A 288358-nucleotide genomic window follows, 5' to 3' on the forward strand; every position below is an offset into this window, starting at 1 on the left:
GTGTAGTTTTCACACACATTCTATGTGACTTATTGGGGGAGATCTACCTTCTATTCATTATGACGTGTGTGTGTGTGTGTGTGTGTGTGTGTGTGTGTGTGTGTGTGTGTGTGTGTGTGTGTGTGTGTGTGTGTGTGTGTGTGTGTGTGTGTGTGTGTGTGTGTGTGTGTGTGTGTGTGTGTGTGTGTGTGTGTGTGTGTGTGTGTGTGTGTGTGTGTGTGTGTGTGTGTGTCCTGTTCAGGCGGACGCCGACAGCTTCTACACCACGTGTAACGGCCGCCAGTTCAACTCCATCGAGGAGGCCGTGTGTCAGCTGGTGTACGTGGAGCGTGCCGAGGTCATCAAGTCTGAGGAGGTAAGAGGCGGGAGGGGTCAACCGCTTCCTGTCAGAGAGACACAATGGCCAATACTTCCTCCTCCTCTACCTCAGGGCGCCAGCTTGCCAGTGATGGAGCTGACGGAGCTTCCCAAGTGCACCGTGTGCCTGGAGAGGATGGACGAGTCGGTCAACGGCGTGCTGACCACGCTGTGCAACCACAGCTTCCACAGCCAGTGTCTGCAGCGCTGGGAGGACGCTTCGTGAGTCCGCACGTTTACATGCCGGCGCGTTGCCAGTAGGTTTTGTGTCAAATACAGGCACGTGCACAGATGGACCCCAGTGGTGCTCAAACAACCGCCCCTTTTAGGGAGAAAATGTTCCCGAGCTGCTGGAGACATTTTTTTTTCTATTAATTGTTGCTACTGGTGGGACGTTTCCTGCACAAAATAGAAAATCAACCCAAGTCCAGCTGTTTACTAACATTGGTCATGGTTGTTGACGGGAGGAAGCACCCATATGAGGATTGCGTAATATAAGTGGTATAAAATTAGCAGATGATAAAGCTTTTATTACTATGTTATATCATAATATATGTTGATGAAAGAAGTTTGACCGTGACAGGAGAAAGTCCGGCTTCCTCACTGCAATGGAGGAGGCAGCAAACGTTCCTCTACAGTGCAGCTTTGAAATAAGCTGGCAAATAAAATGTTTCTTAAAAGTACAAACCCCGTTTCCATATGAGTTGGGAAATGGTGTTAAAGTTAAAGTTAAAGTACCAATGATTGTCACAAACACTCTAGGTGTGGTGAAATTTGTCCTCTGCATTTGACCCATCCCCTTGGTCACCCCCTGGGAGGTGAGGGGAGCAGTGGGCAGCAGCGGTGCCGCGCCCTGGAATCATTTCTGGTGATTTAACCCCCAATTCCAACTCTTGTTGCTGAGTGCCAAGCAGGGAGGTAATGGGCCCCATTTTTATAGTCTTTGGTATGACTCGGCCGGGGTTTGAACTAGCTGTAAATATAAAAGGAATACAATGATTTGCAAATCATTTTCAAGCCATATTCAGTTGAATATACTACAAAGACAACATATTTGATGTTCAAACTCATAAACTTTATTTTTTTTTGCAAATAATAATTAACTTAGAATTTCATGGCTGCAACACGTGCCAAAGTAGTTGGGAAAGGGCATGTTCACCACTGTGTTACATGGCTTTTCCTTTTTAACAACACTCAGTAAAGGTTTGGGAAGTGAGGAGACACATTTTTGAAGCTTCTCAGGTGGAATTCTTTCCCATTCTTGCTTGATGTACAGCTTAAGTTGTTCAACAGTCCGGGGGTCTCCCTTCTGCTATTTTAGGCTTCATAATGCGCCACACATTTTCAATGTCTGGACTACAGGCAGGCCAGTCTAGTACCCGCACTCTTTTACTATGAAGCCACGTTGATGTAACACGTGGCTTGGCATTGTCTTGCAGAAATAAGCAGGGGCGTCCATGATAACGTTGCTTGGATGGCAACATATGTTGCTCCAAAAGCTGTATGTACCTTTCAGCATTAATGGCGCCTTCACAGATGTGTAAGTTACCCATGTCTTGGGCACTAATACACCCCCATACCATCACACATGCTGGCTTTTCCACTTTGCGCCTAGAACAATCCGGATGGTTCTTTTCCTCTTTGGTCCGGAGGACACGACGTCCACAGTTTCCAAAAACAATTTGAAATGTGGACTCGTCAGACCACAGAACACTTTTCCACTTTGTATCAGTCCATCTTAGATGAGCTAAGGCCCAGCGAAGCCGACGGCGTTTCTGGGTGTTGTTGATAAAACGGTTTTTGCCTTGCATAGGAGAGTTTTAACTTGCACTTACAGATGTAGCGACCAACTGTAGTTACTGACAGTGGGTTTCTGTAGTGTTCCTGAGCTCATGTGGTGATATCTTTTACACATTTATTTCGCTTTTTGATGCAGTACAGCCTGAGGGATCGAAGGTCACGGGCTTAGCTGCTTACGTGCAGTGATTTCCCCAGATTCTCTGAACCTTTTGATGATATTACGGAGCGTAGATGGTGAAATCCCTAAATTCCTTGCAATAACTGCTTGAGAAATGTTGTTCTTAAACTGTTCAACAATTTGCTCAGGCATTTGTTGACAAAGTGGTGACCCTCGCCGCGTCCTTGTTTGTGAATGACTGAGCATTTAATGGAAGCTGCTTTTATATCCAATCATGGCACCCACCTGTTCCCACTTTGCCTGTTCACCTGTGGGATGTTCCAAATAAGTGTTTGATGATCATTCCTCAACTTTATCAGTATTTATTGCCACCTTTCTCAACTTCTTCGTCACGTGTTGCTGGCATCAAATTCTAAAGTTAATGATTATTTGCAACAAAAAAAATATGTTTGAGTTTGAACATCAAATATGTTGTCTTTGTAGCATATTCAACTGAATATGGCTTGAAAAATATTTGCAAATCATTGTATTCCGTTTATATTTACATCTAACTAGGGCTGCAACTAACGATTAATTTGATAATCGATTAATCTGTCGATTATTGCTTCGATTGATCGATTATTAATCGGATAAAAGAGACAAACTACATTTCTATCCTTTCCAGTATTTTATTGAAAAAATCCAGCATACTGGCACCATGTTGTGGACATTGGGGGTGCAGCATACACCAACAATAACACAGAAATGTAACTCATCAGAACTGAATCAGATATTGTACACGTTTCTGTTGTGAATAATAAAGGATTCATTTTAGGCTGCCTCTGAATAATAGCATGAAATATTCCAGCACCTTCATAACGTTTAGTTACACTAAAGCGTCACTCAAATCTAAATATATTTATATAGCTTTATCAGCCCGGCTACATTGATCCATTATGAAACCAACCTGAGATATTTCTGTCCGTTACGTTTATTTCCAAATTGGTAACCGTGCGTTTTCTCTCTCAAAACGGAGTCAAATGTGCCGGAGAAACACTATTATCAGCCCTGTGTTGCAACAAAGGCATAACGTTAAAGTTACTTACAAAAAAGCTGAACTCATGAATGCTTGTTGCCACTATGGACTTAAAAAGTTACGTACTGTGAGTTCCTCCCTTCATCCATGGCTGCAACATGTTTCCTTTTCAGGTGCTTCTGAAGCAATGTTGTACTTCCGTGCCATTTTGCAGGAAACGCTCTTCTTTGAAGTCTTTAAAGTGAAGTGTTCCCACACTTTTGACGACTTAGGTCGTACACTTTTCTCCATTGAAGCAATAACCTCAAGATGTTTCTCCGCTAAACTATCGGTAGTGTTTTCCTGCGACATTTTTCGAATTTTTCCAGCAAAGGAGACGCCGTCGTCACGTGAGCTGCACATGACACATCATTGGCTAGCTTACGCCACCTCATGAGACGTACGCTGTTTTGTACTGTTTTTGTGCTTATTTTGATTGTTTCTCAGCTGTTTGTAAATGTTGCAGTTTATAAATAAAGGTTTACAAAACAAAAAAACAAAAAAAATTAAAAAAAAAAAAAAAAAATTAAAAAAATTAATAATATTAAAAAAAAAAGCGTCCGCGCATAGCATAGTTCCAACGAATCGATGACTAAATTAATCGCCAACTATTTTGGTAATCGATTTAATCGATTAGTTGTTGCAGCCCTACATCTAACACAATTTCCCAACTCATATGGAAACGGGGTTTGTAGACAAGAAGCCTTTTTTTCTGTCCCTAAAAGGTCTGTGCACGTGCCTTCATTCTATCACTCAGCGCTGTCTATGAATCTTTTCTGTTTAAACAGGCAGTCTCCATCTAAGTGAGTGAAGTAAGGTGTAGTTTGTTGGCAGGTGTCCCGTGTGCCGCTACTGTCAAACTCCAGAGCCCGTGGAGGAGAACAAGTGCTTTGAGTGTGGCGTGCAGGAGGTAACACATCTTGGGTGGATGTCTCACTCCTGGCGTAGCTCCAAGCAACTTTTCCCTCATCCTCAGAACCTTTGGATCTGTTTGATCTGCGGCCACATCGGCTGCGGGCGCTACGTGAGCCGCCACGCCTACAAACACTTTGAGGAGACGCAGCACACCTACGCCATGCAGCTCACCAACCACCGCGTGTGGGACTACGCCGGAGGTGTGCTTCGCTCTCTTTGCGGAAGCTAAATGTCGGGGTAACGTTTCCATGTGACGCCAGACAATTACGTGCACCGGCTGGTGGCGAGCAAGACGGACGGCAAGATGGTGCAGTACGAGTGCGAGGGCGACACCTGCCAGGCAGAGAAGATCGACTCCCTCCAGCTGGAGGTAACCTGGCCTCGCCGCCTCCTGTGATGTCATCACGTCGCTAACGAGCGTCTTCCTCTGCTTCCTCAGTACTCTTACCTGCTGACCAGCCAGCTGGAGTCACAGCGCATCTACTGGGAGAACAAGATAGTCCACCTGGAGAAGGAGACAGCCGAGGAGGTGCTCACTGCCCCCGTGATATCATCATCATAATAATAATAGTAATAGATTTTATTTGTAAAAAGCACTTCACATTGAGCCAACAACCTCAAAGTGCTACAGTGTATTAAAAAAATAAGATAATAAGAATAAAAACTAGAACAGCCTAATAGCTAGAACTAATATGCATGTATCTAAAAAAAAGGCTTTTTTTTAAAAGAAGAGTTTTTAAGCCTTTTTTAAAAACATCCACAGTCTGTGGTGCCCTCAGCTGGTCAGGGAGAGTGTTCCACAGACTGGGAGCGGCGGAGCAGAAAGCCCGGTCTCCCATTGTTCATCGTGTGTTTGTGTGGCAGATCAGCAACATGAAGGCCAAATTCAAGGAGACCCTGGAGCGCTGTGACAACCTGGAACGCAGATTTGGAGAGATCAGCAAAGACAAGCAGAGCTTGGATAAAAAGTAGGTTCAACATTCATGCACGTGTCACACAGACATAAAAAGTAGGTTCAGCATTCATGCACGTGTCACACAGACATAAAAAGTAGGTTCAACATTCATGCACGTGTCACACAGACATAAAAAGTAGGTTCAACATTCATGCACGTGTCACACAGACATAAAAAGTAGGTTCAGCATTCATGCACGTGTCACACAGACATAAAAAGTAGGTTCAACATTCATGCACGTGTCACACAGACATAAAAAGTAGGTTCAACATTCATGCACGTGTCACACAGACATAAAAAGTAGGTTCAACATTCATGCACGTGTCACACAGACATAAAAAGTAGGTTCAACATTCATGCACGTGTCACACGGACATAAAAAGTAGGTTCAACATTCATGCACGTGTCACACAGACATAAAAAGTAGGTTCAACATTCATGCACGTGTCACACAGACATAAAAAGTAGGTTCAACATTCATGCACGTGTCACACAGACATAAAAAGTAGGATCAACATTCATGCACGTGTCACACAGACATAAAAAGTAGGTTCAACATTCATGCACGTGTCACACGGACATAAAAAGTAGGTTCAACATTCATGCACGTGTCACACAGACATAAAAAGTAGGTTCAACATTCATGCACGTGTCACACAGACATAAAAAGTAGGTTCAACATTCATGCACGTGTCACACAGACATAAAAAGTAGGATCAACATTCATGCACGTGTCACACAGACATAAAAAGTACGTTCAACATTCATGCACGTGTCACACGGACATAAAAAGTAGGATCAACATTCATGCACGTGTCACACAGACATAAAAAGTAGGTTCAACATTCATGCACGTGTCACACAGACATAAAAAGTAGGTTCAACATTCATGCACGTGTCACACAGACATAAAAAGTAGGTTCAACATTCATGCACGTGTCACACAGACATAAAAAGTAGGTTCAACATTCATGCACGTGTCACACAGACATAAAAAGTAGGTTCAACATTCATGCACGTGTCACACAGGCTAACCCATGTGGTTCCTGTGGATGTGAACATAATTACTGTAGTGACTCAATAACATAGTGACTGAAACACACACAGTGATCATTTTTAAATTTTTAAACACTAAAACATTAAATTGTCCTTTTTTTTGTGCTAAGTTTTGCATGTTCAATTGTTGAAAAACCAGGAGCTTCGAGGAGAGGGGGGGGGACTAGGGACCTGGACCTGGGTTTTAGTCTTTTTCATGAAGTTCAAATCACATGCCTGATGACATCATTAAGGGAATTGTTGGAAAAAAATGGCAAGCCATTCCAAGGAATTGATAGACGGGGAGCCGGTTTTTGATTCCCGTCCCTGCACTCATCATTTTGAGCACAACATCCACGTGCTGACATTTTAACATGCACTCACAACACTAAGTGCAAGTACTTAAGTGCACTTATTGGGTCACATGTGAGTACATTCCCAAGTCCGCACTTTTATCCAGCTGCACCAAAATGTCATGCAAGTTTTGAGGAATTCCAGTAAAAAAAAAAAAGTGTAAAATAATAGAACAATTTCCTCAAGAATTGCCTTCAATATTTTAAGAAGACCTTAATAAATAATAAGCAAACTCATTTTTAAAAAGGCAACTTTGATTAGCACCTGCCTAGTGAAAAGAACTAAAAAGTGTGGAGTGAACAGTGTTTGTGTGGGGGAGGTGCATGCAGTGAACAGTGTTTGTGTGGGGGAGGTGCATGCAGTGAACTGTGTTTGTGTGGGGGAGGTGCACGCAGTGAACGGTGTTTGTGTGGGGGAGGTGCACGCAGTGAACAGTGTTTGTGTGGGGGAGGTGCACGCAGTGAAGAGTGTTTGCGTGGGGGAGGTGCACGCAGTGAACTGTGTTTGTGTGGGGGAGGTGCACGCAGTGAACAGTGTTTGTGTGGGGGAGGTGCACGCAGTGAACAGTGTTTGTGTGGGGGAGGTGCACGCAGTGAACGGTGTTTGTGTGGGGGAGGTGCACGCAGTGAACAGTGTTTGTGTGGGGGAGGTGCACGCAGTGAACTGTGTTTGTGTGGGGGAGGTGCACGCAGTGAACAGTGTTTGTGTGGGGGAGGTGCACGCAGTGAACAGTGTTTGTGTGGGGGAGGTGCACGCAGTGAACTGTGTTTGTGTGGGGGAGGTGCACGCAGTGAACAGTGTTTGTGTGGGGGAGGTGCACGCAGTGAACGGTGTTTGTGTGGGGGAGGTGCACGCAGTGAACGGTGTTTGTGTGGGGGAGGTGCACGCAGTGAACAGTGTTTGTGTGGGGGAGGTGCACGCAGTGAACAGTGTTTGTGTGGGGGAGGTGCACGCAGTGAACGGTGTTTGTGTGGGGGAGGTGCACGCAGTGAACAGTGTTTGTGTGGGGGAGGTGCACGCAGTGAACGGTGTTTGTGTGGGGGAGGTGTGCGCAGTGAACAGTGTTTGTGTGGGGGAGGTGCATGCAGTGAACGGTGTTTGTGTGGGGGAGGTGCACGCAGTGAACAGTGTTTGTGTGGGGGAGGTGCACGCAGTGAACAGTGTTTGTGTGGGGGAGGTGCACGCAGTGAACAGTATTTGTGTGGGGGAGGTGCACGCCGTGAACAGTGTTTGAGTGGGGGAGGTGCATGCAGTGAACAGTGTTTGTGTGGGGGAGGTGCACGCAGTGAACAGTGTTTGAGTGGGGGAGGTGCATGCAGTGAACAGTGTTTGTGTGGGGGAGGTGCACGCAGTGAACAGTGTTTGTGTGGGGGAGGTGCACGCAGCTCAACAGTCGAGTGACGAAGCTCAGCCAGGAGCTGAAGGAGGAACAGGAAATGAACCGCTGCCTGAGAGCCAATCAGGTGCAATTTCAGACCCGACTAGCCGAAGAGGAGCGCAAAGCCAAAGAAAACGGTGAGACGATGTTGTCCCCCGACTGTAACCGCGTGATGGTGAAGAATCCGCTGACGGCGTGGTCACGTGACCCCGTGTGTGCAGGAGAGCACAAAGACCAGACCATCGGCGAGCTGCAGGAGCAGCTGCGTGACGTCATGTTCTACTTGGAGACGCAGCAGCACATCCAGCACCTTCCGCCTGAAGCCCGCAGCGAGATCCAGGAAGGTCAAATCAACATCGCCGCCGCCGAACCCACGGACGACGCCGGCGCCGATGGCGCGGCCGCCTTCGTCAGAGGCAGGAGGGGGCGGGGCAGGAAGAGGAAGTAGGTGTTGGAGGCACAGACTTGATAAGCACGCCCAGGATGTAACGTCTGTTGGTGTAAATAAATTATTTGTCACAACTCATCAGACTCCTCCCCCTTTCACCATTCGCCAAGAAACCGTTTAGTGATATTGATAGTAGTCTGTTGACTCTTCGGTTCCACCACCAAGCTGCACTTTCTACACCCACCAGTAGTTGGTGTTGTGTGGAACATACACACGATACAATGTAAGCATCACATGTTTCATTGCAGCACGTCTGAAAAGTAGTAGAAAGAAGCTGAGCTTATTTAATCCGACCCCTTTTCAGACCATAGCAACTTTACCCCATGTCCTTGTTCTCTGTAACACAGCAGTGAATCAATAAATAATAAACCATAGGAAGTAAACAAATATTAAATACATAAAAAAAATGTTGTTCATCATAATTGTTCTTCTGTGTACTTTGTGAACACTTGTAGTTAGAACACTCTCTTCAACTCAATCATATTGTTGGATTTATTTGCTTAATCAATCAATCAATGTTTACTTATATAGCCCTAAATCACGAGTGTCTCAAAGGGCTGCACAAGCCACAACGACATCCTCGGCTCAGATCCCACATCAGGGCAAGACAAAACTCAACCCAATGGGATGACAATGAAAAACCTTGGAGGGGACCACAGATGTGGGGATATCTCCCCCCCCCCCCACCCCCTTCCCCTCACCCCTGGGCGTCCATAGTGGATCGAACATAATAGTGTGAGAGTCCAGTCCATAGTGGATCTAACATAATAGTGTGAGTGTCCAGTCCAGAGTCTGTGGACGAGCTGCGTGCATGTTGGGAGACGACAGACTAGGAGGCTATTGGAGTGGCCACGGACAATCTGGACGAGTATACGGACACTGTGACCTCATACATACACTTCAATGAGGCGCGCATCATTCCAACGCGCACCGGGGATTGTTATAACAACGACAAGCCCTGGTTCACACCCAAGCTCCGACAGCTGCGCAAGAAGAAGGAGGCTGCGTGGAGAAGCGGGGACCTACAGAGAAGCAAAGTACCACTTCAACAGGGAAGTGGAGAAAGCTAAATCTGTGTACTCTAACCGTCTACAGGAACAGTTCCGCTCCAATGATTCTGCGGCCGTTTGGAGAGGGCTAAGGGCCCTTACGAACTATAAGCCCAGGCCCTGAATGACCGGACTCTCGCTCAGGGCCTCAACACAAATTACTGTCGTCATGAACGGCCTTCGGCTCATCACCCTCCCCACTAATGCCAGCACTTCATTAAAGGAGTTAAAGGACTCCAAGGACATCACAGGACTCCAAGAACATCATAGGACTGTAAAGGCCCTCTCCATCCGAGAAGAGGATGTACGCCGGCAGTTCTTGAAGCTGAATACGCGGAAGGCCCCCGGGCCGGATGGTGTCTCCCCCTCCACTCTCAGACACTGTGCGGATCAGCTGGCTCCTGTCTTCACTGACATTTTTAACACCTCTCTGGAGCTATGCCGCGTGCCGTCCTGCTTTAAGACCTCCACCATTGTCCCTGTCCCCAAGAAAGCACGGATCACAGGACTAAAATGACTACAGGCCGGTTGCGCTGACGTCTGTGGTCATGAAGTCCTTTGAGCGCTTGGTCCTGCCCCACCTCAAGGACATCACCGCCCCCCTCCTGGACCCACTGCAGTTCGCCTACAGAGCCAACCGGTCTGTGGATGATGCAGTGAACCTGGCCCTCCACTTCATCCTGGAGCATCTGGACTCCCCAGGATTCTACGCTAGGATCCTGTTTGTGGACTTCAGTTCTGCCTTCAACACCATCCTCCCTGGACTGCTACGAGACAAGCTCTACCAGCTCAGTGTGCCCGACTCCCTCTGCAGTTGGATCAATGACTTCCTGACGGACCGAAGACAGCACGTGCGGCTGGGGAAGATTGTCTCGGACAGTCGAACCACGATCACTGGTACTCCTCAGGGCTGTGTACTTTCCCCCTGGCTCTTCTCCCTGTATACAAACTGCTGCACCTCCAGTCACCAGTCCGTAAAACTGCTCAAGTTTGCGGATGACACCACCCTCATTGGGCTCATCTCGGATGGCGATGAGTCCGCCTACAGGAGAGAGGTGGACCGGCTGGCGTCCTGGTGCAGCCACAACAACCTGGAGCTGAACGCCCGGTGGAGATGATCATGGACTTCAGGAAAGTCACAGCCCCACCATCCCCCCTCACCCTGATTGACTCTCCCACCCCCGTCTCCATTGTGGACTCCTTCCGTTTTTTGGGCACTACCATCACCCAGGACCTCAAGTGGGAGCCGACCATCAGCTCCCTCATCAAGAAGGCCCAGCAGAGGATGTACTTCCTGCGGCAGCTGAGGAAACTTAAGGTGCCAACCGAGATGCTGGTGCAGTTTTACTCAGCCATCATAGAGTCCATCCTGACCTCCTCCATCACAGTGTGGTTCCCCGGCGCCACAGTCCAGGATAAGAATAGACTGCGGCGCATCGTACATGCTGCTGAGAAGGTGATTGGCTGCAAGCTCCCGTCCCTCCAGGACTTGTTCTCCTCCAGGACCAGGAGGCGTGTGTGTCGGATCACAGCTGACTCTTCTCACCCTGGACACACACTATTCTCCCCTCTCCCCTCAGGCAGGAGACTACATTACCAAATATGTGTTATGTGTGTTTTATGTTGCACCATTGCACCAAGGAAAATTCCTAGTTTGTGAACCAGTTCTCAAACAATGGCAATAAAACTATTCTGATTCTGATTCTGATAGTGGATCTAACATAATAGTGTGAGAGTCCAGTCCATAGTGGATCTAACATAATAGTGTAAGAGTCCAGTCCATAGTAGATCTAACATAATAGTGAGAGTCCAGTCCATAGTGGATCTAACATAATAGTGTGAGAGTCCAGTCCATAGTGGATCTATCATAATAGTGTGAGAGTACAGTCCATAGTGGATCTAACATAATAGTGTGAGAGTCCAGTCCATAGTGGATCTAACATAATAGTGAGAGTCCAGTCCATAGTGGATCTAACATAATAGTGAGAGTCCAGTCCATAGTGGATCTAACATAATAGTGTGAGAGTCCAGTCCATAGTGGATCTAACATAATAGTGTGAGAGTCCAGTCCATAGTGGATCTAACATAATAGTGTGAGAGTCCAGTCCATAGTGGATCTAACATAATAGTGAGAGTCCAGTCCATAGTGGATCTAACATAATAGTGAGAGTCCAGTCCATAGTGGATCTAACATAATAGTGTGAGAGTCCAGTCCATAGTGGATCTAACATAATAGTGAGAGTCCAGTCCTTAGTGGATCTAACATAATAGTGAGAGTCCAGTCCATAGTGGATCTAACATAATAGTGTGAGAGTCCAGTCCATAGTGGATCTAACATATTAGTGTGAGAGTCCAGTCCATAGTGGATCTAACATAATAGTGTGAGAGTCCAGTCCATAGTGGATCTAACATAATAGTGTGAGAGTCCAGTCCATAGTGGATCTAACATAGTAGTGTGAGAGTCCAGTCCATAGTGGATCTAACATATTAGTGTGAGAGTCCAGTCCATAGTGGATCTAACATAATAGTGTGAGAGTCCAGTCCATAGTGGATCTAACATAATAGTGTGAGAGTCCAGTCCATAGTGGATCTAACATATTAGTGTGAGAGTCCAGTCCATAGTGGATCTAACATATTAGTGTGAGAGTCCAGTCCATAGTGGATCTAACATATTAGTGTGAGAGTCCAGTCCATAGTGGATCTAACATAATAGTGAGAGTCCAGTCCATAGTGGATCTAACATAATAGTGAGAGTCCAGTCCATAGTGGATCTAACATAATAGTGTGAGAGTCCAGTCCATAGTGGATCTAACATAATAGTGTGAGAGTCCAGTCCATAGTGGATCTAACATAATAGTGTGAGAGTCCAGTCCATAGTGGATCTAACATAATAGTGAGAGTCCAGTCCATAGTGGATCTAACATAATAGTGAGAGTCCAGTCCATAGTGGATCTAACATAATAGTGTGAGAGTCCAGTCCATAGTGGATCTAACATAATAGTGAGAGTCCAGTCCTTAGTGGATCTAACATAATAGTGAGAGTCCAGTCCATAGTGGATCTAACAGAATAGTGTGAGAGTCCAGTCCATAGTGGATCTAACATAATAGTGTGAGAGTCCAGTCCATAGTGGATCTAACATAATAGTGAGAGTCCAGTCCATAGTGGATCTAACATAATAGTGTGAGAGTCCAGTCCATAGTGGATCTAACATAATAGTGTGAGAGTCCAGTCCATAGTGGATCTAACATATTAGTGTGAGAGTCCAGTCCATAGTGGATCTAACATATTAGTGTGAGAGTCCAGTCCATAGTGGATCTAACATATTAGTGTGAGAGTCCAGTCCATAGTGGATCTAACATAATAGTGAGAGTCCAGTCCATAGTGGATCTAACATAATAGTGAGAGTCCAGTCCATAGTGGATCTAACATAATAGTGTGAGAGTCCAGTCCATAGTGGATCTAACATAATAGTGTGAGAGTCCAGTCCATAGTGGATCTAACATAATAGTGTGAGAGTCCAGTCCATAGTGGATCTAACATAATAGTGAGAGTCCAGTCCATAGTGGATCTAACATAATAGTGAGAGTCCAGTCCATAGTGGATCTAACATAATAGTGTGAGAGTCCAGTCCATAGTGGATCTAACATAATAGTGAGAGTCCAGTCCTTAGTGGATCTAACATAATAGTGAGAGTCCAGTCCATAGTGGATCTAACAGAATAGTGTGAGAGTCCAGTCCATAGTGGATCTAACATAATAGTGTGAGAGTCCAGTCCATAGTGGATCTAACATAATAGTGTGAGAGTCCAGTCCATAGTGGATCTAACATAATAGTGTGAGAGTCCAGTCCATAGTGGATCTAACATAGTAGTGTGAGAGTCCAGTCCATAGTGGATCTAACATATTAGTGTGAGAGTCCAGTCCATAGTGGATCTAACATAATAGTGTGAGAGTCCAGTCCATAGTGGATCTAACATAATAGTGTGAGAGTCCAGTCCATAGTGGATCTAACATATTAGTGTGAGAGTCCAGTCCATAGTGGATCTAACATATTAGTGTGAGAGTCCAGTCCATAGTGGATCTAACATATTAGTGTGAGAGTCCAGTCCATAGTGGATCTAACATAATAGTGAGAGTCCAGTCCATAGTGGATTTAACATAATAGTGTGAGAGTCCAGTCCATAGTGGATCTAACATAATAGTGTGAGAGTCCAGTCCATAGTGGATCTAACATAATAGTGTGAGAGTCCAGTCCATAGTGGATCTAACATAATAGTGTGAGAGTCCAGTCCATAGTGGATCTAACATAATAGTGAGAGTCCAGTCCATAGTGGATCTAACATAATAGTGTGAGAGTCCAGTCCATAGTGGATCTAACATAATAGTGTGAGAGTCCAGTCCATAGTGGATCTAACATAATAGTGAGAGTCCAGTCCATAGTGGATCTAACATAATAGTGAGAGTCCAGTCCATAGTGGATCTAACATAATAGTGTGAGAGTCCAGTCCATAGTGGATCTAACATAATAGTGAGAGTCCAGTCCTTAGTGGATCTAACATAATAGTGAGAGTCCAGTCCATAGTGGATCTAACAGAATAGTGTGAGAGTCCAGTCCATAGTGGATCTAACATAATAGTGTGAGAGTCCAGTCCATAGTGGATCTAACATAATAGTGAGAGTCCAGTCCATAGTGGATCTAACATAATAGTGTGAGAGTCCAGTCCATAGTGGATCTAACATAATAGTGTGAGAGTCCAGTCCATAGTGGATCTAACATATTAGTGTGAGAGTCCAGTCCATAGTGGATCTAACATATTAGTGTGAGAGTCCAGTCCATAGTGGATCTAACATATTAGTGTGAGAGTCCAGTCCATAGTGGATCTAACATAATAGTGAGAGTCCAGTCCATAGTGGATCTAACATAATAGTGAGAGTCCAGTCCATAGTGGATCTAACATAATAGTGTGAGAGTCCAGTCCATAGTGGATCTAACATAATAGTGTGAGAGTCCAGTCCATAGTGGATCTAACATAATAGTGTGAGAGTCCAGTCCATAGTGGATCTAACATAATAGTGAGAGTCCAGTCCTTAGTGGATCTAACATAATAGTGAGAGTCCAGTCCATAGTGGATCTAACAGAATAGTGTGAGAGTCCAGTCCATAGTGGATCTAACATAATAGTGTGAGAGTCCAGTCCATAGTGGATCTAACATAATAGTGTGAGAGTCCAGTCCATAGTGGATCTAACATAATAGTGTGAGAGTCCAGTCCATAGTGGATCTAACATAATAGTGAGAGTCCAGTCCTTAGTGGATCTAACATAATAGTGAGAGTCCAGTCCATAGTGGATCTAACAGAATAGTGTGAGAGTCCAGTCCATAGTGGATCTAACATAATAGTGTGAGAGTCCAGTCCATAGTGGATCTAACATAATAGTGTGAGAGTCCAGTCCATAGTGGATCTAACATAATAGTGTGAGAGTCCAGTCCATAGTGGATCTAACATAGTAGTGTGAGAGTCCAGTCCATAGTGGATCTAACATAGTAGTGTGAGAGTCCAGTCCATAGTGGATCTAACATAATAGTGTGAGAGTCCAGTCCATAGTGGATCTAACATAATAGTGTGAGAGTCCAGTCCATAGTGGATCTAACATATTAGTGTGAGAGTCCAGTCCATAGTGGATCTAACATATTAGTGTGAGAGTCCAGTCCATAGTGGATCTAACATATTAGTGTGAGAGTCCAGTCCATAGTGGATCTAACATAATAGTGAGAGTCCAGTCCATAGTGGATTTAACATAATAGTGTGAGAGTCCAGTCCATAGTGGATCTAACATAATAGTGTGAGAGTCCAGTCCATAGTGGATCTAACATAATAGTGTGAGAGTCCAGTCCATAGTGGATCTAACATAATAGTGTGAGAGTCCAGTCCATAGTGGATCTAACATAATAGTGTGAGAGTCCAGTCCATAGTGGATCTAACATAATAGTGAGAGTCCAGTCCATAGTGGGTTTAACATAATAGTGAGAGTCCAGTCCATAGTGGATCTAACATAATAGTGTGAGAGTCCAGTCCATAGTGGATCCAACATAATAGTGAGTGTCAAATGTACGACCCGAGGGCCAGATCAGGCCTGCGAACAGGTTTTATCCGGCCCGCGGGATGAGTTTGCTAAGTATAAAAATGTACCTGAAATTTTTGAATGAAAGAAACTGCTGTTCTCAATCTGTCCACTAGATGTCACAATAGCAAGTCTTTGTATCTTTTTACAAAGACTATTTATCTTTGTATTTATATTATTCACATGTGAATAATGCTGTATAATAGACTGTATTTATATTACTCACATGTAAAAAAATACCTAAGTGTTTATTGTCTATTGTGAGCGAACTGTGGTGCTGAATTTCCCCCAGGAATCAATAAAGTACTTTCTATTCTATTCTATTTGTAGATGATGCTACATATGTACAAAATAAACCACATGTTAGTGCATCAGTCAAGGAAAATGATCAAACTACATAAATAACATACTGTAATTTGATTTTCATATACTTTTTTTTATCTTGATAGATTGAAAACTAACACCAATGAGTTGAATGATGAACATTATCGCATAATTTTTTCAGAAAATATAAATAACGACAAATAAATTATAAATACTATTAACAGGTAAGTGTAAAAAAAAAGACAACAACGTTATGATTTGTACAATTTCAGAATGTGCTAGTTCTATTTTTAAACAAAGAAGTTGTCTTTATTTTTAAGTTATGGTGCCGTGATTTTACCAGTGCAGCCCACTTGGGAGTAGATTTTTCTCCATGTGGCCCCCCATCTAAAATGAGTTTGACACCCCTGCTATAGTGAGTTTGACACCCCTGCTATAGTGAGTTTGACACCCCTGCTATAGTGAGTTTGACACCCCTCTTATAGTGAGTTTGACACCCCTCTTATAGTGAGTTTGACACCCCTCTTATAGTGAGTTTGACACCCCTGCTATAGTGAGTTTGACACCCCTGCTATAGTGAGTTTGACACCCCTGCTATAGTGAGTTTGACACCCCTCTTATAGTGAGTTTGACACCCCTCTTATAGTGAGTTTGACACCCCTCTTATAGTGAGTTTGACACCCCTGCTATAGTGAGTTTGACACCCCTCTTATAGTGAGTTTGACACCCCTCTTATAGTGAGTTTGACACCCCTCTTATAGTGAGTTTGACACCCCTACTATAGTGAGTTTGACACCCCTCGTATAGTGAGTTTGACACCCCTGCTATAGTGAGTTTGACACCCCTGCTATAGTGAGTTTGACACCCCTGCTATAGTGAGTTTGACACCCCTCTTATAGTGGGACTAAACCTTGGTTCAGAGTCGCTACGAAGGAGTTTTTATGTGGTGGTCCTGCAGCCTTGTTGTTGACGTCTGACCCAGATGCTGCGTTTGAAGCAGCTTGTGGTCCAAACAAAACCCAAAGCACTGACGGGACCTTGTTTTGTAAACCATCCACGCTCGGAGCGTCCAAACAGGAAGTGAGCTCTCCTGAAGGACCTTCACCTCACGGAAGAACAGGACTTTCTTCTCCTTGCATCAGAACTTCGTCTTCTCGTGTAAGCTCTTTTTGTTTCTCACCCAGAGCCAAAAGCGTCCAAAAATGAATGCACATTACAAAAAATGAAAGTATTAAACGCAGTCCAACTTTGCAAAACATCTTTAAGATACATCTGAGTAGAAAAAGGACAGCTGGAATTAGATTTGTCAGCTTGAACCCAACGCTAAGATGTCCCTGGTTCTTAACCTTTTGGACCTCGGGGCCCAACTTTTCCTCTTCAGAAAACACCGAATTATTCATCTTACTCCTTTTAATCATATTCAATAAATATATCTAACCTACTTACAGCTAAACTAACTTTGTTTGATATGGAAGCATGTGTTAATCAGGCTGATTACAAAAAGAAATACTCATCAAATAAACTGCAAAAGAAGGGACTCATAAAAACTGATGAAAAATGCTATTACATACAATTACGCAGTGTTACAATAAACAAAAATGTGCTAAATTGATAATAAATAATAAATATGCTTTATAAATAAACTGTCAATAAAATTCAAGTGCAAATGAAAATACAGCTTCAACACTATGAGCTGTTTGCAACATTTCCACAGATGCCTAGAGGGCGCCCTCTCACGGCTTTTCCTACGTGATGACGTAATGACGTACGTACGTCACACATGCACGCATATTAGCTTAGGGTGTTGTTCGCCAATAGTAGCGCCATTCCAACAGGTGTTGTTATGTTGTACAGTACAGGGGTTATTCATTTCCTCTTTCTGATGTAACAATTGTGAATGATCTACTCGACATTCCTCTGGGGGAACTTTGTTTTGAGCAGAAAAGTCCGCAGCTTATTCCAAAATGATTGTGTGTCTGTCTCCTATGTGAATAATGTTGTGAAGGACGTCAAAACGTGGTCTCTTCCTAACAGGTACTTACTTACGAACAAAGTAAAAAAGTTACATTAAATTAAAAGTTAATTAATATAATACTAATAATATAGTGTTTATCTGAGCATCACTATCCTTCTCTGTTTTATTCCAATATAAAAATGCGTGGCACAAGGCCCAATAAGTATAAGTATACTATTTTTTTTATGTATGTTACAAACACGACGGCAGATCACGACATTTTCACACAAAAAATAAATAATTTATTGTTCGTTATTCTTTACCGTCATATTTCAGATCATGTTTTTGTAGATTTGCGACCAGCAATGCTAATGACAAACCGTTAAGCAGTTTGAGCTGGTCTGGTAAGGGCTGATGGGAAATATATGCAAATTATTGTGACACCAAGCACTCCCATTGGTGCCTCGCCGTAGGCCCCCGCCAAGGTGGCTGCGGAGATAGCCTGACGAAAATGGCCTGTGCTATTTGGATTTACACAGTATGAGAAACAATTTGAAAATTAATTTGACCTCTGCAACCTCATTGAAGTTTTGTATTCATAAATGTAAGGTTCTCATACCCAACCTGTTTTTTGTGCCTTTAAAAAAAAAAAAAGAGTTAGAACTTTACTTTAAAACGCTATCCACCTCTAGCAACCAAAAAGCTGTGAAAACTGTAATGCTATGCTCCAAATGTAAGATATTTATAGAACTTGAGCCTATAAATATACACATTACTACATATATATATATTACATTCTACCATAATTACTTTATTGAATTAACAACCCCCTGGCGCTGTATTGCACTGTTTTGTACTTGTTTTAATTGTCCTCGTTCATATTGTAGCGGCTGGCTACGGGGTGTTAGCCAATGGCTTTGGCTGGGGGCGGGACTTCCGGGGAAGTTAGGGAAGTGACGTTGTTGACAGGAAGTGTTGGTTCGAGTTTTGCCGGGAATGGAGATAAATGCATGTTGGAGCTGTTAGGTGCCTTAAATGCATCTCTTACAATAAATGCCAGATAACCGAAGAAGTCTCTGAGCCTACATTCCTGAGCTTATTACAATATGTTTGTTTGTAAATGTTGAACTTTATAAATAAAGGTACATGGAGAAAAAAAAATACAAAGTTAGCTAATGATATCTCTTGAACTGAAGTTCCATCCATCTGTTTTCTGTGCAGTTTGAATGTCTCATGCACTGTAATGTCAGTTATCCACTTTGTGCAGCAAGAACTTTGCCCTGGATTTATATTTATCCCAGAATCAGTGGAAAGGAAAGCTGTTCGAAGGTAAGACATTTGAAAAATGATCTTCGACGTGTCGTGATGATTAATGTAGTGACGTTGAGACAAAGGGAAATATTTTCCTGGCCCAATAAAATTAAATATACTGTTTTTGTAATGTACGTTACAAATACGGTGGCGGTGTTACGACATTTTCACCATATAAATAAATAATTTATTGTTCATTCTTCTTTAACTTCATATTTCAGATCAGGTTTTTGTGGAGTCACGACGAGCAATGCTAATATTAAAGGCATAAGCAGTTTGAGCTGGTCTGGTAGAGGCTGATGGGAAATATATGCAAATTATCGTGACACCAAGCGCTCCCATTAGTGCCTCGCCATAGGCCCCCGCCATGGTGGCTGCGGAGATGGCCTGACGAAAATGGCATGTGCTAAGAAACATGTATGTTTTGGCAGCCCTCTAGGGGGCGCTCGATGCCCAACAATGCTTAAGAAACCCTGGCTTGGCAAATATATTCATACTTCTCGTTGCTTTTATCATATTTTATTGGGGTGTGAAACTTTTAACGGTTCAATTTGATTCCGATTCCTGTGGTGACGATCGATTTTAAGAAGGCATTCTCAATTCATCATGCGGTATTATGGTATAAATATTGTAATGGAACTTTTTAAAAACAGCTTAAGGGTTAGAAAAGCGCCTGCTGGTTGCATGGAAATGGCCTAGAAATTATTTTCTAAAAATGTATTCTCATTTTGAATGTTCTCCAAAGTGTCCTGGGTCTGGAGAGACTCTGGTCCACTCACACTGCAGGGTCGGATGTTAGAATAACTTTATTGAATTAACAACCCGCTGTGTGGCACTGTTGTTGTTGTACTTGTTTTACAGTTTTTTTCAGTCGCTAACAAGCGTTTTTCTAAACAGTAGTCACATTTTCAAAAGTCTAAACACGATTAGCACAACATGGGTCCTTTGTGGCCATACCATTCACACATTTCATGTGGTTTTCACACAATATACAGTCAGTGAACACATTTATATCATGCTTACATTTTCTTAGCTATACCTCCAAACAAAATGATGGATTGTTTTTGTATTATTTACAAATGTTAACACACAACATCCCACAATTGCAAACACAATATTCCAAACCTTAGATACAGTATAAAAACCTCTGCTTCTGTAATGCAGTAATATCAGTTGTAAAACAATACATCCCAGCTGATACTGTAGATACTGTAAAGGAATTTTGTGCTTTTTTTTAGTTCTCCCTTTTTGCTGTTGCTTTTTTGTTCATGGATATTTTGTTAACTTTACTGTAAAACGTTTTCTGTTGTATCATACTGTAAACAGTATTTCTACTATACCTCCTGTAGTAAACAGTAAAGAAAAAAAAAACGGATTCGCTTTTTACTGGAATGCTTTTGAATGTGAACATTACATGTGGATATACAGTTCCCAACCAAAAAATGAGGCGTAAAAACTGTGGATTGCATGTTTTGCATGCAAATACCTGTAAAACTGAAACATAAAAGTCTATGCAGTTTTTGTAATGTCCACAATAGCCAGTATTTTGAAAGCTGGTGTGCATGTGAAGTGAAAACAAGAGATATTCTTTGAAAGAATAATTTCATTTTGAGTCAGATGTCCAGTGTTTTGGTAAAGTTAATGTGTGCAGAGAAAGATGTCTTCTATTTTGAAATGAAGAGTTAGTATAAAGTTAACAAAATATGCTTTTGAGAAGAAAATGATCTATTTGGCCAATTGTGTTTTGTAGGTGTAAGTCTGTGTTAAGAGTTTAGTCAAAGTATTTTAAGCATAGGTAAGGAAAAAAAGTAAGTGTCCTTGTTCACTTGTGGGTTCAACTTTATCAATAAAGATATATTTAAAAAAAAAAAAGGTCGGATTTTTTTTTTGGTCAAATCCCATCTTTTTATTGGCCGTTCAAGAATTTTGTGCAATCAAAGTCAACATTTTCTGAATTGCATCATTTCACTTGGAAGATTAGGACGGAAGAGGACAATATTTTGGCTCCGGCAGTTTAACGGCAGATGTTGCTTTGATGTCGGCGTGAAGCGCGTGCGTGTTTGTGGGCGAGCAGTCGGAGGCGGGAGCGGTGGCGCTTTCACGTAAGTTCCTGAAACATTTTATTTTGTCCTGTTTTCTGCTCCGTAGTCCACTATTTATTTTCGGAACCGTTCATTTTGGCAAACAATGATGCTAGTTTGTGCTGTTGTCCGACATGCTGGTCAGATGAGAGCGAGCTGAGCGCCATTAAAGCGCATCGCAGTTAGCCAGTGAAGTTGTCACGTCGTGGAAATGCTAAATAAGAAGAGAATTCAATGATGTGCAAATACTTTTCAACTTATATTTAATTGAATAGACTGCAAAGACAACATATTTAACGTCCACACTGAGAAACTTAGTCTTTGTTGCAAATAATCATGAATTTAATGGCAGCAACACATTGCAAAAAAGTAGTCAGAGGAGCATTTTCACCAGTGTGTTACATGGCCTTTCCTTTTAACAACACTCAGTAAAGGTTTTAGAACTGAGGAGACACATTTTGGAAGTGGAATTCTTTCCCATTCTTGCTTGATGTACAGCTTAAGTTGTTCAACAGTCTCCCTTCTCATATTTTAGCCTTCACACATTTTCAATGTCTGGACTACAGGCAGGCCAGTCTAGTACCCGCACTCTTTTACTATGAAGCCACGCTGTAGTAGCACGTGGCTTGGCATTGTCTTGCTGAAATAAGCAGGGGCGTCCATGATAACGTTGCTTGGATGGCAACATATGTTGCTCCAAAAGCTGTATGTACCTTTCAGCATTAATGGTGCCTTCACAGATGTGTAAGTTACCCATGTCTTGGGCACTAATACACCCCCATACCATCACACATGCTGCCTTTTTACACTTTGCGCTTAGAACAATCTAGATGGTTCTTTTCCTCTTTGGTCCGGAGGACACGACGTCCACAGTTTCCAAAAACAATTTGAAATGTGGACTCGTCAGACCACAGAACACTTTTCCACTTTGCATCAGTCCATCTTAGATGAGCGTTTCTGGGTGTTGTTGATAAATGGCTTTGCATAGTAGAGTTTTAACTTGCACTTACAGGTGTAGCGACCAACTGTAGTTACTGACAGTGGGTTTCTGAAGTGTTCCTGAGGCCATGTGGTGATATCCTTTACACGCTGGTGTCGCTTTTTGAGGGATGGAAGGTCCATAATATCATGGATTATGTGCAGTGATTCCTCCAGATTCTCTGCACCTTTTGGTGATATTGCAGACATTAGATGGTGAAATCCCTAAATTCCTTGCAATAGCTGCTTGAGAAATGTTGTTAATTCAACAATTTGCTGAGGCATTTGTTGACAAAGTGGTGAGCCTCGCCCCGTCCTTAGAATTCCCAGTTTTTAGGGACATTTACCCCCCATTCAAAATGAATTATAAATTTTTCAAACTTCCACAATTTCCACATTTTTCAACCTATTCAAACCATTCCACCTTCAACACATTCCACTCATCCTGGACATTCAAACTAACACTTTCCCAAGTTCCAAACCAAATTACATTTTTCCTGGAAATTCAAACCATTAAACCAGACATTAAACCCCCCTCCTCCCTCCGTGGGAGGGAGGCGAGTTGGGTGCCCGAAAGCCCCCGCTCGGAAGCGGATGCCGGTTCAAGGTTCCGAAAGGGGCGAGCGGCCCGCCGGGACGCGCCTGCCGGCCGAAGGGCTGCAGCCCGGCCGTCAGTCGCGGAGCCCGCCGTGCCACACGCGCCAAAGGGCGGGCCGAAACCGCGCCCCGAGGCCCTGAGACTTCTGCTTTGTACCCCAAAAAAACCGTGCGTCACCGCCAGGACCGCGCCGCCGTCGGGCTGCAGCCCGAGCATCGGTGGCGGAGCCCGTCATGTGCCGCGCGCGCCAAGCGGAGTGGGGGGGAAAGCAGGCCGAAACCCGCCGCCCACCCCCTCACCACGAGGCCCTGAGACTTCTGTGTTTGACCCCGACGCGCGGCCTGTTGGGACGCGCCGCCGTCAAGCCGCGAGGGCCTGCCGTTGGTCGCGGAGCCCGCCGTGCCACGCGCGCGCCAAGGGGCGGGCCGAAACCCGGCCCCGAAGCTTCCGTCTTTCCATCCCGGTAATGATCCTTCCGCAGGTTCACCTACGGAAACCTTGTTACGACTTTTACTTCCTCTAGATCAGGGGTCACCAACGCGGTGCCCGCGGGCACCAGGTAGCCCGTAAGGACCAGATGAGTAGCCCGCTGGCCTGTTCTAAAAATAGCTCAAATAGCAGCACTTACCAGTGAGCTGCCTCTATTTTTTAAATTGTATTTATTTACTAGCAAGCTGGTCTCGCTTTGCCCAACATTTTTAATTCTAAGAGAGACAAAACTCAAATAGAATTTGAAAATCCAAGAAAATATTTTAAAGACTTGGTCTTCACTTGTTTAAATAAATTCATTATTTTTTTACTTTGCTTCTTATAACTTTCAGAAAGACAATTTTAGAGAGAAAATACAACCTTAAAAATGATTTTAGGATTTTTAAACACATATACCTTTTTACCTTTTAAATTCCTTCCTCTTCTTTCTTGACAATTTAAATCAATGTTCAAGTAAATGTATTTTTTTTATTGTAAAGAATAATAAATACATTTTAATTTAATTCTTCATTTTAGCTTCTGTTTTTTCAACGAAGAATATTTGTGAAATATTTCTTCAAACTTATTATGATTAAAATTCAAAAACATTATTCTGGCAAATCTAGAAAATCTGTAGAATCAAATTTAAATCTTATTTCAAAGTCTTTTGAATTTCTTTTCAAATTTTTGTTCTGGAAAATCTAGAAGAAATAATGATTTGTCTTTGTTAGAAATATAGCTTGGTCCAATTTGTTATATATTCTAACAAAGTGCAGATTGGATTTTAACCTATTTAAAACATGTCATCAAAATTCTAAAATTAATCTTAATCAGGAAAAATTACTAATGATGTTCCATAAATTCTTTTTTTAAGTTTTTCTCTTCTTTTTTTCGGTTGAATTTTGAATTTTAAAGAGTCGAAATTGAAGATAAACTGTTTCAAAATGTAATTGTAATTTTTTTCGTGTTTTCTCCTCTTTTAAACCGTTCAATTAAGTGTAAATATCATTAATTATTAATAATAACATAGAGTTAAAGGTCAATTGAGCAAATTGGCTCTTTCTGGCAATTTATTGAAGTGTGTATCAAACTGGTAGCCCTTCACATTAATCACTACCCAAGAAGTAGCTCTTGCTTTCAAAAAGGTTGGTGACCCCTGCTCTAGATAGTCAAGTTTGACCGTCTTCTCGGCCTCCACCAGAGCCTGAGTAGACCCCCCGCGGGGCCGATCCAAGGACCTCACTAAACCATCCAATCGGTAGTAGCGACGGGCGGTGTGTACAAAGAGCAGGGACTTAATCAGTGCGGGCTGATGACTCGCGCTTACTGGGAATTCCTCCTTGATGGGAAACAATTGCAATCCCCAATCCCAATCACGAGTGGAGTTCATCGGATTACCCACGCCTGTCGGCGCAGGGTAGACACACGTTGGGCTACTCAGTGCGGCGCGCGTGCAGCCCCCGGACATCTAAGGGCATCACGGACCTGTTATTGCTCAATCTCGCGTGGCTGAACGCCACTTGTCCCTCTAAGAAGTTCGGACGCCGACCACACCGGGCCGCGTAACTAGTTAGCATGCCAGAGTCTCGTTCGTTATCGGAATTAACCAGACAAATGGCTCCACCAACTAAGAACGGCCATGCACCACCATCCACAGAATCGAGAAAGAGCCATCAATCTGTCAATCCTTTCCGTGTCCGGGCCAGGTAAGGTTCCCTGTGTTGAGTCAAATTAAAGGCCTACTGAAATGATTTTTTAAAATTTAAACGGGAATAGCAGATCCATCAACAATACTATTAAACCGTGGACATGTAAATACACGGTTAATGCTTTCCAGGCTGGCGAAGGTTAACAATGCTGTGCTAACGACGCCATTGAAGCTAACTTAGCAACCGGACCGCGCAGAGCTATGCTAAAAACATTAGCTCTCCACCTACGCCAGCCAGCCCTCATTTGCTCATCAACACCCGTGCTCACCTGCGTTCCAGCGATCGGCAGAAGGACGAAGGACTTCACCCGATGCGTTTGGCGGCCCGGAGACGTAGGAAGTCAAGGTGAAGTCGGCGGCTAGCGCGGCTAGCGCTCCAACAAAGTCCTCCTGGTTGTGTTGCTGTAGTCCGCTGCTAATACACCGATCCCACCTACAACTGTCTTCTTTGCAGCCTTCATTGTTCATTAAAAAAATTGCAAAAGATGTCCAGAATACTGTGGAATTATGAAATGAAAACAGAGCTTTTTGTATAGGATTCTACGGGGTACCATAACTTCCGTTACTCGGACTTCGTCACGCGCACACGTCATCATACCGCGACGTTTCAGCCGGATATTTCCGGGGAATTTTAAAATGTGACTTTATAAGTTAACCCGGCTGTATTGGCATGTGTTGCAATGTTAAGATTTCATCATTGATATATAAACTATCAGACTGCGTGGTCGCTAGTAGTGGCTTTCAGTAGGCCTTTAAGTTTCAGCTTTGCAACCATACTATTCTACATTCTGTCAGCATAGCAGTTCAACTTCAGCATTGGAGCGTTCACACATTTTATTAGATTCTTGAAAATGATGAATTGATTTAGAATCGGAACAAATACAGTACTGCAGTAATGAAGTACTGAGGAGTTGAGTGCAGTGCGGGTGTTGCCCAACATGCAAATAACCGTCCGCACATTTCCATGGCAGCTGCAGTGACAATGAGGTGTTGCACAGTGGCGGCGAGTCATGAAGAAGTTTGAGTGTTTTTTCCACCAGAGAAGAAAAGGAAGTGCGTGACGTCGCCAGAGCAGGATGAGGGGGGAGGAGCCTGAGAGCGCAGACTCGGTGAAGGTGCAGCGCGCAATGGACGCAACACGTCGCGCGTGAGACGTCAGAGGTGAGGCGCTCTTTGTTGTCCTTCTCATCTTCTCGGCCGCTGCAGATCAGCACTTTCCTCTTCTTCTTCTTGTCGTACCCGAGAAGGTAAAAAGTGACTTCGTGCTCTCATTGCTTGGGGACAGGAAGAGTTGTGAAATGTTTGGAATGTAGTCAGGTCTGTGCTTGTGAGGCGGGAACTAAAGAGATCATGTTTGAATCCTTTAGAACCTCATTCTTTTCTCATACTTCACGTTTCATGCATTATGTCCTCAGTCTCTCATACAGTGTGACCTCTTTCATGCATTATGTCCTCAGTCTCTCATACACTGTGACCTCATCTACTGTCTTCATGTTTCATGCATTATGTCCTCAGTCTCTCATACACTGTGACCTCACCTACTGTCTTCATGTTTCATGCATTATGTCCTCAGTCTCTCATACAGTGTGACCTCACCTACTGTCTTCATGTTTCATGCATTATGTCCTCAGTCTCTCATACACTGTGACCTCATCTACTGTCTTCATGTTTCATGCATTATGTCCTCAGTCTCTCATACAGTGTGACCTCATCTACTGTCTTCATGTTTCATGCATTATGTCCTCAGTCTCTCATACACTGTGACCTCATCTACTGTCTTCATGTTTCATGCATTATGTCCTCAGTCTCTCATACACTGTGACCTCATCTACTGTCTTCATGTTTCATGCATTATGTCCTCAGTCTCTCATACAGTGTGACCTCATCTACTGTCTTCATGTTTCATGCATTATGTCCTCAGTCTCTCATACAGTGTGACCTCATCTACTGTCTTCATGTTTCATGCATTGTTAGACTTAGACTTCCTTTATTGTCTTTCAAATGTGAACTTCACAGTACAGATAAGAACGACATGTTGTTGCATTATCTGGTTGTAGTGCGGGATAAAAGAGCAATAAAGTGCAGATATAAATAGATTACTGTACAAATATATTGCACTTTTGCATATGCATCCACGTTTATGGATGTATGTTATATTTAAGGCTGCAGCTAACGATTATTTTTCTATCGATTAATCTATAGATTATTTTTCAATTAATCGGTTAATCTATAGATTATTTTTTCGATTCATCTATAGATTATTTTTCCTTTTACCGATTATTTTTTATTTTATTTTATTTAAAATGAAGATGAAAAAATAAAAGTAGGCCAGTTTTTTCAAAAGGCATGGCTTTTATTTACAAAAAAAAAAAGTATGGCCACTCAGTCAACATTGACAACAACATGACTAAATATTCTGTAACAATGTAAACATTTAAAACTTTTAACATTTAACAAAATTAAAAGTAGCTTATTTGCTTTTTAATGTGCAAATATAAAAGTAAACATCCAGTGCAAATCTTAATATTCTGCAATAGTATAAGCATTTCAAAAGTAAAAGTATTGCTTATTTTGCTTTAAAATGTGCAAAAATAAAGATAAACATCCAATACAAAAAAGTGCAAAACGAAATATTCTGTAACAACAGTGTAAACATTTCAACAAAAGTGAAAGTATTGCTTATTTGCTAAAATGTGCAAAAATAAAGATAAACATCCAATACAAAAAAGTGCCAATCTAAATATTCTGGAGCACTGTAAACATTAAGTATTGCTTTTAAAATGTGCAAAATAAACATCCAGTCCAACACAGTACACAATAACCAATTCTACTCATTCCAGTGAGTGACTAACAGTTGTAATGAAGAAAGGTTAGCATGTCTACATGCTCTGGTTCTTTTCTTGTTTACAATATTCCCAGCAGCTGAAAATAGGCGCTCAGAAGGGGTCGAAGTGGCTGGAACTGAGAGGTAATTAGCCTTCACCTCAAACCAGGACTGCGAGCGAGCTGAGCTGCAGTTTAAGTTTCTAGAAGGTCAACGGGCTCATAGTGATGTTACTAGTAGTTGACTGGGAGGTGTTTATTATCATTTGGGGAGAGTCCGCTGCCTGATGCTCACCTGCTAAACACCTATCTGCTCCACGCTGAAGCGCTGACTACATGCGCTCTGAATACGCACTGCTGATTGGCTGATAATGCTTCGTGTGTACCAATCAGATGGTTGTGTGGGTGGGACAATGCTGCGTGTGTACCAATCAGATGGTTGTGTGGGTGGGACAATGCTGCGTGTGTACCAATCAGATGGTTGTATGGGTGGGACAATGCTGCGTGTGTACCAATCAGATGGTTGTGTGGGTGGGACAATGCTGCGTGTGTACCAATCAGATGGTTGTGTGGGTGGGACAATGCTGCATGTGTACCAATCAGATGGTTGTGTGGGTGGGACAATGCTGCGTGTGTACCAATCAGATGGTTGTGTGGGTGGGACAATGCTGCGTGTGTACCAATCAGATGGTTGTGTGGGTGGGACAATGCTTCGTGTGTACCAATCAGATGGTTGTGTGGGTGGGACAATGCTGCATGTGTACCAATCAGATGGTTGTGTGGGTGGGACAATGCTGCGTGTGTACCAATCAGATGGTTGTGTGGGTGGGACAATGCTGCGTGTGTACCAATCAGATGGTTGTGTGGGTGGGACAATGCTTCGTGTGTACCAATCAGATGGTTGTGTGGGTGGGACAATGCTGCGTGTGTACCAATCAGATGGTTGTGTGGGTGGGACAATGCTGCGTGTGTACCAATCAGATGGTTGTGTGGGTGGGACAATGCTGCGTGTGTACCAATCAGATGGTTGTGTGGGTGGGACAATGCTTCGTGTGTACCAATCAGATGGTTGTGTGGGTGGGACAATGCTGCGTGTGTACCAATCAGATGGTTGTGTGGGTGGGACAATGCTGCATGTGTACCAATCAGATGGTTGTGTGGGTGGGACAATGCTGCGTGTGTACCAATCAGATGGTTGTGTGGGTGGGACAATGCTGCGTGTGTACCAATCAGATGGTTGTGTGGGTGGGACAATGCTTCGTGTGTACCAATCAGATGGTTGTGTGGGTGGGACAATGCTGCATGTGTACCAATCAGATGGTTGTGTGGGTGGGACAATGCTGCGTGTGTACCAATCAGATGGTTGTGTGGGTGGGACAATGCTGCGTGTGTACCAATCAGATGGTTGTGTGGGTGGGACAATGCTTCGTGTGTACCAATCAGATGGTTGTGTGGGTGGGACAATGCTGCGTGTGTACCAATCAGATGGTTGTATGGGTGGGACAATGCTGCGTGTGTACCAATCAGATGGTTGTGTGGGTGGGACAATGCTGCGTGTGTACCAATCAGATGGTTGTGTGGGTGGGACAATGCTGCGTGTGTACCAATCAGATGGTTGTATGGGTGGGACAATGCTGCGTGTGTACCAATCAGATGGTTGTGTGGGTGGGACAATGCTGCGTGTGTACCAATCAGATGGTTGTGTGGGTGGGACAATGCTGCGTGTGTACCAATCAGATGGTTGTGTGGGTGGGACAATGCTGCGTGTGTACCAATCAGATGGTTGTGTGGGTGGGACAATGCTGCGTGTGTACCAATCAGATGGTTGTGTGGGTGGGACAATGCTTCGTGTGTACCAATCAGATGGTTGTGTGGGTGGGACAATGCTGCGTGTGTACCAATCAGATGGTTGTGTGGGTGGGACAATGCTGCGTGTGTACCAATCAGATGGTTGTGTGGGTGGGACAATGCTGCGTGTGTACCAATCAGATGGTTGTGTGGGTGGGACAATGCTTCGTGTGTACCAATCAGATGGTTGTGTGGGTGGGACAATGCTGCGTGTGTACCAATCAGATGGTTGTGTGGGTGGGACTATGCTGCGTGTGTACCAATCAGATGGTTGTGTGGGTGGGACAATGCTGCGTGTGTACCAATCAGATGGTTGTGTGGGTGGGACAATGCTTCGTGTGTACCAATCAGATGGTTGTGTGGGTGGGACAATGCTGCGTGTGTACCAATCAGATGGTTGTGTGGGTGGGACAATGCTGCGTGTGTACCAATCAGATGGTTGTGTGGGTGGGACAATGCTGCGTGTGTACCAATCAGATGGTTGTGTGGGTGGGACAATGCTGCGTGTGTACCAATCAGATGGTTGTGTGGGTGGGACAATGCTGCGTGCTGAGACAGAGGCAGAGAACCAAAGCAACTTGTTAAGACTTTAGCAGCTAAAGTTAGCTTTAGCTTAGAAACTCGTTCGGTACACCCCCGTACCGAACCGAAATCCCCGTACCGAAACGGTTCAATACAAAACACATACCGTTACACCCCTAGCAGATACAAATGACACATTTATGTTTTTGTGTAATGATGACAACGTATGCTAACGTGGACGATTGACAAGTTGATGGTTGATGGTTTTCTTTTCAAATGTTGGTTCATAGCCGTTGTGCTGCTATGATAGGCCATTTCCGCTGGACACACTGTGCATACAACAACATTATTAGGCTGTGTATTGAAATACTCCCACACTTTTGACGACTTTTGGCGTGCTTTTTTCCCCTCGCTCGCACAGTCTGCTTTGCGCTCCGCCATGACGGTAGTGTGACGTAATTATGCGACGCGTCGACGCACAAAAACGGCGTCGACGTATTTACATAACCGATGACGTCGACTAAGTCGACGAGTCGTTTCAGCCTTAGTTATATTGTCTTTATATTCCATCGAGTTGATCCGTTTTTGGGGGGAATCGAGGGGATAATTATGATGCGTTCAAGAGTCTTATGGCCTGAGGGAAGAAGATGCGGAACCTCTTTCTAGAGTCCAGCAGGAGTCTCTGCAGATTTTCTGAGCCCTGGTCAGGCAGCGGCTTTTTGCAATCTCCTGGATAGGAGGAAGAGGAGTCCTGATGATCTTTTCCGCCGTCCTCACCACTCTCTGGAGAGACTTCCAAGGGGGGCCAGTTTGCTCACCAGGTGCTGCAAGGCTTATCTATGAGACGAGTGTGAACACTACGACACCAGGCAGGTGTGCAGTACTCAGCGGCAGAGTGGACCAAGGCAAGGGTCGCTGTACGCCAGCACCCCAGCTAGATCCAGCCAGTCGTCTCAAAAGCCCAACATGGTTGTTAGCTTTTTGTGCAGTGACTCCAGGTGTCGGTGAACCATGAGTGCCCTGTCCAACTTAATGCCGAGATATGTTGGTTCGGCAGAAAAGGGTCGAGACGTCCATCAACAGTGATGTTAAGCTGATGTTGTGCCTCCCTGTTGTAAAGGTGGAAGGCTGCCGTCACCGTTTTGGTTACACTGAGCTTCAACTTCCATGTCTGGAGATAAGTGTATAATCAGAATCAGAATCAGAATAGTTTTATTGCCATTGTTTGAGAACGGGTTCACAAACTACAAATTTTTCTTGGTGCAATGGTGCAACATAAAAGACATATAACACATATTTGGTAATAAAAAGACCTGTAACTGAGCTACCAGATCTTGTTATAGACTTAGAAGGAAGTAAAGGAATTCAAGGAGCTACGGTTAGGAGTTATTGTTCATGTGCCTGATGGCCGAGGGGAAAAAACTGTTCAGGTGGCGGGAGGTGTGGGTCTGGATGGAGCGTAGTCTCCTGCCTGAAGGGAGAGGGGAGAATAGTTTGTGTCCAGGGTGAGAAGAGTCAGCTGTGATCCGACACACACGCCTCCTGGTCCTGGAGGAGAACAAGTCCTGGAGGGATGGGAGCTTGCAGCCAATCACCTTCTCAGCAGCATGTACCATGCGCTGCAGTCTGTGCTTATCCTGGACTGTGGCGCCGGGGAACCACACTGTGATGGAGGAGGTCAGGATGGACTCTATGATGGCTGAGTAAAACTGCACCAGCATCTCGGTCGGCACCTTAAGTTTCCTCAGCTGCCGCAGGAAGTACATCCTCTGCTGCGCCTTCTTGATGAGGGAGCTGATGGTCGGCTCCCACTTGAGGTCCTGGGTGATGGTAGTGCCCAAAAAATGGAAGGAGTCCACAATGGGGACGGGGGTGGGAGAGTCAATCAGGGTGAGGGGGGATGGTGGGGCTGTGACTTTCCTGAAGTCCATGATCATCTCCACTGTTTTCTGGGCGTTCAGCTCCAGGTTGTTGTGGCTGCACCAGGACGCCAGCCGGTTCACCTCTCTCCTGTAGGCGGAATCATCGCCATCCGAGATGAGCCAGATGAGGGTGGTGTCATCCACAAACTTGAGCAGTTTTACGGATTGGTGACTAAGGTGCAGCAGTTTGTATACAGGGAGAAGACCCAGGGGGAAAGTACACAGCCCTGAGGAGTACGAGTGTTCGTGGTTCGACTGTCCGAGACAATCTTCCCCAGCCGCACGTGCTGTCTTCGGTCTGTCAGGAAGTCATTGATCCAACTGCAGAGGGAGTCGGGCACGCTGAGCTGGTAGAGCTTGTCTCGTAGCAGTCCAGGGAGGATGGTGTTGAAGGCAGAGCTGAAGTCCACAAACAGGATCCTAGCATAGGTTCCTGGGGAGTCCAAATGCTCCAGGATGAAGTGGAGGGCCAGGTTCACTGCATCATCCACAGACCTGTTGGCTCTATAGGCGAACTGCAGTGGGTCCAGGAGGGGGGCAGTGATGTCCTTGAGGTGGGGCAGGACCAAGCGCTCAAAGGACTTCATGACCACAGACGTCAGCGCAACCGGCCTGTAGTCATTTAGTCCTGTGATCCGTGCTTTCTTGGGAACAAGGACAATGGTGGAGGTCTTAAAGCAGGACGGCACGCGGCATAGCTCCAGAGAGGTGTTAAAAATGTCAGTGAAGACAGGAGCCAGCTGATCCGCACAGTGTCTGAGAGTGGAGGGGGAGACACCATCCGGCCCGGGGGCCTTCCGCGTATTCAGCTTCAAGAACTGCTGGCGTACATCCTCTTCTCGGATGGAGAGGGCCTTTACAGTACTATGATGTTCTTGGAGTCCTTTGAGTCCTTTAACTCCTTTAATGAAGTGCTGGCATTGGTGGGGAGGGTGATGGTGGGGGGAGCAGGGCTTTGATGAGCTGAAGGCCGTTCATGACGAGAGTAATGTGTGTTGAGGCCCTGAGCGAGTGTCCGGTCATTCAGGGCCTGGGGGGTTTTGGGCTTATAGTTCGTAAGGGCCCTTAGCCCTTTCCAATTGGCCGCAGAATCATTGGAGCGGAACTGTTCCCGTAGACGGTTAAAGTACACAGATTTAGCTTTCACCACTTCCCTGTTGAAGTGGTACTTTGCTTCTCTGTAGGTACTCCGGTCCCCGCTTCTCCACGCAGCCTCCTTCTTCTTGCGCAGCTGTCGGAGCTTGGGTGTGAACCAGGGCTTGTCGTTGTTATAACAAGCCCTGGTGCGCGTTGGAATGATGCGCGCCTCACAGGTCACAGTGTCCATATACTCGTCCAGATTGTCCGTGGCCACTCCAATTGCCTCCCAGTCTGTCGTCTCCCAACATGCACGCAACTCGTCCATAGACTCGGCGGTGAAACACTTAATGGTCCTCATAACAGGTTTAGCCAGTTGTAGTCTCTGTCTGTATGAAGGGATTAAGTGCACCATCACGTGATCTGATAGTCCAAGAGCAGCACGCGGGACTGCATGAAAAGCCTTGCTCAAAGTAGTGTAGCAGTGATCCAAAGTGTTCTCCTCTCTGGTCGGGCATTTAATAAACTGTCTATACTTTGGTAATTCCTGGCTCAAATTTCCCTTGTTAAAGTCACCAAGCACGATAACAAGAGAGTCCGGAAAAGACCGTTCCACATGTAAAATCTGTCCTGCAAGCGTGCGCTGAGTGTCACGCACGTCCGCGCCGGGTGGGATGTAAACAGCCACCAGAATGAATGAAATGATCTCACGCGGTGAGTAAAAGGGCTTACAGTGAATGAAGATATATTCCAGAGAAGGAGAGCAGAGTTTGGATATCACTGTCACGTCTGTACACCAGCAGTTGTTGACAAAGAAGTAGACTCCACCGCCTCTTTTTTTGCCGGAGAGCTCCGCGTCTCTGTCCGTGCGGAAAAGATGAAAGCCCTCCAGTTGAACCACGCTGTCCGGGACACTTGCGCTCAGCCATGTCTCCGTGAAGCACAACACACAAGATGAGGAAAAGTCGTTGTTCCTTCTCATCAGCAACGATAGGTCGTCAATCTTGTTGGCAAGTGAGCGGACGTTGGAGAGAAAGATGCCTGGTAGAGCCGTGCGTAATCCCCGTCCGCAGAGACGGACAAGGGCGCCCGCACGCTTCCCTCTTCGGTGCGGTCTCCCTCTTTTGATCACAGAATGGACCAAATCCGCAGCTGACGCTAAGATGACTGGTAAAAAGTCCGTAGGTATGATGGATCTGATGTTCAGTAGCTCTTCGCGGGTGTAAGAACCCGGAAACACAATTTATGCACAAAAACAAACAAAACAGAGCGCACAAGAGCACACAGGCAGCCTTCATCGGCGCCATGATGATGACGTATAATAAGGTTGCCATGTCCTGGGGAGGAGACCCCTCTAACTCCTGCCAGTTTTTTGCCGATACATAAATAAATATGCCAAGTTGTTTGCATATGCAAACTTTTTGGCAGTTGTTACTGGCAGATCATATGTGTAGATGTTAAATAAGAGGGAAGATCCCTGAGAGATGCCATTTCTCAGACGTCGCAACCTGCTTTTTGGGCTATCACCAGTGGTAAGGGTGAAACTGCGGTTTTGGACGAGTTCCATGATCAAAGAGACCATGTGCCTGTCCGGCAGTAGGCGCAAAGGTTTGCAGGTAAGGCCACGGTGCCAAACGGTATCGTAGGCTGCTGTAAGATCAACAAACACAGCACCTGCTTTATTCTTAACCGAGAAGCTGTCCTCAGTTTCTTGAGTCAGGAGAGTAACTTGATCTACAGTTGATCTTCCGCGCCAAAATCCAGCTTGCTCTTGAGGGAGCAGTGGATCGATAATAGGTTCGACATGAGTTTATATCAGTCTCTCCTGTATTTTGAAAGTGATACATAAGAGAGATATGTCTATAACTCTGTGGATCCTCTGGTGGCTTCATCAGCTTTGGGATGGCGACCACTAATGCTCTTCTCCAGATTTTTGGAAGCTTTCCAATTGGCCTTGCGGAAGTTCCAACGCTTATGTGGCTCGCTTGGGACTGAGACCATCGTTCTTGAGGCCGTTACAAGCGGGATTCGATGTTGGGACCTTGGAAACTTCTACTATAAATAACTTCTCTAATAATTTTACCCTGGAATTGTGTAAAGAAAAACTATTTTCTAATTGATAAAAATTTGGAAACGCTTCACGAATTTGCGTGTCATCCTTGCTGCAGGGGCCATGCTAATCTTCTCTGTATCGTTCCAATTTTAGTATGTGTGTTACCGAAGTAACACATTATTCTCACTGGGCCCAATAAGTATTAGTATACTGTTTTTTGAATGTACGTTACAAACACGGTGGCAGTGTTACGACATTTTCACCATAGAAATAAATCATTTATTGTTCATTGTTCTTTAACTTCATATTTCAGATCATGTTTTTGTGGAGTCACGACCAACAATGCTAAGAAACAAACAGTTAAGCAGTTTGAGCTGGTCTGGTTGGGGCTGAAGGGAAATATATGCAAATTAATGTGACACCAAGTACTCCCATTGGTGTCTCGCCATAGGCCCCCGCCCAAGTTGGCTGTGAAGATGGCAGTGACCGTAACATAAAAGTCAGTGTGAGATGTTTTTTTGTTGCAATTGAAATGGAATAACCTTTCATTTAAGATGGTGCCATGGATGGCAGCCTCAGTACATCGCTCTCTCTTGTTTGACTTAGACTTGGACTTAGACTTAGACAAACTTTATTGATCCACAAGGGAAATTGTTCCACACAGTAGCTCAGTTACAAGGGATGGTTAAGGGTAAGGGTGGAAAGGATAATGCAGGTATAAAGTACACTAAAAATGTACTGTAGTAGCAATATTACATATTATATATACAGTATATAATATATACTGATATATTATATTATTATATTATATTATGATATAATATATACAGTCTTGGAATGCTTCCATTGCTCCTTCTGGCCAGGTCCTCACCTGCTTCACTGTAGCTTTCTTCCTGATCAGCAGGGGCTTGTATGCAGGAATTAGCATCACAGAGAGATGGTCTGCGGAGCCAAGGTGGGGGAGGGTGCAGCTTTGAATGCCTGTTTGATGTTGCTGTGAACCATGTCCAGGGTGCTTCCACCCCTGGTTGCAAAATTCACATATTGATGGAAATGGGGGAATACAGATTTCATTATAGCTTGATCGAAGTCCCCTGCCACGATGAAAACTCCCTCTGGATGTGTAGATTGCAGTTCACTGATTGAGCAGTATAAAGTATTCAGGGCTTCTTTGGTGTTTGCACTTGGAGGAATGTACACTGCTGTGAAGATCATAGCTCTGAATTACCAGGGTAAATAAAATGGCCTGCATTTTATAGTTAGTATTTCTACATCGGGAGAGCAGTTTTTCTCCCCGTTTTTGCACCAGTTGTTGTTGGTGTATATGCAAACACTTTGGGATTTACCGGTGAGAATGCTGCTCCTGTCCAACCGAAACACTGTTAGCCCCTCGATGCTAACGGCCTCATCTGGAACGGATGGTTTCAGCCACGTTTCTGTGTGAAATATGGCGCAGCAGTCCCTCATCTCCCGTCTTTCATTTAAATCCAGCTTCAGGCAGTCCAGTTTGTTCTCCAGGGAGCGGACATTTGAAGGAAGGATGGAAGGAAGTTCTGTTCTGTGAGAAATAGCTTTTAGCTTTGTTTTTAGCCCTGCTCGGCATCCCTGTTTCTGTTTCTGGTCACACCACTTACGATCACACCGCTTACGTCTCCTCCGTCGACGGTCCCCGCGGGTACTTGGCTCCGCCTCGTCACAGGCTGCTAGGTGTAGCCGGCGTAGTATTGTCTGCAGTCTGGAAGAGTTTTCCCGCCATTCCATGTTCCATTTGTAGTCCACACAGTTTGCTACACTGCCGTTTCACTGGTTAAAGTAATTGAGCAATTCCAATGCAGCAGGTACAAATGGGTGTCTCGATTTAAGCTGCCGGTGTCCTCTAAGAGGAGGAGACAGAAGCCGGTCATGAAGAAGGTGCCCAGGCTCCAGGGCTCGGCGTTCTAGAGACAGTGTGGCTCTCTTGCGACAAAGCTCAGATGGTTGAATACCTGCTAAGATGGAAAGGTTGTCCGTTGGTGTGGGACGCAGGTATCCAGTCACTAAACGCAAAGCGTCGTCAATCAGCTTATCTATGAGACGAGTGTGAGCACTACGACACCAAGCAGGTGTGCAGTACTCAGCAGCAGAGGACCAAGGCAAGGGTGGCTGTACCAAGTGTAACACCGCCAGCACCCCAGCTAGATCCAGCCAGACGTCTCAAAAGCCCAACGCGTGTTGTTAGCTTTTTGCGCAGCGACTCCAGGTGTCGGCAAAACATGAGTGCCCTGTCCAACTCAATGCCGAGATATGTTGGTTCGGCAGAAAAGGGTCGAGGACGTCCATCAACAGTGATGTTAAGCTGATGTTGTGCCTCCCTGTTGTAAAGGTGGAAGGCTGCCGTCACAGTTTTGGTTACACTGAGCTTCAACTTCCATTTCTGGAGATAAGTGAATATGGTCCTCGGTAAAAGACCCCTCTAACCCCTGACAGTTTTTTGCACGATGCATAATTGCCAAGTCGTCTGCATTTGCAAACATTTTGGTAAGTTTTTACTGGCAGATCATATGTGTAGATGTTAAATAAGAGGGGAGCCTGGACTGATCCCTGAAGGACGCCATTTCTCGGACGTCGCAACCTGCTTTTTGGGCCATCACCAGTGGTAAGGGTGAAACTGCGTTTTCGGACGAGTTCCATGATCAAAAAGACCATGTGCCTGTCCGGCAGTAGGTGCAAAAGCTTGCAGGTAAGGCCACGGTGCCAAACGGTATCGTAGGCTGTTGTAAGATCAACAAACACAGCACCTGCTTTATTCTTCATCGAGAAGTTGTCCTCAGTTTCTTGAGTCAGGAGAGTAACTTGAACCACAGTTGTTCTTCCGCGCCAAAATCCAGCTTGCTCTTGAGAGAGCAGTGGATCGATAATAGGTTCGACATGAGTGTATATCAGTCTCTGCTGTATTTTGAAAGGGATGCACAAAAGAGAGATAGGTCCATAACTCTTTGAATCCTGTGGTGGCTTCATCGGCTTTGGGATGGCAACCACTAATGCTCTTCTCCAGATTTTTAGAAGCTTGAGTGTGCACAAGCAGGAAGATAGGAACTTGTTTAGCCAGGACTTTTGAACAGCTCCGGCATGGATTATCAGCTCTGGGCAGATTGAATCAGGCCCCAGAGTTTTTCCAGACTTAAGCAACTGGAGGGCATTGGCAAACTCCTCTGGAGTAAAATCTTCACCAGGGGGTGTAGGGATCCCCCAAAGTTCAGCCACCTCCTTGTTCACAAATTTGGCTGATTTGTGATCTTTTGTTCCATAGACCCCATTCTTTACCAATTGCGATGCAATGGAGTTCGCAGATATGGGGCGTGGGCGATGCAATCGTCTGGATCTGCCAGTCAGGTTGTTGACTGTATTCCATGCCAGCTGGCTGGAGTGCGTAAAGTCGATGGTGTTGACAGCCTCTTACCAACGCTCTTTCCGCTTTTCATCAAGTCGAGCATGCAGTGCAGAACCAGCAGTGCCTGATGCTTCCCCCTTTGGGGCCTTCAAACAGGCCTGGTAGAGGCTCTCACACTTCGCATCCCAGCACGGCCTGTATTATTTTCTTTGACTGCGTGGGATTGATCTCTTAGCAGCTGCTAGGATGGCATGACAAAAGTCCTGGTATGCTTCATCAACAAAGCTAGTATCAGGAGATGGTAAGCCCTGGGCAAGCTTGTTTGTGATGAGGCTATAAAGTTCCCAATTGGCCTTGCGGAAGTTCCAATGCATATGTGGCTCGCTTGGTACTGAGACCATCGTTCTTGAGTCCGTTACAAGCGAGGGTCGATGTAGGGACCTTGGACACGTCTGTCCAGGTGCCAGCTATTTAGACGAGTGCTCGCGAAAGCCAAGTCTGGATTAGTTCCGGTGTTCCAGCGACCAGAGAAGAAGCTAGGGGCATCCTTGGGGTTATGTAACAATACAAGGGTGGTCTTGGTTGCCCAGTCAACCAAACATTCCCCATCTGGACTGGTGGAACTGTAGCCCCAGTTTGTGTGCTGGCAATTGAAGTCGCCAGCATAGACACTAGGGTGTGGAAACACCGGGATGGCTGCTGGTGTTAGTCGCGAGGTCGGTCGCTTGTAGATATTGATCATTTTTAAGCCATCAGTGTCCCAGCATAACCACTCAATTGCCGATCCACTTGAAGATTGATCGACAATGGTCCATCTAAACTTCTTATGGACAAACGTGGCAAGGCCGTGCTTCCTGCTTAGGACCGATCCAGCTAGTGCAGGGGTCGGCAACCTTTACCACTTAAAGAGCCATTTTGGCAAGTTTCACAAATTAAAGAAAATAATGGGAGCCACAAAAAAAATGTAAATGAAAAACACCGCATACAAAGCTTAAACGCTTTGTGCTATGTTAACCAGGGGTCTCCGACACACGCACCGGCACGCACTTTTATGTGGACATTTGATGTTAGTGCGGCCCGTGAGTTTAGAATAAATGGCGCTTGATAGCGTCATACTTGTCAACCCTCTCATTTTTCCCGGGAGACTCCCGAATATCAGGGTGTGATGACACTGCTTTTGGCGCCCTCTACAGCCTGTGTCCAAACAGCGTACCTGCTCGACGTCATGTAGAACGCAGTTTCAGCTTGCTCACGTAAGTGACAGCAAGGCGTACTACCTCAGCAGCCACACATCTTACACTGACGGTACCAATACCCAGAATCCCATGCAGCCCTAACTCTTCCGCTCAACCAACGCACGGAGAGGGGTGGGGGGGTTGATGTGTGGGGGGATTTGGTGGTAGCGGGGGTGTATAATGTAGACCGGAAGAGTTAGGGCTGCATGGGATTCTGGGTGTTGGTTGTGTTGTGTTTATGTTGTGTTACGGTGGGATGTTCTCCAGAAATGTGTTTTTCATTCTTTTTTGGTGTGGGTTCACAGTGTGGCGCATATTTGTAACGTAACAATGTTAAAGTTGTTTGATACGGCTACCGTCAGTGTAAGCTGTGTGGCTGATGACTAAGTATGCTTTGCTGTCTCCTATGTGTGCAAGAAAAAAACAAACATACAACATGTGGCTGGGATGGCACGCTGTTGGCAAATGCCATAGAGGACAATTACTGCAGTGCAATTAGGGCACTCTCTTTATTTAGTAATTAGTGTGTAAATAGGATTATATTTTCCCTGGGAGTTATCTTTGAGAGACACTGAGATCTATAAGTCTCCTGGGAAATTCGGGGGGGTCGGCAAGTATGTAGCTGAGCCGCAACAGAGTGGTCAAAGAGCCGCATGCGGTTCCGGAGCCGTGGGTTGCCGACCCCTGAGCTAGTGTAAAACTTGGAATCACTAGTCGGTCTGCAGTTGTGCAGTGCGTTTCCTGAGGACGAGGGCTTTATGCCTGATGGCCAGCTGGTTGGTGACGTAGATTTTGCTTGCGGTTAAGCCCTCGATGTTGAGCTGCAAGATGTTGGGCAGTGATAGGCAGCAGGGAACATCTTTAGGTTTGTCACCTCTTTGCTTCCGGGGCTGAGGGTCTATCCTTTTTCCACCCCGGGAGCGTTGCCGTGTATTCATCATTAGCCTGGAAGTCATCGAATTCTTTCCAGTTTCTGGGTCTCGCCGCGTGGAAACTGATGAAATGAGACCTTCAGTCTCTCATACAGTGTGACCTCATCTACTGTCTTAATGTTTCATGCACTGTGTCCTCAGTGTCTCATGCACTATTACCTCAATCTCTCATACACTGTGGCCTCAATATCTCATGAACTGAAGTTTCACTGTCTTATGTACTGTGGCGCCTATGTCTCATGTGTGCAGTTTGAATGTCTCATGCACCCGTGCATTTTTTTCAGTGTCTCATGCACTGTAATGTCAGTGTCTCATGCACTATTTTCAGTGTCTGTAATGTCAGTGTTTCATGCACTGTAATGTCAGTGTCTCATGCACTGTAATGTCAGCTATCAACTTTCCGCAGCAATAACTTTACCCTGGAATTATTTATCCCAGAAATAGTGTAAAGAAAAACTATTTTGTAATTGAAAAAAATTTGGAAACGCTTCACGAATTTGCGTGTCATCCTTGCTGCAGGGGCCATGCTAATCTTCTCTGTATCGTTCCAATTTTAGTATGTGTGTTACCGAAGTAACACATTATTCTCACGTGGCCTGATAAGTATAGGTATACTGTTTTTTTTAATGTACGTGACAGACACGGTGGCGATGTTATGAAATTTTCACCATAGAAATAAAGAATTTATTGTTCATTGTTCTTTAACTTCAAATTTCAGATCATGTTTTTGTGGAGTCACGACCAGCAATGCTAAGAAAACTTTTGTTTTAAGTTAAGTTTTAAGTTAACTTTAACTTAACTTAAAACAAACGGTTAAGCAGTTTGAGCTGGTCTGGTAGGGGCTGAAGGGAAATATATGCAAATTAATGTGACACTATGTGCTCCCATTGGTGTCTCGCCATAGGCCCCCGCCCAAGGTGGCTGTGGAGATGGCCTGACAAAAATAACAGAAGAAATAAAAACATACAAATTCATGTGCTGTGCGCCACGTGGGAAGGATTGTCCATGATGGCGAGCAGTTTGTCCAGTGTCCTCCTGTCCCTCACTGACACAAACGTCTCCAACTGTGTGCCAATAGTTTGGCCGGCTTTCCGGATCAGTTTGTCAATCCGGTTTAAGTCCCTTTTGCTGGTGCTGCTCCCCCAACAAACCACTGCAAAGTACAGGGCACTGGCCACAACAGACTGAAAAAAGATCTCCAACGTCTTACTGCACACATTAAAGGACCTAAGCTTCCTCAGGAAAAAGAGTCTGCTCATGCCCTTCTTGTATACAGCTTTGCTGTTGTCCTTCCAGTCCAGTCTGCTGTTCAAGTGGACTCCCAGGTACTTGTACTGCCCCACTAATGCTGATAGACAAACTGCTTCTTCGGAACAAGACTAACAAGGATTTTGCACACTCTGCTGCCCTCTGCTTCACCGAAACCTGGCTCAGTGATATGATTCCTGATAACGGATTACTCCTACCCGGGTTCGGAGACCGGCAAAATGAGCTATCAGGAAAAACTAAAGTAGGGGGAATCTGATCGTACATAAACGAAGGTTGGTGCACAGACGTTACTGATATCAGTAACATCACAGCCCGAATTTGGAGTCACTTTTTCTAAACTGTAAGCCATTCTACTCCCCGCGGGAAAGCTCTTCGTTCATTCTGGTCAGAGTTTATATTAACCCCCGAGCCGACGTGAGTGAAGCGCCGCAAACTCTCGCTGATCATGTAAACTCTGCTGAACCCTTGCCCTCAGGAAATTGGGAACCTACAGGATTGCAAGTTTGGAGTTTAGGAGGAAGTTTAGAGACATTAGCAACATCTGGTAGGAATCCCCCACAGATAGGAGTAGAGGATAGGGGTCGGAGGTTACCAGACTCAAACTGATCAAAGGAATAATGTCAAGCAAAGATTGACTGGCCAGACTGACCGGCTCCAAGGCTAGAACTACAAAGAGGAAGGGTCTTTGTGTAAAAGGTATTTAAAGGACAGTTGTCTGAGAAGATAGCAGAAGAGAGTAATCAGGCCCACTCTTCCTCCTGGAAGCTGCAGGTTCCAGTCTGAGGCTCGCTGAAACAAATAAAGCTTTTTGTTCGACGATTCCTCGTTGGCGCATTCTTGGCTCATCACGCATCACACAGTCACTCTGTCCTGGGAGAGTGGCACGACAAAGACTTTCCGCACCTTCAACAACAACAAACCATGGTTCACAGCAAAACTGAGCCAGCTGCGTCAGGCAAAGGAGGAGGCATACAGAGCGGGAGACAGGTCTCTGTACAAAACACTCAGGAACACTTTGAATAAGGAAATCAGAGCTGCAAAAAATTAATTCTCTGAGAAGTGAAAGTCCAGTTTTCAGCCAACAACTTGTGTTTGTTGTGGAAAAGTCTTCAAGAAATGACTACCTACAAAAGACCATCACCCAATGTTGATGCTAATTATGGCCTTGCTGAGGAGCTGAATAGCTTCTATTGTCGTTTTGATAAAGGGCCTTTTAAACCCCTCCCCCACTCCAGTCCAATCACCTCCACTCACCTTGCTACACCTCCCCCGCCCGACACAATCCACACTAATCATACATGAGGAATATGTTCACCGCCTCTTTCAGAGACAGAACATCCGAAAGGCACCAGGACCTGACAGAGTTACACCTTCCTGTCTCTGGACGTGTGCTGGCCAACTGCACCTGTCTTCACACAGATATTCAACAGATCACTGGAGCTGTGCAAAGTCCCCTCATGCTTCAAAAACTCCACCGTCATTCCAGTCCCTAAGAAATCCTCCATCACTGAACTGAATAACTACAGATCTGTGGCCTTGACTTCAGTCGTCATGGAGTCCTTTGAACGGTCAGTGCTGTCCCATCCAAAAAGCACCATAGACCACCAGCTGGACCCCTTGCCGGTCAGTGAATGATGCAGTTAACATGGGACTGCATTTCATCCTGCAACATCTTGACCAACCAGGGACCTATGCCAGGATAGTGTTTGTTGACTTCAGCTCCACGTTCAACACCATCATACCTGAAATCCTCACCGCCAAACTCTCCACCTCGCTGTGCCTCCTGCTACTTGTCAGTGGATCTCCAGCTTCCTGACAAACAGGAGCCAGCACGTGCGGTTGAAAGACATCACATCTGGAACAAGGTCAATCAACACTGGAGCGCCACAGGGGTGCATCCTTTCTCCACTGCTCTTCTCCCTATACACAAATGACTGCACCTCCAAGGATCCAGCTGTCAAACTCTTAAAATTTGTAGATGACACCACTGTCATTGGGCTCATTCAGGATGGTGACGAGTCTGCATATCGGCAGGAGGTTGAGAGCTGGTGTTTTGGTGTAGTCAACATAACCTTGAGCTGAACACTCTAAAGACTGTGGAGATGGCTGTGGACTTCAGGTAATACCCCTCAGTGCTGCCTCCCCTCACAATATCCAACAGCCCAGTGTCAATGGTGAACTCTTTCAAGTTCTTGGGAACCATCATCTCCCAGGATTTGAAGTGGGAGACAAACATCAGCACCATTCTCAAAAAGGCTCACCAGGATGTACTTCCTACGGCAACTTGGCAAATATGGCCTACCACAAAAGCTGTTAGTCATATTCTACACTGCTACAGTTGAATCCATTCTCGGCTCATCCATTACTGTCTGGTTTGGGGCAACCACAACAAAGGACAGATGCAGACTACAGCGCACAATCAGATTAGTGGAAAAGATCATTGGTGCCCCCCTGCTCCCCCTACAGGACTTGTACTCCAGCAGGACCAGGAAGAGGGCAGAGAACATCACCAAAGATCCCACACCGGCATACGCTGTCTTCAACCTCCTCCCCTCTGGCAGACGACACAGATTCCTGCACACAAAAACTACCAGACACAAGAACAGCTTCTTTCCCACTGCCATCACTCTCCTGAACCGTAGATAAGGTGGACAGCACAATCTGATCTGTTCCCAAGCACAGCCAGACTTTACTGACACTACTGACTTTATCACTCTTGCATCCTGCATATTACAGACTTATTGCACATTACAGACCATCCACCTGGTTTTTTTGCACTACTCCTTTTTTTACATTTTTTGTCACTATATATTTCTCTTATGTAATAGCTGTACTTTGCACCAAATATTTTAAAGTCTTACTTGTAAATAATGTTGATAGGTGACTAGTATATGTCTTGCTGTAAAGTATGCACCTCGAGTACTTGCTTGCCCAGTGAATGTATGCTTGTCTATTTGTTGTATGTTTCCAGAGATAAGACGACAAATTCCTTGTATATGCAAGTATACTTGGCCAAATAAACCTGATTCTGAATATCTGCCCGTCCCAAAAAAGGACTATGAAAACATACATTTAGAAGTGCATGAGTACAAACAGGCCCTTTTCCACCACAGGAACTTTCCCATTTACTCGGGTAAATTAATTTCCACCAAAAACTACCCGGGTGGATTGACTTCTTCAGGAACTTTTTTTTGTTCCTGCCACTGTCCCATGCATGTTCCATGTGCTAGTGTCCAAAGCACTGGGGTTTAAATCCCGGCACTGTTTTCAGTGTCTCATCTACTTTTTTCTGTGTCTCATGCTCTGTTTTCAGTGTCTCATGCACTGTAATGTCAGTTATCAACTTTCCGCAACAATTAACTTTACCCTGGAATTATTTATCTCAGAATTAGTGTAAAGAAAAACTATTTTCTAAATTAAAAAATTTGGTAACGCTTCACGAATTTGCGTGTCATCCTTGCTCCAGGGGCCATGCTAATCTTCTCTGTATCGTTCCAATTTTAGTATGTGTGTTACCGAAGTAACACATTATCTCGGAGTGGCCCAGTAAGTATAAGTATACTGTTTTTTTTAATGTACGTGACAGACACGGTGGCGGCGTTACGACATTTTCACCATAGAAATAAATAATTTATTGTTCATTGTTCTTTAACTTCATATTTCAAATCATGTTTTTGTGGAGTCACGACCAGCAATGCTAAGAAAACTTTTGTTTTAAGTTAAGTTTAAGTTAACTTTAACTTAACTTAAAACAAACGGTTACGCCGTTTGAGCTGGTCTGGTAGGGGCTGATGGGAAATATATGCAAATTAATGTGACACGACGTGCTCCCATTGGTGTCTCGCTATAGGCCCCCGCCCAGGGTGGCTGTGGAGATGGCCTGACGAAAATAACAGAATAAATAAAAACATACAAATTCATGTGCTGTGCGCCACGTGGGAAGGATTGTCCATGATGGCGAGCAGTTTGTCCAGTGTCTTCCTTTCCCTCACTGACACAAACGCCTCCAACTGCGTGCCAATAGTTTAGCCGGCTTTCCGGATCAGTTTGTCAATCCGGTTTAAGTCCCTTTTGCTGGTGCTGCTCCCCCAACAAACCACTGCAAAGTACAGGGCACTGGCCACAAAAGACTGAAAAAAGATCTCCAACAGCTTACTGCACACATTAAAGGACCTAAGCTTCCTCAGGAAAAAGAGTCTGCTCATGCCCTTCTTGTATACAGCTTTGCTGTTGTCCTTCCAGTCCAGTCTGCTGTTCAAGTGGACTCCCAAGTACTTGTACTGCCCCACTACTGCTGATAGACAAACTGCTTCTTCGGAACAAGACTAACAAGGATTTTGCACACTCTGCTGTCCTCTGCTTCACCGAAACCTGGCTCAGTGATATGATTCCTGATAACGGATTACTCCTACCCGGGTTCGGAGACCGGCAAAATGAGCTATAAGGAAAAACTAAAGTAGGGGGAATCTGATCGTACATAAACGAAGGTTGGTGCACAGACGTTACTGATCTCAGTAACATCACAGCCCGATTTTGGAGTCACTTTTTCTAAACTGTAAGCCATTCTACTCCCCGCGGGAAATCTCTTCATTCATTCTGGTCAGAGTTTATATTAACCCCCGAGCCGACGTGAGTGAAGGGCCGCAAACTCTCGCTGATCATGTAAACTCTGCTGAACCCTTGCCCTCAGGAAATTGGGAACCTACAGGAATGCAAGTTTGGAGTTTAGGAGGAAGTTTAGAGACATTAGCAACATCTGGTAGGAATCCCCCACAGATAGGAGTAGAGGATAGGGGTCGGAGGTTACCAGACTCAAACTGATCAAAGGAATAATGTCAAGCAAAGATTGACTGGCCAGACTGACCGGCTCCAAGGCTAGAACTACAAAGAGGAAGGGTCTTTGTGTAAAAGGTATTTAAAGGACAGTTGTCGGAGAAGATAGCAGAAGAGAGTAATCAGGCCCACTCTTCCTCCTGGAAGCTGCAGGTTCCAGTCTGAGGCTCGCTGAAACAAATAAAGCTTTTTGTTCGACGATTCCTCGTTGGCGTATTCTTGGCTCATCACGCATCACACGGTCACTCTGTCCTGGGAGAGTGGCACGACAAAGACTTTCCGCACCTTCAACAACAACAAACCATGGTTCACAGCAAAACTGAGCCAGCTGCGTCAGGCAAAGGAGGAGGCATACAGAGCGGGAGACAGGTCTCTGTACAAAACACTCAGGAACACTTTGAATAAGGAAATCAGAGCTGCAAAAAATAAATTCTCTGAGAAGCTGAAAGTCCAGTTTTCAGCCAACAACTTGTGTTTGTTGAGGGAAAGTCTTCAAGAAATGACTACCTACAAAAGACCATCACCCAATGTTGATGCTAATTATGGCCTTGCTGAGGAGCTGAATAGCTTCTATTGTCGTTTTGATAAAGGGCCATTTAAACCCCTCCCCCACTCCAGTCCAATCACCTCCACTCACCTTGCTACACCTCCCCCGCCCGACACAATCCACACTAATCATACATGAGGAATATGTTCACCGCCTCTTTCAGAGACAGAACATCCGAAAGGCACCAGGACCTGACAGAGTTACACCTTCCTGTCTCTGGACGTGTGCTGGCCAACTGCACCTGTCTTCACACAGATATTCAACAGATCACTGGAGCTGTGCAAAGTCCCCTCATGCTTCAAAAACTCCACCGTCATTCCAGTCCCTAAGAAATCCTCCATCACTGAACTGAATAACTACAGATCTGTGGCCTTGACTTCAGTCGTCATGGAGTCCTTTGAACGGTCAGTGCTGTCCCATCCAAAAAGCACCATAGACCACCAGCTGGACCCCTTGCAGTTTGCCTACAGAGCAAACAGGTCAGTGAATGATGCAGTTAACATGGGACTGCATTTCATCCTGTAACATCTTGACCAACCAGGGACCTATGCCAGGATACTGTTTGTTGACTTCAGCTCCACGTTCAACACCATCATACCTGAAATCCTCACCACCAAACTCTCCACCTCGCTGTGCCTCCTGCTACTTGTCAGTGGATCTCCAGCTTCCTGACAAACAGGAGCCAGCGCGTGCGGTTGAAAGACATCACATCTGGAACAAGGTCAATCAACACCGGAGCGCCACAGGGGTGCATCCTTTCTCCACTGCTCTTCTCCCTATACACAAATGACTGCACCTCCAAGGATCCAGCTGTCAAACTCTTAAAATTTGTAGATGACACCACTGTCATTGGGCTCATTCAGGATGGTGACGAGTCTGCATATCGGCAGGAAGTTGAGAGCTGGTGTTTTGGTGTAGTCAACATAACCTTGAGCTGAACACTCTAAAGACTGTGGAGATGGCTGTGGACTTCAGGTAATACCCCTCAGTGCTGCCTCCCCTCACACTATCCAACAGCCCAGTGTCAATGGTGAACTCTTTCAAGTTCTTGGGAACCATCATCTCCCAGGATTTGAAGTGGGAGACAAACATCAGCACCATTCTCAAAAAGGCTCACCAGGATGTACTTCCTATGGCAACTTGGCAAATATGGCCTACCACAAGAGCTGTTAGTCATATTCTACACTGCTACAGATGAATCCATTCTCGGCTCATCCATTACTGTCTGGTTTGGGGCAACCACAACAAAGGACAGATGCAGACTACAGCGCACAATCAGATTAGTGGAAAAGATCATTGGTGCCCCCCTGCTCCCCCTGCAGGACTTGTACTCCAGCAGGACCAGGAAGAGGGCTGAGAACATCACCAAAGATCCCACACCGGCATACGCTGTCTTCAACCTCCTCCCCTCTGGCAGACGACACAGATTCCTGCACACAAAAACTACCAGACACAAGAACAGCTTCTTTCCCACTGCCATCACTCTCCTGAACCGTAGATAAGGTGGACAGCACAATCTGATCTGTTCCCAAGCACAGCCAGACTTTACTGACACTACTGACTTTATCACTCTTGCATCCTGCATATTACAGACTTATTGCACATTACAGACCACCCACCTGGTTTTTTTGCACTACTCCTTTTTTTTACATTTTTTGTCACTATATATTTCTCTTATGTAATAGCTGTACTTTGCACCAAATATTTTAAAGTCTTACTTGTAAATAATGTTGATAGGTGACTAGTATATGTCTTGCTGTAAAGTATGCACCTCGAGTACTTGCTTGCCCAGTGAATGTATGCTTGTCTATTTGTTGTATGTTTCCAGAGATAAGACGACAAATTCCTTGTATATGCAAGTATACTTTGCCAAATAAACCTGATTCTGAATATCTGCCCGTCCCAAAAAAGGACTATGAAAACATACATTTAGAAGTGCATGAGTACAAACAGGCCCTTTTCCACCACAGGAACTTTCCCATTTACTCGGGTAAATTAATTTCCACCAAAAAGTACCCGGGTGGATTGACTTCTTCAGGAACTTTTTTTTGTTCCTGCCACTGTCCCATGCATGTTCCATGTGCTAGTGTCCAAAGCACTGGGGTTTAAATCCCGGCACTGTTTTCAGTGTCTCATCTACTTTTTTCTGTGTCTCGTGCTCTGGTTTCAATGTCTCGTGCATTGTAATGTCAGTTATCAACTTTCCGCAACAATTAACTTTACCCTGGAATTATTTATCTCAGAATTAGTGTAAAGAAAAACTATTTTCTAAATAAAAAAAATTTGGTAACGCTTCACGAATTTGCGTGTCATCCTTGCTGCAGGGGCCATGCTAATCTTCTCTGTATCGTTCCAATTTTAGTATGTGTGTTACCGAAGTAACACATTATCTCAGAGCAGCCCAGTAAGTATAAGTATACTGTTTTTTTTAATGTACGTGACAGACACGGTGGCGGCGTTACGACATTTTCACCATAGAAATAATTTATTGTTCATTGTTCTTTAACTTCATATTTCAAATCATGTTTTTGTGGAGTCACGACCAGCAATGCTAAGAAAACTTTTGTTTTAAGTTAAGTTTAAGTTAACTTTAACTTAACTTAAAACAAACGGTTACGCCGTTTGAGCTGGTCTGGTAGGGGCTGATGGGAAATATATGCAAATTAATGTGACACGACGTGCTCCCATTGGTGTCTCGCCATAGGCCCCCGCCCAAGGTGGCTGTGGAGATGGCCTGACGAAAATAACAGAAGAAATTAAAATATACAAATTCATGTGCTGTGCGCCACATGGGAAGGATTGTCCATGATGGCGAGCAGTTTGTCCAGTGTCCTCCTGTCCCTCACTGACACAAACGCCTCCAACTGCGTGCCAATAGTTTGGCCGGCTTTCCGGATCAGTTTGTCAATCCGGTTTAAGTCCCTTTTGCTGGTGCTGCTCCCCCAACAAACCACTGCAAAGTACAGGGCACTGGCCACAAAAGACTGAAAAAAGATCTCCAACAGCTTACTGCACACATTAAAGGACCTAAGCTTCCTCAGGAAAAAGAGTCTGCTCATGCCCTTCTTGTATACAGCTTTGCTGTTGTCCTTCCAGTCCAGTCTGCTGTTCAAGTGGACTCCCAGGTACTTGTACTGCCCCACTACTGCTGATAGACAAACTGCTTCTTCGGAACAAGACTAACAAGGATTTTGCACACTCGGCTGCCCTCTGCTTCACCGAAACCTGGCTCAGTGATATGATTCCTGATAACGGATTACTCCTACCCGGGTTCGGAGACCGGCAAAATGAGCTATCAGGAAAAACTAAAGTAGGGGGAATCTGATCGTACATAAACGAAGGTTGGTGCACAGACGTTACTGATATCAGTAACATCACAGCCCGAATTTGGAGTCACTTTTTCTAAACTGTAAGCCATTCTACTCTCCGCGGGAAAGCTCTTCGTTCATTCTGGTCAGAGTTTATATTAACCCCCGAGCCGACGTGAGTGAAGCGCCGCAAACTCTCGCTGATCATGTAAACTCTGCTGAACCCTTGCCCTCAGGAAATTGGGAACCTACAGGATTGCAAGTTTGGAGTTTAGGAGGAAGTTTAGAGACATTAGCAACATCTGGTAGGAATCCCCCACAGATAGGAGTAGAGGATAGGGGTCGGAGGTTACCAGACTCAAACTGATCAAAGGAATAATGTCAAGCAAAGATAGACTGGCCAGACTGACCGGCTCCAAGGCTAGAACTACAAAGAGGAAGGGTTTTTGTGTAAAAGGTATTTAAAGGACAGTTGTCTGAGAAGATAGCAGAAGAGAGTATTTAGGCCCACTCTTTCTCCTGGAAGCTGCAGGTTCCAGTCTGAGGCTCGCTGAAACAAATAAAGCTGTTTGTTCGACGATTCCTCGTTGGCGTATTCTTGGCTCATCACGCATCACACAGTCACTCTGTCCTGGGAGAGTGGCACGACAAAGACTTTCCGCACCTTCAACAACAACAAACCACGGTTCACAGCAAAACTGAGCCAGCTGCGTCAGGCAAAGGAGGAGGCATACAGAGCGGGAGACAGGTCTCTGTACAAAACACTCAGGAACACTTTGAATAAGGAAATCAGAGCTGCAAAAAATAAATTCTCTGAGAAGCTGAAAGTCCAGTTTTCAGCCAACAACTTGTGTTTGTTGTGGAAAAGTCTTCAAGAAATGACTACCTACAAAAGACCATCACCCAATGTTGATGCTAATTATGGACTTGCTGAGGAGCTGAATAGCTTCTATTGTCGTTTTGATAAAGGGCCTTTTAAACCCCTCCCCCACTCCAGTCCAATCACCTCCACTCACCTTGCTACACCTCCCCCGCCCGACACAATCCACACTAATCATACATGAGGAATATGTTCACCGCCTATTTCAGAGACAGAACATCCGAAAGGCACCAGGACCTGACAGAGTTACACCTTCCTGTCTCTGGACGTGTGCTGGCCAACTGCACCTGTCTTCACACAGATATTCAACAGATCACTGGAGCTGTGCAAAGTCCCCTCATGCTTCAAAAACTCCACCGTCATTCCAGTCCCTAAGAAATCCTCCATCACTGAACTGAATAACTACAGATCTGTGGCCTTGACTTCAGTCGTCATGGAGTCCTTTGAACGGTCAGTGCTGTCCCATCCAAAAAGCACCATAGACCACCAGCTGGACCCCTTGCAGTTTGCCTACAGAGCAAACAGGTCAGTGAATGATGCAGTTAACATGGAACTGCATTTCATCCTGCAACATCTTGACCAACCAGGGACCTATGCCAGGATACTGTTTGTTGACTTCAGCTCCACGTTCAAAACCATCATACCTGAAATCCTCACCGCCAAACTCTCCACCTCGCTGTGCCTCCTGCTACTTGTCAGTGGATCTCCAGCTTCCTGACAAACAGGAGCCAGCACGTGCGGTTGAAAGACATCACATCTGGAACAAGGTCAATCAACACTGGAGCGCCACAGGGGTGCATCCTTTCTCCACTGCTCTTCTCCCTATACACAAATGACTGCACCTCCAAGGATCCAGCTGTGAAACTCTTAAAATTTGTAGATGACACCACTGTCATTGGGCTCATTCAGGATGGTGACGAGTCTGCATATCGGCAGGAGGTTGAGAGCTGGTGTTTTGGTGTAGTCAACATAACCTTGAGCTGAACACTCTAAAGACTGTGGAGATGGCTGTGGACTTCAGGTAATACCCCTCAGTGCTGCCTCCCCTCACACTATCCAACAGCCCAGTGTCAATGGTGAACTCTTTCAAGTTCTTGGGAACCATCATCTCCCAGGATTTGAAGTGGGAGACAAACATCAGCACCATTCTCAAAAAGGCTCACCAGGATGTACTTCCTATGGCAACTTAGCAAATGTGGCCTACCACAAGAGCTGTTAGTCATATTCTACACTGCTACAGTTGAATCCATTCTCGGCTCATCCATTACTGTCTGGTTTGGGGCAACCACAACAAAGGACAGATGCAGACTACAGCGCACAATCGGATTAGTGGAAAAGATCATTGGTGCCCCCCTGCACCCCCTACAGGACTTGTACTCCAGCAGGACCAGGAAGAGGGCAGAGAACATCACCAAAGATCCCACACCGGCATACGCTGTCTTCAACCTCCTCCCCTCTGGCAGACGACACAGATTCCTGCACACAAAAACTACCAGACACAAGAACAGCTTCTTTCCCACTGCCATCACTCTCCTGAACCGTAGATAAGGTGGACAGCACAATCTGATCTGTTCCCAAGCACAGCCAGACTTTACTGACACTACTGACTTTATCACTCTTGCATCCTGCATATTACAGACTTATTGCACATTACAGACCATCCACCTGGTTTTTTTGCACTACTCCTTTTTTACATTTTTTGTCACTATATATTTCTCTTATGTAATAGCTGTACTTTGCACCAAATATTTTAAAGTCTTACTTGTAAATAATGTTGATAGGTGACTAGTATATGTCTTGCTGTAAAGTATGCACCTCGAGTACTTGCTTGCCCAGTGAATGTATGCTTGTCTATTTGTTGTATGTTTCCAGAGATAAGACGACAAATTCCTTGTATATGCAAGTATACTTGGCCAAATAAACCTGATTCTGAATATCTGCCCGTCCCAAAAAAGGACTATGAAAACATACATTTAGAAGTGCATGAGTACAAACAGGCCCTTTTCCACCACAGGAACTTTCCCATTTACTCGGGTAAATTAATTTCCACCAAAAACTACCCGGGTGGATTGACTTCTTCAGGAACTTTTTTTTGTTCCTGCCACTGTCCCATGCATGTTCCATGTGCTAGTGTCCAAAGCACTGGGGTTTAAATCCCGGCACTGTTTTCAGTGTCTCATCTACTTTTTTCTGTGTCTCATCAATCAATCAATCAATGTTTATTTATATAGCCCTAAATCACAAGTGTCTCAAAGGGCTGCACAAGCCACAACGACATCCTCGGTACAGAGCCCACATACGAGCAAGGAAAAACTCACCCCAGTGGGACGTCGGTGAATGACTATGAGAAACCTTGGAGAGGACCGCATATGTGGGTAACCCCCCCCCCCCCCCCCCCCCCCTCTAGGGGAGACCGAAAGCAATGGATGTCGAGTGGGTCTGACATAACATTGTAAAAGTCCAGTCCACAGTGGATCCAACACATCAGCGGGAGTCCAGTCCACAGCGGGGCCAACAGGAAACCATCCCGAGCGGAGACGGGTCAGCAGCGCAGAGATGTCCCCAACCGATGCACAGGCTAGTGGTCCACCCGGGGTCCCGACTCTGGACAGCCAGCACTTCATCCATGGCCACCGGACCTATGCAACTCCCCCTCGCAAGGGACAGGGGAGAAGAGGAGAGAAGAAAAGAAACGGCAGATCAACTGGCCTAAAAAAGGGGGGTCTATTTAAAGGCTAGATTATACAAATGAGTTTTAAGATGGGACTTAAATGCTTCTACTGAGGTAGCATCTCTAACTGTTACCGGGAGGGCATTCCAGAGTACTGGAGCCCGAATAGAAAACGCTCTATAGCCCGCAGACTTTTTTTGGCTCTGGGAATCACTAATAAGCCGGAGTTCTTTGAACGCTTTGGTTTCAGTGTCTTTGTTTTCAGTGTCTCATGCACTGTAATGTCAGTTATCAACTTTCCGCAACAATTAACTTTACCCTGGAATTATTTATCTCAGAATTAGTGTAAAGAAAAACTATTTTCTAAATAAAAAAAATTTGGTAACGCTTCACGAATTTGCGTGTCATCCTTGCTCCAGGGGCCATGCTAATCTTCTCTGTATCGTTCCAATTTTAGTATGTGTGTTACCGAAGTAACACATTATCTCAGAGTGGCCCAGTAAGTATAAATATACTGTTTTTTTTAATGTACGTGACAGACACGGTGGCGGCGTTACGACATTTTCACCATAGAAATAATTTATTGTTCATTGTTCTTTAACTTCATATTTCAAATCATGTTTTTGTGGAGTCACGACCAGCAATGCTAAGAAAACTTTTGTTTTAAGTTAAGTTTAAGTTAACTTTAACTTAACTTAAAACAAACGGTTACGCCGTTTGAGCTGGTCTGGTAGGAGCTGATGGGAAATATATGCAAATTAATGTGACACGACGTGCTCCCATTGGTGTCTCGCCATAGGCCCCCGCCCAAGGTGGCTGTGGAGATGGCCTGACGAAAATAACAGAAGAAATAAAAACATACAAATTCATGTGCTGTGCGCCACATGGGAAGGATTGTCCATGATGGCGAGCAGTTTGTCCAGTGTCCTCCTGTCCCTCACTGACACAAAAGCCTCCAACTGCGTACCAATAGTTTGGCCGGCTTTCCGGATCAGTTTGTCAATCCGGTTTAAGTCCCTTTTGCTGGTGCTGCTCCCCCAACAAACCACTGCAAAGTACAGGGCACTGGCCACAAAAGACTGAAAAAAGATCTCCAACATCTTACTGCACACATTAAAGGACCTAAGCTTCCTCAGGAAAAAGAGTCTGCTCATGCCCTTCTTGTATACAGCTTTGCTGTTGTCCTTCCAGTCCAGTCTGCTGTTCAAGTGGACTCCCAGGTACTTGTACTGCCCCACTACTGCTGATAGACAAACTGCTTCTTCGGAACAACACTAACAAGGATTTTGCACACTCGGCTGCCCTCTGCTTCACCGAAACCTGGCTCAGTGATATGATTCCTGATAACGGATTACTCCTACCCGGGTTCGGAGACCGGCAAAATGAGCTGTCAGGAAAAACTAAAGGAGGGGGAATCGGATCGTACATAAACGAAGGTTGGTGCACAGACGTTACTGATCTCAGTAACATCACAGCCCGAATTTGGAGTCACTTTTTCTAAACTGTAAGCCATTCTACTCCCCGCGGGAAATCTCTTCATTCATTCTGGTCGGAGTTTATATTAACCCCCGAGCCGACGTGAGTGAAGCGCCGCAAACTCTCGCTGATCATGTAAACTCTGCTGAACCCTTGCCCTCAGGAAATTGGGAACCTACAGGAATGCAAGTTTGGAGTTTAGGAGGAAGTTTAGAGACATTAGCAACATCTGGTAGGAATCCCCCACAGATAGGAGTAGAGGATAGGGGTCGGAGGTTACCAGACTCAAACTGATCAAAGGAATAATGTCAAGCAAAGGTTGACTGGCCAGACTGACCGGCTCCAAGGCTAGAACTACAAAGAGGAAGGGTCTTTGTGTAAAAGGTATTTAAAGGACAGTTGTCGGAGAAGATAGCAGAAGAGAGTAATCAGGCCCACTCTTTTTATTGGAAGCTGCAGGTTCCAGTCTGAGGCTCGCTGAAACAAATAAAGCTTTTTGTTCGACGATTCCTCGTTGGCGTATTCTTGGCTCATCACGCATCACACAGTCACTCTGTCCTGGGAGAGTGGCACGACAAAGACTTTCCGCACCTTCAACAACAACAAACCATGGTTCACAGCAAAACTGAGCCAGCTGCGTCAGGCAAAGGAGGAGGCATACAGAGCGGGAGACAGGTCTCTGTACAAAACACTCAGGAACACTTTGAATAAGGAAATCAGAGCTGCAAAAAATAAATTCTCTGAGAAGCTGAAAGTCCAGTTTTCAGCCAACAACTTGTGTTTGTTGTGGAAAAGTCTTCAAGAAATGACTACCTACAAAAGACCATCACCCAATGTTGATGCTAATTATGGCCTTGCTGAGGAGCGGAATAGCTTCTATTGTCGTTTTGATAAAGGGCCATTTAAACCCCTCCCCCACTCCAGTCCAATCACCTCCACTCACCTTGCTACACCTCCCCCGCCCGACACAATCCACACTAATCATACATGAGGAATATGTTCACCGCCTCTTTCAGAGACAGAACATCCGAAAGGCACCAGGACCTGACAGAGTTACACCTTCCTGTCTCTGGACGTGTGCTGGCCAACTGCACCTGTCTTCACACAGATATTCAACAGATCACTGGAGCTGTGCAAAGTCCCCTCATGCTTCAAAAACGCCACCGTCATTCCAGTCCCTAAGAAATCCTCCATCACTGAACTGAATAACTACAGATCTGTGGCCTTGACTTCAGTCGTCATGGAGTCCTTTGAACGGTCAGTGCTGTCCCATCCAAAAAGCACCATAGACCACCAGCTGGACCCCTTGCAGGTCAGTGAATGATGCAGTTAACATGGGACTGCATTTCATCCTGCAACATCTTGACCAACCAGGGACCTATGCCAGGATACTGTTTGTTGACTTCAGCTCCACGTTCAACACCATCATACCTGAAATCCTCACCGCCAAACTCTCCACCTCGCTGTGCCTCCTGCTACTTGTCAGTGGATCTCCAGCTTCCTGACAAACAGGAGCCAGCACGTGCGGTTGAAAGACATCACATCTGGAACAAGGTCAATCAACACTGGAGCGCCACAGGGGTGCATCCTTTCTCCACTGCTCTTCTCCCTATACACAAATGACTGCACCTCCAAGGATCCAGCTGTCAAACTCTTAAAATTTGTAGATGACACCACTGTCATTGGGCTCATTCAGGATGGTGACGAGTCTGCATATCGGCAGGAGGTTGAGAGCTGGTGTTTTGGTGTAGTCAACATAACCTTGAGCTGAACACTCTAAAGACTGTGGAGATGGCTGTGGACTTCAGGTAATACCCCTCAGTGCTGCCTCCCCTCACACTATCCAACAGCCCAGTGTCAATGGTGAACTCTTTCAAGTTCTTGGGAACCATCATCTCCCAGGATTTGAAGTGGGAGACAAACATCAGCACCATTCTCAAAAAGGCTCACCAGGATGTACTTCCTATGGCAACTTGGCAAATATGGCCTACCACAAGAGCTGTTAGTCATATTCTACACTGCTACAGTTGAATCCATTCTCGGCTCATCCATTACTGTCTGGTTTGGGGCAACCACAACAAAGGACAGATGCAGACTACAGCGCACAATCAGATTAGTGGAAAAGATCATTGGTGCCCCCCTGCTCCCCCTGCAGGACTTGTACTCCAGCAGGACCAGGAAGAGGGCAGAGAACATCACCAAAGATCCCACACCGGCATACGCTGTCTTCAACCTCCTCCCCTCTGGCAGACGACACAGATTCCTGCACACAAAAACTACCAGACACAAGAACAGCTTCTTTCCCACTGCCATCACTCTCCTGAACCGTAGATAAGGTGGACAGCACAATCTGATCTGTTCCCAAGCACAGCCAGACTTTACTGACACTACTGACTTTATCACTCTTGCATCCTGCATATTACAGACTTATTGCACATTACAGACCATCCACCTGTTTTTTTTGCACTACTCCTTTTTTTTTACATTTTTTGTCACTATATATTTCTCTTATGTAATAGTTGTACTTTGCACCGAAGTCTTACTTGTAAATAATGTTGATAGGTGACTAGTATATGTCTTGCTGTAAAGTATGCACCTCGAGTACTTGCTTGCCCAGTGAATGTATGCTTGTCTATTTGTTGTATGTTTCGAGAGATAAGACGACAAATTCCTTGTATATGCAAGTATACTTGGCCAAATAAACCTGATTCTGAATATCTGCCCGTCCCAAAAAAGGACTATGAAAACATACATTTAGAAGTGTGTGAGTACAAACAGGCCTTTTTCCACCACAGGAACTTTCCCATTTACTCGGGTAAATTAATTTCCACCAAAAACTACCCGGGTGGATTGACTTCTTCAGGAACTTTTTTTTGTTCCTGCCACTGTCCCATGCATGTTCCATGTGCTAGTGTCCAAAGCACTGGGGTTTAAATCCCGGCACTGTTTTCAGTGTCTCATCTACTTTTTTCTGTGTCTCATGCTCTGGTTTCAATGTCTCGTGCACTGTAATGTCAGTTATCAACTTTCCGCAACAATTAACTTTACCCTGGAATTATTTATCTCAGAATTAGTGTAAAGAAAAACTATTTTCTAAATAAAAAAAATTTGGTAACGCTTCACGAATTTGCGTGTCATCCTTGCTCCAGGGGCCATGCTAATCTTCTCTGTATCGTTCCAATTTTAGTATGTGTGTTACCGAAGTAACACATTATCTTGGAGTGGCCCAGTAAGTATAAGTATACTGTTTTTTTAATGTACGTGACAGACACGGTGGCGGCGTTACGACATTTTCACCATAGAAATAAATAATTTATTGTTCATTGTTCTTTAACTTCATATTTCAAATCATGTTTTTGTGGAGTCACGACCAGCAATGCTAAGAAAACTTTTGTTTTAAGTTAAGTTTAAGTTAACTTTAACTTAACTTAAAACAAACGGTTACGCCGTTTGAGCTGGTCTGGTAGGGGCTGATGGGAAATATATGCAAATTAATGTGACACGACGTGCTCCCATTGGTGTCTCGCCATAGGCCCCCGCCCAAGGTGGCTGTGGAGATGGCCTGACGAAAATAACAGAAGAAATAAAAACATACAAATTCATGTGCTGTGTGCCACATGGGAAGGATTGTCCATGATGGCGAGCAGTTTGTCCAGTGTCCTTCTGTCCCTCACTGACACAAACGCCTCCAACTGCGTACCAATAGTTTGGCCGGCTTTCCGGATCAGTTTGTCAATCCGGTTTAAGTCCCTTTTGCTGGTGCTGCTCCCCCAACAAACCACTGCAAAGTACAGGGCACTGGCCACAACAGACTGAAAAAAGATCTCCAACAGCTTACTGCACACATTAAAGGACCTAAGCTTCCTCAGGAAAAAGAGTCTGCTCATGCCCTTCTTGTATACAGCTTTGCTGTTGTCCTTCCAGTCCAGTCTGCTGTTCAAGTGGACTCCCAGGTACTTGTACTGCCCCACTACTGCTGATAGACAAACTGCTTCTTCGGAACAAGACTAACAAGGATTTTGCACACTCGGCTGCCCTCTGCTTCACCGAAACCTGGCTCAGTGATATGATTCCTGATAACGGATTACTCCTACCCGGGTTCGGAGACCGGCAAAATGAGCTATCAGGAAAAACTAAAGTAGGGGAAATCTGATCGTACATAAACGAAGGTTGGTGCACAGACGTTACTGATCTCAGTAACATCACAGCCCGAATTTGGAGTCACTTTTTCTAAACTGTAAGCCATTCTACTCCCCGCGGGAAATCTCTTCATTCATTCTGGTCGGAGTTTATATTAACCCCCGAGCCGACGTGAGTGAAGCGCCGCAAACTCTCGCTGATCATGTAAACTCTGCTGAACCCTTGCCCTCAGGAAATTGGGAACCTACAGGAATGCAAGCTTGGAGTTTAGGAGGAAGTTTAGAGACATTAGCAACATCTGGTAGGAATCCCCCACAGATAGGAGTAGAGGATAGGGGTCGGAGGTTACCAGACTCAAACTGATCAAAGGAATAATGTCAAGCAAAGATTGACTGGCCAGACTGACCGGCTCCAAGGCTAGAACTACAAAGAGGAAGGGTCTTTGTGTAAAAGGTATTTAAAGGACAGTTGTCGGAGAAAATAGCAGAAGAGAGTAATCAGGCCCACTCTTCCTCCTGGAAGCTGCAGGTTCCAGTCTGAGGCTCGCTGAAACAAATAAAGCTTTTTGTTCGACGATTCCTCGTTGGCGTATTCTTGGCTCATCACGCATCACACAGTCACTCTGTCCTGGGAGAGTGGCACGACAAAGACTTTCCGCACCTTCAACAACAACAAACCATGGTTCACAGCAAAACTGAGCCAGCTGCGTCAGGCAAAGGAGGAGGCATACAGAGCGGGAGACAGGTCTCTGTACAAAACACTCAGGAACACTTTGAATAAGGAAATCAGAGCTGCAAAAAATAAATTCTCTGAGAAGCTGAAAGTCCAGTTTTCAGCCAACAACTTGTGTTTGTTGAGGGAAAGTCTTCAAGAAATGACTACCTACAAAAGACCATCACCCAATGTTGATGCTAATTATGGCCTTGCTGAGGAGCTGAATAGCTTCTATTGTCGTCTTGATAAAGGGCCATTTAAACCCCTCCCCCACTCCAGTCCAATCACCTCCACTCACCTTGCTACACCTCCCCCGCCCGACACAATCCACACTAATCATACATGAGGAATATGTTCACCGCCTCTTTCAGAGACAGAACATCCGAAAGGCACCAGGACCTGACAGAGTTACACCTTCCTGTCTCTGGACGTGTGCTGGCCAACTGCACCTGTCTTCACACAGATATTCAACAGATCACTGGAGCTGTGCAAAGTCCCCTCATGCTTCAAAAACTCCACCGTCATTCCAGTCCCTAAGAAATCCTCCATCACTGAACTGAATAACTACAGATCTGTGGCCTTGACTTCAGTCGTCATGGAGTCCTTTGAACGGTCAGTGCTGTCCCATCCAAAAAGCACCATAGACCACCAGCTGGACCCCTTGCAGTTTGCCTACAGAGCAAACAGGTCAGTGAATGATGCAGTTAACATGGGACTGCATTTCATCCTGCAACATCTTGACCAACCAGGGACCTATGCCAGGATACTGTTTGTTGACTTCAGCTCCACGTTCAACACCATCATACCTGAAATCCTCACCGCCAAACTCTCCACCTCGCTGTGCCTCCTGCTACTTGTCAGTGGATCTCCAGCTTCCTGACAAACAGGAGCCAGCACGTGCGGTTGAAAGACATCACATCTGGAACAAGGTCAATCAACACCGGAGCGCCACAGGGGTGCATCCTTTCTCCACTGCTCTTCTCCCTATACACAAATGACTGCACCTCCAAGGATCCAGCTGTCAAACTCTTAAAATTTGTAGATGACACCACTGTCATTGGGCTCATTCAGGATGGTGACGAGTCTGCATATCGGCAGGAGGTTGAGAGCTGGTGTTTTGGTGTAGTCAACATAACCTTGAGCTGAACACTCTAAAGACTGTGGAGATGGCTGTGGACTTCAGGTAATACCCCTCAGTGCTGCCTCCCCTCACACTATCCAACAGCCCAGTGTCAATGGTGAACTCTTTCAAGTTCTTGGGAACCATCATCTCCCAGGATTTGAAGTGGGAGACAAACATCAGCACCATTCTCAAAAAGGCTCACCAGGATGTACTTCCTATGGCCTACCACAAGAGCTGTTAGTCATATTCTACACTGCTACAGTTAAATCCATTCTCGGCTCATCCATTACTGTCTGGTTTGGGGCAACCACAACAAAGGACAGATGCAGACTACAGCGCACAATCAGATTAGTGGAAAATATCATTGGTGCCCCCCTGCTCCCCCTACAGGACTTGTACTCCAGCAGGACCAGGAAGAGGGCAGAGAACATCACCAAAGATCCCACACCAGCATACGCTGTCTTCAACCTCCTCCCCTCTGGCAGACGACACAGATTCCTGCACACAAAAACTACCAGACACAAGAACAGCTTCTTTCCCACTGCCATCACTCTCCTGAACCGTAGATAAGGTGGACAGCACAATCTGATCTGTTCCCAAGCACAGCCAGACTTTACTGACACTACTGACTTTATCACTCTTGCATCCTGCATATTACAGACTTATTGCACATTACAGACCATCCACCTGGTTTTTTTGCACTACTCCTTTTTTTACATTTTTTGTCACTATATATTTCTCTTATGTAATAGCTGTACTTTGCACCAAATATTTTAAAGTCTTACTTGTAAATAATGTTGATAGGTGACTAGTATATGTCTTGCTGTAAAGTATGCACCTCGAGTACTTGCTTGCCCAGTGAATGTATGCTTGTCTATTTGTTGTATGTTTCCAGAGATAAGACGACAAATTCCTTGTATATGCAAGTATACTTGGCCAAATAAACCTGATTCTGAATATCTGCCCGTCCCAAAAAAGGACTATGAAAACATACATTTAGAAGTGCATGAGTACAAACAGGCCCTTTTCCACCACAGGAACTTTCCCATTTACTCGGGTAAATTAATTTCCACCAAAAACTACCCGGGTGGATTGACTTCTTCAGGAACTTTTTTTTGTTCCTGCCACTGTCCCATGCATGTTCCATGTGCTAGTGTCCAAAGCACTGGGGTTTAAATCCCGGCACTGTTTTCAGTGTCTCATCTACTTTTTTCTGTGTCTCATGCTTTGTTTTCAGTGTCTCATGCACTGTAATGTCAGTTATCAACTTTCCGCAACAATTAACTTTACCCTGGAATTATTTATCTCAGAATTAGTGTAAAGAAAAACTATTTTCTAAATTAAAAAATTTGGTAACGCTTCACGAATTTGCGTGTCATCCTTGCTCCAGGGGCCATGCTAATCTTCTCTGTATCGTTCCAATTTTAGTATGTGTGTTACCGAAGTAACACATTATCTCAGAGTGGCCCAGTAAGTATAAGTATACTGTTTTTTTTAATGTACGTGACAGACACGGTGGCGGCGTTACGACATTTTCACCATAGAAATAAATAATTTATTGTTCATTGTTCTTTAACTTCATATTTCAAATCATGTTTTTGTGGAGTCACGACCAGCAATGCTAAGAAAACTTTTGTTTTAAGTTAAGTTTAAGTTAACTTGAACTTAACTTAAAACAAACGGTTATGCCGTTTGAGCTGGTCTGGTAGGGGCTGATGGGAAATATATGCAAATTCATGTGACACGACGTGCTCCCATTGGTGTCTCGCCATAGGCCCCCGCCCAAGGTGGCTGTGGAGATGGCCTGACGAAAATAACAGAAGAAATAAAAACATACAAATTCATGTGCTGTGCGCCACGTGGGAAGGATTGTCCATGATGGCGAGCAGTTTGTCCAGTGTCTTCCTTTCCCTCACTGACACAAACGCCTCCAACTGCGTGCCAATAGTTTAGCCGGCTTTCCAGATCAGTTTGTCAATCCGGTTTAAGTCCCTTTTGCTGGTGCTGCTCCCCCAACAAACCACTGCAAAGTACAGGGCATTGGCCACAAAAGACTGAAAAAAGATCTCCAACAGCTTACTGCACACATTAAAGGACCTAAGCTTCCTCAGGAAAAAGAGTCTGCTCATGCCCTTCTTGTATACAGCTTTGCTGTTGTCCTTCCAGTCCAGTCTGCTGTTCAAGTGGACTCCCAGGTACTTGTACTGCCCCACTACTGCTGATAGACAAACTGCTTCTTCGGAACAAGACTAACAAGGATTTTGCACACTCTGCTGTCCTCTGCTTCACCGAAACCTGGCTCAGTGATATGATTCCTGATAACGGATTACTCCTACCCGGGTTCGGAGACCGGCAAAATGAGCTATCAGGAAAAACTAAAGGAGGGGGAATCGGATCGTACATAAACGAAGGTTGGTGCACAGACGTTACTGATCTCAGTAACATCACAGCCCGATTTTGGAGTCACTTTTTCTAAACTGTAAGCCATTCTACTCCCCGCTGGAAATCTCTTCATTCATTCTGGTCGGAGTTTATATTAACCCCCGAGCCGACGTGAGTGAAGTGCCGCAAACTTTCGCTGATCATGTAAACTCTGCTGAACCCTTGCCCTCAGGAAATTGGGAACCTACAGGAATGCAAGTTTGGAGTTTAGGAGGAAGTTTAGAGACATTAGCAACATCTGGTAGGAATCCCCCACAGATAGGAGTAGAGGATAGGGGTCGGAGGTTACCAGACTCAAACTGATCAAAGGAATAATGTCAAGCAAAGATTGACTGGCCAGACTGACCGGCTCCAAGGCTAGAACTACAAAGAGGAAGGGTCTTTGTGTAAAAGGTATTTAAAGGACAGTTGTCGGAGAAGATAGCAGAAGAGAGTAATCAGGCCCACTCTTCCTCCTGGAAGCTGCAGGTTCCAGTCTGAGGCTCGCTGAAACAAATAAAGCTTTTTGTTCGACGATTCCTCGTTGGCGTATTCTTGGCTCATCACGCATCACACAGTCACTCTGTCCTGGGAGAGTGGCACGACAAAGACTTTCCGCACCTTCAACAACAACAAACCATGGTTCACAGCAAAACTGAGCCAGCTGCGTCAGGCAAAGGAGGAGGCATACAGAGCGGGAGACAGGTCTCTGTACAAAACACTCAGGAACACTTTGAATAAGGAAATCAGAGCTGCAAAAAATAAATTCTCTGAGAAGCTGAAAGTCCAGTTTTCAGCCAACAACTTGTGTTTGTTGAGGGAAAGTCTTCAAGAAATGACTACCTACAAAAGACCATCACCCAATGTTGATGCTAATTATGGCCTTGCTGAGGAGCTGAATAGCTTCTATTGTCGTTTTGATAAAGGGCCATTTAAACCCCTCCCCCACTCCAGTCCAATCACCTCCACTCACCTTGCTACACCTCCCCCGCCCGACACAATCCACACTAATCATACATGAGGAATATGTTCACCGCCTCTTTCAGAGACAGAACATCCGAAAGGCACCAGGACCTGACAGAGTTACACCTTCCTGTCTCTGGACGTGTGCTGGCCAACTGCACCTGTCTTCACACAGATATTCAACAGATCACTGGAGCTGTGCAAAGTCCCCTCATGCTTCAAAAACTCCACCGTCATTCCAGTCCCTAAGAAATCCTCCATCACTGAACTGAATAACTACAGATCTGTGGCCTTGACTTCAGTCGTCATGGAGTCCTTTGAACGGTCAGTGCTGTCCCATCCAAAAAGCACCATAGACCACCAGCTGGACCCCTTGCCGGTCAGTGAATGATGCAGTTAACATGGGACTGCATTTCATCCTGCAACATCTTGACCAACCAGGGACCTATGCCAGGATACTGTTTGTTGACTTCAGCTCCACGTTCAACACCATCATACCTGAAATCCTCACCGCCAAACTCTCCACCTCGCTGTGCCTCCTGCTACTTGTCAGTGGATCTCCAGCTTCCTGACAAACAGGAGCCAGCACGTGCGGTTGAAAGACATCACATCTGGAACAAGGTCAATCAACACTGGAGCGCCACAGGGGTGCATCCTTTCTCCACTGCTCTTCTCCCTATACACAAATGACTGCACCTCCAAGGATCCAGCTGTCAAACTCTTAAAATGTGTAGATGACACCACTGTCATTGGGCTCATTCAGGATGGTGACGAGTCTGCATATCGGCAGGAGGTCGAGAGCTGGTGTTTTGGTGTAGTCAACATAACCTTGAGCTGAACACTCTAAAGACTGTGGAGATGGCTGTGGACTTCAGGTAATACCCCTCAGTGCTGCCTCCCCTCACACTATCCAACAGCCCAGTGTCAATGGTGAACTCTTTCAAGTTCTTGGGAACCATCATCTCCCAGGATTTGAAGTGGGAGACAAACATCAGCACCATTCTCAAAAAGGCTCACCAGGATGTACTTCCTATGGCAACTTAGCAAATATGGCCTACCACAAGAGCTGTTAGTCATATTCTACACTGCTACAGTTGAATCCATTCTCGGCTCATCCATTACTGTCTGGTTTGGGGCAACCACAACAAAGGACAGATGCAGACTACAGCGCACAATGAGATTAGTGGAAAAGATCATTGGTGCCCCCCTGCTCCCCCTACAGGACTTGTACTCCAGCAGGACCAGGAAGAGGGCTGAGAACATCACCAAAGATCCCACACCGGCATACGCTGTCTTCAACCTCCTCCCCTCTGGCAGACGACACAGATTCCTGCACACAAAAACTACCAGACACAAGAACAGCTTCTTTCCCACTGCCATCACTCTCCTGAACCGTAGATAAGGTGGACAGCACAATCTGATCTGTTCCCAAGCACAGCCAGACTTTACTGACACTACTGACTTTATCACTCTTGCATCCTGCATATTACAGACTTATTGCACATTACAGACCATCCCCCTGGTTTTTTTGCACTACTCCTTTTTTTACATTTTTTGTCACTATATATTTCTCTTATGTAATAGCTGTACTTTGCACCAAATATTTTAAAGTCTTACTTGTAAATAATGTTGATAGGTGACTAGTATATGTCTTGCTGTAAAGTATGCACCTCGAGTACTTGCTTGCCCAGTGAATGTATGCTTGTCTATTTGTTGTATGTTTCCAGAGATAAGACGACAAATTCCTTGTATATGCAAGTATACTTGGCCAAATAAACCTGATTCTGAATATCTGCCCGTCCCAAAAAAGGACTATGAAAACATACATTTAGAAGTGCATGAGTACAAACAGGCCCTTTTCCACCACAGGAACTTTCCCATTTACTCGGGTAAATTAATTTCCACCAAAAACTACCCGGGTGGATTGACTTCTTCAGGAACTTTTTTTTGTTCCTGCCACTGTCCCATGCATGTTCCATGTGCTAGTGTCCAAAGCACTGGGGTTTAAATCCCGGCACTGTTTTCAGTGTCTCATCTACTTTTTTCTGTGTCTCATCAATCAATCAATCAATGTTTATTTATATAGCCCTAAATCACAAGTGTCTCAAAGGGCTGTACAAGCCACAACGACATCCTCGGTACAGAGCCCACATACGGGCAAGGAAAAACTCACCCCAGTGGGACGTCGGTGAATGACTATGAGAAACCTTGGAGAGGACCGCATATGTGGGTAACCCCCCCCCCCCCCCCCCTCTAGGGGAGACCGAAAGCAATGGATGTCGAGTGGGTCTGACATAACATTGTGAAAGTCCAGTCCACAGTGGATCCAACACATCAGCGGGAGTCCAGTCCACAGCGGTGCCAACAGGAAACCATCCCGAGCGGAGACGGGTCAGCAGCGCAGAGATGTCCCCAACCGATGCACAGGCTAGTGGTCCACCCGGGGTCCCGACTCTGGACAGCCAGCACTTCATCCATGGCCACCGGACCTATGCAACTCCCCCTCGCAAGGGACAGGGGAGAAGAGGAGAGAAGAAAAGAAACGGCAGATCAACTGGCCTAAAAAAGGGGGGTCTATTTAAAGGCTAGATTATACAAATGAGTTTTAAGATGGGACTTAAATGCTTCTACTGAGGTAGCATCTCTAACTGTCACCGGGAGGGCATTCCAGAGTACTGGAGCCCGAATAGAAAACGCTTTACAGCCCTCAGACTTTTTTTTGGCTCTGGGAATCACTAATAAGCCGGAGTTCTTTGAACGCTTTGGTTTCAGTGTCTTTGGTTTCAGTGTCTCATGCACTGTAATGTCAGTTATCAACTTTCCGCAACAATTAACTTTACCCTGGAATTATTTATCTCAGAATTAGTGTAAAGAAAAACAATTTTCTAAATAAAAAAAATTTGGTAACGCTTCACGAATTTGCGTGTCATCCTTGCTGCAGGGGCCATGCTAATCTTCTCTGTATCGTTCCAATTTTAGTATGTGTGTTACCGAAGTAACACATTATCTCAGAGCGGCCCAGTAAGTATAAGTATACTGTTTTTTTTAATGTACGTGACAGACACGGTGGCGGCGTTACGACATTTTCACCATAGAAATAAATAATTTATTGTTCATTGTTCTTTAACTTCATATTTCTAATCATGTTTTTGTGGAGTCACGACCAGCAATGCTAAGAAAACTTTTGTTTTAAGTTAAGTTTAAGTTAACTTTAACTTAACTTAAAACAAACGGTTACGCCGTTTGAGCTGGTCTGGTAGGGGCTGATGGGAAATATATGCAAATTAATGGGACACGACGTGCTCCCATTGGTGTCTCGCCATAGGCCCCCGCCCAAGGTGGCTGTGGAGATGGCCTGACGAAAATAACAGAAGAAATAAAAACATACAAATTCATGTGCTGTGCGCCACATGGGAAGGATTGTCCATGATGGCGAGCAGTTTGTCCAGTGTCCTCCTGTCCCTCACTGACATAAACACCTCCAACTGCGTGCCAATAGTTTGGCCGGCTTTCCGGATCAGTTTGTCAATCCGGTTTAAGTCCCTTTTGCTGGTGCTGCTCCCCCAACAAACCACTGCAAAGTACAGGGCACTGGCCACAACAGACTGAAAAAAGATCTCCAACAGCTTACTGCACACATTAAAGGACCTAAGCTTCCTCAGGAAAAAGAGTCTGCTCATGCCCTTCTTGTATACAGCTTTGCTGTTGTCCTTCCAGTCCAGTCTGCTGTTCAAGTGGACTCCCAAGTACTTGTACTGCCCCACTACTGCTGATAGACAAACTGCTTCTTCGGAACAAGACTAACAAGGATTTTGCACACTCTGCTGCCCTCTGCTTCACCGAAACCTGGCTCAGTGATATGATTCCTGATAACGGATTACTCCTACCCGGGTTCGGAGACCGGCAAAATGAGCTATCAGGAAAAACTAAAGGAGGGGGAATCTGATCGTACATAAACGAAGGTTGGTGCACAGACGTTACTGATCTCAGTAACATCACAGCCCGAATTTGGAGTCACTTTTTCTAAACTGTAAGCCATTCTACTCCCCGCGGGAAATCTCTTCATTCATTCTGGTCAGAGTTTATATTAACCCCCGAGCCGACGTGAGTGAAGGGCCGCAAACTCTCGCTGATCATGTAAACTCTGCTGAACCCTTGCCCTCAGGAAATTGGGAACCTACAGGAATGCAAGCTTGGAGTTTAGGAGGAAGTTTAGAGACATTAGCAAGATCTGGTAGGAATCCCCCACAGATAGAAGTAGAGGATAGGGGTCGGAGGTTACCAGACTCCAACTGATCAAAGGAATAATGTCAAGCAAAGATTGACTGGCCAGACTGACCGGCTCCAAGGCTAGAACTACAAAGAGGAAGGGTCTTTGTGTAAAAGGTATTTAAAGGACAGTTGTCGGAGAAAATAGCAGAAGAGAGTAATCAGGCCCACTCTTCCTCCTGGAAGCTGCAGGTTCCAGTCTGAGGCTCGCTGAAACAAATAAAGCTTTTTGTTCGACGATTCCTCGTTGGCGTATTCTTAGCTCATCACGCATCACACAGTCACTCTGTCCTGGGAGAGTGGCACGCCAAAGACTTTCCGCACCTTCAACAACAACAAACCATGGTTCACAGCAAAACTGAGCCAGCTGCGTCAGGCAAAGGAGGAGGCATACAGAGCGGGAGACAGGTCTCTGTACAAAACACTCAGGAACACTTTGAATAAGGAAATCAGAGCTGCAAAAAATAAATTCTCTGAGAAGCTGAAAGTCCAGTTTTCAGCCAACAACTTGTGTTTGTTGAGGGAAAGTCTTCAAGAAATGACTACCTACAAAAGACCATCACCCAATGTTGATGCTAATTATGGCCTTGCTGAGGAGCTGAATAGCTTCTATTGTCGTTTTGATAAAGGGCCATTTAAACCCCTCCCCCACTCCAGTCCAATCACCTCCACTCACCTTGCTACACCTCCCCCGCCCGACACAATCCACACTAATCATACATGAGGAATATGTTCACCGCCTCTTTCAGAGACAGAACATCCGAAAGGCACCAGGACCTGACAGAGTTACACCTTCCTGTCTCTGGACGTGTGCTGGCCAACTGCACCTGTCTTCACACAGATATTCAACAGATCACTGGAGCTGTGCAAAGTCCCCTCATGCTTCAAAAACTCCACCGTCATTCCGGTCCCTAAGAAATCCTCCATCACTGAACTGAATAACTACAGATCTGTGGCCTTGACTTCAGTCGTCATGGAGTCCTTTGAACGGTCAGTGCTGTCCCATCCAAAAAGCACCATAGACCACCAGCTGGACCCCTTGCAGGTCAGTGAATGATGCAGTTAACATGGGACTGCATTTCATCCTGCAACATCTTGACCAACCAGGGACCTATGCCAGGATACTGTTTGTTGACTTCAGCTCCACGTTCAACACCATCATACCTGAAATCCTCACCGCCAAACTCGCCACCTCGCTGTGCCTCCTGCTACTTGTCAGTGGATCTCCAGCTTCCTGACAAACAGGAACCAGCACGTGCGGTTGAAAGACATCACATCTGGAACAAGGTCAATCAACACTGGAGCGCCACAGGGGTGCATCCTTTCTCCACAGCTCTTCTCCCTATACACAAATGACTGCACCTCCAAGGATCCAGCTGTGAAACTCTTAAAATGTGTAGATGACACCACTGTCATTGGGCTCATTCAGGATGGTGACGAGTCTGCATATCGGCAGGAGGTTGAGAGCTGGTGTTTTGGTGTAGTCAACATAACCTTGAGCTGAACACTCTAAAGACTGTGGAGATGGCTGTGGACTTCAGGTAATACCCCTCAGTGCTGCCTCCCCTCACACTATCCAACAGCCCAGTGTCAATGGTGAACTCTTTCAAGTTCTTGGGAACCATCATCTCCCAGGATTTGAAGTGGGAGACAAACATCAGCACCATTCTCAAAAAGGCTCACCAGGATGTACTTCCTATGGCCTACCACAAGAGCTGTTAGTCATATTCTACACTGCTACAGTTGAATCCATTCTCGGCTCATCCATTACGGTCTGGTTTGGGGCAACCACAACAAAGGACAGATGCAGACTACAGCGCACAATCAGATTAGTGGAAAAGATCATTGGTGCCCCCCTGCTCCCCCTGCAGGACTTGTACTCCAGCAGGACCAGGAAGAGGGCAGAGAACATCACCAAAGATCCCACACCAGCATACGCTGTCTTCAACCTCCTCCCCTCTGGCAGACGACACAGATTCCTGCACACAAAAACTACCAGACACAAGAACAGCTTCTTTCCCACTGCCATCACTCTCCTGAACCGTAGATAAGGTGGACAGCACAATCTGATCTGTTCCCAAGCACAGCCAGACTTTACTGACACTACTGACTTTATCACTCTTGCATCCTGCATATTACAGACTTATTGCACATTACAGACCATCCCCCTGGTTTTTTTGCACTACTCCTTTTTTTACATTTTTTGTCACTATATATTTCTCTTATGTAATAGCTGTACTTTGCACCAAATATTTTAAAGTCTTACTTGTAAATAATGTTGATAGGTGACTAGTATATGTCTTGCTGTAAAGTATGCACCTCGAGTACTTGCTTGCCCAGTGAATGTATGCTTGTCTATTTGTTGTATGTTTCCAGAGATAAGACGACAAATTCCTTGTATATGCAAGTATACTTGGCCAAATAAACCTGATTCTGAATATCTGCCCGTCCCAAAAAAGGACTATGAAAACATACATTTAGAAGTGCATGAGTACAAACAGGCCCTTTTCCACCACAGGAACTTTCCCATTTACTCGGGTAAATTAATTTCCACCAAAAACTACCCGGGTGGATTGACTTCTTCAGGAACTTTTTTTTGTTCCTGCCACTGTCCCATGCATGTTCCATGTGCTAGTGTCCAAAGCACTGGGGTTTAAATCCCGGCACTGTTTTCAGTGTCTCATCTACTTTTTTCTGTGTCTCATGCTCTGGTTTCAATGTCTCGTGCATTATAATTTCAGTTTTTTCTGTGTCTCATGCTCTGTTTTCAGTGTCTCATCTACTTTTTTCAGTGTCTCATGCACTGTAATGTCAGTTATCAACTTTCCGCAACAATTAACTTTACCCAGGAATTATTTATCTCAGAATTAGTGTAAAGAAAAACTATTTTCTAAATAAAAAAATTTGGTAACGCTTCACGAATTTGCGTGTCATCCTTGCTCCAGGGGCCATGCTAATCTTCTCTGTATCGTTCCAATTTTAGTATGTGTGTTACCGAAGTAACACATTATTTCGGAGTGGCCCAGTAAGTATAAGTATACTGTTTTTTTTAATGTACGTGACAGACACGGTGGCGGCGTTACGACATTTTCACCATAGAAATAAATAATTTATTGTTCATTGTTCTCTAACTTCATATTTCAAATCATGTTTTTGTGGAGTCACGACCAGCAATGCTAAGAAAACTTTTGTTTTAAGTTAAGTTTAAGTTAAGTTTAACTTAACTTAAAACAAACGGTTACGCCGTTTGAGCTGGTCTGGTAGGGGCTGATGGGAAATATATGCAAATTAATGTGACACGACATGCTCCCATTGGTGTCTCGCCATAGGCCCCCACCCAAGGTGGCTGTGGAGATGGCCTGACGAAAATAACAGAAGAAATTAAAACATACAAATTCATGTGCTGTGCGCCACATGGGAAGGATTGTCCATGATGGCGAGCAGTTTGTCCAGTGTCCTCCTGTCCCTCACTGACACAAACGCCTCCAACTGCGTGCCAATAGTTTGGCCGGCTTTCCGGATCAGTTTGTCAATCTTGTTTATGTCCCTTTTGCTGGTGCTGCTCCCCCAACAAACCACTGCAAAGTACAGGGCACTGGCCACAACAGACTGAAAAAAGATCTCCAACAGCTTACTGCACACATTAAAGGACCTAAGCTTCCTCAGGAAAAAGAGTCTGCTCATGCCCTTCTTGTATACAGCTTTGCTGTTGTCCTTCCAGTCCAGTCTGCTGTTCAAGTGGACTCCCAGGTACTTGTACTGCCCCACTACTGCTGATAGACAAACTGCTTATTCGGAACAAGACTAACAAGGATTTTGCACACTCTGCTGTCCTCTGCTTCACCGAAACCTGGCTCAGTGATATGATTCCTAATAACGGATTACTCCTACCCGGGTTCGGAGACCGGCAAAATGAGCTATCAGGAAAAACTAAGGGAGGGGGAATCTGATCGTACATAAACGAAGGTTGGTGCACAGACGTTACTGATCTCAGTAACATCACAGCCCGAATTTGGAGTCACTTTTTCTAAACTGTAAGCCATTCTACTCCCCGCGGGAAATCTCTTCATTCATTCTGGTCGGAGTTTATATTTACCCCCCGAGCCGACGTGAGTGAAGCGCCGCAAACTCTCGCTGATCATGTAAACTCTGCTGAACCCTTGCCCTCAGGAAATTGGGAACCTACAGGAATGCAAGTTTGGAGTTTAGGAGGAAGTTTAGAGACATTAGCAACATCTGGTAGGAATCCCCCACAGATAGGAGTAGAGGATAGGGGTCGGAGGTTACCAGACTTAAACTGATCAAAGGAATAATGTCAAGCAAAGATTGACTGGCCAGACTGACCGGCTCCAAGGCTAGAACTACAAAGAGGAAGGGTCTTTGTGTAAAAGGTATTTAAAGGACAGTCGTCGGAGAGGATAGCAGAAGAGAGTAATCAGGCCCACTCTTCGTCCTGGAAGTTGCAGGTTCCAGTCTGAGGCTCGCTGAAACAAATACAGCTTTTTGTTTGACGATTCCTCGTTGGCGTATTCTTAGCTGATATAAAGACTTTCAGGTGTTTATATATGTTTATGTTGAAGTATTTGGCAGACACTTTTATCCAAAGATTGTTTCTTCAATTTAAAAATAAATGACCGTTTTTTTCCCCCTTCTCTGGGATTATATTCCCAGTTTTGATCTGGGACGTCTGGTTACTTATAGCATATAAGAATATTCTATTACTGTTAAGCAAACTATGAATAATAAAACATGTTTCCTTTATCATAGCTACACGTATGACAAAAAAAAAGCGCTCGAAAATCAGTGGTATTCAGTGAGGTAAGATGAATGAAATGCGCTGACAGTTCATTGCTCCTGCCAAATGAATTGCACTGAGTGGAGCGGATCACCACTCCAAGACTGCTCGACCACACGTAGAATATAATTTCAGCTTGCTCACATAAGTGACAGCAAGGCGTACTAACTCAGCAGCCACACATCTTACACTGACGGTACCAATACCCAGAATCCCATGCAGCCCTGGTGGTAGCGGGGGTGTATAATGTAGACCGGAAGAGTTAGGGCTGCATGGGATTCTGGGTAATGGTTGTGTTGTGTTTATGTTGTGTTACGGTGGGATGTTCTCCAGAAATGTGTTTTTCATTCTTTTTTGGTGTGGGTTCACAGTGTGGCGCATATTCGTAACGTAACAATGTTAAAGTTGTTTGATACGGCTACCGTCAGTGTAAGATGTGTGGCTGATGACTAAGTATGCTTTGCTGTCTCCTGTGTGTGCAAGTAATAACAACATGCAACATGTGGCTGGACTGGCACGCTGTATGTGAATGCTACAGAGGACAATTCCTGCAGTACAATTAGGGAACGCCCTTTATTTAGTAATTAGAGTGTAAATAGGATTATTTTTTTACCTGGGAGTAATCTATGAGAGACACTGAGATCCATAAGTCTCCTGGGAAAATCGGGGGTGTCGGCATGTATGTAGCTGAGCCGCATCAGAGTGGTCAAGGAGCCGCATGCGGCTCCGGAGCCGCAGGTGGCCGACCCCTGCCTTAGAAGATGTCTGTAGCCCCAAACGCATGTGTCAGGAACAGATGTGGAAGCTCATTTTTACTAGGGATGTCCGATAATGGCTTTTTGCCGATATCCGATATTCCGATATTGTCCAACTCTTTAATTACTGATACCGATATCAACCGATACCGATATCAACCGATATACACAGTCGTGGAATTAACACATTATTATGTCTAATTTGGACAACCAGGTATGGTGAAGATAAGGTACTTTTTTAAAAAATGAATCAAATAAAATAACATAAATAAATTAAAAACATATTCTTGAATAAAAAATAAAGTAAAACAATATAAAAACAGTTACATAGAAACAAGTAATTAATGAAAATTTGTAAAATTAACTGTTAAAGGTTAGTACTATTAGTGGAGCAGCAGCACGCACAATCATGTGTGCTTACGGACTGTATCCCTTGCAGACTGTATTGATATATATTGATATATAATGTAGGAACCACAATATTAATAACAGAAAGAAACAACCCTTTTGTGTGAATGAGGAGGGAGGTTTTTTGGGTTGGTGCATTAATTGTAAGTGTATCTTGTGTTTTTATGTTGATTTAATTAAAAAAAAAAAAAAAAACGATACCGATAATAAAAAAAACGATACCGATAATTTCCGATATTACATTTTAACGCATTTATCGGCCGATAATATCGGCAGGCCGATATTATCGGACATCCCTAATTTTTACATGATAATATATCATATTGTGGGTGTTTATTACACTTTGCATTCATATTTTGCTGTTTGTTACATTTTTATTGTGTTTTGCTTGATTGTAAAAGATGTCTATGGAGGAGCTGGTCTGAGAAGTAAAAGATGTTGTTAATATTCAGTGTTTTATTGTTCATAGTTAATATTTTAAATCCCCCTTTCTTTATTTTCATGTACATTTTGGGTGTCCCATTCAGTAGAAAAAACTGTACAATTCAATTATTTTTTGAGGTTGTCAGTCATAACTTTTTTAGAACTCTATCCTTCCTGGAAAAAAAGGGACCCAAACACACATACTGTACTTTACAGCTAAATGTGTATATATTAAAGATGTCCGATATTATCGTCCAATAAATGCTTTAAAATGTAATATCGGAAATCATCGGTATCGGTTCCAAGAAGTAACATTTTTGACTTTTTAAAACGCCGCTGTGTACACGGACGTGGGGAGAAGTACAGCGCACCCAATCACACAACAGCTACGGCTTTTCACACATACTTGGTCAACAGCCATACAGGTCACACTGAGGGTGGCCGTATAAACAACTTTAACACTGTTACAAATATGCGGCACACTGTGAACCCACACCAAACAAGAATGACAAACGCATTTCGGGAGAGCATCCGCACCGTAGCACAACATAAACACAACAGAACAAATACCCAGAATCCCTTGTAGCACTAACCAGGCCCGGCCCTAACCAATCTGGCGCCCTAGGCAAGATTTTAGGTGGCGCCCCCCCCCACACCGGCAGTGAAGTGTATATACTCACAATAAACCGAATAGCTTTGTCTTTGACCTTTTTTTTTACTTAAAGAAAGCAAATTAACAATCAGAATAGTTAACAAGATGAAAAAAAATATGGATAAATAAATGAATACAAAAAATTAATATATGAAATACAATATTTTTTACATACATAAACACAAAATAAAACGTGTCATCAAGTTGCATAAAATAAATTAAAAATACAATATAAATAAGGCACTGCACAAAACAAGATATCAAACCAGTATGACTTTAACAACTATATTACAAAAAAAGGGGATCCTACAGAGTTCTCTATTTGTGCTTTTTAATATTGCATTAACTAAAATGACTTACAAATGACTGTACACCAGGGAGTACTGTAATTACCTAACGTTACATTATTATTTTCCATAACAATTTAGCCCCCTCCACAATATTAACCCGACATTAAAACAGAACTAGCTATTTATTGATTAGCAATTGCCGAATCATGTAACATTAGCTTAATGCTAAAAAGCCAGGTTACTATCACATTCTGTAACAGACAAATAATTTCATGTAGGCTAACGTTACCTACCTGCTACCGCTGTCTTTTTCTCGTTTCTCCTCTTCTTTTCTCTTTTTTCTTCCCTGGGCACCTGACAGTTTTGGCCGTTTTGACATCTTGTGTTGATTTTTTTATGTGGGACGTCCAAAAAGAGTCATGATACGGGAAGGGAGGGGGCGCACCGTGCCGGGGGAGGGAGGGGGGCATAATGTTGTAACAAATAATATTTCTATTAAATAGGTTTTACTTTGCATTTTAATTAACGTGGGATTATTTTATGTATTTAGAAATAATAGTACCAACTTTTTTTTTTTTTTTTTTCCTCCAACATTTGTGGCACTGGCGTGGCGCCCCCTGATGGACGGCGCCCTTAGCATTTGCCTATACGGCCTATGCCACGGGCCGGCCCTGGCACTAACTCTTCCGGGACGCTGCAATATACACCCCCCACTACCACCTAACCCCCCAACCTCAACCTCCTCATGTCCCAAATTCCAAGCTGCTGTTATGAGGCATGTTAAAAAAAAGAATGCACTTTGTGATTTCAATAATAAATATGGCAGTGCCATGTTGGCATTTTTTTCCATAACTTGAGTTGATTTATTTTGGAAAGCCTTGTTACATTGTTTAATGCATCCAGCGGGGCATCACAACAAAATTAGGCATAATAATGTGTTCATTCCACCACTGTATATATCGGTATCGGTTGATATCGGAATCGGTAATTAGGAGTTGGACAATATCGGAATATTGGATATTGGCAAAAAAGCCATTATCAGACACCTCTAGTGTATATCATTTATACACACATACATATTGGCCCCCCCAGGTAGGGATGATGTTTGATAAGAAATGATCGAGTTCGAGTCTATTATTGAATCCTCTTATCGAACCGATTCCTTATCGATTCTCTTATCGAGTCCAGATAGGTTGTTGTATATGGAAAAAAACACACAATATTCGGTTTAACAAAAGCTCACTTTTATTATATAAGAAAACAATTTAATCTAATAAATAAATAAATATTGACTGTTACCCCCCTAAAAAAATAAAATAAAATAAAATAAATATTGACTGTTGTTACCCAAAGTATATTAAGTGGGATTTTTCAGAGAAACAAATATATACAGTAACACAAAAACAAGCTGTCTCTGTGATCACTATAGGTGTATAAATAATAATATAGTGTTAAATAAAATCAGTCCCTTGGACACAAAACTGAAAATAATACAGCTCTCTAAAAAGTGCACTTCTGCTGCTATTGGAACATAACTGTTTGTTATGATGCTTTGACATTTTTGCACTTTATTTCTTTATTGAAAGAAAATTCTATGAAGAGAAAAGTTGTTTTGCAAATGTGGCTACAATGCTAAAAAATGAAAAGTTAAAGCTAAAAAAAGAAATACACTTTATTGAGTTAACATTATTTCTTTATAGGGGGAAAGATGTTATGAGCTAGGCTGGGGAATATAACAACTACACTACCCAGCATGCAACGGGAGTGACGAGCATGCGCGGTAGCCCCGAAAAGTGTTGTTGCATGTCGCCACCCGGCAGCTAAGAATGAGTTTATGAGCACGCTGTGAAAGTAAACGTCAAGAACTCAGCCAACACGCCTCATCTGCATTATTTTAATTAGACAGACAACACATCTACAGTGTGATTTTGTTTTGTTTACAAGGAAAGAAAAACAAAAGTTAAAAAAGGGAGATATGTTGTATATATATGTATGTGCTGCGGTGTTGTATATATATGTATGTGCTGCGGTGTTGTATATATATGTATGTGCTGCGGTGTTGTATATATATGTATGTGCTGCGGTGTTGTATATATATGTATGTGCTGCGGTGTTGTATATATATGTATGTGCTGCGGTGTTGTATATATATGTATGTGCTGCGGTGTTGTATATATATGTATGTGCTGCGGTTGCTTTAAGAAGGTTGCGACAGCTGCCGTAAAGGAGGTGCGTTGCTAGCCTGGTTGCTATGTTTCCGGTTGGTCGTAAAAGTGTTGGTCATGTGTTTGTACTCTGCTCAAATCTCTCAGTAAAGTTATTCATTGGATTATACCTTTTGTTTTGAACTTTATTACACCTTGGAGCACTTTTTCCCGTCCATTTCTTTCCTGCTTTCGCTATCTGCGCCTAATGACTGAGCTACGTGACGTCATTTCTTGTGATGTCCCACGGAGCATTTCTGGTCGGGATGGGATTCGTTCCGAGGGATTCGAATAAAGAACCAACTATTTTCTTTACTATAGTGGTCTCGATAACGGGTACCGGTTCTCAAAAAGGGATTCGAGTCCGAGGACTCGGTTCTTTTCTTATCGAACAACCGGGAAAACCGGTTTCGAGTATCATCCCTAACCCCAGGGCACATTTTCTTCTCTCAATGTGGTCAAAACATTTGCCCAGCTCTGGTGTAGAATGTTGTCATTGTTGTTTGATGAGAAAGTTATCCTGCAGGAAGGACAAAGTCAGCACTTCCTCAACAAAAAAAACAAAAAAAGTGCTGAAAACTTTTAATGGGAGTGATGGTCCAACTCAGCATATTTTGTAGTATTGCCATGTGGAATCATTCATAACATGATCATGATGATAATACTTTTGTCACGAGGACGTCATAGTTAAACTATTCTTATCATTTGACTCGTCCAACTGTCTAACTGCTGCCAGGAATTTGTGTGTGTGTGTGTGTGTGTGTGTGTGTGTGTGTGTGTGTGTGTGTGTGTGTGTGTGTGTGTGTGTGTGTGTGTGTGTGTGTCGGGAAGTCGTTGATGTCGTCATGTTGGACGTGCTGAAGCTGTGTTGTTTTTTTTAGCGTTAATGTTTTGCAGTGTTTTGTTTTGAAGATTGATCCTACACTCAACAAATAATCATCCTCGTCTGTCAAATGTGATTGACAGCTGTGTTCCAGTCAGTGATTGGCAGGTTGAGCGGGTTAGAGGGCAAGGTTACTGTAATGTTGGCCGACGAGAGACGCTCACCAGACCTCAGAGGCTCCGCCCCTCTCAGAGCAGAGGAAATAAAGGCTTAAATTACGAGAGCGGACGATTACGCAACATCCTAATGGTCACATGACTTGTGTCTAACGTTTCACTCTAATGAGCTCTTACAATAAGAATAATACATTTCATACATTCATTTTTATCATCTCTTTTTGTAAATTTATAATGATTTAAAATGTACAAAAGCAGTGAAGTTGTCATGTTGTGTAAATGGTAAATAAAAAGAGAATACAATGATTTGCAAATATATATAATATTTAAAGGCCTACTGAAAGCCACTACTAGCGACCACGCAGTCTGATAGTTTATATATCAATGATGAAATCTTAACATTGCAACACATGCCAATACGGCCGGGTTAACTTATAAAGTGACATTTTAAATTTCCCGGGGGACTTCCGGTTCAAAACGCCCCTGAAGATGACGTATGCGTGTGACGTAGCCAGTAGAACACGGGTATGCCTTCCACATTGAAGCCAATACGAAATAGCTGTTTTCATCTCATTCTGGATGTATTCTGGACATCGGATGTATTCTGGACATCTGTGTTGGTGAATCTGTTGCAATTATGTTCATTGCATTATGGAGAAAGAAGCTGAGCAAGCAAAAGAAGAAAGTCGGTGCGAAGCGGAGTATTTTGCGAGGGAAGTCAGCAACACAACACAGTCGGTGTTTCATTGTTTACATTCCCGAAAGATGCAGTCAAGATGTAAGAACTTGGAGAACAGAGACTCTTACCAGGAGGACTTTGACTTCGTTAACAGACGCAGACGCGATACCGTGAGTACGCTCCCAAACATTTGATCGCTTGCTATAACTAGCTCGAGCTAGTAGCTAGGAGCTAGTAGCTAGCATAACAAACACCTAGGTGTTTGTTATGCGGGATTAATTTGTGGCATATTAAATATAAGCCTGGTTGTGTTGTGGCTAATAGAGTATATATATGTCTTGTGTTTATTTACTGTTGTAGTCATTCCCAGCTGAATATCAGGTCCCACCCGCGCGCTTCCAAACATTTGATCGCTTGCCCGTACGTGCGTGTCATGTACGTAACTTTGGTTAAATATATAAGCTTTATGAACCTTGGGTTAGGTGAACGGTCTTTTGGGCTGAGTGAGTGTGTGTGTTGTGCAGGTGTTTGAATTGTATTGGCTGGTTATATATACAGGATCCCGTCCATATTACCCGCTCGAGCTATAACTAGCTCGAGCTAGTAGCTAGTAGCTAGCATAACAAACACCTAGGTGTTTTTATGCGGGATTAATTTGTGGCATATTAAATATAAGCCTGGTTGTGTTGTGGCTAATAGAGTATATATATGTCTTGTGTTTATTTACTGTTGTAGTCATTCCCAGCTGAATATCAGGTCACCCCCGGCTCTCACAGCATCTTCCCTATCTGAATAGCTTCAACTCCCCACTAGTCCTTCACTTGCACTTTACTCATCCACAAATCTTTCATCCTCGCTCAAATTAATGGGGAAATTGTCGCTTTCTCGGTCCGAATCTCTCTCACTTCATGCGGCCATCATTGTAAACAATAGGGAACTTTGTGTATATGTTCAACTGACTACGTCACGCTACTTCCGGTAGGGGCAAGCCTTATCTTTATCGTCGTTGTTCTATACCAGGGGTCACCAACGTGGTGCCCGCGGGTACCAGGTAGCCCGTAAGGACCAGATGAGTAGCCCGCTGGCCTGTTCTAAAAATAGCTCAAATAGCAGCACTTACCAGTGAGCTGCCTCTATTTTTTAAATTGTATTTATTTACTAGCAAGCTGGTCTCGCTTTGCCTGACATTTTTAAATCTAAGAGAGACAAAACTCAAATAGAATTTGAAAATCCAAGAAAATAGTTTAAAGACTTGGTCTTCACTTGTTTAAATACATTCATACATTTTTTTACTTTGCTTCTTATAACTTTCAGAAAGACAATTTTAGAGACAAAATACAACCTTAAAAATGATTTTTAAACACATATACCTTTTTACCTTTTAAATTCCTTCCTCTTCTTTCCTGACAATTTAAATCAATGTTCAAGTAAAAAAAATTTTTTTGTAAAGAATAATAAATCAATTTTAATTTAATTCTTCATTTTAGCTTCTGTTTTTTCGACGAAGAATATTTGTGAAATATTTCTTCAAACTTATTATGATTAAAATTCAAAAAAAAAATTCTGGCAAATCTAGAAAATCTGTAGAATCAAATTTAAATCTTATTTCAAAGTCTTTTGAATTTCTTTTAAAATTTTTGTTCTGGAAAATCTAGAAGAAATAATGATTTGTCTTTGTTAGAAATATAGCTTGGTCCAATTTGTTATATATTCTAACAAAGTGCAGATTGGATTTTAACCTCTAAAATTAATCTTAATCAGGAAAAATTGCTAATGATGTTCCAAAAATTCAAAAAGATTCAAATTAGCTAGTTTTTGTCTTCTTTTTTTCGGTTGAATTTTGAATTTTAAAGAGTCGAAATTGAAGATAAACTATGTTTCAAAATGTAATTGTCATTTTTTTCGTGTTTTCTCCTTTTTAAACCGTTCAATTAAGTGTAAATATCATTAATTATTAATAATAACATAGAGTTAAAGGTAAATTGAGCATATTGGCTATTTCTGGCAATTTATTGAAGTGTGTATCAAACTGGTAGCCCTTCGCATTAATCACTACCCAAGAAGTAGCTCTTGCTTTCAAAAAGGTTGGTGACCCCTGCTCTATACTAAATCCTTTCAGCAAAAATATGTCAATATCGCGAAATGATCAAGTATGACACATAGAATAGATCTGCTATCCCCGTTTAAATAAAAAAAATTCATTTCAGTAGGCCTTTAATTTTCACACTGAGAAAATAATCATGACCTTAGAATTTAATGGCAGCAACACATTGCAAAAAAGTTGTCACAAGGGCATTTTTACCAGTGTGCTACATGGCCTTTCCTTTTAACAACACTCAGTAAAGGTTTGGGAACTGAGAAGACGTGGCTTGGCATTGTCTTGCTGAATGAAATAAGCAGGGGCGTCCATGGTAACGTTGCTTGGATGGCAACATATGTTGCTCCAAAAGCTGTATGTACCTTTCAGCATTAATGGTGCCTTCACAGATGTGTAAGTTACCCATGTCTTGGCCACTAATACACCCCCATACCATCACACATGCTGCCTTTTACACTTTGACCCGAGAACAGTCCGGATGGTTCTTTTCCTCTTTGGTCCGGAGGACACGACGTCCACAGTTTCCAAAAACCATTTGAAATGTGGACTCGTCAGACCACAGAACACTTTTAGAACCTTTATTTAACCAGATAAGAAACCAATTGAGATCAAGATCTCCTCCACAAGGGTGACCTGGCCAAGAGGTCAACAGCACATGTCACAGAGCAGTTTCAAAAAAGTAAATACTTTAAGACATACATTTTAAAATGCATAAAAGAGAACTGTACAACAATAAAGATTTACACCTTTTAAAAACACAGGCACTGTGCAAATGTTTCTGGGTGTTGTTGATAAATGGCTTTGGCTTTGCACAGTAGGATAGGATAGGACTTTATTGTCATTGCACAAGTACAACAAAACTATGTTTTCAGCACACACCCGTTCAAGATGAGACAAACAAACAGTGTACTGGGTCAGAACAAAGGCGCCCCGTAAAAGATAAGAAAAAGGTAAAACGCTGGGGAAGAAGATGAGTAAAAAAGTACAATCTAGACTGGACTCCTAAGGGGGCCTGGTCTGGAACGGGAAAACTCCATGCAATGCACACAAACACGTTACATTTCATCACGACAACTTGCAACAGAGGGGGGGGGGAGTTGGGGCCCTGGAGGTCGACTGCTGCTACGAAGCACCGTCCATCACCCCGAGGGGAAACAAGTGGTGGTGAAGGTGTGGGGTGGGGGAGGGTGTGTGTGTGTGTGTATGTGCCCATTGTCTTGGGTGTGACGATGTAATGCTCATAGTAGAGTTTGAACTTGCACTTACAGATGTAGCGACCAACTGTAGTTACCGACAGTGGGTTTCTGAAGTGCTCCCGAGCCCATGTGGTGATATCCTTTACACACTGATGTGGCTTTTTGATGCAGGGATGTAAGGTGCGTAATATCACGGCTTACGTGCAGTGATTTCTCCAGATTCTCGGAACCTTTTGATGGTATTACGGAGCGTAGATGGTGAAGTCCCTAAATTCCTTGCAAGAGCTTGGTTGAGAAATGTTGTTCTTCAACAATTTGCTCAGGCATTTGTTGACATTCCTCAACTTTCTCAGTCTTTTTTGCCACTTGTGCCAGCTTTTTTGAAACATGTTGCAGGCATCAAAATGGATGGATTAAAACATTTGCGTGTTGTCCTGGGCAGATGAGCGACATGGACAGCAGCTCGTCAGCCTCCCACACGGAGGAGGAGGAAGAGTCGGGGGGTGAGGAGGACGAAGAGATGAAGATCAAAGACCGCGAGGGTCCCGCCCCCAGTCTGTCCAGCTTGTCGTCCACAGTGCGGGCCGTCATCCGCATCAAGCAGAAGTACCAGGCCTTGAAGAAGCGGCGCCAGGAGATGGCGCTGGTCCTGGGGGGCCACGGGGGCCTGGCCGGGGCCCCGTCCCGCACCAGCCCCAAAATCTTCACCTTTGACGCCACGACGGCGTCCAGCCACTCGTCGCTGTCCTCGCGCAAGAAGAGGAAGAGGAAAAGGCGGGTGTTGTACCCCAACAGGAGGCGCCGGCGAGGGCCCAAAGGGGAGCACAGCCCGGCGGAGTATTGTCTCTACCTGCTCAGCGCCATCGTCTTCCTCCAGGTCAGTCCCACGCACGTAGCGGCAAAGAGGTGATTGGTGAGTCAAGGAGCGGCCACCTCTTGGGGACTCACTGAAGCCTCGTGTGGCACGACGTGGCATTACATGTCGGTGTCGTTAGGCCGATTTTTATTTTATTTTTTACAAAAAATTGCAGAAAAATACAATATAAATAGGGATGTCCGATAATGGCTTTTTGCCCATATCCGATATGCCGATAATTACCGATAGCGATATCAACCGATACCGATACTGATATGTACAGTCGTGGAATTAACACATTATTATGCCTAATTTGGACAACCAGGTATGGTGAAGATAAAGTCCTTTTTTTTTTAATTAATAAAATAAGATAAATAAATTAAAAACATTTTCTTGAATAAAAAAGAAAGTAAAACAATATAAAATCAGTTACATAGAAACTAGTAATTAATAAAAATTAGTAAATTTAACTGTTAAAGGTTAGTACTATTAGTGGAGCAGCAGCACGCACAATCATGTGTGCTTACGGACTGTATCCCTTGCAGACTGTATTGATATATATTGATATATAATGTAGGAAGCAGAATATTAATAACAGAAAGAAACAACCCTTTTGTGTGAATGAGTGTAAATGGGGGAGGGAGTTGTTTTGGGTTGGTGCACTAATTGTAAGTGTATCTTGTGTTTTTTATGTGGATTTAATTTAAAAAAAACAACTAAAAAAAACCGATACCGATAATAAAAAAAACGATACAGATAATTTCCGATATTACATTTTAAAGCATTTATCGGCCGATAATATCGGCCATCTCTAAATATAAATATGCAGGAATATGCGCCCGAATGCAGCCGAGGTAGGCTCCAGCACCCCCCGCGACCCCGAAAGGGACAAGCGGTAGAGAGCGGATGGATGGACGAGCTTAAATAAATAATAATATAACTTGTCATTATTCACTATGATTAGAAATCAGTTGAAAAGCCTTTGTCTGGCAGCACTAATTGTCCAATCCAGTGTTGCCCCCATGCCAATATTTTGGTACCGGTACTGGTACCAAAATGTATTTCGATACTTTTCTAAATAAAGGGCACCACAAACAAAATGTCATTATTGGCTTTATTTTAACAAAAAATCTTAGAGTACATGAAACATATGTTTATTATTGCAATTTAGTCCTTCAATAAAATAGTCAACATACTAGACAACTTGTCTTTTAGTAGTAAGTAAACAAACAAAGACTCCTAATTAGTCTGCTGACGTATGCAGTAACATATTGTGGCATTTATACACCTATTATTTTGTACACATTATGAGGGACAAACTGTAAAAAATTGATTATTAATCCACTTGTTTGTTCACTGTTAATATCTGCTTATTTTCTGTTGTAACATGTTCTATCTACACTTCTGTTCAAATGTAATAATCACTTCTTCTTCTCTTCTTTGATACTTTACATTAGTTTTGGATGATACCACACATTTAGGTGTCGATCCGATACCAAGTCGTTACAGGATCATACATTGGTCATATTCAAAGTCCTCATGTGTCCAGGGACGTATTTCCTGACTTTATAAACATAATATGATTTTTTTTTTGGATATTTTGTGACGATAAAAAATATCGCTGTAATCATAGTAGTATCGACTAGATACACTCTTGTACTTGGTATCATTACAGTGGATGTCAGGTGTAGATCCACCCATGGCATTTGTTTACATTGTGAAGCTATAGAGATGTTGAAGTGTGATAATAACCTCTCATTATTTATCATTTACCAACAAAAATTAGCGCTGAGATGTTGAAGTGTGATGATAATCTCTCATCGTCTCATTTGCCCCAAAAAATAGAACTAAAGATATGTTGAAGTGTGTTTATAATGTCTCATTTACCAACAATAATTAGATCTATAGAGATGTTGAAGTGTGATAATAATCTCTCATTATCTATCATTTACCAACAGTAATTAGCGTTAAAGATGTTGAAGTGTGATGTTATCTCCCATCGTCTCTCATTTGTCAACAAAAATTAGCGCTCTAGAGATGTTGAAGTGTGATGATAATCTCTCATCGTCTCTTATTTACCAACAAGAATTAGTGCTATAGAGATGTTGAAGTGTGATGATAATCTCTCATCGTCTCTTATTTACCAACAAAAATGTGCGCTATAGAAATGTTGAAGTGTGATGAGAACCACTCGTTATCTATCATTTACCAACAAAAAATAGCACTATAGAGATGTTGAAGTGTGATAATAATCTCTCATAGTCTCTCATTTACCAACAACAATTAGCGCTATAGAGATGTTGAAGTGTGATAATATTCTCTCATCGTCTCTCATTTGCCAACAAGAATTAGTGCTATAGAGATGTTGAAGTGTGATGATAATCTCTCATCGTCTCTTATTTACCAACAAAAATGTGCGCTATAGAGATGTTGAAGTGTGATAATAACCTCTCATTATCTATCATTTACCAACAAAAATTAGCGCTGAGATGTTGAAGTGTGATAGTAATCTCTCATCGTCTCATTTACCCCAAAACATAGAAATAAAGAGATGTTGAAGTGTAATGATAATCTCTCATTCACCAACATCTATAGAGATGTTGAAGTGTGATAATAATCTCGCACCGTCTCCAAACTAAGGTGTTGTGTGTTCAGGTGTACAACGCCATCGAGAACCTGGACGACCACGTGCTGCGATACGACCTGGAGGGTCTGGAGAAGACCCTGAGGAGGGAGGTGTTTGGCCAGCAGGGTGCGGTGGAGGGTCTGCTGTCCCACCTGAAGGACTACCTGTCCACCTACGTGCACAACAAGCCGCTGGTGCTGTCCCTGCACGGGCCGGTGGGCGTGGGCAAGAGCCACCTGGGGCGCCTCCTGGCGGGACACTTCCGCTCGGTGGTGGGCGAGTCCCTGGTCCTGCAGTACTACGTGCTGCACCGCTGCCCCCAGGAGGCCCACGCCCCGCAGTGCGCCCGAGACCTGCGCGCCCTCATCTCCGCCATGGTGGAGCGGGCGGAGGAGGAGGAGAAGATCCCGCTGCTGGTGTTCGACGAGGCGGAGCACATGCACCAAGACCTCCTGGACGCGCTGCACGGCCTGGTGGCGTCCAAGCAGCCCAACCAGTTCCTCAACGCCGTCTACGTCTTCCTCAGCAACCTGGGCCACCGCGACATCACCAAGCACGTGCTGCACAACGTCTCCGCGGCCACCGCCTCCTCCCGTCGCCGCGGCGACCCGCTCGCCGAGCTGACGCCGGCGCTGCGGGGGTCTCTGGCCAAGCGCCACGCGCTGTGGACGCAGGCGGACATCCTGCCTCTGGGCCTCCTGGAGAAAAGTCACGTGATGCAGTGCTTCCTGGAAGAGATGACCCGCGAGGGCTTCTACCCCGACCGGCCCCACGTGGAGACGCTGGCCGGCGAGGTGGAGTACTATCCCGCCGCGGGGGGCTGGGAGTATTCCGTGACGGGCTGCAAGCAGGTGGTGGCCAAAGTCAACCTGCTGTGAAGCTGGTGACCCAAACAAAGATGGACGCCATAGCACCACTGACTCCAAGGAGAACTTTCCAGTAAGTTCTTCTTCTGGCCAATACACAACCACACTGGGTGAGCTCCAGTATGTCACACAGGTAACTAAGTGAAGGACACAACTTTTAACAGTCAGAAAATCGTTCGTTAGCTTGCTAGCTACACGAGCTAATGGCTAATATGCTAGCTTTTTGATTGATGGGTGAGGGCGGACCTACGTCACTTCCGCCTACCAATCCCCTAGCAACCGGGAATTCGTTGAAAACAAACCAGCTCACAGCGAACACAGCATTGACAGAAAAAAGCATTTAACGAGCGTTGTGGCTTGGAAGTCGGCGTTAAATCCTTCATTTACGCATTTTTACTTATTCGCATATCGTGTGAAAAAACGAAAATGTATTGTTTGCGTCAGACTCGTCTCAGTGAACTTTAAAGGCCTACTGAAAGCCACTACTAGCGGCCACGCAGTCTGATAGTTTATATATCAATGATGAAATCTTAACATTGCAACACATGCCAATACAGCCGGGTTAACTTATAAAGTGACTTTTAAAACTTCCCGGGAAATATCCGGCTGAAACGTCGCGGTATGATGACGTATGCGCGTGACGAAGTTAGGGTAACGGAAGTTATGGTACCCGTAGAATCCTATACAAAAAGCTCTGTTTTCATTTCATAATTCCACAGTATTCTGGACATCTTTTGCAATTTGTTTAATGAACAATGAAGGCTGCAAAGAAGACAGTTGTAGGTGGGATCGGTGTATTAGCAGCGGACTACAGCAACACAACCAGGAAGACTTTGTTGGAGCGCTAGCCGCGCTAGCCGCGGACCTCACCTTGACTTCCTACGTCTCCGGGCCGCCAAACGCATCGGGTGAAGTCCTTCGTCCTTCTGCCGATCGCTGGAACGCAGGTGAGCACGGGTGTTGAGTAGATGAGGGCTGGCTGGCGTAGGTGGAGAGCTAATGTTTTTAGCATAGGTCTGTGAGGTCCCGTTGCTAAGTTGCTAAGTTAGCTTCAATGGCGTCGTTAGCACAGCATTGTTAACCTTCGCCAGCCTGGAAAGCATTAACCGTGTATTTACATGTCCACGGTTTAATAGTATTGTTGATTTTCTATCTATCCTTCCAGTCAGGGGTTTGTTTTTTTGTTTCTATATGCAGTTAAAGCACGATGCTATCACGTTAGCTCGTAGCTAAAGCATTTCGCCGATGTATTGTCGTGGAGATAAAAGGCACTGAATGTCCATTTCGCGTTCTGGACTCTCATTTTCAAGAGGATATAGTATCCCAGGTGGTTTAAAATACAAATCCGTGATCCACAATAGAAAAAGGAGAGTGTGGAATCCAATGAGCCAGCTTGTACCTAAGTTACAGTCAGAGCGAAAAAAGATACGTCCTGCACTGCCTCTCTAGTCCTTCACTGTAACGTTCCTCATCTACGAATCTTTCATCCTCGCTCAAATTAATGGGGTAATCATCACTTTCTCGGTCCGAATCTCTCTCGCTCCATTGTAAACAACGGGGAATTGTGAGGAATACTAGCTCCTGTGACATCTCTATAGCCACTACTAGCGACCACGCAGTCTGATAGTTTATATATCAATGATGAAATCTTAACATTGCAACACATGCCAATACGGGTTAACTTATAAAGTGACATTTTAAATTTCCCGCTAAACTTCCGGTTGAAAACGTCTTTGGATGATGACGTATGCGCGTGACGTAGCCAGTGGAACAGAAGTATCGGTACCCCATTGAAAACAATACAAAATAGCTCTGTTTTCATCGCAAAATTCCACAGTATTCTGGACATCTGTGTTGGTGAATCTTTTGCAATTTGTTTAATGAACAATGAAGACTGCAAAGAAGAAAGTTGTAGGTGGGATCGGTGTATTAGCGGCGGACTACGGCAACACAACCAGGAAGACTTTGACTCGGATCCAATGAGCCAGCTTGTACCTAAGTTACGGTCAGAGCGAAAAAAGATATGTCTTGCACTGCATTCTAGTCCGTCACTCTAACGTTCCTCATCCACGAATCTTTCATCCTCGCTCAAATTAATGGGGTAATCGTCGCTTTCTCGGTCCGATCGCTCTAGCTGCATTGAAAACAATAGGAAAATATGAGGAGGCTATCAACTGACTACGTCACGCTACTTCCGGTACAGGCAAGGCTTTTTTTTTATCAGATACCAAAAGTTGCGATCTTTATCGTCGGTGTTCTCTACTAAATCCTTTCAGCAAAAATATGGCAATATCGCGAAATGATCAAGTATGACACATAGAATGGATCTGCTATCCCCGTTTGAATAAAAAAAAATCATTTCAGTAGGCCTTTAAACAACAATTAAGAATGTTTACAGAAGCAATAAAAGATGACTTTGTTCATTGGAAGACTATGATATTGTTAGAATAATTATGTGAAAGTTATCACACAACTCTTATGCTTAAAGGCCGTTGCTATAGTTATTAGCTATTGTGCTCAAGTTGTACTTTTCTATCTGTGCAAGGACAAAACTGGTTATCAACCACGGCGTATGAGGGTTAGATATTTTGTTTGTCTTAGCCCACTAACAGCCAAGGACATAAAGGACCTCAACGAAGATAAGACGACAGCACGCAGACGAAGCAGAGACAAGGCAATCACAAGGCCCCAGCACATTCCGTCACGTATAGTGCGTACTGGAAGCTGCTTTGCATGAAATGTGTGGCCACTCCTTTTAGAGGAGAACATGGGCTGGACTTTAGAGCGTAGGTTGGTTCTGTAACTAAGAGTACAGCCCAAAACGTCTCTCCTCATTGAGCTAAATTGAACTCTGTCTCTGCATGATTCCTTGCTTCTTGTCTGTTTAATAGATGTCATCAGTGTTAGAACCTGACAGATGTATTCTTTATATTAATATTAATTATAGCTGAATGCCAATTTTTGAAAATGAAAGGGCCAGACTGATTGTTGTCACTTTGAATTGGATATATTTCAAGGCGAGCGCTGTCATAGTGTCCCAACTTGTCTGATTATATTCTTAGCCATCTACTTTTCAGGTGAGAGGCATTATTTATGATCTAAATCAGGGGTGTCAAACTCATTTGAGCTCTGGGGCCGCATGGAGGAAAATCTGCGCACGCCAGACTATTAAAATCATGGCATTAAAACTACAACATAAAGACAACTGCAGATTGTTTTCTTTGTCTTACTTTGGCAAAAATAGAACACATTCTGAAAATATTACATTGAAAATACCGACAGCGGTAAAGTTTAGATCCATGAAGGAAAGAAGTGAATGAATGTTTATAACTGAATACATTTACATATGCATAAAAATGTGTTTTCTTTTGTATTATTTTTTTTATTAAATAGGTAACGTTTATGACATTTTCCAAAACACAAAATAGAATGTGAGATACTGTATAACAGGAAAAGGCATACATTTATCATTTGTTTTCAAAACGCTTACCCATTTTTATGACTTGATGGGTTTGTGCAGGTGTTCATTTTGTATTTTCCATGCAGTTTTAATTTTCACGTCTCATTTACCAACAAGAATTAGCACTATAGAGATGTTGAAGCGTGATAATAATCTTTCATAGTCTCATTTACCAACAACAATTAGCGCTATAGAGATGTTGAAGTGTGATAATATTCTCTCATCGTCTCTCATTTGCCAACAAGAATTAGTGCTATCGAGATGTGGAAGTGTGATGATAATCTCTCATCGTCTCTCATTTACCAACAACAATTAGCGCTATAGAGATGTTGAAGTGTGATAATATTCTCTCATCGTCTCTCATTTGCCAACAAGAATTAGTGCTATCGAGATGTTGAAGTGTGATGATAATCTCTCATCGTCTCTCATTTACCAACAAGAATTAGTGCTATAGAGATGTTGAAGTGTGATGATAATCTCTCATCGTCTCTCATTTACCAACAAGAATTAGTGCTATAGAGATGTTGAAGTGTGATGATAATCTGTCATTGTCTTTCATTTACCAACAAGAATTAGTGCTATAGAGATGTTGAAGTGTGATGATAATCAATCTCTCATCGTCTCTCATTTACCAACAAGAATTAGTGCTATCGAGATGTTGAAGTGTGATGATAATCTCTCATCGTCTCTCATTTACCAACACGAATTAGTGCTATAGAGATGTTGAAGTGTGATAATAACCTCTCATTATCTATCATTTACCAACAAAAATTTGCGCTATAGAGATGTTGAAGTGTGATGATAATCTCTCATAGTCTCTCATTTACCAACAAGAATTAGTGCTATAGAGATGTTGAAGTGTGATGATACTCTCTCATCGTCTCTCATTTACCAACAAGAATTAGTGCTATAGAGATGTTGAAGTGTGATGATAATCTGTCATTGTCTTTCATTTACCAACAAGAATTAGTGCTATAGAGATGTTGAGGTGTGATGATAATCTCTCATCGTCTCTCATTTACCAACAAGAATTAGTGCTATAGAGATGTTGAAGTGTGATAATAACCTCTCATTATCTATCATTTACCAACAAAAATTTGCGCTATAGAGATGTTGAAGTGTGATGATAATCTCTCATAGTCTCTCATTTACCAACAAGAATTAGTGCTATAGAGATGTTGAAGTGTGATGATAATCTGTCATTGTCTTTCATTTACCAACAAGAATTAGTGCTATAGAGATGTTGAAGTGTGATGATAATCTCTCATCGTCTCTCATTTACCAACAAGAATTAGTGCTATAGAGATGTTGAAGTGTGATGATAATCTCTCCTCGTCTCTCATTTACTAACAAGAATTAGTGCTATAGAGATGTTGAGGTGTGATGATAATCAATCTCTCATCGTCTCTCATTTACCAACAAGAATTAGTGCTATAGAGATAAAGCGGTAAAGTTTAGATCCATGAAGGAAAGAAAATGAATGTTTATAACTGAATAAATTTACATATGCATAAAAATGTGTTTTCTTTTGTATTATTTTTTTTATTAAATAGGTAAGGTTTATGACATTTTCCAAAACACAAAATAGAATGTGAGATACTGTATAACAGGAAAATGCATTCATTTATCATTTGTTTGCAAAACGCTTACCCATTTTTATGACTTGATGGGTTTGTGCAGGTATTTTCCATGCATTGTTTTAATTTTCACGCTAATAATGGACAAAGTGTGTTCCTTTTCAGTTTAGTAATAGACACGTTTGCTTCGAAATCAGTACTATTGCCTTTTTTAAAGGGACATTGAACAGACATGTTTGGGCTTTAATTTAAATATTTATTATGTCCTAGGTCATGTAGTAAAAGGAGGTGTGGCGTGAGAAGGGAGGAGTGCGGTGAGCAACACACAAAGGAAAGATGTTTGAGATGAAAAAGAATGAGGTAGAAAAGCAAAGAGTGGAACTAGAAGATTCCACCGCATTGATTCCACATCCCATGGTTCTAGGTTTGGTCGTCACGGCAACAACCCTCAACATTGAAACATGAACTTAAAAACACACACAGCCGCTCAAGTGTTCACAACACGCTACAACTCCACTGTCAACATGCGTGTGGGGGAGGATTTACGTGGTGATGTCTTCACGCCTCCAGCTCAAAGCCCATTCCCACTTTGTGACCGCCGGCGTTGAAGTTCTTGCCGTCAATCAGCGCCGACAGCGTGACTTTGACGCCTGCGTGAGGGGAGAGGACGAAGCCTTTTCACATGGCGCCCCCTGCGGGCGTGCTTTGTACTGCAGCTCATTACAATTGGCGCGTGGACTCACCTGGTCGCAGGCTCTGAGTGTAGCCCACGCCGATCAGACTGGCGTTGTTGACTTTGGCCTGCCGGAGGACAAGAGGCGCCGTGAGACCGGTGGCGGGAACTGCCGTGGGTCCGGTCACTTACCGACAGAGACGTGTCTGAGTCCACTTTGTACTTGGCGGCGATGCCGAAGCGAGTGTTGTTGCTGCCGGCCGTCCACGCCAGATTGACCGCCGTCTCCAGCTGCCCGTTCACCTTCTGGTAGATGGAGCCGCCGAACTCTGTGCCGTCGTTGCTGAGACGCAAATGACAACAATGAAGATTGACCATGCGTCCAAAAGTGCGGCCCAGGCGCCATCATTCATAGACATCTTGTAAGTAGAGAAAATGGGCCGCCATCTTGAAGTGGTGATGAGGAGACAGTTGACAGGTAGAAAACAAAGATGGTGTTCAGCGTTTTCCTGCTCAAAATGAGCGCACTGTTGAAAATAGGAATCGGGGGATTACTTTGCACAAGTAAGATTTAACATCAACATACTATTGGTTGTATTCTGTGAAAAGAATATTAGCACAGAGTTGAGAAGGAGCAAAGAGCTTCAATTGTACTGAAATCCTAGCCGCTAGCAAACAAGAGTATGACCATAATAGAATTGCTTGTCAATGAAATTAATTACATTTAAAAATGTCATAGTTGAGTAACAGAGTTGAAATAAACGATGAAAATAAAGATTGTTTGTCATTATTATCATTTAAAGGAAGAATGTAATACAAAATATCAATACAAAGTGTCAAGACAGAATAAACTCTCTGCTGCTGCAGCAACAGAGATACAGTCTATAGATATATAATTAGGGATGATACTCGAAACCGGTTTTCCCGGTTGTTCGATAAGAAAAGAACCGAGTCCTCGGACTCGAATCCCTTTTTGAGAACCGGTACCCGTTATCGAGACCACTATAGTAAAGAAAAAGAGTTGGTTCTTTATTCGAATCCCTCGCAACAAATCCCATCCCGACCAGAAATGCCCCTTGAGACATCACAAGAATTTACGTCACGTAGCTCAGTCATTAGGCGCAGATAGGGAAAGCAGGAAAAACAATGGAATAATAAAGTTCAAAACAATATAATCCAATGAATAACTTTACTGGGAGATTTGAGCAGGGTACAAACACATGACCAACACTTTTACCACCAACCGGAAACATAGCAACCAGGCTAGCAACGCACCTCCTTTACGGCAGCTGTCGCAACGTTCTTAAAACAACCGCAGCACATACATATATATACAACACATCTCCCTTTTTGAACTTTTGTTTTTCTTTACTTGTAAACAAACCAAAATCACACTGTAGATGTGTTGTCTGTCTAATTATAAATAATGCAGACGAGGCGTGTTGGCTGAGTTCTTGACGTTTACTTTCACAGGTGACGACATGCAACAACACTTTTCGGGGCTACCGCGCATGCTTGTCACTCCTGTTGCATACTGGGTAGTGTAGTTGTTATATTCCCTAGCTCATAACATCACATCTTTCCCCCTATAAAGAAAGATTTTAACTCAATAAAGTGTATTTCTTTTTTTAGCTTTAACTTTTCATTTTTTAGCATTGTAACCACATTTGCAAACAACTTTTCTCTTCATAGAATTGTCTTTCAATAAAGAAAAAAAGTGCAAAAATGTCAAAGCATCATAACAAACAGTTATGTCAAATAGCAGCAGAAGTGCACTTTTTGGAGAGCTGTATTATTTTCAGTTTTGTGTCAAAGGGACTGATTTTATTTAACACTATTATTATTTATACACCTATAGTGATCACAGAGACAGCTTGTTTTTGTGTTACTGTATATATTTGTTTTTCTGAAAAATCCCATTTAATATACTTTGGGTAACAACAGTCAATATTTATTTTTTTTTATTTTATTTTTTTAGGTGGGTAACAGTCAATATTTATTTATTTATTAGATTTTATTTTTTTCTTATATAATAAAAGTGAGCTTTCGTCAAACCAAATATCGTGTGTTTTTTTCCATATACAACAACCTATCTGGACTCCATAAGAGAATCGATAAGGAATCGGTTCGATAAGAGGATTCGATAATAGGCTCGAACTCGATAATTTCTTATCAAACATCATCCCTATATATAATACATTCATACATTGTTTATGTAGGATATATGCATGTATATATAACCTAATCATATTGTTTCTTCAACTTCAAAATAGCTGACCGTTTTTTCCCCCTTCTCTGGGATTATATTCCCAGTTTTGATCTGGGACGTCTGGTCACTTATAGCATATAAGAATATTCTATTACTGTTAAGCAAACTATGAATAATAAAACATGTGTCCTTTATCATAGCTACACGTATGACAAAAAAGCGCGTAAAAATCAGTGGTATTCATTGAGGTAAGATGAATTAAATGCGCTGACAGTTCATTGCTCCTGCCAAATGAATTGCACTGATCACCACTCCAAGATGGCGGCCCCGCGTCTCGTCAGCGCCAGTTGGCAGTAGCGCTCCATGCTGCGTACCCTTAGAACATGTCTATGCCATCATTAGCATGCTAGCTTTTTTGCTAATTTTTTTAAGGTATACACTTCAGCGTCAAATATTTTGTTACTTGACGAATAATACCCGATAGCATGTGAACATTAGCATGCTAACTTTTTGAGCTAATTTAACAGCTATACACCTCAGTCATATTTTGGTATTTTTACTAATGCTAACTGTAAGCATGCTATTGTTTGTACAGTACAGTATGCTTGCTTTCATTTTTTTTTTAAATAAGCTCATCTTAGTACTTGATGCATGTTAACGTTAGCATGCTACCATCTTGAAAAAATGTTTCAGCTACACACCTTTGGGTACTTGATGCATGTTACAGTTAGCATTTTAACATGCAAACATTACCAAGCTAGCTTTTTGAGCTAATTTAACAGCCATACACCTCAGTCATATTTTGGTATTTTACTCATGCTAACTGTAAGCATGCTATTGTTTGTACAGTACAGTATGCTAGCTTTTATTTTTTTTAAATAAGCTCATCTTAGTACTTGATGCATGTTAACGTTAGCATGCTACCATCTTGAAAAAATGTTTCAGGTACACACCTCAGAGTAATATATTTGGGTACTTGATGCATGTTACAGTTAGCATTTTACCATGCAAACATTAGCATGCTAGCTTTTTGAGCTATTCTAACAGCTATACACCTCAGTCACATTTAGGTATTTTTACTAATGCTAACTGTAAGCATGCTATTGTTTGTACAGTACAGTATGCTAGCTTTTATTTTTTTTAATAAGCTCATCTTAGTACTTGATGCATGTTAACGTTAGCATGCTACCATCTTAAAAACATTTTTCAGGTACACACCTCAGTAATATATTCGGGTACTTGATGCATGTTACAGTTAGCATTTTAACATGCAAACATTAGCATGCTAGCTTTTTGAGCTAATCTAACAGCTATACACCTCAGTCATATTTTGGTATTTTACTAATGCTAACTGTAAGCATGCTATTGTTTGTACAGTACAGTATGCTAGCTTTTATTTTTTTTAAATAAGCTCATCTTAGTACTTGATGCATGTTAACATTAGCATGCTACCATCTTAAAAACATTTTTCAGGTACACACCTCAGTAATATATTTGGGTACTTGATGCACGTTACAGTTAGCATTTTAACATGCAAACATTAGCATGCTAGCTTTTTGAGCTAATCTAACAGCTATACACCTCAGTCATATTTTGGTATTTTACTAATGCTAACTGTAAGCATGCTATTGTTTGTACAGTACAGTATGCTAGCTTTTTTTTTTTTAAATAAGCTCATCTTAGTACTTGATGCATGTTAACGTTAGCATGCTACCATCTTAAAAACATTTTTCAGGTACACACCTCAGAGTAATATATTTGGGTACTTGATGCATGTTACAGTTAGCATTTTATCATGTGATTTAACAGGTATACATTTTTATGATGTATAAATATTATTTCCTCTAAAATTTGGTGGGTGCAGCTCAAATACCGGTGTGCTCTGTAGTACGGAAAATATGGCAGTGAAAGCTCCCAAAACAATGTCCTGGCAGCCTCAATAACAGTAGCGACACAGCGGGAGGGCAGCTAAAGGGGCGGAGCCAGACCCAGTGAAGTGTACTGATTTTTAGATAGAGAATGCTCACTTCCTGAATAGATGGATGTTGTTTTTTTTTAAAAACTCACACGTTGGTGTGCAGCTGGAAGTCCCCGGCCTTGTAGCCCAGTGCAAAGTTGTTCTGAGCCAGCTTGGACTTGGCGGTGTCAAAGGCCATCTGGTATCCCGCCAGCCAGCCCTCGTAGCCCAGCACGGCGGCGGCGTGGATGATGGGACCCTCGAAGTCCACGTCACAGCCCAGGTTGACGTAGTCACGCTTGTATGCTGTCTTCAGCTTGCCGCTTTTCTTGCTAAAAAAAAAAAAAGGCATATGCACAATGGCGTGTGATGCGTGTGTCGTCATGACGGCACAATCAGGTGTCAACAAGCGGACGTGCTCTCACCCCGTGTTTGGAACAAAAGATGTGTCCAAGGCCACCTTCAGTCCTTGAGTCAGCTACAGGTGAAGAAAAGGCAAGTGAGCACTTTCATCACAGTACACACACACACACACACACACACACACACACACTCACCTGGTCCTCCAGCGTGACCTCGGTGGCCAGCGTGTTGTCCGTGTTCCACTTCTGGTTGATGCTCAGGCCCAACTCCTTCATCTTGTATTTGGTCTCCAGGCTGCCCGCCGCTTTGCCTGTGTCCGTGTTGCTGGAGCCTGACGTGTTGAACTCCTACACACACACCAGACTTTGTAACAACTGTGTGGAGGATTGTTTCACAAAGTAAACATTGTCAAACGTGGGGGTGTCCTAACTTTTTCCACCAAAGTTTAGATTGTTTTTAATGGGGGAAAAAAATGCTAAAAACAGATTTATATATATATATATATATTTCAAGACAACACTTTGTATAACCGTTGACTAACTTTATTAATATTATTAGTTGGAAAATTTTAGCTTTTTCTCATATTCCGATTTTTTAAAATATATATATTTTATTTGTTTTTTCCTCCTGTAAGAATAAAATATTAACATTATTAATACGATTGTGTAACTGCATAACCTAGAGCAGGGGTCGGCAACCCGCGGCTCTTCAGCGCCGCCCTAGTGGCTCTCTGGAGCTTTTTCAAAAATGTATGAAAAATGGAAAAAGATGATGGGAAAAAAATATATTTTTTGTTTTAATATGGTTACTGTAGGAGGACAAACATGACGCAAACCTCCCTAATTATTATAAAGCACACTGTTTGTATTAAACATGCTTCACTGATTCGAGTATTTGGCGAGCGCCGTTTTGTCCTACTAATTTTGGCGGTCCTTGAACTCACCTCGGTTTGTTTACATGTATAACTTTCTCCGACTTTCTAGGACGTGTTTTATGCCACTTCTATTTCTGTCTCATTTTGTCCACCAAACTTTTAACGTTGTGCATGAGTGCACAAAGGTGAGTTTTGTTGATGTTATTGACTTGTGTGGAGTGCTAATCAGACATATTTGGTCACTGCATGACTGCAAGCTAATCGATGCTAACATGCTATTTAGGCTAGCTATATGTACATATTGCATCATTATGCCTTATTTGTAGCTATATATTAGGTCATTTAGCTTCCTTTAAGTCCTCTTAATTCAATTTATATCTCATGACACACTATCTGTATGTAATATGGCTTTTAATTTTTTGCGGCTCCAGACAGATTTGTTTTTGTATTTTTGGTCCAATATGGCTCTTTCAACATTTTGGGTTGCCGACCCCTGAACTAGGGTGTCAAAAATTCTGCCTGTAAAATAATATTAATTTAACAGTGTTTAATAGTGATGTAATGTTTCAAATTAATCAATTCATAAGTTAGTATTATTTTAATTTTTTTTAAATTAAAAAACTAACCGTTGTTTATATTTTCTAATATTTTAACTTTTTCCACCAAGGGCCACATACTGAGAAGTGCAGTTTGGGAGGCCATTTTGATATTTTCTTATTTAAAAAATAAAAATAAAATAAAAACAGATAGTATGTATATTTAAAGACGAAACTGTCATATGTATCATAGTTTATTATAAATTATTAGTTTGAACATTTCCACTTTTTCTCATTACAATTTGCTTTTTTTTCTGACATTTTTACAGTTTTTTCCTCCTGTAAAAATAGAATAATATCATTATCATTAGGATTGCGTAACTGCATAAGCTAGTGTGTCAAAAATTCTGCCTGTACAACAATATTAATGTTCAGTTACACATAGCAGTGTTTATTATTGTTGTTGTATTTTTTCCAATTAATTTACATGTTAGTATTATTTTTATTTTTTAACTAACTAAACTTAGTTTTTATTTCGAGAGCTTCTAATATTTTAGATCAGGGGTGTCTAAACTTTTTCCACCAAGAACTGCTTACTGAAAAGTCAAAGTATCTTTTTTTATTCTAAAAACAGACATTCAGTACAGGCCAAAAGTTTGGACACACCTTCTCCTCATTCAATGTGTTTTCTTTATTTTCATGACTATTTACATTGTAGATTGTCACATCAAAACTATGAATGAACACTAGGGATGACCGATAATGGCTTTTTGCCGATATCCCGATATTGTCCAACTCTTTAATTACAGATACCGATATCAACCGATATATGCAGTCGTGGAATTAACACATTATTATGCCTAATTTGGACAACCATGTATGGTGAAGATAAGGTACTTTTTAAAAATAATAATAAAATAAGATAACTAAATTGAAAACATTTTCTTGAATAAAAAAGAAAGTACAACAATATAAAAACAGTTACATAGAAACTAGTAATGAATGAAAATGAGTAAAATGAACTGTTAAAGGTTAGTACTATTAGTGGAGCAGCAGCACGCACAATCATGTGTGCTTACGGACTGTATCCCTTGCAGACTGTATTGATATATATTGATGTATAATGTAGGAACCAGAATATTGATAACAGAAAGAAATGGGGGGAGGGAGGTTTTTTGGGTTGGTGCACTAATTGTAAGTGTATCTTGTGTTTTTTATGTTGATTTAATAAAAATCAAAAAATTAAAAAAAACGATACAGATAATAAAAAAAACGATACCGATAATTTCCGATATTACATTTTAACGCATCCCTAAAGGGACATCCCTAATGAACACATCTGGAGTTATGCACTTAACAAAAAAAGATGAAAAAATATAAAACATGTTTTATATTCTAGTTTCTTCAAAATAGTCACTCTTTGCTCTGATTACTGCTTTGCACACTCTTGGCATTCTCTCCATGGGCTTCACCTGTGAAGTGAAAACCATTTCAGGTGACTACCTCTTGAAGCTCATAGAGAGAATGCCAAGAGTGTACAAAGCAGTAATCAGAGCAAAGGGTGGTTATTTTGAAGAAACTAGAATATAAAACATGTTTTCAGTTATTTCCCCTTTTTTTTTTGTTAAGTACATAACTCCACATGTGTTCATTCATAGTTTTGATGTGACAATCTACAATGTAAATAGTCATGGAAATAAAGAAAACACATTGAATGAGAAGGCGTGTCCAAACTTTTGGCCTGTACTGTATATATTTAAAGACAAAACTTTGAGTTGTGACTGCGTATAGATTAACTATATTTTAAAATGTTCAGCTTTTTTTCTCATTACATTTGGATTTTTTTACTCTTCCTTTATTACATTGTTTTCATTTCCAACAACATGCTGCGGGCCAACATAACTAGGTCTGAGGGCCGCAAATGGCCCCTGTGCTGCATGTTTAAAACAGTTTCATATGCATAACTAATAAAACGCTTTAGGAAGAGGATGTAGGCAAACATGAAGCATGAAGATGGCAGAAAACGGAGAGTAAAGAAGAGAAAAAGATGATTGCACATAAAAAATGAAAACGTGAGCGTGAGAAATGAAGGAAGCGATGATGATGATGTGGCGACGATGGCGGCCTCACACTCGCCTTACCATCTACGCCAGCGCCAGACGTTCCGCAGCGGCATTGAGGTCGAGGGGGAGGAGTCAAAGAGGGGCGGTAAAGGATGGGGACAAAGAGTCAGACATTCATGCACGTTTACGCCACAGCAGGAGCTCGCAGGCTACTGATTGATCGCTGATCAGGTGGGCGGAGTCACTTGTTAGAAGGAATTAGGATTGATTGATTGAAACTTCTTTTAGTAGATTGCACATTACAGTACATATTCCGTACAATTGACCACTAAATGGTAACAATAAGTTTTTCAACTTGTTTAAGTCGGGGTCCACGTTAATCAATTCATGGTAAAAAAAGGATAAAGGATAAAAAGGAGACGCTCACCACTCCACTTTGTGATTTGGTCTTCACGTCCAGCTTCACGAGTCCAAAGCCTAAAAAGATCGTGTTTAACAGGAGAGTGGTTAACGAGCATGTTTGTCACATGAGTGGAGTTGAATGATTGACTCACCGTAGCCTTTGCTGAAAATATCCTTGGCAGACTTGCCCAGGTCAGCGTATGAAGGTGGGACAGCCATGATGCTGCAACACACAGCAGGGACAATGATGCAAACGTCACATCCATCTTATAGCAAGTAAAGTAGCACGGAGGCATCTCCTCCTAACTATACGAATGCACATATTGCCCGTCCCCTTAAAAGGGGTGTGGGGGTCGCACTAATATACAATGAAAACCTTAACCTTACCCCCAACCTAAGTAATAAATATAAATCATTTGAGGTGCTAACAATGAGGTCTGTCGCACCGCTGCCTCTCTACCAGGCTGTTGTCTACCTCTGTATTTGACCCATCCCCTTTGATCACCCCCTTGGAGGTGAGGGGAGCAGTGGGCAGCAGCCGCGCCCGGGAATCATTTTTGGTGATTTAACCCACAATTCCAACCTTTGATGCTGAGTGCCAATCAGGGAGGTAATGGGTCCCATTTTTATAGTCTTTGGTATGACTCTGATGGGGTTTGAACTCACAACCTACCCATCTCAGGGCGGACACTCTAACCACTAGGTAGAAGAAGAATTGGAGCGATTCGTGGATGAGGAATAACTTCATAAAGTGAACTTTACATGTTTATTTTGTGTGTTGTGTTGTGTGACATTAACGTTTGAGCAACGTCGAGTTATTGATATATTGTTATTGCTCTGCACTATTTCGAGTGTTACTATATTGTGATTGCACTAACGTTTGATTTACCGTAACACGAGTAAATCAGCTGTTTATTCATTTTGGGAGTGAACAGAGTTGTCAGAACGCTGGTTTGTAATCTATTAGTAAAGTTTGACTGACCTATCTGACTGTTTTGTTGACATTCCCTTTAGCGCAGCTCCATCTAATGCAGGGGTGGGCAATTAATTTTCACCGGGGGCCGCATAAGCAACCCGAGCACTGCTGGAGGGCCACACGACAATATTTCAATTAAATTTTGCTCAATATTATTTTTGATATACCGTAAGATAAATAATAATGATGATAATAATAATAATAATTACTAATAATAATAATAATAATTTAATTTAACCTAACTTAACTTTATACAAAAGCAGATTGCTTTTGATGGTCACTTTATCCTGCATTATCCAACATCTTTCCCCATCAGATTTGGACAACCATCTGTTGTTAAAAATAGTTTTTAATCATATTTATTTTATATTGGTTTTATATGTAATTGTTTTTTCTTTTTATAGTCATTGGTGGAGCTAAGGATAATATTTGAATATTGTTTTTAATATTGTTGTGCAGCACTTTGCAAACATTTTGTTGTTTAAATGTGCTATACAAATAAAGTGGATTGGATTGTCACACCTGCCAGCTTGTCCCAACACGCATTTACCTCTGTGAACAAGTCATTACCTGTGGTTGTCTCTTTAATTGACTGCATGGCTGCCAGCTACTCCGTGATTTGAAAGTCTGCAGTTATCCCACGTAAGAAGAAGAGCAACTGGGCGGTATCACGTACATCAGAGCTGTCATCCAAAGTTAGCGAAAAACAGTCCATGTCTCCGGGCATTATCAGCGCAACAAAGTCCAATAAGCACTCCTTAATAAACTCTCCGTCAGAAAACGCCTTACTTTTTCCGGCGCTTTTGTGAGGAATGACGAAACTTGTCCTGACGGCTGCATCTCTGGGGGTGTGAAATATGGCAAAAAGTCCTTGTTGGGGTTGCAGTTTTACCATCAACGCATCGGCCTCCCTTGCGCGCGCTTCATCAGACACATTCCGGTATTTTCCCTCGTGTTTCTTCGTGTAGTGGCGATTAAAATTATATTCTTTAAACACAGCAAGCTGTGTACCAAAAATTAAGCACACGGCTTTACCTTTAATTTATGTAAAGAAATACTTGCCAGTCCATGTCTTGTTGAAAACACGCCATTCGTCATCAACTTTTCCTTTTTTAGCGTCTCATCACTTGTCTCTATGCACCTTCACTCACAGGTTCCCCCCGGACATACGGCATAAATAACACATTTCAAAATAAAATCAGCACAGTTGTATTGCGCGCACGACATAGATGTTTTTTAAACTTTATTTTGTCATTTGTGATTGCGCCGTTCAATTCACTCACAATCGCACACGCGCATACGTCCACACGGAAGTAATACAAATAATGCTTTTCAAAACAAAAGCAGCATCGTTGTATTGCACACTCGACATAGATACTTTTTGAAATGTATTTTGTAATTTATGATTGGCCTAACGCGGGCCGGACAGGGATGCGCCCCGCGGGCCGTACAATGCCCAGGTCTGATCTAATGGATGCATAGGTGCGCCTTACATATGAACACAGTTTTGAAATATGCCATTCATTGAAGGTGCGCCTTATAATCCGGTGGGCCTTATAGTGCGGAAAATATAAGGCCCAATATATATGGTGTATCGTGACATGGCCTAAAAATATCGAGATATTAATAAAAGTCCATATCGCCCAGCCCTAGGCTATATAAGTAAACATTGATTGATTGATTGATTGAAATGCATTAACATAGTTTTTTGCTCTCCTGCAGTAGAAAGCAAAAGTGCAATGTAACACAAGTCGTAAATAGAAATTATTCCAAATAACAACAATCTACTTGATGCAGCATTTTTAATAGTGGACAAAGCACACAAAGGGACAAAGGTGAGGGGTGACAGCTGGGCTGCGCGAACAATTAGCAAGCTCAGCAGCCGACATTACTTGACACAAATATGCGGATTGTGGCGAGGAAAGGACGATAAAGGCTGGGATTAAAGCATGCATCATGCATGCGAGGCTAAACATTATTACATAATGCAAGCTAGCGTTAGCCCCCCCACATGCTAGCTGAGGGGTGGGGGCTAACCTTGGACGGACATAATGCTATCAAAGTGCGCTGAATAGGCGCAGAAACAATAACTATTTGCGCGTAAAAAGATGTCGGAGCTGCCTCACCAATGCGAAGCGGCGTCTGCGGAGCGTGCGGGTGTTGTTGGCGGGATGCTGCTGAGGAGATTGACAGCTAGCTCGTTTTAGCGCTGTCACACAGCAGCCAGGACAGGACACTACCAAGGAGACTCACTGCGCATGCGCCGCTGACCAGCCAGCAATCGCAGAGAGTGACAGTGACAACGAGACATAAACCCCTCCCTCGTCTGTGACGTCGAGCAAACGTTTCCGGAAGTAAAGACCAATTGTTGTCACTTTCAGATGCGGCGGTTGTTATGGAGCTAAATTATGTCTAAACGTTTTGTACTTGACAAAAATTATGTAAATGTAAAGTTAAAGATTTTATGTTAAATTCGTTGTCTTGAAATAATGTATTAAAGCATGAAATAATTAATGAAATAATGATATAGGGAATTCAATAATTGGAATAATTAAATATTTATTTTAAATGATTAAAAACATGTTTACATTAAATACAGGGCATTACACATTCAGTAACACATGTATGTATTTAGTTCCAATTATAATTAATTCATAACTTTTGTTTTATGCATTCTAACTCCTAAATAAATGGTAGCAAACGTCAGCTAACAATGGAGCTAACGAGACATGAACCCCTCCCTCGTCTGTGACGTCGAGCAAACGTTTCCGGAAGTAAAGACCGATTGTTGTCACTTCCAGATGCGGTTTTTATTAAAGTGCGGTTGTTATGGAGCTAAATTATGTTCAAACGTTTTGTACTTAAAAAAAAAAAAAACTTTAAAATGTAAAGTTAAAGTTTTCAATCAATGTTTATTTATATAGCCCTAAATCACAAGTGTCTCAAAGGGCTGTACAAGCCACAACAACATCCTCGGTACAGAGCCCATTGATGATTGATTGATTGATTGATTGATTAAAGTTTTGATGTTAAATTAATTGTCTTGAAATGATCCATTAAAGCATGAAATAATTGATTGTATCATGAAATAAAAACACTTTAAGACCAATGTCTTGGAAAAATATATTACCCTTCATTTCATTTTATTATTATTTTTTTTCATTTATTTATTTATTTCAGGCAATGACATAAAAAAGTACAAAGTTGACAACACATAATAATATAAATTAATATAGTGCAAAAGGTAATGTATAGTATGTAATGCATGACTCTTGAATCAACACAGTAGTTAAGACTATGATTATTGTTAATTACAAACTAAATGTGGGATACAAATAATAATGGAAGTATAATTGTTTGTATATAGTATATAATTGGTACAAAGGTTTAAATAACATGTGTACAAGGGTATTTCACATGTCTTTACTGTGTATATAATTGAACAGTGTTTATGTTGTGTACAAGGTGTATTTATAATATGTTGTGCAAAGGAAATGTTGTATTTTTTGGAAGCTCATCTTGTATTTGACATTGTTTATAGGGTTAGGCGCAATAAGTGTTCAACTTCAGCCTAAACCCTTTCGGTCTGCAACGTTTTCAATTTATGAATGTACAACTGTTTGTTTATGTAAAACTGTTTGTTTATTTTGTTGACCACTGACCGAAGAAATAAAAAAATAAAAAAAATAAAATAGGGAATTCAATAATTGTAATAATTAAATATTTATTTTAAATTATTAAAAACATGTTTACGTTAAATACATGACATGACACATTCAATAACACTTGTATGTATTTAATTCCGATTATAATTCATTCATAACTTTTGTTTTATGTATTCTAAGTCAAATTCCAACTTGGGCAGCACGGTGGAAGAGGGGTTAGTGCGTCTCCCTCACAATATGAAGGTCCTGGGGTCGATCCTGCGCTCTGGATTTTCTGTAATGAAATAAATCATAAAATAATTAAGGTGTGAACAAATTAATCAAATCAATAAATAACAATTTAAATATTTAAAACAATAAAATAATTAATTAAATGTAGTTCTGTATTAGCTAAATTATTGTTTTAAATGATTAATGTATCTAACTCCAATTATAAATAATTTGAAGATTGATTGATTTATTTTATTTTGTCCCATTTTACCCTCTACAATTTACTATTATGAATGTTGACTAATTTAATACCAACACAGGCTCGTGAAATATTTAAATAAATCTTGAAATTACTCATTAAATCGTGAACTAATTAATTAAATCATAACTGGGAACGCCTCGGGATCCCCCGAAAAAAGCTGGACGAAGTGGCTAGGGAGAGGAAAGTCTGGGCTTCCCTGCTTAGGCTGCTGCCCCCGTGACCCAACCTCGGATAAGCGGAAGAAGATGGATGGATGGATAACATATTTTTAAATTAAACGTTTGAATGGGAATTAAAATATTTAAAACAATAAATTAAATAATTACATGTACTTTTACATTAGATACATTAATGACGTTTGTATCTAATTCCAATTAACATTCACGTAACTATGTGAAGATTTATTTATTTGGTCCCCTTTTACCCTACACAATTTACTATTATAAATGTTGACCAATTTAATACCAACACTGGTTCATGAAATAAGGAAATAAATCATAAAATAATTAATGAAGTTGTCAACTAATTAATTAAATCATGTAATCAATCTTAATTAAATGATGAAATAACAATTTAAATATTTAAAACAATAAAATAATTAATTAAATATAGTTTTGCGTTAGCTAAATTATTATTTAAATTATTTATGTATGTTACTCCAATTATAAATAATTTGAAGATTTATTTATTTAATTTATTTTGTCCCACTTTACCCTACACAATTTACTATTATAAATGTTGACCAATTTAATACCAACACTGGTTCATGAAATAATGAAATAAATCATAAAATACTTAATCAAGTTGTCAACTAATTAATTAAATTATGTTATCAATTTTAATTAAATTATTAAATAACAAATTAAATATTTAAAACACTAAAATAATTAATTAAATATAGTTTTGCATTAGATAAATTATTGTTTAAATTATTCATGTATCTAACTCCAATTAAAAATCATTTTAAGATAAAAACGCTCTGACGAAGGCCACGTGCCGAAACGCGTAAGCGTTCCTCTTTTTTGATGTGAGCAATAAATCAAGTGAAATGTGAGTATTTTGTCCTACTAGTCTTAACTTTGGGATGTGCTACCTTTTCAAACATTTTTGAAACATTTACTGGATTACTTTTTTTTTTGGGTTTGGCACTCCATCTTGAATCACATTGAGAAGCGCAATCTCCTTTTTGAATCATTTTAAGATGTATTTATTTATTTTATTTTGTCCCACTCTACCCTATACAATTTATTATTAGAAATGTTGACCAATTTAATACCAACACAGGCTCATGAAATAATGAAATAAATCATAAAATAATTAATGAAGTTGTCAACTAATTAATTAAATCATGTAATCAATTTTAATTGAATTATGAAACAACAAATTAAATATTTAAAACAATAAAATAATTAATTAAATATAGTTTTGCATTAGATAAATTATTGTTTAAATTATTCATGTACCTAACTCCAATTACAAATAATTTTAAATGTATTTATTTATTTTATTTTGTCCCACTCTACCCTATACAATTTATTATTAGAAATGTTGACCAATTTAATACCAACACAGGCTCATGAAATATTTAAATAAATCATGAAATTATGATTTAAACCGTGAACTAATTAATGAAATAATTAAATATTTTTTAATTAAACGTTTAAAAATGTGAATTAAAATATTCAAAACAATACATTTCATAATTACATTAGATAAATTAATGACGTTTGTATCTAATGCCAATTAACATTCAAGTATGTGAAGATTTATTTATTTGTTTATTTTGTCCCATTTTACCCTGCACAACTTACTTTTGTAAATGATGTTCACCAATTTAGGAGCAATACTTTGGTCCACCACTTTGGTCACCTTTGTATTTATTTATTTTATTTTGTCCCACTCTACCCTATACAATTTATTATTAGAAATGTTGACCAATTTAATACCAACACTGGTTCATGAAATAATGAAATAAATCATAAAATACTTAATCAAGTTGTCAACTAATTAATTAAATCATGTGATCAATTTTAATTAAATTATGAAATAACAAATTAAATATTTAAAACAATAAAATAATTAATTAAATATAGTTTTGCATTAGCTAAATTATTGTTTAAATTATTTATGTATCTAACTCCAATTATAAATAATTTGAAGATTTATTTATTAAAATTATTTTGACCCACTTTACCCTACACAATTTACTATTATAAATGTTGACCAATTTAATACCAACACAGGCTGATGAAATGATGAAATACATCATAAAATAATTAATCAAGTTGTCAACTAATTAATTAAATCATGCAATCAATTTTAATTAAATTATGAAATAACCCAAATGCAGAGGACAAATTTCACCATATCTAGTGTGTGTGTGACAATCATTGGTACTTTAATCTTTAACAAATTAAATATTTAAAACAATAAAATAATTAATTAAATATAGTTTTGCATTAGATAAATTATTGTTTAAATTATTCATGTATCTAACTCCAATTACAAATCATTTTAAGATGTATTTATTTATTTTATTTTGTCCCACTCTACCCTATACAATTTATTATTAGAAACCAATTTAATACCAACACAGGCTCATTAAATATTTAAATAAATCATGAAATTATGAATTAAACCGTGAACTAATCCATTAAATAATAAAATATTTTTTAATTAAACGTTTAAAAATGGGAATTAAAATATTCAAAACAATACATTTCATAATTGCATTAGATAAATTAGATAATAACATTCAAGTATGTGAAGATTTTTTTATTTTTTTATTTTGTCCCATTTTACCCTGCACAACTTACTATTATAAATGATGTTCACCAATTTAGGAGCAATACTTTGGTCCACCTTTAATATTTGCACCATGTTAAAAGGGGAGGGGGATGCTGGGGTGGGCGCCTGACAGGCCACGCCCCACGAGAAGCCTGACACGACGTTATCAGCCCTCAGTGGCAAAGCGAGCCAACTTTTCCCTGTCAAAAGTCCACAACAAGAGCGACCCGAGTCCCCAAGTCCAATGGTCAGGACCGAACGTCACAGTTTGGACCTCGACTGCTGCACAAAAGCTGCAGGAGCGCATGAAGCTTCACTCAACTCCTCCTTCCTGAGCACAGCAGCGAGGCCGGGGGCAACGCAGTCATGTCCGGACACTCGAGCTTCGTCAACCCGTTCCACAGGAGCCACAGCCTGGCCGCAGCCGCCCCCGCGGGCAAAGCCAAACTGACGCACCCCGGCAAGGCCATCCTGGCGGGTAAGGAGGCTTCACTTTCATGCTCCTCAACCCACTTAGAGTAGACTTCACTCTTAATCATCAAAGTTGCAAACACAAATGAGACGCAACATCCCTTTGAAGTAGATAAAGTCTTCAAATAGTTGTCGTCTCGCGTGGATGTGATCGAAGCAATTGATGTTAAACAGCGACATTCAAACATGCAGTTACACATGAAAACAACTGTTGTTCTCGTCCAGGCCGCTAGATGGCGGTGGCTGACAATGAGATACACCAAGCAGAAGCCACGAAGAAGACACGTTTTACATTCTTCACATTATTTTGTTGCTTCTTTGCGAAAGAGACACACCCGACAGCTTTATGGCTCTTTTATTACAGTTACATTTATTTTTACTCTTCACTAGAATTCATATAATTTACACAAATATTACTCTGTAGGTGTTTTCTTTGTAAACATTCTATAATGCGGTGCCGTATTTTTTCATTTTCCCTCACTTAAAAATGTGCAGCGTTTTAAAGGCCTACTGTAATGATTTTTTTTATTCAAACGGGAATATCAGATCCATTCTATGTGTCATACTTGATCATTTCGCGATATTGCCATATTTTTGCTGAAAGGATTTAGTAGAGAAAATCGACGATAAAGTTCGCAACTTTTGCTCGCTGATAAAAAAAAAGCCTTGCCTGTACCGGAAGTAGCGTGACGTCACAGGAGGTAATATTCCTCACAATTTTCCTGTGTTTACAATGGAGCGAGAGAGATTGTATTTTAAACCACCTCGGATACTATATCCTCTTGAAAATGAGAGTCGAGCACGCGAAATGGACATTCACAGTGACTTTTATCTCCACGACAATACATCGGTGACACACTTAGCTACTGAGCTAACGTGATAGCATCGTTCTCAAATGCAGATAGAAACAAAATACATAAATCCCTGACTGGAAGGATAGACATAAGATCAACAATACTATTAAACCATGTACATGTAACTACACGGTTAATAATTCTCAGCCTGGTAAAGCTTAACAATGCTGTTGCTAACGACGCTAAGGCTAACTTAGCAACCGGACCTCACAGAGCTATGATAAAAACATTAGCGCTCCACCTACGCCAGCCAGCCCTCATCTGCTCATCAACACCCGTGCTCACCTGCGTTCCAGCGATCGACGGCGCGACGAAGGACTTCATCCGTGGGTTTGGTGGCTAGCATCGGCTAGGCGTCTGCTATCAGGGTAAGTAGTCCTTGTTGTGTTGCTGCAGCCAGCCGCTAATACACCGATCCCACCTACAACGTTCTTCTTTGCAGCCTCCATTGTTCATTAAACAAATTGCAAAAGATTCACCAACACGGATGTCCAGAATACTGTGGAATTTCGTCGAAGAAAACAGAGCTCTGTGTATTGTGTCCAAACACTTTCCGTGGACCTCGCGACGTCACGCGCATACGTCATCCTCCAAAGGCGTTTTCAACCGGAAGTTTAGCGGGAAATTTAAAATGTCACTTTATAAGTTAACCCGGCCGTATTGGCATGTGTTGCAATGTTAAGATTTCATCATTGATATATAAACTATCAGACTGCGTGGTCGCTAGTAGTGGCTTTCAGTAGGCCTTTAACAATATAGGAAAACAAATACACAGATAAGCAAGAACTAGGGTTGTACGGTATACCAGTACGAGTATAGTATCGCGGTACTAATGAATCAAAAACCGTACTATACTCTGTTTGAAAAGTACCGGTTCCCGGGCATGACGTTGCTGGTTTTACGAGCAGAGGAGCATGTCCGGCAGCGCACAGTCACAGAGTACTTACAAGCAGACACAGTGTGTAGACAGACAAGGGAGATTGGACGCATTTTGGTGTAAAAAGTAAAGATAAAGGTGAAGTTATAACACTGAAACACCCTCAGGAAGAGCTGCTTTAAGACATGGCTAGCTAGCTAGCAGCTAATGTCTATCTGCAGTCGACAGTGGTTTAGCTACTTCTAAATCACAAATCCTGGCCTCCATGGCGACAAATAAAGTAAGTTTATTACAAGTATCATTATCACTGGAGGACGAGGAATAGCTAAACATGCTTCACTACACACCGTAGGAGGATACAATAGCTCACCGGCGTCACAATGTAAACAAATGCCATGGGTGGATCTACACCTGACATCCACTGTAATGATACCAAGTACAAGAGCGTATCTAGTTGATACTACTATGATTACATCGATATTTTTTTATCGTCACAAAATCTTTTTTCCTTTTAAAAAAAATTCATATTATGTTTATAAAGTCAGGAAATACGTCCCTGGACACATGAGGACTTTGAATATGACCAATGTATGATCCTGTAACTACTTGGTATCGGCTCGATACACAAATGTGTGGTATCATCCAAAACTAATGTAAATTATCAAAGAACAGAAGAATAAGTGATTATTACATTTTAACAGAAGTGTAGATAGAACATGTTGAAACAGAAATAATGCAGATATTAACAGTAAATGAACAAGTGGATTAATAATCAATTTTTACAGTTTGTCCCTCATAATGAGTACAAAATAATAGGTGTATAAATGACACAATATGTTACTGCATACGTCAGCAGACTAATTAGGAGTCTTTGTTTGTTTACGTACTACTAAAAGACAAGTTGTCTAGTATGTTCACTATTTTATTTAAGGACTAAATTACAATAATAAACATATGTTTCATGTACTCTGAGATTTTTTTGTTAAAATAAAGCCGATAATGGCATTTTTTGTGGTCCCTTTTATTTAGAAAAGTATCAAAGTATCGGTACCAAAATATTGGTTTCGGGTCAACCCTAGTAGGAACATGCATTAGTGGATGTAACAAGTATAAATAAAACTATTACATAATAAAAATGTGAGTACAAAATTGTCCTATCCATTAGAATAATTACCCCGAAAAGTGAATAAAAATAAAAATACATATTTTTTTAATTGTATTTATTTGTTTTTATTTTGTTTATTTTAATTGTATTTGTATTAAAATAATGATTTAAAATATATACATATATTTCTATTCGTTAGGTCATGAGAAAACACGGAGGCTATTTCATCCCTACAAGCCTGTTTCGCAGGTTTCTCTGCTCTTCAGGGGATTTTTGATGAAATAGCCTCCGTGTTTTTTCCTGACCTAACGAATATTCCGCTCTACCCCGGTATTGAGCACTGTATAAAGGATAAACCACAGCAACCTTAGCTACATATATTTCTATATTTGTATGCGTAAAAATATATATATTTTCTACAAAATAAAAGTTATTCCGAACGCTGCAAAGTTTCCTTTAACTCTGACTCATTTTCTAGTCCGGTTGCCAGCCGTACGTGCAGAGTGGACAATTGTCGTGCAAAAAAAAATACGTCTCGCAACCGAGAATCGATTCTTATAGTTCACGTTTAAAAAGGTAGTTCAAAAGACTCAATTTGTTGGCAAATGTCACGTCTCCACTGTCAGCACACATTAAATATGTAGGTTGTTTTTATTGAGTCACATCATATATTTATGACTTTGACAGCTTTGGGAGGGCTCTTCTTCTTACATGTGTCAACTTTAGCACACTTGGATCAATCATTACTACCACGCAATTGTGACGTCACACACGTGCACGGACCGTACACAATTCTATGGCCTTTGCACTGTCTGCATAGAGGCCCCTACACACACATTCCTGTATTTGTAACCTTCTTGAGACCTGCAAAACATGCCTACCTCATTAGGACCACCCTTTCTAGATATATAAAGATTTGTATTTACAATATTAATAATATATACTATATATATATATATATATATATATATATATATATATATATATATATATATATATATATATATATATATATATATATATATATATATATATATATATATATATATATATATATATATATATACTATGCAAATATAAAAAAAAGACTGCTTTTAGTTAATTTTTATTTTTTAAATGTTTTGTTTGTAATTGGTTTTTAATCTTCATTATTTACTTCAAGTTATTACAGTATGTCTCTGTATATATATATATTTATTTGATTTTTTTGTGTGTTAATTTTGGCCAAAGAGGGCGTATTTCAATTTCTTGCACACACTTGTTATTTCATATGTTGACCTTTTTAACACCGTCACAAAGTCAATTTGAAAAATCCCTCCTTTTTGGGACCACCCTCATGTTGATAGATGTCACCAGTGACATTGTCTATTAGATGCAATGTTATTGGGACTATGATTTATGTCGTCACTTGTTCGCACCTCCTCATATGGAAGATACTTTTCCTTCTTGGTGTCTCAAGAAGAGCAGAAATACAAGAACACACACACACATTCTTGTATTTGACACCTTCTTGAGACCTGAGAAAAATGCCTCCCTCATTAGGACCACCCTTTCTAGATATATAAATATTAGTATTTACAAAATTAATTATATATATATATATATATATATATATATATATATATATATATATATATATATATATATATATATATATATATATATATATATATATACTATGCAAATATAAAAAAAGACTGCTTTTAGTTAATTTTTATTTTTTAAATGTTTTGTTTGTAATTGGTTTTTAATCTTCATTATTTACTTCAAGTTATGACAGTATGTCTCTATATATATATATTTATTTGATTTTTGTGTGTGTTAATTTTGGCCAAAGAGGGCGTATTTCAATTTCTTGCACACACTTGTTATTTCATATGTTGACCTTTTTAACACCGTCACAAAGTCAATTTGAAAAACCCCTTCCTTTTTGGGACCACCCTCATGTTGATAGATGTCACCAGCGACATTGTCTATTAGATGCAACGTTATCGGGACCATGATTTATGTCGTCACTTGTTCGCACCTCCTCATATGGAAGATACTTTTCCTTCTTCATGTCTCAAGAAGAGTAGAAATGCAAGAACACACACACATTCTTGTATTTGACACCTTCTTGAGACCTGAGAAAAATGCCTCCCTCATTAGGACCACCCTTTCTAGATATATAAAGATTTGTATTTACAAAATTAATAATATATATATATATATATATATATATATATATATATATATACTATGCAAATATAAAAAAAAGACTGCTTTTAGTTAATTTTTATTTTTTAAATGTTTTGTTTGTTATTGGTTTTTAATCTTCATTATTTACTTCAAGTTATTACAGTATGTCTCTATATATATATTTATTTGATTTTTTTGTGTGTTAATTTTGGCCAAAGAGGGCGTATTTCAATTTCTTGCACACACTTGTTATTTCATATGTTGGCCTTTTTAAAACCGTCACGAAGTCAATTTGAAAAATCCCATCCTTTTTGGGACCACCTTCATGTTAAAAGATGTCACCACAAATGAGACATTGTCTATTAGATGCAATGTTATTGGGACCATGATTTATGTCATCACTTATTCACACCTCCTCATATGGAAGGTACTTTTCCTTCTTGGTGTCTCAAGAAGGGCAGAAATACAAGAACACACTCACGCACACACATGATTGTCAGTGGAAGCATTGGTGTTGCAACTTGTGTTTAATAATAAACAGAAGCGTTGTCGCGGCTGTTGGACGTGGTAAAGTGCTTGTGTGTGTCTCCTCAGCCGTGTGAGGTGTGGACCAGGATGCAGGTGACTTGTCACCGAGCCTCAGGTGTGTCCTCTCTCGTGCATCTTGAGCTTTTTTTGCATGAGCGACCGTCACCGACAAGTGTGAGCGCCTCAGCATGGACACACAATCAATGCACATGACTCATTACGCCACGCACTCAGCAACATGTCCTGGTTGGCCTTTGAAGCTGAACTTTTAAACATGTTCACTCTGAGAGGCCCCACCCTCCAATGGGGCCAGGGGGCGTGTCTTCAGGCCACCATGCTGCCATCAGCTGAACCAATCAGCTGCAAGGATGCTTGTTCTCAGCTGAACAGCAGGGGAGGGATTTAAGGTGGTATTGGGTCGGGTCAACGTTGACTTGTGCACAATTACAAAAGCAGTGAAGTTGTCACGTTGTGTAAATGGTAAATAAAAAGAGAATACAATGATTTGCAAATCCTTTTCAACTTATACTCAATTGAATAGACTGCAAAGACAAGATACCGTATTTCCTTGAATAGCCGCAGGGGCGCTAATTAATTTAAAACCTCGTCTCACTCCTGCGCTTACCAAAAACATGCGGGATGGGCAAGCATGCGCTAATTATTTTAAAACCTCTTCTCACTCCGGCGCTTATGTTATCATGAATAGCACATTTAATTAAAAAAAACGTTATTATGGTCTTACCTTTAAGTTATAAATGATGTCCATGTGCAGCTGCTTCTGATCAAAGGCAGTCTTCCTTATCTTTCTTCAGTTTTAAAAGTCTCGGGAGATATTCCTTTAATTATTACCTCCTGCTTTGATTGAAAGTCCAGTTTAGAAAACTGTTTTATTTTAGATATGTAATCCTCCATGGTAAAAGTGCAAGCAAACGATCGCGGCTCACGCATGCTGCTTGTTGTCTTCTTCTGCAGCACCGGTCTTCTGCAGTACTGGTAGTCGCAAGAAGGATCACTAGCGCCCTCTATCACCAGGAGGCGGGAGTCATTTAATGACTCATATTTGACCCGGCGGAAGTGCCAAACATGCGCTAATTATTTTGCGAAACGTGTTTGACCCGGCTGTAATTCTAGGCAGGCAAATACTATATTCCCGGTGGCAATTCAAGGAAATACGGTATTTCATGTTCACACTGAGAAACTTCTTTTTTTTTTTGCAAATAATCATGAACTTAATGGCAGCAACATTGTCACGTGGGGGGTCGCAGCTCCCTGTGGGGTCGTTCACCCGGGATGCAGAACGGACAACTCCGGACAAAGCGTGAAGGAAGGAGTATGATTTATTGTCATAAATCCTACACATTACAAAAAAAAGGAACCAAACAAAAGGAAAGCGTGCCGTTCGCGCGAGAAGCTAAAGAACCAAAACTTAGCACTGGAATCATGAACTAGAAGCCAAGAAAGAAGAAATCAAGCTACGTGTTGCATGCAGCAAACAGTCCACAGCATACAGCTTACAATACTCCAGCCCTGACCGGAGGGCAAGGCAGGTCTAAATAGCAGCCGGCTGATTGACACCAGGTGTGGCCAGGTGCCAATCAACCGCAGCCGAGGGGAAACAGCGCTCAGGTAGACGAGCAGGAAACTTAAAAATAAGAGCGCCGACAGGAAATAAAACAAACACAAGAGGAAAAACTAAAACATAACCAAACTGGCAGTGACAAGCCTGACAAACACATTGCAAAAAAGTAGTCAGAGGGGCATTTTTACCAGTGTGTTACATGGCCTTTCCTTTTAACAACACTCAGTAAAGGTTTGGGAACTGAGGAGACACATTTTTGAAGTGGAATTCTTTCCCATTCTTGCTTGATGTACAGCTTAACTTGTTCAACAGTCTCCCTTCTCATATTTTAGCCTTCACACATTTTCAATGTCTGGACTACAGGCAGGCCAGTCTAGTACCCACACTCATTTACTATGAAGCCACGCTGTTGTAACACGTGGCTTGGCATTGTCTTGCTGAAATAAGCAGGGGCGTCCATGATAACGTTGCTTGGATGGCAACATATGTTGCTCCAAAACCTGTATGTACCTTTCAGCATTAATGGTGCCTTCACAGATGTGTAAGTTACCCATGTCTTGGCCACTAATACACCCCCATACCATCACACATGCTGCCTTTCCACTTTGCGCCTGTACCAGTCCGGATGGTTCTTTTTCTCATTGGTCCAAAAACAATTTGAAATGTGGACTCGTCAGACCACAGAACACTTTTCCACTTTGCATCAATCCATCTTAGATGAGCTCGGGCCCAGCGAAGCTGGCGGCGTTTCTGGGTGTTGTTGATAAATGGCTTTGCACAGTAGAGTTTTAACTTACACTTACAGATGTAGCGACCAACTGTAGTTACTGACAGGGGTTTTCTGAAGTGTTCCTGAGCCCATGTGGTGATATCCTTTACACTCTGATGTCGCTTTTTGATGCAGTACCGCCTGAGGGATCCAAGGTGCGAAATATCATCGCTTACGTGCAGTGATTTCTCCAGATTCTCTGAACCTTTTGGTGATATTACAGACCTTAGATGGTGAAATCCCTAAATTCCTTGCAATAGCTGGTTGAGAAATGTTGTTCTTCAACAATTTGCTCAGGCATTTGTTGACAAAGTGGTGACCCTCGCCCCGTCCTTGTTTGTGAACGACTGAGCATTTCATGGAAGCTGCTTTTATACCCAATCATGGCACCCACCTGTTCCCAATTAGCCTGTTCACCTGTGGGATGTTCCAAATCAGTCTTTGATGAGCATTCCTCAACTTTCTCAGTCTTTTTTGCTACTTGTGCCAGCTTTTTTGAAACATGTTGCAGGCATCAAATTCCAAATGAGCGAATATTTGCATAAAATAACAACGTTTTCCAGTTGGAACGTTAAGTATCTTGTCTTGTTGGTCTATCTTGGGGGCGGTATAGCTCGGTTGGTAGAGCGGCCGTGCCAGCAACTTGAGGGTTCCAGGTTCGATCCCCGCTTCCGCCATCCTAGTCACTGCCGTTGTGTCCTTGGGCAAGACACTTTACCCACCTGCTCCCAGTGCCACCCACGCTGCTTTAAATGTAACTTAGATATTGGGTTTCACTATGTAAAGCGCTTTGAGTCACTAGAGAAAAAGCGCTCTATAAATATAATTCACTTCACTTCGTCTTTGCAGTCTGTTAAATTGAATATAAGTTGAAAAGGATTTGCAAATCATTGTATTCTCTTTTTATTTACCATTTACATAACGTGACAACTTCACTGCTTTTGGGTTTTGTACTCCAACAAACACCTCCGCTTTCTTTGATACATATTGAATAGAGATGTCCGATAATATCGGCCTGCCGATATTATCGGCCGATAAATGCTTTAAAATGTAATATCGGAAATTATCGGTATCGTTTTTTTTATTATCGGTATCGTTTTTTTTTGTTTTTGTTTTTTTAAATTAAATCAACATAAAAAACACAAGATACACTTACAATTAGTGCACCAACCCAAAAAAATTCCCTCCCCCATTTACACTCATTCACACAAAAGGGTTGTTTCTTTCTGTTATTAATATTCTGGTTCCTACATTATATATCAACATATATCAATACAGTCTGCAAGGGATACAGTCCGTAAGCACACATGATTGTGCGTGCTGCTGCTCCACTAATAGTACTAACCTTTAACAGTTAATTTTACTCATTTTCATTAATTACTAGTTTCTATGTAACTGTTTTTATATTGTTTTACTTTCTTTTGTATTCAAGAAAATGTTTTTAATTTATTTATCTTATTTTTTAAAAATTTTTAAAGGACCTTATCTTCACCATACCTGGTTGTCCAAATTAGGCATAATAATGTGTTAATTCCACGACTGTATATATCGGTATCGGTTGATATCGGTATCGGTAATTAAAGAGTTGGACAATATCGGAATATCGGATATCGGCAAAAAGCCATTATCGGACATCCCTAATATTGAATCGTAATTTTAATGCGTTCATGCTACTTTTCATGCTCACTGGCCACATCATTAGGTACAGCTGCACTGAGTGATGACGCTATTGTAGCTCGCTACCACCGTTGGAGCTCTTTCTGATACTTGAACCCTCTCTCGTGTTGATGATGTCATTAGATCAGACGTGTTCAAACTTTTGGTTTGTACATGTAAGATCCTAAAGGCAATATCGGTCGCTATATGCTAAGCTAGCATCTTCGCTTGGTGTTACAGGCAACAAAGGAAATTAATATAATTAAGAAACAATTCATTGGACTTTTTACTGTGTTGATATCAGCAAAAAATAAAACACTCCATGATATCAATAAGCACAAAAAAGGTTGCAAATTGTTTAAAAAATGTAAACATGCTAGGCTGTACCATAGGCTACTAAGAACTTGCAGCTACACGACAGCTAAGCACAGAATAGCACACTAGCTAGACATATGTCCTTGATTCAGTCCTTCTCAAATAGTGGTTTATCAGTATCATGCTTCAGACCCCACTTTCAACAGCTGTGCGCTACAAAACATGCTCTTTAATTGTATTTAATCCAGACTTCCTCTTTTGGATTTTAAAAAAAAAAAGTTTTGTTTTGTAGGTTAACGTGTTTTATATATTGTGCTCCTGGGTTGATGTTGATTTTATTATTGTTTATTGAGTTTATTTAATTGTATTTTTCAGTGTCAAATGGTCGCTACTAAAAAAATTTTATAGTTTAAATAAGGATTTATCTTTTATTTTGCATTTTAAATATTTTCTGTTACAAACTACAAAAAAAATGTTAATAAAGTTATTGTTAGTTGATCTATAATCCTCTTTTTTGTTTTCTTGAATGTTAATAAGGATAAATTTAATGCAGAGGTGTACTTATAACAATTTGATCGACAAATTTACTCGCTGTGGGGGGGACGCAAATTTTTTTACTTCTTACGAGGGGGTGCATAAAACAATATTGCAGTCAAAAACAGCACATGTGTCAATATAAACAAGTATCAAATAATGATGGTTGCATATTACTGAAATACACTACCGTTCAAAAGTTTGGGGTCACCCAAACAATTTAGTGGAATAGCCTTCATTTCTAAGAACACGAATAGACTGTCGAGTTTCAGATGAAAGTTCTCTTTTTCTGGCCATTTTGAGCGTTTAATTGACCCCACAAATGTGATGCTCCAGAAACTCAATCTGCTCAAAGGAAGGTCAGTTTTGTAGCTTCTGTAACAAGCTAAATTGTTTTCAGATGTGTGAACATGATTGCACGAGGGTTTTCTAATCATCAATTAGCCTTCTGAGCCAATGAGCAAACACATTGTACCATTAGAACACTGGAGTGATAGCTGCTGGAAATGGGCCTCTATACACCTATGTAGATATTGCACCAAAAACCAGACATTTGCAGCTAGAATAGTCATTTACCACATTAGCAATGTATAGAGTGTATTTCTTTCAAGTTAAGACTAGTTTAAAGTTATCTTCATTGAAAAGTACAGTGCTTTTCCTTCAAAATAAGGACATTTCAATGTGACCCCAAACTTTTGAACGGTAGTGTATACAAAGTCTCCAAGGCAGAAGCGTATTATCGAGTAACAAATGTGTCCGCATCATTCAACTTACTGCGTCATGACCACACAAAAAAAAATTGACACTCTACTTTAAAATCATAAATCTGTCATAAGGCTTGTGTTTTCTCTGTTTGACTACTATCACTTGATCAAGCCTTATTTTTTAACATTGCACTCTATTAAATATAAAAGTATGTACTATGATTTTTGCTGATGTCATATCGCACTGATATCTGTATCGGCCAATCCTCAGGGCTCCAATGTGGGTATCGTATCAGGACAGCCTTATTTGTTTTGCAATACGGGGAGTAAAAAAACAACAACGTTGGACACGCCCACATTAGACGAGGGACGTGTACCTAATGAAGTGGCCGCTGTGTAGAAAATAAACACGGGTGTAGTTTTATCAAGTGTTTGTTGTGTTGCAGGCGGGATCGCGGGCGGCATTGAGATCTGCATCACCTTCCCCACCGAGTACGTGAAGACACAACTGCAGCTGGACGAGAAGGCCAACCCCCCCAAGTTCAAAGGCATCGGTCAGATGATGTTTTTGTACTAGAAGCCTCTTTCCTATTCCCGTCTGTACATGGCTCCTCCTCTGCTCTTTGCAGCCGACTGCGTGAAGCAGACGGTCCACGGCCATGGCGTGAGGGGTCTTTATCGAGGCCTCAGCTCGCTGCTCTACGGCTCCATTCCCAAAGCGGCCGTCAGGTACTAGCAGATGAAGCCGAGGCAGCAAATCATGTCAGGAAAAAAAGATCACATTTCGTTGCAGTTTTTGCCTGCTTGTTTGAAGTTGGCTCCTTATTGAAATAACATTGCCATTTGTTTGTGCCGTAAACCTTTTTTTTTGTTCAACTATTATAGCGTTTATGTTATTAAAGTGTCAGTGTTTCCCATAAACTGCCAAGATACCTGTGGCGGTGGGGGCGTGGCTATGGGCGTGGTCACCATGACATCATCGAGTAATTTGCATAATTTATTACAATGATTTGATTTTCTCTAAAAAGGCTCAAAAAATGTATACTTACTAATTAATAATAACAGTTTTGTTTTAAACGTCCATCCATCCATTTTACAATATAATTACAACACTTTATGTACATATTTATATACAGATTTGAACAATAAGTTATTCACTGAAATATATTTATTAATTGTGGTTCTTACAAAAAATATATCTTATAAAATATAAAAGCTAAAATGTCTCAAAGCTCTGCCCCTTTAATTAGTGCATACTAAATAATTTAACTTTAGCCTACTACTACAACCATATTATTTACCAGCAACATAAAGTGAAACAGAGGCAGAGGTGTCCTGCCACAGTCAGTAACAAATAAACAGAAAACAGTAGTGGTGGTAGATAGACACAGAGCTTCATCAAACATCTGATCCACTGAACAAAGAGCTCCAAAAATCTTGAACTTTAGACTGCCTTCAGTTTTACTCCCTACACTTAACCATGTGTTTCCTACTGCCTGCAGACTTTGCACCCTTTGTTATATACACATGTTGTGTTTCTAATATAAATACATTTAATAAAGTCAAATACAAATAAGGCAACAAGAGAAGTATCCTACACTTCTCTTTTGTAAAGTAAATCTGAACAGCCGATATGGGCATCTACATCAACTATATGATTTGCCTGAGAAGCTGGAGAGGACAAAAAATAAATAAATAAATAAATACAATTATTTATTATTATTTTATTTTTTTAAATTTTTTTTAAATTTTTTATTTGTGGCGGACGTAATTCTTTCGTGGCGGGCCGCCACAAATAAATGACTGTGTGGGAAACCCAAAGTGTTATCATTCATAACAGCCCCTCAACCATGTCAAACCCCCCCAAAATGTGTCCCATACATTTGTGCTGCAAAACAAAATTGTCCAACTATTATAGTTTTATATTATTAAAGTGTTATAATTCATAACAGCCCCTCAACTATGTCAAAACCCCCCCAAACCTGTCCCATACATCCGTGCTACATTTGTCCTGCAATTTTTTATGTCTATTAAGCTATTTATGTTATTAATAGGGATGTCCGATAATGGCTTTTTGCCGATATCCGATATTCCGATATTGTCCAACTCTTTAATTACAGATACCGATATCAACCGATACCGATATCAACCGATATATGCAGTCGTGGAATTAACACATTATTATGCCTAATTTGGACAACCATGTATGGTGAAGATAAGGTACTTTTTTTAAAAATAATAATAAAATAAGATAACTAAATTAAAAACATTTTCTTGAATACAAAAGAAAGTAAAACAATATAAAAACAGTTACATAGAAACTAGTAATGAATGAAAATAAGTAAAATTAACTGTTAAAGGTTAGTACTATTAGTGGAGCAGCAGCACGCACAATCATGTGTGCTTACGGACTGTATCCCTTGCAGACTGTATTGATATATATTGATATATAATGTAGGAACCAGAATATTGATAACAGAAAGAAATGGGGGGAGGGAGGTTTTTTGGGTTGGTGCACAAATTGTAAGTGTATCTTGTGTTTTTTATGTTGATTTAATAAAAAAAATCAATTAAAAAAATCAAAAAATCCCGATACAGATAATAAAAAACTGATACCGATAATTTCCGATATTACATTTTAACGCATTTATCGGACATATTATCGGACATCCCTAGTTATTAACCATTATATTTTTTAATGTTATCGAAGTGTTATTATTCATAACCAGCCCTCCAACCTTGTCAAACCCCCCCAAACTTGTCCCATACGTTTGTGCTGCAAAACGAAATTGTTCAACTATTGTAGTTTTTATGTTATTAGGGTCCGCAAAGGACTCTATTGAAATTGTAAGGTTTTATTATTATTATACCGGCCGCCTCTTTGAGCTGCAATTTGACCCACTTAACATGCTTCAAAACTCACCAAATTTGACACACACATCAGGACCTGCGAAAATTGCCATCTAGTAAAAAAACCAAACCCCAAAACTCAAAATTGCGCTCTAGCGCCCCCTAGGAAAAAACAAAAACTGCCTGTAACTCCCACTAGGAAGGTCGTAGAGACATGAAACAAAAACCTCTATCTAGGTCTGACGTAGACCTACATTTCATAATTTAAAATCCTCGGGCAAAAACCAACAGGAAGTTGGCAATTTCCTCTTCAAGACAAAAATGTACTAATTTTTGCCTCTTTGAGCTGTAATTTGACCCCCTTAAAATACTTCAAAACTCACCAAACTTTTCACACACATCAGGACTGGTGGAAATTGCGATCTAATAAAAAAAAAACGAACCCCAAAACTAAAATTTGCGCTCTAGCGCAATTTTTGAATAAAACAGAGACAAAACTGCTCTTTAGAGGAAAACACAGACAAAACCGCTTGTAACTTCCGGTAGGAACGTTTTAGAGACATGAAACAAAAACCTCTATGTAGGTCTCACTTAGACCTACATTTCATAGATTGACACCCTTCAGCAAAAATCAACAGGAAGTTTGCAATCCCTCCTTCAAAACTAAATTTTTGTTAAAACCAGTCACCAAACATCAAACATTATCTCCTCTGAGCGCGTTTGTCGTTTCGGCTTCAAACTACTACAGGAGAGCGATTGAACCCTTCTGATTGACGGATACTCAAAGAGTTTTGATAAGTGCTACGGTTTTGATTTTACGAGCCTTCAAAGAACCCGCTGCGCTGATAATGCTGCTGTGATTTTACGAGCCTCAATAGAACCACTGTACCACTGCGCTGATGTCAACAAAAGTATTGGGACACTTAGGACTAACAGTAGACAAAAGTTTTTGGACACTTAGGACTAGCACCTGCCAAATATGCGGGCCCGACCAACGCTGCTTGCAGCTTTAATTAAAGTTTATTATTCATAACCAACCCCTCAACCATGTCAAATATTCCCCAATTTTATAGTGCTGCAAAACGTAATTGATTTACTGTTATAGTTTTTATGATGTTAAAGCATACTTGCCAACCCTCCTGAATTTTACGGGAGACTCCCGAATTACAGTGCCTTTCCCGAAAATCTCCCGGCACAACCATTCTCCCGAATTTCTCCCGATTTCCAGCCGGACCTGAGTGAGGACAGCCTGTCGTCACGTCATACTTGCCAACCTTGAGACCTCCAATATCGGGAGGTGGGGGGTAGGGGGTGGGGGGCTTGGTCGGGGGTGGGAGGGGTGTGTGGTTGGGGGCGGGGGGCGTGGTTATTTACAGCTAGAATTCACCAACTCGAGTATTTCATATATATATATATATATATGAAATACTTGACTTTCAGTGAATTCTAGCTATATATATATATATATATATATATATATTTATTTATTTTATTATACATTATAAATAAAATAAATACTTGAATTTCAGTGTTCTGGTGGCTATCCAGTAGATGGCAGCATTGTCCCTGTTTAACTTCTCAGTTCATGATGAGTATATCATTTCGGCCACCGTGTTCAATGGAGAAGTCTGTTTTACAAAATTTACAGGCAACATACACCTTCCCCTTCGAACTGTCCTGGATGAACTGAAATTCTTGTTTCCATTCGTTTTGGAACTTGCAAGCGTATTTCTTCATCTTGCTCGTCGACGGCGTCGTCATGTCCGCCAAGGTCCGCATTGAGCTGGAGGGAGCGTGGCCTCCAGCTCCGGCTGAATACCGGGAGTTTGTCGGGAGAAAATCTCTGCCGGGAGGTTGTCGGGAGAGGCGCTGAATACCGGGATTCTCCCGCTAAAAACGGGAGGGTTGGCAAGTATGCGTCACGTCCACTTTTCCTCCATATAAACAGCGTGCCGGCCCAGTCACGTTATAACATCTACGGCTTTTGGAGCTCAGTGCGCAACTGCACACACAACAAGAAGGAGACTATTATATATGTCTCCGTTATTCATAGGTTTATCTATAACCCATAAGGTAGGCAGGCACGGAGCTATTGCTCAGCGTGTGTTCATTCCAGCCGGCACGTTAATACACTGACACACAACACCCTGATTCCCATCATGCATTGCTTCAAAACTACGGCAAGTAGTAATGTCCAAAAATAGATAGTGACAGAGAATAGAACGAGGATGGACAATTCAACCCTAAACTCAATCCTTTCCATCCATCCATCCATCCATCCATCTTCTTCCGCTTATCCGAGGTCGGGTCGCGGGGGCAGCAGCTTAAGCAGGGAAGCCCAGACTTCCCTCTCCCCAGCCACTTCGTCCAGCTGCCCATACCTATGCTCCTTTTAAAGGCTGTGCTACTGGCTGCAAAGCATTGCACTTTCAAATACAACAATGAGTAGAGAGGAGTGTTATGTGCTGCGATGAGGTGGCGACTTGTCCAGGGTGTACCCCGCCTTTCGCCTGATTGTAGCTGAGATAGGCTCCAGCGACCCCGAAGGGAATACGCGGTAGAAAATGGATGGATGGATGGAGTGTTATGTGTGTGTATATGTGTAAATAAATGAACACTGAAATTCAAGTATTTATATATATATATATATATATATATATATATATATATATATATGTATGTATGTATGTATGTATGTATGTATGTATGTATGTATGTATGTATGTATGTATGTATGTATGTATGTATGTATGTATGTATGTATGTATGTATGTATGTATATATATATATATATATATATATATATATATATATGCATATATATATATATATATATATATATATATATATATGCATGCATGCATGTATGTATATATATATGCATGTATGTATATATATATATATACATACATCCATATATATATATATATATATATATATATATATATATATATATACATACATGCATATATATATATATATATATATATATATACATACATACATACATACATACATACATACATATATATATATATATATATACATATATATATATATACATATATATATATATACATATATATATATATATATATATATATATATATATATATATATATACATATATACATATATATATATATATATATATATATATATATATATATATATATATATATATATATATATATATATATATATATATATATATATATATATATATATGTGTGTATGTATATATATATATATATATATATATATATAAAAGAAATACTTGAATTTCAGTGAATTCTAGCTATAAATATACTCCACTCCTCTTAACCCCGGCCCGCCCCACCAACCCCGACCCCGCCCAAGCAAAAATGCCAAAGTCATGTGTGAATGAAGCAAAGTAATGTGTAAATAATGTCAATAACTAGATGAACCATCTGTGGCTGTGAAGTGAACACTAGTAAGGTGGTAAATACTGTATAGAGTAGGGTAACCCATGTGGTTCCTGTGGATGTGAACACAATTACTGTAGTGACTCAATAACATAGTGACTGAAACACACAAAGTAATGTGTAAATAATGTCAATAACTAGATGGACCATCTGTGGCTGTGAAGTGAACACTAGTAAGGTGGTAAATACTGTATAGAGTAGGCTAACCCATGTGGTTCCTGTGGATGTGAACATAATTACTGTAGTGACTAAATAACATAGTGACTAAGATACACATAGTGATCATTTTTCAATTCTTTGAACACTAAAAACATCTTTAAATGTTGCTTTTTTTCGGGGCTAATTTTTGCATGTTCAATTGCTGAAATACCAGGAGCTTCGGAGCTAAGCCCTGGGCCTGGCTGGGGACCTCTGGCCCTCTGGCTTATATTTTCAGTCGTTTTCATTAAGTTCTAATCACATGCCTGGTTGCAACATATATGTAGCACAAACGAATGGGGAGACTTTGACATACCATAAAAACTATAGTAACTATCTTTTTTATCGTTGTGTATGCACCTTAGGGGATCTGCTCCAATCTCGTTGTTCTTTGAACCTGTTCACTGTCATAATGACAAATAAAACTCTATTCTATTCTAAACGTTAATAACATAAGAACTTGTAGTTGGACAAAAAAAAATGACACAAACAAACAAATTGCAGTGTTATTTTATTATTTGCTGTAAGGGGGCGTGTTTTTGCATCCTGAATGCGAATAAAATGTGATTGTCCATGTTTGGTTAGCATCAGCTGTCGTGAATGTTTGCTTACCTGGAAACAACAAACAAGACTTTATTGTTATTTTTTTTTTTTTGTGGTTTTTCCTCTTGAAAAACAGATTCGGAGTATTTGAGTTCCTGAGCAACAAGATGCGCGACGAGAGCGGGAAGCTGGACAGCAAGCGTGGATTCCTGTGTGGGCTGGGCGCCGGCGTGGCCGAGGCCGTGTTGGTGGTGTGTCCCATGGAGACGGTCAAGGTCGGCAGCGCCATTGGCAACCTTTCATCAACATCCTTTTTTTTTTTTTGCTTGACTCTTCTCTCTGCTTGTCTTTTTAGGTCAAATTCATCCACGATCAGACATCGGCAAACCCCAAGTACAGAGGATTCTTCCACGGCGTGCGGGAGATCATCAGAACTGAAGGTATTGTAGAAAGTAGCGATGTGGTGTATTGAAGCAATACAAAAGGAATGCCATTGTAAGGTAATAATACTAACACAGACACGTGTAAACGTGTTAGCATAATTACTAATGCTAACAGCGCTAACATGATTACATTGCGATCGCACGTACAAATATGCATGAAAACACTCCTACAGACATCACACACGGGACGGTTTAGTAAGTTTGAAGTGTTTTAGTTATATTGTAAAATTTACCAACGTTGCTTGGAGCGATGAATGAAGAATCCTTTCGAGCCAACACGCTATTATTATACTTCTGGTTCAAGGCACAAAACATTAAGTACACTTAAGCTGAAAAGGTTAACATGCTAATGTTATCACGCTGACATGTTAAAGTTAGCATCCTAGCAGTTACCATGTGTCACGTACCAAGTAATATGACTCCGGGGTGTACGGAGGTAAAATTGACTAAAAACTTAACAGGTTATTATTATCATGTCGAAGTTAGCATCCTAATAGTTAGCATATGTCAAGTACCAAGTAATATGACTCTGAGGTGTACGGAGGTAAAATTGTTCAAAAACATTACCATGATATTGTTATCATGGTAATGTTAGCATGTTAAAGTTAGCATCCCAACAGTTAGCACATGTCAAGTACCAAGTAATATGACTCTGAGGTGTACGGAGGTAAAATTGTTCAAAAACATTACCATGATATTGCTATCATGGTAATGTTAGCATGATAATAGTTAGCATGTGTCAAGTACCAAGTAATATGACTCTGAGGTGCACAATGGCAAAATTGGCTAAAAAGTTAACATGCTATTGTTATCATGCTAACATGTTAAAGTTAGCATCCTAACAGTTAGCACATGTCAAGTACCAAGTAATATGACTCTGAGGTGTACGGAGGTGAAATTGTTCAAAAACATTACCATGATATTGTTATCATGGTAATGTTAGCATGATAATAGTTAGCATATGTCAAGTACCAAGTAATATGACTCTGAGGTGTACAGCGGCAAAATTGGCTAAAAAAGTTAACATGCTATTGTTATCATGCTAACATGTTAAAGTTAGCATCCTAACAGTTAGCACATGTCAAGTACCAAGTAATATGACTCTGAGGTGTACGGAGGTAAAATTGTTCAAAAACATTACCATGATATTGTTATCATGGTAATGTTAGCATGATAATAGTTAGCATATGTCAAGTACCAAGTAATATGACTCTGAGGTGTACAATGGCAAAATTGGCTAAAAAAGTTAACATGCTATTGTTGTCATGCTAACATGTTAAAGTTAGCATCCTAACAGTTAGCACATGTCAAGTACCAAGTAATATGACTCTGAGGTGTACGGAGGTAAAATTGTTCAAAAACATTACCATGATATTGTTATCATGGTAATGTTAGCATGATAATAGTTAGCATCTGTCACGTACCAAGTAATATGACTCTGAGGTGTACGGCGGCAAAATTGGCTAAAAAAGTTAACATGCTATTGTTATCATGCTAACATGTTAAAGTTAGCATCCTAACAGTTAGCATATGTCAAGTACCAAGTAATATGACTCTGAGGTGTACGGAGGTAAAATTGTTCAAAAACATTACCATGATATTGTTATCATGGTAATGTTAGCATGATAATAGTTAGCATATGTCAAGTACCAAGTAATATGACTCTGAGGTGTACAATGGCAAAATTGGCTAAAAAAGTTAACATGCTATTGTTGTCATGCTAACATGTTAAAGTTAGCATCCTAACAGTTAGCACATGTCAAGTACTAAGTAATATGACTCTGAGGTGTACGGAGGTAAAATTGTTCAAAAACATTACCATAATATTGTTATCATGGTAATGTTAGCATGATAATAGTTAGCATCTGTCACGTACCAAGTAATATGACTCTGAGGTGTACGGCGGCAAAATTGGCTAAAAAAAAAAGTGCGCTTGTGTTGAATTGAGAATCGGTTTTGAATGGAATCATCACCTCAGTGTACGTACGCAATGTTTTAGGATAATGAATGTGTCGAGGGAACACTGGTAAAAGTGTGTTGGTGTAAAACGCTGATGACGATGGACAATGTGTGCAGGACTCAGAGGGACCTATCAGGGTCTGACGGCCACTGTGCTCAAACAAGGATCCAATCAGGCCATCCGCTTCTACGTGATGACCTCTCTCAGGAACTGGTACAAAGGTAAAAGCCACAGCTAACTGCTGTTATTATGTGCACAATACTGCATGTACACTGTGTGCACCTGAGGTGTGCCTAATACTGTTATGTGTCTATACTACATGTACACTGTGTGCACTAATACTGTTATTATGTGCACAATACTGCATGTACGCTGTGTGCACCTGAGGTGTGCCTAATACTGTTATTATGTGTACAATACTGCATGTACACTGTGTGCACCTGAGGTGTGCCTAATACTGTTATTATGTGCACAATACTGCATGTACACTGTGTGCACCTGAGGTGTGCCTAATACTGTTATTATGTGTCAATACTACATGTACACTGTGTGCACTAATACAGTTATTATGTGTACAATACTGCATGTACACTGTGTGCACCTGAGGTGTGCCTAATACTGTTATGTGTCTATACTACATGTACACTGTGTGCACCTGAGGTGTGCCTAATACTGTTATTATGTGCACAATACTGCATGTACACTGTGTGCACCTGAGGTGTGCCTAATACTGTTATGTGTCTATACTACATGTACACTGTGTGCACTAATACTGTTATTATGTGCACAATACTGCATGTACGCTGTGTGCACCTGAGGTGTGCCTAATACTGTTATTATGTGTACAATACTGCATGTACACTGTGTGCACCTGAGGTGTGCCTAATACTGTTATTATGTGCACAATACTGCATGTACACTGTGTGCACCTGAGGTGTGCCTAATACTGTTATTATGTGCACAATACTGCATGTACACTGTGTGCACCTGAGGTGTGCCTAATACTGTTATGTGTCTATACTACATGTACACTGTGTGCACTAATACTGTTATTATGTGCACAATACTGCATGTACACTGTGTGCACCTGAGGTGTGCCTAATACTGTTATTATGTGCACAATACTGCATGTACACTGTGTGCACCTGAGGTGTGCCTAATACTGTTATGTGTCTATACTACATGTACACTGTGTGCACTAATACTGTTATTATGTGCACAATACTGCATGTACACTGTGTGCACCTGAGGTGTGCCTAATACTGTTATTATGTGTACAATACTGCATGTACACTGTGTGCACCTGAGGTGTGCCTAATACTGTTATGTGTCTATACTACATGTACACTGTGTGCACTAATACTGTTATTATGTGCACAATACTGCATGTACGCGGTGTGCACCTGAAGTGTGCCTAATACTGTTATGTGTCTATACTACATGTACACTGTGTGCACTAATACTGTTATTATGTGCACAATACTGCATGTACACTGTGTGCACCTGAGGTGTGCCTAATACTGTTATTATGTGCACAATACTGCATGTACACTGTGTGCACTAATACTGTTATTATGTGTACAATACTGCATGTACACTGTGTGCACCTGAGGTGTGCCTAATACTGTTATTATGTGCACAATACTGCATGTACACTGTGTGCACCTGAGGTGTGCCTAATACTGTTATTATGTGCACAATACTGCATGTACACTGTGTGCACCTGAGGTGTGCCTAATACTGTTATGTGTCTATACTACATGTACACTGTGTGCACTAATACTGTTATTATGTGCACAATACTGCATGTACACTGTGTGCACCTGAGGTGTGCCTAATACTGTTATTATGTGTACAATACTGCATGTACACTGTGTGCACCTGAGGTGTGCCTAATACTGTTATGTGTCTATACTACATGTACACTGTGTGCACTAATACTGTTATTATGTGCACAATACTGCATGTACGCGGTGTGCACCTGAAGTGTGCCTAATACTGTTATGTGTCTATACTACATGTACACTGTGTGCACTAATACTGTTATTATGTGCACAATACTGCATGTACACTGTGTGCACCTGAGGTGTGCCTAATACTGTTATTATGTGCACAATACTGCATGTACACTGTGTGCACTAATACTGTTATTATGTGTACAATACTGCATGTACACTGTGTGCACTAATACTGTTATTATGTGTACAATACTGCATGTACACTGTGTGCACCTGAGGTGTGCCTAATACTGTTATTATGTGCACAATACTGCATGTACACTGTGTGCACCTGAGGTGTGCCTAATACTGTTATTATGTGCACAATACTGCATGTACACTGTTTGCACTAATACTGTTATTATGTGTACAATACTGCATGTACACTGTGTGCACCTGAGGTGTGCCTAATACTGTTATTATGTGCACAATACTGCATGTACACTGTGTGCACCTGAGGTGTGCCTAATATAACGGGACTTTTGTGCACTAAGGTGACGACCCGAACAAAGCCATTAACCCCTTGATAACGGGATCGTTCGGAGCCGTGGCAGGAGCCGCCAGTGTGTTTGGAAACACTCCGGTGGATGTCATCAAAACCAGGATGCAGGCCAGTCACCACAACTTTTATTTTGAAACATCCCCAAGGTGTGAATATATCCCAAACACTTCTTGTGTGGCGCCACAGGGTCTGGAAGCACACAAGTACAAAAGCACCTTGGACTGCGCCGTCAAGATCATGAAGCACGAGGGTCCCTTGGCGTGAGTCTATTAAGAGTTTACTAGTCAGTTTAGGGTGGAACCTTGATTTACAAGCCCCCGTTTCCATATGAGTTGGGAAATCAATCAATCAATCAATCAATGTTTATTTATATAGCCCTAAATCACTAGTGTCTCAAAGGGCTGTACAAGCCACAACGACATCCTCGGTGTCGAGTGGGTCTGATATAATATTGTGAAAGTCCAACACATCAGCGAAAGTCCAGTCCATGGTGGGGCCAGCGGGAACCATCCCGAGTGGAGACGGGTCAGCAGCGTAGAGATGTCCCCATCTGATGGACAGGCTAGCGGTCCACCCCGGAGCAGAGTAGAAAAGAAAAGAAAAGAAACGGCAGATCAACTGGTCTAAAAAGGGAGTCTATTTAAAGGCTAGAGTATACAAATGAGTTTTAAGATGAGACTTAAATGCTTCTACTGAGGTAGCATCTCTAACTTTTACCGGGAGGGCATTCCATAGTATTGGAGCCCGAATAGAAAACGCTCTATAGCCCGCAGACTTTTTTTGGGCTCTGGGAATCACTAATAAGCCGGAGTTCTTTGAACGCAGATTTCTTGTCGGGACATATGGTACAATACAATCGTCAAGATAGGCAGGAGCTTGACCGTGTAGTATTTTATACGTAAGTAGTAAAACCTTAAAGTCGCATCTTAGGTGCACAGGAAGCCAGTGCAAGTGAGCCAGTATAGGCGTAATATGATCAAACTTTCTTGTTTTTGTCAAAAGTCTAGCAGCCGCATTTTGTACCATCTGTAATCTTTTAATGCTAGACATAGGGAGGCCCGAAAATAATACGTTACAGTAATCGAGACGAGATGTAACGAACGCATGGATAATGATCTCAGCATCGCTTGTGGACAAAATGGAACGAATTTTAGCGATATTACGGAGATGAAAGAAGGCCGTTTTAGTAACACTCTTAATGTGTGACTCAAACGAGAGAGTTGGGTCGAAGATAATACCCAGATTCTTTACCGAGTCGCCTTGTTTAATTTTTTGGTTGTCAAATGTTAAGGTGGTATTATTAAATAGATGTTGGTGTTGAGCAGGACCGATAATCAGCATTTCCGTTTTCTTAGCGTTGAGTTGCAAAAAGTTAGCGGACATCCATTGTTTAATTTCATTAAGACACGCCTCCAGCTGACTACAATCCGGCGTGTTGGTCAGCTTTAGGGGCATGTAGAGTTGGGTGTCATCAGCATAACAGTGAAAGCTAACACCGTATTTGCGTATAATGTCACCTAGCGGCAGCATGTAAATACTAAAGAGTGCAGGGCCAAGAACTGAACCCTGGGGAACTCCGCACGTTACCTTAACATAGTCCGAGGTCACATTGTTATGGGAGACACACTGCATCCTGTCAGTAAGATAAGAGTTAAACCAAGACAAGGCTAAGTCTGACATCCCAATACGCGTTTTGATACGCTCTAATAAAATATTATGATCAACAGTATCGAAAGCGGCGCTAAGATCAAGAAGCAGCAACATAGATGAAGCATCAGAATCCATCGTCAGCAATAGATCATTAGTCATTTTTGCGAGGGCTGTCTCCGTAGAGTGATTTGCCCTGAAACCGGATTGAAAAGGTTCACAGAGATTGTTAGTCACTAAGTGTTCATTTAGCTGCTGTGCGACAATTTTTTCGAGAATTTTCGAGATAAACGGTAGGTGGGACACCGGCCGGTAGTTCACCATGAGGTCAGGATCGAGGTTAGGTCTTTTGAGTAGAGGATGAATAACCGCTTTTTTGAATGCTAGAGGAACAGTACCAGAGGAAAGTGATAGGTTTATAATATTTAACACTGATGGACCAAGTAATACAAAAAGCTCCTTGATAAGTTTCCCAGGAATTGGGTCAAGTAAACATGTTGTTTGTTTTGTCCCATTTACACATTTTGACAATTCCTCCAATGTTATTTCATCAAAGAGAGAGAAACTATTTTGGAGGGCAGTATCCGTCGTATATACAGTCATATCTGTGTTAATAGAACCCAGTTGTGGCTGGGATGCATTGTCTTTAATCTCTTTTCTGATGAGTTCAATTTTCTTATTAAAGAAATTCATAAAGTCATCTGCTGAGTGGGTGGAGCTACTGGGAGGAGTCCCTTGTTGGGTTAGCGATGCTACTGTACTAAACAAAAATTTAGGATCATTTTTGTTGAGGTGGATGAGATTTGAGTAATATTTAGCTTTAGCTGAGGTAAGCATGCGTTTATAAGTTATTAAACTATCACTCCATGCTTGATGGAAAACCTCAAGTTTAGTCGCACGCCATTTGCGTTCCAGCTTTCTACATGATAATTTCTGGGCTTTAGTTTCTTCTGTAAACCATGGGGTACGCCTTTTAGGGGCCCTTTTTAGCTTTAGCGGTGCTACAATATCAATGGTGTCGCGCAGGGCGTCGTTAAAGTTGTTAGTGAGGTTATCAATAGAGCCCACATAATTTGGGAAAGGTGCCATTACTGAAGGCAGTAGGTCAGTAAGAGTCGTCGTTGTGGCAGTATTAATGTTGCGGCTGCTATAGTAGTTATTATTATTATTATTAGTTTGTTGACAATGAGTCCGAACTTCGAATTTTATAAGGTAATGATCGGACATTACTTTAGTGTACGGGAGTATCGTAACTTTAGAGGTGGTGACACCCCTGACAAGCACTAGATCTATCGTATTACCGTTGCGATGCGTGGGTTCATTTATTATTTGTGTAAGACCACAGCTATCAATTATAGTCTGGAGCGCCACGCATGGAGGGTCCGATGGGGTATTCATATGGATGTTAAAGTCTCCCATTATGATTATATTGTCGGCGTGCGTCACTAGATCAGCAACGAACTCTGAAAATTCATTGATAAAGTCCGAATAGGGCCCAGGGGGGCGGTAGATGACAGCCAGGTGCAGAGGCAGCGGTGTGACAAACCTCATAGTGAGCACCTCAAACGAGTTATATTTATTATTTAGGTCCGAGGTAAGGCTAAAGTTTTTGTTGTATATTAGTGCAACACCCCCACCCCTTTTAATGGGGCGGGCAATATGCGTTCCCGCATAGCCAGGAGGAGACGCCTCACCCAGCGCAAAAAATTCGTCTGGTTTGAGCCAGGTCTCGGCTAAACCAACGACATCAAGATTGTTGTCTCTGATGACTTCATTAACTAATAACGTTTTGGAAGACAATGACCTTATGTTTAAAAAGCCCATATTATAGGTAATGGGCTGTTTTGAGGAGTTTTTGTTGAAAGTATCCGTAGTAGCAATATTAATAATGTTACGTTTATTATGCATAGTGCACTTTAAATAATTTCGACCATATCTAGGAATTGATATGACAGGAATTTTTAGATTGTTTGCCACCTCAGTAAAATGCATGTCCACCTCTGACGCAGAAAAAACATTATGTGAGTTGTATATTATTCTAGAAGAATTGCTATGTGTGCAGGGATTATCCAGCCTGGCGCTGGCTAGTTCTAGCTTAACAGACTCCTTATTAGCGCTTCTTTGTGGATTAGCATTTAGCTTTTTCGTTAGCCCCGCTAACAACAACGCATTTAGCTTTGTTGTTAGCCCCGCCCGACACCCCCGCTTCTGCTTCCGAGCGCACCGCTTACGTCTTTTTCGCTGACCGTCTCCGCTGGTAGTCGACGCCGCTGCTTCAAAGGCCACTGCTGGATGTAGCTCGCGAAGAATTCCCAAGCTAGCGAGCAGGTCCATCGTACACGCATCTATCAGCCCAAAATGGCCCGATCTCTCCACATCCAGAATTGTAAGTCGGTCGTAAGTGATCACGGAGTGAACACGCTGTGAGCCAGCCATGAAATTGACTGAATTGAGGGGTATTTTTGCCCTCACTTCCAGGAGCGCTCGCACGAAGCCGCTGCTCTGAAGCGCAGCCATCTTTTTTAAGGTGTTAGATGTAAAATATAAACGGAATACAATGATTTGCAAATCCTTTTCAAGCCATATTCAGTTGAATGCACTACAAAGACAACATATTTGATGTTCAAACTCATAAACTTTTATGTTTTTTTTTTGCAAATAATAATTAACTTAGATTTTCATGGCTGCAACACGTGCCAAAGTAGTTGGGAAAGGGCATGTTCACCACTGTGTTACATGGCCTTTCCTTTTAACAACACTCGGTAAAGGTTTGGGAACTGAGGAGACACATTTTTGAAGCTTCTCAGGTGGAATTCTTTCCCATTCTTGCTTGATGTACAGCTTAAGTCTACAGGCAGGCCAGTCTAGTACCCGCACTCTTTTACTATGAAGCCACGCTGTTGTAACACGTGGCTTGGCATTGTCTTGCTGAAATAAGCAGGGGCGTCCATGGTAACGTTGCTTGGATGGCAACATATGTTGCTACGAAACCTGTATGTACCTTTCAGCATTAATGGTGCCTTCACAGATGTGTAAGTTACCCATGTCTTGGGCACTAATACACCCCCATACCATCACACATGCCCGCTGTTCAACTTTGCACCTATAACAATCCGGATGGTTCTTTTCCTCTTTGGTCCGGAGGACACGACGTCCACAGTTTCCAAAAACAATTAGAAATGTGGACTCGTCAGACCAAGGAACACTTTTCCACTTTGCATTACTTAGATAAGCTCAGCGGCGTTTCTGGGTGTTGTTGATAAACGGCTTTGGCTTTGCATAGTAGTTTTAACTTGCACTTACAGATGTAGCGACCAACTGTAGTTACTGACAGTGGGTTTCTGAAGTGTTCCTGAGCCCATGTGGTGATATCCTTTACACCAGGGGTCACCAACGCGGTGCCCGCGGGCACCAGGTAGCCCGTAAGGACCAGATGAGTAGCCCGCTGGCCTGTTCTAAAAATAGCTCAAATAGCAGCACTTACCAGTGAGCTGCCTCTATTTTTTAAATTGTATTTATTTACTAGCAAGCTGGTCTCACTTTGCCCGACATTTTTAATTCTAAGAGAGACAAAACTCAAGTACAATTTGAAAATCCAAGAAAATATTTTAAAGACTTGGTCTTCACTTGTTTAAATAAATTCTTTTTTTTTTTTTACTTTGCTTCTTATAACTTTCAGAAAGACAATTTTAGAGAAAAAATACAACCTTGAAAATGATTTTAGGATTTTTAAACACATATACCTTTTTACCTTTTAAATTCCTTCCTCTTCTTTCCTGACAATTTAAATCAATGTTCAAGTAAATTTATTTTTTTTATTGTAAAGAATAATAAATAAATTTTAATTTAATTCTTCATTTTAGCTTCTGTTTTTTCGACGAAGAATATTTGTGAAATATTTCTTCAAACTTATTATGATTAAAATTCAAAAAAATTATTTTGGCAAATCTAGAAAATCTGTAGAATCAAATGTAAATCTTATTTCAAAGTCTTTTGAATTTCTTTTAAAATTTTTGTTCTGGAAAATCTAAAAGAAATAATGATTTGTCTTTGTTAGAAATATAGCTTGGTCCAATTTGTTATATATTCTAACAAAGTGCAGATTGGATTTTAACCTATTTAAAACATGTCATCAAAATTCTAAAATCAATCTTAATCAGGAAAAATTACTAATGATGTTCCATAAATTCTTTTTTTAAGTTTTTCTCTTCTTTTTTTCGGTTGAATTTTGAATTTTAAAGAGTCGAAATTGAAGATAAACTATGTTTCAAAATTTAATTGTAATTTTTTTCGTGTTTTCTCCTCTTTTAAACCGTTCAATTAAGTGTAAATATCATTAATTACTAATAATAACATAGAGTTAAAGGTCAATTGAGCAAATTGGCTATTTCTGGCAATTTATTGAAGTGTGTATCAAACTGGTAGCCCTTCGCATTAATCACTACCCAAGAAGTAGCTCTTGCTTTCAAAAAGGTTGCTGACCCCTGCTTTACACACTGATGTCGCATGTTGATGCAGTACCGCCTGAGGGATCAAAGGTCACGGGCATTGCCGCTTACGTGCAGGGATTTCTCCAGATTCTCTGAACCTTTTGATGATATTACGGACCGTGAATAAATTATCAACAACACCCAGAAACGCCGCCGCCTTCGCTGGGCCCGAGCTCATCTAAGATGGACTGACGCAAAGTGTAAAAGTGTTCTGTGGTCTGACGAGTCCACATTTCAAATTGTTTTTGGAAACCGTGGACGTCGTGTCTTCCGGACAATAGAGGAAAAGAACCATCCGGACTGTTCTAGGCGCATGTGTGATGGTATGGGGGTGTATTAGTGCCCAAGACATGGGTAACTTAAACATCTGTGAAGTCACCTTTAATGCTGAACGATACATACAGGTTTTGGAGCAACATATGTTGCCATCCAAGCAACGTTATCATGGACGCCCCTGCTTATTTCAGGATGACAATGCCAAGCCAGGTGTTACTTCATAGTAAAATAGTGACGCACAATGACTGAGTGAATGTAGTTCGCACACGGAAGCATATTTGCGGGATCTAAAAGTTTGTAAATCGAAAAAAAGAGGGGTTCGTAAAGCGAGGTTCCACAGTATTTCCCTGGCGACAAACTATTTTCTCTTTAAAATGTGAAAAAGTTGTCAAACATGATTTCATATCAATGATTTATTTGTTGTGTGAGCACAAAGATTGTTAGTCAACTTTATTAAAACCAAATCACATTTTCCTGGTCTTGGTGCGGTCCAGGTTCTACAAAGGCACCGTGCCCCGTCTGGGGCGGGTGTGCATGGACGTGGCCATCGTCTTCATCATCTACGAGGAGGTGGTCAAGGTCCTGAACATAGTCTGGAAGACGGACTGAGACGGGAGGCGGTCCCTCTCGCTCCTTCTAGTCTCTCCGCGGGGTTGGTCGTGGTTTTTATCCAAGCAGCATCCAGCAGAAGCACCGTGTTCCATGAGCGCGCTGACGCGAGACCAGGGTGTGGAGTTCTGCGAGGACCAGTTTTACTCTTCTTAATGTGATCTTAATCCATGGTGACTCAGTCCAAGGTGATCTTGACAAAGAAATACTTGAATATTTTACAGTACTACTAGTTATGCAATTAGGACTTTTACTTTGCTGCCACGGTACACTAACGTATCCAAATAGCATTTTTTTTTATCGTACACATTTTATGCTGACGTGCAAATGCAGAAATGTATTCAGCCTCCAGGCAGAGTCTATGAAAAGTGCCATTATGTGTTATGACTGGGTTATTTGGGATGTAAAAAATCTTTTTTTTTTCTTTTAAAGATGACTATATATGATATTCTGTTAACAGTGCCTTCCATGTCATTCCACAGAAGATTTTATATCAGATCAACTATATTATATGAGTATTGTAATATAGCCATCATGCAGCTTGTGAATGTTTACACCAGCAAGTGTCTATCAAACATCAGATGATTAATAATATTAGCGCCTGTGCCTCTAGAGTGACTAATTCTAATGTGAAAATAAATATTGGAATGTATCAGATGATTAATAATATTAGCTCCTGTGCCTCTAGAGTGACTAATTCTAATGTGAAAATAAATATCGGAATGTAAATGAAAAAGTGTCAATCATTCATTTGTGCGCGCGCGCGCTTCGCGTCGTGACCTTGCTTGGCGCCGCTTGGACTTTCTCGCTTGCCGTAGATGTCAGCTCGCTGCGGGCCAAACTCCAAGATGCCCGCCGTCGACTTCTTCCTCCTACCGCTGCTCTAAACGTGGAAGTGGGCGAAAATGTCGCTCGGCGGAGAAGGCAGCCGGGGCTTCTACTTCAACACCGTCTTGTCCCTGGCTCGCTCGCTGGCGGCTCATCGGCAAGCGCCGCTCGACAAGGTAGCTCTCCGGCTAGCATAGCTAGCTGTCAGGAGGGGCAAATGCTAGCTCAGGGTTTCACTTCTCTTTTTCCCTTTTTATCTTTCTAAATGTCCACACAAGTACTAATATGTTACTTTGTTCATCCCATAAGTCACCCATCGTATTGTTTACTACAGACTAAGGAAGGCTAATGTTGGCTGTTATTAACCTCTAATCCCCCACCTTATACCTACTGTACTGTACCTACTACAACTATTATGTACTATTGTAATAATTACCAGAGGTGTGGACTCGAGTCACATGACTTGGACTCGAGTCAGACTCGAGTCATGAATTTGATGACTTTAGACTCGACTTGACAAAATGTAAAGAGACTTGCAACTCGACTTAGACTTTAACATCAATGACTTGTGACTTCACTTGGACTTGAGCCTTTTGACTTGACATGACTTGCTACTTTCCCCAAAACCCAAAGCTTAAAAAGTTATTTGGGAGCGCTCCGTATCTTTCATTTTGTACGTGTCTGTCTGTCTATCAGCGTGTGTGCTGCGTGTCAGCGTGTGTGCTCTCAGTACAACAGCCAATCAAATTAGTTATACGTTGTTTTCATCACACAGCATTCAGCCAATCAAATTGCAGGACAACCACCGAACAAGAGTTGTCAAACAATGCGGCAGAGAGAAACAATTATGCCAAAGTTGGTTTCGTTCGGGTATAAAAACTACGACTTGGTCAACAAAAAACGAATTGCGTATGCAAATCACGCAGATCGAATATTACAGACGGAGACGCAACAACTTCCAACTTCGTTCAACATTTGAAGTTGCACAAAGAAGGGTAAGTTTTGAATGTAAGATAACGTTTATTGGCTAAGTAACATGACTTTTATTTGCTGTGTAGTTAAATCAGTGAGGCTGTAAACTCACTGCTAACGTCATAACCATAGACATCTTATAAGTAGACGCAGCATCGAGCGCTACTGCCTACTGGCGCAGACGAGACGCGGGGCCGCCATCTTGGAGTGGTGATCCGCTCCACTCAGTGCAATTCATTTGTCAGGAGCAATGAACTGTCAGCGCATTTAATTCATTTTACCTCACTGAATACCACTGATTTTCACGCGGTTTTTTGTCATACGTGTAGCTATGATAACGGACACATGTTTTGGCAAGTTTTATTATTCATAGTTTGCTTAACAGTAATATAATATTCTTATACGCTATAAGTGACCAGACGTCCGAGATCAAAACTGGGAATATAATCCCAGAGAAGGGGGAAAAAACGGTAAGCTATTTTTAAATTGAAGAAACAATATGATTAGGTTATATATACATGCGTATATCCTACATAAACAATGTATGAATACATTAGATATCTATATATCTTAGGGACCTATAGACTGCAGCAGCAGAGAGTTTATTCTGTCTTGACACTTTGTATTGATATGTTGTATTACATTCTTCCCTTAAATGATAATGTTTACAGTGATTGTTATGTATGTATTTTTTATGTATGTCGCTTTGGATAAAAGCGTCTGCCAAATACTTAAACATATACAAACACCTGAAAGTCTTTATATCAGCTAAAACCACCAATTTGTTTCACTACATTCAGAATAAAACCAAATGCTGTCTTACCCAACAATGTTAGTATTTGAATATTGTTACTTGAAGACTTATTCCTGGTTACAATTATACTGTTAAGAAAGTATTGTCTTATATTTTGCCTAAAATGAGAATGCATCATAATCAGTGGCGGCTGGTGAATTTTGTTTTAGGTGGGGCTGAAAGTTTGTAAACCAAACCCCTGTAGGGGCGTCATCCTCCCCCAGAAGATTTATTTGTGATTTTCACATACAAATATTGAAGATCTTTGCTCCTTCTCAACTCTGTGGTAATATTATTTTCATAAAATACAACCAATAGTATGTTAATGTTTGTTTTGGCAAATGTTTTTATTCTGTAAAGGAATGAGTTAAATGTTTAAAATTGTTTAAACTATTAAAATGACTGGTTAATAGTGCTATTATGAATTGCAATGTCAGCACTATTTTTTTTCCTGCTATTTCAAATGCACTTGTTTTAATAAATAAATACAGCGTTTTAAAAACATACACAATCTGTGTAAAAATATTAGTCTGTGGTTAAAAGGACTTGAAAGGACTCGAAACTCAAAATGCAGGACTTGGGACTCGACTTGAGACTTTCCAGTCTTGACTTTGGACTTGACTCGGGACTTGCCTGTCTTGACTCGGGACTTGACTCGAGACTTGAGGGCAAAGACTTGAGACTTACTTGTGACTTGCAAAGCAATGACTTGGTCCCACCTCTGATAATTACTACTTCATATTACGATTATTGCGACCGAAATATTCACGGTTATCACGATACAGTTGAAAATTATTACTTCATAGCCCGATTATTGCGACCAAAATGTTCACAATTATCACGATATCATTGTTGAAAATAATGATTACTTCATATCACGATTATTGCTACCAAAAATGTTCACGGTAGCAATCATTTTGATATTATTGCCACAACAACTATTATGTACTAGTTTAATAATTACTACTTAATATCACGATTATTGCGACCAAATTGTTCACAGTTATCACGATATCATTGTTGAAAATAATTATTACTTCATATCACGATTATTGCTACCAAAAATGTTCACGGTTATCACGATATCATTGTTGAAAATAATGATTACTTCATATCACGATTATTGCTATCAAAATGCTCACGGTAGCAATAATGTTGATATTATTGCTACAACAACTATTATGTACTATTTTAATAATTACTACTTCATATCACGATTATTGTGACCAAAATGTTCACGGTTATCACGATATTGTTGAAAATAATTATTACTTCATATCACGATTATTGCTATCAAAATGTTCACGGTAGCAATTATTTTGATATTATTGCCACAACAACTATTATGTACTATTTTAATAATTACTACTTAATATCATGATTATTGCTACCAAATTGTTCACAGTTATCACGATATCATTGTTGAAAATAATGATTACTTCATATCACGATTATTGCTATCAAAATGTTCACGGTAGCAATTATTTTAATATTATTGCTACAACAACTATTATGTACTAGTTTAATAATTACTACTTCATATCACAATTATTGCGACCAAAATGTTCACAATTATCACAATATCATTGTTGAAAATAATGATTACTTCATATCACGATTATTGCTACCAAAAATGTTCACGGTAGCAATCATTTTGATATTATTGCTACAACAACTATTATGTACTAGTTTAATAATTACTACTTAATATCACGATTATTGCGACCAAAATGTTCACAATTATCACGATATCATTGTTGAAAATAATGATTACTTCATATCACGATTATTGATACCAAAAATGTTCACGGTAGCAATCATTTTGATAATATTGCTACAGCAACTATTATGTACTATTTTAATAATTACTACATAATATCACGATTATTGCGACCAAATTGTTCACAGTTATCACGATATCATTGTTGAAAATAATGATTACTTCATATCACGATTATTGCTATCAAAATGTTCACGGTAGCAATTATTTTGATATTATTGCTACAACAACTATTATGTACTAGTTTAAAAATTACTACTTCATATCACGATTATTGCGACCAAAATGTTCACAATTATCACGATATTGTTGAAAATAATGATTACTTCATATCACGATTATTGCTACCAAAAATGTTCACGGTAGCAATAATTTTGATATTATTGCCACAACAACTATTATGTACTATTTTAATAATTACTACATAATATCACGATTATTGCGACCAAATTGTTCACAGTTATCACGATATCATTGTTGAAAATAATGATTACTTCATATCACGATTATTGCTATCAAAATGTTCACGGTAGCAATTATTTTGATATTATTGCTACAACAACTATTATGTACAAGTTTAATAATTACTACTTCATATCACGATTATTGTGACCAAAATGTTCACGGTTATCACGATACAATAGTTGAAAATTACTACTTCATAGCCCGATTATTGCGACCAAAATGTTCACAATTATCACGATATCATTGTTGAAAATAATTATTACTTCATATCACGATTATTGCTACCAAAATGTTCACGGTAGCAATCATTTTGATATTATTGCTACAACAACTATTATGTACTATTTTAAAAATTACTACTTCATATCACGATTATTGCAACCAAAATGTTTATGATATTTCACGATATCTTTGGTGAAAATAATGATTACTTCATACCACTATTATTGCGACCAAAATGTTCACAATTATCACGATATCCTTGTTGAAAATAATGATTACTTCATATCACGATTATTGCTACCAAAAATGTTCACGGTAGCAATAATTTTGATATTATTGCCACAACAACTATTATGTACTATTTTAATAATTACTACATAATATCACGATTATTGCGACCAAATTGTTCACAGTTATCACGATATCATTGTTGAAAATAATGATTACTTCATATCACGATTATTGCTATCAAAATGTTCACGGTAGCAATTATTTTGATATTATTGCTACAACAACTATTATGTACAAGTTTAATAATTACTACTTCATATCACGATTATTGTGACCAAAATGTTGACGGTTATCACGATACAATAGTTGAAAATTACTACTTCATAGCCCGATTATTGCGACCAAAATGTTCACAATTATCACGATATCATTGTTGAAAATAATTATTACTTCATATCACGATTATTGCTACCAAAATGTTCACGGTAGCAATCATTTTGATATTATTGCCACAACAACTATTATGTACTATTTTAATAATTACTACATAATATCACGATTATTGCGACCAAATTGTTCACAGTTATCACGATATCATTGTTGAAAATAATGATTACTTCATATCACGATTATTGCTATCAAAATGTTCACGGTAGCAATTATTTTGATATTATTGCTACAACAACTATTATGTACAAGTTTAATAATTACTACTTCATATCACGATTATTGTGACCAAAATGTTCACGGTTATCACGATACGATAGTTGAAAATTACTACTTCATAGCCCGATTATTGCGACCAAAATGTTCACAATTATCACGATATCATTGTTGAAAATAATTATTACTTCATATCACGATTATTGCTACCAAAATGTTCACGGTAGCAATCATTTTGATATTATTGCTACAACAACTATTATGTACTATTTTAAAAATTACTACTTCATATCACGATTATTGCAACCAAAATGTTTATGATATTTCACGATATCTTTGGTGAAAATAATGATTACTTCATACCACTATTATTGCGACCAAAATGTTCACAATTATCACGATATCCTTGTTGAAAATAATGATTACTTCATATCACGATTATTGCTACCAAAAATGTTCACGGTAGCAATAATTTTGATATTATTGCCACAACAACTATTATGTACTATTTTAATAATTACTACATAATATCACGATTATTGCGACCAAATTGTTCACAGTTATCACAATATCATTGTTGAAAATAATGATTACTTCATATCACGATTATTGCTATCAAAATGTTCACGGTAGCAATTATTTTGATATTATTGCTACAACAACTATTATGTACAAGTTTAATAATTACTACTTCATATCACGATTATTGTGACCAAAATGTTGACGGTTATCACGATACAATAGTTGAAAATTACTACTTCATAGCCCGATTATTGCGACCAAAATGTTCACAATTATCACGATATCATTGTTGAAAATAATTATTACTTCATATCACGATTATTGCTACCAAAATGTTCACGGTAGCAATCATTTTGATATTATTGCCACAACAACTATTATGTACTATTTTAATAATTACTACATAATATCACGATTATTGCGACCAAATTGTTCACAGTTATCACGATATCATTGTTGAAAATAATGATTACTTCATATCACGATTATTGCTATCAAAATGTTCACGGTAGCAATTATTTTGATATTATTGCTACAACAACTATTATGTACAAGTTTAATAATTACTACTTCATATCACGATTATTGTGACCAAAATGTTCACGGTTATCACGATACGATAGTTGAAAATTACTACTTCATAGCCCGATTATTGCGACCAAAATGTTCACAATTATCACGATATCATTGTTGAAAATAATTATTACTTCATATCACGATTATTGCTACCAAAATGTTCACGGTAGCAATCATTTTGATATTATTGCTACAACAACTATTATGTACTATTTTAAAAATTACTACTTCATATCACGATTATTGCAACCAAAATGTTTATGATATTTCACGATATCTTTGGTGAAAATAATGATTACTTCATACCACTATTATTGCGACCAAAATGTTCACAATTATCACGATATCCTTGTTGAAAATAATGATTACTTCATATCACGATTATTGCTACCAAAAATGTTCACGGTAGCAATCATTTTGATATTATTGCCACAACAACTATTATGTACTATTTTAATAATTACTACTTAATATCACGATTATTGCGACCAAATTGTTCACGGTTATCACAATACAATAGTTGAAAATTATTACTTCATAGCACGATTATTGCGACCAAAATGTTCACAATTATCACGATATCATTGTTGAAAAATAATTATTATTTCATATCACGATTATTGCTACCAAAAATTTTCACGATAGCAATCATTTTGATATTATTGCCACAACAACTATTATGTACTATTTTAATAATTACTACTTCATATCACGATTATTGCGACCAAAATGTTCACGGTTATCACGATATCGTTGTTGAAAATAATTATTACTTCATATCACGATTATTGCTATCAAAATGTTCACGGTAGCAATTATTTTTGATATTATTGCTACAACAACTATTATGTACTAGTTTAATAATTACTACTTAATATCACGATTATTGCGACCAAAATGTTCACAATTATCACGATATCATTGTTGAAAATAATTACTTCATATCACGATTATTGCTACCAAAATGTTCACGGTTATCACGATATCATTGTTGAAAATAATTATTACTTCATATCACGATTATTGCTACCAAAATGTTCACGGTTATCACGATATCATTGTTGAAAGTAATTATTACTTCATATCACAATCATTGCCACCAAAATGTTCATGGTTATCACGATATCCATCCATCCATTTTCTACCGCTTGTCCCTTTCGGGGTCACAGGGGGTGCTGGAGCCTATCTCAGCTGCATTCGTGCAGAAGGCGGGGTACACCCTGGACAAGTCGCCACCTCATCACAGGGCCAACACAGATAGACAGACAACATTCACACTCACATTCACACACTAGGGACCATTTAGTGTTGCCAATCAACCTATCCTCAGGTGCATGTCTTTGGAGGTGGGAGGGGCCTATCCCCAGGTGCATGTCTTTGGAGGTGGGAGGGGCCTATCCCCAGGTGCATGTCTTTGGAGGTGGGAGGAAGCCGGAATACCCGGAAGGAACCCACGCAGTCACGGGGAGAACATGCAAACTCCTCACAGAAAGATCCCGAGCCCGGAATTGAACCCAGAAACCCCTGTTCCACCGTGCTGCCCTCATGTTATGTGACGCTTGATTAATTGTTTAATGAATGTAACTAATACAAATTGATAAAATCCTGACCGCATAAAAGAAATAGAAGGTAAAATAAAGTCGGTGACTGCTAAAAAAAGGTGAATAGAAGGTCAATAAAAAGTAAAAGAAGGTGAATAGAAGGTAAATAAAAAGGGAATAGAAGGTAAATAGGAGGTAGAGGAAGTAATTACATTTATGGCAACCAGAAAAAGATTTTGTTTATTTCAACAATATTCAATAAAATATGCATTGAAAATATGAAGCGTATTTTATCCGATTAATTGAAAAAAAAAATTACTCGATGACTATGATAATTGATAGCTTCAGCCCTAGTTAACATATCAGCCAATATTCAAAAATACAAATGAGTGAACTTATTTTTGGTCTTCCCATTGCCTGCAGAGGATGTGAATGATGCAATTTCCTGTGGACTATGAGACTCGTGGAATATTCCATATTTTTCAGAGGGGATCGTGTGTTAGTAAGGGTAACAGGACTGAGTGAAAACCCAGGGACGCCACTGAAGTCTGAATTTGTACTAGAATGAGCATATAACGGATTTAAATGATGGTTTCATAATAAATTCAAATTTTTGAAAGCAGGGAACAAGCAACAAATGCAATTTTTCCAGTATTCAAGGTAGTTTTAAATTGCAATGATTTAATATGCGAACAGATCAATGTGGGGGACACTTTTGCAAGATAAAAAACATTTATATTAAAGTTGATTTTATCGTACATTTTATTTCCTGTGAACACAAATGGCACCGTCTAGGTCAGGGGTCGGCAACCCGCGGCTCCGGAGCCGCATGTGGCTCTTTGACCACTCTAATGCGGCTCAGCTGCATACTTGCCGACCCTCCCGATTTTCCCAGCAGCTTACTTACGATCTCCATGCCTCTCCTAGAAATCCCTCGAGGAAAATATTTTCAGATTTTTACCTTAACTGAATTAAGGGCATACTCTGATAGCTCTGCATTTATTGTCCCCTATAGGTTGTACAAACAGAATGCCAGGCAGGTCCCATGTTGTATTGAGCTTGGACTCGTACACGTAGGAGACAGCAAGGCATACTTGGTCAACAGCCACACAGTTTACACTGACGGTTGCGGTATAAAACTGTTGCGTTACAAATATGCGCCACACTGTGAACCCACACCAAAAAAGAATGACAAACACATTTCTGGAGAACCTGCTCACCGTAACACAACCTAAACACAACACAACAAATACCCAGAATGCCATGCAGCCCTGACTCCAAACCCCCCCACTCCTCCGTGCGTCGGTTGAGGTGGGCGGGGTTTGGTGGTAGCGGAAGAGTCAGGGCTGCTTGGCATTCTGGGTATTTGTTTTGTTGTGTTTATGTTGTGTTACAGTGCGGATTTTCTCCAGAAATGTGTTTGTCATTCTTTTTTAGTGTGGTGCATATTTGTGCATATTTGTAACGTAACAGTGTTAAAGTTTTTTTCTACGGCCACCGTCAGTGTAAACTGTGTGGCTGTTGACCAAGTATGCCTTGCTGTCACAGACATGCGCAAACAGAAGCTGCATTCACCATGTGTGACCGAGCAGGTGCGCTATATTTGCAGACTGTAGAGGGTGCTTAAAGCAGTGCTATCAAGCCGGAAAATTGGGAAAATTGGGAACGTTGGCAAGTATGACGCTGTCAATCGCCATTCATATAAACCTCGCGGGCCACGTTAACATTAGGTTGTCATAATAAGGTGCGGGCAGGGGCGTGTGTTTGAGACCCCTGGTTAAAACATAGCACAAAGCAAAAAAAGCAGTGTTATTTCATTTTAAATTTTCGAAAAAGTTATGTGGCTCCCATTGTTTTCTTTAATTTGTGAAACTTGTCAAAATGGCTCTTTGAGTGGTAAAGGTTGCCGACCCCTGGTCTAGGTGGAGTGACTCTTATACTGTTCAACATAATGTCACAATTTGCAATCATAGGTGCAGAAGTTGCAATGCATGTGTCCCGTGGATGTGAGAGGAGTCTTTCAGCTGGATGAGAGACGGCGTGATGCTGTGGTCGCTCTGGGCATCTTCTTGGTGGAGTCCAACCTGCAGGTGACATCTGCTGCCTTCTTTTCCTTCAGTGTGACACAAAAGCGCTAACACCACACACTGGCGTTGCAGCACAAGGATGCAGTTGTCCCGTACCTTCTCGGACTTCTCAGGGGACTTCCTCGAGTTCAGTGGATTGAGGAGAGCTCGGAACGCAAAGGACGAGGTAACAGCGACCCGAGCGTGTTTTTTTCAACTTTCAAGAGTTCTATGTTTAACTGAGATTAAGTACCATATTTTCTGGACTATAAGGCGCGCTTAAAATCTTTTCATTTTCTCAAAACTCGACAGTGCGCCTTAAAACCCGGTGCGCCTAATGTACAAAATAATGCTCGTTTTGCTTGCTGACCTCGAAACAATTTTATTTGGTCCATGGTAAAATGATAGGTGTGACCAGTAGATGGCAGTCACACATAAGAGATAGTGTAGACTGCAATATGATTGCAGTCAAACATAAGAGATACGTGTAGACTGCAATATGACTCAAGTAAAGAACACCAACATTTTATATGTTCCATTGAAAATATAGAACATTACACACTGCGCTCAAAAATCCATCAAAATGTTTTAGTACGACTTTGGTAAGCTATGAAGCCACACCGCTTGATAGATTGTACCGTGCTTCAACATACGAGTATTATTATGTTGCGTGTATAAGGTAAGACGTATTAACTGGTGTTTTGTTTCACAATATTATGCAAAAGCAAGTTTTCTTACCTTCTGGTACCTGCTGATCTGTATTTGGGATCTGCATAAGTTCTGAAAAATTGCGCGCATCCGTCTTTGTAGTCGGTGCCGACGTCGTAGTCGATAAGCTTCTTTTTTTTCTCTATCTTCTTGTTTTTGTTGTCAATTCATTCTCCGTTGTTGCCATTTCTAATATTAAGTAGTGTAAAGTTCTTACTTATATCCGTCAGTAAACTCGCCATGAAAGCACTAAAACATACCGGTGTAGTGAGTTTACATTATTCACCCGAGGAACTTTAGTTAGTAGAGAGGCGGATGAGAAGATGCTGCTCCGTTATTGATTAAAGTCAAGTCTGAATGTCATTGAAACAGTTAGCTCCATCTTTTGACACTTCTCCCACTCCCGTCCTTGCACGCTACACCGCTACAACAAAGATGACGGAGAAACGACGCTGCCGAAGGTGAGCCACGTAAATAAGACCGCCCACAAAACGGCGCATCCTGAAGCGACTGTCAGAAAGCGGCTTGAAGATGATCTGTAAAACATCATTTATACAACATTTTGACCAAAGAACCGCCATTACATGTTATGTAGACCACAAGGAAGTCTTTTACATTTAGAAAAAAATAATAATAATATGACTCCTGGATGACTCCTTTAAAGGCCTACTGAAAGCCACTACTACCGACCACGCAGTCTGATAGTTTATATATCAATGATGAAATCTTAACATTGCAACACATGCCAATACGGCCGGGTTAACTTATAAAGTGACATTTTAAAATTCCCGGGAAATATCCGGCTGAAACATTGCGGTATGATGACGTATGCGCGTGACGAAGTCCGAGTAACGGAAGTTATGGTACCCCGTAGAATCCTATACAAAAAGCTCTGTTTTCATTTCATAATTCCACAGTATTCTGGACATCTTTTGCAATTTTTTTAATGAACAATGAAGGCTGCAAAGAAGACAGTTGTAGGTGGGATCAGTGTATTAGCAGCGGACTACAGCAACACAACCAGGAGGACTTTGTTGGAGCGCTAGCCGCGCTATACGCGCTAGCCGCCAATTTCACCTTGACTTCCTATGTCTCCGGGCCGCCAAACGCATCGGGTGAAGTCCTTCGTCCTTCTGCCGATCGCTGGAACGCAGGTGAGCACGGGTGTTGATGAGCAAATGAGGGCTGGCTGGCGTAGGTGGAGAGCTAATGTTTTTAGCATAGCTCTGTGCAATCCGGTTGCTAAGTTAGCTTCAATGGCGTCCTTAGCACGGCATTGTTAACCTTCGCCAGCCTGGAAAGCATTAACCGTGTATTTACATGTCCACGCTTTAATAGTATTGTTGATTTTCTATCTATACTTCGAGTCAGGGGTTTATTTCTTTTGTTTCTATATGCAGTTAAAGCAAGATGCTATCACGTTAGCTCGTAGCTAAAGCATTTCGCCGATGTAAAAGGCACTGAATGTCCATTTCGCGTTCTCAACTCTCATTTTCAAGAGGATATAGTATCCGAGGTGGTTTAAAATACAAATCTGTGATCTACAATAGAAAAAGGAGAGTGTGGAATCCAATGAGCCAGCTTGTACCTAAGTTACGGTCAGAGCGAAAAAAGATACGTCCATCGCTGCCTCTCAAGTCATTCACTGTAACGTTAGTCATCTACGAATCTTTCATCCTCGCTCAAATTAATGGGGTAATCATCACTTTCTCGGTCCGAATCTCTCTCGCTCCATTGTAAACAACGGGGAATTGTGAGGAATACTAGCTCCTGTGGCGTCACGCTACTTCCGCTACAGGCAAGGCTTTTTTTTATCAGCGAGCAAAAGTTGCGAACTTTATCATCGATTTTCTCTACTAAATCCTTTCAGCAAAAATATGGCAATATCGCGAAATGATCAAGTATGACACATAGAATGGATCTGCTATTCCCGTTTAAATTAAAAAAAATCATTTCAGTAGGCCTTTAATGCGCCTTATAATCCGATGCGCCTTATATATGAAAAAAGTTTAAAAATAGACCATTCATCGGCAGTGCGCCTTATAATCCGGTGCACCCTATGCTCCGGAAATTACGGTACAAGGCCAGATTTGTATTCACAACCTTCTAGCAATGCTAAGCACTTTTCCACTGTTCCTCTCATGATTTTTTCACAACCTTTCCCTCTCCGCAGTAATACTTCCTGTTGCGGAAAACTTCACCTTCTGTCTGGTGACGCTTCTGTCGGACGTCGCCCAACGCGATGAATCTATGCGTGAACAGGTCTTAGTTTGTGTGTTGTTTAACTTCAAGTTCCTATTATTTACTGTATTTGCACTTTTGTCAGATTCTGGAGGCGATTATGGATGTCATGCAGCTCCTGCAGGAGGTCTGCAAGGATCCTAAATCTCATGATAAAGGTGCGCGACATACTTCCTGTTCTTCAGCCAATCGTGGTCATTCACTTTTATGTTGCACCTATTTATTTCTTACCCTAAGAGTACCTGTGTCGCTACACGGTTCCTACCCTGCTGGGCGTGGCCAGAGCTTTCGGCAGATACAGCAACACAGACGAGCCGCTGCTGTCCAAGCTCTTCCCTCGGCCGGTGGCTCCGCCTCTGGCCTCCGTGGACGACGGCGACGTGGCACGCCGGCGCTCCTTCAACGACTTCCGCTCCATCCTGCCCAGCTCCTTCCTCACCGTGTGCCAGGCGGACACGCTGAGGCGTAAGAGCTCCTCCGTGTCATCCGTGTCTCAGCAGGTATGTGACCTCGCTCGGCGGACGTGTTGTCCAGATCTTCTCACATTCAGCCTTTGTCGTCAGGCCAGTCCGGAGAGGACGGGACTAACACCGAGCTCCCCCGCTGATCCCTCAACACCTTACTTTGAAGGTAAGAAAGAGGTGTGCACTATGAAGGAGAGCGTGTGCTTTGTGGTTCCTGGCTCAAGTTGAGGCAGAGGTGGTACAATCCTGACCATGCGTCAGAATTTTTACGCAAAACATTTTTAGTTTTTTTTTTTACAATTCACAGTAATATGCTGTAAAGAACACCATAAAATGTATTGTCATTTGTATTAATTTGATGGGTAGTTTGCTGTAAAATCATAAGTCAAGCAGATATTTATTTATTTATATTTAGACACATTTTTTTTAGAAAGTATAATATACTGTACTATTTGTTACAATAATGGATACTATTAAAGTTTAAAAGGCATGCAATTTGAAGCAGTACATATACTTTTTCTGTCAAAATGAAAAAAAATCCATTATATTTAGTTTGAAAATATTAAGTACTTTATTGACACATATCATTTCCACGTGTTTGTGGGCCAGATAAAATGATGTTGCGGGCCAGATCTGGCCCCCGGGCCTTGAGTTTGACATGTGTGGCCTAAGCGCTTGTGTGGTGGGGCTGTCACGCCAAATTTCTTCCCCCTACAAAAACCTTCCCCCCCCCCATTTACTTCCGTGATCATGTTTCCTCTTACGTCATTGAAAGCGATCGATAGCACTTCGGCTTTCACTGCCCGTCGCTGGAAGGATACTTCGTCTTTGACAGCTGCTGGGATCTGAAGAAATCGATTATTGTTTTTTTTTTGTACAGGCGCGAAACAGGACAGTCGCATGCCGGTTAAGGACCCCCGGCAACTTTGTGATTTTATTGGACGCAGCCCCGGAATTAAATGGGGGGGGAATGTTTTTGTAGGGGGAAGAAATTTGGCGTGACAGGGCCACTTTTGCTAATTTGCTTGAGACACTCATAGAGGATTTTGAAGCACCCTTCAAGCGCTCTGTGGAAAAAAATTCCACATGTTGTCACCACCATGAATTATTACATTTTAACTGCCTGTTATGTTAATTTCTCTGCTCTGTTTTACCTGGACTCTTGACTTTTACCCTCGCGAGATCGCTTTTTAAAGTAGTGGCTGATTTTGCCTGCCATATTTGCAACGCTAAAAAACATAAACTTTACTCTGATACGTAGGAAACGTAAAATTAAACAACATGCTTGTAATGCTTTCTTGGGGTAACTCCTTTTAGTTGACCTTGTACCAGTCAATCTGTACCATCATGAAACTCTACCTGATCCTATGCAAACTTCTCATAAATTCTTCAATCAATCGATGTATTATAATTAGTCAGAAAAAGTTGGAAACGAAGCTAACACTACTAGCTGTGTCCACATACCAGGGAGAAAATGTTCACAGCACAGTCTGGAGTGTTCTGTAGGAGTCCAGTGATCTCTCCGTATCATGCTCCGTATGGCAGAAATCCACTTGTTACGGCAGTCAACTTTATGCACCAAGTAGCGGGGAAAAAACACGATTCCATCTGTTTCTTCTTCGGTAGCTACTTTAGGTCTTTCCTGTGCACTGCTGTCGATATAGCACCTCTATAGTGGCGCAACGCTGCAACTGCAGTTAAAATACGTAGCTGCCGCACAGGGACATCAATCGCTCAATCAACACAACCGGAGCTTGAACGATATCAATCGCTCTGGCTAGGGGCGGCACAAAATTAGCTGGAGGCGGCCGCCACACATTTTTGAACACAGGAAAAACCCTGGTGTTTGTGCTCCAGGCTCCTACCTTCCTGATGGCAGCTCAGTGGACCCCAACTACTACTTCTCCACCATCAGCTCCAGCTTCTCCGTGTCGCCGCTCTTCACCGGCAGCAGCTGTGGAGAGTTCCACGTCCCTCTGGACATGCTGAGACAACTTCTCCAAATGGTCAGCACGCGCCTCTCGGCACCACGCATCATGTCCGCGTGTCACAGTCAGTGGTTGTTCTTCAACAGGGCGAACAAGTTGTGTCAGAATCCTTTTTAAAGTCACTGGATGAAACCTTGGCAGAACTGATAGAGGTAAGACCACTACCGTTATTATTAACATTGTCGTCACTAGAAAGTTGCAATGAACTTGGATATTTTTTGTTTTGAAGCTAAGTCCTGGTCTTCATCTGTACTACAAAACCTTCAGTGACACCCTGTACGTGGCCATATTTAAAATGCTCAGAGACACCCTGTACAACCTGAAAGGTACAGTAGGTCTTCATCTGATCCACCTCCCGCTGTAAAGGCCTGTCAACTCATTCTCTCAAGCAGACCTCCAGACGGACTTTGTCAAGGAGGTGCACGACTTTGTGCTGGAGCAGTTCAGCAGCAGCCAGTCGGAGCTGCAGAGGATCCTGCATGACGTGGAGTATCTGCAGAGCGAGCTGAGCCCGCTCAAACTTCGCTGCCAGGCCAACGCCGCCTGCGTTGACCTCATGGTGTGGGCTGTCACCGAGGAGCAGGGTGAGCCTTCACTTCACACTTTACCGACTATTTGATGAAACAAAACGTCCCTTTTCTCCCTGCTCTCCTTCTGCAGGAGCGGAGAACCTTTGCAGCAAACTGTCAGAGAAGCTGCAGTCCAAAACCTCCAGTAAAGTCATCATCGCTCACATGCCCCTCCTCATCTGCTGCCTTCAGGTACCCAACCTCTCCCCCCTTTTTCAAAAATCCTCCCACCTTATCCACACAAGCCCAATTTGTGTCCAGGGCTTAGGTCGCCTGTGTGAGCGCTTCCCGGTGGTGGCCCACTCCGTAACCACGTCGCTGAGAGACTTCCTGGTGGTGCCCTCTCCAGTCCTGGTCAAGCTGTACAAATACCACAGCCACTGCGCGACAGTGAGCGGTGAGATAAAGATCCACGTGACCAACGAGCACTCCCAGTCCACCCTCAACACCAACCCCAACAAGAGGAGCCAGCCCTCCATGTATGAACAGCTGAGGGACATCTCCATAGATAACATCTGCAGGTGAGGGCCACACACACACACAATAATGTATGCAACATCTCAACTCTTATTTCTCTCAGGTGTCTAAAGGCGGGGCTGACTATGGATAACGTCATCGTGGAAGCTTTCCTCGCGAGTCTGTCCAATCGACTCTACATCTCACAGGAAAATGACAAGTGGGTGAACTTAGAGCAGTTCTTTGACATTGTCTCACTTCATTAAAGTGCTAAATATACAGTACAGGCCAAAAGTTTGGACACAACTTCTCATTCCCAACACAACTGATGGTCCCAACCCCATTGATAAAGCAAGACATTCCACTAATCAACCCTGATAAGGCACACCTGTCAAGTGAAAACCATTTCAGGTGACTACCTCTTGAAGCTCATGGAGAGAATGCCAAGAGTGTGCAAATCAGTAATCAGAGCAGAGGGTGGCTATTTTGAAGAAACTAGAATATAAAACATGTTTTCAGTTAGTTCACCTTTTTTTGTTAAGTACATAACTCCACATGTGTTCATTCATAGTTTTGATGTGACAATCTACAATGTAAATAGTCATGAAAATAAAGAAAACGCATTGAATGAGAAGGTGTGTCCAAACTTTTGGCCTGTACTGTATATAATATCATAATATAATAATTGAAAAAAACTATGAATGGGCCGCATTTGCATGCGCGTTGCAATTGCATAATGTACTTAAGGCAGTTATTTATCCATCCATCCATCCATCCATCCATCCATCTTCTTCCGCTTATCCGAGGTCGGGTCGCGGGGGCAGCAGCCTAAGCAGGGAAACCCAGACTTCCCTCTCCCAAGCCACTTCGTCCAACTCCTCCCGGGGGATCCCGAGGCGTTCCTAGGCCAGCCGGGAGACACAGTCTTCCCAATGTGTCCTGGGTCTTCCCCGTGGCTTCCTACCGGTCGGACGTGCCCTAAACACCTCCCTAGGGAGGCGTTCGGGTGGCATCCTGACCAGATGCCCGAACCACCTCAACTGGCTCCTCTCGATGTGGAGGAGCAGCGGCTTTACTTTGAGCTCCCCCCGGATGGCAGTTATTTATACATTTACAAAATAATTATGCTTTGAGCTCAAATTTGCATGCACGTCGCAAATGCATAATGTAATTAAAACACTTACAAAAGTATTATGCTTTGAACTAAGATGTATTGCACCAATAAATGTGAGGATTTTTGCATTTGATTAACAAACCTTTTATTAAATTGTATTTGACACAAAAAGCACACATTCTAATGTAGTAAAATAAATGTAACTGATGATAACAATTCCAACAGAAAAACTGAATTTTATTGTTTTTTTATATTGTTATCTACATTTATTGCTAATATTATTACAAGTATTTCACTTGTTATGGTTTATTTGTTAATGAAAAAATATATGCAGTACATGCAAAAATTTAGGACACCTTCTCATTCAATGTGTTTTCTTTATTTTCATGACTATTTACATTGTAGATTGTCACATCAAAACTATGAATGAACACATGTGGAGTTATGTACTTAACAAAAAAAGGTGAAATAACTGAAAACATGTTTTATATTCTAGTTTCTTCAAAATAGCCACCCTTTGCTCTGATTACTGCTGTGCACACTCTTGGCATTCTCTCCATGAGCTTCAAGCACACCTGTGAAGTGAAAACCATTTCAGAAGACTACCCCTTGAAGCTCATTGAGAGAATGCCAAGAGTGTGCAAAGCAGTAGTCAGAGCAAAGGGTGGCTATTTTGAAGAAACTAGAATATAAAACATGTTTTCTATTTTGTCACCTTTTGTTAAGTACATACCGTATTTCCTTGAATTGGCGCAGGGAATATAGTATTCGCACGTCTAGAATTACTGCCGGGTCAAACTCGTTTTTCAAAATAATTAACGCATGCTTGGCCTTATCGCCGGTTTATTATTGAAGCTGGATCAAATTCGTTTCGCAAAATATTAATTTTATTATCGCATGTCTATAATTTTCGCCGGGTCAAACTCGTTTCGCAAAATATTTAACATATGGCTAGAACTTCCACCGGGTCAAATTCGTTACGTCACGAGTGACGCATCTGTCCTCATTTTCAAAATGGAGGAAGCTGCTTTCAGATTGAGTGAGCCTATGGCTTTGCACTTTGTTTATATTATAAATATGTTTTTTTGCATTCTATTTTAGTTACTTTGAATTTATAACCCCCTGGCGCTGCTTTGTATTCTTTTTGTACTGTTTTGTACTACTTTTGTACTTATTTGATTGTTGAAATGTTGAAATGTATAAATAAAACTTTAAAAAAAAAAAAAAAAAAAAAAAAAAGGAAGCTGCTTTCAGTAGTTTACAATCGCACAAAGGAAAAAAGATAAAGAGCTTTTCAGTAGGATTTAAGGTCCAAGCTATTGAATACCGGTACAGTATGCTAAAGAGAACAGTAAGCAGCTATGTTTTATTAATATACCGTAGCTGCGTGTGTGAAATACTGTATAAGTCATTAAATGACTCCCGCCTCCTGGTGGTAGAGGGCGCTGCCGCGCTAGTGATCCTTCTTGCGACTTCCGGTACTGCAGAAGAAGTGAACACACGCAGCAAGAGATTTTTTTTTCTTTTAACTAGGATTACATACCGGTATCTAAAATAAAACAGTTTTCTAAACTGGACTTTCAATCGAAGCAGGATGTAATAATTAAAGGAATATCTCCATCGAAACAGAGACTTTTAAAACGGAAGAAAGAAAATAAGGAAGACTTCTATAAACAAGTTATCGATGCTTTTGGTCAGAAGGAGCTGCAAATGGACTCCATTTATAAGTACAGGTAAGACCATAATAACGTTTTTTTAATTAAATGTGCTTTTCATGATGGTATGCTTACATCACACTCAAAGCGCACGCCTAAATTTTATGGATTCCTTTTGGTAAACGCCGGAGTGAGAAGAGGTTTTAAAATAATTACCGCATGCACGGCCATCCCGCCGGTTTCCGGTAAACGCAGGTGTGACAGGAGGTTTTAAATTAATTAACGCCCCTGCGGCTATTCAAGGAAATACGGTAACTCCACATGTGTTCATTCATAGTTTTGATGTGACAATATTCATGAAAATAAAGAAAACGCATTGAATGAGAAGGTGTGTCCAAACTTTGGGCCTGTACTGTATGTATATTTGAAGTTGAGTTTTGGTGGTATAATAAATACTCATCTTTTCAAATGAATGAATAATCATGTAAATAATTGTAATTACAATGTCACTCAAAATAATTGTGATGAAAACTTTTGCCATCATCATCCAGCCCTAATCTCACTAGTTCTTCCGTGTCGCTCAGGGACGCTCACTTGATCCCGGACCACACCATCCGGGCGCTGGGTCACATCGCCGTGGCCCTGCGAGACACCCCGAGAGTGATGGAGCCCATCCTGCAGATCCTGCAGCAGAAGTTCTGCCAGCCTCCTTCTCAACTGGACGTGCTTATCGTGGACCAGCTGGGCTGCATGGTCATCACGGGCAACGTAAGCGTTCCCGACTGGCCCGACCCAAAAAGATAACAGGCTAATTTGGCGGTCGTGTCCCCGCAGCAATACATCTACCAGGAAGTGTGGAATTTATTCCAGCAGATCAGCGTGAAGGCCAGCTCCATGGTCTACTCCACCAAGGACTACAAGGACCACGGCTACAGGTCGGCGTCCTTCTTCGCAGTCCTTACACACTCACTAGCTATTAACCTTCTCTGCTCTGCGTACAGACACTGCTCACTGGCAGTCATCAACGCTCTGGGCAACATAGCAGCCAACCTGCAGTCCGAGCAGATGGTGGACGAGCTGCTGGTCAACCTGCTGGAGCTCTTCGTCCAGCTGGGCCTGGAGGGGAAGAGGGCCAGCGAGCGGGCGGCAGACAAAGGCCCGGCTCTGAAGGTCCAGTACAATTGATTGTTATTAGTATTATTTAAAAAATGCTAAATGTTAGGCACATAACCCAAAGAGCAGTCCAACACAACACTAGAAGACTATCTCATGCTGTAAAACAGGGGTGTCACACTCCTTTTCATTGGGGGCCACATGGCAGTTATGACTGCCCTCAGAGGGCCACTTGGAACAGTGAATAATATATACATTATAAACTGCTTCATTACACAATTATTTATTGTTATGTATTTTTACGTACACTGTAAGAAAAATATGTAGATTTTAGAGTAAAGTTTAGCTGCGGAAATTTTACCATAAAATGTACCATGTATACCAGGGGTGGGCAATTAATTTTTACCGGGGGCCGCATGAGCAACCCGAGCACTGCTGGAGGGCCACATCGACAATATTTCAATTAAATTTTGCTCAGTATTATTTTTGATATATACCGTAAGATAAATAATAATAATAATTAATAATAATAGTAATACTTCAACATAGTGTGTGTAACAGCATTCCATGACTAATATAAATAAATTAACATTAATAATAAATGACAGTAAAATAAGCACACGTATGACTGAGGAGTCATAGTGTAACTTTGTGTGGTGTTTGAGTTGTCCGACTTTTTGTGTGGCCATAAACGCACCAGTCTTATCATTACACCATGTACCAAATAAAATTGCTTCGAAGCCGGTAAGAACAACCAGAATTGATCCGTACATTAGGCGCACCGGGTTCTAGGGCGTACTGTCAATTTTTGAGAAAATGAGAGGATTTTAAGTGCGCCCGATAGCAATGTTCCCTCTAATTGTTCATGTGTCTGAGCAAACACAAAAACTCCCTGAGCATTCAGTGGAGCACACGTGGCAATACCAGCAGCACACCTGTCTCAAACCAATCTTTTATAATAACACTCAAAGGAGAGGAGTCATTTTCATGAGATTATTTTGTAATATTAGTGATTTGGCCCACTTTTAATGAAAATAAAAGAAATCTTGTTTTTCATAAGCTATGGATTAGTATTGTACAATATGTCTGGGTGGGGGTCCTGCTTTGGAAATCATTTGTACCCCTTTCAGAGATCACATTTAGTTCCCCTTAAACATCCTCATGTTGCACAATGAAATGTAAGCATAGGATGAAGTGTGCATTCCTGTAACTTTCTCTAGTAACAGCATTCCATGATTAATATCAATAAATTAACAATAATAATAAATGACAGTAGAATAAGCACACGTATGACTGAGGAGTCATAGTGTAACTTTGTGTGGTGTTTGAGTTGTCCGACTTTTTGTGTGGCCATAAACGCACCAGTGGTTTAGTGGTATGCGTGTTGGTGACAGATGACAAGTTGGTTTTGGCCTGGTTTGTACGGCAGAAAATGACTAGTTTTTCGAGATTGAAGTGTGAAAACTCATGTTTTTGGTGTGGTTATGTCCGAATATAAACAGTTTTGCTCAATAAAGTGATTGATATAATTCCTGTCCTCGAAGCATCTCGATAGACGTTACAATAATTGAACGGTGTTCAATTGAACGGTGTTGACGAACACCGTTAGGGCCGCTTGTTGTCACTGTCACTCAAAGTTGCATTGCAAAATTACATAGAATAAATATGTTTATTTTGTTTAGAATTCAGATGGGATTTGATTTGGTGCGCGGCATATATTTGCTGCGCGCAGCGGACGCTTGAGCAGTGCGCAATTGCGCAGGCACGCACCTTAGAGGGAACGTTGCTTGGCAGTCCATGTCTTGTTGGAAACACGCCATTCTTCATCAACTTTTCTCTTTTTAGCGTCTCGGGTGTAAACCGTGCATCACTTGTCGCTGCATGTGCACCTTCACTCGCAGGTTACACACGGACACACGCCCATAAATAACACTTTTCAAAATAAAAGCAGCACAGTTGTATTGCGCGCACGACATAGATGTTTTTTCAACTTTATTTTGTAATTTGTTATTGCAGCTGTTCATATTCACTCACAATCACGCACACGCATACGTCCACACGGAAGTAATACAAATAACGATTTTCAAAAACAAAAGCAGCACCGTTGTATTGCACACTCGACATAGATACTTTTTAAAATTTATTTTGTAATTTATAATTGGCCTCACGCGGGCCGGACAGGGACGCACAAAGGGCCGGATGCGGCCCGCGGGCCGCAGAATGCCCAGGTCTGATGTATACTGTACATGTAAATGGAAAAACAGAACCACTGTTTTACTGTAAAATCTACGGTCGTTGTATTACTGTAAATGGAAAAACAATATTACACATTTTATTGTTTTGTGTTTTTACAGTAAAATTCTGGCAACTGAGCTACCAGTTTTTTACCGAAAAATTATTTTTACTTTGTACAATTTGAGGGATAAGTTGCTTCAAAATCACGAGTGAAGCAGATATTTAAGTACTTATTTAGATGTTTGGAATGTGTGATGATATTATATTTGTTACAATATTAGATAAAGTTTTAAATATGAAATTGCATACAGTACATGTATTTTTGGCTGTCAAAATAAAAAGTTGACTGCATTTAGAAACAAATAGACGCATGGTAATTCCACATAATGAGGTGGCGGGCCTTAAGTTTGACACATGTGCTGTAAAATATACACCAGCGTTAATTATTGTATTTCTTGTTTAGATGTTATGGACTATATGAATTGTTTTGTGTGCTTGTGTGTGTAGGCATCGAGCAGTGCTGGCAACCTCGGGGTTCTCATTCCTGTCATTGCAGTGGTGAGATATTAAAATACTGTTAATAGTCGCTAGATGTTGCTGATTGTTAATTGACACAATTATTTCTAATATTTTATTCAACAAATTAAAACGGTATGGCATCAGAACTGGATAAGAAGCTACATAACAAACAGGAAGCAATATGTGGACAGATGTCCACCGCTAAATACAGGTGAAACTCAAGAAATGTAAATATGGTGCAAAAATGTGTTTATTCCAGCAATTAGATTGACAAGGTGAAACTGATATGACAGGCTCAAAACATGCAACTCAAGATATTTCAAGACTTTTTTGATATGATTTGGATGATCATGGCTTACAGCTAAATGTAACATTTTAGACACATTTTGGGTTTCCAAAAAGTGTAAACCCTAAACATCCAAATTATAAAAAATAAAAGCTTGTCAAATCCCACTTTGTACGTAATGATCATATATTAGTTTCACATTTGAAGTTGAATCGCTGAAATAAATGGACTTTTACACAATATCTTGTATATCTATATCTGGGACCAAAACCTTTCAGTCTCTATATAAACGACATTTGTGACACAACTGTGTTTTGTTCAGGAGAGGACACACAAGAGCTAATACAAATAATAACAGAAGAAATGAACAAATTAAAAAGATGGTTTGACACAAACAGACTATGCATGAATCTCAGTAAAACTATCAAGCTATTCAGTAACAGCAGAAGTAAAAGTTGAACACACACAAATAGACAATTGACATTGTTAAAGAAATCCAAATTTTGGATGCAAAAATAGATGATAAAATGAACTGGAAATTGCATATAAAAATATAGAACGTAGGGTAGCAAGAAACACTTCAATAATGAATAAAGCTAAATATGTAGTGGACCAAAAACCTTCCATATTCTCTACTGCTTGCTAGTTCTCCCATGTCTGAAATATAACTATGACTGTAAAAGTACAATTCATTCACTAACCACAGTACAAAAGTGGTCAGTTAGAATAATACATAATGTTGGGTATAGAGGTTCCTCAAACCCTTTATTTATTGAATAAAAAATATATATAATTCAATGATTTGGTGCATTTGCAAACAGCTAAAATCATGCACATAGAAAACTATAACCTGCTACTGAAGAATGTACAGCAATTCTTCTCAACAAAAGAGGAGAAATATAAACCTAGGGAAAAATCCAATTTAAAACATGTGTCTGCATGTACAACCCTTAAAACCTTTAGTATGTCACTATATGGAATTCAATGATGTAGTATATTAAGTAAAAGTACTAATTTGTATTAATTTGATTCAGTTTAAGAAACTGTTCAAACTCAAAGTGTTTACATAGAGGAAGACCGCTGATAAACATTTTAAACTCTATTAAAAATGTTATCATCTTTTTCATCTAATTATTTGAATTACAATTTATTTAACTAATTAGTAAGAACTTTAATATATATTATTTATGGATTGAAATTGTGTATAAATTAAGAACCGGATAAACAAATTGAGAGCAGGAAGTGAACAAATGTGTTAGTAATTGCTTTAAAATGGAGAAGGGGTAGAATTACAGTGTTTCCCATAAACTGCCAAGATACCTGTGGGGGCGTGGCTATAAGCGTGGTCACCATGACATAATCGAGTAATTTGCATAATTTACTACAATGATAGGATTTTCTCTAAAAAGGCTAAAAAAATGTATACTTACTAATTAATAATAACAGTTTTGTTTTAAACGTCCATCCATCCATCCATCCATCCATTTTACAATATGATTACAACACTTTATGTACATATTTATATACAGATTTGAACTTAAGTTATTCACTGAAATATATTTATTAATTGTGGTTCTTACAAAAAATATATTTTATAAAAATATAAAAGCTAAAATGTCTCTTAAAGCTCTGCCCCTTTAATTAGTGCATACTAAATCATTTAACTTTAGCCTACTACTACAACCATATTATTTACCAGCAACATAAAGTGAAACAGAGGCAGAGGTGTCCTGCCACAGTCAGTAACAAATAAACAGAAAACAGTAGTGGTGGTAGATAGACACAGAGCTTCATCAAACATCTGATCCACTGAACAAAGAGCTCCAAAAATCTTGATCCTACACTTCTCTTTTGTAAAGTAAATCTGAACAGCCGATATGGGCATCTACATCAACTATATGATTTGCCTGAGAAGCTTGACAGGACACAAAAAAAAATAAAATTAAAATTAAAAAAATAAAATAAAAATAAAAATATATATATATATATATTTTTTTGTGGCGGCCTAAATTCTTTCGTGGCGGGCCGCCACAAATAAATGAATGTGTGGGAAACACTGAATTAAATAAGCACTCCTTCTTCCTTCTGGAAATATGTGACGTGTCATTTAGTAACTGTATGCACGTTTGAAATAAATTCCCACCCTAAACCATTCTTTCCTTGCGGTCAGCTGACTAAAAGGTTGCCGCCCATCAAGGAGGCCAAACCTCGCCTGCAGAAGCTCTTCAGGGACTTCTGGCTCTACTCGGTGGTGATGGGCTTCGCAGTGGAAGGCTCAGGTAGTCGTCTTTATTTCTCTCGCCAAGAACGCGTCACACAACGTGCTGTCCACCCCGCAGGTCTGTGGCCCGAGGAATGGTACGAGGGCGTTTGCGAGATCGCCACCAAATCTCCGCTGCTGACGTTCCCGAGCGGCGAGCCTCTGCGGTCCGAGCTGCAGTACAACTCGGCCCTGAAGAACGACACCGTCACGCCGGTATGACCACACCAACACACGACCCTTTATACGCCAACTTCACGCTCCTTCGCTGCATCTTAGGCGGAGCTCAACGACCTCCGCAGCACCATCATCAACCTGTTGGACCCGCTTCCAGAGGGCGCCGCGCTCATCAACAAACTGGACTTCGCCATGTCCACGTATTTGCTGTCCGTCTACAGACTAGAGTACATGAGGTGGGGTCAACGCGATGCTACAAAAGATGTATTTAAAAGAGGTCTTTCTGACGGTCTTTAAACGGTTTTCAATCAGGATGCTGCGTGCCCTGGACTCGGATCGCTTTCAGGTCATGTTTCGGTACTTTGAAGACCGAGCCATCCAGAAAGACAAATCTGGTTTGTGAGGTTAAACATACCTCTAACATTCGTGCAGTGTTTTATTTGTGAATATTAAGTGGTGTGTTTTTTTGATGCTTGTAGGCATGATGCAGTGTGTGATCGCTGTCAGCGACAAGGTCTTTGAGGTCTTCCTGCAGATGATGATAGAGAAAGTAAGCACACACAAAGCTGATAAACGTATGATGATTTTAAAGGCCTACTGAAAGCCACTACTACCGACCACGCAGTCTGATAGTTTATATATCAATGATGAAATCTTAACATTGCAACACATGCCAATACGGCCGGGTTAACTTATAAAGTGCAATTTTAAATTTCCCGCCACACTTCCGGTTGAAAAAGCCTTCGAAGGATGACGTATGCGCGTGACGTAGCCCGAGGAACAGAGGTATGCCTTCTCCATTGAATACAATACAAAAAAGCTCTGTTTTCATTTCATAATTCCACAGTATTCTGGACATCTGTGTTGGTGAATCTTTTGCAATTTGTTTAATGAACAATGGAGGCTGCAAAGAAGAACATTGTAGGTGGCTGTAGCAACACAAGGACCACTTACTCGGATAGCAGACGCCTAGCCGATGCTAGCAGACGCCTAGCCGATGCTAGCAGACGCCTAGCCCATGCTAGCAGACGCCTAGCCGATGCTAGCAGACCCACCGCACGGATGATCTGGTGAAGTCCTTCGTCGCGGCGTCAATCGCTGGAACGCAGGTGAGCACGGGTGTTGCTGAGCAAAGCAGATGAGGGCTGGCTGGCGTAGGTGGAGCGCTAATGTTTTTATCCTAGCTCTGTGAGCTCCGGTTGCTAAGTTAGCCTTAGCGTCGTTAGCAACAGCATTGTTAAGCTTTGCCAGGCTGAGATCTATTAACCGTGTAGTTACATGTACATGGTTTAATAGTATTGTTGATCTTCTGTCTATCCTTCCAGTCAGGGATTTATTTATTTTGTTTCTATCTGCATTTGAGACAGATGCTATCACGTTAGCTCATGCTAAAGATGCTAAAGAGCTTCGTCGATGTATTGTCGTGGAGATAAAAGGCACTGTAATGTCCATTTCGCGTTCTCGACTCTCATTTTCAAGAGGATATAGTATCCGAGGTGGTTTAAAATACAAATCCGTGATCCACAATAGAAAAAGGAGAGAGTGTGGAATCCAATGAGCCAGCTTGTACCTAAGTTACGGTCAGAGCGAGAAAAAAATATGTATTTCACTGCATTCTAGTCCGTCACTCTAACGTTCCTCGTCCACGAATCTTTCATCCTCGCTCAAATTAATGGGGTAATCGTCACTTTCACGGTCCGAATAGCTCTAGCTGCGTTGAAAACAATAGGAAAATATGAGGGAGTGAACAACTGACAACGTCACGCTACTTCCGGTAGGGGCAAGGTTTTTTTTTATCAGAGACCAAAAGTTGCGAACTTTATCGACGTTGGTTTATACTAAATCCTTTCAGCAAAAATATGGCAATATCGCAAAATGATCAAGTATGACACATAGAATGGATCTGCTATCCCCGTTTAAATAAAAAAAATTCATTTCAGTAGGCCTTTAACCTACCTTATTTTTCGGACTATAAGGCGCACTTAAAATCCTTTAATTTTTTCAAAACTCGACAGTGCGCCTTATAACCTAATATACGGAATAATTTTGGTTGTGCTTACCGACCTCGAAGCTATTTTATTTGGTACATGGTGAAATGATAAGTGTGACCAGTAGATGGCAGTCACACAAAGGAGATACCGTATTTCCTTGAATAGCCGCAGGGGCGCTAATTAATTTAAAACCTCCTGTCACTCCGGCGTTTACCGGAAGCCTGCGGGATGGCCGTGCATGCGGTAATTATTTTAAAACCTCTTCTCACGTTTACCAAAAGGAATGCGGTAAATTTAGGCGTGCGCTTTGAGTGTGATGTAAGCATACCATCATGAAAAGCACATTTAATAAAAAAAAACGTTATTATGGTCTTACCTGTACTTATAAATGGAGTCCATTTGCAACTCCTTCTGACCAAAAGCATCGATAACTTGTTTATAGAAGTCTTCCTTATTTTCTTTCTTCAGTTATAAAAGTCTCTCTGTCTCGATGGAGATATTCCTTTAATTATTACCTCCTGCTTAGAAAACTGTTTTATTTTAGATACCGGTATGTAATCCTCCATGTTAAAAGTTCAGGCAGAGGAAAAAAATAAAAAATGTCTTGCTGCGTGTAGTCACTTCTTCTGCAGTACCGGAAGTCGCAAGAAGGATCACTAGCGCGGCAGCGCCCTCTACCACCAGGAGGCGGGAGTCATTTAATGACTTATACAGTATTTGACACACGCAGCTACGGTATATTAATAAAACATAGCTGCTTACTGTTCTTTTTAGCATACTGTACCGGTATTCAATAGCTACTGAATAGCTCTTTATCTTTTTTCCTTTGTGCGATTGCAAACTACTGAAAGCAGCTTCCTCCATTTTGAAAATGAGGACAGGTAAAGCGTCACTCGTGACGTAACGAATTTGACCCGGTGGAAGTTCTAGACATATGCTAAATATTTTGCGAAACGAGTTTGACCCGGCGAAAATTATAGACATGCGATAATAAAATTAATATTTTGCGAACGGATTTGATCCGGCGTTAATAATGAACCGGCGATAAGGCCAAGCATGCGTTAATTATTTTCAGAAACGAGTTTGACCCGGCAGTAATTCTAGACGTGCGAATACTATATTCCCTGCGCCACTTCAAGGAAATACGGTACGTGTAGATTGCAATATGAGTACAATTTTTCATACATAAGAGTGCCTTTTGTATGAAAAAAGACCTGACTAAACCCACTCATCGGCAGTGCGCCTTATAATCCGGTACGCCCTATGGTCCGGAAAATCCTCCTGGCCTAGATAATATGCATTGGATATGTTTTGGTGTCAATTTTGTGTGGATTCTGCTCCACAGTAACTCTTCTAACCTGTTTTTTGAGTGTGTCTGCAAGCTGTTTAATTCTGCAGGCGTTGCAAATGAAACCACGCTACACCCTCTCTAAATCATAATGTATCTTTTGATAAGGTAGAGTTTAAATATCTATCTTGAAGTCCTCTATTCAGACAGAAAAAAATCGCTTTTAGCAGCATTTATATTACTGCAGGTCGTTTGTCGATGTTATTGCCGACGCATGCCAAGCTTCATTAAAAAATTCGAATTTATCTTACCTTTTTTCCTCACAACCCATGTTGGTATTGACAAGTTGTTTTAAGACGAATATCCAACAATGCAACATTAGTCATTTAGAATAAACAAAATTCACTTAAAAAAAAGAAAAGAAAAAAGCCTATCATTCACAATCCTTATTTAAGAAAAGAACACGTTTTTAAATTTGTTATGCTTTCTAAATCGCAAACGCCAGCAAAAGTCAACTAACAATGGAGCTAATGAGAGTCGCTCTATTTCGCCTATAAAGAGCACTTAGAAAAACATCCAAAAGCCTCCATCATCGTACATATGTAATGTAGTAACAGGCACATTATGAACATGTAATATTGACGTTTTTGCTCATATCAAGCATACGGCGGTGTATTCATTTCACAGACGCCACACAACATTCGTTTTTCACTCCAACAACCAACACTACTACTCATGCAGCAGTATTGCTAAGTGCTGAACAAGATATACAAACTACGAACATAGTAAAACACTTACTGTACAATGTCTGCCCTCACTCGGATGCTGATTAATGGGATGCTCATATCTTCCTGTTTATACGAAGATTTAATCATAATCCTCATGAAATTTCCACATCTTTCTACTATCCAGGTGAGAGGCATGATTTAAATTGGTGAATTAACTTTCACCAGCTCAGAGGCAATGCAGCAGCTCACCTGCTCAATGACAATATAGCTCTCTGTGATCACGGCGCCGAAAAAAATAGTGTGTCTGCGTTAGCACTTATAATAACAATATTGCTAATACCTGGTTAATATTCAGATCATGAAATGTAAATGGAGTATTGTTGGCGGGGTTTATTAAGTGTTTTTAGAGGGATTTATGGGCGGAATTATGTTCCCAGTAGCAGCATTGTTAGCCACCACGCGCTGGCCATATCTTAGAATGCATAATAAAAACATATGTGTTCTTGTTTTACAAAATTCCCCAAAATTGCAGTTGCGCAGGTATGTCTTCTGCACTGATGTTTAAAAATGTCACCATTAAAGGCAAAAACCAAAGCCCACGAGGAGGAGCTGGAACGCCACGCTCAGTTCCTGTTGGTCAACTTTAATCACATCCACAAGAGGATCCGCAGAGTGGCTGATAAATATTTGTCTGGCTTGGCAGAAACGTGAGAATATCATCTCACTGACTTCTTTGTGAACTTGCCACCCCCCGTGCTAACAAACCTTTTCGCTACGTCGTCAGCTTCCCTCACTTGCTGTGGAGCGGCCGCGTGCTGAAGACCATGTTGGACATCCTGCAGACGCTGTCGCTTTCCCTCAGCGCAGTAAGTTATGCCCTCTGAGGACATTGAAAAGATGCATCGCACTCACTTTCCTGTCCATGCCGCAGGACATCCACAAAGACCAACCTTACTACGACATTCCCGACACTCCGTACAGGATAACAGTCCCTGATACCTACGAAGCCAGAGAGGTGAGCTTCTCCTCGTCATCTTTTTGCTCAGTCATCGCTCCGCCCCCTAATGTTTACTTGTTATTGCAGAGCATAGTGAAGGACTTTGCCGCTCGCTGTGGAGAAATCCTCAAGGAGGCCATGAAATGGGCTCCGTCCGTAACCAAATCCCACCTCCAGGTAAGAACATGGGCTCACGATCAGCATGTTTTATTCTGTCGCTCACTTGTTTATTGTCTTTTTCAGGAGTATCTGAACAAACACCAGAACTGGGTGTCGGGTCTCTCGCAGCACACGGGCCTGGCCATGGCCACAGAGAGCATCTTGCACTTTGCCGGCTACAACCGGCAGAGCACCACGCTGGGGGTAAGTGCTTTGCTTTTTTCCAATTCTACACTCGTGATGTAACGATATGAACATTTTATTTACCGGTTATTGTGACCAAAATGATCAAGGTTATCATCGCGGTATTGTTGAATGTGCTCAAAAAGTACTTATACACACACGGTCATCTTTTGACCAAGTTGTTGTTTTTTAATTCACTTAAATATACACATTTTTACAAAAGCCACTATTTTGCATGTTTTGTGTTTCTTTTTTTAATTCAATTTTTATTGACATCCAGCACCAGACATTCCTATCCATTAAATCAGGGGTGCACATTACGCCGATCGCGAGCTACCGGTCGATGGCGGAGGGTGTGTCAGTCGATCGCCAGCCAGGCATTAAAAAAATAGACCTAAAAATGAGCGATCATCAATCTTCACCAAGACGTCACTTTCGTCACTTGATTGACATTCATGGCACCCGAGGGTCTTGTGAGATGACGCTGGCTGCTGCCAGATCATTATTAAGAACAAATGGCCGACAGGAAGGCGAGAAACACTTTTTATTTCAACAGACTCTCGCGCCGTACCTGCCGTCAAAACTCTAAAGAGCGACTGCACAGTTCCTACCTTCACAATAAAAGCGCTGCTTCCACCTGCCTGCGCTAATAAAATAAGAGTCTCAGAAAGCTGGCGTGCACGCTACGGAGTTTGCCGCCAATGTATTTCTTGTAAAGTATATAAAAAGGAGCAAAAAGCAACCACTTTCATGTGGTATTGGACAGAAAGGAGGACTTTTTTTCTCCTCCATATAAAAATGTGGACGTCGCCATCACTACTGTCTGATTCCAATCAATGCAAGTCATCAGAATCAGGTCATACACCAACTTATGTTCTTGTCTTCATGAAAGAAAGGAATCTATATGTGTTAAACATGCTTGTATTATCATTAAACACCTTTAACTTGTTAACAAAAACGACTCATAAATTAATCAATATGAATTACCGTAATTTCCGGACTATAAGCCGCTACTTTTTCCCCTCGTTCTGGTCCCTGCGGCTTATACAAGGGTGCGGCTTATTTACGGCCTCTTCTTCTCCGACACCGACGAAGAGGATTTCGGTGGTTTTAGTACGCAGGAGGAAGACGATGACACAATGATTAAAGACTGACTTTTCATATACCGGTAGGCTGGTTATTTTGATAACGTACAGGCGAGCACTTTGTATTACTTTGCACCGTTGTATTATTTGTACTCTGCACGAATGCTGTTCGCCATGTCAAAGATGTGAAAGTTTGATTGAATGATTCAAAGATTTTTTGTTAATAAATGGGACGCTTTGCGTTCCCAAACAGTCATCTCTGTCCCGACAATCCCCTCCGTGGTAGCAGGAACCCCTATATACTACGGTAATTACACATCAAAACCCTGCGGCTTATAGTCGGGTGCGGCTTATATATGGAGCAATCTGTATTTTCCCCTAAATTTAGCTGGTGCGGCTTATAGTCAGGTGCGGCTTATAGTCCGGAAATTACGGTATATATATGAATGAGGTAAATCCCCTCCACTTGGTCAATTGAAAAGTAGCTCGCCTGCAGAAAAAGTGTGGCCACCCGTGCATTGCATCATATTTGCATACATCATACACCTATTGTCTGCCCTAAATGTCAAAATAATATTTTTTTGTTTATATTCCAACGATGCAGCAACAAGTTTAGTACTTTAATAATGATAATAATCCAAACAAAAGGTGACGGGGCAAAAATGCACACCATAAAATTTGGCTTGCAGCGATCGGCGAGGGAATGGCCAGGACACACTGGGAATGTTCAGTCAAAAGAAGAAAAACGCTCAACCTCTAGAGAGGAGAACAAAAAATGGAGGTTAGAGTAGAAACAAAAACAAAACCGACCTGCGTTAGAAGCTAGATATGAGTTGTGGGCGGCATAGTAAGCGATACACCAGCGAGAACAAGCTACCAGTGACCTGCTTAGATAGCCCAGTGTCAAATTAGGACCCGGTGTGTCCAATTAGGCCATCCCCTGCCGAGAAAAGAAAGCACTGAGGAGGAGAAGCAACAGCAGGGACAAAATAATAGGGAATGAAGGCGAGCAACAGAAACATAACAACTACGTTCTAAAAAAGCACAGCTTGTAGGTTCAACATACACAATTCAATAGCTTAGTAATGTGTTTGTATAAGTTTAGATTGGGGTGTGCCATTTCTTAATGGGGAAATACGTTAATGTCTCTTGTTTTCATGTTCGCATGTAAGCTAGCGAGCTGTCAGCAGTCAGTCTGAGTTTATCAAAGTACAGTTATCAAGCAGGGTTTTTTGATCATTTGGATTTAAAATGATGTTACTAACGATCAGAGGTTTTCACGCGGTGATAGTTTTTACCCTTACGTCACTATTTTACACTCCAGCATAAATGCTGCAGAGGAGAGCTTTGTACAGTTCAATTTAATACCCCCCCGAGTTCCTCAAAGGGCTCCATCTTCTCTTTTCTTTGTGTTTGGGGTCCCTTGAACTTGAACTGAAATGTGAAATCCATGCCAAACTGGTTGAGCGGCCCATGCTGGTCCCACATGCCTCTAGAGCAGGGGTCACCAACTTTTTTGAAACCAAGAGCTACTTCTTGGGTAGTGATTAACGCGAAGGGCTACCAGTTTGATACACACTTAAATAAATTGCCAGAAATAGCCAATTTGCTCAATTTACCTTTAACTCTATGTTATTATTAATAATTAATGATATTTACACTTAATTGAACGGTTTAAAAGAGGAGAAAACACGAAAAAAATTACAATTCAATTTTGAAACATAGTTTATCTTCAATTTCGACTCTTTAAAATTCAAAATTCAACCGAAAAAAAGAAGAGAAAAACTAGCTAATTCGAATCTTTTTGAAAAAATTAAAAAAATAATTTATGGAACATCATTAGTAATTTTTCCTGATTAAGATTAATTTTAGAATTTTGATGACATGTTTTAAATAGGTTAAAATTCAATCTACACTTTGTTAGAATATATAACAAATTGGACCAAGCTATATTTCTAACAAAGACAAATAATTATTTCTTCTAGATTTTCCAGGACAAAAATTTTAAAAGAAATTCAAAAGACTTTGAAAGAAGATTTAAATTTGATTCTACAGATTTTCTAGATTTGCCAGAATATTTGTTTTGAATTTTAATCAAAATAAGTTTGAAGAAATATTTCACAAATATTCTTCGTCGAAAAAACAGAAGCTAAAATGAAGAATTAAATTAAAATATATTTATTATTCTTTACAATAAAAAAAAAAAAATTACTTGAACATTGATTTAAATTGTCAGGAAAGAAGAGGAAGGAATTTAAAAGGTAAAAAGGTATATGTGTTTAAAAATCCTAAAATCATTTTTAAGGTTGTATTTTTTCTCTAAAATTGTCTTTCTGAAAATTATAAGAAGCAAAATTAAAAAAATTAATGAATTTATTCAAACAAGTGAAGACCAAGTCTTTAAAATATTTTCTTGGATTTTCAAATTCTATTTGAGTTTTGTCTCTCTTAGAATTAAAAATGTCGGGCAAAGCAAGACCAGCTTGCTAGTAAATAAATACAATTTAAAAAATAGAGGCAGCTCACTGGTAAGTGCTGCTATTTGAGCTATTTTTAGAACAGGCCAGCGGGCTACTCATCTGGTCCTTACGGGCTACCTGGTGCCCGCGGGCACCGCGTTGGTGACTCCTGCTCTAGAGTAGTTCTCTTTCAAGTTGTACTTTTGCCTGGAAATATTATTCTTTCAGTTTTAAAATGTGATTCCCTGCAGTCCACTCAGTTGACCGAGAGGCCCACCTGTGTGAAGAAGGACTACTCCAACTTCATGGCCTCCCTCAACTTGAGGAACAGATATGCTGGAGAGGTCAGCGGCCATCATTTGTCACAGTCAATGTTCAGAGGGACCTAACACTGCAGGCTTGTTCCTTATATTCCTGTCTGTAGGTGTCAGGCATGATCCACTTTGCCCAGGCGGTGCGGGGGCAGTCGGACTTGGTCCGGCTGATGATCAAGCAGATGGGAGAGGCTTTGGACTCGGCCCGAGCCGAGGGCTTCACTGAGGCCATGTTCAAACTGGCCGCCTTGCTCATCAGCACTAAAGGTACCGCACACGCCGAGACGACGAGTCCCAAGTGCTCTTGCCTTGCTGCGTGCCAATGACGACTGTGTGCGCAGAGTGCGACCCCCAGCTGCTGCACCACCTCTGCTGGTCGCCTCTCAAGATGTTCACGGAGCACGGCATGGAGACGGCCATCGCCTGCTGGGAATGGCTGCTGGCCGCACGCGCCGGCATGGAAGTGCCGGTAAAAACATCATGCGTGAGTCCCGTCCTGGTGCTGGTGCCTGATACTTCACACTGTCTGTTCAGTTCATGCGGGAGATGGCGGGAGCCTGGCAGATGACAGTGGAGCTCAAAATGGGCTTGTTTTCTGACGCCCACCAAGAGGCGGACCCCCTGGCGGCGTCTGAAGAGAGTCAGCCCGTCCCCTGCCCTCCGGACGTCACCCCTCACCACATCTGGATCGAGGTCAGCCACGAGTTTCTTAGCTCTCAGAGTCCGACCTGACCGCCAGGCCGCCTCACACGACTGCCGCTTTCTGTCCAGTTTCTGGTGCAGAGGTTTGAGATCGCCAAGTACTCCAGCGCAGACCAGGTAGAGATCTTTTGCAGTTTGCTACAGCGCTCGCTGTCCCTTAACGTGGGCGGGGCCAAGAGTAGCTTCAATCGCCACGTCGCCGCCATCGGATCTCGTTTCAGGTACGTTCACCTCGGGCTGGGCGATATACCAAGTTTGTAAGACATATCCATATATTTTTAAACAAGATATGAACTAAGAAAATATTTTAATATCGATATAATTTATTTCCCGTTAAAATAACCAAACGCCGCTTACTTGTTGTGTTCCTTGTCCTCCCCCGCTTCCCACTCCCTCTCAACACCCCATGGGCTGCTAAGCCCCACCCCTTCCTCCTTCCAAGACCGCCCACTGCACTGACGCACAACAACAACACACAAGCAAATATTTGCGACGTAGCTTAACTACATTTACTTTTTAAACAAATGGCGATTTCCGCAGCTTAGCTATTTTTAGACCCATGTAGCGGTTGGCTAAGCTACGTGCTACAAAAGAAGAGAGAGGGAGAAGATAAAGAAAGAAGTGGACGAGTGTAACAAGCGGGTGATTTATATATTTTAAAAAACTAGTGGAAGATGGCAGAGGGATTCTCTTCCTTAGATGTTTCTTTTAGCGGTGTAGACCACGTCCAGGAAACCCACAATGTGTCTACTTGGCCACATTTGGACTGGATAAAACATTCATTTGACTTGTTTACCATGTAAGCCCAAATCAAAACTGCTCTCGACATGGAAGAGGTGGAATACACATTTAAGAACACACATGATTGTGGCAGACATGTTTGCTACAGTATAGCCTGTCTAAATGCTAACTTTCATTTTCATTGGTGTTTTACAACAAGACAGTAGCTGGGAATTAAAAAGTGCCTGCCTGCAAATTAATTTTTTATCTGAGTTTGATACACGTTGTGTTATTTGCACAGCTATGTCATTTATTTTATGTAGAAAGAATATTTTTCTATTTTATGTATACATTCTTTGTTTTTTCTATTTTATTTATGTTATATATTTCTGTGCTACTTAAACAGTTTCTTTTTTGAGATGTTAATACCCATCTTGACTAACTGGGTTTTAATAAAAAATGCCACTGACAAAATTTTTTTATTTTCACCCGAAAAATATATAACCCAATCCAATCCACTTTATTTATATAGCACATTTAAACAACAAAATGTTACCAAAGTGGTGCACAACAATATTAAAAACAATATTCAAATATTATCCATAGCTCCACCAATGACTGAATAAAAACAAAAAATAAATACATATCAATCAATCAATGTTTATCAATCAATGTTTATTTATATAGCCCTAAATCACAAGTGTCTCAAAGGGCTGTACAAGCCACAACGACATCCTCGGTACAGAGCCCACATATATATAAAACCAATGTAAAAACAATATAAAATAAATATGATTAAAAACTAGAGATGTCCGATAATATCGGTCTGCCGATATTATCGGCCGATAAATGCTTAAAATGTAATATCGGAAATTATCGGTATGGTTTTTTTTATTATCGGTATCGTTTTTTAAATTTATTTATTTATTTATTTTTTTAATTTAATTTTTTTTATTAAATCCACATAAAAAACACAAGATACACTTACAATTAGTGCACCAACCCAAAAAAACCTCCATTTACACTCATTCACACAAAAGGGTTGTTTCTTTCTGTTATTAATATTCTGGTTCCTACATTATATATCAATATATATCAATACAGTCTGCAAGGGATACAGTCCGTAAGCACACATGATTGTGCGTGCTGCTGCTCCACTAATAATACTAACCTTTAACAGTTAATTTTACAAATTTTCATTAATTACTAGTTTCTATGTAACTGTTTTTATATTGTTTTACTTTCTTTTTTATTCAAGAAAATGTTTTTAATTTATTTATCTTATTTTATTTTATTCATTTTTTTAAAAAGTACCTTATCTTCACCATACCTGGTTGTCCAAATTAGGCATAATAATGTGTTAATTCCACGACTGTTTATATCGGTTGATATCGGTATCGGTTGATATCGGTATCGTAATTAAAGAGTTGGACAATATCGGCATATCGGATATCGGCAAAAAGCCATTATCGGACATCCCTATTAAAAACGATTTTAAAGGGTAAAACCAATTAAAACAGTGAATAGAAATCAAAATTTTATAAACATAGAGGACAACAGATATATATAGAGATATATATCGAATATCGAGATATACTTTTTCGCCCTACGTTCACCCAAAACCACCAGACGTTTTCTGATGAACGCTTGTGTTTACAAATGCAGGCTGCTGACGCTAGGCCTCGCTCTGCTCCACTCTGATGTCATCATCAACGCCACCATAAGGAACGTGCTCAGAGAGAAGATCTACTCCACAGCTTTTGATTACTTCAGGTACACACACACAATTTCAGTCAGTCATGTTTTATCAGCAACCACACAAATATCTAAAGAGGAGAACTCACCATTCATTCCTGTCTGCAGCGTGTCTCCAAAATTCCCCACCCAAGGTGACAAGCGTCTGCGCGAGGACATCAGCATCATGATTCGCTTCTACGCCAGCATCCTGTCGGACAAGAAGTACTTGGCAGCGTGCCACCTGGTCCCCCCCGGTGAGCTTGGTACCACCTCGACTCCGAGCACCCTCTCAGCCGGGATATTTGGATCGCTTATCGTGTCCAGCACCTCTCCAATATCGATCTTAAGTAAGCCTAACGCGGCGGGAGCAGGCTTGTACGCGTGGCAAATTTGTTGCTTTATTCAAACCTCACCGTGCTGCTCATAGATTTACTTCCTGTATGTTTTTCCCCCGCCACTGTTCATTATTATATACCGTTTACAGCACAATTCAACACAGCGCTTACGCTCTCCTTCCCCTTTATTCTGTAAACATTGTTTCAAAGTCCAGCAGCCACGAGGAAAAAAGCACAAATTTGTCACCAGCGTTGAGATGCACTATTCCTCATCATGTCAGCCCACCCGTCAGGCCCTTTTGCCTCAACCGATCAATTTGCAAGGTAGCAATTGAATCCCCCCCCCCCTCGGAAAACCCTCTCATCATTCCCGACGACCCCAAGTGGGAGCTCATTGTCACACACATCAGACTGCTTGTATGTGTGCTTTACACCCTGCTTGGGTCGGCTCATCCCGAGATGCCGTCATCATCTCCATCATCACGCACGTTCATGCTGGAAGTACTCAGAGTGTGTGTGTGTGTTGTGCGTTGTCTAAATGCTTGTGTGTGTGTGTATGTGCGCCCACAGACAACCAGGACCCGTCCTTGAACAGTCTGTCCGTGATGAACGCCGCCGACATGCGGAGCAACGTGGACTCCAGCACTCGCTCCCAGCAGAGCGGCCAGGGATGGATCAACACCTACCCGCTGTCCAGTGGCATGTCCACCGCGTCCAAGAAATCTGGTATCGTCATATTTCATTCCAATTATGAATGGTCCGCTTCGCCAGCAAGTAAAAAAGGAGTGGTTGGTGTGACGACCTGTCTTCTAGGCGTGTCCAAGAAGAGCAACAGAGGGACACAGCTCCACAAATACTACATGAAGCGCAGGACTCTCTTGTTGGCGCTGCTGGTGAGCGTCCACTTTCATGTTTACCATAACTAGAGCTGCACGATTATGGCTAAAATAATCACAATCATTTTATTATTCACCATTATTCATTATGTTTGCTAAAACAGTGTTGATGGTTGATTAGTTACGCAACGCCATCATGTAATTTGTAATTAAATAGTCGAATAAAAAAGCTAGATAAACGTTATCCATATATTTAAATACTAATGTTTGTGTTTATTATCAGTATCAACGTGTCAGCTTTTTCTCATTACATGATGCCATGAGCACTGTTTTTCCATTTTTAATGCTTCATTTCATGGCTGGCCTGCGTGTCATCAATTGGACACCCCCGCTTGACGTTAACATACATATATTTGATCGTTTGTACTGTGAAACATGTACAAAACCCAAAAGCAGTGAACTTGTCATGTTGTGTAAATGGTAAATAAAAACACAATACATTGATTTGTAAATCCTTTTGAACCTATATTCAGTTGAATAGACTGCAAAGACAAGACACTTAACATTCAAACTGGTAAACTTTGTTATTTTTTGCAAATATTAGCTCATTTGGAATTTGATGCCTGCAACATGTTTCAAAAAAGCTGGCACGAGTGTCAAAAAAGACTGAGAAAGTTGAGGAATGCTCATCAAACACTTCTTTGGAACATCCCACAGGTGAACAGGCTAACTGGGAACAGGTGGGTGCCGTGATTGGGTATAAAAGCAGCTTCCATGAAATGCTCAGTCATTCACAAACAAGGACGGGGCGAGGGTCACCACTTTGTCAACAAATGCGTGAGCAAATTGTCCTAACAGTTTAAGAACAACATTTCTCAACCAGCTATTGCAAGGAATTTAGGGATTTTGCCATCTACGCTCTGTAATATCATCAAAAGGTTTAAAGAATCTGGAGAAATCACTGCACGTAAGCGGCAAGGCCGAAAACCAACATTAAATGCCCCTGACCTTCAATCTCTCAGGCGGTACTGCATCAAAAAGCGACATCAGTGTGTAAAGGATATCACCACATGGGCTCAGGAACACTTCAGAAAACCACTGTCAGTAACTCCAGTTCGTTGCTTCATCTGTAAGTGCAAGTTAAAACTCTACTATGCAAAGCCAAAGCCTTTAAACAACAACACCCAGAAACGCAGCCGGCTTCGCTGCGCCCAAGCTCATCTAAGATGGACTGATGCAAATTGGAAAAGTGTTTTGTGGTCTGACTAGTCTACATTTAAAATTGTTTTTGGAAACTGTGGACGTCGTGTCCTCCTGACCAAAGAGAAAAAGAACCATCTAGATTGTTCTAGGCGCAAAGTGTAAAAGGCAGCATGTGTGATGGTACGGGGGTGTATTAGTGGCCAAGACATGGGTAACTTACACATCTGTGAAGGCACTTTTAATGCTGAAAGGTACATACAGCTTTTGGAGCAACATATGTTGCCATCCAAGCAACGTCTTTTTCATGGACGCCCCTGCTTATTTCAGCAAGACAATGCCAAGCCACGTGTTACAACAGCGTGGCTTCATAGTAAAAGAGTGCGGGTACTAGACTGGCCTGCCTGTAGTCCAGACCTGTCTCCCATTGAAAATGTGTGGCGCATTATGAAGTTATTATGATTGAACTCATGTGAATACAGATGGGTATTGATAAGATTTTGTCGGTTCCGATTCCACTTTCGATTCTGCTTAACGTTTCAGTTCCTTAATGGTTCTCTTATCTATTCTTATTCTGAAAAATAAGAGAAAAAAGGGTGGATTAGCATCAATTTGGTTTAGGTTAGAGGTAACGTGACCTTACAAAGCCAACAGTGAGGTCTCAAGAGGCACATACATAGCATAGAAGAAGAACATAACTTTTTTGTAAATAAATATAAGAAATTAATATTCTTCTGTAGAATTTAATCATGTGCGAATTACACAAGAATGTAACATTTAGTAGCGTGATATTAACTTAGTACATGCACAATGAGATATGTCAATTATATATAATTCTAATGATTATGGCTGAGCGTGGGCGGGGGTGCACGCTTCACAGGGCTGTTGTCTGCCCTCACGGTTGTGAAAGTGCTTGTTTTGGTTTTTGAATGTTAATATCCCGGACGATAACCCTCATTTAATCAAGGCAGCCAAAGTCGTGATTAAAAATGTGATGAATTGTGCAACCCTATTCTGGACCCCTAAACCTTTCCTCACATGTTCCCTTTATGCCTTCAGGCGAGCGAGATCGAGCGCCTGACCACATGGTACAACCCGCTGTCCACCCAGGAGCTGGCCATCGCCATGGAGCAGTCTGTGGAGACCAGCATCGCCAACTGGAGGTCCAAGTACATCAGTCTGACGGAGAAACAGTGGAAGGACAATGTCAACCTGGCCTGGAACATCGCACCTTACCTCGCTATGCAAATGCCAAGCAGGTTTGTTTGAACCCTGATGGAAACAACTTCTTTTTTTTTAATAAAACCCCTAACTCTCGTTTCTTTTTCAGGTTCAAGAACGACGCCATCATCGCTGAGGTGACCAGGCTGGTGCGTTTGGACCCCGGAGCCGTTAGCGACGTTCCAGAAGCCGTGAAGGTCCGACCATATCTACCACCTGACCTAAAAGTGTCTTTTAAAAATGTGCCGTTGTCTGACTTTATAGTTCCTGGTGACGTGGCACACCATCGATGCCGACTCTCCAGAACTGAGCCACATCCTGTGTTGGGCCCCCGCGGACCCGCCCACCGGCCTGTCCTACTTCAGCAGCATGTACCCGCCTCACCCTCTCACTGCTCAGTACGGCGTGAAGGTTCTACGCTCCTTCCCTCCGGTGAGTCGCACTAACTGACCAAGGACGTATACTCTAGAACAGTGGTCCCCAACCTTTTTGTAGCTGCGGACCGGTCAACGCTTGAAAATTTGTCCCACGGACTGGTGAGGGGGGGGGGGGTGTATTTTAAAAAAAAAAAAAAAAATTTTGTATTTATTTATGTAAAAAAAAAAAAAAAAATTTTTTTTTTTTTTTTTACATAATTAAATACTATCATGTGTGCTTACGGACTGTATCCCTGCAGACTGTATTGATCTATATTGATATAGAATGTATATATTGTGTTTTTTATGTTGATTTCATAAAAAAAATTTTTTTTTTTTTTTTTTTTTTTTTTTAAATTCTTGTGCGGCCCGGTACCAATCGGTCCGCGGACCGGTACCGGGCCGTGGCCCGGTGGTTGGGGACCACTGCTCTAGAACACAGGTGCCAAACTCAAGGCCAGGGGGCCAGATCTGACCCGCGACATCGTTTTATTTGGCCCGCAAACGCCTTAAAATAATATGTGTCATTAAAGTACTTCATATTTTCTCACTAAATGTAACAGATTTTTTTCATGTTGACAGAAAAAATATATGTACTGCTTGAAATTGCATACCTTTTCAACTTTAATAGTATCCAATATTGCAACAAATATTACAGTATATTATAGTCCTTTCCTAACATGTTTTTGCCTAAATAAAAATACTTAACTTTACAGCAAACTACACATCCAATTAATAAAAATGACAATACATGTATGTTGTTCTTTACAGCATATTACTGTAAATTGAAAAAAACTACCACTATTTTTGCTTTAGAGCTGCCAGTTTTTGACTGTAAAATCTACGGTTGTTGTTTTTAACGGTGTATTACTGTAAATGGAAAGACGGTGCATTTGTTTTTACGGTAGAAAAACTGGCAGCTAAGTTGCCTGAATAAAAAGAGAACTTGTACTGTTTTTCCATGAACAATATTTTGTAAAAACCAATGGCAAAATTTCTGGGAACTAAGCTGCCAGCTTTTTACGGAACCCCCACCCACAAAAAAAACAGTGGTACTGTTTTTTTTATAAGTGGTTGATTTATATAGGCCAGTAAGGTAAAGTTTTGTACCTGACAAGTTTCTTGTCAGGTACAAAACTTTACCTTACTAGCCTATATAAATCAACCACTTATAAATACACATTAGTAGGCTAAATGAACCTCTTCAACATGGTACTGTTTTTCAGTTTACCTTAAAATGTTGTAAAAAAACCCAAAACACTATATTTTTGAGTGTGATTGATATGCAATTTCAAGCAGTACATATGATTGATTGATTGAATGACAACCACTTTGCGATCCCTGCTCTATAACCTCCTCATCTCTCGCTCTCTCTGCAGGACGCCATCTTGTTCTACATCCCTCAGATTGTGCAAGCCCTGCGCTTCGATAAGGTGATTCTAGCATCATGAAGTCGTTTTTTACAAAGTACATTTGATGCAGGCTTGAATTGACCTGCGCTGTCGTGTCGCTCAGATGGGCTATGTCAGAGAGTACATCCTGTGGGCCGCCCAGAAGTCCCAGCTTCTCGCCCACCAGTTCATCTGGAACATGAAGACCAACATCTTCATGGACGAGGAGGGACACCAGAAAGACCGTGAGTGGAACTTACATCATCAATTATGTGCTAATATGCTAACTGACACTGATTGGTTATTGACTAATTATACTACATTGCCGATTGCGATAGCGATCAGCCAATACCAATACCGATACAGATTACATGTATTAACTAACTATATTAAAATGTATTTATGGTTCAGTTTAAACATATGAATACAATATATAGACTAGTTCCTTATTCTATTTTGTTTCATACAGTTGTTTGAGCAAAACAACGTCAATAGTAACGCCAAATGTACTGCCATATATTTAAGACCATAGGACGCACCGGATTATAAGGCGCACTACCAATGTGCTCTATTTTTATAACCGGACTATAAGGCGCATTAAAGGGGTCATTTAAAACACTTTCTTGTGGTCTACATCAGTGGTCCCCAACCACCGGGCCGCGGCCCGGTTCCGGTCCGCGGACCGATTGGTACCGGGCCGCACAAGATTTTAATAAAATCAACATAAAAAACACAATATATACATTGTATATCAATATAGATCAATACAGTCTGCAGGGATACAGTCCGTAAGCACAAATGATTGTATTTATTTATGTAAAAAAAAAAAAATAAATAAAATAAAACAATTTTTTAAATACCCCTCCACCTCCCCCCACCGGTCCGTGGGACAAATTTTCAAGCGTTGACCGGTCCGCAGCTACAAAAAGGTTGGGGACCACTGGTCTACATAACATGTAATGGTGGTTCTTTGGTCAAAATGTTGCATAGATAGACAATCTTAAAACCACTTTGTGACCATATCTTCGGGATGCGGCGTTTTGTGGGCGGTCTTATATACGTGACTCCACTTCGACAACGTCTTCCCCCCGCCGTGTTTGTTGTAGTTTGTAGTGCTTCTATAGCGAGTACACTGTGAGATATACCGTAATTTCCGGACTATAAGCCGCTACTTTTTCCCCTCGTTCTGGTCCCTGCGGCTTATACAAGGGTGCGGCTTATATACGGCCTGTTCTTCTCCGACACCGACGAAGAGGATTTCGGTGGTTTTAGTACGCAGGAGGAAGACGATGACACAATGATTAAAGACTGACTTTTCATATACCGGGAGGCTGGTTATTTTGATAACGTACAGGCGAGCACTTTGTATTACTTTGCACCGTTGTATTATTTGTTCTCTGCACGAATGCTGTTCACCATGTCAAAGATGTGAAAGTTTGATTGAATGATTGAAAGATTTATTGTTAATAAATGGGACGCTTTGCGTTCCCAAACAGTCATCTCTGTCCCGACAATCCCCTCCGTGGTAGCAGGAACCCCTATATACTACGCTAATTACACATCAAAACCCTGCGGCTTATAGTCGGGTGCGGCTTATATATGGAGCAATCTGTATTTTCCCCTAAATTTAGCTGGTGCGGCTTATAGTCAGGTGCGGCTTATAGTCCGGAAATTACGGTAAGTTAGAGCAGTACGCTACTTTGTATTAGAAATGGCAACAGCAGAGGACGAATGCCCCACAGCAAGAAGATAGAGAAAAATAAGCTGCTTAATGTTTAATGCGCCGACAATCCATCAAGTGGTGTGGCTTCATAGCTTACAAAGTCGGACTAAAACATTTTGATAGATTTTTGAGTGCCGTGTGTAATGTTCTATATTCTCAATGGAACATATCAAATGTTGCTGTTGTTTACTTGAGTCATATTGCCATCATATTGCGAAACCAGAATTATTCCGTGCATTGGAAAAAAGGATTTTAAGTGCGCCTTATAGTCTGGAAAATACGGTACATGCTCAGCCAAACATGAAAGTTATTGGTATTGAATCCACCAAGCTGTCTTGACCATCCTATTGGCTCATTCACGTGTCAGCTGACATCGGGGAGCTGCTGGAGCAGATGGTGGAGGAGATCACAGGATCGCTGTCGGGCCCGGCCAAGGACTTCTACCAGCGAGAGTTTGACTTTTTCAACAAGATCACCAACGTGTCGGCCATCATCAAGTAAGCACCAATTTAGGCGGCAAAATGCATCATTTTTGTTTGGAAAGGTCACGCTGATGTAATTGTGTTTTTTTAGGCCGGTCCCTAAAGGGGAGGAGAGGAAGCGAGCTTGCCTGAAGGCTCTATCAGTCATCAAAGTTCAGCCAGGTAATATTAGTGTGCTGCCCCCTGCTGGCCGTAAGGGAACCACAACATGAGAGTGAACGTGTGCTTGTGCTCCAGGTTGTTACCTGCCCAGTAACCCCGAGGCCATAGTCCTGGACATTGACTACAAGTCTGGCACCCCCATGCAGAGGTAAGAACTCTGTACACACCCTCCCAAATCAAACCTGTGGGAGTCACGTTGCGCCCTCTGGTGGCCACAGTGCCGCCAAGGCACCCTACCTCGCCAAGTTCAAGGTGAAGCGCTGCGGCGTGAGCGAACTGGAGAGGGAGGGACTACGCTGCCCTTCCGACTCCGTGGACGACGGCGAGGAGAATCCCGACGGGTCGCGCAGGATCTGCTGGCAGGCGGCCATCTTTAAAGTGGGAGACGACTGTCGGCAGGTAACTTGTCACTTTCACGCAAAAACACGTCCGCTGCCGTCACTCTGACGTGTTCTGGTGTGCAGGACATGCTGGCGCTGCAGATCATTGGACTCTTCAAGAACATCTTCCAGCTGGTGGGCCTGGATCTGTTTGTCTTCCCATACCGTGTGGTGGCCACGGCTCCTGGGGTGAGACCTCCATGTTTGCCATCCAAGCTAAGTGTTGGCAGCTTTCACTGACATCCTCGTCTTCCTCAGTGCGGCGTGATCGAGTGCATCCCAGACTGCAAGTCCCGGGACCAACTAGGTCGGCAGACGGACTTTGGCATGTACGACTACTTCCGAAACCAGTATGGCGACGAATCCACGCTCGCCTTCCAGAAGGTGCAGCACTTTGAATGACCTCTGCCCTCATCCAATGCTTTCACTTTAGAGCAGGGAGCTCCAAGCTTTTTTCTGAAAAATGAAAGTATGCGGGGTATTTTGGTACAAAACCAGTGAAGTATGCACGTTGTGTAATACGTAAATGACAACAGAATACTTGCTTTTGAACTTTGCGCTTATAACAATCCGGATGGTTCTTTCCCTCTTTGTTCCGGAGGACACGACGTCCACAGTTTCCGAAAACCATTTGAAATGTGGACTCGTCAGACCACAGAACACTTTTAAAGGCCTACTGAAATGATTTTTTTTTTAATTAAACGGGAATAGCAGATCCATTCTATGTGTCATACTTGATCATTTCGCGATATTGCCATATTTTTGCTGAAAGGATTTAGTAGAGAAAATCGACGATAAAGTTCGCAACTTTTGCTCGCTGATAAAAAAAAGCCTTGCCTGTACCGGAAGTAGCGTGACGTCACAGGAGCTAGTATTCCTCACAATTCCCCGTTGTTTACAATGGAGCGAGAGAGATTCCGACCGAGAAAGTGATGATTACCCCATTAATTTGAGCGAGGATGAAAGATTCGTAGATGAGGAACGTTACAGTGAATGACTTGAGAGGCAGCGATGGACGTATCTTTTTTCGCTCTGACCGTAACTTAGGTACAAGCTGCCTTTTTCTATTGTAGATCACAGATTTGTATTTTAAACCACCTGGGATACTATATCCTCTTGAAAATGAGAGTCGAGAACGCGAAATGGACATTCAGTGCCTTTTATCTCCACGACAATACATGGTGAAATGCTTTAGCTACGAGCTAACGTGATAGCATCGTGCTTTAACTGCATATAGAAACAAAAGAAATAAACCCCTGACTGGAAGGATAGATAGTAAATCAACAATACTATTAAACCGTGGACATGTAAATACACGGTTAATGCTTTCCAGGCTGGCGAAGGTTAACAATGCTGTGCTAACGACGCCATTGAAGCTAACTTAGCAACCGGACTGCACAGAGCTATGCTAAAAACATTAGCTCTCCACCTACGCCAGCCAGCCCTCCTTTGCTCATCAACACCCGTGCTCACCTGCGTTCCAGCGATCGGCAGAAGGACGAAGGACTTCACTCGATGCGTTTGGCGGCTCGGAGACGTAGGAAGTCAAGGTGAGGTCAGCGGCTAGCGCTCCGACAAAGTCCTCCTGGTTGTGTTGCTGTAGTCCGCTGCTAATACACTGATCCCACCTACAACTGTCTTCTTTGCAGCCTTCATTGTTCATTAAACAAATTGCAAAAGATGTCCAGAATACTGTGGAATTATGAAATGAAAACAGAGCTTTTTGTATAGGATTCTACGGGGTACCATAACTTCCGTTACTCGGACTTCGTCACGCGCATACGTCATCATACCGCGATGTTTCAGCCGGATATTTCCCGGGAAGTTTTAAAAGTCACTTTATAAGTTAACCCGGCCGTATTGGCATGTGTTGCAATGTTAAGATTTCATCATTGATATATAAACTATCAGACTGCGTGGTCGGTAGTAGTGGCTTTCAGTAGGCCTTTCATGAGTCCATCTTAGATGAGCTCGGGCCCAGCGAAGCCGGCAGCATTTGTGGGTGTTGTTGATAAAGACTGTGGATGATTTTAAAAAAAAGGCTTAAAAACCCTTCTTTTTAAAAAAGCCTTTTTTAAGATATATGCATACTAGTTTTAGCTATTTGGCTGTTGTAGTTTTTATTTTTATTATCTTTTTTTTTTTTTTTAAACTCTGTAGCACTTTGAGGTTGTTTACTCAATGTAAAGTGCTTTTTACAAATCTATTATTATTAATGGCTTTCGCTTTGTACAGTAGAGTTTTAACTTGCACTTACAGAGATGTAGCGACCAACTGTAGTTACTGACAGTGGATTTCTGAAGTGTTCCTGAGCCCGTGTGGTGATATCCTTTACACACTGATGTGGCTTTTTGATGCAGTACCGTCTGAGGGATGGAAGGTCTGTAACATCATGGCTTACGTGCAGTGATTTCTCCAGATTCTCTGAACCTTTTGATGATATTACGGAGCGTAGATGGTGAAATACCTAAATTCCTTGCAGTAGCTTGTTTAGAAATGTTGTTCTTAAAACAATTTGCTCAGGCATTTGTTGACAAAGTGGTGACCCTCGCCCCGTCCTTGTTTGTGAATGACTGAGCATTTCATGGAAGCTGCTTTTATACCCAATCATGGCACCCACCTGTTCCCAATTAGCCTGTTCACCTGTGGCATGTTCCAAATAAGTCTTTGATGAGTTTCTCAGTCTTTTTTGCCACTTGTGCCAGCTTTTTTGTAACATGTTGCAGGCATCAAATTCCAAATGAGCTAATATTTGCAAAAACGTTTTCCAGTGTGAACGTTAAGTATCTTGTCTTTGCAGTCTATTCAATTGAATATAAGTTGAAAAGGATTTGTTGTATTCTGTTTTTATTTACCATTTACACAACGTGACAACTTCACTGCTTTTGGGGTTTGTATTTTAAGTCTGTAAAAAAAAAAAAAGACATCAGCCCATTTTCCCCATTTTTGTAGATTTTTCTGTTGAATCTTATCCCGACAACGTGCAGCAGGCCAACTAAAAAAATGACAACCCTAGCTTTAGTTTTTGCTTTGGAACATACTTCCCGGTTTTAATTCCCGTCAATGCTCGTCAGGCTCGCTACAACTTCATCCGCAGCATGGCGGCGTACAGCCTCCTGCTCTTCCTGCTGCAGATTAAAGACCGACACAACGGCAACATCATGCTGGACAGCAAAGGGCACCTCATCCACATTGGTACGCTCGCAGCATCGCCGCTCCTACCATCATTTACATGATGCATTTTTTTTAAAATTCCGGACAGACTTTGGCTTCATGTTCGAGAGCTCCCCCGGCGGCAACCTGGGCTGGGAGCCTGACATCAAGCTGACGGATGAGATGGTGATGATCATGGGAGGCAAGATGGAGGCCACGCCCTTCAAGTGGTTCATGGAAATGTGCGTCAGGGGATATCTGGCCGTACGGTAAGAACATAGATATGTTCTTAGTAGCCGCCAGTGAGACTTTGCAACTTAAACATGGAGCTTTTCCCCATTTGGACATGCAGGCCCTACATGGATGCTGTGGTCTCATTGGTCACACTCATGCTGGACACGGGTCTGCCTTGTTTCCGAGGACAAACCATCAAACTCCTCAAGTAAGCATCATTGGCATTTTTGATTTTTTTTTGTTGATTTTTTGATTTTTATTAAGGATCCCCATTAGCTGGTTGCCTCAACAACCCACTAGTCTTCCTGGGGTCCACAATTCAATACAATTACAAGTAAGAGCATGTAATTATAACTACACAATACAGAAGAAAATAAAAGCATCAATAAAAAAACAAGCAAACAATTTACAGTCACAGAATAATAATGACTATATATAATATAAAACCAAACAAATCATCAACGAGCAAACTAATTTAAAAACTCAGATAAAATATTACTCTCTTTTTAAAAACCTGTTTACTTTCAATGCTGGTGAGAATTCGAGGCAGGTTATTCCAGAGCGATAAAGATCTATAAATAAAAGATTTCCGCGAAGCATTCTTCCTGGGACGAGGGAGTACAAAATGCCCCTCACTGGATGCCCTGGTATTGTGATTATGTATAGTGCTACTGTGAACTATTTGGGCCATGAGAAAAGCAGGAGTTTTACTACCGGTTACTGATTTGAACAATATAAGAGTATTAGCCAACAACCTGTTCTGCACTGTTAGCCAGGAAAGACGTACATCGGTATCGGCCTTCTTTATTTGTTTTTCAACTACAACCGAACTTTATCAGCAGATAGGTCAGGTGCTGTTGGTCTTAAACCCCAAACTGTGCAGGAAAACATGACTTTAATGTCAAAAAACAAACAGTGCACATGCAGGGACAACAGGAGACAATCATTGAGCCCTGACTGGAGGGCGAGGCAGGCATAAATAGCAGCCTGATTGGCAACTGCAACCAGGTGTGCCAGGCTGCCAATCAGGGACAGGTGAGGGGAACGAGTGCTCGGGGAGACATGCAGGAAGTGGAACTAAAATAAGAGCGCCGACAGGAAATAAACACAAACAGACAGGAAAAACCAAACTGTCAGTAACAATTCTGACAAGATAGAATGTATACACACTAGAGATGTCCGATAATGGCTTTTTTGCCGAAATCCGATATTCCGATATTGTCCAACTCTTAATTACCGATACCGATATATACAGTCATGGAATGAACACATTATTATGCCTAATTTTGTTGTGATGCCCCGCTGGATGCATTAAATAATGTAACAAGGTTTTCCAAAATAAATCAACTCAAGTTATGGAAAAAATGCCAACATGGCACTGCCATATTTATTATTGAAGTTACAAAGTGCTTTTTTTTTAAACATGCCTCAAAACAGCAGCTTGGAATTTGGGACATGCTCTCCCTGAGAGTGCATGAGGAGGTTGAGGTGGGCGGGGTTGGGAGGGGCGGGGTTGATGTGGGGGGGAGTAGGGGGTAGCAGGGGGTGTATATTGTAGCGTCCCGGAAGAGTTAGTGCTGCAAGGGGTTCTGGGTATTTGTTGTGTTGTGTTTATATTGTGTTACGGTGCGGATGTTCTCCCGAAATGTGTTTGTCATCCTTGTTTGGTGTGGGTTCACAGTGTGGCGCATATTTGTAACAGTGTTAAAGTTGTTTATACGGCCACCCTCAGTGTGACCTGTATGGCTGTTGACCAAGTATGCCTTGCTTTCACTTGTGTGTGTGAAAAGCCGTAAATATAATGTGACTGGGCTGGCACACAAAGGCAGTGCCTTTAAGGTTTATTGACGCTCTGTACTTCTCCCTACGTCCGTGTACACAGCGGCGTTTTAAAAAGTCATACATTTTACTTTTTGAAACCGATACCGATCATTTCCGATATTACATTTTAAAGCATTTATCGGCCGATAATATCGGCAGTCCGATATTATCGGACATCTCTAAGACACACCGTTAAAAATGCCCCTCTTAAAAAAATAGTTATTTTTGCTTATAATGAGCAAAAAAAATCTGCCAATTGAAAAAGTCAAAATTGTCTTGGTAGGATTTCTTGAAATTAGACATTAATTAAATGTATTTATTTTGTAATGCTACTTGTAAGAAACATACTTTATTTGTCGCCATGGAGGCAAGGATTAGTGATTTAGAAGTAGCTAAAACACTGCCGACTGAGGATGGATGTTAGCTGCTAGCTAGCTAGCCATGTCTTAACCTCTTAAGGCCCAAGCTGTTTGTTTACATGCTTTTTTTGTTTCTCTTTGCTATTTGGGCTTATTGGACCCTAATTAGAATAAAAACTAAGAATCATCTTTTGATATGGTGTACTTAGTCCATAAGTACACAAACGTGTACTTCATGTTTAGTGACGTGCTAATTCTTATTTTTCCAAATTCCATTGTATGTTATACTCTTCTGACACCACCAGATGGCAGTATAAGTGTCCACATAAGCGGCCATAAGACCCCAATTCAGTAGTGTACACAATTTTGGAAATAAGACCTAAAAGGTGCTGTCCACGCATGTGGCCACTAAGCCTTTTTAAAGCACCGCTTCATGAAGGCATTTCTGTGGTATAACTTCACCTTTATCTTTAGTTTTTAGGCCAAAATGCGTCCGTTCTCCCTTTTCTGTCTACACACTGTGTCTGCTTGTAAGTACTCTGTGATTGTGCGCTGCCGAACATGCTCCTCTGCTCGTAAAACCAGCAATGTCACGACACGCCGTCATGCCCATTAAAAAAAAAATGGGGAACCGGTACTTTTCAAACAGAGTATAGTACCGTTTTTGATTCATTAGTAGCGCGATACTATACTACCGTATTTTTCGGACTATAAGTCGCTCCGGAGTATAAGTCGCACAGCCGAAAATGCATAATAAAGAAGGAAAAAAACATATATAAGTCGCACTGGAGTATAAGTCGCATTTTTTGGGGAAATGTATTTCATAAATCCCAACACCAAGAATAGACATTTGAAAGGCAATTTAAAATAAATAAAGAATAGTGAACAACAGACTGAATAAGTGTACGTTATATGAGGCATAAATAACCAACTGAGAACGTGCCTGGTATGTTAACGTAACATATTATGGTAAGAGTCTTTCAAATAACTATAACATATAGAACATGCTATACGTTTACCAAACAATCTGTCACTCCTAATCGCTAAATCCCATGAAATCTTATACGTCTAGTCTCTTACGTGAATGAGCTAAATAATATTATTTGATATTTTACGCTAATGTGTTAATAATTCCACACATAAGTCGCACCCCCGGCCAAACTATGAAAAAAACTGCGACTTAATAGTCCGAAAAATACGGTAGTACTGGTATACCGCACAACCCTACTTTAAATGAATATCTGCTCCAAATATCAGTTATCGGCTTCTTTGATGACTTATAATCGGTATCGGTCGATCAGTAGTGAGTAGGACATCACCTCGTAGTAAAGTCAGCCATTGTTGGGACTTTCCTTGCGTGCATACATTTGTACAGCACTGGACAAAAGTGGAACTTACCATCAACTTGTTGTTTTCCACTTCTCAGAGGAAGGTTTAACCCGCATATGAGTGAGAAAGAAGCCGCAGCGTTCATCATCAAGGTGATCCAAAGCTGCTTCCTCAGTAGCAGGTACAACTAAAGGGACAAGATAAGCAAATGTTCTACTTCCTCCATGTTGCGTTCATGCATTACCTTTCACTTCCTGCCAGGAGCAAGACGTACGACATGCTGCAATATTACCAGAACCAAATTCCCTACTGAGGCTCTCCTGCTGTAACGAGTCCAGTACGGACGCTGATCCCAGACAAGATGCTGTCCCTCCGAGAGCAATAACTCCGGTTTTATCCAACACTTTTACTAAAGAGCTCTTTGAAATCGCCCTTTAAGAGCCATATTTACACTCTTTGTGTCATCATCATCATCATCATCATGCTGCTCTTCACTTCCAGTGCACTTTATTTCTGTCAGTATTGTCACCTTACATCAGAGACCAGGCCATTAGTGCGGGATTCAAACTCTCCGCAGTGTTTTTTCTACGTGTGAAGCAACGTCGCCGTGGACTGAAGGAGAAGGAGCGGGAGGAAACTTTTGACGTGGCGACAAGAACAAATCATCAAACATGTTCTTGCGCGAGCTACCAGTGTTAGCTACATTCCACAGGCAGCGGGGTGCATTCTGGGAACCTCCACTTAAAGGAACGATCAGTTGATGTTTTAGGAACCATTTTATTGTAAATGTGGGGGTGTAAGGGGGAAAGACAATGGCGAGAGTTGCATATCTGCATGCACACAAGTCCTCCACGTCGTTGGTGTGCGCAAAACCTGTTTGGAAACATTCCTCGTGTGTGTCATGTGACCTCGCTGCCGCATAGGGCGACTTGACCTAAAAAGCCATTCCTGCAAAATATATATGCAATATTCCCACGTACTGATGCTGTATTCGTGTGTTCCCCTTGACTCCAGTGTTGTCGTGTTGTCACACCGCTGAGAGTGTTACGATTGCAAACTTGAAGGGGCTTTTATTGTCTGATGGTGAATTCTTCACACCCCTCATGGCCACTTTTAATGTAATGCAAACACATCGTTAAAGGTTCGATTTGGTAGCCAAATTCCAGCCAGTAGGGGGAGTACATTAGCATAAAGGCCTTTAAAGCATGATTGTGAAACCATATCAAACATCCAATATGTAAACACCATTGTCTCACTGTCGCCTCTGGAGGCAGGAAAAAGCACTACATGACAGGCGTTAGCCGTTAGCATGTGCAGGCTAAAACTTTCCTTTGACAAATTGCACCTTTAAACCCAAGAGAATGAGTTTGTCAATGTTTTTGTCAGAGTCAAACGTATGGATTTTTAATGGTTTGGCTCGTTATACCGTCAGCAGCATTAATGCTGATTTCAAAATAAAAGCCGAATGAGAGTCAACCAAATGTTTCGAGATGCTTCTTTTTACATTAATGTGATGTTTGCGAACGAGTCTAAGTCTTTTGAACTGCTCTTTCAAGTGAACAATGAGAACCGATTCGCAGTTGTGAGCCATTTGATTGAGAGAACGTTTTTCATGCACATGCGAATTTATCGTCGACAATTGCCCGCCACCCGACTGGCAACTGGACTATGGAATGAGTCCCAAGTATCAGCATTTGGATTTTTTATTTTATTTAAAACATTGTATACATGTATATATATATGTGTTTTTTTAGTTTAAAAAAAAAAGTTATATATATATATATATATATATATATATGTATATGTATATATATATATATGTATATATATATATATGTATATATATATATATATATATATATATATATATATATATATATATATATATATATATATATATATATATATATATATATATATATATATATATATATATATGTTTAGTTTATTTTTATTTGGATTCACTTTCCGGGTTTGTTTCTTAACCCATTTTCTAGGCCGCGAGCGCCTCCTAGAGGACCGCCCAAAAAACGCTTCCCTGCTATGCCGCAGCAGTACTCAGTTGTAATACACTTTTCCACCGCTGGTGGCAGTAGTGACTGACTTCATTTGCACTTTCTTTTAAAGACAGTTTAGTTAAGAAACATTTATATTTTTAATTTAATTTATTCATTTTAGCACAACATAATTGCATGTAAATCGATTTTTCGTCAATTATTTCTGATTCCGTTCTTATGCAGTACATTTGGTGAGTTTTTCTAACCTAAAAATAAGGTTTATGTGTTAAATAAATAAAAACTTTGTGATTGACTCATGGTTTTAATATTATTTGACAATGTTGTAAACTAAATAGTTTAGATATAATTATTGAATAGGATGAAACACTATTTCAGTGGAAGTAAACAGGTCAAAAAGGTTAACAACCCCTGTTCTAAAGGATAGTAGTACACCAGTTATGGTAGTATAATTTTGTACTCACATTTTATCATGTCATACATTGTATATCCATTAATTAATTTAATTCTTACTTGTTAATGTGTGTATTTTTTCCTATATTGTTAAAATGCTACGCGTTTTCTTTGGAAAATTGTGATGTGACTGCTGAAGCATGGAAATATGGCACCGCCTTATGGAATGTTTACAACGAAAACCACAAAAAAATAAAATGATAGCCAATATTTCAGAATAATTCCCTCCAATAGAGTAATATTTGTGTAAATTAAATTATTGTAATCTTGATACTAGTGATTGTTAACTTCATCAGAAACTAACTATAATACTCGAGGCAGTCTCTTAGAAAGGAATGCCTCGACAAGAGTTGATCCAGTTTCGACAACATTTTGTTTTGGAGAACGCTCGGGTACTTCCGCTTCCGGCTGTTTCAAACAGGTAAATTCCTCCACCGGCCTTAAAGGATAGTAGTTAAAGCATACATACACCAGTTATGGTAGTACAATTTTGTACTCACATTTTATCATGTCATTATTTATACATTTTAATTCTTACTTGTTAATGTGTGTATTTTTTATATATTGTTAAAATGCTACACGTTTTTTTTGGAAAATTGTGATGTGACTGCTGAAGCATGGAAATATGGCACCGCCTTATGGAATGTTTACAACGAAAACCACAAAAAATACAATTATAGCCAATATTTCAGAATAATTCCCACCAATAGAGTAATATTTGTGTGAATTAAATTAGTCCAATCTACATATTATTGTTTGACTGATACTAGTGATTGTTAACTTCATCAAAAACTAACTATAATACTCGAGGCAGTCTCTTAGAAAGGAATGCCTCGACAAGAGTTGGTCCAGTTTCGACAACATTTTGTTTTGGAGAACGCTCGCGGGTACTTCCGCTTCCGGCTGTTTCAAACAGGTAAGTTCCTCCACCGGCCTGTGACGTCACAGGGATGGGCAAGTCACGTGGTGTGTCGGAGGGGGGTGGAAGACCTGCGGTGTAAAGTTTGTGTCATGGCAGGAAGAAGAAGAGGAGGAATACGGCAGAAGACCACACGGTAGGACAAGCTTTTACGACGCCGTCACCATCGACGGGGTTCGGTTCGGTTCCGAAGAAAAGTCAACTTTGTCGTCGTCGCTCCGGCAGCTAACGAAGAAGTTAGCCATGTAGCAATAAACCAGTAAAACTGGTCAAGTGCGACGTAATAATTCAGCTATTGTTGACTTTGACTTCCCTGCTAGCTTACTTCTAGAAAGTTCTCACGGTGGAGCCTCCGTCGGCCTTTTCTATTCTGTTTACCATGAATTGATTAACGTGGACCCCGACTTAAACACCTTATTCGGGTGTTACCATTTAGTGGTCAATATGTACTGTACTGTGCAATCTACTAATAAAAGTCTCAATCCATCAAAAATTGGTTCCTATAAAGCTAACATCATGACTTTTTGTTCGATGGTCTACTAGTCTTGTCAAGTACACTACACTTAAGTACACACTTACACTATTAGTACGCTGTACAGTATAATACGCCTCATACTACTATACACCTTACACTACCGGTGTAATAAGTTCCACCCAAAGTACCTGAAAGTATGTTATTGTTGACATGTTATATTCATGATGTCAACTGTTCACATCTTATTAACGTCTTATAGAACTGTCTTGGGTCTAGATCTAGATCAGACCTGGGCAAATGAAGGCCCGGGGGCCACATGCGACCCGTTGAGCTTTTCAATCTGGCCCGCCGGACATTCCCAAATCATTTTTTTAGATGTTTAAGATGGAAAGTGTAGCTGCCATTATGATGTGCAGTGATGTTTTCTAACGACCGTAAGTCTTCAACTATACTAAGTAGGGATGTCCGATAATGGCTTTTTGCCGATATCCGATATTCCGATATTGTCCAACTCTTTAATTACCGATATCAACCGATACCGATATCAACCGATATATGCAGTCGTGGAATTAACACATTATTATGCCTAATTTGGACAACCAGGTATGGTGAAGATAAGGTACTTTTTTAAAAAAATTAGTAAAATAAGATAAATAAATTAAAAACATTTTCTTGAATAAAAAAAGAAAGTAAAACAATATAAAAACAGTTACATAGAAACTAGTAATGAATGAAAATGAGTAAAATTAACTGTTGAAGGTTAGTACTATTAGTGGCCCAGCAGCACGCACAATCATGTGTGCTTACGGACTGTATCCCTTGCAGACTGTATTGATATATATTGATATATAATGTAGGAAGCAGAATATTAATAACAGAAAGAAACAACCCTTTTGTGTGAATGAGTGTAAATGGGGGGAGGGAGGTTTTTTGGGTTGGTGCACTAATTGTAAGTGTATCTTGTGTTTTTTATGTGGATTTAATAAAAAAAAAACAAAAAAAAAACGATACCGATAATAAAAAAACGATACCGATAATTTCCGATATTACATTTTAACGCATATATCGGCCGATAATATCGTCAGGCCGATATTATCGGACATCTCTAATACTAAGTATTTCAATGGTTGCAATCTGCGCTTTGGGATGATATAGCAGTTACTATGGTAATTAGGGGTGTGGGAAAAAAATCGATCCGAATTCGAATCGCGATTTTCACGTTGTGCGATTCAGAATCGATTCTCATTTTTAAAAAAATCGATTTTATTTATTTTTTTATTTATTTTTTATTTAAATTTTTATTAATGAATCCAACAAAACAATACACAGCAAAACCATAACAATGCAATACAATTCCAAAAGCAAACCCGAGCCAGCAACACTCAGAACTGCAATAAACAGAGCAATTGAGAGGAGACACAGAACAAACCAAAAGTAGTGAAACAAAAATGAATATTATCAACAACAGTATCAATATTAGTTACAATTTCAATATAGCAGTGATTAAAAATCCCTCATTGACATTATTAGACATTTATTAAAAAAAAAAAAAAAGAACAATAGTGTCACAGTGGCTTACACTTGCATCACATCTCATAAGCTTGACAACACACTGTGTCCAATATTTTCACAAAGATAAAATAAGTCATATTTTTGGTTCATTTAATAGTTAAAACAAATGTACATTATTGCAATCAGTTGATAAAACATTGTCCTTTACAATTATAAAAGCTTTTTACAAAAATCTACTACTCTGCTTGCATGTCAGCAGACTGGGGTAGATCCTGCTCAAATCTATGTATTCCATGAATAGACAATCCTTTTGAATCAGGAAAAAATCGTTTTTGAATCGAGAATCGTGTTGATTTGAAGAAAAAAAATCGATTTTGAATCGAATCGTGACCCAAATAATCGATATTGAATCGAATCGTGGGACACCCAAAGATTCACAGCCCTAATGGTAATCTAATTAGTTACAATGGTAATCTAATTAGTTACTATGGTCATCTAATTAGTTACTATGGTAATCTACGTCACAGCACCTCAGACGAGGCACCAAGCAGCGTGGGCGGGAAGCGTTTCCACAGATGCGGAAGGAGATTTTCACAACAAAGTTCTAAAGCTTAGTGATATATCAGATTGTCGGTGGGTTTATTTTGTACCTTCGCGTTCATATTTCACTGTTTGTTCCATTTTTGTTGCGTTTCACTTGATTGTAAAATATGTCGATCGAAAGGGGGTGTGACATTCATATTTTGTCAATATTCAGTGTTTTATCGTTCATAGAAAAATGTAAAATTCCATTACGTTTTTTAAGGCGGTCTGTCATAATGTTTTTAGCATTCAATCAGACATTATTGTGAGGTTTTGTATTAGTGTTCCTAAAAATAGATATACCGGCCCCCAGACACGTTCTTTTCTCTAAATGTGGCCCCCGAGTCAAAATAATTGCCCAGGCCTGATCTAGATGTTGTTTATTTGACTTTTAATTTTTATTTTAATTAAAAAAATATTTATTTAATTTTTATTGAGATCCATCGTCCGACTACGGAGCCCCTAAAGCAGAGGTGTCAAAGTCATTTGAGGGCCACACCGCAGTTACGTTTGACCCCAGAGGGCAGCATCTAACAGTGAACGCTATTATTACATAATTTTAATGGATTTTATTAGTAGATTTTTTTTAAACTAAAATGTAAAATAAATATGGTAAGTTGCAATAATTTCTCCTCAAAATTTAGTGTATTTTACTGTAAATGGAAAAACAGTACTGCTGTTTTTTTTGGTAAAAAAAAAAAAGGCAGCTCAGTTTCCAGAAGTTTACTGTAAAATTTACATTTCTTTTTTTTACTGTAAATTTTAAAAAAATGCAATTTTACAGTAACATTTTGGCACCTGAGCAGCCAGTTTTTTTGTTTATTTTTTACCGCAAATCAACTACTGTAAATTTTTCGGTGTATTGTTAATGGCAAAACTGCACTATTGATTGATTGATTGAAACTTTTATTAGTAGATTGCACAGTATAGTACATATTCCATACGATTGACCACTAAATGGTAACACCCCAATAAGTTTTTCAACTTGTTTAAGTCGGGGTCCAAGTAAATCAATTCATGGTAGACTACTGATTATTACAGTACAAAAAAGTACGGTTTTTTTCATCTAGAGAAAAATGCTGTAAAAACCACCGTAAATTTCAAAATTTTACCATGAAATCTATTGCTACTTTTACGTTGCACAATTTGATGGATAACTTGCTTTGAAATCATTATTATTAGTATTTATTTCTTTAAAAAAATGGTTTGAATGTTTGATGATATATTTTTGCATAATTAGACAATATTTAAATTAACATAATTTGTACATATATATTTTTTTCCTCCCAAAATAGAAAGAAAGAATACATTTAGTAAGAAAACTTATAGTACTTTATTGATACATATTACTTCTAGGCTTTTGAGGGCCAAATAAAATGAAGTGGCTGGCCACATCTGGCCCCCGGGCCTTGAGTTTGACACCTGTGCCCTAAAGGGACAATTGTGTGTATCTTCCAAACAAGACATAGGTTTTATCACATCAACATGGGACTAACTAACAACACTCCTTTAAATCTCATCAATACCACAGAAGAGGCAAACTGTCATTTTCCGGACACGATAAAGTCTTAAATAATGTCAAACACGTAGCGTTACAGCTAAAGTGTTTGTCTCACACCTAGTAATCCACTGTGGACAGACCAAGCCAAAAATGCAGGTTCAGCGAGCGCTGCGCGCCCCCGCAAAGGAAATACATTTTTGGCAGGAATTCACATTTTGCCACAACACCCCTAAAAGGACATGGGGGAAAGTCCTAGTTGGAAATACAGCCGAATTAACTCCTGAACTGGCATTTTCACATAGACCGCAAACCATGCGCACGCATCCAATGCTTTCTGGTGCGCACCAGATAGTTTCTGGTGCGCACAAGATACGTATCTAAAAAAAAAAGGTGTCCCCGTGCCCCTATAGGGGCTCCGTATTTATTTGACTTTTATTTATTTATTTATTTTAAATTTTTTGATTACATTTTTATTGAGATCCATCATCCGACATTCCTATCCATTTCAGAATATTTGCATACACCATACATCTATTGTCTGCCCTAAATGTCAAAATATTTTATTTGTTTATATCCCAACGATGCACCCCCCCCACCCCCCCCCCCCCCACAAAAAGAAAAGAGAAAAACAGCAAAAAAAACAAAAACAAAACAAACCAAACCACAGTTATAATAATATTAACACATAAATCAATAAAACAAATAATAATAATAATTAGGGATGCGTTAAAATGTAATATCGGAAATTATCGGTATCGTTTTTTTATTATCGGTAGCGTTTTTTTATTTTTTTTATTTTTATTTTTATTTTTAAAAAATTAAATCAACATAAAAAACACAAGATACACTTACAATTAATGCACCAACCCAAAAAACCTCCCTCCTCATTCACACAAAAGGGTTGTTTATTTCTGTTATTAATATTCTGGTTCCTACATTATATATCAATATATATCAATACAGTCTGCAAGGGATACAGTCCGTAAGCACACATGATTGTGCGTGCTGCTGCTCCACTAATAGTACTAACCTTTAACAGTTAATGTTACTCATTTTCATTCATTACTAGTTTCTATGTAACTGTTTTTATATTGTTTTACTTTCTTTTTTATTCAAGAAAATGTTTTTAATTTATTTATCTTATTTTATTTTATTTATTTTTTTTAAAAGTACCTTATCTTCACCATACCTGGTTGTCCAAATTAGACATAATAATGTGTTAATTCCACGACTGTATATATCGGTTGATATCGGTATCGGTTGATATCGGTATCGGTAATTAAAGAGTTGGACAATATCGGAATATCGGATATCGGCAAAAAGCCATTATCGGACATCCCTAATAATAATAATAAATAAAAGAATATAAACAGATAGTAAAAAAATATATAGACATATAGGAAGTAATCAGTACAATCACTAATAGCTTCAAAGTTGGGCTCTCCTGTAATATCCATTTCCTGGTAATGCTCTTTTTTTTTTACTTTTAACAATCGTCAAAGTGAAATCTGGTTTAATTATTGGTACTGTAGGTTTAAGTTCAAATTTGAATGACAATAAAAGGAAGTCTAAGTGTAGTCTAAGTCTTTATTTACAAGCATCCTATTGCTTTTGACAAAAAAAACAACCTTCCTGTTGTTTGCAAAATCTTTAGTTTGCTATTGTAGGGCACTCAGACACCATAAAGATGTGACAGGAAGTGATTGTTGTGTGTGTGTGTGTGTGTGTGTGTGTGTGTGTGTGTGTGTGTGTGTGTGTGTGTGTGTGTGTGTGTGTGTGTGTGTGTGTGTGTGTGTGTGTGTGTGTGTGTGTGTGTGTGTGTGTGTGTGTGTGTGTGTGTGTGTGTGTGTGTGTGTGTGTGTGTGTGTGTGTGTGTGTGGCAGGTGATTGTTGGCGTCCAGCAAGCGAGGTTAGCGTAGCGCTAAGCTGCAGGTCAGTGTAGGTGCTGCTGAGTGACTGCGTATCAAAAAGGTATTGAAGCACATTTTCTTTCTACTCCTCGACATCACCTGGTGGGCTGATTGGCTGACCACAGTCCGACTCTGCGCCGCCACCTGCCGGCCAGGCGCCTTGGCAAAAGGAGCGCTTGACGGTCGCGGCGCGGAGACGCACTGTGGACTCTGCTAGCATGGAGAAATCTGGGTAACGTCTTCCGTGGTGGCTTTTGTGGTGTGTGTCGCTTCTGGTGTGGTTTTGAAACTCAATGAATCACATATTTGGTGGTCGTCGTTCCATCCAACATGTCCGTCCACTGACTCCTGACATGTGTCTCTTAGGGACCACCGTCAGACTCATGTCCTATGGGGGAGACTTTCATGGACGCACTGAGCGTGTCCGCCAGGCGCCGCACTACGACCAGGTTCCGCAGGGCTCGTTACCGCGGGACAACTTTTACGATCCAGACCCTGTCACCAAGCAGGCGGCGCCTTATTTGGCCCTCAGCTCTGACCCGCTCCCACCTCCGCCTCTGCCCGTCCAGCCCCCCATCGGGCCAGAGTTTGACCGCAGAGGCAGCGAGTACGCCACCGACCTTGAGTCGGAAATAGACCCGGCCCTAGACATCAAACCGGTCCACCGCTTCATCCCCGACTCGTGGAAGAACTTCTTCCGGACAAGCAACCGCAGCAGCAACAAGGAAGCGGCCTCGTCATGTAACAACAACAACAGCACCAGCGAGGGCGTTCGCTGCTCGCCGCCACCGTCTGTTCCTGGATCCTACCGTGACCCGTATGGGGGCTCGGCCGGCAGCTACAACTCCGGCAAGGAGCTCCTGGAACTAGGCGACATTCAGTCGATGTCAGGCCGCACGTACCGCACGGCGCAGACATACAGCGAGCGCGTGGAGGAGTACAATCAGCGCTACGCCTTCATGAAGTCCTGGGCGGGGCTGCTGAGGATTCTGGGATGCGTGGAGCTCCTACTGGGCGCCGTCGTCTTCGCCTGCGTGTGCGCGTACATCCACAAGGACAACGAGTGGTTCAACATGTTCGCTTACTCGTCTCCCGGAGCCGGTGTCTTTGGCAACGGGGCCAGCGGGTCTTACTACACGGGCCCCAAAACGCCGTTTGTGCTGGTGGTGGCGGGCCTGGCCTGGCTGGTGACGGTCATAGTGCTGGTGCTGGGCATGACCATGTACTACCGCACCATCCTGCTGGACTCCAGCTGGTGGCCGCTGACAGAGTTCATCATCAACCTGGCGCTCGCCGTGCTCTACATGGCCGCAGGTAAGTGGCGAGCAAACCGCCCGGTGTCCTCTTTTCTCACTCACGCGCTGTGTGCCCGCCAGGCATCGTGTACGTGCGAGACACAACGCGAGGGGGGCTCTGCTCCTCCCCTTTCTTCAACAACGGCCCCAGCGCCGCATTCTGCAGGACGGACGCGGGCCAGACCGCCGCCATCATCTTCCTCTTCCTCAACATGGTTATCTACCTGATTGGCGCCGGCGTGTGCCTCAAGCTGTGGAGGCACGAAGCGGCACGCCGTTACCGCGAGCAGAACGCCAGGGAGGTCAGCGGTCCGCCTGGTCACATGATTTCCTGTCGTGTCTCCCGTGGTCACGTGACTTGTTGTCTTGCAGATGCAGCAGTCGGAGTTCGGAGCGGTCCAGTCGCTGGTGAGCGTCCAGTCTTACTTCTTATACGTGTTGCCGCCATAGTTTGATTGTTGATTTTGTGGCGTCAGCTGGTTCCTGTGGCGGCGTCCGGTGCCAAGAGTCCTCGACAGGAATCGTCCATCGCGTCCTTCCAAGACGCCCCTCGCGTCGCTATCGCTCCAAAGGTCCTGCAGGGGGCGATACCGTCTGGTCACATTCCCAAACCTGTCATCGTGCCCGACTACATCGCGTAAGTCCTCACTCAATATTTACACAGCACATTTCACCAGAATAAAAGAAGTCGTCCCCTCGCTCCAACAGGAAGTACCCCACCGTCCGCTCAGACGAGGAGCGAGACCAGTACCGGGCAGTGTTCAACGACCAGTACGCCGAGTACAAGGAGCTGCATGCCGAGGTGCAGGTGGCGTGCAGGAAGTTCGACGAGATGGACGGGATGATGCGCAACCTTCCTCAGCAACCCGGCAGCCAAATGGTGATGTCACATGATCTCTCGTTAACCTCCTAGAGCAGGGGTGGGCAATTAATTTTTACCGGGGGCCGCATGAGCAACCTGAGCACTGCTGGAGGGCCACACCGACAATATTTCAATTAAAATTTGCTCAAATTATTTTTGATGTATCGTAAGATAAATAATAATAATAATTTCATTTAACCTAACTCAACTTTATACAAAAGCAGATTGCTTTTGATGGTTTTATATTTAACACTGTCTTACACGACACTTCCTGATGTATAATACAATGCAAAAATGTCAATTTCTGTCACTTTATCCTGCATCCTCTTTAAAAGTCCAACATTTTTCCCCGTCAGATTTGGACAACCATCTGTTGTCACACCTGCCAGCTTGTCCCATTTCAGTCCTAACATGTCCAAACACGCATTTACCTATGTGAACAAGTCATTACCTGTGGTTGTCTCTTTAATTGACTGCATGGCTGCCAGCTCCTCCGTGATTTGAAAGTCTGCAGTTATCCCACGTAAGAAGATGAGCAGCTGGGCGGTGTCACGTACATCGCAGCTCTCATCCAAAGCCAGCGAAAAACAGTCAAGGTCGGCCGTTCTGTTCTTCAGCTGAAGCTCCAAGTTTCCAGCGATGGTCTCAACCCGCCTCGTTACAGTGCGTCGGGAGAGTGACACGTTCTCAAATGCGCCCCTCTTCTCCGGGCATATCAGCGCAACAGAGTCCAATAAGCACTCCTTAATAAACTCACCGTCAGAAAACGCCTTACTTTTTCTGGCGATTTTGTGAGAAATGACGAAACTTGTCCTGACGGCTGCATCTCTGGGGGTGTGAAATTTGGCAAAAAGTCCTTGTTGGGTTTGCAGTTTTACCATCAACGCATCAGCCTCTCTTGCGCGCGCTTCATCAGACAGATTCCGGTATTTTTCCCCGTGCTTCGTCGTGTAGTGGCGATTCAAATGATATTCTTTAAACACAGCAAGCTGTGTACCACAAATTAAGCACACGGCTTTACCTTTAATTTATGTAAGGAAATACTTGGCAGTCCATGTCTTGTTGGAAACACGCCATTCCTCATCAACTTTTCTCTTTTTAGCATCTCGGGGATAACCGGGCATCACTTGTCGCTGTGCACCTTCACTCGCAGGTTACACACGGACATACGCCCATAAATAACACTTTTCAAAATAAAAGCAGCACAGATGTATTGCACGCACGACATAGATGTTTTTTAAAATGTATTTTGTAATTTGTGATTGCAGCTGTTCACATTCACTCACAATCGCGCACGAGCATACGTCCACACGGAAGTAATAAAAATAACGCTTTTCAAAACAAAAGCAGCACCGTTGTATTGCACACTCGACATAGATACTTTTAAAAATGTATTTTGTAATTTATTATTGGCCTCACGCGGGCCGGACAGGGACGCACAAAGGGCCGGATGTGGCCCGCGGGCCGCCGAATGCCCCGGTCTGTCCTAGAGTGCTCATTCCCACATCCCGCAGCTTCCTGTTTGCACTTCCTGACTCTGCCTACCTTCCCTCTCTGCGTTTGTCTCGACACCAACGTGACGTTTCTTTTCTGTCTGCAGGAAGTGGAGCGCATCAACAGAATCCTGGAGGAATACCAGAGGAAGAAAAACGTGTGTATACTGTATATATATATGTGTGTGTGTGTGTGTGTGTGTGTGTGTGTGTGTGTGTGTGTGTGTGTGTGTGTGTGTGTGTGTGTGTGTGTGTGTGTGTGTGTGTGTGTGTGTGTGTGTGTGTGTGTGTGTGTGTGTAAATGTATATACAGTTGTGGTCAAAAGTTTACATACACTTGTGAAGGACATAATGTCATGTCATGGGGCCGTGCCAGCAACCTGAGGGTTCCTAGTTCGATCCCCACCTTCTACCAACCTCGTCACGTCCGTTGTGTCCTTGAGCAAGACACTTCACCCTTGCTCCTGATGGGTCGTGGTTAGGGCCTTGCATGGCAGCTGCCGCCATCAGTGTGTGAATGAGGAAATGGTGTCAAAGCGCTTTGAGTACCTTGAAGGTAGAAAAGCTCTATAGAGGCTTTGCAGCTGACGTCATCAGCCACGCCCATTAGCTTGGCGGCCATCTTGCCGGTCACCAGTTCAGTGCCGGTCAACGACTCACACACGCTTTCTTGTTAGATCTGCCGCTATTTGAGCTTGGAAATGCCGGAAACCTGCTGTGCTGTTGGATGTAGCAATAGACGAGGCGATAAACCAAATCTTAGCTTCTATAGATTCCCGGCAAACATCAAAAAACGCGATAAATGGATCGCGGCGATTTGTCGTGAACGATGGAAACCTACGATTTACACAAGGATATGCAATAAACACTTCATATCAGGTATGTAAACAAACTATAACAGTAGGCTCTTCTGTGTGTGCTTTTTCCTTACCTTGGTCATGAGAAGAAATCGATTCTTGTTTGGAATCTGCCATATCAGCCCATCATGCACAAAACCTGCTGTAAAATACTTGTAGGCATCCAGACTCTTGTATGCCTTAAGGTCCTTTCCAGTGTACGGAGATGGTGAATCGACAAGGTCATTATAAATGTCTGGATATGAGAGATCAGGCAGGTCGGCTGTTGCAAAATGCTCATTGTTTATTGTAGGGTCCCGGAAGAGTTATTACTGCAAGGGGTTCTGGGTATTTGTTCTGTTGTGTTTATGTTGTGTTACGGTGCGGATGTTGTCCCGAAATGTGTTTGTCATTCTTGTTTGGTGTGGGTTCACAGTGTGGCGCATATTTGTAACAGTGTTAAAGTTGTTTATACGGCCACCCTCAGTGTGACCTGTATGGCTGTTGACCAAGTATGCATTGCATTCACTTGTGAGTGTGTCATAAGCCGTAGATATTATGTGATTGGGCCGGCACGCAAAGGCAGTGCCTTCAAGGTTTATTGGCGCTCTGTACTTCTCCCTACGTCCGGGTACACGGCGGCCGGCGTTTTAAAAAGTCATACATTTTACTTATTGAAACCGATACCGATAATTTCCGATATTACATTTTAAAGCATTTATCGGCCGATAATATCGGACATATCTGCACTCCACCCAGCCCTCAGTGCCAATCCGTGTCCTAAAGTAATGGATCTGACTTGCCCACTTCATTGTTCTAACATGTGATGCAGATATGCAGCAGTGGCCATTGCTAAACACTGCAAGGGAAGTTCAGCTTCCCCTAAAATATAAAAATAAAAAAAAGTGGTCAAACGTGTTCTTTTGTGTTGGCATTCCATTAACTAAATGCCTTAGAATGACTTTCACTTTTGTTTAGAATCAGCTTTTTGGACCACAGTTGGTGTGGCTTTTTTTCTTTGATGTGGTTGCAGCAAATAATGTGATGATGTCACATTGACCACGCCCCCACTGTAGATTTTAAGTTGTATTTAATACAGTACTCAGGTTTGTGAAGTACTGATCATAAGAATCTCATCAGATCACCTCATTTGTCATGTTGGTGTAGCGCAGGGGTCACCAACGCGGTGCCCGCGGGCACCAGGTAGCCCGTAAGGACCAGATGAGTAGCCCGCTGGCCTGTTCTAAAAATAGCTCAAATAGCAGCACTTACCAGTGAGCTGCCTCTATTTTTTAAATTGTATTTATTTACTAGCAAGCTGGTCTCGCTTTGCCCGACATTTTTAATTCTAAGAGAGACAAAACTCAAATAGAATTTGAAAATCCAAGAAAATATTTTAAAGACTTGGTCTTCACTTGTTTTAATAAATTCATTATTTTTTTTACTTTGCTTCTTATAACTTTCAGAAAGACAATTTTAGAGAAAAAATACAACCTTAAAAATTATTTTAGGATTTTTAAACACATATACCTTTTTACCTTTTAAATTCCTTCCTCTTCTTTCCTGACAATTCAAATCAATGTTCAAGTAAATTTTTTATTTTTTTTTGTAAAGAATAACAAATACATTTTAATTTAATTCTTCATTTTAGCTTCTGTTTTTTCGACGAAGAATATTTGTGAAATATTTCTTCAAACTTATTATGATTAAAATTTTAAAAAATTATTCTGGCAAATCTAGAAAATCTGTAGAATCAAATTTAAATCTTATTTCAAAGTCTTTTGAATTTCTTTTAAAATATTTGTTCTGGAAAATCTAGAAGAAATAATGATTTGTCTTTGTTAGAAATATAGCTTGGTCCAATTTGTTATATATTCTAACAAAGTGTAGATTGGATTTTAACCTATTTAAAACATGTCATCAAAATTCTAAAATTAATCTTAATCAGGAAAAATTGCTAATGATGTTCCATAAATTCTTTTTTTATTTTTTTCAAAAAGATTCGAATTAGCTAGTTTTTCTCTTCTTTTTTTCGGTTGAATTTTGAATTTTAAAGTGTCGAAATTGAAGATAAACAATGTTTCAAAATTTGTCATTTTTTTTCGTGTTTTCTTCTCTTTTAAACCGTTCAATTAAGTGTAAATATCATTCATTATTAATAATAACATAGAGTTAAAGGTAAATTGAGCACATTGGCTATTTCTGGCAATTTATTGAAGTGTGTATCAAACTGGTAGCCCTTCGCATTAATCACTACCCAAGAAGTAGCTCTTGCTTTCAAAAAGGTTGGTGACCCCTGGTGTAGCGTTAGCATTAGCAGCTAATGACGTTGTCGCCCTGCGTCCAGAAGGACAAATGTCTCTGTGAAGGCCAGCTAGGTGAGATCATTGTCTAATTTGCATATGATTGGTGTGTGCACATGATATTATGACGCGTGTGTGCAAAAAAAAAGCACAGAAAAATGTTATCGAAATATTTGTTATTTTTATCAGTTAATGGTATCGACATTTCCGGTTGTTCTGGTTATAAAGTGCCTTTTTTAGCATTTTCTGTTTGTTTACTTCATGAATAAAATGGTGAAATGGGCACATAAAAAGGTAAAGTCTGCAAATGACCACCGGGCCGCACTTTGGACACTCCTGGCTTACGTAACCGACCCGCAAGGCAAAGTGTTAGCAAAGGCTCCTCCTAGCACACAGGTGTCAAACTTAAGGCCCCCGGGGCCAAATCTGGCCCACCACATTATTTAATGTGGCCCGCGAAAGCATGGAAATAATATATGTTTATAAAATGCTTAATCTTTTCTTACTAAATATATTTTTTCTTTCTCCTTTGACATTAAAAATCATGTACTGCATGCTACCGCAGGTCTTTCAAAATTCAATATTCCAAAAATATTTGTTTGTTAAAATAAAGATAAATACTGTACTTAAATATCTGCTTGACTTGTGATTCCAAAACAAATTATCAATCAAATTGTAGACTGTAAAATTGAGTATAGATTTTACGGTTAAATTCCGCCGACTGAGTTTTTTTTACTGTAAAATCAACTTTGGTGCTGTTTTATTCCATATACAGTAAGACACTAAACCAGGGGTGTCGAACTTTTTTTCATTGAGGGCCACGTCGCAGTTATGGTTGCCCTCAGAGGGACGTTTTTAACAAAGTAATATATGAAAATACATGTATATACCGTAATTTCCGGACTATAAGCCGCACCTGACTATAAGGCGCACCAGCTAAATTTAGGGGAAAATACAGATTGCTCCATATATAAGCCGCACCCGACTATAAGCCGCAGGGTTTTGATGTGTAATTAGCGTAGTATATAGGGGTTCCTGCTACCACGGAGGGGATTGTCGGGACAGAGATGACTGTTTGGGAACGCAAAGCGTCCCATTTATTAACAATAAATCTTTCAATCATTCAATCAAACTTTCACTTCTTTGACATGGCGAACAGCATTCGTGCAGAGTACAAATAATACAACGGTTAGAGATGTCCGATAATATCGGTCTGCCGATATTATCGGCCGATAAATGCGTTAAAATGTAATATCGGAAATTATCGGTATCGTTTTTTTTATTATCAGTATCGTTTTTTTTTTATTTTTTATTTTTTTATTAAATCCACATAAAAAAATACACTTACAATTAGTGCACCAACCCAAAAAACCTCCCTCCCCCCATTCACACTCATTCACACAAAAGGGTTGTTTCTTTCTGTTATTAATATTCTGCTTCCTACATTATATATCAATATATATCAATACAGTCTGCAAGGGATACAGTCCGTAAGCACACATGATTTTGTGTGCTGCTGCTCCACTAATATTACTAACCTTTAACAGTTAATTTTACAAATTTTCATTAATTACTAGTTTCTATGTAGCTGTTTTTATATTGTTGTACTTTCTTTTTTATTCAAGAAAATGTTTTTAATTTATTTATCTTATTTTATTTATACCTTATCTTCACCATACCTGGTTGTCCAAATTAGGCATAATAATGTGTTAATTCCATGACTGCATATATCGGTTGATATCGGTATCGGTTGATATCGGTATCGGTAATTAAAGAGTTGGACAATATCGGAATATCGGATATCGGCAAAAAGCCATTATCGGACATCCCTAATATTTATACATTGTATTTATTTACTCTAACCAACTATGAAATTATATAACATATATACTAGGGCTGTAAATCTTTGGGTGTCCCACGATTCGATTCAATATCGATTCTTGGGGTCACGATTCGATTCAAAATCGATTTTTTTTAATTCAACACGATTCTCGATTCAAAAACGATTTTTTTTTCCCGATTCAAAAGGATTGTCTATTCATGGAATATATAGATTTCAGCAGGATCTACCCCAGTCTGCTGACATGCAAGCAGAGTAAAAAGCTTTTATAATTGTAAAGGACAATGTTTTATCAACTGGTTGCAATAATGTACATTTGTTTGAACTATTAAATGAAGCAAAAATATGACTTATTTTATCTTTGTGAAAATATTGGACACAGTGTGTTGTCAAGCTTATGAGATGCGATGCAAGTGTAAGCCTCTTTTTTTTTTAAATAAATGTCTAATGATAATGTCTATGAGGGATTTTTAATCACTGCTATGTTGAAATTGTAACTAATATTGATACTGTTGTTGATAATATTCATTTTTGTTTCACTACTTTTGGTTTGTTGTGTGTGGTGTTTGTGTCTCCTTTCAATTGCTCTGTTTATTGCAGTTCTGAGTGTTGCTGGCTCGGGTTTGCTTTTGGAATTGGATTGCATTGTTATGGTATTGCTGTGTATTGTTTTGTTGGATTGATTAATTTTTAAAAATAAAAAATAAAAATAAAAAATCGATTTAAAAAAAAATGAGAATCGATTCTGAATCGCACAACGTGAGAATCACGATTCGAATTCGAATCGATTTTTTCCCCACACCCCTAAAATATACAACGTGCTTCTGTCAGCAGCTACAACAAATATATTTAGTAAGAAAAGATGAAGCATTTTATTAACACACTTTATTTAGAGGCTTTTGCGGGCCACATTAAATAATGTGGCGGACCAGATTTGGCCCCAGGGCCTTGAGTTTGGCATCTGTGCACTAAAACATTAAAAAAACAAACCAAAAAAGCATTAAAACAACAAGATTTAACAGTAAAAAAATAAATAAAAATATGGCAGCTCTGTTGCTTGAATTTTCCAGCTAAAAACAGTAGTATTGTTTCTCCATTCCATTTACTCCATGTTTTTATATGCTATAAAAAAACAACACTGCTTTTACTGTAAAATTCTGGTGACTAAACTGCCAGTTTTTAAAGTCAAATTTACAAAAAAAAAATCATAGCTTATGTAAACAAATATATTGTTAAAATATATATATATATATATATATATATATATATATATATATATATATATATATATATATACATGTATATTCATTAGGGCTGCAACTAACGATTAATTTGATAATCGATTAATCTGTCGATTATTACTTCGATTGATCGATTATTGCAGTTCTGGGTGTTGCTGGGTCAGGTTTGCTTTTGGAATTGGCTTGCATTGTTATGGTATTGCTGTGTATTGTTTTGTTGGATTGATTAATTAAAATAAAAATTAAAAAAAAATCGATTTTTTATAAATGAGAATCGATTCTGAATCGCACAACGTGAGAATCGCGATTCGAATTCGAATCGATTTTTCCCCACACCCCTAATATATACAACGTGCTTCTGTCAGCAGCTACAACAAATATAATTAGTAAGAAAAGATGAAGCATTTTATTAACACACATTATTTAGAGGCTTTTGCGGGCCACATTAAATAATGTGGCGGACCAGATTTGGCCCCCGGGCCTTGAGTTTGGCATCTGTGCACTAAAACATTAAAAAAACAAACCAAAAAAGCATTAAAACAACAAGATTTTACGGTAAACATAAATAAATAAATCTGTCAGCTCTGTTGCTTGAATTTTCCAGCTAAAAACAGTAGTATTGTTTCTCCATTCCATTTATTCCATGTTTTTATATGCTATAAAAAAACAACACTGCTTTTACTGTAAAATTCTGGTGACTAAACTGCCAGTTTTTAAAGTCAAATTTAAATTTAAAAAAATAGTAGCTTATGTAAACAAATATATTGTTAAAATATTATATATATATATATATATATATATATATATATATATATATATATATATATATATATATATACATATATATATATATATATATATATATATATATATATATATATATATATATATACATGTGTATTCATTAGGGCTGCAACTAACGATTAATTTGATAATCGATTAATCTGTCGATTGTTACTTCGATTACTCGATTAATAATCGGGTAAAAGAGACAAACTACATTTCTATCCTTTCCAGTATTTTATTGAAAAAAACCAGCATACTGGCACCATACTTATTTTGATTATTGTTTCTCAGCTGTTTGTACATGTTGCAGTTTATAAATAAAGGTTTATTTAAAAAATAAAAAAAATATTATTTTTTTTAATTTTTTTTAAAAAGCTTCTGCGCATGCGCATAGCATAGATCCAACAAATCGATGACTAAATTAATCGGCAACTATTTTTATAATCGATTTTAATCGATTTAATCGATTAGTTGTTGCAGCCCTAATATTAATATATTACTCATTGTTAAAAGTGGCCCTCTGAGGGCAACCATAACTGCGATGTGGCCCTCAGTGAAAAGCAGTTGGACACACCTGGTCCTAGCGCTATCCCGAGTCATGACTCCCGGAGTCCTTCCGCACGCTTCCACGCCTCCCCTTTCATGGCGGTGGTGTTTACACTTCCTGTCCTGCTTGTCTGCTCTCTGACACTTTTTCACGTTCTATTTGCACGACCCAGTACTTTTGCAGACGTTCCATGTTGTGTTGTGTGTTTTCTTCCCCGCCAGGACCCCACCTTCCTGGAGAAGAAGGAGCGCTGCGACTACCTGAAGAACAAACTGTCACACATCAAACAGAAGATTCAGGAATACGACAAAGTCATGGAATGGAACGACGGCTTCAGCTGAAACGCTGTCTACGTTTTTTGCTTTTTTTTATATTTTTTTTTTACGTGTGAACTTGACGTGGAGCTGAAAACCAAACGTCTTTTTGTCCTTGGACACAATCTTTGTCTTTTTACATTTTGTTCTACCATTTCACACGTCAAGCCTCTCCTACTTGACACATAAACAGTGTCAGCCATCTTTTTTTCCCCTCATCTCGTCGTTGTGCTTCAGTGACGTAAACATGAAGCCACTTTACTTTCAAAACTCATTTGAAGATATTCAACACTCTACTGTCATCTGGCGGCTAAAGTGAAAAGTGCACCCCACAATTTGTCACGTTTCATGTGTTGGGCAAACCTTGACGAGTGGGACCATATGAATCCACTTCCTGCTGTATGATTCTAATTGCAGCTCCACTAATGTGATGATTTGATGCTTTCCTGTCCTGAATATGAAGCTAACATTTTTTTTTATCGTGACGTATGAATCTAAACACCCAATAAAGCTTACTAAACAGGTGTGCAAAATATCGTGTTGATTCATTCCTAAATAATGTATTTCATTTCATGCCAACGTTATTGTACCGAATGATTAGGAGCTGAATTGGTTGGTGTTGGAATCGTTTAAATCGGGCAAGAAATGTTGAAGTAGTAACAGTTTTTTTAATTGAGAAATTGTATTATGGAATTTCGGGAAAACGGGGAATTTTTCTAGTTCTTAAACCAACGTCGATTTTGTCCTGACTGAGAGGAATGTTCTGACAGTGGAACGGTTGAAATGGGATGAAAAAGGGAAAAGGAGTTGTCAAAAGAAATGAGTTGGAAATAGGGTTAAAGAAAACTCCAGGAATTCCTGGAAATTTGTTGAACGTGGAAAAATGATAGTTTGAATGTTTAGGATGAGTGGAATGTGTTGAAGGTGGAATGGTTTGAATCGGTTGAAAAAGGTGGGAATGGTGGAAGTTTGAAAAATGGCCAATTCATTTTGAATGGGAAGAATGTCCCAGAAAACCTGGAATTTTGGGAAATTTGTCGAGGGAAAAACACACAATTCCTGAATAGGCTGAACAGTTTGACGTTGGAACACTTTGATTTGGATGAAAAATGTGGAAGGTAGAGCTTGCCAAAATCTGAAGAAGAAGAAAAGATGAAGAAGAAAAGAGGGAGAAGAAAAGGAGAAGAAGAACAGGTAGAAGAAGAAGGAGGAGAAGTAGAAAAAAGAAGAAGAAAAGAAGGAGAAGAAGAAAAAGATAAAGAAAATAAGAAAAACAACAAAAGAAGAAGAAGAACAGGTAGAAGAAGAAGGAGGAGAAGTAGAAAAAAGAAGAAGAAAATAAGGAGAAGAAGAAAAAGATAAAGAAAATAAGAAGAACAACAAAAGAAGAAGGAGAAGAAGAAAAGAAGGAGAAGAACAAAAGAAGAAGAACAAAAGAAGAAGAAAAGGAGAAGAAGAAGGAGAAAAGAAGAAGGAGAAGAAGAAAAAGATAAAGAAAATAAGAACAACAAAAGAAGAAGAAGAAAAAAAGAAGAAGAAGAAAAGGAGAAGAAGAACAGGTAGAAGAAGAAGGAGGAGAAGTAGAAAAAAGAAGAAAAGAAGGAGAAGAAGAAAAAGATAAAGAAAATAAGAAGAACAACAAAAGAAGAAGAAGAACAGGTAGAAGAAGAAGGAGGAGAAGTAGAAAAAAGAAGAAGAAAATAAGGAGAAGAAGAAAAAGATAAAGAAAATAAGAAGAACAACAAAAGAAGAAGAAGAAAAGAAGAAGAACAAAAGAAGAAGAAGAAAAGGAGAAGAAAAGAAGAAGGAGAAAAGAAGAAGAAAAGAAGAAGGAGAAAAGAAGAAGGAGAAGAAGAAAAAGATAAAGAAAATAAGAACAACAAAAGAAGGAGAAGAAGAAGAACAAAAGAAGAAGAAAAGGAGAAGAAGAACAGGTAGAAGAAGAAGGAGGAGAAGTAGAAAAAAGAAGAAAAGAAGGAGAAGAAGAAAAAGATAAAGAAAATAAGAAGAACAACAAAAGAAGAAGAAGGAGAAGAAGAAAAGAAGAAGGAGAAAAGAAGAAGAAGAAAAGAAGAAGGAGAAGACAAAGAAGAAGGAAAAGGAGAAGAAGAAGAAGAGGAAGAAAAGAAGAAAAAGAAGAAGGAAGAGGAAGAAGAGGAAGAAAAGAAGAAGAAGAAGAAGAAGAAGAAGAAATAGATGTATTTGGTGTATAAAAGCATATACTGTATATACAGTAAGTATGTGAATGTTTTGAGACAATAAAGACTTGCCTGCACTTCTGCACAAATGAAGAATAAATAAAGCTAACAAAGAAGAAATAATGTTTGGAGGAGTTGAAGATGACTCCTCCTACTTGCATGTTCTTCTTTACAGTTGAAGATGACTCCTCCTACTTGCATGTTCTTCTTTACAGTTGAAGATGACTGCTCCTACTTGCATGTTCTTCCTTCTTTACAGTTGAAGATGACTGCTCCTACTTGCATGTTCTTCTTTACAGTTGAAGATGACTGCTCCTACTTGCATGTTCTTCTTTACAGTTGAAGATGACTGCTCCTACTTGCATGTTCTTCCTTCTTTACAGTTGAAGATGACTGCTCCTACTTGCATGTTCTTCCTTCTTTACAGTTGAAGATGACTGCTCCTACTTGCATGTTCTTCTTTACAGTTGAAGATGACTCCTCCTACTTGCATGTTCTTCCTTCTTTACAGTTGAAGATGACTGCTCCTACTTGCATGTTCTTCCTTCTTTACAGTTGAAGATGACTGCTCCTACTTGCATGTTCTTCCTTCTTTACAGTTGAAGATGACTGCTGCTACTTGCATGTTCTTCCTTCTTTACAGTTGAAGATGACTGCTGCTACTTGCATGTTCTTCCTTCTTTACAGTTGAAGATGACTGCTCCTACTTGCATGTTCTTCTTTACAGTTGAAGATGACTGCTCCTACTTGCATGTTCTTCTTTACAGTTGAAGATGACTGCTCCTACTTGCATGTTCTTCCTTCTTTACAGTTGAAGATGACTGCTCCTACTTGCATGTTCTTCCTTCTTTACAGTTGAAGATGACTGCTCCTACTTGCATGTTCTTCCTTCTTTACAGTTGAAGATGACTGCTCCTACTTGCATGTTCTTCTTTACAGTTGAAGATGACTGCTCCTACTTGCATGTTCTTCCTTCTTTACAGTTGAAGATGACTGCTCCTACTTGCATGTTCTTCCTTCTTTACAGTTGAAGATGACTGCTCCTACTTGCATGTTCTTCCTTCTTTACAGTTGAAGATGACTGCTCCTACTTGCATGTTCTTCTTTACAGGTGAAGATGACTGCTCCTACTTGCATGTTCTTCTTTACAGGTGAAGATGACTGCTCCTACTTGCATGTTCTTCCTTCTTTACAGTTGAAGATGACTGCTCCTACTTGCATGTTCTTCTTTACAGTTGAAGGTGACTGCTCCTACTTACATGTTCTTCCTTCTTTACAGTTGAAGATGACTGCTCCTACTTGCATGTTCTTCTTTACAGTTGAAGATGACTGCTGCTACTTGCATGTTCTTCCTTCTTTACAGTTGAAGATGACTGCTCCTACTTGCATGTTCTTCTTTACAGTTGAAGATGACTGCTCCTACTTGCATGTTCTTCCTTCTTTACAGTTGAAGATGACTGCTCCTACTTGCATGTTCTTCCTTCTTTACAGTTGAAGATGACTGCTCCTACTTGCATGTTCTTCTTTACAGTTGAAGATGACTGCTCCTACTTGCATGTTCTTCCTTCTTTACAGTTGAAGATGACTGCTCCTACTTGCATGTTCTTCCTTCTTTACAGTTGAAGATGACTGCTCCTACTTGCATGTTCTTCCTTCTTAACAGTTGAAGATGACTGCTCCTACTTGCATGTTCTTCCTTCTTTACAGTTGAAGATGACTGCTCCTACTTGCATGTTCTTCCTTCTTTACAGTTGAAGATGACTGCTCCTACTTGCATGTTCTTCCTTCTTTACAGTTGAAGATGACTGCTCCTACTTGCATGTTCTTCCTTCTTTACAGTTGAAGATGACTGCTCCTACTTGCATGTTCTTCCTTCTTTACAGTTGAAGATGACTGCTGCTACTTGCATGTTCTTCTTTACAGTTGAAGATGACTGCTCCTACTTGCATGTTCTTCTTTACAGTTGAAGATGACTGCTCCTACTTGCATGTTCTTCCTTCTTTACAGTTGAAGATGACTGCTCCTACTTGCATGTTCTTCTTTACAGTTGAAGATGACTGCTCCTACTTGCATGTTCTTCTTTACAGTTGAAGATGACTGCTCCTACTTGCATGTTCTTCCTTCTTTACAGTTGAAGATGACTGCTCCTACTTGCATGTTTTTCCTTCTTTACAGTTGAAGATGACTGCTCCTACTTGCATGTTCTTCTTTACAGTTGAAGATGACTGCTCCTACTTGCATGTTCTTCCTTCTTTACAGTTGAAGATGACTGCTCCTACTTGCATGTTCTTCCTTCTTTACAGTTGAAGATGACTGCTCCTACTTGCATGTTCTTCTTTACAGTTGAAGATGACTGCTCCTACTTGCATGTTCTTCCTTCTTTATAGTTGAAGATGACTGCTCCTACTTGCATGTTCTTCCTTCTTTACAGTTGAAGATGACTGCTCCTACTTGCATGTTCTTCCTTCTTTACAGTTGAAGATGACTGCTCCTACTTGCATGTTCTTCTTTACAGTTGAAGATGACTCCTCCTACTTGCATGTTCTTCCTTCTTTACAGTTGAAGATGACTGCTCCTACTTGCATGTTCTTCCTTCTTTACAGTTGAAGATGACTGCTCCTACTTGCATGTTCTTCCTTCTTTACAGTTGAAGATGACTGCTGCTACTTGCATGTTCTTCCTTCTTTACAGTTGAAGATGACTGCTGCTACTTGCATGTTCTTCCTTCTTTACAGTTGAAGATGACTGCTCCTACTTGCATGTTCTTCTTTACAGTTGAAGATGACTGCTCCTACTTGCATGTTCTTCCTTCTTTACAGTTGAAGATGACTGCTCCTACTTGCATGTTCTTCCTTCTTTACAGTTGAAGATGACTGCTCCTACTTGCATGTTCTTCCTTCTTTACAGTTGAAGATGACTGCTCCTACTTGCATGTTCTTCCTTCTTAACAGTTGAAGATGACTGCTCCTACTTGCATGTTCTTCCTTCTTTACAGTTGAAGATGACTGCTCCTACTTGCATGTTCTTCCTTCTTTACAGTTGAAGATGACTGCTCCTACTTGCATGTTCTTCCTTCTTTACAGTTGAAGATGACTGCTCCTACTTGCATGTTCTTCCTTCTTTACAGTTGAAGATGACTGCTCCTACTTGCATGTTCTTCCTTCTTTACAGTTGAAGATGACTGCTGCTACTTGCATGTTCTTCTTTACAGTTGAAGATGACTGCTCCTACTTGCATGTTCTTCTTTACAGTTGAAGATGACTGCTCCTACTTGCATGTTCTTCCTTCTTTACAGTTGAAGATGACTGCTCCTACTTGCATGTTCTTCTTTACAGTTGAAGATGACTGCTCCTACTTGCATGTTCTTCTTTACAGTTGAAGATGACTGCTCCTACTTGCATGTTCTTCCTTCTTTACAGTTGAAGATGACTGCTCCTACTTGCATGTTCTTCCTTCTTTACAGTTGAAGATGACTGCTCCTACTTGCATGTTCTTCTTTACAGTTGAAGATGACTGCTCCTACTTGCATGTTCTTCCTTCTTTACAGTTGAAGATGACTGCTCCTACTTGCATGTTCTTCCTTCTTTACAGTTGAAGATGACTGCTCCTACTTGCATGTTCTTCTTTACAGTTGAAGATGACTGCTCCTACTTGCATGTTCTTCCTTCTTTATAGTTGAAGATGACTGCTCCTACTTGCATGTTCTTCCTTCTTTACAGTTGAAGATGACTGCTCCTACTTGCATGTTCTTCCTTCTTTACAGTTGAAGATGACTGCTCCTACTTGCATGTTCTTCTTTACAGTTGAAGATGACTCCTCCTACTTGCATGTTCTTCCTTCTTTACAGTTGAAGATGACTGCTCCTACTTGCATGTTCTTCCTTCTTTACAGTTGAAGATGACTGCTCCTACTTGCATGTTCTTCCTTCTTTACAGTTGAAGATGACTGCTGCTACTTGCATGTTCTTCCTTCTTTACAGTTGAAGATGACTGCTGCTACTTGCATGTTCTTCCTTCTTTACAGTTGAAGATGACTGCTCCTACTTGCATGTTCTTCTTTACAGTTGAAGATGACTGCTCCTACTTGCATGTTCTTCCTTCTTTACAGTTGAAGATGACTGCTCCTACTTGCATGTTCTTCCTTCTTTACAGTTGAAGATGACTGCTCCTACTTGCATGTTCTTCTTTACAGTTGAAGATGACTGCTCCTACTTGCATGTTCTTCCTTCTTTACAGTTGAAGATGACTGCTCCTACTTGTATGTTCTTCCTTCTTTACAGTTGAAGATGACTGCTCCTACTTGCATGTTCTTCTTTACAGTTGAAGGTGACTGTTCCTACTTGCATGTTCTTCCTTCTTTACAGTTGAAGATGACTGCTCCTACTTGCATGTTCTTCTTTACAGTTGAAGATGACTGCTGCTACTTGCATGTTCTTCCTTCTTTACAGTTGAAGATGACTGCTCCTACTTGCATGTTCTTCTTTACAGTTGAAGATGACTGCTCCTACTTGCATGTTCTTCCTTCTTTACAGTTGAAGATGACTGCTCCTACTTGCATGTTCTTCCTTCTTTACAGTTGAAGATGACTGCTCCTACTTGCATGTTCTTCCTTCTTTACAGTTGAAGATGACTGCTCCTACTTGCATGTTCTTCCTTCTTTACAGTTGAAGATGACTGCTCCTACTTGCATGTTCTTCTTTACAGTTGAAGATGACTGCTCCTACTTTCATGTTCTTCCTTCTTTACAGTTGAAGATGACTGCTCCTACTTGCATGTTCTTCCTTCTTTACAGTTGAAGATGACTGCTCCTACTTGCATGTTCTTCCTTCTTTACAGTTGAAGATGACTGCTCCTACTTGCATGTTCTTCCTTCTTTACAGTTAAAGATGACTGCTCCTACTTGCATGTTCTTCCTTCTTTACAGTTGAAGATGACTGCTCCTACTTGCATGTTCTTCCTTCTTTACAGTTGAAGATGACTGCTCCTACTTGCATGTTCTTCCTTCTTTACAGTTGAAGATGACTGCTCCTACTTGCATGTTCTTCCTTCTTTACAGTTGAAGATGACTGCTCCTACTTGCATGTTCTTCCTTCTTTACAGTTGAAGATGACTGCTCCTACTTGCATGTTCTTCCTTCTTTACAGTTGAAGATGACTGCTCCTACTTGCATGTTCTTCCTTCTTTACAGTTGAAGATGACTGCTCCTACTTGCATGTTCTTCTTTACAGTTGAAGATGACTGCTCCTACTTGCATGTTCTTCCTTCTTTTCAGTTGAAGATGACTGCTCCTACTTGCATGTTCTTCCTTCTTTACAGTTGAAGATGACTGCTCCTACTTGCATGTTCTTCCTTCTTTACAGTTGAAGATGACTGCTGCTACTTGCATGTTCTTCTTTACAGTTGAAGATGACTGCTCCTACTTGCATGTTCTTCTTTACAGTTGAAGATGACTGCTCCTACTTGCATGTTCTTCCTTCTTTACAGTTGAAGATGACTGCTCCTACTTGCATGTTCTTCTTTACAGTTGAAGATGACTGCTCCTACTTGCATGTTCTTCTTTACAGTTGAAGATGACTGCTCCTACTTGCATGTTCTTCCTTCTTTACAGTTGAAGATGACTGCTCCTACTTGCATGTTTTTCCTTCTTTACAGTTGAAGATGACTGCTCCTACTTGCATGTTCTTCTTTACAGTTGAAGATGACTGCTCCTACTTGCATGTTCTTCCTTCTTTACAGTTGAAGATGACTGCTCCTACTTGCATGTTCTTCCTTCTTTACAGTTGAAGATGACTGCTCCTACTTGCATGTTCTTCTTTACAGTTGAAGATGACTGCTCCTACTTGCATGTTCTTCCTTCTTTATAGTTGAAGATGACTGCTCCTACTTGCATGTTCTTCCTTCTTTACAGTTGAAGATGACTGCTCCTACTTGCATGTTCTTCCTTCTTTACAGTTGAAGATGACTGCTCCTACTTGCATGTTCTTCTTTACAGTTGAAGATGACTCCTCCTACTTGCATGTTCTTCCTTCTTTACAGTTGAAGATGACTGCTCCTACTTGCATGTTCTTCCTTCTTTACAGTTGAAGATGACTGCTCCTACTTGCATGTTCTTCCTTCTTTACAGTTGAAGATGACTGCTGCTACTTGCATGTTCTTCCTTCTTTACAGTTGAAGATGACTGCTGCTACTTGCATGTTCTTCCTTCTTTACAGTTGAAGATGACTGCTCCTACTTGCATGTTCTTCTTTACAGTTGAAGATGACTGCTCCTACTTGCATGTTCTTCCTTCTTTACAGTTGAAGATGACTGCTCCTACTTGCATGTTCTTCCTTCTTTACAGTTGAAGATGACTGCTCCTACTTGCATGTTCTTCCTTCTTTACAGTTGAAGATGACTGCTCCTACTTGCATGTTCTTCCTTCTTAACAGTTGAAGATGACTGCTCCTACTTGCATGTTCTTCCTTCTTTACAGTTGAAGATGACTGCTCCTACTTGCATGTTCTTCCTTCTTTACAGTTGAAGATGACTGCTCCTACTTGCATGTTCTTCCTTCTTTACAGTTGAAGATGACTGCTCCTACTTGCATGTTCTTCCTTCTTTACAGTTGAAGATGACTGCTCCTACTTGCATGTTCTTCCTTCTTTACAGTTGAAGATGACTGCTGCTACTTGCATGTTCTTCTTTACAGTTGAAGATGACTGCTCCTACTTGCATGTTCTTCTTTACAGTTGAAGATGACTGCTCCTACTTGCATGTTCTTCCTTCTTTACAGTTGAAGATGACTGCTCCTACTTGCATGTTCTTCTTTACAGTTGAAGATGACTGCTCCTACTTGCATGTTCTTCTTTACAGTTGAAGATGACTGCTCCTACTTGCATGTTCTTCCTTCTTTACAGTTGAAGATGACTGCTCCTACTTGCATGTTCTTCCTTCTTTACAGTTGAAGATGACTGCTCCTACTTGCATGTTCTTCTTTACAGTTGAAGATGACTGCTCCTACTTGCATGTTCTTCCTTCTTTACAGTTGAAGATGACTGCTCCTACTTGCATGTTCTTCCTTCTTTACAGTTGAAGATGACTGCTCCTACTTGCATGTTCTTCTTTACAGTTGAAGATGACTGCTCCTACTTGCATGTTCTTCCTTCTTTATAGTTGAAGATGACTGCTCCTACTTGCATGTTCTTCCTTCTTTACAGTTGAAGATGACTGCTCCTACTTGCATGTTCTTCCTTCTTTACAGTTGAAGATGACTGCTCCTACTTGCATGTTCTTCTTTACAGTTGAAGATGACTCCTCCTACTTGCATGTTCTTCCTTCTTTACAGTTGAAGATGACTGCTCCTACTTGCATGTTCTTCCTTCTTTACAGTTGAAGATGACTGCTCCTACTTGCATGTTCTTCCTTCTTTACAGTTGAAGATGACTGCTGCTACTTGCATGTTCTTCCTTCTTTACAGTTGAAGATGACTGCTGCTACTTGCATGTTCTTCCTTCTTTACAGTTGAAGATGACTGCTCCTACTTGCATGTTCTTCTTTACAGTTGAAGATGACTGCTCCTACTTGCATGTTCTTCCTTCTTTACAGTTGAAGATGACTGCTCCTACTTGCATGTTCTTCCTTCTTTACAGTTGAAGATGACTGCTCCTACTTGCATGTTCTTCTTTACAGTTGAAGATGACTGCTCCTACTTGCATGTTCTTCCTTCTTTACAGTTGAAGATGACTGCTCCTACTTGTATGTTCTTCCTTCTTTACAGTTGAAGATGACTGCTCCTACTTGCATGTTCTTCTTTACAGTTGAAGGTGACTGTTCCTACTTGCATGTTCTTCCTTCTTTACAGTTGAAGATGACTGCTCCTACTTGCATGTTCTTCTTTACAGTTGAAGATGACTGCTGCTACTTGCATGTTCTTCCTTCTTTACAGTTGAAGATGACTGCTCCTACTTGCATGTTCTTCTTTACAGTTGAAGATGACTGCTCCTACTTGCATGTTCTTCCTTCTTTACAGTTGAAGATGACTGCTCCTACTTGCATGTTCTTCCTTCTTTACAGTTGAAGATGACTGCTCCTACTTGCATGTTCTTCCTTCTTTACAGTTGAAGATGACTGCTCCTACTTGCATGTTCTTCCTTCTTTACAGTTGAAGATGACTGCTCCTACTTGCATGTTCTTCTTTACAGTTGAAGATGACTGCTCCTACTTTCATGTTCTTCCTTCTTTACAGTTGAAGATGACTGCTCCTACTTGCATGTTCTTCCTTCTTTACAGTTGAAGATGACTGCTCCTACTTGCATGTTCTTCCTTCTTTACAGTTGAAGATGACTGCTCCTACTTGCATGTTCTTCCTTCTTTACAGTTAAAGATGACTGCTCCTACTTGCATGTTCTTCCTTCTTTACAGTTGAAGATGACTGCTCCTACTTGCATGTTCTTCCTTCTTTACAGTTGAAGATGACTGCTCCTACTTGCATGTTCTTCCTTCTTTACAGTTGAAGATGACTGCTCCTACTTGCATGTTCTTCCTTCTTTACAGTTGAAGATGACTGCTCCTACTTGCATGTTCTTCCTTCTTTACAGTTGAAGATGACTGCTCCTACTTGCATGTTCTTCCTTCTTTACAGTTGAAGATGACTGCTCCTACTTGCATGTTCTTCCTTCTTTACAGTTGAAGATGACTGCTCCTACTTGCATGTTCTTCTTTACAGTTGAAGATGACTGCTCCTACTTGCATGTTCTTCCTTCTTTTCAGTTGAAGATGACTGCTCCTACTTGCATGTTCTTCCTTCTTTACAGTTGAAGATGACTGCTCCTACTTGCATGTTCTTCTTTACAGTTGAAGATGACTGCTCCTACTTGCATGTTCTTCCTTCTTTACAGTTGAAGATGACTGCTCCTACTTGCATGTTCTTCTTTACCGTTGAAGATGACTGCTCCTACTTGCATGTTCTTCCTTCTTTACAGTCCGTGGGGGCGCAAACACTCTTGCAACGCAATCTACACAATACATACACAATCTACACAATCTACACAATACACACTCTACACAATACACAATCTACACAATACATACACAATACATCTACAATGTCCATTTCTCAGATGATATCATTGTTGATGACTGAAATATGCTGATGAATGAATGAATGAATGTATTATGCTGATAGTATATATTTGTACCATGAATGTATTATGTTGATAGTATATATTTGTACCATGAATGTATTATGATGATAGTATATATTTGTACCATGAATGTATTATGATGATAGTATATATTTGTACCATGAATGTATTATAATGATAGTATATATTTGTACCATGAATGTATTATGATGATAGTATATATTTGTACCATGAATGTATTATAATGATAGTATATATTTGTACCATGAATGTATTATGATGATAGTATATATTTGTACCATGAATGTATTATAATGATAGTATATATTTGTACCATGAATGTATTATGATGATAGTATATATTTGTACCATGAATGTATTATGATGATAGTATATATTTGTACCTTGAATGTATTATGTTGATAGTATATATTTGTACCATGAATGTATTATGATGATAGTATATATTTGTACCATGAATGTATTATAATGATAGTATATATTTGTACCATGAATGTATTATGATGATAGTATATATTTGTACCATGAATATATTATGATGATAGTATATATTTGTACCATGAATGTATTATGATGATAGTATATATTTGTACCATGAATTGATTAACGTGGACTTAAACAAGTTGAAAAAGGTATTGGGGTGTTACCATTTAGTGGTCAATTGTACATAATATGTACTGTACTGTGCAATCTACTAATAAAAGTCTCAATCAATCAATCAATCAATCAATCAATCAATCAATCAATCAATACACATTCTCCTCAGGAGATTTTACATCACACATTTTGTCCTGATATTTGATAATATATATATATATAATATACATACTGTATATTTCAAGCATCCAATCAGCTTAAAGCAAGTAAACGTCGCTTCTCTTTCTTTCTTTTTTTTTGGTCCCGAGACTCAGCACTTCCGGTGTCGGGAGGTAAGGAGACACCTGTGAGTGGGCGTGGCCAAGCAGATGCGCTAGTCCTGCTCGTCAAGGTGTGGTCCTTCAGCTTGTTTGTCGCTCTCAGCAGCAGACGGTGAGCACCTCGTCTTATTTCTACATATTTCTGCTCTTTTTTCTCTTCTATCAACTTAAAATTGTTGTCTCGCTTTCCTTCACACTCACCTTCAGGTGGTCCAGCCGCTTTGAAGTCTATTTAATGACGTCATTGATCGAATAATGTGTGTTAGCTAAAGAAGCTAGCTTAGCCCTTAAATTGATTTCGTTATTTCAGAAATTTAAAGTGATTTAAATTAGCCTTTTTTTGTCTGAGTAACCTATTTTTGTGGACTTGCCTCTTTGTGATGTTAAGTTCCTGTCATAAGCTGTTAGTAGTATATGCCAGAGCTCTTAATTTGAGTTTAGCTGTTAGTATATGCCTTCAGCTCTTATTTTGAGTTTGAGTTTATTTGGAACATGCATGATGCATCACAATTTCCAGTTTGTCTTTTCAACATGTTGGAAAAGGAGTAGGAAGAAGCAGAGCTTATTTAATCCGACCCCTTCTCTTTTACATAACAGTTGCTACAACTTTTGTTCACTTCCTGTTCTCAATTTATTCACAATATACTCCATAACAGGGGTCACCAACGCGGTGCCCGCGGGCACCAGGTAGCCCGTAAGGACCAGATGAGTAGCCCGCTGGCCTGTTGTAAAAATCGCTCAAATAACAGCACTTACCAGTGAGCTGCCTCTATTTTTTAAATTGTATTTATTTACTAGCAAGCTGGTCTCGCTTTGCCTGACATTTTTAATTCTAAGAGAGACAAAACTCAAATAGAATTTGAAAATCCAAGAAAATATTTAAAAGACTTGGTCTTCACTTGTTTAAATAAATTCATACATTTTTTTTACTTTGCTTCTTATAACTTTCAGAAAGACAATTTTAGAGAAAAAATACAACCTTAAAAATGATTTTAGGATTTTTAAACACTTTTACCTTTTAAATTCCTTCCTCTTTTTTTCCTGACAATGTAAATCAATGTTCAAGTAAAAAAAATTTATTTTTTATTGTAAAGAATAATAAATACATTTTAATATCATCATTTTAGCTTCTGTTTTTTCGACGAAGAATATTTGTGAAATATTTCTTCAAACTTATTATGATTATAATTCAAAACAATTATTCTGGCAAATCTAGGAAATCTGTAGCATCAAATTTAAATCTTATTTCAAAGTCTTTTGAATTTCTTTTAAAAAATTTTTTTCTGGAAAATCTAGAAGAAATAATGATTTGTCTAGCTTGGTCCAATTTGTTATATATTCTAACAAAGTGTAGATTGGATTTTAACCTATTTAAAACATATGAAAATTCTAAAATTAATCTTAATCAGGAAAAATTACTAATGACGTTCCATAAATTATTTTTTTAATTTTTTTCAGAAAGATTCGAATTAGATAGTTTTTTTCTTCTTTTTTTCGGTTGAATTTTGAATTTTAAAGAGTCGAAATTGAAGATAAACTATGTTTCAAAATTTAATCGTCATTTTTTTCGTGTTTTCTCTTCTCTTAAACCGTTCAATTAAGTGTAAATATCATTAATTATTAATAATAACATAGAGTTAAAGGTAAATTGAGCAAATTTGGCTATTTCTGGCAATTTATTGAAGTGTGTGTCAAACTGGTAGTCCTTCGCATTAATCACTACCCAAGAAGTAGCTCTTGCTTTCAAAAAGGTTGCTGACCCCTGCTCCTTAAAGAATGGATGAATTAGAGAAATTCAGTATTCTTCTTCTTAGTACTTTGTCAACACTTTAAGTGTGAAGAGTTTCTTGAAGTGGATCATATTAGTACATTGTTGGATTGCTTGGCTTAATCCGTTCCATCATTTAATTCCACATACTGAAGGTCTTAAGTGTTGTACGTGCGTACAAATGTTTTAAATTACATTTCTCTCTAAGATTATATTTCTCCTTTTTTTTGAGAAGAATTGTTGTATATTTTTGGCTAGCAGGTTATAGTTTGCTTTGTGTATCATTTTAGCTGTTTGCAATTTCACTATGTGGTGGAGTTTCAGTATTTTTGATTCAATAAATAAAGGATTTGTATGTTCTCTATATCCAACATGATGTATTATTATAACTGATCTTTTTTGTAACACAATTAATGAATGAAGTGTACTTTTGTAGTTATTTCCCATATTTCTACACAGTAACTCAGATATGTAACACTAGCGAGCAGTGGAGAATATGAAGTCATTTTTGGTCTAGAACATGTTTTGCTTTATTCATTTTTGACGTGTTTCTTGCTACTTTATTTGTATATTTTTTACATGAGATTTCCAGTTCAATTTGGTTTCATTTACTCTTTCAATTTCTGTTCCGTATATTTGTATTTGTGTTTGACTTTCTCTTCTATTACCAAATAGCATTATTTTACTTTTACTGAGATCCAACAATAATCTATTTTTGTCAAACCATCTTTTGAATTTGTTCATTTCTTCTGTTATTATTTGCATTATCTCCTGTGTGTTCTCTCCTGAACAAAACGCTGTTGTGTCATCCGCAAATAATACTTAACTTTAAATCTTTTGTGACTTTACAAATGTCATTTATATAGAGATTGAATAATTTAGGTCAGGCCTGGGCAATTATTTTGACTCGGGGGGCCACATTTAGAGTAAAAAATGTGTCTGGGGGCCGGTATATCTATATTTAGGAACACTAATACAAAACCTCACAATAATGTCTGATTGAATGCTAAAAACGTCATGACAGACCGCCTTAAAAAACGTAATGGAATTGAACATTTTTCTATGAACGATAAAACACTGAATATTGACAAAATATGAATGGCACACCCGCTTTCGATCGACATATTTTACAATCAAGTGAAACGCAAAAAAAATGCAACAAACAGTGAAATATGAACGCGAAGGGTACAAAATAAACCCACCTACAATCTGATATATTTGCGGAATTTCCCCCAGGGATCATTAAAGTACTTTCTATTCTATTCTATTCTATATATCACTAAGCTTTAGAAAATCTCCTTCCGCGTCTGTGGAAACGCTCCCCACCCACACTGCTTGGTGCCTCGTCTGAGCTGCTGTGACGTAGATGACCATAGTAACTAATTAGATGACCATAGTAACTAATTAGATGACCATAGTAACTAATTAGATGACCATAGTAACTGGTATATCATCCATAAGCGCAGACTCCAAGCATTGAAATACTTAGTATTAGGGATGTCCGATAATGGCTTTTTGCCGATATCCGATATTCCGATATTGTCCAACTCTTTAATTACCGATACCGATATCAACCGATATATACAGTCGTGGAATTAACACATTATTATGCCTAATTTGGACAACCAGGTATGGTGAAGATAAGGTACTTTTAAAAAAAAATTATAAAATAAAATAAGATAAATAAATTAAAAACATTTTCTTGAATAAAAAAGAAAGTACAACAATATAAAAACAGTTACATAGAAACTAGTAATTAATGAAAATGAGTAACATTAACTGTTAAAGGTTAGTACTATTAGTGGAGCAGCAGCACGCACAATCATGTGTGCTTACGGACTGTATCCCTTGCAGACTGTATTGATATATATTGATATATAATGTAGGAAGCAGAATATTAATAACAGAAAGAAACAACCCTTTTGTGTGAATGAGGAGGGAGGTTTTTTGGGTTGGTGCATTAATTGTAAGTGTATCTTGTGTTTTTTATGTTGATTTAATTAAAAAAAACAAAAAACAAACACAAAAAAAAAAACGATACCGATAATAAAAAAAACGATACCGATAATTTCCGATATTACATTTTAACGCATTTATCGGCCGATAATATCGGCAGGCCGATATTATCGGACATCCCTACTTAGTATAGTTGAAGACTTAGTGTCATCAGAAAAAAATGGCAGCTACACTTTTCATCTTAAAGATCTGCAAAAAAATTATTTGGGAATGTCCGGCGGGCCAGATTGAAAAGCTCAACGGGTCTTAATTTGCCCAGGTCTGATTTAGGTCCTAGTATTGATCCCTGAGGTACACCACAGGATATATTTAGCGTTGTAGACGTGTGTTGGCCTAGCTTCACGTATTGTTTCCTGTTTGTTAGATAACTACTTATCCAGTTTAAGACTAACCCTCTGATGCCATATTGTTCTAGTTGTTTAATTAAAATATTGTGATTAATTGTGTCAAATTCTTTAGTTAGATCCATAAAAACCGCTGCCGCACATTTTTTACTATCTATTGCATTGGTAATTTCTACAGATGTCCGATAATATCGGTCGGCCGATAAATGCGTTAAAATGTAATATCGGAAATTATCGTTTTTTTTATTATCAGTATCGGTTTTTTAATTTTTTTCAATTATTTTATTTTTTTATTTTTATTAAATCAACATAAAAAACACAAGATACACTTACAATTAATGCACCAACCCAAAAAACCTCCCTCCCCCATTTACACTCATTCACACAAAAGGGTTGTTTCTTTCTGTTATTAATATTCTGGTTCCTACATTATATATCAATATATATCAATACAGTCTGCAAGGGATACAGTCCGTAAGCACACATGATTGTGCGTGCTGCTGCTCCACTAATAGTACTAACCTTTAACAGTTAATTTTACTCATTTTCATTCATTACTAGTTTCTATGTAACTGTTTTTATATTGTTTTACTTTCTTTTTTATTCGAGAAAATGTTTTTAATTTATTCTTCTTATTTTATTTGATTCATTTTTTTTAAAAAGTACCTTATCTTCACCATACCTGGTTGTCCAAATTAGGCATAATAATGTGTTAATTCCACGACTGTATATATTGGTTGATATCGGTATCGGTTGATATCGGTAATTAAAGAGTTGGACAATATCGGCATATCGGATATCGGCAAAAAGCCATTATCGAACATCCCTAGTAATTTCTTCTGTCATTTCAATTAAAGCCATTGAAGTTGAAACATTCGCTCTGTATCCATATTGGTTCTCTTCGAGTATTCTATTTTTATTTATGAAACTCTCTAATCTGTTATTGGACAGTTTTTCAATGATTTTAGAAAGTTGTGGAAGTAAAGAAACAGGTCTATAATTTGTAAATTGATGTTTGTCTCCAGTCTTATAAATTGGTGCAACTTTAGCAATTTTCATCTTGTTTAGAAATGTACCTGTTTGAAATGATAGGTTACTAATATACATGAATAGTCCTGAGGTCTCTTCAATCACCTTTTTTATCGTTTCCATATCAATTCCGTTACAATCAGTTGAAGTCTTAGATTGACAATTTTGGTCCAATATTTACAGAATAATTATTGAAGCTTTCAACTACTTCCTTTATGTTGTCTTTTTTTTTAAATTTCCGTCTAAGAAGTATTGAGGGTAGTCCCTCTTAGTGCCATTTTTAATAATGCTATTGAGGATGCCCCATGTTGCTCTCATATTATTTTTGTTCCTGTCCAATAATTCTTTTCCACATGATTGAAGGCGCTCAGAGCGGAAGTGGTGACACGTTGCGGTGGAGCGGAGTTTTTGAAAACAAACGAAATATAAAGTGGTCCTCGTCCTTTTACGCCACATGAATAAGAAGACGGCAGTAATTTGTAAGAAGTTTTCGTGCTTTCTGACAAGACGAAGCTCCGCCGTTGCTAGCTGCGGCTAACTGAGATGAAGCTAGCTGACGCTTCGAACTTTACGGTAATTAGACGTCTTTCTTTGGCGGTGTTGTACCGAAATCTGTTACCCATCGGGATTTGTAACTCCAGGGGGCGATGTTCCCATGGCGTTTGTTTGATGGTTAAACGGCAAGCCCAAAGAGGAAGAGAAGAAGAACGCTTGCGTAAACTATCCTTAATGCTGAAACGTCAGTTGTCAGAATTTCAGCATTAATAAATTACACATATTCTGGAAATCAATGACTTACTTTATTAATTATGTAATTATGTAATTTATTCATGCTGAAATTCTGACAACTGACGTTTCAGCATTAAGGATACCGGTAGTTTATGCCATTTACGCAAGCGTTCTTCTTCTCCTCCTCCTTGGGCTTGCCGTTTAACCATCAAACAAACGCCATGGGAACATCACCCCCTGGAGTTACAAATTCCGATGGGTAACAGATTTCGGTACAACAGTGGGCCCTTGAAACCCACCGCTGCCACCAATGTAACCGAGGGTTTATATATGTCGCCTATACTGTATAAAACTACAAAATAACAAACACGGAGGTTCCGGTTTTACACGAGGACCACTTTATTTTGTTTGTTTTCAAAACTCCGCTCCACCGCAACGTGTCACCACTTCCGCTCTGAGCGCCTTCACAATAAGAGCTGAAGGCATATACTGTATAACACAGACCTGGGCATTCTCCGGCCCTTTGTGCGTCCCTGTCCGGCCCGCGTGAGGCCAATTATAAATTACAAAATACATTTAAAAAAGTATCTATGTCGAGTGTGCAATATAACGGTGCTGCTTTTGTTTTGAAAATCGTTATTTGTATTACTTCCGTGTGGACGTGTGCGTGATTGTGAGTGAATGTGAACAGCTGCAATCACAAATTACAAAATAAAGTTGAAAAAACATCTATGTCGTGCGCGCAATACAACTGTGCTGCTTTTATTTTGAAAAGTGTTATTTATGAGCGTATGTCCGTGTGTAACCTGCGAGTGAAGGTGCACATGCAGCGACAAGTGATGCACGGTTTACACCCGAGACGCTAAAAAGAGAAAAGTTGATGAAGAATGGCGTGTTTTCAACAAGACATGGACTGCCAAGCAACGTTCCCTCTAAGGTGCGCGCCTGCGCAATTGCGCACTGCTCAAGCGTCCGCTGCGCGCAGCAAATATATGCCGCGCACCAAATCAAATCCCATCTGAATTCTAAACAAAATAAACATGTTTATTCTATGTAATTTTGCAATGCAACTTTGAGTGACGGTGACAACTAGCGGCCCTAACGGTGTTCGTCAACACCGTTCAATTGAACACCGTTCAATTATTGTAACGTCTATCGAGATGCTTCGAGGACAGGAATTATATCCATCACTTTATTGAGCAAAACTGTTTATATTCGGACATAACCACACCAAAAACATGAGTAAAACACTTCTATCTTGAAAAACTAGTCATTTTCTGCCGTACAAACCAGGCCAAAACCAACTTGTCATCTGTCACCAACACTAAACCACTGGTGCGTTTATGGCCACACAAAAAGTCGGACAACTCAAACACCACACAAAGTTACACTATGACTCCTCAGTCATACGTGTGCTTATTTTACCGTCATTTATTATTAATGTTAATTTATTTATATTAGTCATGGAATGCTGTTACACACACTATGTTGAAGTGTTACTATTATTATTAATTATTATTATTATTATTATTTATCTTACGGTATATATCAAAAATAATATTGAGCAAAATTTAATTGAAATATTGTCGATGTGGCCCTCCAGCAGTGCTCGGGTTGCTCATGCGTAGGGATGATACTCGAAACCGGTTTTCTCGGTTGTTCGATAAGAAAAGAACCGAGTCCTCGGACTCGAATCCCTTTTTGAGAACCGGTACCCGTTATCGAGACCACTATAGTAAAGAAAAAGAGTTGGTTCTTTATTCGAATCCCTGGGAACGACTCCCGTCCCGACCACAAATGCCCCGTGTGACATCACAAGAAATGGCGTCACGTAGCTCGGTCATTAGGCGCAGATAGTGAAAGCAGGAAAAAAATGGACGGGAAAAAGTGCTCCAAGGTGTAATAAAGTTCAAAACAAAAGGTATAATCCAATGAATAACTTTACCGAGAGATTTGAGCAGGGTACAAACACATGACGGACACTTTTACCACCAACCGGAAACATAGCAACCAGGCTAGCAACGCACCTCCTTTACGGCAGCTGTCACAACGTTCTTAAAGCAACCGCAGCACATACATATATATACAACACCGCAGCACATACATATATATACAACACATCTCCCTTTTTGAACTTTTGTTTTTCTTTCCTTGTAAACGTTACAAAATCACACTGTATATGTGTTGTCGGTCTAATTATAAATAATGCAGACGAGGCGTGTTGGCTGAGTTCTTGACGTTTACTTTCACAGCGTGGCAACATGCAACACTTTTCGGGGCTACCGCGCATGCTCGTAACTCCCGTTGCATGCTGGGTAGTGTAGTTGTTATATTCTCTAGCTCATAACATTTTTCCCCCTATAAAGAAATAATGTTAACTCAATAAAGTGTATTTCTTTTTTTAGCTTTAACTTTTCATTTTTTTAGCATTGTAACCACATTTGCAAATAACTTTTCTCTTCATAGAATTTTCTGTCAATAAAGAAATAAAGTGCAAAAATGTCAAAGCATCATAACAAACAGTTATGTCAAATAGCAGCAGAAGTGCACTTTTTGGAGAGCTGTATTATTTTCAGTTTTGTGCCCAAGGGACTGATTTTATTTAACACTATATTATTATTTATACACTTATAGTGATCACAGAGACAGCTTGTTTTTGTGTTACTGTATATATTTGTTTTTCTGCAAAATCCCACTTAATATACTTTGGGTAACAACAGTCAATATTTATTTATTTTATTTTATTTTTTTAGGGGGGTAACAGTCAATATTTATTTATTTATTAGATTAAATTGTTTTCTTATACAATAAAAGTGAGCTTTTGTTAAACCAAATATTGTGTGTTTTTTTCCATATACAACAACCTATCTGGACTCGATAAGAGAATCGATAAGGAATCGGTTCGATAAGAGGATTCGATAACAGGCTCGAACTTGATAATTTCTTATCAAACATCGTCCCTACTCATGCGGCCCCCGGTAAAAATTAATTGCCCACCCCTGCTCTAACAGCTTATAACAGGAACTTAACATCACAAAGAGGCACGTCCATTAAAATAGGTTACATCTGTTTGCATTTTTGTATCTTATCCTATTTTTTATTATTTGTATATTCTATTTGTATTTGCTTTAGTCTTCTTTACATGTTTTGCAAAAGACAGTATTTGCTCAACCTGACTTTATCTGCGTGTAGTTCAGCTAAACAAGTTTATGAGTTGCTGTGTCGAAATGTGAGCGTAAAACTGTTGTTGTTCCAGAAGAAGTCCACTAAGAAGCATCAGAAATGTCCGGCAGGCCCAACGGGAGCCCGCCGCCATACGAGCCCAATGGCTAGTAAGTCTCCTTCTTGATGGACTTGATGAAGTTTAGAGGTCGGCCGTGACACTTTTTGACCTTGTGCTCCTCGGCAGCAACCCCCCCGCTCAGCCCGCCTACTCCTACTACCCGGACGACGAGTTCCAGCACTTCTACCGCTGGACGTCGCCGCCGGGCATCCTGAAGATCATGTCCATCATCGGCATCGTGCTGTGCGTCGCCATCTTCGCCTGCGTGGCGTCCACCTTGGCGTGGGACTCCCAGCGGGCGATGTCCGGCTTCGGCGGAGGCATCGGCGGCGGAGGCATCGGCGGCGGAGGCTTCGGCGGCGGAGGCTTCGGCGGCGGGGGATTCGGCGGCGGGGGATTCGGCGGCGGCGGCAGCTTTGGCGGGGGATTCGGGCCTGGGAACAACTACGGCTACGCGGGAATAGGCGGGAACCAGAACGACCCCCGCTCGGCCAAGGGCTTCATCATCGCCATGGCGGCCATCACCTTCATCGCCACACTGGCCATCTTCATCATCATCGTGTCCCACCAAAGCATATCAGAAAGCAGGAAGTTCTACCTGGCCGTCATCATCATCTGCGCCATCTTGGCTCTGCTGATGCTGATCGCCACCATCTGTTACCTGGTGGCGGTCAACCCCACGGCGCAGTCCCAAGGCTCCGCCTACGGCAGCCAGATCGCCGCCCTGTGCGCGCCATTCCAGCAGCCGCAGACTTCGGGCGTCTTCGTCAACCAGTACCTGTACCACTACTGCGTGGTGGAGCCGCAGGAGGTCAGTGCGCCGCCATCTTTGATGATGATGATGACGTTCAGCTGCTCAGTGTGGTCTCCTCGCAGGCCGTCGCCGTGGTGTTTGGCTTCCTGGTGGTCGCCGCCCTCATCATCATGCTGGTGTTTGCGGTGAAGACGCGCAAGAAGCTCATCAACTACGGGAAGAGCAACATCCTGTGGAAGCGCGTCAAGGTGGTGGACGATGCTGAGCCGCCGCAGGACGTGGAGGCCTGGGTGAGACACACACACACACACACACACACACACACACACACACACACATGAAGTTAAAGTAGATAAACCGTCCCATAATACTAAAATGCCTAATCAAGCTAATCTTTTCATCTTTTAACAATCCCTAATTAGCAACAATTTAAATAATCACAAGTTCAAACGTTGGAACAAATATGGTTTAGTCAGAAAAGTATTAAGTAACATTCTGAATTGCTAATATTTTCCCCATCGCCGCTATATATATATATATACACACTACCGTTCAAAAGTTTGGGGTCACCCAAACAATTTAGTGGAATAGCCTTCATTTCTAAGAACAAGAATAGACTGTCGAGTTTCAGATGAAGGTTCTCTTTTTCTGGCCATTTTGAGCGTTTAATTGACCCCACAAATGTGATGCTCCAGAAACTCAATCTGCTCAAAGGAAGGTCAGTTTTGTAGCTTCTGTCACGAGCTAAACTGTGAACATGATTGCACAAGGGTTTTCTAATCATCAATTAGCCTTCTGAGCCAATGAGCAAACACATTGTACCATTAGAACACTGGAGTGATATATGTAGATATTGCACCAAAAAGCAGACATTTGCAGCTAGAATAGTCATTTAGCACATTAGCAATGTATAGAGTGTATTTAAAGTTAAGACTAGTTTAAAGTTATCTTCATTGAAAAGTACAGTGCTTTTCCTTAAAAAATAAGGACATTTCAATGTGACCCCAAACTTTTGAACGGTAGTGTGTGTATATATATATATATATATATATATATATATATATATATATATTAGGGCTGCAAAAACTAATCGATTAAAATCGATTATAAAAATAGTTGGCGATTAATTTAGTCATCGATTCGTTGGAGGCCATTTTTATTGTTTATTTTTTATTTTTTATTTAATTTTTATTTTTGTATTTTTTTTATTTAAAAAAACAACAACCTTTATTTATAAACTGCAACATGTACAAACAGCTGAGAAACAATAATCAAAATAAGTATGGTGCCAGTATGCTGTTTTTTTTCAATAAAATACTGGAAAGGATAGAAATGTAGTTTGTCTCTTGTATCCGATTATTAATCGATTAATCGAAGTAATAATCAACAGATTAATCGATTATCAAATTAATCGTTAGTTGCAGCCCTTATATATATATAATATATGTTTATATGTTTATATATATATATATATATATATATATATATATATATATATATATATATATATATATATATATATATATATATATATATATATGTTTATATGTTTATATGTTTATATGTTTATATATATATATGTTTATATATATATATATATATATATATGTTTATATATATATATATATATATATATATATATATATATATATATATATATATATATATATATATATTAGGGCTGCAACAACTAATCAATTAAATCGATTAAAATCGATTATTAAAATAGTTGCCGATTAATTTAGTCATCGATTCGTTGGATCTATGCTATGCGCAGAGTTTTTATTTTTATTTTTATTTAATAAACCTTTATTTATAAACTGCAACATTTACAAACGGCTGAGAAACAATAATCAAAATAAGTATGGTGCCAGTATGCTGTTTTTTTTCAATAAAATACTGGAAAGGATAGAAATGTAGTTTGTCTCTTTTATCCGATTATTAATCGGAGTAATAATCGACCGATTAATCGATTATCAAATTAATCGTTAGTTGCAGCCCTAATATATATATATATATATATATATATATATATATATATATATATATATATATATATATATATATATATATATATATATATATATATATATATATATATATAAATAAATAACAGTGCTGAGTACATGTGTACTACTGTATGTGTACACGTGCTTTGGCGGTTTAACCAGTTTGGTGGCTGTCAGAATTTACAGGGGGGAGGGGAAGGCAGAAGGAGGTGGGGGTAGGGTTAGTGTGTGTGTGTGTGTGTGTGTGTGTGTGCGCGCGTTTGGTTTCAAGGTGTGTCACCATCTTGTGGTACAGTTTCAGTCGGATGCTGACAACAAAAAGTCCTCTCACATTCCTGCCTGCATGTGTGGGTCACTCTCAGTGTGTGTGTGTGTAAGTGTGTGTGTGTAAGTGTGTGTGTGAGTCACTCACGTCACATTATACACTCGCTGGGAAGGTGAAAACATGTTGTGAAAGTGCACGCTCATGTTGTGTTGTTTTGATTCAGATCACATGATCTGACAAGACCGAGCTCGCACGTCGTACCAGAACGGCAACATTGCAGCCTTCTTCTTCTTCTCCTTCTTCTTCTTCTTCTTCTTCTTCTTCTTCTTCTTCTTCTTCTTCTTCTTCTTCAATGTGTTTTCATAGAAGTTTAGATTGGGGAATGACTTTTGGAACTAGAAGGAATTGCGTGTGAATGCTCCAATGCTGAAGTTGAACTGAAATGCCCACAGAATGTAGTATGAATGGAAGAATAGTTTGAGTTTCCATGAAAACCGGAATTTGGTTTGGAACTTGGGAAAGTGTTGGTTTGAATGTCCAGGATGAGTGGAATGTGTTGAAGGTGGAATGGTTTGAATCGGTTGAAAAATGTGGGAATGGTGGAAGTTTGAAAAATGGCCAATTCATTTTGAATGGGGAAAATGTCCCTAAAAATTGTGAATTCTAGGAAATTCATAACAAGATGGTGATGAATTAACTATCTCTTTATCAACAAGCCAAAACAACAACGACAAGCTCAACTGTGCTGTATGAGTCGCTCTACCAACACGTGCACACACACACACAAAAGTCCCTTTGGTGCCCTCACAAACCATCAGAAATCACAAAAATCCTTAGCTTTAACAGCTATATCGCTACAATAATAAACATTTAAAAAAGAAAAATCCACTTACAGTACATGAACATCGGCGAAGGAAGCAGACGGAGGGAGAAGGAAAGTGTGTGTACGTGTCTTTTCTTGGAACGCGAGGTAGTCTTTGTGATAAAAGTCCGCATTGGCATCTGTCAGCTTCAAACACCGATGACATCTATTAAACAGACAAGAAGCAAGGAATCAGTTCAATTTTGCTCAATGAGGAGAGACGTTTGGGCTGTACTCTAGTTACAGAAACATCCTACGCTCTAAGGCACAGCCCACGTGCTCCTCTATTTATTTGGGAGGTCCCTGGTTACATCACTGAGGCTGCCGCTGAAGGAAGGCGGGTAATCTCAGCAGCCCCAGTTAGACACAATACATGACTAGTCATGAAATGCAAATGTGCTGACACTCGTGATATAGCCCTGTCTCTGCTTTGTCTGCGTCACGGCACTCGATGTTCGCCCTTGGCAGTCAGCAGGCCGGTTGTGGACACAGACACTGATACGAGACGACTAGCTTTGCACAGATAGAAAAGTACAACTTCAGCACAATTGATAATAACTATAGCAACGGCCTTTAAGCATAAGAGTTGTGTGATAACTTACACATAATTATTCGAACACATCTTTTTCCAGAGAATTCCGTTCTCGTCACAACTAAAAACTTCCTAGAACTCTCCAGTACGAGCAAGCACAGAATGACTAAATGAAGGTGTAAAAGTTCGTAAACCAAAAAGTTTGCAAATAGAGAGATTGGTAAATTGAGGTTCCAATACTCGCAAATGAGACTGAGAAATATAATTAGAAAAAAAAGATACAACAACCGGACAGCACAGTCATCGTAGTCAGCTCATTTTATTTGTTACATTAAAAAATATATTCATATTAATCAATTTAATTTATAATGAACACAAAAATACCTGAAAAGTACCGGTGTCGCGACACCATATCAGTTGACCTGAGAAAAGTACCCAGCCCTAACCCTGACTTTTTTCAAGTGCGGTTTTCCAATAATATCATTGGGAGAACACATCTTGTTCTCCAGTCAGTACTTGTCATGTTGAAGCTTTGTGGGAAATATCCTAATATCCTCCCCAACTTGTCTGACTGCCTTTAACAAGTCTTTTTCTTGTTTGCAGGTCAACAACGTGTCCGTCCCGCCTCAGGAGCTGCCCATGTCCGACTACCCGGAGAACATGAGAAGCTCCAGGAACCACCTGGACGACGAGAGCACCAACTACAGCAAGCCTCACTACAACTACACGCCCCCGTCAGTACCTCCACCTTTCACACGCTTGCTTAAGGAAGACACTTTTTCCTGGAGTTTGGTGTGGAAGAACATAGTCCTTGTTGTGCAAAGAGAGGAAACAAGTTGTATTTATTTATTTTTATTTAAAAAAATGTTTTGGCATTATAGTCAGCAATTTTACACGTCCATCAGGTTGAGCAAATTATGACTTTAACAAAACATGTCAAGGAAAGAAAATACAAGCAAATACAAATAGAGTATTCAAAATAATAATAAACAGTATGATAACATATACAATTCAAAAAGACAAAAAAAAGGGCTAATTTAAATCACTTACAAGTACAAAAGCCTTTAAATTGAAATAGCTATTGTAAACATTTTAAGTGATTTAAAAAAAATTAGATTTTTTTTTTGCAACATAATGAGCAACTTTACACATCCATCAGGTTGAGCAAATTATGACTAACAAAACATGTCAAGGAAAGAAAATACAAGCAAATACAGAGTATTTAAAATAATAATAAACAATTTGATAACATATAAAATTCAAAAATACAAAAAAAGGGCTAATTTAAATCTCTTAAAAGTACAAAAGTCTTTAAACTATCGTTATTACAAAAATTTTAAGTGATTTAAAAGAGCCATTTTAATAATTTTTTTTGCAACAGTCAGCAATTTTACACATCCATCAGGTTGAGCAAATTATGACTAACAAAACATGTAAAGGAAAGAATAAAAGCAAATACAAATAGAGTATTCAAAATAATGATAAACAAAATGATAAAATATAAAATTCAAAAAGACAAAAAAAAGGGCTAATTTAAATCACTTAAAAGTACAAAAGCCTTTAAATTGATATTGTCATTGCAAACATTTTAAGTGATTAAAAAAATAAATATATATATATATATTTTTTGCAACATAGTCAGCAATTTTACACATCCATCAGGTTGAGCAAATTATGACTTTAACAAAACATGTCAAGGAAAGAAAATAAAAGCAAATACAAGTAGAGTATTCAAAATAATAATAAACAATATGATAAAATATAAAATTCAAAAAGACAAAAAAAAGGGCTCATTTAAATCACTTAAAAGTATAAAAGCCTTTAAATTAATATCTTTATTGCAAACATTTTAAGTGATTTGAATTAGCCCTTTTTTTGCAACATAATCAGCAATTTTACACATCCATCAGGTTGAGCAAATTATGACTAACAAAACTTGTCAAGGAATTAAAATAAAAGTAAATACAAATAATAATAATAAACATGATGAAATATAAAATTCAAAAAGTCCCAAAGCATTTTTTATCACTTTAAATTTTTGCAATAACAATATCAATTTAAAGGCTTTTGTACTTTGAACCATTTTCCAAGATTGAATTGATCATTTGAAACCATTAAGCCAATCAGAAAATGAAGCTTTTACTTTCAGAAGTGGACATTTATGTATAAAAACATTTCTAAGTTACCATCCTGTATAAATATTCCACATGTGATGTCTTCCACTGTCAATGTGGACATCTCCACACCCTCAGACGCACACTTTCGCTTCCTGGAGGTGTCCCGATACTTTTGTCCTCGTGATGATGTCATGACTCATTCATTCACAAACCAACCAAACAGTCAAGTTTCGCATGTGTCATGTTGTGTAATGTGTGTGTGTGTGTGCGTGTGTGTGTGTGCGTGTGCGTGTGCGTGTGTGTGTGCGTGTGTGTGTGTGTGTGTGCGTGTGCGTGTCAGACCCGTGGAGGACGAGCGACCTCTTAACAACGCTCCTTACGGCGCCAACTCCGAGGTTCCCAGCTCGGCCGGCAGAACCAACAGGCGGCGCCCGGGTCGTGACCCCGACGCCGACTACGCCTCCTCAGGAGACGAGCTGGACGACGACGACAACGACTTTTACAGGTGAGCACGCCTACCTACGTGTTTTGGGCGCCGACCTCTTGCTGGTCACCAGGGGTCATGACCTCCTCCTCCTCCTCCTGCAGTGAGTTCCCCGCCATCGCCAACGAGCCGCAGCGTAACGACTACAAGCGCGAGTTCGACCGCGACCACCAGGAGTACAAGGACCTGCAGGCGGAGCTGGACACCATCAACAAGAGGCTGTCTGACGTGGACAGAGAACTGTACGACCTGCCCGAGGGCAGCCCCCAGTACCTGGTCAGTTTTATCAAACACTGCCCCCCTGTGGACACATTCAACTATGTCCAACTCCTTTTATCAAACACTGCCCCCCTGTGGACACATTCAACTATGTCCAACTCCTTTTATCACACACTGCCCCCCTGTGGACACATTCAACTATGTCCAACTCCTTTTATCAAATACTGCCCCCGTGTGGACACATTCAACTATGTCCAACTCCTTTTATCAAACACTGCCCCCCTGTGGACACATTCAACTATGTCCAACTCCTTTTATCAAACACTGCCCCCCTGTGGACACACTCAACTATGTCCAACTCCTTTTATCAAACACTGCCCCCCTGTGGACACACTCAACTATGTCCAACTCCTTTTATCACAGACTCCCCCCCCTGTGGACACATTCAACTATGTCCAACTCCTTTTATCAAACACTGCCCCGCTGTGGACACACTCAACTATGTCCAACTCCTTTTATCACACACTGCCCCCCTGTGGACACATTCAACTATGTCCAACTCCTTTTATCACACACTGCCCCCCTGTGGACACATTCAACTATGTCCAACTCCTTTTATCACACACTGCCCCCCTGTGGACACATTCAACTATGTCCAACTCCTTTTATGAAACACTGCCCCCCTGTGGACACATTCAACTATGTCCAACTCCTTTTATCAAATACTGCCCCCCTGTGGACACATTCAACTATGTCCAACTCCTTTTATCAAACATGCCCCCCTGTGGACACATTCAACTATGTCCAACTCCTTTTATCAAACACTGCCCCCCTGTGGACACATTCAATTATGTCCAACTCCTTTTATCAAACACTGCCCCCCTGTGGACACATTCAACTATGTCCAACTCCTTTTATCAAACACTGCCCCCGTGTGGACACATTAAACTATGTCCAACTCCTTTTATCAAACACTGCCCCCCTGTGGACACATTCAACTATGTCCAACTCCTTTTATCAAACACTGCCCCCCTGTGGACACATTCAACTATGTCCAACTCCTTTCATTGAAGGCCACACCAGTTCAAGTAGCCCCTCCTCCTTTTCTTCCTCCTCCTCCTCCTCCTGGACCTTCCACATTTTTCATCTAATTCAAACCTTTCCAACTTCAAACTTTTCCAGGACATTTTTTCCCATTCAAAATGAATTGGCCATATTTCAAACTTCCACCATTCCCACATCAAACAACCATTTTTACACATTCAACAAATTTCCAGGAATTTCAGTTTTTTTGTAACCTTATTTCCAACCTTTTTTAGCACGATGACTCCTTCCACATTTTTCAACCCACTTCAAGCGTTCCACCGTCAAAACATTCCTCTTAATCAGAACTGGAAAAATTCCCAGTTTTCCCGAAATTCCAGGAATTCCGTAATACCATTTCTCAATTAAAAATGTTACTACTTCAACATTTCTCAAATGTTTTGGAAAAATTCCAACACCAACCATTTCAACTCAAACAGAATATATATACTGTATATATATAATTTTTTTTTTTTTTTTTACCATTTTCCCAAAAATTCCCTCTTTTCCCGGAATTCCCAAATGTCCATGATATTCCCATTGAAAAGAATGTGACATTTTTCAAAGTTCTAACATTTTTGATCCGATTCAAACAGTTACAACTTCAAAATATTCAGCCTGTTCAGGAATTATGTGCGCTCCTTCAACAATTATAAAAAAAAAATTCCCGAATTCCCAGTTTTTAGGAACATTTTCAATTGTCAATTTTTCTAATTTCCACATTTTTCAACCTATTCAAACCATTCCACCTTCAACACATTCCACTCATCCTGGACATTCAAACAACCATTTTTACATGTTCAACAAATTTCCAGGAATTCCTGTTTTTTTCTAACCTTATTTCCAACGTTTTTTAGCACGATGACTCCTTTCACATTTTTCAACCCACTTCAAGCGTTCCACCGTCAAAACATTCCTCTTAATCAGGACAAAAAACCAAAGTTGTTTTTTTAACTGGACAAATTCCCAGTTTTCCCGTAATTCCAGGAATTCCGTAATACCCTTTCTCAATTAAAAATTTTACTACTTCAACATTTCTCGAATGTTTTGGAAAAATTCCAACACCAACCATTTTAACTCAATCAGAATATATATGTACTGTGTATATATATATATATATTTTTTTACCATTTTCCCAAAAATTCCCTCTTTTCCCGGAATTCCCAAATGTTAATGATATTCCCATTGAAAAGAATGTGACATTTTTCAAAGTTCTCACATTTTTGATCCGATTCAAACAGTTACAACTTCAAAATATTCAGCCTGTTCAGGAATTATGTGCGCTCCTTCAACAATTATAAAAAAAATTCCCGAATTCCCAGTTTTTAGGGACATTTTCTCCATTTGAAATGAATTGTACATTTTTAAAATTTCCATATTTTTCAACCGATTCAAACCATTCCACCTTCAACACATTCCACTCATCCTGGACATTCAAACTAACATTTTTACACATTCAACAAATTTCCAGGAATTTCTGTTTTTTTCTAACCTTATTTCCAACCTTTTTTAGCAGGATGACTCCTTCCACATTTTTCAACCCACTTCAAGCGTTCCACTGTCAAAACATTCCTCTTAATCAGGACAAAAAACAAAGTTGTTTTTTGAACTGGAAAAATTCCCAGTTTTCCCGAAATTCCAGGAATTCCGTAATACCATTTCTCAATTAAAAATGTTGCTACTTCAACATTTCTCGACCGTTTTGAATTTATTTTTTTTCCATTTTCCAAAAAATTCCCTCTTTTCCCGGAATTCCCAAATGTTCATGATATTCCCATTGAAAAGAATGTGACATTTTTCAAAGTTCTCACATTTTTTTATCCGATTCAAACAGTTACAACTTCAAAATATTCAGCCTGTTCAGGAATTATGTGCGCTCCTTCAACAATTATTTAAAAAATCCAGAATTCCCAGTTTTTAGGGACATTTTCCCCATTCGAAATGAATTGTACATTTTTAAAATTTCCATATTTTTCAACCGATTCAAACCATTCCACCTTCAACACATTCCACTCATCCTGGACATTCAAACTAACATTTTTACACATTCAACAAATTTCCAGGAATTCCTGTTTTTTTCTAACCTTATTTCCAACCTTTTTTTAGCACGATGACTCCATTCACATTTTTCAACCCACTTCAAGCGTTCCACCGTCAAAACATTCCTCTTAATCAGGACACACAAAAAAAAAAAGACATCCCCGATATTCCCGAAATTCCAGGAATTCCGTAATACCATTTCTCAATTAAAAATGTTACTACTTCAACATTTCTCGAATGTTTTGGAAAAATTCCAACACCAACCATTTCAACTCAATCAGAACATGGTAAAAAAATATATATATATTTTCCCAAAAATTCCCTCTTTTTCCAGAATTCCCCAATTTTCCTGATATTCCCATTGAAAAGAATGTGACATTTTTTAAAGTTCTCCCATTTTTGATCCGATTCAAACAGTTACAACTTCAAAATATTCAGCCTGTTCAGGAATTATGTGCGCTCCTTCAACAATTATTAAAAAAAAAATCCAGAATTCCCAGTTTTTAGGGACATTTTCAATTGTCAATTTTTCTAATTTCCACATTTTTCAACATATTCAAACCATTCCACCTTCAACACATTCCACTCATCCTGGACATTCAAACTAACATTTTTCACGCGTTCAACAAATTTCCAGGAATTCCTGTTTTTTTCTAACCTTATTTCCAACCTTTTTTTAGCACGATGACTCCTTTCACATTTTTGAACCCACTTCAAGCGTTCCACCGTCAAAACATTCCTCTTAATCAGGACACACACAAAAAAAAAGACATCCCCAATTTTCCCGAAATTCCAGGAATTCCGTAATACCATTTCTCAATTAAAAATGTTACTACTTCAACATTTCTCGACCGTTTTGAAAAATTCCAACACCAACCATTTCAACTCAATCAGAACATGGTAAAAAAAACAACAACTATTTTCCCAAAAATTCCCTCTTTTTCCAGAATTCCCAAATGTTCATGATATTCCCATTGAAAAGAATGTGACATTTTTCAAAGTTCTCACATTTTTGATCCGATTCAAACAGTTACAACTTCAAAATATTCAGCCTGTTCAGGAATTATGTGCGCTCCTTCAACAATTATAAAAAACAATTCCAGAATTCCCAGTTTTTAGGGACATTTTCAATTGTCAATTTTTCTAATTTCCACATTTTTCAACCTATTCAAACCATTCCACCTTCAACACATTCCACTCATCCTGGACATTCAAACTAACATTTTTCACACGTTCAACAAATTTCCAGGAATTCCTGTTTTTTTCTAACCATATTTCCAACCTTTTTTTTAGCACGATGACTCCTTTCACATTTTTCAACCCACTTCAAGCGTTCCACCGTCAAAACATTCCTCTTAATCAGGACACACACACACAAAAAAAAAGACATCCCCAATTTTCCCGAAATTCCAGGAATTCCGTAATACCATTTCTCAATTAAAAATGTTACTACTTCAACATTTCTCGACCGTTTTGAAAAATTCCAACACCAACCATTTAAACTCAATCAGAACATGGTAAAAAAAATATATATATATTTTCCCAAAAATTCCCTCTTTTTCCAGAATTCCCCAATTTTCCTGATATTCCCATTGAAAAGAATGTGACATTTTTTAAAGTTCTCCCATTTTTGATCCGATTCAAACAGTTACAACTTCAAAATATTCAGCCTGTTCAGGAATTATGTGCGCTCCTTCAACAATTATTTAAAAAAAAATCCAGAATTCCCAGTTTTTAGGGACATTTTCAATTGTCAATTTTTCTAATTTCCACATTTTTCAACATATTCAAACCATTCCACCTTCAACACATTCCACTCATCCTGGACATTCAAACTAACATTTTTCACGCGTTCAACAAATTTCCAGGAATTCCTGTTTTTTTCTAACCTTATTTCCAACCTTTTTTTAGCACGATGACTCCTTTCACATTTTTGAACCCACTTCAAGCGTTCCACCGTCAAAACATTCCTCTTAATCAGGACACACACAAAAAAAAGACATCCCCAATTTTCCCGAAATTCCAGGAATTCCGTAATACCATTTCTCAATTAAAAATGTTACTACTTCAACATTTCTCGACCGTTTTGAAAAATTCCAACACCAACCATTTCAACTCAATCAGAACATGGTAAAAAAAACAACAACTATTTTCCCAAAAATTCCCTCTTTTTCCAGAATTCCCCAATTTTCCTGATATTCCCATTGAAAAGATTGTGACATTTTTCAAAGTTCTCACATTTTTGATCCGATTCAAACAGTTACAACTTCAAAATATTCAGCCTGTTCAGGAATTATGTGCGCTCCTTCAACAATTATAAAAAAAAATTCCCGAATTCCCAGTTTTTAGGGACATTTTCAATTGTCAATTTTTCTAATTTCCACATTTTTCAACCTATTCAAACCATTCCACCTTCAACACATTCCACTCATCCTGGACATTCAAACTAACATTTTTACACATTCAACAAATTTCCAGGAATTCCTGTTTTTTTCTAACCTTATCTCCAACCTTTTTTTTTAGCACGATGACTCCTTTCACATTTTTCAACCCACTTCAAGCGTTCCACCGTCAAAACATTCCTCTTAATCAGGACAAAAAAACAAGTTGTTTTTTGAACTGGAAAAATTCCCAGTTTTCCCGAAATTCCAGGAATTCCGTAATACCATTTCTCAATTAAAAATGTTACTACTTCAACATTTCTCGAACATTTTGGAAAAATTCCAACACCATTTTAACTCAATCAGAATATATATACTGTATATATATATATATATATATATATATATATATATATTTACATCAACATTTCTCGACCGTTTTGAATTTTTTATTTTTTATTTTTTACCATTTTCCCAAAAATTCCCTCTTTTCCCGGAATTCCCAAATGTTCATGATATTCCCATTGAAAAGAATGTGACATTTTTCAAAGTTCTCACATTTTTGATCCGATTCAAACAGTTACAACTTCAAAATATTCAGCCTGTTCAGGAATTATGTGTGCTCCTTCAACAATTATTAAAAAAATTCCCGAATTCCCAGTTTTTGGGGACATTTTCTCCATTCGAAATGAATTGTACATATTTAAAATTTCCACATTTTTCAACCTATTCAAACCATTCCACCTTCAACACATTCCACTCATCCTGGACATTCAAACTAACATTTTTCACGCGTTCAACAAATTTCCAGGAATTCCTGTTTTTTTCTAACCTTATTTCCAACCTTTTTTTTAGCACGATGACTCCTTTCACATTTTTCAACCCACTTCAAGCGTTCCACTGTCAAAACATTCCTCTTAATCAGGACAAAAAAACAAGTTGGTTTAAGAACTTGAAAAATTCCATATTGCCATTTTTCAATTAAAAAACTGTTACAACTTCGACATTTCTTGACAGATTTAAACAATTCCAACGCCAACCAATTCAGCTCATTCAGGACTTTTATGCTGATTTTTCACAAAAATCCCGCTTTTCCCAAATTTCCAGAAAGTTCCCATTGAAGTGAATAGGACATTTTTCCAAGTTGCACATTTCCCACATTTTTCAAGCTATTCAAACCATTCCAACATCAACACATTCCACTCATCCTGGACATTTCCCAAGTTCCAAACCGAATTCCCTTTTTCCTGGAAATTCAAACTATTCTTCCATTCATACTACATCCTGTCAGCATTTGACTTCATTCACACCTGCTTGCTAATAAAGTGCATTATTACTTCATAGTCTGCCAATCTGCACGTTGGACATTATGGCTTTAACACTTTTGGCTATTCACCAGGACGCTCTTGACGAGTACAACAGGATCAAGGACTTGAAAAAGGTGAGTGTTGCTGACACAAGCGAGCGTCAGCGGCTAGTTAACATTTTTTTGGATGTTAGTCGGCAGATTACCGCGCCAGGAAGCGACGCAGCAAATACTTGAAGGCCAAACTGAGCCACATCAAGAAGATGGTGAGCGACTACGACCGCCGAGCCTGAGACGCCCCGACCACACGCACCTGCCGTCACTACAGGTGATCTTATGACATCGTGGTATGACATCATGGTATGACAGCTGTCAGTGTTGTGATGGCACACAGAACAAACACTGTACATATTTAGTCCCACTCCATCAAGCCTGCAACAAAGAACTCTTCTTATATCAACCCAATAAGCTCCATTTTTAAATGTTTTTAATCTTTTAATGCACATTTTTACCAACATGTATAAAACACTTTAAAAAAAAAAATTTTTTAGCATTCTTTAGCTGTTTTTGTGTGTATTTTAGGAGGGTTTTTATGACACGGTTGTGTATCTTTACCATGATTTGTCTGACAACAATAATAAATTGTCCTCTCAACAATCTACCAAACACTTATCTTTTTAATTCATCGCACATGTGACAACTTCAAAAGTCATCTTGTACAATTTGGAATTTGAAGAAAATACTGAAGAATAGTTTGCAGTTTTATTATTTCACTGTTAACATGTGGAGCAAAATGAAGGTTTTGTTACTTGGAAAAACAAACTTACAAACTCAAATCTAGTCTTTATTGCTATGTTTTTACAAAAATATACAATATCTTGTCCTTCAATGTTGCCCTTTTTTAAAGAAATAAACAATAAATGTCATCTAGTAAAAAAAAAAAAAAGAGTTACGGAAATTGTATTTTTTTTAAAACCCACAAAATAAAGTTTTGATGTTGAATTTTAAAATAAATATAAAATAGGTGCACACAATTTTTCAGGTTGAATGTAAATATCACTGGCAATTAAAAAATATATATATATATATTTGAATTTTTCGCTTTTATTCTTTCTATATTTGAGTTTTCAGATTCTGATTTTTGGCCCGAATTGAGTGTGGGGGCGTGTCATAAACGGAAAGGGGCGTGGCCTCCTGACAGAGAGAATAGGGGGTCCACTATCACGTGATGCTATTTATTGATTAGATGTTGTGCATAAAACCAAGCGAGGCACAGCATGAAATTAAAAACACAAAATTAATTATGTAACTTTATTTGAAAAAAAAATTACATTTCGAAAAATAATTTTCTAAAACTGAAAAAAAAATAAAAAATTATAGGATTTTAATTTGATAAAACAGAAGCTCAAATTTAACACTCGGAATTATATCCAACCTGAAATAAATCATTAGAACTTGTGTTTATTTTGAATACACTGATTTATTTTTCACGTACCAAAATTAAGTTTGGACGTTTCACTTCTTTTTACACTTGAAACACAAAGTGAGCACCTTTTTAAACTTTGCCATCACTTTCCCTGTTGCCATGGAAACTTGGCCAGCTCATCCGCAGTTCATGGCTCCACAGCCAGGTGGCAGCATCCGTCAGTCACGCTGGATAATTCCTTTTTCATCATGAATACTTTCATGAGGATTTAGCGTCCTTGACCTCTGCTTCAACTTCAGGGGATAGCCCCGCCCCCATGGTCATCCTAATGTGAGACGGCGACCTTGGTCGTAATCTCGCTAAGACTTGACCGTACAACAAAACATTGTTGCTTTGTTTACTTCCTGTGCTTCAGTCCACAGTATAGGACACCGAGGACCTCCTCGTGGTTTTTGTCCTACCTGCAGCCCGTGTGACCCTGAAATGGACGATGACGTGACATTAGATGTTGATTGACATGCTCTTCCCCCAAAGACACGCCCCTTAAAGTCGGAGCAGGCTGCTCATGAATATTACTAACTCCCTCCAATCAACACTACAAGGTCAGAAGTAAGACACACACACACCTTCTTGTATTTCTTACCTTCTTGAGACCTGCGAAAAATGCCTACCTCTTTAGGACCAGCCTTTCTAGATATATAAAGATGTGTATTTACAACATTAATAATATATACATACTATGCAAATATAAAAAAGGTAAGCTTTTAGTTCATTATTATTTTTATTTTTTTTGTTTTTAATTGGTTTTGAATCTTCATTATTTACTTCAAGTTATTACAGTATGTCTCTATATACATATTTATTTATTTTTTTATAAACATTTTGGCCAAAGGGGGCGCATTTCAATTTCTGACACACACTTGTTATTTCATATGTTGACCAGAGGGGGAGCACTTTTAAAAGCGACACACAGTCAATTTGAAAAATACCTCCTTTTTGGGACCACCCTCATTTTGACCAGCAGGGGTGCAAATGAGACATTGTCTATTAGATGCAATGTTATTGGGACCCTGATTTATGTCATCACTTGTTCACACCTCCTCATATGGAAGATACTTTTCCTTCATGTCTCAAGAAGGGTAGAAATACAAGAACACACTCACATATTCTTGTATTTCTTACCTTCTTGAGACCTGCGAAGAAGGCTTACCTCTTTAGGACCACCCTTTCTAGATATATAAAGATGTGTATTTACAACATTAATAATATATACATACTAAGCAAATATAAAAAAGGTAAGCTTTTAGTTAATTATTTTAATATTTTGTTTGTAATTGGTTTTTAATCTTCATTATTTACTTCAAGTTATTACAGTATATATTTGTATACATATTTATTTTTATTTTTTTTAATACATTTTGGCCAAAGGGGGCGCATTTAAATTTCTTACACACTTATTACATATGTTGACAGAAGGGGGAGCACTTTTAAAAGCGACACACAGTCAATTAGAAAACTTTCTCCTTTTTGGGACCACCCTCATTTTGACCACTAGGGGTGCAAATGAGACATTGTCTATTAGATGCAATGTTATTGGGACCCTGATTTATGTCATCACTTGTTCACACCTCCTCATATGGAAGATACTTTTCCTTCATGTCTCCAGAAGGGTAGAAATACAAGAACACACACACACGCACGCACACTGCAACATCTGTTTACACACACACTGCAACATCTGTTTGTCCTCCCAGGCTGGAAGAGTTTCAGAAAAAGCATCACGCAGTGGACACTTGATTAGGGACACCACCTCCAAAGTTGACTGACTATTATCAATATTGTCATTTTATCAAGTGTTTTTTTTATTGTCGTAAAGGTAAATAAATAGGTGATGCATATAATGGTGTGCCTAATGAAGTGTCCACTGATGCTTTTCCAGTTCCATTTTTTTAGTTTGTTGACTTTTGGAACCAATATGGAATTTCGTTGAATAAAAATGTTTTGTTTTGTTTAAAAATTAAGTGTAAACCATTTCAGTGACATGACGTCATGCGTGAACCTCGTTAGGGCTTAGGAGGGCGAGGCCCGCAGCTTTGCTTGTATTTAAAAACAATGTCATTAATGAAATTATTAGAATAATTTGATGTTAAAAAAGTCAGTTCACAAAATTCAAATACAAACTTTTTTTTTTTAATTTTGTCAACTGAATTATGCTGATAATTTGAATTTAAAAAATTGGTTAAAAATGCAGTTAGTTAAAACAATGTTTTAAAATTAAGTGTAGATTAATTGTGTAAAAAAAAAAAAACAGTGCATAAATATTGGTTGCTTCAACAAAAGTTTCTGCACTGAATTTTTCTGCATGAAAAAAGTTTTTGTAAATAAGACCCAAATTAACCTCCATATTAATTAGTGTCTTTATTACGAAAGTTTTTTTGACACTGAATTTATGTATCTGATTTTTTTGTTTAAATTTTGTGAAATTATTTTTTTTCCTACATCAAACTATACTGTGAATTTGATTGAATAAAGAAATTGGTTAAAATGCAGTTAATTAAAACAGGGTTATACAATTTAGTGTAAATTAATTGTGTTAAAAAAAAACACCAAACAGTGCATAAATATTGGTTGCTTCAACAAAATTTTCTGCACTGAATTTTTCTGCACTAAAAAAGTTTTTGTAAAAAAATACCCAAAATAACTCCCATATTAATTATTGTCTTTATTACGAAATAATTTATGTATTGGATTTTTTTGTGTTTAAATTTTGTGAAATTATTTTTTTCCCTACATCAAATTATACTGTTAATTTGATTGAATAATTAAATTGGTTGAAATGCAGTTAGTTAAAACAGTGTTATAAAATTTTGTGTTAATTATGTGTAAATAAAAAAAAAACATAAATATTGGTTGAAATATTGGTTGCTTCAACAAAAGTTTCTGCACTGAATTTTTCTGCATCAAAAAAGTTTTTGTAAAAAAAGACCCAAATTAACCTCCATATTAATTAGTGTCTTTATTACGAAAGCTTTTTTGACACTGAATTTATGTCTGATTTTTTTGTTTAAATTTTGTGAAATGATTTTTTTTCCTACATCAAACTATACTGTGAATTTGATTGAATAAAGAAATTGGTTAAAATGCAGTTAATTTAAACAGAGTTATACAATTTAGTGTAAATTAATTGTGTTAAAAAAACAAAAAACAGTGCAGAAATATTGGTTGCTTCAACAAAATTTTCTGCTCTGAATTTTTCTGCATTGAAAAAGTTTTTGTAAAAAAAGACCCAAAATAACCCCCATATTAATTAGTGTCTTTATTACGAAATCATTTATGTATCTGATTTTTTGTGTTTAAATTTTGTGAAATGATTTTTTTTCCTACATCAAACTATACTGTTAATTTGATTGAATGATGAAATTGGTTGAAATGCAGTTAGTTAAAACAGTGTTATTACATTTTGTGTAAATTGTGTATAAAAAAAAAGTAGTGCATAAATATTGGTTGCTTCAACAAAAGTTTCTGCACTGAATTTTTCTGCATTAAAAAAGTTTTTGTAAAAAAAGACCCAAATTAACCTCCATATTAATTAGTGTCTTTATTACGAAAGCTTTTTTTGACACTGAATTTATGTATCTGATTTTTTTGTTTAAATTTTGTTAAATGATTTTTTTTCCTACATCAAACTATACTGTGAATTTGATTGAATAAAGAAATTGGTTAAAATGCAGTTAATTTAAACAGGGTTATACAATTTAGTGTAAATTAATTGTGTTAAAAAAACAAAAAGTAGTGCATAAATATTGGTTGCTTCAACAAAATTTTCTGCACTGAATTTTTCTGCATTAAAAAAGTTTTTGTAAAGAAATACCCAAAATAACCCCCATATTAATTATTGTCTTTATTACGAAATAATTTATGTATCGGATTTTTTTGTGTTTAAATTTTGTGAAATTATTTTTTTCCCTACATCAAATTATACTGTTAATTTGATTGAATGAAGAAATTAGTTGAAATGCAGTTAGTTAAAACAGTGTTATTACATTTTGTGTAAATTGTGTATAAAAAAAAAGGAGTGCATAAATATTGGTTGCTTCAACAAAAGTTTCTGCTCGGAATTTTTCTGCATTAAAAAAGTTTTTGTAAAAAAAGACCCAAATTAACCCCCATATTAATTAGTGTCTTTATTACGAAATAATTTATGTATCAGATTTTTTTGTTTCAATTTTGTGAAATTATTTTTTTTCCCTACATCAAATTATACTGTTAATTTGATTGAATAATGAAATTGGTTGAAATGCAGTTAATTAAAACAGTGTTATAAAATATAGTGTAAATTATGTGTAAATTAAAAAAAACAGTTCATAAATATTGGTTGAAATATTGGTTGCTTCAACAAAAGTTTCTGCACTGAATTTTTCTGCATTAAAAAAGTTTTTGTAAAAAAAGACCCAAATTAACCTCCATATTAATTAGTGTCTTTATTACGAAAGGTTTTTTTGACACTGAATTTATGTATCTGATTTTTTTGTTTAAATTTTGTGAAATTATTTTTTCCCCACATCAAACTATACTGTGAATTTGATTGAATGAAGGAATTCGTTAAAATGCAGTTAATTTAAACAGGGTTATAAAATTTAGTGTAAATTAATTATGTGTAAAAAAAACAAAAAAAAACTGCAGAAATATTGGTTGCTTCAACAAAATTTTCTGCACTGAATTTTTCTGCATTAAAAAAGTTTTTGTAAAGAAATACCCAAAATAACCCCCATATTAATTTTGGGGATCCCCCTGGAGGAGCTGGATGAAGTGGCTGGGGAGAGGGAAGTCTGGGCTTCTCTGCTTAGGCTGCTTCCCCCGCGACCTGACATCGGATAAGCGGAGGAAAATGAATGGCTGGTTGGATGCATTTTATAAACATTGTCAGCATAATTTGATGTAAAAAAAACCATTAATTTTACACATTTTGAATGCTAAAAATTCAGTGTCAAAAAAGAGTTTTTGTAATAAAGAAACAAAAGAAGCTGCATACAAAGAGTCTGAGATAAAACAGTTGGGATAGGCTCCGCCTCCGAGAAGGACAAACAGTAGAAAATGGATGGTTGGATGGATGCATTTTATAAACATTGTCAGCATAATTTGATGTAAAAAAAAACATTAATTTTGCACATTTTGAATGCTAAAAATTCAGTGTCAAAAAAGAGTTTTTGTAATAAAGAAACAAAAGAAGCGGCATACAAAGAGTCTGAGATAAAACAGTTGGGATAGGCTCCGCCTCCGAGAAGGACAAACGGTAGAAAATGGATGGATGGCTGGACCGGCAGGAGGCCACGGGGAAGACCCAGGACACGTTTCGGGGATCCCCCTGGAGGAGCTGGATGAAGTGGCTGGGGAGAGGGAAGTCTAGGCTTCTCTGCTTAGGCTGCTGCCCCCGTGACCCGACCTCAGATAAGCGGAGGAAAATGAATGGATGTATTTTATAAACATTGTCAGCATAATTTGATGTAAAAAAACATTCATTTTGCACATTTTCAATGCTAAAAAGTCATTGTCAAAAAAAAGTTTTTGCAATTAAGAAACAAAAGAAGCTGCATACAAAGAGTCTGAGATAAAACAGTTGGGTTAGGCTCCGCCTCCGAGAAGGACAAACGGTAGGAAAATGGATGGATGGACGGACCATGACACCGCAGCCCGCCTTTGATTGCGCGCCCGTCCTCACCTGTCCTCCTCCTCCTCCTTGGCACGCGCCCACGCGTGCTGCTGTGCCTTTAAGTGGATTTGAAAGCCGATTAGCGCTCCACGCCGCGAACATCATTGGCGTCATCCTCATCCTCATCCTCATCCTCAGCGCCCTCCTAACTTCCTGTCCTCCGTCTTAGGGAAGACCCAAGGCGCGGGAAACTTTCTGTCCCGCGCCAAAAACCCGGATTAGTTGACCCGCGAACGGAGCCATGACGCGCCGTCCCCGCGGCGCGCCTCTGTCCCCGGGCGCGCGCGGGCTGTGACGCGCGCAGGAGCCCCGCGGGAGGACGCATCCCCGTGGACATGCAGAAGAGCGTGCGCTACAACGAGGGCCACGCGCTCCACCTGTCGCTGGTGGCGCGAAAGGAGGGCGCCAAGCGCGGCTTCCTGAGCAAGAAGAGCGCGGAGAACAGCCGCTGGACCGACAAGTTCTTCGCGCTCTTCCAGAACGTTCTCTTCTACTTCGAGGGCGAGCAGAGCGCGCGACCCTCGGGCATGTACCTGCTGGAGGGCTGCACGTGCGAGCGCGCCCCCGCCGCCAAGGTGACGTCACTGAGCAGCAGAGAAACTCCCGACAAGCAGCAGGTGGGTCCCCCCCCCCCTCATTGCCGTTGGTGACGTCATCCACTCTTTATGTTTGCAACTTTGTGCAGGGGTGTGGGAAGGAAGTGACGTCACGTTGTAGTTGACGTGAAAGCACTACTTAGAGACTAAAGTGGTGACCTCTGACCTCCCAGAGGACCGGAAGCTCTTCTAAAGTTCACTTCCTGTTTGTGGTGTCCGTATGGAGCAGTTACCAAGTTGTTGTTGTTACAGACTCATTAGTGTCACGTGACTTGTTTCCAGACTTGGAGCAAATTGTTGTCAGACGTCAGCTTAGAAAAGGGGCGTGGCCTGTAGACACTGTGTGTGTGTGTGTGTGTGTGTGTGTGTGTGTGTGTGTGTGTGTGTGTGTGTGTGTGTGTGTGTGTGTGTGTGTGTGTGTGTGTGTGTGTGTGTGTCATTGTTGTCCTCCAGCTTAAATCCAGCCGGCTGCCAGGGAAGCCGCATTAGCGGAGCAAAGGAGCTGTACAAGCCTTGTTGTTATGTAAGCACCACACACACACACACACACACACACACACACACACACACACACACACACACACAAGCCTTTAAGCCTCCTGCTGGTCTGATGCTGGCACACGCTAGCAAGTGTCTCCTGATTATTTGACTGTGGTCGTGCACACAACATGCCTGAAAGTGTTGCAAAGTTGTACGTTTGCTAATGTTACGTTGACATGTGTGCTACAGAGCATAGGGTTGATAGACTCGGTGTGCATGTGGGGGAATGTGTTTGCTGTGTTTGAAGTGCAGCGTCAGCAGAAAAAGGGTGATGGAAGTCTCGGTGGCGTTCAGGAAGTGGCGTGTGCGTGTCGCCACGTTGTCGACATTGTTGTCACTTTGCTGCGAGCGTCTGAGAAGCTGTCACAAGAAGTCATGTGACTGACATAATCAGGTGCTGCGGGGAATCGAACACGCGGCCTTCGTGGATCCTAACACGTTTTGACACCGCGGCGTGAGCACGACAACAACCTCTGTTAGCACTCTTGCACCTGAATGATGTCCATCAGGAAGTCAGCTGTGATACAGGAAGTCATGTGTGGTACAGGAAGTCAGGTGTAATACAGGAAGTCATGTGTGGTACAGGAAGTCAGGTGTAATACAGGAAGTCATGTGTGGTACAGGAAGTCAGGTGTGGTACATGAAGTCAGGTGTGATACAGGAAGTCAGGTGTAATACAGGAAGTCAGCTGTGGTACAGGAAGTCAGGTGTGATACAGGAAGTGATTGTGGTACAAGAAGTCAGGAGTGATATAGGAAGTCAGGTGTGGTACAGGAAGTCAGGTGTGGTACAGGAAGTGATTGTGTGATATATTAGGTCAGGTGTAATACAGGAAGTCAGCTGTGATACAGGAAGTCAGGTGTGATACAGGAAGTCAGCTCTGATACAGGAAGTCAGCTGTGATACAGGAAGTCAGGTGTGGTACAGGAAGTGATTGTGGTACAAGAAGTCAGGAGTGATATAGGAAGTCAGGTGTGGTACAGGAAGTGATTGTGTTAAAGGAAGTCAGGTGTGGTACAGGAAGTGATTGTGTTACAGGAAGTCAGGTGTGGTACAGGAAGTGATTGTGTGATATATTAGGTCAGGTGTAATACAGGAAGTCAGCTGTGATACAGGAAGTCAGGTGTGATACAGGAAGTCAGCTGTGATACAGGAAGTCAGGTGTGGTACAGGAAGTGATTGTGGTACAAGAAGTCAGGAGTGATATAGGAAGTCAGGTGTGGTACAGGAAGTCAGGTGTGGTACAGGAAGTCAGGTGTGATACAGGAAGTCAGGTGTGGTACAGGAAGTGATTGTGTTACAGGAAGTCAGGTGTGGTACAGGAAGTGATTGTGTGATATATTAGGTCAGGTGTAATACAGGAAGTCAGCTGTGATACAGGAAGTCAGCTGTGATACAGGAAATCAGGTGTGATACAGGAAGTGATTGTGGTACAAGAAGTCAGGAGTGATATAGGAAGTCAGGTGTGGTACAGGAAGTCAGGTGTGGTACAGGAAGTGATTGTGTGATATATTAGGTCAGGTGTAATACAGGAAGTCAGGTGTGATACTGGAAGTCAGGCGTGGTACAGTAAGTCAGGTGTGGTACAGGAAGTCAGGTGTGATACAGGAAGTCAGGTGTGGTACAGGAAGTCAGGTGTGATACAGGAAGTCAGGTGTGGTACAGGAAGTCAGGTGTGGTACAGGAAGTCAGGTGTGATACAGGAAGTCAGGTGTGGTACAGGAAGTGATTGTGTTACAGCAAGTCAGGTGTGGTACAGGAAGTGATTGTGTGATATATTAGGTCAGGTGTAATACAGGAAGTCAGCTGTGATACAGGAAGTCAGGTGTGATACAGGAAGTCAGCTCTGATACAGGAAGTCAGCTGTGATACAGGAAATCAGCTGTGATACAGGAAGTGATTGTGGTACAAGAAGTCAGGAGTGATATAGGAAGTCAGGTGTGGTACAGGAAGTCAGGTGTGGTACAGGAAGTCAGGTGTGTTACAGGAAGTCAGGTGTGGTACAGGAAGTGATTGTGTGATATATTAGGTCAGGTGTAATACAGGAAGTCAGGTGTGATACTGGAAGTCAGGCGTGGTACAGTAAGTCAGGTGTGATACAGGAAGTCAGGTGTGATACAGGAAGTCAGGTGTGATACAGGAATTTTAGGTGTGGTACAGGAAGTGAATGTGGTACCGTAAGTCAGGTGTGGTACAGGAAGTCAGGTGTGATATACAGGAAGTGAATGTGGTACAGGACATCAGGTGTGGTACAGGAAGTGAATGTGGTACAGGACATCAGGTGTGGTACAGGAAGTCAGGTGTGATACAGGAAGTCAGGTGTGATACAGGAATTTTAGGTGTGATACAGGAAGTGAATGTGGTACCGTAAGTCAGGTGTGGTACAGGAAGTCAGGTGTGATATACAGGAAATGAATGTGGTACAGGACATCAGGTGTGGTACAGGAAGTGAATGTGGTACAGGACATCAGGTGTGGTACAGGAAGTCAGGTGTGATACAGGAAGTCAGGTGTGATACAGGAATTTTAGGTGTGATACAGGAAGTGAATGTGGTACAGTAAGTCAGGTGTGGTACAGGAAGTCAGGTGTGATATACAGGAAGTGAATGTGGTACAGGACATCAGGTGTGGTACAGGAAGTGGATGTGGTACAGGACGTCAGGTGTGATACAGGAAGTCAGGTGTGGTACAGGAAGTGAATGTGGTACAGGACATCAGGTGTGGTACAGGAAGTGGATGTGGTACAGGACGTCAGGTGTGGTACAGGAAGTCAGGTGTGGTACAGGAAGTGAATGTGGTACAGGACGTCAGGTGTGGTACAGGAAGTCAGGTGTGGTACAGGAAGTGAATGTGGTACAGGACAGCAGGTGTGATACAGGAAGTCAGGTGTGATACAGGAAGTCAGGTGTGATACAGGAAGTGAATGTGGTACAGGAAGTCAGGTGTGATACACAGGAAGTGAATGTGATACAGGACATCAGGTGTGGTACAGGAAGTCAGGTGTGATACAGGAAGTCAGGTGTGGTACAGGAAGTCAGGTGTGATACAGGAAGTGAATGTGGTACAGGAAGTCAGGTGTGATACAGGAAATCAGGTGTGATACAGGAAGTCAGGTGTGATACGGGAAGTCAGGTGTGATACAGGAAGTCAGGTGCGATAAAGGAAGTCAGGTGTGAAAAAGGAAGTCAGGTGTGATACAGGAAGTCAGGTGTGATACAGGAAGTGAATGTGGTACAGGAAGTAATGTGTGATACAGGAAGTCAGGTGTGATACAGAAAGTCAGGTGTGATACAGAAAGTCAGGTGTGATACAGGAAGTGAATGTGGTACAGGAAGTAATGTGTGATACAGGAAGTCAGGTGTGATACAGGAAGTGAATGTGGTACAGGAAGTAATGTGTGATACAGAAAGTCAGGTGTGATACAGGAAGTCAGGTGTGATACAGGAAGTCTGGTGTGATACAGGAAGTGAATGTAGTACAGGAAGTAATGTGTGGTACAAGAAGTAATGTGTGATACAGAAAGTCAGGTATGATACAGAAAGTCAGGTGTGGTACAGGAAGTCAGGTGTGATACAGGAAGTCAGGTGTGATACAGGAAGTGAATGTGGTACAGGAAGTAATGTGTGATACAGAAAGTAATGTGTGATACAGGAAGTCAGGTGTGATACAGGAAGTCTGGTGTGATACAGGAAGTGAATGTAGTACAGGAAGTAATGTGTGGTACAAGAAGTAATGTGTGATACAGAAAGTCAGGTGTGGTACAGGAAGTCAGGTGTGGTACAGGAAGTCAGGTGTGATACAGGAAGTCAGGTGTGATACAGGAAGTGAATGTGGTACAGGAAGTAATGTGTGATACAGAAAGTAATGTGTGATACAGGAAGTCAGGTGTGATACAGGAAGTCTGGTGTGATACAGGAAGTGAATGTAGTACAGGAAGTAATGTGTGGTACAAGAAGTAATGTGTGATACAGAAAGTCAGGTGTGATACAGAAAGTCAGGTGTGGTACAGGAAGTCAGGTGTGATACAGGAAGACAGGTTTGATACAGGAAGTGAATGTGGTGGAGGAAGTCAGGTGTGGTACAGGAAGTCAGGTGTGATACAGGAATTGAGGTGTAGTACAGGAAGTCAGGTGTGATACAGGAAGTAGTTGTTGAAGTCAGCATGTTGTCACATGACCTGTGTATCTCTGCAGCACTACTTCCTGGTTGTGTTCGGCCATGACGGTCAGAAACCTCTTGAGCTGCGCACTGAGGAGGAGTCGGACTGTGCCGAGTGGGTGGAGTGCATCCAGCAGGCCAGGTGACACACACCCACACAAGACTTCACATGTCAAACACCATCAGCTGGAGGCAGCACGATGGCGCAGTGGTTAGCGCTTGCCGGGTTCGATTCCGGGGCTTTTTGTGTGGCGTTTGCATGTTCTCTCCGGCTCCCGTTCACCTCGGACTAGGCTGATTGGCAACACTAAACTGGCCCTAGTAGGTGTGTAACGTGATGAGGTGACTAAGGACTGAGGACTAGGCTGATTGGCAACACTAAACTGGCCCTAGTAGGTGTCTAACATGATGAGGTGACTAAGGACTAAGGACTAGGCTGATTGGCAACACTAAACTGGCCCTAGTAGGTGTCTAACATGATGAGGTGACTAAGGACTAAGGACTAGGCTGATTGGCAACACTAAACTGGCCCTAGTAGGTGTCTAACATGATGAGGTGACTAAGGACTAAGGACTAGGCTTATTGGCAACACTAAACTGGCCCTAGTAGGTGTCTAACATGATGAGGTGACTAAGGACTAAGGACTAGGCTGATTGGCAACACTAAACTGGCCCTAGTAGGTGTCTAACATGATGAGGTGACTAAGGACTAAGGACTAGGCTGATTGGCAACACTAAACTGGCCCTAGTAGGTGTCTAACATGATGAGGTGACTAAGGACTAAGGACTAGGCTGATTGGCAACACTAAACTGGCCCTAGTAGGTGTGTAACATGATGAGGTGAATAAGGACTAAGGACTAGGCTGATTGGCAACACTAAACTGGCCCTAGTAGGTGTGTAACATGATGAGGTGACTAAGGACTAAGGACTAGGCTGATTGGCAACACTAAACTGGCCCTAGTAGGTGTGTAACATGATGAGGTGACTAAGGACTAAGGACTAGGCTGATTGGCAACACTAAACTGGCCCTAGTAGGTGTGTAACATGATGAGGTGACTAAGGACTAGGCTGATTGGCAACACTAAACTGGCCCTAGTAGGTGTGTAACATGATGAGGTGACTAAGGACTAAGGAGTAGGCTGATTGGCAACACTAAACTGGCCCTAGTAGGTGTCTAACATGATGAGGTGACTAAGGACTAGGCTGATTGGCAACACTAAACTGGCCCTAGTAGGTGTGTAACATGATGAGGGGACTAAGGACTAAGGACTAGGCTGATTGGCAACACTAAACTGGCCCTAGTAGGTGTGTAACATGATGAGGGGACTAAGGACTAGGCTGATTGGCAACACTAAACTGGCCCTAGTAGGTGTGTAACATGATGAGGGGACTAAGGGCTAGGCTGATTGGCAACACTAAACTGGCCCTAGTAGGTGTGTAACATGATGAGGTGACTAAGGACTAAGGACTAGGCTGATTGGCAACACTAAACTGGCCCTAGTAGGTGTGTAACGTGATGAGGTGACTAAGGACTAAGGACTAGGCTGATTGGCAACACTAAACTGGCCCTAGTAGGTGTCTAACATGATGAGGTGACTAAGGACTAAGGACTAGGCTGATTGGCAACACTAAACTGGCCCTAGTAGGTGTGTAACATGATGAGGTGAATAAGGACTAAGGACTAGGCTGATTGGCAACACTAAACTGGCCCTAGTAGGTGTGTAACATGATGAGGTGACTAAGGACTAAGGACTAGGCTGATTGGCAACACTAAACTGGCCCTAGTAGGTGTGTAACATGATGAGGTGACTAAGGACTAAGGACTAGGCTGATTGGCAACACTAAACTGGCCCTAGTAGGTGTGTAACATGATGAGGTGACTAAGGACTAGGCTGATTGGCAACACTAAACTGGCCCTAGTAGGTGTGTAACATGATGAGGTGACTAAGGACTAAGGAGTAGGCTGATTGGCAACACTAAACTGGCCCTAGTAGGTGTCTGACATGATGAGGTGACTAAGGACTAAGGACTAGGCTGATTGGCAACACTAAACTGGCCCTAGTAGGTGTGTAACATGATGAGGGGACTAAGGACTAGGCTGATTGGCAACACTAAACTGGCCCTAGTAGGTGTGTAACATGATGAGGGGACTAAGGACTAGGCTGATTGGCAACACTAAACTGGCCCTAGTAGGTGTGTAACATGATGAGGGGACTAAGGACTAGGCTGATTGGCAACACTAAACTGGCCCTAGTAGGTGTGTAACATGATGAGGTGACTAAGGACTAAGGACTAGGCTGATTGGCAACACTAAACTGGCCCTAGTAGGTGTGTAACGTGATGAGGTGACTAAGGACTAAGGACTAGGCTTATTGGCAACACTAAACTGGCCCTAGTAGGTGTCTAACATGATGAGGTGACTAAGGACTAAGGACTAGGCTGATTGGCAACACTAAACTGGCCCTAGTAGGTGTCTAACTTGATGAGGTGACTAAGGACTAAGGACTAGGCTGATTGGCAACACTAAACTGGCCCTAGTAGGTGTGTAACATGATGAGGTGAATAAGGACTAAGGACTAGGCTGATTGGCAACACTAAACTGGCCCTAGTAGGTGTGTAACATGATGAGGTGACTAAGGACTAAGGACTAGGCTGATTGGCAACACTAAACTGGCCCTAGTAGGTGTGTAACATGATGAGGTGACTAAGGACTAAGGACTAGGCTGATTGGCAACACTAAACTGGCCCTAGTAGGTGTGTAACATGATGAGGTGACTAAGGACTAGGCTGATTGGCAACACTAAACTGGCCCTAGTAGGTGTGTAACATGATGAGGTGACTAAGGACTAAGGAGTAGGCTGATTGGCAACACTAAACTGGCCCTAGTAGGTGTGTAACATGATGAGGTGACTAAGGACTAAGGAGTAGGCTGATTGGCAACACTAAACTGGCCCTAGTAGGTGTGTAACATGATGAGGTGACTAAGGACTAAGGACTAGGCTGATTGGCAACACTAAACTGGCCCTAGTAGGTGTGTAACATGATGAGGTGACTAAGGACTAGGCTGATTGGCAACACTAAACTGGCCCTAGTAGGTGTGTAACATGATGAGGTGACTAAGGACTAAGGAGTAGGCTGATTGGCAACACTAAACTGGCCCTAGTAGGTGTCTAACATGATGAGGTGACTAAGGACTAAGGACTAGGCTGATTGGCAACACTAAACTGGCCCTAGTAGGTGTGTAACATGATGAGGGGACTAAGGACTAAGGACTAGGCTGATTGGCAACACTAAACTGGCCCTAGTAGGTGTCTAACATGATGAGGTGACTAAGGACTAAGGACTAGGCTGATTGGCAACACTAAACTGGCCCTAGTAGGTGTGTAACATGATGAGGGGACTAAGGACTAAGGACTAGGCTGATTGGCAACACTAAACTGGCCCTAGTAGGTGTGTAACATGATGAGGGGACTAAGGACTAGGCTGATTGGCAACACTAAACTGGCCCTAGTAGGTGTGTAACATGATGAGGGGACTAAGGACTAGGCTGATTGGCAACACTAAACTGGCCCTAGTAGGTGTGTAACATGATGAGGTGACTAAGGACTAAGGACTAGGCTGATTGGCAACACTAAACTGGCCCTAGTAGGTGTGTAACGTGATGAGGTGACTAAGGACTAAGGACTAGGCTTATTGGCAACACTAAACTGGCCCTAGTAGGTGTCTAACATGATGAGGTGACTAAGGACTAAGGACTAGGCTGATTGGCAACACTAAACTGGCCCTAGTAGGTGTCTAACATGATGAGGTGACTAAGGACTAAGGACTAGGCTGATTGGCAACACTAAACTGGCCCTAGTAGGTGTGTAACATGATGAGGTGAATAAGGACTAAGGACTAGGCTGATTGGCAACACTAAACTGGCCCTAGTAGGTGTGTAACATGATGAGGTGACTAAGGACTAAGGACTAGGCTGATTGGCAACACTAAACTGGCCCTAGTAGGTGTGTAACATGATGAGGTGACTAAGGACTAAGGACTAGGCTGATTGGCAACACTAAACTGGCCCTAGTAGGTGTGTAACATGATGAGGTGACTAAGGACTAGGCTGATTGGCAACACTAAACTGGCCCTAGTAGGTGTGTAACATGATGAGGTGACTAAGGACTAAGGAGTAGGCTGATTGGCAACACTAAACTGGCCCTAGTAGGTGTGTAACATGATGAGGTGACTAAGGACTAAGGAGTAGGCTGATTGGCAACACTAAACTGGCCCTAGTAGGTGTCTAACATGATGAGGTGACTAAGGACTAAGGACTAGGCTGATTGGCAACACTAAACTGGCCCTAGTAGGTGTGTAACATGATGAGGTGACTAAGGACTAAGGACTAGGCTGATTGGCAACACTAAACTGGCCCTAGTAGGTGTGTAACATGATGAGGGGACTAAGGAGTAGGCTGATTGGCAACACTAAACTGGCCCTAGTAGGTGTGTAACATGATGAGGTGACTAAGGACTAAGGAGTAGGCTGATTGGCAACACTAAACTGGCCCTAGTAGGTGTGTAACATGACGAGGGGACTAAGGACTAGGCTGATTGGCAACACTAAACTGGCCCTAGTAGGTGTGTAACATGATGAGGTGACTAAGGACTAAGGACTAGGCTGATTGGCAACACTAAACTGGCCCTAGTAGGTGTGTAACATGATGAGGTGACTAAGGACTAAGGACTAGGCTGATTGGCAACACTAAACTGGCCCTAGTAGGTGTGTAACATGATGAGGTGACTAAGGACTAGGCTGATTGGCAACACTAAACTGGCCCTAGTAGGTGTCTAACATGATGAGGTGACTAAGGACTAAGGAGTAGGCTGATTGGCAACACTAAACTGGCCCTAGTAGGTGTCTAACATGATGAGGTGACTAAGGACTAAGGACTAGGCTGATTGGCAACACTAAACTGGCCCTAGTAGGTGTGTAACATGATGAGGTGACTAAGGACTAAGGACTAGGCTGATTGGCAACACTAAACTGGCCCTAGTAGGTGTGTAACATGATGAGGGGACTAAGGACTAAGGACTAGGCTGATTGGCAACACTAAACTGGCCCTAGTAGGTGTGTAACATGATGAGGGGACTAAGGACTAGGCTGATTGGCAACACTAAACTGGCCCTAGTAGGTGTGTAACATGATGAGGGGACTAAGGACTAGGCTGATTGGCAACACTAAACTGGCCCTAGTAGGTGTGTAACATGATGAGGGGACTAAGAGTGAGGTTGAAAGAAAGTATTGTACAAAACAAACAATAACAACACCCGCGTGTGAGAGGATGAATTGAGCCATCTCAACCTAGCTTGCTAAGGATTGTGGGATATTGAAACTGAAAGTTAAGTTGACATCGCCTTCTTCACTCTCTCTCCAGGCTGGTACTTTATGACAACATTAATAATAATCATCATAATAATAATATGTGTGAGAGCAGAGATAACAAAGGTTGTGTCTCTTCTAGCCCAACCAAAATGATTTTGAAGGCCTTCGTATTCTGCCAAAAGGAAGGAAAATATTCCTCGAACACGAGCTTTAATAATCTATTACAAGGATTCATCCATCCATCCATTTTCTACCGCTTGTCCCTTTGGTGTTATTTTAATATCTTGTGATTATTAACAATAATAACATACGTACAGTAAAGGCACATACAAAGTGATGTAACAACTGATGATAAGTAAATAAATACACAAATAATAATAATAATAATTAGGGATGTCCGATAATATCGGCCTGCCGATATTATCGGCCGATAAATGCGTTAAAATGTAATATCGGAAATTATCGGTATCGTTTTTTTTAATTATCGGTATCGTTTTTTTTTTTTTTTTTTTTTTTTTTTAAATTAAATCAACATAAAAAACACACTTACAATTAGTGCACCAACCCAAAAAACCTCCCTCCTCATTCACACAAAAGGGTTGTTTCTTTCTGTTATTAATATTCTGCTTCCTACATTATATATCAATATATATCAATACAGTCTGCAAGGGATACAGTCCGTAAGCACACATGATTGTGCGTGCTGCTGCTCCACTAATAGTACTAACCTTTAACAGTTAATGTTACTCATTTTCATTCATTACTAGTTTCTATGTAACTGTTTTTATATTGTTTTACTTTCTTTTTTAATTTATTTATCTTATTTTATTTTATAATTTTTTTTTTTTAAAGTACCTCATCTTCACCATACCTGGTTGTCCAAATTAGACATAATAATGTGTTAATTCCACGACTGTATATATCGGTTGATATCGGTATCGGTTGATATCGGTATCGGTTGATATCGGTATCGGTAATTAAAGAGTTGGACAATATCGGAATATCGGATATCGGCATAAAGCCATTATCGGACATCCCTAATAATAATAATAATAATAATAATAGTATTAATAATAATAATAATAATAATAATAGTAATAGTAATAATAATAGTAATAATAATAATAATAGTATTAATAATAATAATAATAATAATAGTAATAGTAATAATAATAGTAATAATAATAATAGTAATAATAATAATAATAGTATTAATAATAATAATAGTAATAATAATAATAATAGTATTAATAATAATAATAATAATAATAGTAATAGTAATAATAATAGTATTAATAATAATAATAGTAATAATAATAATAATAGTATTAATAATAATAATAGTAATAATAATAGTAATAATAATAATAATAGTAATAACGTAGACGTCACATGATTGTTAGAAACCCTCATTCTTGCATGTGTTGAAAATCATATATCTCTTTTTAATCTGGTCTGTAATTATACATTCTATTAATTAAACTGTTAATTCTATCCCTTGAATAAAATATGCAGGGTTTTCCAATCAAAAGAAATAAAATAAAGATAATATAATAATAATAAACATGTTTTCAAAACAAAAAATTCCCCTGATTGAACGTAGTAGTTAAGTTAATTTGCATAACCAATATGGCGACTACATCATGCTTAATATCAAACTTCTCTTCTTCTCGTCTTCTTTTATGCTGACACACATTCTTCTACATCACACAGCAATGTTGCTGATGGTGCGTGTGTGTGTGTGTGTGTGTGTGTGTGTGTGTGTGTGTGTGTGTGTGTGTGTGTGTGTGTGTGTGTGTGTGTGTGTGTGTGTGTGTGTGTGTGTGTGTGTGTGTGTGTGTGTGTGTGTTGTGCTCGCAGCAGTTGACATTTAGGTCACATTGGTGCTTTTTAGCTCGTCTGCTTACATCACACACTGAAGCTGGCCTTCTGTCGCCCGCTCCTATTTTTATCTCCTCATTCTGCTGGCTTTTGTTTGCTCGTCTTCGTTTGTATGGCATTTATTACAAAATATGTCTTTAATAATTGTTCACTAACAGACTCGTGAACACAAGTTTGACTAGGAAACTATAATGTTGGAGCTCCAAAGTGACCAACAACGCCTTTGTTTGCCCGAAGTACTTTTCCATTTTGACATTTTATTTGTTTTCCACATGGAAATAAATAGTCTGTAAAGCAGGGGTCAGCAACCTTTTTGAAAGCAAGAGCTACTTCTTGGGTAGTGATTAATGCGAAGGGCTACCAGTTTGATACACACTTCAATAAATTGCCAGAAATAGCCAATTTGTTCAATTTACCTTTAACTCTATGTTATTATTAATAATTAATGATATTGACACTTAATTGAAAGGTTTAAAAGAGGAGAAAACACGAAAAAAATGACAATTAAATTTTGAAACATAGTTTATCTTCAATTTCGACTCTTTAAAATTCAAAATTCAACCGAAAAAAAGAAGAGAAAAACTAGCTAATTTCGAATCTTTTTCAAAAAATTAAAAAAAGAATTTACGGAACATCATTAGTAATTTTTCCTGATTAAGATTAATTTTAGAATTTTGATGACATGTTTTAAATAGGTTAAAATCCAATCTGCACTTTGTTAGAATATATAACAAATTGGACCAAGCTATATTTCTAACAAAGACTAATCATTATTTCTTCTAGATTTTCCAGAACAAAAATTTGAAAAGAAATTCAAAAGACTTTGAAATAAGATTTAAATTTGATTCTTTTTTGAATTTTAATCATAATAAGTTTGAAGAAATATTTCACAAATATTCTTTGTCGAAAAAACAGAAGCTAAAATGAAGAATTAAATTAAAATGTATTTATTATTCTTTGCAATAAAAAAAAAAAAATGTACTTGAACATTGATTTAAATTTTCAGGAAAGAAGAGGACGAAATTTAAAAGGTAAAAAGGTATATGTGTTTAAAAATCCTAAAATCATTTTTAAGGTTGTATTTTTTCTCTAAAATTGTCTTTCTGAAAGTTATAAGAAGCAAAGTAAAAAAATAATGAATTTATTTAAACAAGTGAAGACCAAGTCTTTAAAATATTTTCTTGGATATTCAAATTCTATTTGAGTTTTGTCTCTCTTAGAATTAAAAATGTCGGGCAAAGCGAGACCAGCTTGCTAGTAAATAAATACAATTTAAAAAATAGAGGCAGCTCACTGGTAAGTGCTGCTATTTGAGCTATTTTTAGAACAGGCCGGCGGGCTACTCATCTGGTCCTTACGGGCTACCTGGTGCCCGCGGGCACCGCGTTGGCGACCCCTGCTGTAGACAATGTTTTATGTGAGTATTTACATAGGAAGTAGTGTAGAAATAGTCTGTTCCAGGGTCAAAACGTGGTCGTCACAAAAGCTGTTTTGTACAATGATTTATGTGAGTATTATATATATCTATATATATATATATATATATATATATATATATATATATATATATATATATATATATATATATATATATATATATATATATATATATATATATATATATATATATATATATATATATATAGGAAGTAATGTGGAAATAGTCAGTTCCAGGGTCAAACTGTGTCATCACAAAAACTTTAGGTAACACTTTAGTATGGGGAACATGTTCTACCATTAATGAGTTGCTTATTAACATGCAAATTAGTAACACATTGCCTCTTAATTAGTCATTATTATGTACTTATTAATGCCATATTCTGCATGGCCTCATTATACAACCAGTAAGCCATTAACTAAGAGTCTTCCCTCAATAACCTCAGAATGATTGCTTATTAGTAACCCTAACCCTAACCCTTATATGTGCCCCTAGTGTCCAAATAACTGTAAATGTTACTAATTTACATGTTAATAAGCAACTAATTAATGGTGAATATGTTCCCCGTACTAAAGTGTTACCAAACTTTATTGTACAGACAATGTTTTATGTGAGTATTTACTTAGGAAGTAATGTAGAAATAGTCAGTTCCAGGGTCAAACTGTGTCATCACAAAAACTTTATTGGTCAAACAATGTTTTATGTGAGTATTTACATAGGAAGTAGTGTAGAAATAGTCAGTTCCAGGGTCAAACTGTGTCATCACAAAAGCTATATAGTACAATGTTTTGTGTGAAAATATTGTATAAAATAATATAAATAGAAAATAATGTAGACATAGTCTGTTCCAGGGTCAAACAGTGTCATCACAAAAACTTTATTGTACAGACAATGATTTATGTGAGTATTTACATAGGAAGTAATGTAGAAATAGTCAGTTCCAGGGTCAAACTGTGTCATAACAAAAACTTTATTGGTCAGACAATGTTTTATGTATGTATTTGTGTAGGAAGTAATGTAAAAATGATCTGTTCCAGGCTCAAACTGTGTCATCACAAAAGCTATATAGTACAATGTTTTGTGTGAAAATATTGTATAAAATAATATAAATATAAAATAATGTAGACATAGTCTGTTCCAGGGTCAAACTGTGTCATCACAAAAACTTTATTGTACAGACAATGATTTATGTGAGTATTTGCGTAGGAAGTAATGTAAAAATGATCTGTTCCAGGGTCAAAACGTGGTTTTCACAAAAACTTTATTGTACAGACAATGATTTATGTGAGTATTTATATAGGTGGTAATGTAGACATAGTCAGTTCCAGGGTCAAACTGTGTCATCACAAAAACTTTATTGGTCAAACAATGTTTTATGTGAGTATTTGCATAAGAATTAATGTAAAAATGATCTGTTCCAGGGTCAAACTGTGTCATCACAAAAGCTATATAGTACAATGTTTTGTGTGAGCATTTATATAGAAAATAATGTAGACATAGTCAGTTCCAGGGTCAAACTGTGTCATCACAAAAACTTTATTGGTCAAACAATGTTTTATGTGAGTATTTGCATAAGAATTAATGTAAAAATGATCTGTTCCAGGGTCAAACTGTGTCATCACAAAAGCTATATAGTACAATGTTTTGTGTGAGCATTTATATAGAAAATAATGTAGACATAGTCAGTTCCAGGGTCAAACTGTGTCATCACAAAAACTTTATTGTACAGACAATGTTTTATGTGAGTATTTACATAGGAAGTAATGTAGAAATAGTCAGTTCCAGGGTCAAAACGTGTTTGTCACAAAACGTTTACTATAGAGCAGGGGTCAGCAACCTTTTTGAAAGCAAGAGCTACTTCTTGGGTAGTGATTAATGCGAAGGGCTACCAGTTTGATACACACTTCAATAAATTGCCAGAAATAGCCAATTTGCTCAATTTACCTTTAACTCTATGTTATTATTAATAATTAATGATATTTACACTTAATTGAACGGTTTAAAAGAGAAGAAAACACGAAAAAAATGACAATTTTTGAAACATAGTTTATCTTCAATTTTGACTCTTTAAAATTCAAAATTCAACCGAAAAAAAGAAATTTATGGAACATCATTAGTCATTTTTCCTGATTAAGATTAATTTTAGAATTTTGATGACATGTTTTAAATAGGTTAAAATCCAATCTACACTTTGTTAGAATATATAACAAATTGGACCAAGCTATATTTCTAACAAAGACAAATCATTATTTCTTCTAGATTTTCCAGAACAAAAATTTTAAAATAAATTCAAAAGACTTTGAAATAAGATTTAAATTGGATTCTACAGATTTTCTAGATTTGCCAGAATAATTTTTTTGGAATTTTAATCATAAGTTTGAAGAAATATTTCACAAATATTCTTCGTCGAAAAAACAGAAGCTAAAATAAAGAATTAAATTTAAAAAAGTATTTATTATTCTTTACAATAAAAAAAATAAAAATTTCTTGAACATTGTCAGGAAAGAAGAGGAAGGAATTTAAAAGGTAAAAAGGTATATGTGTTTAAAAATCCTAAAATCATTTTTAAGGTTGTATTTTTTCTCTAAAATTGTCTTTCTGAAAGTTATAAGAAGCAAAGTAAAATAATTAATGAATTTATTTAAACAAGTGAAGACCAAGTCTTTAAAATATTTTCTTGGATTTTCAAATTCTATTTGAGTTTTGTCTCTCTTAGAATTAAAAATGTCGGCCAAAGCGAGACCAGCTTGCTAGTAAATAAATACAATTTAAAAAATAGAGGCAGCTCACTGGTAAGTGCTGCTATTTGAGCTATTTTTAGAACAGGCCAGCGGGCTACTCATCTGGTCCTTACGGGCTACCTGGTGCCCGCGGGCACCACGTTGGTGACCCCTGCTGTAGACAATGATTTATGTGAGTATTTACATAGGAAGTAGTTTTATTGTCCAGACGAGGTTGTGAGTATTTTACGTGTCGTCCTCATCAGCTACTCTGACATCATCATGGAGCGTGAGATCCTCATGCAGAAGTACATCCACCTGGTCCAGATCATGGACTCTGAGAAGACGGCAGCCAATCAGCTGCGCACTCAGCTGGAGGACCAGGACACGGAGATCGAGAGGCTGAAGGCGGAGGTAAGGCTGACGCTAATGCTAATGCTAACGCTAAGACGGAGCGTCACAGTAGAACTGCTGCGCAGATCGTGCTGCTGACCAGGACCAAGGAGCGCCTGCAGCCCAGCCACAACCACCAGGACGAGGAGGACCCGGACATCAAGAAGATCAAGAAGGTAAGTGTCGGGTGTCGGGTGGCGCGTGGGCGGAGTCAGACGCGCCGCGTGTGCGCAGGTGCAGAGCTTCATGCGCGGCTGGCTGTGCCGGCGCAAGTGGAAGATCATCGTGCAGGACTACATCTGCTCGCCGCACGCCGAGAGCATGAGGAAGAGGAACCAGATCGTCTTCAACATGGCGGAGGCGGAGACGGAGTACGTGCACCAGCTCTCCATCCTGGTCAACTGCTTCCTGCGCCCGCTGCGCATGGCCGCCAGCTCCAAGAAGCCGCCCATAAGCCACGACGACGTCAGCAGCATCTTCCTCAACAGGTGGGCGTCGCCACGGTTACCCCCGCGCACCTGCAGCTCAGCCCCGCCTTGTTTGTTCCAGCGAGACCATCATGTTCCTGCACGAGATCTTCCACCAGGGCCTGGACGCCCGCATGGCCAACTGGCCCACGCTGGTCCTAGGTGAGGACTCGGGCCCAGGGTCTCCCCCCCCCCCCGCCACCTTTCACTAAGCTCCTCCCCCTGCAGCCGACCTCTTCGACATCCTGCTGCCCATGTTGAACATCTACCAGGAGTTTGTGCGCAACCACCAGTACAGCCTGCAGGTCCTGGCCCACTGCAAGCAGAACCGAGACCTGGACAAGCTGCTCAAGCAGTACGAGTCCAACGCCGCCTGCGAGGGACGCATGCTGGAGACCTTCCTCACCTACCCCATGTTCCAGGTACACGTCACATGACCACCTCCTCACCTACCCCATGTTCCAGGTACAGGTCACATGACCACCTACCCCATGTTCCAGGTACAGGTCACATGACCACCTCCTCACCTACCCCATGTTCCAGGTACAGGTCACATGACCACCTACCCCATGTTCCAGGTACAGGTCACATGACCACCTCCAACACATGGAGCTCTGGGAGCAGGGTCTCTCTACCTTTTTCACCTACACAGCAGCTAAGCACACTATAGCACTTAAGATAGACACACAATAACACTTAAAATAGACACACAATAGCACTTATAATAGACACACAATAGCACCTAAAATAGACACACAATAGCACTTAAAATAGACACACAATAGCACTTAAAATAGACACACTATAGCACTTAAGATAGACACACAATAGCACTTAAAATAGACACACAATAGCACTTAAGATAGACACACAATAGCACCTAAAATAGACACACAATAGCACTTAAAATAGACACACAATAGCCCTTAAAATAGACACACAATAGCACTTAAAATAGACACACAATAGCACTTAAAATAGACACACAATAGCACTTAAAATAGACACACAATAGCACTTAAAATAGACACACAATAGCCCTTAAAATAGACACACAATAGCACTTAAAATAGACACACAGTAGCACTTAAAATAGACACACAATAGCCCTTAAAATAGACACACAATAGCACTTAAAATAGACACACAATAGCCCTTAAAATAGACACACAGTAGCACTTAAAATAGACACACAATAGCACTTAAAATAGACACACAATAGCACTTAAAATAGACACACAATAGCACTTAAAATAGACACACAATAGCACTTAAAATAGACACACAATAGCCCTTAAAATAGACACACAATAGCCCTTAAAATAGACACACAATAGCATTTAAAATAGACACACAATAGCACTTAAAATAGACACACAGTAGCACTTAAAATAGACACACAATAGCACTTAAAATAGACACACAATAGCACTTAAGATAGACACACAATAGCACTTAAAATAGACACACAGTAGCACTTAAAATAGACACACAATAGCACTTAAAATAGACACACAATAGCACTTAAAATAGACACACAATAGCACTTAAGATAGACACACAATAGTAAGTGTCAACAATTGAACACTATGAGTCACAACAATTTGTTGATATGAACAGGTTTCAAATCATGATATTATTGACACAATAAAGTCTCCGAGGCAGATAGGTAATAGAAAGCATCCAGTAACAAACGTGTCCGCATCATTCAACACTCACTTCCAAAGCATAAATCTGCCATAAGGTTAGTATTCTTAATAATCCTTTCCCTCGGTCCGACCTACAAAACAATGCACGCGTGTGCGACGATATCGGGTCGACATCAGTACAGAGGCTCCAGTATCGGTGGTGTGTGGGTCCCTAATGAAGTGACTGTTCCAGATCCCTCGCTACATCATCACGCTGCACGAGCTGCTGGCCCACACGCCTCACGAGCACGTGGAGCGCAAGAGTCTGGACTTTGCCAAATCCAAACTGGAGGAGCTGTCCAAGTAAGGTTCGGGAGCGGGCGGGTTCGGGAGCGGGCGGGTTCGGGAGCGGGCGGGTTCGGGAGCGGGCGGGTTCGGGAGCGGGCGGATTCGGGAGCGGACTGGTTCGGGAGCGGGCGGGTTCGGGAGCGGGCGGGTTCGGGAGCGGGCGGATTCGGGAGCGGACTGGTTCGGGAGCGGGCGGGTTCGGGAGCGGGCGGGTTCGGGAGCGGGCGGGTTCGGGAGCGGGCGGGTTCGGGAGCGGGCTGGTTCGGGAGCGGGCGGGTTCGGGAGCGGGCGGATTCGGGAGCGGGCTGGTTCGGGAGCGGGCGGGTTCGGGAGCGGGCTGGTTCGGGAGCGGGCGGGTTCGGGAGCGGGCGGATTCGGGAGCGGGCTGGTTCGGGAGCGGGCTGGTTCGGGAGCGGGCGGGTTCGGGAGCGGGCTGGTTCGGGAGCGGGCTGGTTCGGGAGCGGGCGGGTTCGGGAGCGGGCTGGTTCGGGAGCGGGCAGATTCGGGAGCGGGCGGGGCCGGAGGTGAAAGTGACAAGCGTGTTTTGGTCGCCAGGATGATGCACGACGAGGTGAGCGACACGGAGAACATCCGTAAGAACCTGGCCATCGAGAGGATGATCGTGGAAGGCTGCGACATCCTGCTGGACACCAGCCAGACCTTCGTCCGACAAGGTGGACATCTTGGCCAGGTGGTCAAACCACACTCCCTGGCGGCCGCTGACATGGTCTCCCGCCCGCAGGGTCTCTGGTCCAGCTGCCGTCCAGCAGCGAGCGAGGCGTGCTCAGCAAAGTCCGCCTGGGCTCGCTCTCCCTCAGGAAGGAAGGGGAGAGGCAGTGCTTCCTGTTCACCAAACACTTCCTGGTGTGCACCAGAACTTCTGGAGGGAAACTCCACCTCCTCAAGCAAGGAGGCGGAGCCTTGTCCCTCATGGAGTCTACACTCATCGAGGAGCTGGACGCCAGCGATGAAGACTGTGAGCATCTTCTTCTTTTTTAACCCTCTTCGTTTTTTCCGACCGCTCAAGTTTGTTTGGCAGACAACGCGGCAGGTCAGGGCCTCAACCACCTGGAGTTTAAAATCGTGGTGGAGCCCCCTGATGGTCAGACCTTCTCCGTGGTCCTCCTGGCTCCTTCCCGCCAGGAGAAGGCGGCATGGACCAGCGACATCAGCCAGGTGAGGGATGATTAAATGCTAACAGTTAGCACGCTGGCCAGAGAGCGTCAAGGAAAAACAAAAAACAAAAAAGCTAGTATTAGTACTATGCTAACATGCTAACAATAACATGCTTATGGTTAGCATTAGTGAAATACCAAACTATATAACACTGAGGTCTCTGCTTGCTGAATTAGCTAAAAAAAAAGTTAGCGTGGTGCTAAAATTCTAACTGCATGAAGTACCAAAAATATTTGACTCTGTGGTGTGTACCTGACCAATGTGTTTAAAATGCTAGCATGCTACATTAACAAGCATTAAGTACCAAAATATAACGGAGTTGTATACGTACAAAATTTGCTAAAATAAAGTAATAAAGCTACGTTTGCATGCTAGCATGTATCAAGCAACGCAATATTTGACACTGGCGTGTTTCCCTTTAAAAACAGCAAAAAAGATAGCATGCTAATATTGCATCCTAGCGATTGTGCTGCATGTGGTTAAAAGGTATAGCCCCAAATGGCCCCCGCGCCGCACTTTGGATACTCCTACTGTCCTGTCTTCATGTCTGTTCTGGTTTTTAGTGCGTGGACAACATCCGCTGTAACGGCCTGATGACCAGCGTCTTCGAGGAGAACTCCAAGGTTTCCGTGCCTCACATGATCAAGTACGACGTCTCACCATCAACGCCATGAGCGCCCACTTGACTCGTCCCCAACAAACACCCGTTTTTTGTTTTTTTTACCTCTCCCCCCAACAGGTCAGACACCCGCCTGCACAAGGACGACGTGGACATCTGCTTCAGCAAGACGCTCAACTCCTGCAAGGTTCCTCAGATCCGCTACGCCAGCGTGGAACGTCTGCTGGAGCGCCTGACCGACCTGCGCTTCCTGTCCATCGACTTCCTCAACACCTTCCTGCACACCTACCGCATCTTCACCAGCGCCGCCGTGGTCATGGACAAGCTGGCCGGCATCTACAAGAAGCCCTTCACCTCCATACCTGTCAGGTAGCCTCCACCAGTCGTAAACATGCTGCAGTATGCATGCTCCGCCAGCAGGGAGCGGCGTTACGCAACATTCAAGCGATTGAAATTGAAATACTAACAATCGTTAGTGTTCTAATATTAGCATGCTAGCTTTTTTTTGTGCTAATTTTGCAAGTATAAATTATTTTGTTACTTGGCAAATGATACCTGCTAGCATGCTAACATATATTTTTCTTTTTTGAGCAAATTTTGTAGTTATACAACTCAATCATATTTTGGTACTTGATGGATGCTACCGTTAGCATCCTAGCTTTTTCGAATAATTTTTTAGGTACACACCTCAGAGTAATATATTTTGGTACTTGATGAATGCTACAGTTAGCATGATTTTTTTAGCTAATTTATCAGGCTTACATCTCAGCGTACAGTGTTTTGCTCCTTCACAAATGATACCTGCTAGCATGCTAACATAGATTTTTCTTTTTTGAGCAAATTTTGTAGTTATGCAACTCAATCATATTTTGGTACTTGATGGATGCACCAGTTAGCATGATTTTTTTAGCTAATTTATCAGGCTTACATCTCAACGTACAGTGTTTTGCTCCTTCACAAATGATACCTGTTAGCATGCTAACATTAGTATGCTAGCTTTTTTAACGCAAATGTTGTAGATCACTTCAGTGATATTTTTGGACTTGATGCCTGCTAAAGTTAGCATCCTAGCAATTTAAACACATTTTTCAGGTACACACCTCAGAGTAAGATGTTTTGGTATTTCACGCATGCTACAGTTAGCATTTTAGCATACTGACATTAGCATACTACATTTTTTTTTGTAGCTAATTTACCAGGTGTACACTCCAGCCGCAAATATTATGTTACTTCGCGAATGATACCTGTTAGTATGCTAGCTTTTTTTAAAGCTAATTTTGTAGGTATGCTCTTCAGTCACGCATGCTAACGTTGGCATCCTAGCAATTTAAACACATTGTTCAGGTACACACATCAGATATATGTTGGCATACAGTTAGCATTTTAGCACGCTAGCTTTTGTTTTAGCTAATTTATCAGGTGTGCATCTCAGCGTCAAATATTTTGCTACTTTAACAAATGATACCTGTTAGCATGCTAACATTAGTATGCTAGCTTTTTCAAAGCAAACTGTAGGTATGATATTCAGTCATATTTTTTACTTGATGAATGCCAACGTTAGCACTGTAGCATTTTAAATGATTTTTTTTCAGGTACACACCTCAGAGTAAGATATTTTGGCACTTGACACATGCTACAGTTAGCATTTTAGCATGCTAGCTTTTGTTTTAGCTAATTTATCAGGTGTGCATCTCAGCGTCAAATATTTTGCTACTTCACAAATGATACCTGTGAGCATGCTAACATTAGTATGCTAGCTTTTTCAAAGCAAATTTTGTAGGTATACTCTTATTTTCGGACTTGACGCATGCTAACGTTAGCACCGTAGCATTTTAAAAGATCTTTTTCAGGTACACACCTCAGAGTAATATATTTTGGCACTTGACACATGTTACAGTTAGCATTTTAGCATGCTAGCTTTTGTTTTAGCTAATTTATCAGGTGTGCATCTCAGCGTCAAATATTTTGCTGCTTCACAAATGATACCTGTTAGCATGCTAACATTAGTATGCTAGCTTTTTCAAAGCAAATTTTGTAGGTATACTCTTATTTTCGGACTTGACGCATGCTAACGTTAGCACCGTAGCATTTTAAAAGATTTTTTTCAGGTACACACCTCAGAGTAATATGTTAGTGCATTTTAGCTTTGATATAGTTTGGTCACTCACTAATGTTAACTGTTAGCATGCATAGTACTGTTAGCATGCTGGCGAGTTTTTGGGTGTTTTGAGGTGAAAAGTGTGGTGCAAACATCCTCCAGTCCCAGTGTGGTCCTCATCATCATCATCATCATCATCCTCACATCAGGGTTGAGCAGCACTCATGTGACCGCCTGTCCGTCATGTCCCTCTGTCCCGACTACACCCTGAAGACCACCCAGCTGGCTCTGGATCAGTCCAAGTAAACACAGACCCCCCACCCCCCAGTCCCCGAGTCCGCCAGTCACACATACTCCTGTGTCCCCCAGGTCCCTAGAGATCTTCTTCGCCACCAACCAGGGCTCGTGGGGGACGGACCCCCTCAACAACAAATCCCCCAGACTGTGCCGCAAGTTCTCCTCGCCCCCCCCGCTCTCCATCCCCTCCCGGACTTCCTCTCCCGTCCACTGCCGCAAACTGTCCCTCAGCTCGCCGGTCGGTGGCGCCAAGGCCCTGGACCTGGCTCCCACCCCGTCCTGCTCCCCGACGTTCACCCACTTCCCCGCCCTCCCTTCCCCGCCCCCCGGCTCCCCGCGCCCGCCCTCCGGGTTCACCTCCCCGCCGCCCACCGCCACGCGCTCCCCCGGCCTTCCCCACGCATCCTCCCCGCCTCCTGTCTCCACCAAGGCCCCCCTGGACCTCAGTCGGGGTCCCAGCTCGCCCGAGCTCAGCCCGGGGCCCGGTGACGACTTCAGCCTGGAGCTCCCGCGCATCGACGCCTTCTGCGGGAAACTGCGGCGCAGCATCCGGCGAGGTGGCCATCTTGGTAGTTGCCCCAGCAACCCTTGATACGAGTGTCGTCACGGTTACGTGTCCCTCGACAGCTGTCCTGGAGTCCGTGTCCCTGGACAAGTTCATCCCAGAAGCTCCGCCCAGCAGCGAGTCGGGAGACGTCTCGCCGTGCCGCTCGCCGTCCACGCCCAGACACATGCGATACAGACCAGCGGGAGGTATCACTTTAAAGCGACTCCATAGTCGCCTCCTCCGATGTCAAAGATCATTAATTATAACAAGATGGAGTCGCTGCTTGACGTTCATTCTCGTCTTCCTGTCCCCGCAGCCACTTCTTCGGGGGACAACTCTCGCTGTGCCATGTCGCCCGCCTCCGCCTTCGCCATCGCCACGGCGGCGGCGAGCCACAGCAGCTCCCAGGGTGAGCGAGACATGACGGACACGTTGTTTCCATTTTTAATATTGCAAACCCCAAAAGCAGTGAAGTTGTCACGTTGTGTAAATCAGTGGTCCCCAACCTTTTTGTAGCTGCGGACCGGTCAACGCTAGAAAATTTGTCCCACGGCCTGGGGTGGGTTGGGGGGGGGGGGGGGTAAAATAAAAAAAATAATAAAAAAAATTATTATTATTTTTTTTTTTTCATAAAGAAATACAATCATGTGTGCTTACGGACTGTATCCCTGCAGACTGTATTGATCTATATTGATATATAATGTATATATTGTGTTTTTTATGTTGATTTAATAATAATTTAAAAAAAAAATAAAAACATTTTTAATTTTTTTTTCATAAAGAAATACAATCATGTGTGCTTACGGACTGTATCCCTGCAGACTGTATTGATCTATATTGATATATAATGTATATATTGTGTTTTTTATGTTGATTTAATAATTGAAAAAAAAAATATTTTTTTTTTTTTTTTTTTTCATAAAGAAAGACAATCATGTGTGCTTACGGACTGTATCCCTGCAGACTGTATTGATCTATATTGATATATAATGTATATATTGTGTTTTTTATGTTGATTTAATAATAATTTAAATTTTTTTTTTTTTTTTTTTTTTTTTTTTTTTTTTTTTTTTCATAAAGAAAGACAATCATGTGTGCTTACGGACTGTATCCCTGCAGACTGTATTGATCTATATTGGTATATAATGTATATATTGTGTTTTTTATGTTGATTTAATAATAATTTAAAAAAAAAAAAAATTTTTTTTTTTTTTTTTTTCATAAAGAAATACAATCATGTGTGCTTACGGACTGTATCCCTGCAGACTGTATTGATCTATATTGATATATAATGTATATATTGTGTTTTTTATGTTGATTTAATCATTTAAAAAAAAAAAAAAAACTTTTTTTTTTTTTTTTTTTTTTTTAATTTCTTGTGCGGACCAATCGGTCCGTGGACCGGCACCGGGCCGCGGCCCGGTGGTTGGGGAACACTGGTGTAAATGGTCAATAAAAAGAGAATACAAAAAATCCTTTTCACCCCACAGAACACTTTTCCACTTTGCACCAGTCCATCTTAGATGAGCTCGGGCCCAGTGTTTCTGGGTGTTGTTGATAAATGGCTTTGGCTTTGCATAGTAGAGTTTTAACTTGCACTTACAGATGTAGCGACCAACTGTAGTTACTGACAGTGGGTTTCTGAAGTGTTCCCGAGCCCATGTGGTGATATCCTTTACACACTGATGTGGCTTTTTCATGCAGTGCCGCCCGAGGGATGGAAGGTGTGTAATACCATGGCTTACGTGCAGTGATTTCTCCAGATTCTCTGAACCTTTTGATGGTATTACGGAGCGTAGATGGTGAAGTCCCTAAATTCCTTGCAATAGCTTGGTTGAGAAATGTTGTTCTTCAACAATTTGCTCAGGCATTTGTTGACAAAGTGGTGACCCTCGCCCCGTCCTTGTTTGTGAAGGAAGCTGCTTTTATACTCAATCCTGTTCCCGATTAGCCTGTTCACCTGTGGATGTTCCAAATAAGTCTTTGATGAGCATTCCTCAACTATCTCAGTCTTTTTTGCCACTCGTGCCAGCTTTTTTGAAACTTGTTGCAGGCATCAAATTCCAAGTGAGCTAATATTTGCCAAAAATAACAAAGTTTTCCAGTTCAAACGTTAAGTATCTCGTCTTTGCAGTCTACCCATCCATTTTCTACCGCTTGTCCCTTTTGGGGTGGCTGGGGCTGCTAGAGCCTCTATCAGCTACAATCGGGCGGAAGGCGGGGTACACCCCTGGACAAGTCGCCACCTCATCTATTCAATTGAATATAAGTTGAAAAGGATTTGCAAATCATTGTATTCTATTTTTATTTACCATTTACACAACGTGACAACTTCACTGCTTTTGGGCTTTGTAGTTCCGGCTGTGCATAAAATGACCAAAATACGGTAAATATTGCATACATGACATATTGTTATGAAGGTGTCTGTTACTACATGATATATATACTTGCAGTGTGTATATTGTACATATTACATATTGTTATGAAGGTGTCTGTTACTACATTATATATATACTTGCAGTGTGTATATTGTACATATTACATATTGTTATGAAGGTGTCTGTTACTACATTATATATATACTTGCAGTGTGTATATTGTACATATTACATATTGTTATGAAGGTGTCTGTTACTACATTATATATATACTTGCAGTGTGTATATTGTACATGTTACATATTGTTATGAAGGTGTCTGTTACTACATTATATATATACTTGCAGTGTGTATATTATACATGTTACATATTGTTATGAAGGTGTCTGTTACTACATTATATATATACTTGCAGTGTGTATATTGTACATATGACATATTGTTATGAAGGTGTCTGTTACTACATTATATATATACTTGCAGTGTGTATATTGTACATATTACATATTGTTATGAAGGTGTCTGTTACTACATTATATATGTACTTGCAGTGTGTATATTGTACATATTACATATTGTTATGAAGGTGTCTGTTACTACATTATATATATACTTGCAGTGTGTATATTGTACATATTACATATTGTTATGAAGGTGTCTGTTACTACATTATATATATACTTGCAGTGTGTATATTGTACATGTTACATATTGTTATGAAGGTGTCTGTTACTACATTATATATATACTTGCAGTGTGTATATTATACATGTTACATATTGTTATGAAGGTGTCTGTTACTACATTATATATATACTTGCAGTGTGTATATTGTACATATTACATATTGTTATGAAGGTGTCTGTTACTACATTATATATATACTTGCAGTGTGTATATTATACATGTTACATATTGTTATGAAGGTGTCTGTTACTACATTATATATATACTTGCAGTGTGTGTATTGTACATATGACATATTGTTATGAAGGTGTCTGTTACTACATTATATATATACTTGCAGTGTGTATATTGTACATGTTACATATTGTTATGAAGGTGTCTGTTACTACATTATATATATACTTGCAGTGTGTATATTGTACATGTTACATATTGTTATGAAGGTGTCTGTTACTACATTATATATATACTTGCAGTGTGTATATTATACATGTTACATATTGTTATGAAGGTGTCTGTTACTACATTATATATATACTTGCAGTGTGTGTATTGTACATATGACATATTGTTATGAAGGTGTCTGTTACTACATTATATATATACTTGCAGTGTGTATATTGTACATGTTACATATTATTATGAAGGTGTGCATGTTTTGCTCAGTGGACAAAGTTTGGACACCCCTGATCTGAAGCCTTTCTGGTCTGGTGCCCCCTAGTGGTTGTCGCCATAAACAACAGTTGCAGCTTTGCTTTGTCTTGCAGTTTTCAGCAGCTCCGACAAGTCCTGTGACAAGGAGTTTGTCATCCGCCGGGCGGCCACCAACAGAGTCCTCAACGTGCTGCGTCACTGGGTCTCCAAGCACTCCCAGGTCTGAACCCAAGTCCCAAGTCCCCCCCCCGCTGAGCCATGTAAACATCCGTGTGTTCGAAAGGGGACTTAGTCTCCTAAAGTCACGTCCACTAAATAGACCTCAGTCAAACTGCTGTGGGACTTAGTCTCCTAAAGTCACGTCCACTAAATAGACCTCAGTCAAAGTGCTGTGGGACTTAGTCTCCTAAAGTCACGTCCACTAAATAGACCTCAGTCAAACTGCTGTGGGACTTAGTCTCCTAAAGTCTCTTCACGAGATCGCAGTCACTTTTTGGAGTTAGATTACTCCTTAAATTGTCAACACTGATCTCTCCTGCTAAGTCTTCTTATTCTCAGGCAGACCAGCTGTGTTTGAGCTGCGTTACACAGACAGTCCCCTTATAAGGTGCTTATGAGCGAGGGTGAACAGGTAGCGCCAAATCTGTTTGTGGCAGTCGAAATCTATTTGTGGTGGTCCAAATATATTTGTGGTGGTTTGAATCTGTGTGGTGGTCCAAATCTATTTGTGGTGGTCCAAATATATTTGTGGTGGTCCACATATGTTTGTGGAGGTTTGAATCTGTGTGGTGGTCCAAATCTATTTGTGGTAGTCCAAATCTATTTGTGGGGGTCCAAATATATTTGTAGCAGTCAAAATATATTTGTGGTGGTCCAACTCTATTTGTAGCAGTCAAAATCTATTTGTGGTGGTCCACATATATTTGTGGAGGTTTGAATCTGTGTGGTGGTCCAAATCTATTTGTGGTGGTCCACATATATTTGTGGTGGTTTGAATCTGTGTCTTGGTCCAAATATATTTGTGGTGGTCCAAATATATTTGTAGCAGTCGACATCTATTTGTGGTGGTCCAAATATATTTGTGGAGGTCCACATATGTTTGTGGAGGTTTGAATCTGTGTGGTGGTCCGGATCTGTGTGTGGTGGTCCAAATATATTTGTGGTGGTCCACATAATGTTTGTGGAGGTTTGAATCTCTGTGGTGGTCCAAATATATTTGTAGCAGTCGAAGTGTATTTGTGCTGGTCCAAATATATTTGTGGTGCTCCACATATATTTGTGGCGGTTTGAATCTGTGTGGTGGTCCAAATATATTTGTGGTGGTCCAAATATATTTGTAGCAGTCGAAATGTATTTGTGCTGGTCTAAATATATTTGTGGTGCTCCACATATATTTGTGGCGGTTTGAATCTGTGTGGTGGTCCAAATCTATTTGTGGTGGTCCAAATCTATTTGTGGTGGTCCACATATATTTGTGGCGGTTTGGAATCTGTGTGGTGGTCCAAATCTATTTGTGGTGGTCCAAATCTATTTGTGGTGGTCCACATATATTTGTGGTGGTCCACATATATTTGTGGTGGTCCAAATCTATTTGTGGTGGTCCAAATCTATTTGTGGTGGTCCACATATATATGTGGCGGTTTGAATCTGTGTGGTGGTCCAAATCTATTTGTGGTGGTCCAAATATATTTGTGGTGGTCCAAATATATTTGTGGTGGTCCACATATATTTGTGGTGGTTTGAATCTTTGTGGTGGTCCAAATCTATTTGTGGTCGTCCAAATATATTTGTGGCGGTTTGGAATCTGTGTGGTAGTCCAAATCTATTTGTGGTGGTCCAAATATATTTGTGGTGGTCCACATATATTTGTGGCGGTTTGGAATCTGTGTGGTGGTCCAAATCTATTTGTGGTGGTCCAAATATATTTGTGGTGGTCCACATATATTTGTGGCGGTTTGAATCTGTGTGGTGGTCCAAATCTATTTGTGGTGGTCCACATATATTTGTGGTGGTCCAAATATATTTGTGGTGGTCCACATATATTTGTGGCAGTTTGGAATCTGTGTGGTGGTCCAAATCTATTTGTGGTGGTCCAAATATATTTGTGGTGGTCCACATATATTTGTGGCGGTTTGAATCTGTGTGGTGGTCCAAATCTATTTGTGGTGGTCCACATATATTTGTGGTGGTCCAAATATATTTGTGGTGGTCCACATATATTTGTGG

General features: G+C 40.5%; 8 protein-coding genes and 9 non-coding genes across 30 annotated transcripts in view; 7 read left to right on the forward strand and 10 right to left on the reverse strand.

Annotated features, from left to right (window-relative positions):
* brap (BRCA1 associated protein) overlaps window positions 1-8490 on the forward strand; it is a 15535-nt gene extending 7045 nt beyond the window's left edge. Inside the window, 9 exon segments of the mRNA XM_062030740.1 lie at window positions 242-355; window positions 431-579; window positions 4164-4239; window positions 4306-4444; window positions 4505-4614; window positions 4684-4773; window positions 5109-5212; window positions 7964-8103; window positions 8188-8490. Coding sequence (XP_061886724.1) covers window positions 242-355; window positions 431-579; window positions 4164-4239; window positions 4306-4444; window positions 4505-4614; window positions 4684-4773; window positions 5109-5212; window positions 7964-8103; window positions 8188-8414 — 1149 coding nt within the window. The 3' untranslated portion in view covers window positions 8415-8490.
* Window positions 8491-21146: 12656 nt separating this feature from the next.
* On the forward strand, window positions 21147-94795 carry tor4aa (torsin family 4, member Aa). Of its 2 annotated transcripts, XM_062030741.1 has the most exons (4): window positions 21147-21275; window positions 26047-26167; window positions 84344-84778; window positions 87413-94795. In XM_062030741.1, exons 3-4 carry the CDS (start codon window positions 84344-84346, stop codon window positions 88259-88261), a joined length of 1284 nt encoding a protein of 427 aa, XP_061886725.1. In that variant the 5' UTR covers window positions 21147-21275; window positions 26047-26167; the 3' UTR covers window positions 88262-94795. The 2 variants fall into 2 exon arrangements, with proteins under 2 accessions (XP_061886725.1, XP_061886726.1); XM_062030742.1 differs by lacking the exon at window positions 26047-26167 and having other exon boundaries at window positions 21150-21275.
* LOC133639133 (U6 spliceosomal RNA) lies at window positions 35321-35427 on the reverse strand. Its single transcript, XR_009823747.1, has one exon. It is a non-coding gene; the product is annotated as a U6 spliceosomal RNA (small nuclear RNA).
* LOC133639132 (U6 spliceosomal RNA) lies at window positions 41262-41368 on the reverse strand. Its single transcript, XR_009823746.1, has one exon. It is a non-coding gene; the product is annotated as a U6 spliceosomal RNA (small nuclear RNA).
* Window positions 45478-45584, reverse strand: LOC133639122 (U6 spliceosomal RNA). The gene has a single exon (XR_009823736.1). It is a non-coding gene; the product is annotated as a U6 spliceosomal RNA (small nuclear RNA).
* On the reverse strand, window positions 49716-49822 carry LOC133639129 (U6 spliceosomal RNA). Its single transcript, XR_009823743.1, has one exon. It is a non-coding gene; the product is annotated as a U6 spliceosomal RNA (small nuclear RNA).
* On the reverse strand, window positions 54670-54776 carry LOC133639119 (U6 spliceosomal RNA). Its single transcript, XR_009823733.1, has one exon. It is a non-coding gene; the product is annotated as a U6 spliceosomal RNA (small nuclear RNA).
* On the reverse strand, window positions 58876-58982 carry LOC133639120 (U6 spliceosomal RNA). Its single transcript, XR_009823734.1, has one exon. It is a non-coding gene; the product is annotated as a U6 spliceosomal RNA (small nuclear RNA).
* Window positions 63094-63200, reverse strand: LOC133639123 (U6 spliceosomal RNA). Its single transcript, XR_009823737.1, has one exon. It is a non-coding gene; the product is annotated as a U6 spliceosomal RNA (small nuclear RNA).
* On the reverse strand, window positions 68029-68135 carry LOC133639131 (U6 spliceosomal RNA). Its single transcript, XR_009823745.1, has one exon. It is a non-coding gene; the product is annotated as a U6 spliceosomal RNA (small nuclear RNA).
* Window positions 72302-72408, reverse strand: LOC133639121 (U6 spliceosomal RNA). Its single transcript, XR_009823735.1, has one exon. It is a non-coding gene; the product is annotated as a U6 spliceosomal RNA (small nuclear RNA).
* zgc:56235 (Voltage-dependent anion-selective channel protein 2-like) lies at window positions 93522-105624 on the reverse strand. Its single transcript, XM_062030744.1, has 9 exons — window positions 105466-105624; window positions 102516-102586; window positions 102389-102438; window positions 98683-98835; window positions 98551-98603; window positions 98236-98457; window positions 94152-94302; window positions 94030-94087; window positions 93522-93936 (listed from the first exon to the last, which is right to left on the reverse strand). Exons 2-9 carry the CDS (start codon window positions 102580-102582, stop codon window positions 93845-93847), a joined length of 846 nt encoding a protein of 281 aa, XP_061886728.1. The 5' UTR covers window positions 102583-102586; window positions 105466-105624; the 3' UTR covers window positions 93522-93844.
* A 4768-nt stretch (window positions 105625-110392) lies between these two features.
* On the forward strand, window positions 110393-141522 carry slc25a1b (slc25a1 solute carrier family 25 member 1b). Its single transcript, XM_062030747.1, has 9 exons — window positions 110393-110741; window positions 122280-122387; window positions 122463-122562; window positions 129007-129145; window positions 129226-129310; window positions 131390-131494; window positions 133765-133880; window positions 133959-134032; window positions 140680-141522. Exons 1-9 carry the CDS (start codon window positions 110630-110632, stop codon window positions 140792-140794), a joined length of 954 nt encoding a protein of 317 aa, XP_061886731.1. The 5' UTR covers window positions 110393-110629; the 3' UTR covers window positions 140795-141522.
* A 73-nt stretch (window positions 141523-141595) lies between these two features.
* pi4kaa (phosphatidylinositol 4-kinase, catalytic, alpha a) lies at window positions 141596-196290 on the forward strand. Of its 2 annotated transcripts, none has more exons than XM_062030745.1 (53): window positions 141596-141798; window positions 151361-151477; window positions 151547-151640; window positions 154335-154423; window positions 154488-154560; window positions 154640-154902; window positions 154966-155032; window positions 156724-156872; window positions 156941-157006; window positions 157084-157180; window positions 157247-157438; window positions 157515-157615; window positions 157685-157944; window positions 158004-158099; window positions 161233-161416; window positions 161483-161583; window positions 161650-161818; window positions 164504-164554; window positions 166972-167080; window positions 167141-167277; window positions 167341-167474; window positions 167551-167633; window positions 167718-167788; window positions 171828-171952; window positions 172030-172111; window positions 172177-172260; window positions 172330-172419; window positions 172486-172605; window positions 176380-176472; window positions 176553-176709; window positions 176784-176911; window positions 176977-177135; window positions 177214-177365; window positions 179530-179637; window positions 179728-179948; window positions 180507-180662; window positions 180750-180829; window positions 183032-183231; window positions 183303-183390; window positions 183458-183625; window positions 184989-185042; window positions 185125-185245; window positions 187091-187220; window positions 187297-187367; window positions 187443-187515; window positions 187586-187766; window positions 187832-187936; window positions 188006-188131; window positions 190822-190942; window positions 191010-191169; window positions 191253-191342; window positions 194741-194824; window positions 194905-196290. In XM_062030745.1, the coding sequence occupies exons 1-53, from the start codon at window positions 141700-141702 to the stop codon at window positions 194954-194956; spliced, it is 6381 nt and encodes a 2126-aa protein (XP_061886729.1). In that variant the 5' UTR covers window positions 141596-141699; the 3' UTR covers window positions 194957-196290. The 2 variants fall into 2 exon arrangements, with proteins under 2 accessions (XP_061886729.1, XP_061886730.1); XM_062030746.1 differs by having other exon boundaries at window positions 179728-179855.
* Window positions 196291-198052: 1762 nt separating this feature from the next.
* marveld2a (MARVEL domain containing 2a) lies at window positions 198053-216079 on the forward strand. 7 transcript variants are annotated; one of them, XM_062030805.1, is made up of 10 exons: window positions 198064-198166; window positions 203984-204032; window positions 204136-204269; window positions 204377-205324; window positions 205387-205607; window positions 205678-205713; window positions 205782-205942; window positions 206014-206185; window positions 207768-207818; window positions 215435-216079. In XM_062030805.1, exons 4-10 carry the CDS (start codon window positions 204394-204396, stop codon window positions 215552-215554), a joined length of 1692 nt encoding a protein of 563 aa, XP_061886789.1. In that variant the 5' UTR covers window positions 198064-198166; window positions 203984-204032; window positions 204136-204269; window positions 204377-204393; the 3' UTR covers window positions 215555-216079. The 7 variants fall into 7 exon arrangements, with proteins under 7 accessions (XP_061886787.1, XP_061886789.1, XP_061886788.1 ...); XM_062030804.1 differs by having other exon boundaries at window positions 204136-204242; XM_062030802.1 differs by lacking the exon at window positions 204136-204269 and having other exon boundaries at window positions 203984-204071.
* An 11719-nt stretch (window positions 216080-227798) lies between these two features.
* Window positions 227799-251664, forward strand: oclna (occludin a). 2 transcript variants are annotated; one of them, XM_062030810.1, is made up of 9 exons: window positions 227799-227896; window positions 236927-237002; window positions 237080-237764; window positions 237830-237997; window positions 241979-242109; window positions 243833-243997; window positions 244081-244252; window positions 251099-251140; window positions 251200-251664. In XM_062030810.1, the coding sequence occupies exons 2-9, from the start codon at window positions 236953-236955 to the stop codon at window positions 251296-251298; spliced, it is 1512 nt and encodes a 503-aa protein (XP_061886794.1). In that variant the 5' UTR covers window positions 227799-227896; window positions 236927-236952; the 3' UTR covers window positions 251299-251664. The 2 variants fall into 2 exon arrangements, with proteins under 2 accessions (XP_061886794.1, XP_061886795.1); XM_062030811.1 differs by having other exon boundaries at window positions 227811-227896; window positions 236930-237002.
* A 6591-nt stretch (window positions 251665-258255) lies between these two features.
* The window catches only part of rasgrf2a (Ras protein-specific guanine nucleotide-releasing factor 2a), a 40989-nt gene continuing 10886 nt past the window's right edge, over window positions 258256-288358 (forward strand). For 3 of the 5 annotated variants that reach the window (XR_009823605.1, XM_062030748.1, XM_062030749.1), the window contains exons 1-18: window positions 258256-258758; window positions 263470-263576; window positions 275107-275254; window positions 275320-275409; window positions 275468-275721; window positions 275783-275862; window positions 275929-276122; window positions 277582-277691; window positions 278232-278350; window positions 278419-278652; window positions 278716-278852; window positions 279416-279498; window positions 279592-279840; window positions 281779-281871; window positions 281939-282423; window positions 282494-282619; window positions 282730-282822; window positions 286246-286352. Coding sequence is in view for 4 of the 5 variants with exons in the window: in XM_062030748.1 (XP_061886732.1) it covers window positions 258477-258758; window positions 263470-263576; window positions 275107-275254; window positions 275320-275409; window positions 275468-275721; window positions 275783-275862; window positions 275929-276122; window positions 277582-277691; window positions 278232-278350; window positions 278419-278652; window positions 278716-278852; window positions 279416-279498; window positions 279592-279840; window positions 281779-281871; window positions 281939-282423; window positions 282494-282619; window positions 282730-282822; window positions 286246-286352 (2991 nt within the window). In the remaining variant the exon portion in view is untranslated. The remainder of the gene's footprint in view (window positions 258759-263469; window positions 263577-275106; window positions 275255-275319; window positions 275410-275467; window positions 275722-275782; window positions 275863-275928; window positions 276123-277581; window positions 277692-278231; window positions 278351-278418; window positions 278653-278715; window positions 278853-279415; window positions 279499-279591; window positions 279841-281778; window positions 281872-281938; window positions 282424-282493; window positions 282620-282729; window positions 282823-286245; window positions 286353-288358) is intronic. The other 2 variants (XM_062030750.1, XM_062030752.1) reach the window with 2 other exon arrangements.

Source organism: Entelurus aequoreus, linkage group LG21 (genome assembly GCF_033978785.1).
Source record: "Entelurus aequoreus isolate RoL-2023_Sb linkage group LG21, RoL_Eaeq_v1.1, whole genome shotgun sequence".
NCBI classification, from domain to species: domain Eukaryota; kingdom Metazoa; phylum Chordata; class Actinopteri; order Syngnathiformes; family Syngnathidae; genus Entelurus; species Entelurus aequoreus.

Bases quoted from the DNA above. Each gene is read 5' to 3' on its own strand.
- marveld2a (XM_062030803.1), top strand. From the start codon at position 204,394: ATGTCCTATGGGGGAGACTTTCATGGACGCACTGAGCGTGTCCGCCAG. The intron at 205,325-205,386 runs GTAAGTGGCGAG...TGTGCCCGCCAG, and splicing joins CGTGCTCTACATGGCCGCAG to GCATCGTGTACGTGCGAGAC. The intron at 205,714-205,781 runs GTGAGCGTCCAG...TTGTGGCGTCAG, and splicing joins TCGGAGCGGTCCAGTCGCTG to CTGGTTCCTGTGGCGGCGTC.
- tor4aa (XM_062030741.1), top strand. From the start codon at position 84,344: ATGAGCGACATGGACAGCAGCTCGTCAGCCTCCCACACGGAGGAGGAG. The intron at 84,779-87,412 runs GTCAGTCCCACG...TTGTGTGTTCAG, and splicing joins GCGCCATCGTCTTCCTCCAG to GTGTACAACGCCATCGAGAA.
- slc25a1b (XM_062030747.1), top strand. From the start codon at position 110,630: ATGTCCGGACACTCGAGCTTCGTCAACCCGTTCCACAGGAGCCACAGC. The intron at 122,388-122,462 runs GTCAGATGATGT...TGCTCTTTGCAG, and splicing joins CCCCAAGTTCAAAGGCATCG to CCGACTGCGTGAAGCAGACG. The intron at 133,881-133,958 runs GCCAGTCACCAC...GTGGCGCCACAG, and splicing joins TCATCAAAACCAGGATGCAG to GGTCTGGAAGCACACAAGTA.
- oclna (XM_062030810.1), top strand. From the start codon at position 236,953: ATGTCCGGCAGGCCCAACGGGAGCCCGCCGCCATACGAGCCCAATGGC. The intron at 237,003-237,079 runs GTAAGTCTCCTT...GCTCCTCGGCAG, and splicing joins CCATACGAGCCCAATGGCTA to CAACCCCCCCGCTCAGCCCG. The intron at 244,253-251,098 runs GTCAGTTTTATC...GCTATTCACCAG, and splicing joins AGGGCAGCCCCCAGTACCTG to GACGCTCTTGACGAGTACAA.
- zgc:56235 (XM_062030744.1), bottom strand. From the start codon at position 102,582: ATGGCTGTCCCACCTTCATACGCTGACCTGGGCAAGTCTGCCAAGGAT. The intron at 102,439-102,515 runs GTGAGTCAATCA...CGATCTTTTTAG, and splicing joins TATTTTCAGCAAAGGCTACG to GCTTTGGACTCGTGAAGCTG. The intron at 94,303-98,235 runs GTGAGTTTTTAA...TTTGCGTCTCAG, and splicing joins TTCCAGCTGCACACCAACGT to CAACGACGGCACAGAGTTCG.
- pi4kaa (XM_062030745.1), top strand. From the start codon at position 141,700: ATGTCGCTCGGCGGAGAAGGCAGCCGGGGCTTCTACTTCAACACCGTC. The intron at 154,561-154,639 runs GTGCGCGACATA...TCTTACCCTAAG, and splicing joins TCCTAAATCTCATGATAAAG to AGTACCTGTGTCGCTACACG. The intron at 167,475-167,550 runs GTGGGGTCAACG...GTTTTCAATCAG, and splicing joins TACAGACTAGAGTACATGAG to GATGCTGCGTGCCCTGGACT.